The 271,029-nt window shown below is 42.1% G+C and overlaps 4 protein-coding genes across 11 annotated transcripts; 2 read left to right on the top strand and 2 right to left on the bottom strand.

The window, feature by feature from the left end:
* Window positions 1-1,899: 1,899 nt before the first annotated feature.
* spns2 (SPNS lysolipid transporter 2, sphingosine-1-phosphate) lies at window positions 1,900-147,463 on the bottom strand. 2 transcript variants are annotated; one of them, XM_020465126.2, is made up of 13 exons: window positions 146,961-147,463; window positions 104,266-104,331; window positions 75,823-75,959; window positions 56,861-57,012; window positions 50,402-50,468; window positions 44,235-44,377; window positions 43,891-44,043; window positions 43,561-43,750; window positions 40,645-40,710; window positions 39,348-39,446; window positions 31,955-32,118; window positions 23,689-23,725; window positions 1,900-5,194 (listed from the first exon to the last, which is right to left on the bottom strand). In XM_020465126.2, exons 1-13 carry the CDS (start codon window positions 147,190-147,192, stop codon window positions 5,186-5,188), a joined length of 1,515 nt encoding a protein of 504 aa, XP_020320715.1. In that variant the 5' UTR covers window positions 147,193-147,463; the 3' UTR covers window positions 1,900-5,185. The 2 variants fall into 2 exon arrangements, with proteins under 2 accessions (XP_020320715.1, XP_020320716.1); XM_020465127.2 differs by having other exon boundaries at window positions 23,679-23,725; window positions 146,961-147,438.
* A 43,361-nt stretch (window positions 147,464-190,824) lies between these two features.
* LOC109872994 (rho guanine nucleotide exchange factor 15) lies at window positions 190,825-234,170 on the top strand. Of its 4 annotated transcripts, XM_031807892.1 has the most exons (18): window positions 190,825-190,902; window positions 192,160-192,751; window positions 193,202-194,275; window positions 194,410-194,461; window positions 194,606-194,670; window positions 195,266-195,438; window positions 195,586-195,669; window positions 195,907-196,067; window positions 196,428-196,580; window positions 200,160-200,270; window positions 207,942-208,071; window positions 209,215-209,289; window positions 211,107-211,199; window positions 229,885-230,039; window positions 230,203-230,379; window positions 230,504-230,586; window positions 230,694-230,798; window positions 233,446-234,170. In XM_031807892.1, the coding sequence occupies exons 1-18, from the start codon at window positions 190,894-190,896 to the stop codon at window positions 233,595-233,597; spliced, it is 3,444 nt and encodes a 1,147-aa protein (XP_031663752.1). In that variant the 5' UTR covers window positions 190,825-190,893; the 3' UTR covers window positions 233,598-234,170. The 4 variants fall into 4 exon arrangements, with proteins under 4 accessions (XP_031663752.1, XP_020320034.1, XP_020320035.1 ...); XM_020464445.2 differs by lacking the exon at window positions 200,160-200,270; XM_031807893.1 differs by lacking the exon at window positions 192,160-192,751 and having other exon boundaries at window positions 190,884-190,902; window positions 194,196-194,275.
* A 7,233-nt stretch (window positions 234,171-241,403) lies between these two features.
* LOC109872566 (uncharacterized) lies at window positions 241,404-262,014 on the bottom strand. 2 transcript variants are annotated; one of them, XM_020463845.2, is made up of 19 exons: window positions 261,851-262,013; window positions 261,348-261,400; window positions 261,155-261,244; window positions 260,337-260,461; window positions 259,956-260,099; window positions 259,747-259,815; window positions 259,336-259,536; window positions 259,004-259,100; window positions 256,916-257,133; window positions 256,375-256,528; window positions 255,705-255,901; window positions 255,403-255,520; window positions 255,000-255,205; window positions 254,720-254,837; window positions 242,607-242,776; window positions 242,277-242,374; window positions 242,037-242,182; window positions 241,837-241,883; window positions 241,404-241,598 (listed from the first exon to the last, which is right to left on the bottom strand). In XM_020463845.2, exons 1-18 carry the CDS (start codon window positions 261,904-261,906, stop codon window positions 241,849-241,851), a joined length of 2,295 nt encoding a protein of 764 aa, XP_020319434.1. In that variant the 5' UTR covers window positions 261,907-262,013; the 3' UTR covers window positions 241,404-241,598; window positions 241,837-241,848. The 2 variants fall into 2 exon arrangements, with proteins under 2 accessions (XP_020319434.1, XP_031664479.1); XM_031808619.1 differs by lacking the exon at window positions 241,404-241,598 and having other exon boundaries at window positions 241,829-241,883; window positions 261,851-262,014.
* An 836-nt stretch (window positions 262,015-262,850) lies between these two features.
* Window positions 262,851-268,178, top strand: LOC109872874 (mitochondrial fission 1 protein). 3 transcript variants are annotated; one of them, XM_020464278.2, is made up of 5 exons: window positions 262,851-263,233; window positions 263,639-263,768; window positions 263,961-264,037; window positions 264,615-264,720; window positions 267,728-268,178. In XM_020464278.2, the coding sequence occupies exons 1-5, from the start codon at window positions 263,117-263,119 to the stop codon at window positions 267,832-267,834; spliced, it is 537 nt and encodes a 178-aa protein (XP_020319867.1). In that variant the 5' UTR covers window positions 262,851-263,116; the 3' UTR covers window positions 267,835-268,178. The 3 variants fall into 3 exon arrangements, with proteins under 3 accessions (XP_020319867.1, XP_020319866.1, XP_020319868.1); XM_020464277.2 differs by having other exon boundaries at window positions 262,864-263,233; window positions 263,639-263,771; XM_020464279.2 differs by lacking the exon at window positions 262,851-263,233 and adding an exon at window positions 263,251-263,509 and having other exon boundaries at window positions 263,639-263,771.
* The last annotated feature ends 2,851 nt before the right edge of the window (window positions 268,179-271,029 follow it).

Here is a 271,029-nt window from a genome sequence, read left to right on the forward strand (position 1 = left end):
TGTACTTTACTATTTATATTTTTGACTATTTTTACTTTTACTTCACTACATTCCTAAAAAAAATATTGTACTTTTTACTCCATACATTTTCCCTGACACCCAAAAGTAGTCATTCAATTTGGAATGCTTAGCAGGACTGGAAAATTGTCAAATTCACACACATCCCTGGTCATCGCTACTGCCTCTGATCTGGCAGATTCACTAAATACATACGGTTCATTTGTAAATTGTGCCGTAAAAATAAAAACACAAATTATGCCGTCTCGTTTGCTTAATATAAGGAATTGTAAATTATTTATAGTTTTACTTTTAACACTAAGTATATTTTAGCAATTACATTTACTTTTAATACTATATTTAAAGTATATTTAAAACCAAATACTTTAAGACTTTTACTCAAGTTGTATTTTACTGACTTTCACTTTTACTTGAGTTATTTTCTATTAAAGTATCTTTACTTTTACTCAAGTATGATATTTAGGTATGTTTCCAAAATGTTCTGTTATTCTTCCCAACCCTCATGGGTAAATCCATACTATTAGCCTATCTGCTTACGGAAGCATACCTTTGCCATGTATATGTAATTTTACATACGTAATAATACATAATATTATGTAATAAAATGAATAGACCTTTTAAAATGTGTTATGAGTGACCTAAATTTATGTTGGCACAAAGACATAAGACATGTTCATTTTTAGCTTGGTAAATAAACTAATTGGAATTTCGGATCTGTTTTTTTTACTGTGGGTATTTGCTCAGGCCTTTGACCACATCCGTTCCATATTGGTGGAGTAAGCTATATATTGTATGTGTGGTAGTACACTTGTATTTGTTAGAGTCAGATGTGAACAAGGTGGTACTGCACAGTACCTAAACTGACTCCGTGTGTTGTCAAAGGATTATATTCTGTAGGTTTCAGTGGAAAAGAACACATGGAATTTCCAGGAGAGCTGACTGGAGTGCTGTGTGTGTCTCTCTGTTTCCTGTCTACACCCTAATGGAGACAGGAAACCTATTGTAGCTATACGTCACCCTAACTACCCTTCGGTCAAGGACATGTAACTATGGTTGAACGTCAACATTTTGACATATTTCTAATGAAATATGTCTGCAAACCGTTTGGCCTTTTACCTCCCCCCTCCCTTTCCAGGCAAATATTGTGTTTTGACACTGTATATGTATGTAGATCTGAAAAAAAAGTTCCTCTGTGTACACCAGGTTCACGTTCACTTTCTGTGTTGTATCTCAGCTAGTGTGTCTCTGACTGAAACACACAGTATAGTGACCACAGGCTTACCTAAACTCATGAACCAAAGAATCTCTGTCAGTGCCTTAGCATAAAGCTGTGTTGCCTGGCTACATGGTTGGTACACCTCACGGAACAATACAAGGCTTCATTGATTCAACGCTCCAAACTCAGCCATACTCTCTCTCTTACCTAGTTGGCCATGATTAAAATCAAGCCTTTGTGAGTCTGTCTCCCACTGAAAAGAGAGGAAAAAAATTGCCCCATAGCAAAATAGGTTCCTTGGCCTACTCCCCTTCCTGGGGTCCTTTCTAAATGAGCCTATGCATTACCTTCCTTTCAGGTGTACTGGCCGTCTACTCTTCCTTGTGTGTGTTTCACAAATGTGTGAGGGAGCTTTTGAAGGGTTCTGGGCTCTGTTCTGAATGTTGGCTAAATGGCGCCACGTAATCTAATTTGACTACTTCAAAAGAGAAATGACTAGTCAACTCATGTGATTCAACTGATTCTTAATGGTGATACTGTTATTGTTTGTCATCTGCCTTCACAGTCAAAGATATTTTGAAAGATAAAATATATCTTCAAAGATTAAAAAAAAATTGAAAGAAGGAAACACACGAGAATCAGATGCAAATGATGACGCTGTGATACACTTTGATTAAATATGTTTATTTGATCATTTACATATAGGTGTACATTTCATATCACCCCCTGAGGGAGTGTCACAGTTAAGTTCTAGAATCATTTTGTTGATCGCTTGTATTTTCTTTTTCACTTCTTTTTAACACAGTTATTCTAAAAATAAAAATAACCTCTGTTTTCTGCTCAATATCAGAAATAGGCCTCTTTTTACATGATTCTTGTATGACAAGAAAGAGCACATTCTCAATACATCACTCCTGTGATTATTCAAATAGAATTACTCCATACAAATTATGTTTTTACTTCTAAAGGATATTTGATCTAAATTATGTAAATTTGGAATTGTGTGAACCTCTATTCATAACCCATCCAAACAAAACAATGTGCTCCTCTACTGTTGTTCTAAGACAGAATGCCAGCATGAAAGTGTTCTGTGCTCTGTGGGAGAGTGTTCTACAGAGTTCTATAGAATGTGTGAAGTGGATTCTAGAACAACATGCCAGTTATGGGCTAAGGGTTACAAATAAATCCCTGAATATCACCTTCTCAAAATCAAATGAAAATTTACGTGCAAAATACTTAGATTTGTTGGTCTAGAAAAAGAAGCGACACTTTTGAAAATACAAAATGAAGCATTGTGAGCAATCGAGCATAGAACAATACTTCGGTTATAAAACGGTTAACGATGCAGTTCCCTGTGTATGTGTTTGTGTGTGTCTGTGCGTTTGCGTGTGTGTGTGTGATATCCAATTCATGATCACAGTAAACACAAGGATTCTCAGTGATGTAAAAAGGTATTGTGTTGTTTCATTGCAATACAATATGATGAATGTATACGTAGGAGCCTTTCTTAACCCAAAGAGACAATAAAGTGTATACTTAAGAATATACTTACAACATCAACTTCCCTTTACAGATTCTTCTTCAATCTTCATTAACAAACAAATAAATACATTGCATCCAAGCCATCATTTACAATATATTAAAATCGCTGCATAATATAGCTATATATCTCTATCGCAGTCATATATAAAACTAATTTGTATAAAAAGAAAGTCCATAAAAGAAAGATAAGAAACTTGATTAAGATGCTGCTGCTTAGTAAACACATCAGGTTGGATAGAATCACATTCAGAGAGCTCTCCTCCTCACAGTTTATGTCTGCTTCTGAAATATTACCCTATATAGTGCACTACCTTTGATCAGAGCCCTATGGGCCTAGGTCAAAAGTAGTGGACTTGATAGGGTAACATTTGGGTCACAGATCTAGTGAGGGAAGCTGAGACAAATTAACTGGCAATAGAGACACATCCATCATCCCACGACCCCCGCCCCCCCACACACACACACCAAGCCAAGATGAGTCAGACCCATACGTTACTACACAATAACCATTTCAAAGCCTATCCAACAAATTCAATCTATCACAAAATTTCCACACATTTTCACATCAAGTTCTACAAGGTGCTTTCCTTTCAATAGAAAATATGAAACCACATATTCCTTCTGTAGAGTTGTGTGTTGGAGAAAAGTTGCTTTCGTTGCAGAATTCGTCCTAAAAATGATTATTGTCTTCCTCTTTGACATATTATGTTAGAGTAGATTGCATGATATTGCATAAACTGTCAAATATGATGCCCAAACTGATGCATAGAATGGTCCATTAGTATATGACATAGGCAGTAAAGAATAATCTCCATTGTGTATATAGTGAATCAGAGATAAAAATGTATTTTCTTCTGTATCCTATGAAAGCAGTGCTTTTTTTCCAATGCCACAACTCCTAGTCCCCATTTGAGGGTGAATAAGGGTAAAAACTCCTCCAATTTAACCTGGGCAATATGATGCCTTTCGAAGGGTTTGATTTCTGTGGCTAATTAACTTATGACTACAACCGACTGAGGCTGCCTCTTTTAAGGGTCCTTTTCTTTCCTCAACTCCAGGAATGGGATATCCACAAGGGGTAAAATAATCCCTGTGTGTGCACAAAGACAGCTATTGTGACTGGTTGGGGATAGTGAATCTTAATCCACCATTAAAAGGTGCCACTGTCACTCTCTTTCAACGTGTGTGGTGTATCCAGTCCGGAACCTCAAATCCAACCATCTGAGATAAATTTGGTTAAAAGGAACATTGTTCACAGATAGGGCCAATGCATGCTAGGCTACTTCTCCCACTGTATAGAATGCATTGCTCCCTTCAAAGCAGGGTAAAAACAAGTATATCCTTCACCCCTTCAAAACTGCTTCTATAGATACAAATGGAGAATTTACATATTTCAAAAACAACAAAACATTTCCATTAGAATAACTATAAAACATGTACTACTCCAGTGTCCTTTCATCAATGAGCTGGGGAGGTCTCACCTTAAGCCTACTGAAACAATCATAGGCAATCAAGAATAACCTCCAGTTTCATATCCAACATCACAGGGTAGAATAAAAACATATTTGATCACTTACTGAGTATGGTACGGTGTGGCTGGCACTGTTTTAATATAAGTGCTAAAAAAGACATAGAAACTAAATATAACATGGAAGGGGGATGACAAGAAAATAAGAAACCTGCCTGCACTGTGTGTCATTAATGTATAAGCTCAAAGTCTTAAGGCTGGCTGGATGGATCATCAGACCTGACTGTCATGGTGGATGGAGAGAGAGAAATGGGGTCACTGACTTTGTTCACTATTTATACATTTTTTGGCCTTTAAGTGACTTCCTGGTTTTGATGGTTGTGGTGGTTGTTATAGTGACGGCAGTCAGTAAAGAACCTCTGTGTGGTGGAATGTCATGATATTGCTCTTGGTGCAGATTGACAGGCCATGTGACAGACAGACATACAGACAGATGGACGGACAGACAGATAGGGCAGGTCCATGTTCAGCATTCAGTAGTATAGCACTGGGGGAGGGGCCAGGTGTTTCTGTGACTCGCTCTTAGTAGACAACCCGAAAAGGTCAGAGGCCATCAGCTGCCGAGCCGATTGGCTGGCTTCAGCCCACTGCTTTGTGTGATTCGCCAGTCCATGGAGTGGTGTGACTGAGGCTTCTACAGGGTTAAACAAAGCGCTCCCTCTTTCCAGTTATAAACAGTAACAGCCTCCACACAACATGTTGAATAAGAAAAGTGATGATGAGGGTGGTGATGAAGAGGATGAAGAAGTTAAAGGTGGATGGCTTGGGTATAAAGACGTGGATCAGCTGCCCCTCTCTCTCTCTCTCTCTCTCTCTCTTTCATCCTCCCTCGTTCAGCGCAGCATACAGAGCCTCTGCTTCCTCCCAAGGACGGCCCCTCCTCAGGAGACCTGGAGAGACATAAAGAAAGAGAGAGAGTGAAGGAGAAAGAGAGAGACAGAAAAGAGAGAGAGAAGAGGAAATGGAGAGTGTGGTTAGGCTCTGGCCTCCCCACAGGATGTTCCCATGTAATTAGTGCTCCAGTGCTCCTCGGCTCGGCCATCTGTCTGGTGGCTCTGCTCTGCCTGGCTCTGGGTCGGCCTGGCTCTGCTCCGATACACCAACCCCACTGGGAGCAGCTATGGAGCTCCACACTACTCCTCTCCACTCCATACAAACCTAAACACCACAAACACTGTCTGGTGGCTCTGCCTGGCTCTGGTTCAGCCTGGCTCTACTCTGATACACTCGCTGCCCGCTGGGAATGATCCAGCAATAATGGACCTCTCCTTCACACCAAAACATGGCCACACTTGGGAACAGATAACCAGCTGATAGATCTCTTCACAGTCTACGCTAAAACATGAACACGCATGTTTGTGTTTACTCCCTCAATTTGTGCCACATCGACACCTTTAAACCTACTACACTGAAACAGATGTATTGGGGGATATAACACCTGTCTCACTCAGCCAAAATGTTTGTTGTTGTTGTTCCCTCCCTCCCTCCCTACTGAATTAGAGAAGTGTGTGTGTGGATGCTCCAGCGCTCTGCTGAGAACTACAATAGGATTAGAGCAGTAGAGCAGGGGGCTTGGCTGGTTGCTGTTCCACTGTTTCTCCCTCATAGTACCACCAGCCTCCCATCCACAACAAGAGTAATTACCTTAAACGCTGCAAGATTATAGGATTTCAGAGAACAATGTGTTTGTGTGTGTGTGTGCCACAAAGCCAAAAACTCTTAGTCAGAATTGCAGCTTTATTATGGTAATTATTTCCAATGATTGTCTTACACAATAAGAGGTTGGCAATAACATTCCCCTGGAAAGAAAGGATGCTTTGAAAACTGATACTGGCAGACTAGCAGGTGTAAGATATGTTTGGATTAGACACCAGTGGAGGCTGCTGAGGGGAGGAGGGCTCATAATAGTGGCTGGAATGGAATGGCATCAAACACATGGAAACTGTTCTCACCAATGAATGTGACACCAACCTCCTCTGTTAGACACAGCCTGACTGAAGCATGTCTGGAGTGGTGGAATTCTACAGCAGTATTCCAGAACTAGCACCTTCTCCAAAGCTCTTTTGGTTAACATCGGGGGAAGTGACCAGGAGGAAGATTAAGCAGGGACACATGCTGATCAGCCTGAGTGCTGCCCCAAAAATGCAATCAAACCAATTGGATGGGGTGTTGCTCAGGAGGGAGGCTACAAATCATGACAAAGGGAGGTTGGGAGGCAGCAAATAGACACAGAATGTCTTGACTTGGCTGGCTACATGCATAGTTTGCATACACCCAGCATGGTTTAGCTAGGCTTGACTGGCTACAATACCAGGGTTGGCTTGCCTGGGCAGAATGGATAGGCTGCACTACTTAGACCCACAAAACAGCTTGGTAGTCATGAGTATAGATAGACACATTATGAAAAGGCACACTAGGAGGATAGGCTGCTATCCCTCCTAGTGTGCCTTTTCATAATGTGTCTATCTATACTCATGACTACCAAGCTGTTTTGTGGGTCTAAGTAGTGCAGCCTATCCGTATCTTGGCACACAGAACCAAATCTTGTGCATGTGCTGGCTTCTCTTTGGCTGCTACATTTAACAGTGTCAACAAGAGTCTAGGATGTGGATCAAATCCCCACATTAACTGGAAGGAAGAGCCCCTTCCCTGGCCTCATGTCTGGTCTGGTGCCCGATGGAGGGTAGACCACACTGGGGTGGGTGTACTACTACTACTGTGGTCTGTAGTTATGCCTCTCTCTGTACCCTCTGGATCCTAAACCCAACCAGTAGAACCCTGTTGAGTACTCAAGGCTTTTGTTGAATGGAGAAAAATATATAGTCTGGATTCACTGTCTACAGCTGCAAAAACAGGTTTGAATAGAGGGGACGTTTGGAGCTGCATTGAAAAATGGACCACCTGAATGAATGGTCAACCACAAGTTGGAACTGGGAGAGCGAATGCTGAAAAAACATCCTGCTGTCAAATCTAACAGTGAAATGTTGACAGTTTATAACATGTATTCTTCTGTGGGTTAACAAGCTGTCGGTGTGAATCCACAGCCCTCTGTGGTTATCGTCGTCCACACTACTTTACCCCCGTGTAGACATTAATTGGATCCATGCTTATCTGATCTCTAGTGTTGAGCGATGAACTGAAATGTCTGTTATTTTTCTCTTTTTAAACAACTAATTGACCGATGTCGGGTTCAGGTTTTTTCGGAGCTCAACGTGCAGCTTCTCTAGCGATAAATCGATTCTAGCCAGATGTAGTAGGGTGTGGTAGTTTCCAACATGCCAATATTCTACATAGTTTAGTGCAGAAAACGTGGTAATAAACTTCATTGACCTCAATCCATTGCGTTCCTTGTCGATCTGTGTGGGCTCTACCTGAAAATACATGATCTACTCTAAGTGATTGATAGTTGGTATCCAGTTTTCATAACATTATGCCTTATTTACTTTAAAGAACTACTAAAATAGTGATTTGTCAGACAGGATAGGCCGCAGCTCTATAGAGATGACTTGGAATGAAGTAATAAAGTCATCAAATAAAACAAATGTATACACACACACACAACTGAAATATTTTAGTAAAGTAATATGAATAAATTATGGTTAAAGATGCACTATGCATTCCTTGAAATATCTTTTCCAGAACCAAAAATATTGTATTTTCAGCTGTTTGAAGATGGTGTATAAAACCGAAAGTAAAAGAGGCAAAAACTAAACTTAAGCATAAAAATATCCCACACAGAAGAAATCTACCACTTCTTAAACAATGACAAATCAGGATCTCAGCTGCCTCATTGCCTGTATCCGCTATAGATCCGCGGTCAAACGGCCACTCTTCATCACTGTCAAACGCTCCCTAAAACACTTCTGTGAGCAGGCCTTTCTAATTGACCTGGCCCGGGTATCCTGGAAGGATATTGACCTCATCCCGTCGGTAGAGGATGCCTGGTCATTCTATAAAAGTAATTTCCTCCCCAACCTGTTGCGACTCTAGGGGGAGTATTTTCATTTTTGGGAAAAAAACATTCCCGTTTTAAACGGGATATTTTGTCAGGACAAGAAGCTAGAATATGCATATAATTAACAGCTTTGGATAGAAAACACCAACGTTTCCAAAACTGTAAAGATATTGTCTGTGAGTATAACAGAACTGATGTTGCGGCGAAAGCCTGAGAAAAATCCAATCCGGAAGTGCCCCATATTTTGAAAGCGCTGCGTTCCAATGAGTCCCTATTGAGCTGTGAGTGTGCTATCAACCAGCTTACGCTTTATACGTATTCCCCAAGGTGTCTACAGCATTGTGACGTAGTTTTACGCATTTATGTTGAAGAATAGCCGTAGGCGGCTACATTGCGCAAGTGGTCAACTGATGCCCCCAGAGAGATTCTCGCGTAAAATACAGAGGTAGCCATTACTCCAATCGGTCCTACTGAAAAACGAATTGTCCCGATGGATATATTATTGAATAGATATTTGAAAAACACCTTGAGGATTGATTATAAACAACGTTTGCCATGTTTCTGTCGATATTATGGAGCTAATTTGGAATATTTTTCACCGTTTTCGTGACTGCAATTTCCGGGCGATTTCTCAGCCAAACGTGAGGAACAAACGGAGCTATTTCGCCTACAAAAATAATATTTTTGGAAAAAAGGAACATTTGCTATCTAACTGGAAGTCTCGTGAGTGAAAACATCCGAAGCTCATCAAAGGTAAACAATTTCATTTGATTACTTTTCTGATTTCCGTGACCACGTTACCTGCTGCTAGCTGGACAAAATGCTATGCTAGGCTATCGATAAACTTACACAAACGCTTGTCTAGCTTTGGCTGTAAAGCATATTTTGAAAATCTGAGATGACAGGGTGATTAACAAAAGGCTAAGCTGTGTCTCAATATATTTAATTTGTGATTTTCATGAATAGGAATATTTTCTAGGGATATTTATGTCTGTTGCATCATGCTAATTAGTTTCAGGCGATGATTACGCTCTCGCATGCTGGATGGGGAGTCAGAGGTTTTCAATAAGCATGCCCCTTTCAAAAAATGTAGAAATAAGAACAGATACAGCCCTTGATTCACTCCAGACCTGACTGCCCTCGACCAGCACAAAAACACCCATAGCACGCGCTCCAGCAGGTATATCTCACTGGTCATCCCCAAAGCCAACATCTACTTTGGCCGCCTTTCCTTCCATTTGTCTGCTGCCAATGACTGGAACGAATTGCAAAAATCGCTGAAGTTGGAGACTTATATCTCCCTCGCTAACTTTAAACGTCAGCTATCTGAGCAGCTAACCGATCGCTGCAGCTGTACATATCCCATCTGTAAATAGCCCATCCAATCTACCTACCTCATCCCCATATTGTTTTTATTTACTTTTTGCTATTTTGCACACCAGTATCTCTACTTTCACATCATCATCTGCACATCTATCACTCCAGTGTTAATTTTCTTAATTAAGATGTGTAGTGTTAGGGCAAAAACCAAAACATGCACCCCTTGGGGTCCCAAGGACCAAGATCGGGAAACGCTGGCTTAGACAGGTCTTTTACCATGCAATATTTTCAACCTACATATTTGACACACAATTACATTTTGCATGCATTTCTAAACACTATTGTCCTCACTTAGGATTTGAACTCACAACCTCTTGGTTCACAGCATCCGGATCTTCCTGCTACACCACCATGTCTGTGTCAATAATCAGATCATCTGACTATACTCCGATCATTGATTTGATTTACTTGTTCCAGCAATTTTCTGTATAGTTGTCTGATGTTGGTGGGGCATATTACTCTGTTTTAATGTTACTCCTTAATTTAAAAAATGCTAGCAGTGCAGGTGAAAACAGCCATTGACACAGACATGGTTGCATAGCGGGAAGATCGGAATGCTGTGAGCCAAGAGGTTGTGAGTTCAAATCCCAGGTGAAAGCATGTTGAAAAATAATGACTGTATTATATGGACATGCACAATGTAATCATGTACGTTAAAAGCACTGTGTGAATGGATTGGTGGTTTTCCTTGATGGACTCGGCAACAGTAACGTCTAATGAAACAAGTGACCTTTTTTTCGGAGTGGCTGTGGTTCCGAATGTTCAGGAAACCTGATTTGCCATTGCTAAAGAGATTTCTGCGCAAGTGGAGGATTTTTTTTTTTACAAAGCGGTTTCCCACTTCGCTGCCTACAATCTGCTCTGCTGCCGCTTCCCCCTCCTTGATCTGCAATATGTCTGGTGTCGCCTCCAAAATTCATGTTGTACACAAAAGACATGGTCAACATGTTCGAAATACTGCATTCCATGACTCAGTAGGCTATTAAGCACGAGCATATTTTTTTCTCACAATTCCTGACATTTAATCCAAGTAAAAATTCCCTGTCTTAAGTCAGTTACGATCACCACTTTATTTTAAGAATATGAAATGTTAGAATAATAGTAGAGAGAATTTCTTATTTCTGCTTTCACATTTCCAGTGGGTCCGAAGTTTACAAAAACTCAATTAGTATTTGGTGCATTGCCTTTAACATTTTTAACTTGGGTGAAATGTTTCGGGTAGCCTTCCACAAGCTTCCCACAATAAGTTGGGTGAATTTTTGCCCATTCCTCCTGACAGAGCTGGTGTAACTGAGTCAGGTTTGTAGGCCTCCTTGCTCGCACACACTTTTTCAGTTCTGCCCACACATTTTCTATAGGATTGATCTCAGGGCTTTGTCATGGCCACTCCAATACCTTGACTTTGTTGTCTTTAAGCCATTTTGCCACCACTTTGGAAGTATGCTTGGGGTCATTGTCCATTTGGAAGACCCATTTGCGACCAAGCTTTATCTTCCTGACTGATGTCTTGAGATGTTGCTTCAATATATCCACATCCCTTTCCTACCTCATGATGCCATCTATTTTGTGAAGTGCACCAGACCCTCCTGTAGCAACATGATGTGCTTCACGGTTGGGATGGTGTTCTTCGGCTTGCAAGCATCCCCCTTTTTCCTCCAAACATAACGGTGGTCATTATGACCAAACAGTTCTATTTCTGTTTCATCAGACCAGAGTATATTTCTCCAAAAAGTACAATCTTTGTCCCCATGTGCAGTTGCAAACCGTAGTCTGGCTTTTTTATGGCGGTTTTGGAACAGTGGCTTCTCCCTTGCTGAACGGCCTTTCAGGTTATGTTGATATAGGACTTGTTTTTACTGTGGATATAGATACTTTTGTACCCGTTTCCTCCAGCATCTTCACAAGGTCCTTTGCGGTTGTTCTGGGATCTCTAGGAGACAGAACGCGTCTCCTTCCTGAGCGGTATGACGGCTGCGTGGTCCCATGGTGTTTGTACTTGCGTGCTATTGTTTGTACAGATGAACGTGGTAACCTTCAGGCATTTGGAAATTGCTCCCAAGGATGAACCAGACTTGTGGAGGTCCACAATTTTTTTCTGAGGTCTTGGCTGATTTCTTTTGATTTTCCCATGATGTCAAGCAAAAGAGGCACTGAGTTTGAAGGTAGGCCTTGAAATACATCCACAGGTACACCTCCAATTGACTCAAATGATGTCAATTAGCCTATCAGAAGCTTCTAAAGACAATACATCATTTTCTGAAATTTTCCAAGCTGTTTAAAGGCACAATCAACTTAGTGTATGTAAACCTCTGACCCACTGGAATTGTGATACAGTGAAATAATCTGTCTGTAAACAATCGTTGGAAAAATTACTTGTGTTGTGCACAAAGTAGATGTCCTAACCAACTTGCCAAAACTATAGTTTGTTAACCTCTCTGCGCACGGAACCCGGTAGCGGGATGAAATTCGACAACATACGATGATCGCTACATAAATAGTCATTTTAAACATTCATGAAAATACAAGTGTCTCACATGTTTCGAAAGCCTAGAATCTTGATAATCCAACTGCGTTGTCAGATTTAAAAAAGGATTTACTGCGAAAGAATACGATGCGATTATCTGAGGATAGAGCCCCATAAAAAACAACTATTTCAACTAGCACAGGCGTAACAAAATCACAAACTGCAATAAAATAAATCGTTTACCTTTGACAATCTTCCTCTGTTTGAAATCCCAAATACTCATTGTTACACAATGAATGGTCTATTGTTTGATAAAATCCATTTTTACAGCCGAACACGAAACATTTTGTGAACCGCTTGTGTCGTGTATTCCGTCTCATTCCATTTTCTACGACACACTCGAGGTAAATACACACACAGAACGTGACTTTTCCAGTCATGTTTGGTTTCATTGCAATTAACTGGTTTGTTTGTTACACATAATATTGTGTTACACAACCAAACCTAATGGGTCATTTCGCGGGACGTATTGACTGAAAGAAACCGATTAGAAGACAACAAGTAATGACATCATTGTGCACCAATGATTTGCCCGCTGTTTCGTTGATTGACCGTATTTTAACGCAATGACCACTGATCGTCTTAAAATCTAGCTGGGTAGATAGCCAATGAGCTGAGGTAAACAGCAGTATGTAATGTTTATGTGTTGGAAGACGAACCCATGTAGTAAACTCCAGCGTAAAGAGGGTCATTCGCCATTGAAGTTTCATTACCGGAAGGAGCAACGCATGTTGGGCACAGCGTTGTTTTGGTAAAGCGCATATTCAACTGTTTATATATCAATCAGTATGGCGACTAAGTCAGGGCAAGCTAAATCTAAGTCTAGATATGCAGATGTACACACAATTTTAGAAGAAATTGATTGAGGATGATTCATTTAGCGATTCCCAAATGGAGGAATATTTTTTGAACGGAGAGGACATAGTTTTGGACTGGTAAGTTCTTCTCATACTAATGCCGTTGTTTGAAATTAATAATATAAAATATTATTTGTGAAATGAAATAGCCTATTTGAGGCTGTTGAGGGGAGGGCAGGCCCACAATGGCCAAAGTGAAATGGAGACAGTAGATACAGCTGGTCTGTTGTAATATAATAAAGACAGTAGATCTAGCTGGTCTGTCATAATATAATAGAGACAGTAGATCTAGCTGAAATGTCATAATATAAATGAGACAGTAAATCTAGCAGGTCTATAATAATATATTCAACCTTATGTTCCCTGTACTATATATATACACAGTGCCTTGCGAAAGTATTCGGCCCCCTTGAACTTTGCGACCTTTTGCCACATTTCAGGCTTCAAACATAAAGATATAAAACTGTATTTTTTTGTGAAGAATCAACAACAAGTGGGACACAATCATGAAGTGGAACGACATTTATTGGATATTTCAAACTTTTTTAACAAATGAAAACACTGAAAAATTGGGCGTGCAAAATTATTCAGCCCCCCCCCGTTTTTGTTTTTTTTAACCTTTATTTTACTAGGCAAGTCAGTTAAGAACAAATTCTTATTTTCAATGACGGCCTAGGAACAGTGGGTTAACTGCCTGTTCAAGGGCAGAGCGACAGATTTTGTACCTTGTCAGCTCGGGGATTTGAACTTGCAACCTTTCGGTTACTAGTCCAATGCTCTAACCACTAGGCTACACTGCCGCCCTTAAGTTAATACTTTGTAGCGGCACCTTTTGCTGCGATTACAGCTGTAAGTCGCTTTGGGGTATGTCTCTATCAGTTTTGCACATCGAGAGACTGACATTTTTTCCCATTCCTCCTTGCAAAACAGCTCGAGCTCAGTGAGGTTGGATGGAGAGCATTTGTGAACAGCAGTTCTTCAGTTCTTTCCACAGATTCTCGATTGGATTCAGGTCTGGACTTTGACTTGGCCATTCTAACACCTGGATATGTTTATTTTTGAACCATTCCATTGTAGATTTTGCTTTATGTTTTGGATCATTGTCTTGTTGGAAGACAAATCTCCGTCCCAGTCTCAGGTCTTTTGCAGACTCCATCAGGTTTTCTTCCAGAATGGTCCTGTATTTGGTTCCATCCATCTTCCCATCAATTTTAACCATCTTCCCTGTCCCTGCTGAAGAAAAGCAGGCCCAAACCATGATGCTGCCACCACCATGTTTGACAGTGGGGATGGTGTGTTCAGGGTGATGAGCTGTGTTGCTTTTACACCAAATATAACGTTTTGCATTGTTGCCAAAAAGTTCAATTTTCGTATCATTTGACCAGAGCACCTTCTTCCACATGTTTGGTGTGTCTCCCAGGTGGCTTGTGGCAAACTTTAAACAACACTTTTTATGGATATCTTTAAGAAATGGCTTTCTTCTTGCCACTCTTCCATAAAGGCCAGATTTGTGCAATATACGACTGATTGTTGTCCTATGGACAGAGTCTCCCACCTCAGCTGTAGATCTCTGCAGTTCATCCAGAGTGATCATGGGCCTCTTGGCTGCATCTCTGATCAGTCTTCTCCTTGTATGAGCTGAAAGTTTAGAGGGACGGCCAGGTCTTGGTAGATTTGCAGTGGTCTGATACTCCTTCCATTTCAATATTATCGCTTGCACAGTGCTCCTTGGGAGGTTTAAAGCTTGGGAAATCTTTTTGTATCCAAATCCGGCTTTAAACTTCTTCACAACAGTATCTCGGACCTGCTTGGTGTGTTCCTTGTTCTTCATGATGCTCTCTGCGCTTTTAACGGACCTCTGAGACTATCATAGTGCAGGTGCATTTATACGGAGACTTGATTACACACAGGTGGATTGTATTTATCATCATTATTCATTTAGGTCAACATTCAGAGATCCTCACTGAGCTTCTGGAGAGAGTTTGCTGCACTGAAAGTAAAGGGGCTGAATAATTTTGCACGCCCAATTTTTCAGTTTTTGATTTGTTAAAAAAGTTTGAAATATCCAATAAATGTCGTTCCACTTCATGATTGTGTCCCACTTGTTGTTGATTCTTCACAAAAAAATACAGTTTTATATCTTTATGTTTGAAGCCTGAAATGTGGCAAAAGGTCACAAAGTTCAAAGGGGCCGAATACTTTCGCAAGGCACTGTATATATCTGTTTATTATACCTGTTGATACAGGGCTCATATGTGAAACTTTCACAGTGACACTGACTCCGAATGGGAGCCCCCAAGGTGTCCATCCCCCACTGAAGCTGGTTCATCCAGCTCCTGCCACAAGTGGTGTTCATCTGCCCAAATGTATTTCTGGATGTGCTATGGCACCTGGCATCAGCAGCATAATATTGTGTCGAGGACTGAGGGTCTTCCAAATATTGAAAGTGTTATTTTGTAAATGTATATATTTTTTTCTTCATGTTTTTTCTCCATTTTTTTGGGGGGGGGGTGTGTGTGTTAGAATACCATTTTGGTATTTTGTATATAGTTATTCCATTCAAAATGTATAAATTCACCAATTTGGCCACTTTGGGCTACTTGTGTGGGACACCTGGGTGACTTCATGATAAATGTCATGTAGCACACTCATTTTGGAAGTTATCATTCTGAAACTTTGCACAAGTACTGTTGCCCTCTTATGTTTTTCACTGAAATTGTCCCCATCATCCTATCTGAATGTTTGTTTTATCTTTATCTTGTTCATTTTAAAGATACAAAAAAAATAATATATATATATATGTTTTTTTCATTGTATTATCTAAACCAGATCTATTATGTTATATTATCCTATATTCAAATCATTTACACAAACTTCAGAGTGTTTTCTTTCAAATGGTACCAAGAATATGCATATCCTTGGTTCTGTGCCTGAGCTACAGGCTGTTAGATGAGGGTATGTCTTCAGGCGGAAATTGAAAAAAGTAGGGGGGTAATCTAAGAGGTTTTAACAAGAAATTTGTGGAGTGGTTGAAAAACAAGTTTTAATGACTCCAACCTATGTGTATGTAAACTTACTGTAAACTTCAACTGTATACATTTGACTGGAGCTAGTATCAAGCAAGCAAAGAGGTTAATTAGCCGAGACAGGAGCACAAAGGGATAGATACATTCTTGACCCCATGTCTAAACACGATAACCTTGAAAAGCCAAGTCACAATAACATGAAACACAAATCTTTGCCAATCAGTGGGTCAGGGTGTAATCTTGTTATTTTTAGTCTGTTACTCCAAAACCTCCCCATTGTCCTGCTGTGGAGAGTTGGCAATGCAGAACATTTCCCCTGTGTGTGTGTTTATTTTTTGGGGGACGGGGCGGGGGATTTGATAATTAATGTGAGAGGCTGAGCGGTGTGTGTGTCGGAGTGTGATAAGGGGATGAAGGAGGGAGGTGTGCCTGTGTGTGTCTGTGATAAAGAGAGGAAGGAGGGAGGGTACCAAGGCCAATAATGCCCTGACGACTTCTTGATGACATCCCGTAATATACACAATAGACCTTGGAACCAAGAGGTACATCAAAGATCAATACGACGACATGAATGTTATCGTCATTTAAAAGGTCTATGGAAACTAGGGGAAAGTGCTTTCTAAGTATAATTAAAGTCTCCAATATTCCCAGTTCTTTCAAAGACCATTGAATCAAAGTCTCCCACTTAAAGGATGATTGTAGAGCATTGCGCCAGTGTCTTATGGGCACTACAACTTGTAGTTAGTTAGAAGGAAAAACTATTTTCTTATCGGAGATTGAAAGTTACTTAAATTTTTAAACAGTCATACACATCTGGCGTTAAGCCAGCGCAATTGTAAAACACACACTCGTTTGCAATCTCGACCTGTTAAAGCTGGCACTCTATTTTCAAACCCTAGTGCCAGAAATGGTCATTTACCTGTGTCATACGAGGTGGGAGGGGTGGCAATATTTAATGTGTGTCCTAAAAAACGTGCACCAAAGTGTCAATTTCAGTATGCGCTGGTGGGGATATTTATGACCAACCCGAAAAGCTGATATTAGCAAGAACCTGGTTGGTTATGACATGGATTTTGACAACGGAAGTGCATCCTATCCACCCGTAGCTTCTGCCAAGTCCCCAGCAACTGGATGTTCTGGTTTTCAGGGGAAATTAAAAGAGAGACAAACTTAACAAGACTTCCACTTTTGGACATTAACAAGGCAACACTACATCTGAACTCCTCCTCCACATTTACTAGATTGGTTGAACAGTGTAGAAGAGAACCTCCCCCAACAGTTTTTTCCCTTCTCATTTAAGACCAGTGTGTAGGGGATCTAGTTTCAGGGGTTTCTTTTATGCATGTTGCGTTAGGGTTAATCCACCCGTAAGGAACAGTGCCCATATACACATGGAACAAGAGAGATGTGCTTTTTGTGCCGGTTAACCTTGTGTTTAGAAACATTAAAAAACATGTATTTTTCCCATTTTGTTTCATTTGATTAAAAAACAAGCATACCCCACCCCCTCTCAGTCCTGCCCAATGCATTTGCCAAGTAGTCAAGACTATCAATAAAGGGTTTGGCTCACAAGACCGCTTTGAAATAAATCTTAATCACCAATAATATCAAGTTTAGGAGCAGCATCAAAACAGTGAGCGGACATCCCGATTTTTTGTATGTAGGCTATTGTACATTATTTTTTACCAGCTCCTGTTATTAATTTTGGATGTGTAAAAAAAACCTAAGCGTAGATATAATCCACTGATACTCGTATTTAGAAAAATATTAGTTATTTTCCTGTAAAAATGGATTGCCTTATGTTTCGTTTGATAAAAAAAAAAATTGCCCTTAGTAAGTTACCATTACCTTACTATAAATCCTGTTTAGGCTAGGGGGCAGCATTTTCACTTTTGGATGAAAAGCGTGCCCAGAGTAAACTACCTCCTACTCAGTCTCAGTCCTCAGTCTTAGTAGTATTGTATATAAAACAAGTTTCTAAAACTGTTTGAATGATGTCTGTGAGTATAACAGAACTCATATGGCAGGCAAAAAGCTGAGAAAAAATCCAAACAGGAAGTGGGAAATCTGAGGATTGTAGTTTTTCAACTCATCCCCTATTGAAGATACAGTCGGATATTGGTCATCTTGCACTTCCTAGGGCTTCCACTAGATGTTAACAGACTTTAGAATGTTGTTTGATGCTTCTACTATGAAGGGGGATGAATGAGAGGGGAATGAGTCAGAGGTCTGGCAGAGAGCCACGGGCTCGTGACGCGCGGTCATGAGAAAGTTACCTCTCGTTCCATTGCTTTTCTACAGACATTGGAATTCTCCGGTTGGGACATTATTGAACATTTATGGTAAATACATCCGAAAGATTGATTCTATACATCGTGTGATATGTTTCTACGACCAGTAATATAACTTTTTAGAATTTTCTTCCGACATTTCCGCTGGAATTGGGAGTGCATTCTGATGAAGATCATCAAAGGTAAGTGAATATTTATAATGCTATTTCTGACTAATGTTGACTCCAACATGGCGGATATCTGTTTGGCTTGATTTGTCGTCTGAGCGCCTGCTCAGATTATGCTTTTTCCGTAAAGTTTTTTTGAAATCTGACACAGCGGTTGCATTAAGGAGAAGTTTATCTAAAGTTACATGTATAATAGTTGTATCTATTATCAATGTTTATTATGAGTATTTCTGTGAATTGAGGTGGCTCTCTGCAAAATCACCGCATGTTTTGGAACTGCTGAACATAACACGCCAATGTAAAATGAGATTTGGGGATATAAGTATTCACTTTATCGAACAAAACATACATGTATTGTGTAACATGAAGTCCCATGAGGTCATCTGATGAAGATCATCAAAGGTTAGTGATTCATTTTATCTATATTTCTGCTTTTTGTGACAACTCTTTCATGACGTTGGCCTGGGGGGGTAGGTTTATGACAGTCATAAATACCTCTTCCCCCCTTTTTCCTCTCTCTACCCTACTGAGGTTACATTTGCAAAACCCTTGGTTAATATAGAGATTTTGGGAACATCAGAAGGTGCGGGGAAATGAACTATATTCGGGTAATCCGACCAATGGAACATATGCGGTGGTACTTAATGCATATGATGTCAGTTCGGTTGTCATCTGAGAAATTCTCATCAATGATAAGATGACAAACTCTACAGTGAAAGTCTACACATCAGAGTTATCGGATTCACATGGAATTGTTGTTCAAATTTAAATGTTTGAATATGAAATTATTTGTGATGGGATGAAATGTGATTTTAGCTTCTAAAATGTGAGATTTGGGGTTTTCATAAGATAGGGCTCTGCTCAATCAGTGACCCGCCCCTGTGAAGGGACATGGGCTATAAAACTTTTCAAACATGCCCTCCTCTCCCTTCCTATATAAGCCCTTGACCTCCTGGACTTGAGGACGACGGTCCTATGTCAGAATGGTTCAGATAATAACTACAGAACGAAGCTAACATCAGCGTGAGCTTTGGTTGCGAATGGTATGAACTTTGAACTCTTATTCACTACAGAAGTGATACCTCCTAGCCGTTGAGTTAGCAACAGCAGATGCAAATGAGGGTTAGGAAGGAACAGACAGAGTATTCCGTCTATCACCCAATGACGTTACTACAACGTATCCAATTGACAACCAGAGACATTTTTCAAAGGACTCGGTTGGGCAACAAGGCCTTCCATCTACCACCAACCTACCTTTCCATCTACCACCAACCTACCGCGCAGCTCAGAGTAAATATTTATTGCATTTTCCTTTTCCAAATGGGCGGTAATTTAAAATGCATAAGATACTGTATTTACGATAGCACAGCTTCTTCCTGTTGTTCCTCAGTCTTCCCGCTCTTTCACTCAAACCCAGCCCTTTTCCTTTGTGTAACAAGCTGTCATATCTGTTTCCACCCGCTATGGCCATTTTTCTTTATGACATAATTTGTAATCAAGTTATGATTTAATTATGTGTATGTGTAATTCTGTGTGATTTGTTAGGTATTGAGTAAATAAATAATTAAACCCAATTTTGTATTGCTGATTCAAATTGTTAGCCAGGGTTCATGCAGATAACCAAGAATTTACAACTTTCAGATGAGACTGAATTAAGAGCACGATTACTATTAACTGCTATTGATGTAAAATATTACTAGGTCTTTAAGCGTTTATTCAGAAGATAACAGCTCTATAAATATTATTTTGTGGTGCCCGACTCTCTAGTTAATTACATTTACATGATTAGCTCAATCAGGTGATATTAATTACGGAGAAATTATTTTATAGAATAGCATGTCATATCACCCTCTTCATCCTACCCCTTACTTTTTCGAACATTCTGTTAAAAATCGCGCAACATTTCAGCGCCCTGCTACTCATGCCAGGAATATAGTATATGCATATGATTAGTATGTGTGTATAGAAAACACTCTGACGTTTCTAAAACTGGTTAAATCACGGCTGTGACTTGAACAGAGCGTGTGTTTCAGCGAAAAGCGCAAGAAAATCTGCTCACTGAAAACTGAAAAAAGTATCAATCCGCCACTTGCACGTATTGTTGAATGGCATGCGACAGAGATTGCAATTCCTACAGCTTCCACACGATGTCGCCAGTCTCGTCATTTCCGGGGTCTTTATTTCTTGGTCAAACCAACCTGAGAGATCACTTTCCATCCGGTCTCCGACTGCAAGGTTTGGAAGAGAGATTTTGGAAGATGATTTGAAATCGTGGAGTTTTTGAATACACATCGCCCCGTGATCATTTTGATAGATTATTAACGTTTACTGATACCTAAAGTTGGATTACAAAAGTATTTCGAAGTGTTTTGTGAAAGTTTATCGTCGACTATTTTAATTAAAAAAATTGACGTAGCGTTTTCAAACTGTGTTTTTTTCTGAATCACACAGTTTCCATAGATGGCTATTTTAGGTATATATGGACCGATTTAATTGAAAAAAAGACCCAATAGTGATGTTTATGGGGCATATAGGAGTGCCAACAAAGAAGATCGTCAAAGGTAATGAAAGTTTTATATTTTATTTCTGCTATTTGGGTAGCGCCGGCTACGCGAAATCTTTTGTTTACTTAGCATTCAGGTATTTCGGGGTGTTGCATGCTCTCTTATAATAGCTTCTCATGCTTTCGCCGAAAAGCATTTTAAAAATCTGACTTGTTGCCTGGATTCACAACGAGTGTAGCTTTAATTCAATACCCTGCATGTGTATTTTAATGAACGTTTGAGTTTTAACGAGTGCTATTAGCATATAGCGTAGCGCATTTGCATTTCCAGATGTCTAGGTGGGACGTTTTTGTCTCAGGTAGGAGCAAGAGGTTAATCCGGCATAGCCAAAGACACGACAACTCTCTTTGGCTGGAAAAATCGCTGTGTTTTTCTGTGACTTGGTGGTGACCTAACATAATCGTTTGTGGAGCTTTCGCTGTAAAGCCTTTTTGAAATCAGACAGGAATTTTATCTTTAAAATGGTGCCTAATACTTGTATGTTTGAGAAATTTGATTTATGAGATTTCTGTTGATTGAATTTGGCGCCCTGCAATTTCATTGGCTGTTGGCAAGGGGTTCCACAGCGGAACGGGGTTCCCAGACAGGATAACAAAAGCTGCTTCAATGGCAATGCGTCTGGTGGCTTTCTTATACTGGCCAATGCATTAGCCAAATAGTCTATCCATAAAAGGTTTCTAATAGTCTACTTGTGAGGCATTTGCCATAATGCTTTAAATTATTCACATAGGCCTACCTGCAGTGCATACAAACATATATACATATTTGTCAGTCCTACTGTATAGCGCCATGTCAACAGTAGGCCTAAGCTATACAGTATTTGTGCGTCTGTCATCATTATTCCTGATTCATTCAGGATTATCTGTAATCATGGTAGCATCCACATTAATGTAGAAGTGTTTACAAACATATTATATTCTTACTTCCAATAAAAGTGACTCCAAAATGACACAATACATTATTTACCATTCATTTCTGTTAGGCACAAAATAATCTGAAACACAACCAAAACAAACAGAAAATGCATCCAACAAATTTGTAGAGTCACAAGCTTGATGTAGTCATTGCGTGATATAAATATGGGACCAAATACTTAACATTTTAGTCCTTTAATACACATATTAGTGAATTTGGGGCGGCAGGGTAGCCTAGTGGTAAAGCATTGGACTAGTAACCGGAAGGTTGCAAGTTCAAACCCCCGAGCTGACAAGGTACAAATCTGTCATTCTGCCCCTGAACAGGCAGTTAACCCACTGTTCCTAGGCTGTTATTGAAAATAAGAATTTGTTCTTTAACTGACTTGCCTAGTTAAATAAAGGTAAAAAAAAAAATACTATTGGTGCCCTATGTACTATGTACTATGTACAAAAAGTGCTGTACTTTCTAAACGGTTCCCCCGATATGGATGAGAATTCACTAAAGCTTCTTGTGACTCCCAAACCCGCATGCGGGAGCGTAATCATCGCCTGAAACTAATTAGCATAACGCAACAGACATAAATATCCCTAGAAAATATTCCTATTCATGAAAATCACAAATGAAATATAATGAGACACACATTAGCCTTTTGTTAATTACCCTGTCATCTCAGATTTTTTAAATATTCTTTACAGCCAAAGTTAGACAAGCATTTGTGTAAGTTTATCGATAGCCTAGCATAGCATTATGCCTTGCTAGCAGCAGGCAACCTTGTCACAAATCAGAAAAGCTATCAAATTAATTTGTTTACCTTTGATGAACTTTGGATGTTTTCACTCATATTTTTCCCAAAAGATAATTTTTTTGTAGGCAAAATAGCTCCGTTTGTTCTTCACGTTTGGCTGAGAAATCGCCCGGAAATTGCAGTCACGAAAACGGCTAAAAAGATTCCAAATTAGCTCCATAATATCGACAGAAACATGGCAAACGTTATTTATAATCAATCCTCAAGGCGTTTTTCTAATATCTATTCGATAATATATCCGTTGGGACAATTAGTTTTTCAGTAGGACCGATTGGAGTAATGGCTACCTCTGTATTTTACGCGAGAATCTCTCTCGGAGCCAAGCAATGTGGCCGCCTACGGCTATTCTTCAACAGAAATGCGTAAAACTACGTCACAATGCTGTAGACACCTTTGGGAATACGTATAAAGCGTAAGCTCGTTGATAGCACACTCACAGCTCAATAGGGACTCATTGGAATGCAGCGCTTTCAAAACCTGGGGCACTTCCGGATTGGATTTTTCTCAGGCTTTCGCCTGCAACATCAGTTCTGTTATACTCACAGACAATATCTTTGCAGTTTTGCTAACGTTAGAGTGTTTTCTATCCAAAGTCAATTATATGCATATTCTAGCTTCTTGTCCTGACAAAATATCCCGTTTAAAACGGGAACGTTTTTTTTCTCCAAAAATGAAAATACTGCCCCTAGAGTGGCAACAGGTTATTAAAGCTGACAGTCTGCACTTTAACCTCATAGTCATTGTTTGATTTAAAATCCAAATGTTTGGAGTATAGAGCCAATGTAAGAACAAATGTTTCACTGTCACAATAATTACAGATGATAAACTTAATTGACATCTAACCTCTTAAGTGTTAGATACACAAACTCAGAGTGATATAAAAGTACCTTGTCATACCTTTACTGAGGAGGGTGGTCGCGTCATTGCTGCCAATCTGAGAACAGAACAGAGAAGACAGTCAGGAACAATCCACAGACTCCACACATACAGCTCAGTTAAACATCCAGAGGTAGTCCAAAAAACATGTCAGTGTGTGTGTGTATATGAGGATAAAATGCAGGACTAATAGAACTACCCTTGCCACACTATGCTTCGCTCTCTTTTGCTGGCCCTTTTTAAAAAGAATGTTTCTGTCTCTCACGCCTTCTTCTCACACTTTCTTTCCTCACATGCCTCCCTGATGCCTTTTTTAGTCTGCACCTTTTCTCCTCTCTTCAAAGCACACTTCATGACAATCTGGTCTCGTCCCAGAAGTGAGTTAAGCCGGGCCCGTACTGTACTCACGAGGAGTCACTGATGTGCCTAGCTACGCCAGGGCCAACCATGGCAGAGGACATAGATGAGCTCTCACGCCACGTGTGTGTATTTGTGCACCTGCGTGTGTGTGTCTGCGTGTGTGTGTGAGTATGTAAGTCTAAGTTAGTGAATAATGTGTGTATGTGAATGTGTGGGGGCATCTGTGTGCCTTAGCTGAGCTATTAATGGTCTCCACTCAGCCCAAAAAAGCTAACAACCTAGAAATATTAAGTCTAGGAATAGACAGAGTCTTGCTCCAGTGAGTACACTCCTTCTGCTTCTTGGCTTTTAAAAATATCCCAGAATATTTAAGGACAGACTCGTACAAGAAAAAGGGCTGCAATTGTCAAGTCAGGAGAAAATGTGTAAATCATGGGGCATTTGAGCGTGAATGGACTGTACACCCCTCACATTTTTGTAAATATTTGAGTATATCTTTTCAACCAGGTGAGGAGTACAAAGACACGTGTGTCTTGCCTACAGTCAAGCATGGTGGTGGGATTGTCATGGTCTGGGGCTGCATGAGTGCTGCCAGCACTGGGGAGCTACAGTTCATTGAGGGGACCATGAATGCCAACATGTACTGTGACATACTGAGCATGATCCCCTCCCTTCAGAGACTGGGCCGCAGGGCAGTATTCCAACATGATAACGACCCCAAACACACCTCCAAGACGACCACTGCCTTGCTAAAGAAGTTGAGGGTAAAGGTGATGGACTGGCCAAGCATTTCTCCAGACCTAGACCCTATTGAGCATCTGTGGGGCATCCTCAAACGGAAGATGGAGGAGTGCAAGGTCTCTAACATCCACCAGCTCTGTGATGTTGTCATGGAGGAGTGGAAGAGGACTCCAGTGGCAACCTGTGAAGCTCTGGTGAACTCCATGCTGTAGCACATACATTTTTTTAAATATATCATGGTGTACAAGGAACCTGTCTGATTCGCGCCATTGTGGAGGCTGTGGGGATGGCACAGTCCATCACTCTAAGACATGTGCCACTGAAATTGTATATGGTTGTATTACATAAGAACAATGGTGCAACACTAATAAAATAAATATTATTTTAATTAATATTATTTTATAATAAATGCGCTTTCTCCTGCGTTGGATGGTGGCCGCTGTCCGCGGTTCTGAAATAAATCAGTGAGTGCACTGTTGAATTGGCGCCTTTTCCTAGACCATGTTGCTATGTGCCAAAAAGCAAAGTTAACCTCAGCGAGATCGGTGTCCCCCACAGGATGGTTGAGCTAATGTAGGCTAATGTGATTAGCATGAGATTGTAAGTAACAAGAACATTTCCCAGGACATAGACATATCTGATATGGGCAGAAAGCTTAAATTCTTCTTAATCTAACTACACTGTCAAATTTACAGTAGCCATTACAGTGAAAGAATACCATGTTATTGTTTGAGAAGAGTGCACAGTTATGAACTTCAAAATGTATCAATAAACCAATTAGGCACATTTGGGCAGTCTTGATAGACATTTTGAACATAAATGCAATGGTTCATTAAATCAGTCTAAAACTTTACACCTACACTGCTGCCATCTAGTGGCCAAAATCTAAATTGCGCCTAACCTGGAATAGTACATTATGGCCTTTCTCTTGCATTTCAAAGAAAATATATATATTATTTTTTTCTTTGTATTATCTTTTACCAGATCTAATGTGTAATATTCTCCTATATTCAATTCACATTTCCACAAACTTCAAAGTGTTTCCTTTCAAATGGTATCAATAATATGCATATCCTTGATTTAGGTCATGAGCTACAGGCAGTTAGATTGGGTACGTCATTTTAGAAAAAAAAGGGTGCGATCCTTAAGAGGTGTTAACCAGCAGAGTTAGGAGACGAGAAAACAGCCCTTGCCATATTGTATAAGAAAAGTGAGGAGATATTAAATTGGGCTTTCCTTAGGTCTATAATCAATAAATAGCTGTTAAGGTGTCAAATGTGCCTGGTTTTATAAATCATCCATATATGTTTACAGAAATAAGACAGATCCTGCTTCTATTGAAAAATAATATTTATAATAATACTAATAATGGCTCAATTCTCTTGATCTCCTTCTTATTGTTATTATTATGATCATCATTATAATAATAAGTAATGTCATTATCATTAGTAGGCTTAGTATAGAAGCCTTGTATAACCACTACTGAGCTGTAGGCCTCAGTAGGCATCCTGTTTAGTCTTAATACCGTAATTTACTTAGGCCTATACTATATTCCTATATATTTTATAGCCTGCTATATATCAATCAATCATTTATTTGTTAATGTCATCACACAGCATACAAGTCATTCATGATTTGAAATGCAATCAAGTATTTTAGTTTTAAAATAAAATGAAGCGAGCCTTGAATAATCAGCTTAAACAATAAATAAACCGTTCCATTTAGGAACTAGCATTCACAAACGAATGTGACTATTTTTAGTCTTTGCTGTAATAAAGGTTTAAGAAAAAAGTACATTGTAATCTATACAGCACCTGTTTAGTGCACGTAATATGCACGCAGCGCTTGCTTCTTACCTTATTTTTCTTGATCTCCAGATTTTTCCACAACTATTCCAATTTATTCCACACACCTTTACCTCATGAGCAACCATTCCCCTCGTTTCAAGTTTATTTGTCACGTCCCCTGCATCCATTTTGCTGTTACGGTGTTCAGAGTTTGTTATAACCAATTTATTGATGGGATTATGATATCCTATAGGTCAGGCCCTATTGGTCATGCGCATGGAATGCATACATGTGTCACGTAATGAGAACAAGGGTTGAGGGAATAGGGAATGTTTTTCCTTAACAAATGAGGGATTTCAGTAACAGAACTTTTCAGTCAGAAATGGCTGTAATTATGTTTTAGCTCCCGCAACACGGACAGCGCGATTAACACTGATGTTCTGTGGTGGTCGCTACAGCAGGGAGGAGAGAGAGACAACGGGTGCTAGTCAGTCACTCGCTGTCTTTTTTTAAAACACAGCACAGCAAGTCTTAGCCCGGCCCGGCACAATCAAATCAATTGCTGGTTGGACTCCCTCTAGTCATTTGTGTGTCTAAATTATTTAATCAAACAGTGTGCTTAAATCATCAGACAAGCTCAGTGAATATAGTTGATTTGATTAAAAGACCTAGGATGTGTCTATATATGGAAAAATACACGTTTTGACAGGACAGACCAAGATACATTTTGTCTGGGGACAGCCCTAGGAATAACCGAAGTCGTTGTTGTTTTTGAGGATCCTGTTGTTGTTATCTGTGTAGTGCTATTTGAAGAGTGTTCCATAAGCTGCTGCTGAAGTTTAGCAGTCTGCCCCTCTGCACTGGTAAATCAATAGCCCTACTCTATAAAGCACGCTATACATATACTGTGTACGGTTCATGAATGAACTCTATTTATAATCTATTTACAATAAAATATTATATAGAGAGAGGCTTCTGCAGAACAGGGAGGCTAGTTGTAACCTGTAACACGACAAAAGTTCTGAAGCACGGTGGTACATGGTGATGGTGGTGGGACAGTATATTCACTGTAGGTAGAGCTGCATATCATCCAAGTATGTCCCTGGACACAAGTAGTCCTTCTGTAATGGTGGCCTACAGTACACAGCAGGGTTGGGGTCAATTCATAGACAATCATTGAGGAGAGAATTGGAAATGTAATTTCAGTTTACCTCCTGAATTGACGGAATTGAAATGGAATTGACCCCAGCCCTGGATGGACGTGGTCTAATTTAACTGGTACCATATTGAACCATGTTCCTAGAAAAGTAAATTTCCTCCATGCCCAAACCGGATGAGCGCATGCGTCCGCCATCGTGCGCAAATTGATTTTGTCCACCTACACCAAACGCGATTACGACACGCAGGTTGAAATTTCAAAACAAACTCCGAACCAATTATATTAATTTGGGGACAGGTCGAAAAGCATTAAACATTTATGGCAATTTAACTAGCTTGCCTGCAGTTGCTAGCTAATTTGTCCTATTTAGCTAGCTTGCTGTTGCTAGCTAATTTGTCCTGGGATATAAACGTTGAGTTGTTATTTTACCTGAAATGCACAAGGTCCTCTACTCCGACAATTAATCCACACATAAAATGGTCAACCAAATCGTTTCTAGTCATCTCTCCTCCTTCAAGGCTTTTTCTTCTTTGGACTTAAATGGCAATTGGCATCTAACTTTCATCATAAGGTGTATAACCACAACTGACCGACCTCGGTTAAACTTTCAATCACCCACGTGAGTATAACCAATGAGGAGATGGCATGTGGGTATATGCTTCTATAAACCAATGAGGAGATTGGGAGAGGCAGGACTTGCATCACGTTCAGCGTCACAAATAGAACTGACTTCTATTTTAGCGCTTGGCAATGCAGACGCTCATTGGTGCGCTCAAACAGTGTGGGTGCAATGATTGAATAACGTGTATGTGCAAATGGATTTTTCAACGCTCGCGCACGTAACGCGAGTGGTCACTGCTTGCACGCGCCAACGAGCGTCTGCGTTGTCAAGCGCTAAAATAGAAGTCCGTTCTATTTTAGAGCAGCACCCGAAAAGTGTGGATGACTGTTTGTCTTGACCTTTTATGGGTATGAGATGCCACAGTGCTATGCCTTCAAGGTGTGTGTGCTTGGTGTGTTTTTGTTTGAAAAGAGAGTTGGAGAATTTGAATGCTTGGGTGTTAAATACATGAGGGGTGGTAGCTCATGAAAGGCAAAGTAAGCAAAGTGTAATAATGTGATGGCTTGTGGAACAGCTTGGGTCAGCTCTGCTTCGGATGGACAGAGCACTTTTCTCTTTTAGCTGACAGGGTGGAGTGGAGGGCACTATAGCAACAGTGTTTCTATTGGCCAGGGGACTCTCAGGGGGAGACCTGAGGCGTAGCAGTTAAGAGTGTTGTGCCAGTAACCGAAAGGTTACTGGTTCAAATCCCAGAGCCAGCAAAGTGGAAAAATCTGCTGTTCTGACCCTAATAACTGCTCCCTGGATGCCGATGATGTTAATTAAGACAGCCCCCCACATCTCTCTGAATCAGAGGGGTTGGATTAAATATGGAAGACACATTTCAGTTGAATACATTCAGTTGTGCAATTCCCTTTCTCTGGCTCTGCATCTTGTTTGACAGGCCTGGCATGGCCTACAGGTTTAAGGAAAATAGTTGCAGCATCCTCTCCCTCTCAGCAAATTACTGCATATATGAATGGACAAAGCCATTGATCACGTGACACCATTCATTCCTATGTGAAGACTCAATAGGGAATTGAAACCAAATGAAGTCGGATGGAGACATAACATGCAAAGTTTGAGCTACTCCAGGAAGTGAAATTGCAGGCTGGCTCAGTGCTGCCCCTTCTCACTGAGTAACTCAAGTTGAAGGCTGACCGGGTTACTGCAGGCTGCCATTATCAACTAAATTATCCTTATGTGGGAGTTATTTATAATAAGGGTGATATGGAGAAAATTGGACCTATCTGAAACGGTCCGATTTCCCTTCAGGAAAATATATTTGATCTAAACCCTCCCTGAACGCTTGAAAAAGAGACCCTCCTTATCCCCAAAATAATAATCAAAACAAAGTGAATAGCAGAGAACATGTCTACCGTTTACACACATTTTTGGACAGAACAGAGCCTTAGATATGCAGTTTTAGAAACTGTTCTTCGTCCTGTAAGCATTACATGGCAACGCAGGAATTTTGATAGCACACAGGGCTGCAGGCCAGAAGGTTGTGGGTTGTCCTTGGACCACCATGGACAAGAGTAGGGATGGAAATATCTCCTTTATAGTAAAAGCATTGAATGAATCTCTCATTGTATTTGCAGGTTAGAATTTTAAAAAAATAATTAAAATAAAAATGTCATGCAGTTCTACATCTTTTTCCATTTTTCTTTTGTCTTACATCATTGGCAAGAAACATTGTTTTTAATAAAATTAATTATAGTAGTAGCAAGCTATCAAAGTTGGCCTCAGGTCCTCCTTCTCATCTTTGCGCTCTCCTTCTCAAACTGAACATGACATAGCCTATAGGCTAGTCCGCGTGCAAGAAAGTACAAAAACGACAAAATTGGAAGAAGCCTTTGACTCTCCTCCTGAACTGCCACTGTAGGCCTACACAGCACAGCCATTGGTTAGGCAGCACACACAACCGTTTTGATCAGCAAGAGCAGAGCAGGCAAGGGCTCAGGATTGGAATACCCATTGCAGTGTGTAATACAGCCTAGTTGTATTTACACCATCCCAGCAGCTATACTAGAAATATAACTGTACTCTGTGGTTCTCCAAGCATGCACTACTATAGCCTATAGGCTTTGGATCATTTGGGGGTGGCAAGGTAGCCTAGTGGTTAGAGTGTTGGACTAGTAACCGGAAGGTTGCAAGTTCAAATCCCCGAGCTGACAAGGTACAAATCTGTCATTCTGCCCCTGAACAGGCAGTTAACCCACTGTTCCTAGGCCGCCATTGAAAATAAGAATTTGTTCTTAACTGACTTACCTAGTTAAATAAAATAAATAAAAAATAGTCTATAGGCGCACCTGATATTGCGCACCCTGCAGTGAATCAGTGATTCAGCGGGCACACATAGCCTAAACAACAAATTCTAAAACACTGATAGATGTTGAAATTTCCTCAATTGAATGACCCTCCCTTAGACTAGATTGAATAAATACTATCCTTTGACTGAAGTTGAAAAGAAAGACCCTCCCCTATTTTCCTCCAGGTAACCATTCTGTAAATTTCAATCCAACTTCTTCTGTGGTAACTTTTAACACTTTTTTAAGTGTTAATAAATCTAAATATATGTTATATTTGAGATTCTTCAAAGTAGCTACCCTTTGCCTTGATGACAGCTTTGCACACTCTTGGCATTTTCTCAACCAGCTTCACCTGGAATGCTTTTCCAGCAGTCTTGAAGGAGTTCCCACATATGCTGAGCACTTGTTGGCTGCTTTTCCTTCACTCTGTAGTCCAACTCATCCCAAGCCATCTTAACTGGGTCGAGGTCATGTGATTGTGGACACCAGATCAAATAGATTTGATGTCTTCACTATTATACTACAATGTAGAAAACAGTCAAAATAAAGAAAAACCACACTTTTGACTGGTACTGTACATCTGGTGTATTAGAAGCAGTTCTTGGTACCATTATTGACTTTAAATGTATTTATTTTTTTAGATGAAGATTAACCACGAAGATGGTAATTTTTCCATTCACTATAATGGGGGATCGTTTTCTGCTAACAATGCCTGCAGTACCGCAGTTGACCTTGAACGTCCATTGCTTCAATGAGAGAGTCTAGTTGTTGTCTGCTGCTCCAAGATGACTCTAGCCCTTTTTGTCAAGGATAAAAGCCTGGAACAATCTCTCTCCACTGACCCTGATCGCTTCGTCTCTGTTTACCTCCCCGGGCGATTCAAGCGTTACGGACTTTACATTTCCACGTGGAATCACGACTTGATTGTCTTACCGAATTGACAAAAAATATAAATGACATTTTTGATGTGTGTGTCTATTGTACCCCTTGTGGGGAGTGTATACCCCAAAAAGCAGACTTGACATGTTGGATAAATTAAGCAAATAAGAAGAATTATGGATGGTACATGAATGAACAAGTAAAACCTTGATGAAAGTTAGCTTTACAGAGAAAGTTTCAAGATGATCAGATGTAAGGTGCATGTTTTACAATGACCTTTCTAAAAAAACGTTATGGATTTACTAACTTGCAATGATCGTGATATGAGGTTGCTTTGCCTATTGTAGGAAGCACTGATTGTAAGTCACTCTGGATAAGAGTGTCTACGAAATGCTTAAAATGTCAATGTAATCTAGGTTATACAGAAGCAGGGCGAAAAGAGACTCACTGTTTCTCTGCTTTGTCCCTGTCGTCGAGGAAGAAGAGGGCGGTTGCCAAGAAGAACATGCCACCCAGGACGATGACGAAGGGACAGAGCATGAGGGCATAACCCAAACTGAGGAACTGCCATAGCACCGACCTAGTGTAGCTCTTCTGGAGGGCGTCCGATATCTGGACACACACACACACACACACACACACACACACACACACACACACACACACACACACACACACACACACACACACACACACAGAGAGAGAGAGAGAGAGAAAAACAACAGTAAAGGAATATGGATATGCTATAGACATTATGCACACTCGTGTCTTTCCAAGTCACCAATAGTGATCACTAATATTACTATTCGGGCCGGTTTCCCAGATCCAGAGAATACCTATTCCTGTACTACAAAGCATTCTCAATGGAGAATCTCCATTCAATATGACCTTTTAGTCAAGGGCTTATCTGTGTCCAGGAAACCGGCATATAACGTTTCTGCATCAATCCTAGTGCTTGTTAGCATTATAGTGCATTGCATAATTACAGTGTGTGTGACTCATTTAGCAAGAGATTCATTTGACTCTTATGTAAAGTTATCAAAGCAGAAAACAGCTAATCTCTGGACAGCACGCTCAGATCTTGCAACAGACGCCAAAGGCTACAAGGAGTAGTAGTAGTAGTAGTGAGTTACTACAAGGAGTAGTAGTGAGTTACATGAGCTCCTCTGACTGCTACAGGGCAAATCCATACATATCGTCCCCGATCCATTAGGCAAATCAATAATGCAAAGTAACACACTTAACCAATGAATATCTCAAACACAAAAAGGAGAACATGAAAGAAAAACACACACAGGAGAACAAAAAGGAAAACACACAACACACACACACACACACACACACACACACACACACACACACACACACACACACACACACACACACACACACACACACACACACACACACACACACACACACACACACACACACACACACACACATCAATGTCTCTAAAAGTGGATATTCCAAGCAGCGTATTCAGTAATTTCAAGGTTAGAGTTCTCCAGAGCTGAGTGTTGCCCTGGTCCGTCACGCAATGTGCTAAAGAAAACAACAGCTGGGAGATAGTCTTACTAAAGTGCTGACACACACACAAACTGTGAGTGCAGGTTGGCCAGTGTTCCTCAAAGTGCTATGGAAAATGGCAGAACACAGAACACTCACTCCTGCCCACAGCCCAGGTCCCCTGACCTGCCTTTCTTAATTTCCCCTGAGAGGAGAAATAGTTAGATTGAATTGAAAAAGGTAAAGACAGACAGGCATGAGGCTGGTATTCCCTGTGACGACTGACAGGGCTGCTCCTCTCTCTCTCATAACACCCACCTAAGAGTGTAGGTGGGTGTTATAAGAGTGTGCATGTGAGAGTGTATGACTGTATGCATGCACAAATGTATGTGTGGGCTAAAAATACATAGTGCATGTCAAATGATCCATTACAAGGCATTTCTTGCAAGATTGCAGGGAGATTACATCGCCACCCACTCTGCCTCTGGCCATTTGACACACACACACACACACACACACACACACACACACACACACACACACACACACACACACACACACACACACACACACACACACACACACACACACACACACACACACACACACTCGACACACTCGACACACTTACATGTGTCTTTACACTTGTTCATTATATTCCTCCCTGAAGCTATGGTTTGTATTTGTCAGCCACTCTGGCCTATGTGCTGGTACAAGGGGGACTATATACTGTGGATGAATGGCTTGTCACTCAATAAGAAGGACCAGTACTGCAGGATACAGTGGGAGCCCAGTTCATTTTAACACACAACCTCCATCAATATACAAAGGCAATGCACTGTGGCTGCTTCGGTTCACGATCCTCTGAGGGCACGTCTCTAATGCAGGTCTAATATTTGGGCCTTGGGCAGCACAAGTACTTGTAAAAACCTAATTCTGCACCAAGTGGGTGGCTCAAGGCTGCTTTATTCTGTAGTTGCTAAGCGATGAACGGCTGACATGTTTTCCTGTGATTTCAGATCTGCAGACTCTGTTCATCCTTGTGGTGGGGGGTGGCGGGTGTGGAGGCAGGAGGGTTGTGGGTTGGTAGAGTGCGTCATGATGAGCCCATCACACCGGCCTGCTAAATCTCCGGGCCAGTCAGAGATAGAGGAGTCGCTGCATGGTGACGCATTCAGGGCATTCTGGGCCTGGTCTCCTTGGTCTGGAGGTCGGCGACATTCCGGGAGGGATGAATCACAGCAACCTGGTCTCAGAGCATTTTGTATTATTCTTTACACGCTCTGTGTGAATTAGTATGATAGGTTACATTTTGCATGGTATGTATTACATTTTGGATGTCCATCATCCATTTTGTATGATATGTTACGAATTATAATTTGTATGATATGTTACGAATTTACAAAATGTACAACATGAATTTTCAAAACATATGACATGTTACAAATTCCAATTTGTGGTGGCTAACGTTAACGTCAGCTAGGCTAGGGGTTAGGGTTAAGGTTAGGAGTTAGGTTAAAATGAAGGCTAAACACCAGTCTCAATGTCAACAGTGAAGAGGCGAAGTGAAGTGTCTGTGTTCTTTTGCCCATCTTAATCTTTTATTTTCAATGGCCTGAGATATGGCTTTTTCTTTGCAACTCTGCCTAGAAGGCCAGCATCCTGGAGTCGCCTCTTCACTGTTGACACTGAACGAACTTTATTTAACTCTCTGCAAACTGGAAACAATTTATCCGGAGGCTGCATTCATTGTAGCTGGGGATTTTAACAAGGCTAATCTGAAAACAAGACTCCCTAAATTTTATCAGCATATCGATTGCACAACCAGGGGTGGAAAGACCTTGGATCATTGTTACTCTAACTTCCGTGACGCATATAAGGCCCTGCCCCGCCCCCCTTTTGGAAAAGCTGACCACGACTCCATTTTGTTGATCCCTGCCTACAGACAGAAACTAAAACAAGAGGCTCCCACGCGGAGGTCTGTCCAACGCTGGTCCGACCAAGCTGACTCCACACTCCAAGACTGCTTCCATCACGTGGACTGGGAGATGTTTCGTATTGCGTCAGATAACAACATTGACGAATACGCTGATTCGGTGTGCGAGTTCATTAGAACGTGCGTTGAAGATGTCGTTCCCATAGCAACGATTAAAACATTCCCTAACCAGAAACAGTGGATTGATGGCAGCATTCGTGTGAAACTGAAAGCGCGAACCACTGCTTTTAATCAGGGCAAGGTGTCTGGTAACATGACCGAATACAAACAGTGCAGCTATTCCCTCCGCAAGGCTATCAAACAAGCAAAGCGCCAGTACAGAGACAAAGTAGAATCTCAATTCAACGGCTCAGACACAAGAGGCATGTGGCAGGGTCTACAGTCAATCACGGACTACAGGAAGAAATCCAGCCCAGTCACGGACCAGGATGTCTTGCTCCCAGGCAGACTAAATAACTTTTTTGCCCGCTTTGAGGACAATACTGTGCCACTGACACGGCCTGCAACGAAAACATGCGGTCTCTCCTTCACTGCAGCCGAGGTGAGTAAGACATTTAAACGTGCTAACCCTCGCAAGGCTGCAGGCCCAGACGGCATCCCCAGCCGCGCCCTCAGAGCATGCGCAGACCAGCTGGCCGGTGTGTTTACGGACATATTCAATCAATCCCTATACCAGTCTGCTGTTCCCACATGCTTCAAGAGGGCCACCATTGTTCCTGTTCCCAAGAAAGCTAAGGTAACTGAGCTAAACGACTACCGCCCCGTAGCACTCACATCCGTCATCATGAAGTGCTTTGAGAGACTAGTCAAGGACCATATCACCTCCACCCTACCTGACACCCTAGACCCACTCCAATTTGCTTACCGCCCAAATAGGTCCACAGACGATGCAATCTCAACCACACTGCACACTGCCCTAACCCATCTGGACAAGAGGAATACCTATGTGAGAATGCTGTTCATCGACTACAGCTCGGCATTCAACACCATAGTACCCTCCAAGCTCGTCATCAAGCTCGAGACCCTGGGTCTCGACCCCGCCCTGTGCAACTGGGTACTGGACTTCCTGACGGGCCGCCCCCAGGTGGTGAGGGTAGGCAACAACATCTCCACCCCTCTGATCCTCAACACTGGGGCCCCACAAGAGTGCGTTCTGAGCCCTCTCCTGTTCTCCCTGTTTACCCACGACTGCGTGGCCACGCACGCCTCCAACTCAATCATCAAGTTTGCGGACGACACAACAGTGGTAGGCTTGATTACCAACAACGACGAGACGGCCTACAGGGAGGAGGTGAGGGCCCTCGGAGTGTGGTGTCAGGAAAATAACCTCACACTCAACGTCAACAAAACTAAGGAGATGATTGTGGACTTCAGGAAACAGCAGAGGGAACACCCCCCTATCCACATCGATGGAACAGTAGTGGAGAGGGTAGCAAGTTTTAAGTTCCTTGGCATACACATCACAGACAAACTGAATTGGTCCACTCACACAGACAGCATCGTGAAGAAGGCGCAGCAGCGCCTCTTCAACCTCAGGAGGCTGAAGAAATTCGGCTTGTCACCAAAAGCACTCACAAACTTCTACAGATGCACAATCGAGAGCATCCTGGCGGGGTGTATGAAGCCTGGTATGGCAACTGCACCGCCCTCAACCGTAAGGCTATCCAGAGGGTAGTGAGGTCTGCACAACGCATCACCGGGGGCAAACTACCTGCCCTCCAGGACACCTACACCACCCGATGCTACAGGAAGGCCATAAAGATCATCAAGGACATCAACCAACCACCCGAGCCACTGCCTGTTCACCCCGCTGTCATCCAGAAGGCGAGGTCAGTACAGGTGCATCAAAGCTGGGCCCGAGAGACTGAAAAACAGCTTCTATCTCAAGGCCATCAGACTGTTAAACAGCCACCACTAACATTGAGTGGCTGCTGCCAACACACTGTCAATGACACTGACTCAACTCCAGCCACTTTAATAATGGGAATTGATGGGAAATTATGTAAATATATCACTAGCCACTTTAAACAATGCTACCTTATATAATGTTACTTACCCTACATTATTCATCTCATATGCATATGTATATACTGTACTCTATATCATCGACTGCATCCTTATGTAATACATGTATCACTAGCCACTTTAACTATGCCACTTTGTTTACATACTCATCTCATATGTTATACTGTACTCGATATCATCTACTGTATCTTGCCTATGCTGCTTTGTACCATCACTCATTCATATATCCTTATGTACATATTCCTTATCCCCTTACACTGTGTATAAGACAGTAGTTTTTTTGGAATTGTTAGTTAGATTACTTGTTCGTTATTACTGCATTGTCGGAACTAGAAGCACAAGCATTTCGCTACACTCGCATTAACATCTGCTAACCATGTGTATGTGACAAATAAAATTTGATTTGATTTGATTTGATTTGGATTTGGTGTTTTGCGGCTACTATTTAATGAAGCTGCCAGTTGAGGACTTGTGAGGCGTCTGTTTCTCAAACCAGAAACTCTAATGTACTTGTCCTCTTGCTCAGTCGTGCACCAGGGCCCCCAATCCTCTTTCTATCCTGGTTAGAGCCAGATTGCGCTGTTCTGTGAAGGGAGTAGTACACAGCGTTGTACGAGATCTTCAGTTTCTTGGCAATTTCTCACATGGAATAGCCTTCATTTCTCAGAACGAGAATAGACTGACGAGATTCAGAAGAAAGTACTTTGTTTCTGGCCATTTTGAGCCTGGAACCCATAAGTGCTGATGCTCCAGATACTCAACTAGTCTAAAGAAGGCCAGTTTTATTGCTTCTTTAATCAGAACAACAGTGTTCAGCTGTGCTAACACTAGTTAGCCTTTTTAAAATGATAAACTTGGATTAGCTAACACAATGTGCTATTGGAACACATGAGTGATGGTTGCTAATAATGGGCCTCTGTACGCCTATGTAGATATTCCATAAAAAATCTGCAGTTTCCAGCTACAATAGTCATTTACAACATTAACAATGTCGACACTGTACTTCTGATAAATTTGATGTTATTTTAATGGACAAAAAAAAAAGTCCTTTCTTTCAAAAACAAGGACATTTCTAAGTGACCCCAAACTTTTGAACGGTAGTTGTATATACTTTTCTCCCCCTTCTTAAATAACTGCTGTATCTGCTGTTCCACAGCCCCGTCTGTCACTGTTCTGCCTGTCCCCAGTTAATCCCCAGGCCTGAGTTTGATTCTCTAATCAAGACCACTGTTGGCTCTTACTGAGGACAGTAAGAACAACAATGTGAAACCACCTCACTTCATGGCATAAGGTCAAATGAAGCTTTAGAAGCACATCTTTGGCTAATAGTATATTGTGTAAGTTATTCAGTATTGGAGGAGATAAGTAACTTATTCAACCCGAGATAGGCAACTCAGGGCAGTCCACCTCACCCTTTACCCCCTGCCGCACGTATTTAGGCATGTGGTCACACTGTGTATAACCTCCTAGCTCCAGCGCTCTCTCCCAGGTCGACCACAGTGCAGCATACCATGCCCAGTAGAGGGGCACTTCCATTGGGTTGGAAAGTTCTCCTCCGATGCTTTCTCTCCGGAATTACTCAAATGCCAGTTGGCAGCTTGGGGTGAAATGTGTTCCCCCCCTTCTGGAATGGACTTGGAACGGTATAGTAATGTCATGGACGCTTGGCATATCTCTTTCATCTTGGTGAAACGTTCAGAAAACACGCCCAGAACTAGTGTCATCATGGCCACTGATAGGATGGTATAGGAGCGGGGGCTGAAGCTATTGTCTATGCAAGGATGCAGTGTAAGGCCAGGCATTTAGGAGACCAGAGGGAACACTTAGAGAGCAGTGTGTGTCCTTGAGAATGTGAGTGCCAGTAAGAGCCATGTTCACTGGTTCTGACTACTAGTCATAATGGTGTCCCCATGGGAACTGGGTTTACTGGAAAGTGGGTTGGCAGAAATGAGCGAACGACTGGCGAAGTGAAGTCACACCTTTGTTCACTACTAGTCCTAATGGGAGGTTTGTTAAAAGCTGTTGTGGTACCAACCTCATTTAACCTTGCAATGGCAGAGTTAGACAAAGGCTACTAAAAAGCATCAAGTGATGAGTGAATAGTGTGAATGTGTTATGATACATATACAGTATGTAACAACCTATTCATCCACACTACAGGACTATGGATCCCAAGTAACTCTCACACACAGTACTCACATGTAAATGCACACACACGCAAACGCAAACATACGCAAACGCAAACGCACACACACACACACACACACACACACACACACACACAAAGAGAGCGAGAGTAGAGTAGTCTTACCAGGCCTATGAGGTATGGGCTTCCAGCATCCCCCAGGAGATGGGAAGTGAAGCCCTGGAAGGCAACCGCTGTGGCCCTCCGAGTCGGAATGACAACATACTGCAGAGAGATGATAAGATCAGATGAGACTCGACTTGACTGGCTTCTTGTGCAGACATTTATTTAGCTTCACCATCACGTATAAAAACAATATCGTCAAGGTCCGAATTCAATCACATAAGATATAACACATCATCACATAACAGAGAGAGATGGAGAGCGAGTTGAAACGAGGGCAGAAGTGGTGACTAGGGATGTAGAAGGAAGGATCTATCCATCACAGGAGGTTGATGGTACATTAATTGGGGAGAACGGGCTTGAAGTAAGGTATGGAGCGGTATATGTAGAATGGTATCAAATACATCAAACACGTGGTTTCCATGTGTATGATGCCATTCCATTTGCTCTGTTGCAGACGTTATTATGAGCCGTCCTCCCCTTAACAGCCTCCACTGCTATCCATACGTCCATCCATAGTAAAACAACAACAACTTCAGGAGACCTCAATTATGCAAGTTCAGTCCACCTCATTGCCAAAGACCTCCAGGCTTGTCATCTCCAGCTAGATTAGAACTGTGTGTGTGTGAGTCTAACACACGCACACACACAGTAAGTGCTGTATGGTAAGTGCTGTCCAGTAATTTCTGTATGGGCCTCTGCTCTGCAGCTGACTGTCCTGTCTCCTCTCCCCTACCCTCTGCAAGCTAACTCACCAGTGTGTCTATTCTAACTGGCAGATTCATGAGTTTGGCTGGTCCTTTCACTTCACAGGAAGTCCCATTTCATTTGGCTCACAGACGTAAACAAGTTCTAAGATACCCTCCTAGATCATTTCTTTGGGACTTGGGTTCAAGTACTATTTGATACCTTTTCAAATAAATGTTGTGTTAACTTTAGCCTGCCTGGAGTTCCAGATGGGTGGATTTGCAGTTCTGCGACTATTGTATTGGTTCCATTGCACCAGGCAAGCTCAATGAAATAGTATTTGGCCTGTCTGAAAAAGAGCTCTCCCATGCATTTAGTCTTTCCATGACTGGTGCATGCATCATGCATGGTCAAGGGCATAATTATGATGACTGAGCCCCATCCGATATATACAAAGCTCCCTGTCCCTGTTACAGTCATGCATTTCATAACTCAAAATAAGAAACTCAAATTGCACCAGAAGAGATAACCACCCTTTATTACAGTAGTGCAGTATTAGACGTTTCCAGTGGTAGGCAACAGAGGATAAGTATAGTTTTTTCTCAGTACATACCATTAAAATGTCTGCCGTGATGGCCCAGTTCAGAAAGAGCAGCGTTTCCCCTATGAAGATACAGACCTGAAAAAGAGAGAGAAAGAAAGAAAGAGGGATATTAAATACCAACCATAAGGACTGTCTGATCTGAGTTTCACCCTGCACGGACTAGGCCACAGCCAATGAGAGTGAAAGAAGGGAAAGTCAAAAGGTGTTTCTTGTTTTGCAGATATCGGAAAACACAGGGAATTAAAATGCTTCAGTTGCTGTGGTCTGTCTGGAAACATGCTATTACATTACGCTGTGCTCACATTATACAGGGATGGACTGCTTCATTCTGTGCCAATTGAACTGGGGTTAAGTATAAAATTGCACCCTATTTACTATATAGGGAATAGTGTGCCATTTGGGATGCTAGCCTAGGTGAGCAGGGAACCAGCGCAGAAAGTGATTGCGCCACCTATTCACTTTATAGTGCACTACTTTTGGCCAGAGCTTCATGGGCCCTGGTCAAAAGTAGTGCCGTATATAGGGAGTACACTTTTACAAAAAAGGGTTCCCCGCCTGTCCCCATAGGAGAACCCTTTTCGGTTCCATGTAGAACCCTCTGTGGAAAGGGTTCTATCTGGAACCAAAAAGGGTTCTCCTATGGGGACAGCCGAAGAACCCTTTAGGTTCTAGATAGCACTTGTTTTTTTCTAGGAATATAGGGTTCTATTTGGGACGCACCTAGTCTCTGTAAATGTCTGTCAGCGAGGCTAGTGTATATTCCTCTAGTGGACAAAATGTTCTCACTCTTCTGGTCTCACAACAACAGATCAACTCAACAAACATCGAGTCCATATCCCTGGCTCTCACTTTGTAACGATAACTTAAAATACAGATATTGAATAACATAGAGAGACTTGACATTCAGGAGAATGTGTACATAGTCTCCTGACATCTCTAATCAAAGCAAGCCCTGAGCAGCTGGCAAGGCTGTGTGGCGACACAAACACTTTCTAGTAATAGATCCAGAGAGATTTGGTTGCGATAGAATCCAATGTATCGTGGTTGGCAATGGAGGACTGGAGGATCTATGTCCAACTGACACACACACACACACACACACACACACACACACACACACACACACACACACACACACACACACACACACACACACACACACACACACACACACACACACACACACACACACACACACACACACACACACAGGGTTTAGATTGACACTGTGGGTCTGGAAGTAGTGCAGACTGTTAAACTGCCATTCAGACACCGTGACTGACACACAGCCTTCTGGGAAACAGAAACAGAACCTCAAACGAACTCTCCTCAGATCAGCCGGCCAGCCTGCCTGTGAGGCAACAGCTGTCTGGGTTTAGACTCCAAATCACACCCCAAACAGACAGAGAGACAGACATGGCTGCTGTGCCCTGCCTCACACCACTGGGGTGTCACCATCCTCAACACCACATCTGTCAGTGCTTAGCAATGTAACTTGAGTTGTCACAGTAACAACCAGCATAAAACAAGAGGATATTTAATATGTACAGTTGTCTGGACATATCAGCCATGAATACTGCCTGAACTCCAAGCCTATATCATACCTCTCTACTGCTGTTTGTCTGGTTTGCCCTGCTGCCAAGGTGTCCTCATATCTACCTGAAATATGCTACCTCTCTATGGAGGCCTGACACATACAAATGTAGGGCAGACCTGCTCCTTACCTGTAAAAGTGAACTCCTGTTGGGATTGTTGACTTCATATGAACCCACACAGAGCCCAGTAAATGGGCAAGAGGCACCTAAGCCAGGCAAAGAGACACACTGGTCTGTAAATAATGAATAGTCTAGCTTACACTGTCCTCAGAAAGAAGCCATCTCTTAGCCTAGTCCCAGATCTGTTTGTGCGGTCTTGCCAACTCATATGCGTATCACTGGTCATAGGAGTCGGCAAGACAGTACACAAAGATCTGGGACCAGGCTAGCCATCTTTGTCAAGGCCAGGGGTTTACACTGTGTCTATCAGGTCAAAAGGAAACGGACCCACAGGCCAGGGGCCCGCGGTGCTACGGTGGGAATGCACAGGGTGTTTGCTTGTTTAATTGCCATGTAAAACAGGAAAGAATGCAGCTCTTAACAATCGCTGCCCCGGACAGGAACAATATGCACTGTGGCATTTTTTCTGTGACTCACAGAGAACACATTTTACGCTCTTATCAGAGACAAAAGAGTAGGAACTGACTTTCAACAACCTGAGCGACAATAATGACGAAGATGGAAAATATCCTAATTCCCATAAACAGGTTGGTTTGCACAGTCTTCCAGCCAGAGAATGTGACCCTGTTTACCATTGGAATGTGGCTGGCCCTGTATTCACAAAGAGTCTCAGAGCGGGAGCGCTGATCTAGGCTCAGAGGGGTATACTACAAAGCGGGATCAATAAGTTAGCCAGCTAACTTTGATAAACAACCAGAAATAACTATTGATTTTCTGGTTTATTATGAAAGCTAAACTTAGATATATGTGTTTTTTGGTTGGCGAATCAATTAGACCATTTCAATCTTATCTTTCTACAAAATAAGAAGTTATTTCAGAATATTTAGGCAAGTTAGCTGGTTGATCCTGCTTTGTCATCAAGCCCTCAGGTCTCCTCTGTCCATATAACCGTATTCATTATCATCTAAAAAGGTGAAACTGATCCAATCGAATGTATTAATAAAGGTATTTTTTACATCAGTAGATGTCACAAAGTGCTTATACAGAAAACCAGCCCAAAAGCCCAAACAAAGTAGAGGCACAGTGGCTAGAAGAAAACTCCCTGGATCAGAACTCCTACTCTGAAACGCTTTATGAATTCAGGCCCAGGCAGTAATGGTATGATACATGTTTGTGAGTAAAGACAGATTTGTAACTAGACCACTCTCACATAAGCTCCTATGATGCTCTTCTTGGCCACGACGAAGATGAGGCAGACAAAGATGGCTGAGCCCAGCATGCTGACGGCACACACCAGGGGGTCTGCCCGCTCAGTTTTCTGACGACATAGGCGGGTGGTGGCCGCCCCGATCACCACCCCCAGCAGCCCCGTAACACACGTGATCGCACCAAAGATCAGACTGCACAGAGACCAGGGGGAGAGGTGAGAGAGAAGCAAATACATTTCAGATCACTAGACTGAATTGTTATTGGACAGCAAGAGGTTATAAATGAATCAGATCAGGTTAATAAAACGGAGAACTCAAGAGTAAACTCTGACCTGTCCTTGCTGCTGCAGATGTCTTTAGTGCAGGCCTCTGCTGTCTTCTGTACCACCTGAGCCCTGAACAGGTAGAGAGGGATCCACATGCCAAATGCCCCCGTGGCAAACGACACCGCAGCAGACGCCAGGGAGGAGAACACATAGCTACGGCTAGAAGGGAGGAACACACACAACACCATTTAGATAGTTATTTATTTACCTGCAGTATGCAATCTCAGATGCTGAAGGACAAAAGGAAAGGATCTAGCAGTATTATCTCTCTGTCTCTCTCTCTCTCGCACTCTAAACCACATAGATAAGAAAAGGTACAGCAGATGAATGGAAGTTAACTGAGGTTTTACTTCTTGGCCAGGGCCTTCATGTCACAGAGCCAGGAGGTGCGATGTTTGATGCGCCCTCCTAGCTGGTCAGCATGCCCTCTTTTTGGCTCAGGCACGAAGAACAGGATAAGGGTCCCTGCTGTCATCCCCAGCACTGGAGATACCTATAGACACAACACAGTGGCTTATGTGGACAGGCATCCCATACTGAAACCTACAGACAGAACACGGTGGCTTATGAGGAAGTTACTGTGCCTGTAAGAATACCATATACATATAAAGGCACAGATACAGGATAGCTATGTAAGGAAATCTGGGAGGGATGTCTGGTACCTACTTTGCAATGTCAAAATAACAAGTGCTTTTATAAGTGCATGTTGAGTGACTGCAGAGCGGTTGCATTGTGTCTTGCGATATGCTTGGTGTCCTGTACAAGCCCTCTATGTCTGACAGTGTTTAGGAGAGGGAGTCTTTTTCCTCTCTGAGAGCTCAGTTCTTTGTGTGATATGTGCCGTTGCAGCTACTAGTCTCTCTGGCAAGCCTCTATTATCTCCATCATCTTTTATAAGACTCACTGCATTGAGCACACACACACACACACACAGACAGACAGACAGACGGACGGACGGAGGGAGAGCGAGAGACAAAGAGAGAGAGAGAGAGTGTGTTTGTGGGAGTTGTTTGTCATTAGGCTGGGTTGCCCACATGAAAGAGGTGAGAATACACACAGTACTCATGGAAGAAAAAACAATTCTGTCTGCCAGATTAAATCCACCGCAATATTTTTTACAACTTGTTGTAGAGGCACATCCGTATTCGGAACCAGCCGGCTGATGCAGTATGTGTGTGTGTTTGTGCGTGTCTGTGTGTGTGCGTACCTGCCTGTGTGCATGCCTGAGCACGAGAGCATGAGCATGTTTTCGTAGGATTTTTTCATGTTCTCCAAATATATAATATCTGCAGCAGTCTTACCGCATAATTCAGTATAGAGGACTGTATCACTGCCTACTGAGGTGTTAGCAGTAATAAAGACTTCCTCTGCTCTGTCACATGAGAGTATTCCATCTAATGCTATGATACATCCTCAGTACCACAGCCAGTCCTGTAGCACCTCAGTGGATCACATGAAGCAGTAAAGTACAAAACCAGACAGAATCTCAAATAACAGGTTGTTTTTCACAAGTTCACACTTGCACATTCTTGTCTTATTATCATATGATAATAATTAATTTAGATGAAAGCGGGGCCTTGTAAGTCACTATGGCCTCCGACCCTGATGCTATGCCAGTGGAATACCTTGCTGTAATCAAGAGGTCAAGGGTTAGGTTGCAGGTCCTAGTCGGTCTTTCCTGCCAAGAGTGTGAGGGTTGGGAGGGTTAGGCCCAGTGTATGAGGGTTAGCTGTCCTCACCACTACTCCTAAATCCTCTCTATCCATCAATCTTGAGGGTTAGAGGGTAACTATTCAGAAACTCTATCTCACTATAGTACTGTGCATACCTTAACTATACACCCCTTTCCTGCCCAGTATGTGAAGGTAAGGGGGTTAACTATTGAGCAAAGCCACTATCTATCTCTCACTCCCTGTTAGTTCTCTACCTTCTCTATATCCCCCTCCATCCATCCCTCCCTCCAACCCTCCAGGAAGGCAGCCAGTCCTGAGCAGCTCCGGGGAGTGGAAAACAAGCGGAAAGCGGTGCAAAGTGTTTTTTCCTCAAAGCAGGATATGGCTTCTGGTAAGAAAGGCTTTTCATGTGTTTGTTGTTTTTCTCTGTCCGAGCAATGGCGGACTGGAGGTGATTAATCATATTGTCTGTGTCTGTCTGTCTCTCTCGGTCTTGTTTTATTGGAGGGTCAGCATGACAACTTCGACTGGAACAATCCTCCTGTCCCTCCATCCCCACGACACTTAGTTTTCCAGACATGTTCCTACTCCCTCAAAGCAACGGGACACATGGATTTCCCGTTTACCCAAGGCAATAGAGCAATAGAAATATTTTATATGTTGGTGTTCTGGAAGGGATTGGAAATGCCCTCCTTAAAATTTCCGTATAACATTCAGTCCTTGGTGATTGTTTTCAATGTCAGACGACTTATACATGTTAATATGAGGAGGAGCTGTCACATAAGGACTTTAACTGGTCAGACTCATGGCAGAGGCCTCCTCCATGACTACTGGTATGGGCTGTTGTAGGATCTGTTAACTGTGCTATTGACTGTTAAAATGTTTTGGTAAGAGTCCTAAAAGTGTTTCAATTGATCTATGCAATAAAATGATGGGAATAGGAGTTCTAAGGCTCTAACAAACCTAACACAATAGTAAACCTTAGCGCTGGCGGTAGTATTATAGGTTTGGGGGTGTAGCTATTTTCAGAAACAGAATTATGGGCACAGTAGCTGGCGGTGGCACGAAAGGGCTGGGTGTTGATGAATAAACAAGTTGTGGGTGTGTCGAGGCTTGGCCCCTCACTGGCCAATCAGAACATAATCCATGGCTAAATATGTGGTTGCTTCAAGTTGTGTGTTTACAGTCTTTTATGTACTGCATTGTCATCAACTCCAATTCGAATGTTAGTCTATTATAGAATATTTACATTTTAGTAATGACATTTGAGTAATTTAGCAGATGCTCTTATCCATAGCGAGATACAGTTAGTGAATTAATCTTAAAATAGCTAGGTGAGACAACCACATATCACAGAAAGTTCTCCCTCAATCAAGAAGTTATCAGCAAAGTCAGTGCTTGTAGGAAAAGTCAAGAAAGTAGATGGCCCTAGCTAGCAAAAGACAGTACTAGACAAACTTGTTTTATAGTTATATCTCCTGGAGAGTGCAGGGGTCATCTAGCTACAGATTATAGTCTAGTTCGCTAAATAGCCTGCCCCATATTAGCTAAATATTATATGTTTTCAGTCCACATTGTTCTAATTGCATTGCTACAATATGGAAATACATTGTTAAACATACAGTGCATTGCATTCAGAAAGTATTCAGGCAAATAGCTTAGGCTACAAGCGGATTCAGCACCAAGGACAGCAATCCGGAATTCCCGTGATTTGACAGTTAGGTCCAACAGATGAAAGTTGAAGATGCAATATTTTTTTTATGATAAAGAAAAAATAATAAGCAGGCTATTGTAATAACTTGATGTTTCTAAACAGACTTCCTACAGTCACTGACACCTTTCATTCAATGGGCATCGCACATAGGCCTAATGAGTCCAAACTTTTCAGACGCTGTGTGGCCAAAAATAACGTCCAATATATAATATATATATAAAAATGGGAATGTCTGTTGACTGCTTTGCTGCTCATGATATTTATATTTGAGATTTTCCTGTGTTTTGATATGATATGATATGCATACAGTGGGGCAAAAAAAGTATTTAGTCAGCCACCAATTGTGCAAGTTCTCCCACTTAAAAAGATGAGAGAGGCCTGTAATTTTTATCATAGGTACACTTCAACTATGACAGACAAAATGAGAAAAAAAATCCAGAAAATCACATTGTATGATTTTTTATGAATTTATTTGCAAATTATGGTGGAAAATAAGTATTTGGTCACCTACAAACAAGCAAGATTTCTGGCTCTCACAGACCTGTAACTTCTTCTTTAAGAGGCTCCTCTGTCCTCCACTCGTTACCTGTATTAAAGGCACCTGTTTGAACTTGTTATCAGTATAAAAGACACCTGTCCACAACCTCAAACAGTCACACTCCAAACTCCACTATGGCCAAGACCAAAGAGCTGTCAAAGGACACCAGAAACAAAATTGTAGACCTGCACCAGGCTGGGAATACTGAATCTGCAATAGGTAAGCAGCTTGGTTTGAAGAAATCAACTGTGGGAGCAATTATTAGGAAATGGAAGACATACAAGACCACTGATAATCTCCCTCGATCTGGGGCTCCACGCAAGATCTCACCCCGTGGGGTGAAAATGATCACAAGAACAGTGAGCAAAAATCCCGGGAACCACACGGGGGGACCTAGTGAATGACCTGCAGAGAGCTGGGACCAAAGTAACAAAGCCTACCATCAGTAACACACTATGCCGCCAGGGACTCAAATCCTGCAGTGCCAGACGTGTCCCCCTGCTTAAGCCAGTACATGTCCAGGCCCGTCTGAAGTTTGCTAGAGAGCATTTGGATGATCCAGAAGAAGATTGGGAGAATGTCATATGGTCAGATGAAACCAAAATATAACTTTTTGGTAAAAACTCAACTCGTCGTGTTTGGAGGACAAAGAATGCTGAGTTGCATCCAAAGAACACCATACCTACTGTGAAGCATGGGGGTGGAAACATCATGCATTGGGGCTGTTTTTCTGCAAAGGGACCAGGACGACTGATCCGTGTAAAGGAAAGAATGAATGGGGCCATGTATCGTGAGATTTTGAGTGAAAACCTCCTTCCATCAGCAAGGGCATTGAAGATGAAACGTGGCTGGGTCTTTCAGCATGACAATGATCCCAAACACACCGCCCGGGCAACGAAGGAGTGGCTTCGTAAGAAGCATTTCAAGGTCCTGGAGTGGCCTAGCCAGTCTCCAGATCTCAACCCCATAGGAAAAGTGGGAGAACTTGCACAATTGGTGGCTGACTAAATACTTTTTTGCCCCACTGTATGCCAAGCGGAAACATAATTTCCTCTTTATGACATGGCTCATTAAGGCACATAATTCCAGTTAAATCCAACTAATTTATTCAGATTAATTACCTCATGTTGCTCAAATGAGTTTTTGATTTAACAGTATTCAGTTTGCTATTATTGGAGTTCCATAGGGTATTTGGTGGGCCAAATACTTGAAGCAAGTTTCTCTTTGTGGCAGGCCCCAATGCACCTCCTCCCTACAAAGAAACCACTAAGAAAGAGACTGTGGCCAGGTTAGAGAGACCCTGTTTTGTCATTAGAGTGGGATTTTATATGTCACTGGTAGGAAGGACCCCAGGGACCCAGAGGGTAATGGAACATTAACGTGTTTTCAGCCACTGAGATCGGGGTCAGGAGCTTCTATAAGCTTTGGGCTTTTGTCCCAAATGGCACCTTTTCCCCCATTAAGTGCACTACTTTTGACCAAAACCATATGGAACCTGGTCAAAAGTAGCACACTAAATAGGGACGAGGTTTCCATTTGGGACACACAACCTTGCACTACCATAAAAATCAACCCTCTCATTTTCTAGTGTCAACGTTGGTTGTCATCTTTCACTCATCCATTCAGGGTTTCATTAAGTCAAGCGATGCCTTATCAGGAGTAACCAAGATGGCCAAGGCAGATAAACAGAGGCATGATGTGTTTGTGTGAGTGAGTGGGTTTGTATACAGTATGTGCACGAGTGTATGTGCATTTCCTTAACCCCCTTCTCTGTCACTGATGTCACTAGTAAACCCCCTCACCCCTGCCCCATACTATAGGCTCCCTGCAGAAGTGGAGAGCCAGGAGAGGACATGACGATGATGATGCTGATGACAATAAGGAGGATAGTGAGGGATAATGTCATGATGATGATGCTCTTACCCTGCCCCATACTGCAAAACCCCATCTAGAGAAAACATGTTACATGCTTACCAGACCGCTCGCGCGCTTGCGTCCGTGTGCGCCATCACGTGTTGATTTTGTCCACTCACACCAGATGTGATCAGGAGACGCAGGTTGAAATATCAAAACAAACTCTGAACCAACTATATTAATTTGGGGACAAGTCTAAAAGCACTAAACATGTATGGCAATTCAGCTAGCTACCTTGCTGTTGCAAGCTAATTTGTCCTGGGATATAAATATTGGGTTGTTATTCTACCTGAAATGCACAAGGTCTACTCCGACAATCAATCCATAGATACAATTTTAAACTGAGTTTGTTTCTAGTAATCTCTCCTCCTTCTGGCTTTTTCTTCTTCTGACTTTATATGGCGGTTGGCAACCAACTTTAAGGTGCATTACAGCTACCAACTGGACTGGAGTGTGGACCTCAGTTCATCTTTCAATCACCCACGTGGGTATATGCTCCTAAAAACCAATGAGGAGATGGGAGAGGCGGGACTTGCAGCATGTCAAGTGTCACAAATTAGCACCTGGCCCGTTGACGCGCGCGAGCAGTGCAATGATTGAATAACATGAATGTGTACATTTATTTTGCAACACGAGCCAGGTCAGCATGCAAGGATTAGGTGATGATGGTGGTCTTACCCTCAATGCCCAGTGCCAGTCTCCTGCAGCCTCCTTTGCACTGGAGCCCAGGATGTAGCCTAGCCCGCTTGAGGAAACAAAGAGAAGGAGACAATAGTTAAGACATTTCTGCCTGGATAAAGAATAAGAACAATCCAATAAAACCAACCACAATCTACACTATAGCATTCAATAGACCTTTTCTTTCTTAGATTTTTGATCACGGTCTCTAACAAAACGGCTGAGTAGAGTCATAGAAATTCACGATTTACTCCAGAATGACCCACTAAGGTAGACAGATAGATAGCCCTTGCACTTGATAGCAGAGCAGGCATCCCCCAGTTGGATGGCACACAGAGAGACCGAGAGAGAGAGAATTCAAATAGGAATGAGTTTCAGAAGGAGCACAGCACACACACATTCTAAGATATTTGATTAATCCCAATGATGAAATGTCATACAACGTGCTCTTCCTGATGCACTTTTTCCCTACTTTTCCTGGCATTGTTATTTGTTTTGGCGGTTGTCTGTTGACTTGCCGGAGGTAAATTATTAACAAGCCCCCATGTTGGGAAGATGACCTCAGCCCCATGACTTGGTGAAAGGCTGTCTGAGTGGGGAAGTGTCTGACTTTCTGTCTGTCTGTCTGTCTGATTCTCTTTCTGACTCTGTCTCTCTCTCCGAGATGTCAGAAGTGGGGAAGTAGTCTGGAAAATCTAGACCTAGGCAACAGCAGTGACTACACTACACACTCATTAACGACTGCATATGGCTATGTTTTGGATGACGCTGCGAATGTTTATTGAATTGTTTTATTTCTGCCTTTTCTATTCCAGACATTCTGAAATTCACTAAAGCATCCCATGTATGTAACTTTAGTCTTTCATTTTTCAATTAATCTGGGATTAATGACGGACACTCTTGCTAACTTCGAAAAAGGAGAAAAAACAGACAGACAACTCCCCCAACATATAACAAGTTTGGGTAGGAGCGGCTTAAAATGTCCGTGGGATGATTTACGTTAGGTCAACAAGCTGATAAGGCAGTGATGTAGGAACGCTGGATATCCCAACTCCGCCATTTCCCTCTATGCCAAACTGACGTTGTTTACATACAGACGCGTTTTTTACATACAGACCACATTGGTACATTGCGGGAGTCAACCCATCTGTGTAGAGAGTTGTACTCTGCTGTTATGTCTGAACTGTCGATGGTCCCTCTAAGACACCTCTGAGGCTGTCCTCACTTCTGAGTCATCAGGATGTCTGCATTTGTCTTCCACGTGAGACACACTCACATACTGGGTGGAAAGGAAACATTCTTCTTGTGGTATGAATACATTCAGAACTGTGAATCAGAATCAGACTGTTGGATACTGTCACTAAGTGACCTAAAGCTCTGTTGTCTTTTGTTTCACTCTCAGCCTCTGTATATCATGTTTATTCTCTGTTAAGAGGCTTAATGAGTGTGTAGTGTTAGATTGGGTTTGGGTCCTTGATGTGGACGGGATATGATGCTGTCACTGATCAAAGCCCCAGTAGCTGCTTGTCTGTCACTGTGTGAGTGCGTACGTGCAGTTGTGTGTTTACAATGTGTGCAGCCAATTTCTCATGATGCCTTGTGTCTCTGAAATTGTCATTACTACAGAACACACAGACAGATAATACAAACGACATGCTATTATTCACTCAGTCACACCTTTGTCACTCTATTTATCAATGCTATCAGAGTCCAGTCTGGTTTCTGCATCGCTCATTAATCTAGGTGTTTTTCAAAGAAGGGCGTCCTTCTTTAACATACAGTACATGTCAATACAATGACAGTTAAGTAAAGTTGTCTGACTGAATTGATCTTTCATTAGTCAGCACCTCATGTGTGATTCCACCTGATGAATGTATTTACTTCATTGATTTGATCAACACATGTCATCAGGCAGAAGGTGTTCTGCCTGTTCTATCTGTTCCACAGTAGAATATTAACCATAACCACATGTTCTGAAGGAATTGACCCTAGATCAGATTAGATTACATCAAACCCCCTCTATTCCCGAGCTAAACCCTTCAATAGCAGATACGTGCGCGCACACACGCCAAACTAATCCCTTCAGTAGCAGATAACATCACCGTATTTCAAGGACAAAGACAGAGGGCTCACTTTTCGGCTGCCGGTAAAACCAGCGCAATTGTCAAAAGCACGCTTGTTTGCAATTTCGACCTGTTAAAATTGGCGCTCTTCTATTGTCAAACCCTAGCACCAGGATTGGTAATGTACTTGTTTTATAGGAGTGACAAATATCTGAGGTGCCAATTTCAGTATGCGCTGGTTGGGATATTTATGACCACCCGAAAGTTGGTCTTCGTGGTAACGCGGTTGGTTATCGGATGGAAACGGAAGCGCAGTCAATCCAATGTCAAACAAGAGAGATATGCTTTTTGTACCCATAAACCTATTTAGAAATTTAGAAACATATGTTCGTTTCATTTGATTGATTGTTTTTTTTTTCTGTCATGCCCAATGCATTTGCAAAGTAGTCAAGACTATCGATGAAGGGCTTGGCCTGTGAGACCGCTTTGAAATAAATCTTAAAAGATCAAGTTTGGCAGCAGCAAAACAGTGAGCGGACATCCTCTTGTTATTTATGTATGCTGTACATTATTTTAGCCATCTCCTGTTATTATATTGTAGGCTGTATGCCTATCATGGAAAGAGATGAGATAATCAAGTGACACTTACAGTATTTACTGTAGAAATATTTCAGTTATTTTCCTGTTATTATATTGTAGGCTGTATGCCTATCATGGAAAGAGATGAGATAATCAAGTGACACTTACAGTATTTACTGTAGAAATATTTCAGTTATTTTCCTGTTATTATATTGTAGGCTGTATGCCTATCATGGAAAGAGATGAGATAATCAAGTGACACTTACAGTATTTACTGTAGAAATATTTCAGTTATTTTCCTGTTATTATATTGTAGGCTGTATGCCTATCATGGAAAGAGATGAGATAATCAAGTGACACTTACAGTATTTACTGTAGAAATATTTCAGTTATTTCCCTGTTATTATATTGTAGGCTGTATGCCTATCATGGAAAGAGATGAGATAATCAAGTGACACTTACAGTATTTACTGTAGAAATATTTCAGTTATTCTCCTGTTATTATATTGTAGGCTGTATGCCTATCATGGAAAGAGATGAGATAATCAAGTGACACTTACAGTATTTACTGTAGAAATATTTCAGTTATTTTCCTGTAACAATTGCTTATTTTCCAATTCATTTGATTTAAAAACAAGCCCTTATAGTAAGCTACCCATACCTTACTATCACGAAAGCTGCTTCTACAGCAATGTGTCTGGTGTCATTCTTATCCTGACCATGCAATAGCCAAGTAGCCTATCCATAAAATGTTACAAAATGGTCTACTCTTGTGGCTTTTGCAGACATGCCTTTTGCATTATTCACAATTCACATAGGCCTACCTGCAGTGCATACTCCATTAGGCTTGTATCATTCCCATTTCTAAAGAGCGCTTCTTATCCGGTTAACAAAGACGAACATCGGCTATTAAAAATCACTCGTTACTGTAGCCTATGCTATTCAATAAACTGTAGTATTAATCCACAATGGACTAGCACAAAAACATTGATGACAACACAAAGATTGTCAATAACCTACAGAACTTGAGACAAACGCATACAGTATTAAGCCATGGAATGCCTTGATTGGGTAGTTAGTGGCCAAGCCCTAGTCACACCTACAACTTGCTTATTCATCAAAACCCAGCCCTTTCACGCCACCACCAGCTTTTGCGCTCATAATAACAGCTATGAAGATAGCTAATATATTTCTGTTATACCAACAAAACCTATAGCGTTTCTGTCAGCGCTTAGATTTACCATTGCGTTAGGTTTGATAAAATAGAGCCCAGAGGGTATAGAGAGGGAAGATAATCAATGAAGGCAAGACAGGGCTGTTCTGATTTACATGTTTAGATGGGGAGATTATCTGATAAAACAGCCAATAGGATCCTGATTAGCTGAAGTGGATGGCCCCTTCAGATGTCCATGTTTAGACCATTTTGTCCCCATTTCTCCAGCTTTGAAAAAAAGTACATTTAGTCCTAAGGATGATGAGTTACTGATGAAAGAAGGATGTTCCCTTGTTGTCAATATCTGATATCAATATCAACTATGTTTGAACCTATTGCTGTCTTATTGGAAGTGTGGGAAGTCTAAGTTTATACTGGTCTGGACATGTTGGTACCCCACTCGTCCCATAAAACCAGAATTGGGCATCTGCCATCTTTCTATTGTATCAGGCTCCTTGACTTGGGCGTCTCCCCCCGACCCAACATTCCATGTCACGCACACTTCTACTTCCTGTGTTCCCAGAGCTCCTTGGGCCAGGAGACTGTGTGTTGACGATTAAGACCATTAGGAGGGATAGATTGATGGATGGTCTGGAGCAGCCAACAAGGCCATACAATCGGGTTCTTATCAGCATATTAGGCTTTCAAAAGGTTATGAGAGATTCAATGGACCTCTCTGTCTGGAGGGGGTGCAGACTCACGCAAACATAGGTGCGCGCATACACGCACACAGAGGGACAGGACGGGGAACTAGGGGGGGGGGGAAACAGTCTACATTGTCGTGCTAAACTGATTAGTGCTCCAGAAATAACAGTGGAACAGGCTCAGGCAGTACATTGTATTTCCACTGAGTGACTGCTAGCTAGATCATTTTATCAGAGTCCACACAGAGAGTGTTTGGGAAGTTCCACACCACCACTAAAACTCATACAAGCATGAAAAATACTATCACCCCTCTAGCTCTGGGGAGGTAGGGTAGGACACCCAGGTTTTGTCACTAATGGCACCCTATGCTCTGGTCAAAAGTAGTGCACTATACAGGGAATAGGGTGCCATTTAGGACGCAGCCTCTTCATAGGCCAAGTCTATAGATTAGGCTATTATTGTTAACTTGAGGGGTTTTACTGAAGGGGGAACCCATTTCCTGTAAACCCTGAGGTCACTTCCTGGAAATGGTCACAACAACCCTGGTAAAGATAAACAGTCAGGGGGAGAGTACTATAGGATGTTTGTGGGGTCTTTACTGAGGCCCAACTCTTTCACCTCCTATTGTTTCTGTTGCCGAGCGATATCAAAAGGCTCAGCATACCAGAACTCCTCAGAGGAAACATTTATGTTCTTTCCTGTCTGTCTCTCCAACTGCATTCAATCTGCCATCGATACTATTAGTTGACTGCATGTAATGTCATATTGGAATTTCCATAATAAAGGATGATAGTGTTGCTGGCATTTGCTGGTTTCTCTTTCAAGCACTTCAATGACAGAGAAAGTTTAGCAACTGGGAACTTTTCCTATGAAATGTTGATGCAGAACTAACCGAACATTATATAGTAGTGGTATTATGTTAGCTACATTTGTATCTATCTTAAAATGCAGATTCATTGACACGATTATCACATCATATGAACTAATAGGGCGATGTAGGTAATGCTTCAGATGGACAAAAGTAAAATGATTGAAAGAACTGCAGCTAGATATAGCCTAGCAATGGCCTGGCTCTGTGCGACTCTGTGAGACTGCAGTGTGTTTCTCATTCACATAGCGTCTCTCTGTGTGTCTGACTGGAGCTGCTTCTGTGTGAGATGGGAACAAAACAGTGTCCTGCCGCATCATTCAGCCGCATCCCCAGCAGAGGTTTTGAAGCAGTGCACTGTGGGGACTCTCCACAGTAAATAAGCCTAAACCCTGGGTGCCGCTCTGCTCTGCACCATCCATCCATCCTTCCACCGACCGGGACCCCATTCATTTCTTAGCACTCCGCTGCTTTGTTTGTTTTCTTCCTCCTCTCCGTTTTCCAACTGAATGAACTGAAAATGCCAGAGCTTTGTGCTTAATAGCCCTTACTATCTAAAAAAAGACTCCCTCCATCCCTTCCCCTCTGAGAACGTCTCTCAGCTATTTCATAATCTCTTCTTTATTTAAATCTATCTCTTCTATTTCTTCCCTTGTTTGCCTGGGTGGGTTTTGTGTCTGTCTGGGTGGGTAGAGACAGACACAAAGAGGCAGACTGGCTAGATGGGGATGTCTGCTGACCTTCAGAGAGAAAGGATAATTTCACTGATAAACTTGCAGTCAAATTCTATTCGCTATGCCTTCCTCTCCTCGATTCCTTTCCCCTAAATGTCTGCAAGCTGACTGTCTGTCTCAGAGAGCTCAGCTATTGATATTCAGCATGCATTGGAATTCAAAGAAGGGGGAAAAGACAATGCCCAACTGACATATTCTACATTGAATAGAAAATATTCATTTCAAAGACAGACCATCATCACTATCACCATTCACCTCCATTTCCTGTGACAGGTGAGGCCATAGAGATGTTATTATCTCCATATTGTGACTATAATCTTATGTTTGGGGGGGGGCTTGTTCTAAGGGACCACTCACCTTCCCAGGGGGATAGCCAGGTAGAAGACAGAGAGCATCATGGTTCGGCTATTATTAGTGAAGAGGTCTCCGATGATTGTCGGAGAGATGGAGGAGTAGCTGGATTCACCTATCCCCACCAAGCCTCGGGACAGGACGAACAGCCAGTAATACTGCAGAGCGAAGAGAGCAGTACGAGATTAAGGAAAAATATACAGATCTATCTATACACAGATGTTGCTTTATAACGGAACATGGACCTAGAGAGAACATGACGTTTTGGGCTTCAATGTGCCTTAACCATAATTTACTCGGGGGTCCAGTGTACTGCTCTGACAATACAACATATCTTTCTTTTAATTTCTTATTTTTATGTTGTTATGTGCTGTGTCATGTTATGCTACACATTTTTTTAAAGGAAAATCAAACATTTTAGTCACAGAAGAACACCACTCGGATTTACTCCGAGCCACATCACAGAAGAACACAGCTCCATGTTGTCGTCGAATAGATTTGTTCCTCTCGTCCACACTTCCCTTTTCCCCCTGAATGCTTACTCAGCAGTGTAGCATGTTCATAAATCTGTCCGTGTTGCTGTTAAAATCCCGCTTACCAAACAAAGAGAACATCAACAAGATATAGAGGGTGGTGATATGGGCTTTAGAGGCTCTGGAACAACCCTGAATTCCTTAAAAAGGTACCGACACTGTGCCAAAATTATATTAAATTAGAAAGACACCTGTGCTATTTTTCAGGGTCACTAAAATGTGGGAGCTAACCTTTGCCCTCGGTTAGCTGTTTTATAGTAGGCAGAGACAGGAAGACAGAATAACACCCTCCTTTTCCCTCTAAACCACCTGGTAACGTTGATATAACCACCTATAACGTTGATATAAATAGCCATCTGACAAGTTGTTATAAATGTTCCTGTAGTCACATCCTTTAGTGACGCTCCATGATAGAAATAAGAGTCGTCCAACACAGACTATCTCCCCTGAGAGACTTTCATATAATTCCTATGACTCTCTTTCTGTTTTTATCCTCCTCTCTGTCTCACTCGTCCTCTCTCTCTCTCTTTATTTTTCACTCACACATTCTATCCTTGCTTTATCCTCCCTAGCTACACATAATGGGTCCAGTAAGAGGGGATGTATGGGTATAGTATGGTTATTAACACTGGTGATGGGAGAATATGCTCAGAGGGGATCCCAGATGATGACATTAGTGTCTGATGCAGCGTGGAGAGAAAGATTGGAGAAAGAGAGAGAAGAGGAGAGGGGGAAAGAGAGAGGAGGGAGAGGGGGAAAGAGAGAGGAGGGAGAGGGGGAAAGAGAGAGGAGGGAGAGGGGGATGGGTGTAGAAGGAGAAGGAGAGAGAAAGGTGGATAAAGAGACAATTATGGATAGAAATGGAAAGAGAAAGAAATGCAGGGAGAGAGAAATGCAGGGAGAGAGAAAGAGAGTGAGAGAAAAATGGGTTGGGGTGACAATGGATTGGGGAGAGACCGTGTTTTATCAGAAATTTCAAATTTGGTTCCACTTTCTGCGGAGCGCTCCGGTACCTGTCAGTATTCTGACACAGAGACATGCTGTGAAAGCATCAGTCCACTTGGCACAGCCTGTCTACCCTGTCTGTCTCTCTTGTTATTGTGTCCTGTATTCAGCCAGTCAAATTTGCTCGCACATCCTGTCAATGATGTCAAGACCAGCACCTGTGAAATGTCACCGACTGCGATATCTTTACACTGACTGACTGGAGGCTTTTCTGCCACAACACTGGAATCTCCCTAGCAACAAGAACCACAACTCAATATATAAATATCAAGAAAATAAAGCTATTATCAGAAAGGTAATGCTGTTATTTCTGTCAAATAATGCATCTAAGTAGAGTACACAGCAATGGTGTAACGGCAGATCTCCTCTTCATCCGAAGAGGAGTAAGGATCGGTCCAAGATGCAGCGTGGTAAGTGTCCATAATGTTTTTAATAAAGACAAATGAACATTCGAACAAAAACAATAAACGATAACGTGAAATCTACAAAAACCGAAACAGTACCGTGTGGCGACAAACACACACACGGAAACAAACACCCACAAACCAACAGTGAAACCCAGGCTACCTAAGTATGATTCTCAATCAGACAACTAACTACACTTGCCTCTGATTGAGAACCATACTAGGCTGAACATAAAAACCAACATAGAAAAACAAACAGACTGCCCACCCCAACTCACGCCCTGACCATACTAAATAAAGACAAAACAAAGGAAATAAAGGTCAGAACGTGACAAAAGGAGAAGAAAATACCAGAAATGTCAGCAAGCGTGAGGGGGTAAAAGGAGGGAAGGGGTGGAGGACGTTCTTTTTATGCTTGATAGAAGAGGTCTATAGCATCGTGCCCTACATTATACACCCACATTCCATTAGCACTTATTCCCCTCTCTATAGCATCGTGCCCTACATTATACACCCACATTCCATTAGCACTTATTCCCCTCTCTATAGCATCGTGCCCTACATTATACACCCACATTCCATTAGCACTTATTCCCCTCTCTATAGCATCGTGCCCTACATTATACACCCACATTCCATTAGCACTTATTCCCCTCTCTATAGCATCGTGCCCTACATTATACACCCACATTCCATTATCACTTATTCCCCTCTCTATAGCATCGTGCCCTACATTATACACCCACATTCCATTAGCACTTATTCCCCTCTCTATAGCATCGTGCCCTACATTATACACCCACATTCCATTAGCACTTATTCCCCTCTCTATAGCATCGTGCCCTACATTATACACCCACATTCCATTAGCACTTATTCCCCTCTCTATAGCATCGTGCCCTACATTATACACCCACATTCCATTAGCACTTATTCCCCTCTCTATAGCATCGTGCCCTACATTATACACCCACATTCCATTAGCACTTATCCCCCTCTCTATAGCATCGTGCCCTACATTATACACCCACATTCCATTAGCACTTATTCCCCTCTCTATAGCATCGTGCCCTACATTATACACCCACATTCCATTAGCACTTATTCCCCTCTCTATAGCATCGTGCCCTACATTATACACCCACATTCCATTATCACTTATTCCCCTCTCTATAGCATCGTGCCCTACATTATACACCCACATTCCATTAGCACTTATTCCCCTCTCTATAGCATCGTGCCCTACATTATACACCCACATTCCATTAGCACTTATTCCCCTCTCTATAGCATCGTGCCCTACATTATACACCCACATTCCATTAGCACTTATTCCCCTCTCTATAGCATCGTGCCCTACATTATACACCCACATTCCATTAGCACTTATTCCCCTCTCTATAGCATCGTGCCCTACATTATACACCCACATTCCATTAGCACTTATTCCCCTCTCTATAGCATCGTGACCTACATTATACACCCACATTCCATTAGCACTTATTCCCCTCTCTCTGATGTCAACGGTTAATTACAAGTACTATTATACAGTCTGCATTACAACTTATGTCACATGTTATTACATGCTACATAACAGATGTTATAACATGGTCACTTACTAACCTGTGTCACATTATTACAATGAATGGAATGATAGGCTCCACAACCATGTCATATGCCCTTTTAGAGTGCACAGACACCTGAAGTAACAAAGACAGCATCTATATTATACAAAAAAAATGGGTAGGTAGTTATCTATTTAGCTAGCTAGTTAGGTAACTAGGAACTGGGTTGGAGAGCCGCGCTCTCTACACAGTCCAAACAGTGTGTTTTGTTTGACGGTATACTTGAGAGTAGTTACCTAGCCATTCACACCATAGTGGCATGACAGCACAAGCAGTGCCCCCATCGATGGCTAGCTAGCTAGTTTGCTTCCTAAAGGGGTAATTCTGAATTATAAAGCTTACTTTGCAGCATATCACACAATACATTATCTTTCACATATATTTAATTACTTTTGTATCACATTGTTTAACTCAATCTAAATAACATTATCCATGTGCTATTGGATTGCAGTGACGTGAACTTTTCGCTTCTGTGTTGTTGTTATATTGGTAAGTCCCACCTTTCTTCTTCTGATTTCAGCGATATGATTCGCTGACACAAGAAGGCTCAATAACTTTTCATTGGATTGGCAAAACTGTCCATTTGCGTCAGCAAATCATATACCTGAAATGTCTTTAACAGTTTGGAGATCAAATGAAACGTTATTGAGAGTTCTTGTGCCAGGGAATCATATCGATGAAATTGGAATAAGGGTTGCGATTAATTAAAGATGGTAGAAGAGAAGAGATGTCAGCTCATCATGTGGAAAACCTAGCTAGCTAAAGCAAATAACATGGATAATAATAACATTAGTTAGTTTGAGTTAAATAACATGTATCAAAATGTGGACTATGCACGCTCCGCCATTTCCTGGTTGCTAAAATTCGAATAGTTTGCCTAATTTCAGTTTATGTGACAAAACAAGCAAGTATAGTGTAGGGAATCATTCTACCATCCAAACCGCTGTGAAAAATATTTTCCGTAACCATAAATATTGGTTTTGTACACATGTTATGTGGTGTACAAAACCGAAAGTAAAAGATGCAAAAACAAAATTTAAGAACGGAAAGCATAGAAGTTACGTACATAGAGCAGGGACGGCAGGTAGCCTGGCGGGTAAGAGCGTTGGGCCAGTAACCAAAAGTTTGCTGGATCGAATCCCTGAGCAGATAAGTTAAAAATCTGTTGTTCTGCCCCTGAGCAAGGCAGTTAACCCACTGTTCCTGACTAGGTATCCCCCTTTCCCATATCACTTCTTAGCCTTGCTTTCAATGAGATGTCTGCCCAAGATGGCGTAGCAGTAAGTCGTCCTGTCGTGTCGTGTCCCTGTATATATCGTTTCTTTTTCGTTTTTTACATATTTTTCTCCGCATATCTCTTTAAAAACATTTTGCTAAACCTAAGCTTCCAAATACTCTCCTGCAACCCACCTCACCCAATGTAGCTACTTTTCCTAAAGTATTTATATTTACTTCGGAACCCCTCAACTGAAGCTAGCCAGCTAACCACCAGCTATGCTAGCGGTCTTCAGCTAACCGGTCATCAGCTAACCTTTAGTTCGGAAAGCTCTCGCCAGTTCGAACAACGCGACTCTAACCAGAGCATAACGGACCCATTTATTTTTCATCCCCGGATTCCCACCGCAAACGGAACATTTTTCAGCTGGATTTTTCAGCTGGATCTTCATAACTAGCTATCTAGCTAAACCGCAACCCCGGATGATTACTCCTGGCTAGCGTTTCCACCCACTTAGCTTGAAGCTAGCCCGGCCTGCGCACCTGTGCTACCACCGTAGCATACTCCTGAGCTACAATACCCGGGCCCACGACCGGTCTATCGATGTCACCGCATGAAGAGGAATAAACAGACTCACCCCATCGCGACGTCCCCCAAAGGCTAACTCTCTAGCCCTCGCTATCTCCCTGCTTGCTAATTCGGCCTGCTAACTGCTAGCTTGTCCAGCTCCGGTCCGCTAACTGCTACCTTGTCTAGCCCGGGCCTACAAACTGTTAGCTTGTTAGCACAGGCCTGCTAACCGCCTGAATCGCCGCGTCCCAAAACTCTCACTGGACCCATATTTACTTTCTGTCTCTTTTGACTTTTAATTTGTTTATACCTTCCGGAAACCTGCCTCACCCAATGTGATACGGAATCGCTATTATTTTTTATTTATTTTTAGAACACACTCAAGAACCTCCAGAAGCTAACCAGCTAACTAGCTACAAGCTATTTAGTCATTGTTAGTTTTTTTTAACCTGGATAACACTCGCCAGTCCAGCTTCCCTGCCCCATCCACCACTGCCCCCTGGACACTGACCTCTTGGCTACATAGCTGATGCACGCTGGACTGTCCATTAATCACGGTACTCCATTCTGCTTGTTTGTTTTATCTGTTGGCCCCGTTGCCTAGTCTACGCCATTTTACCTGCTGCTGTTGTTGTGCTAGCTGATTAGCTGTTGTCTCACCTACTGTTTTAGCTAGCTTTCCCAATTCAACACCTGTGATTACTGTATGCCTCGCTGTATGTCTCTCTCAAATGTCAATATGCCTTGTATACTGTTGTTCAGGTTAGTTATCATTGTTTTAGTTCACAATGGAGCCCCTAGTTCCACTCTTCATACCCCTGATAACTCCTTTGTCCCACCTCCCACGCATGCGGTCACCTCACCCATTACTACCAGCATGTCCAGAGATACAACCTCTCTCATCATCACCCAGTGCCTGGGCTTACCTCCACTGTACCCGCACCCCACCATACCCCTGTCTGCGCATTATGCCCTGAATATATTCTACCATGCCCAGAAACCTGCTCCTCTTATTCTCTGTCCCCAACGCTCTAGGCGACCAGTTTTGATAGCCTTTAGCCGCACCCTCATACTACTCCTTCTCTGTTCCGCGGGTGATGTGGAGGTAAACCCAGGCCCTGCATGTCCCCAGGCACCCTCATTGGTTGACTTCTGTGATCGAAAAAGCCTTGGTTTCATGCATGTCAACATCAGAAGCCTCCTCCCTAAGTTTGTCTTACTCACTGCTTTAGCACACTCTGCTAACCCTGATGTCCTTGCTGTGTCTGAATCCTGGCTCAGGAAGGCCACCAAAAATTCAGAGATTTCCATACCCAACTATAACATCTTCCGTCAAGATAGAACTGCCAAAGGGGGAGGAGTTGCAGTTTACTGCAGAGATAGCCTGCAAAGTAATGTCATACTTTCCAGGTCCATACCCAAACAGTTCGAACTACTAATTTTGAAAATTACTCTCTCCAGAAATAAGTCTTTCACGGTTGCCGCCTGCTACCGACCCCCCTCAGCTCCCAGCTGTGCCCTGGACACCATTTGTGAATTGATCGCCCCCCATCTAGCTTCAGAGTTTGTTCTGTTAGGTGACCTAAACTGGGATATGCTTAACACCCCGCCAGTCCTACAATCTAAGCTAGATGCCCTCAATCTCACACAAATCATCAAGGAACCCACCAGGCACAACCCTAACTCTGTAAACAAGGGCACCCTCATAGACGTCATCCTGACCAACTGGCCCTCCAAATACACCTCCGCTGTCTTCAACCAGGATCTCAGCGATCACTGCCTCATTGCCTGTATCCGCTACGGAGCCGCAGTCAAACGACCACCCCTCATCACTGTCAAACGCTCCCTAAAACACTTCTGTGAGCAGGCCTTTCTAATCGACCTGGCCCGGGTATCCTGGAAGGACATTGACCTCATCCCGTCAGTTGAGGATGCCTGGTCATTCTTTAAAAGTAACTTCCTCACCATTTTAGATAAGCATGCTCCGTTCAAAAAATGCAGAACTAAGAACAGATACAGCCCTTGGTTTACCCCAGACCTGACTGCCCTCGACCAGCACAAAAACATCTTGTGGCGGACTGCAATAGCATCGAATAGTCCCCGTGATATGCAACTGTTCAGGGAAGTCCGGAACCAATACACGCAGTCAGTCAGGAAAGCTAAGGCCAGCTTCTTCAGGCAGAAGTTTGCATCCTGTAGCTCCAACTCCAAAAAGTTCTGGGACACTGTGAAGTCCATGGAGAACAAGAGCACCTACTCCCAGCTGCCCACTGCACTGAGGCTAGGTAAACACGGTCACCACTGATAAATCCATGATTATCGAAAACTTCAATAAGCATTTCTCAACGGCTGGCCATGCCTTCCGCCTGGCTACTTCAACCTCAGCCAACAGCTCCGCCCCCCCCGCGGCTCCTCGCCCAAGCCTCTCCAGGTTCTCCTTTACCCAAATCCAGATAGCAGATGTTCTGAAAGAGCTGCAAAACCTGGACCCGTACAAATCAGCTGGGCTTGACAATCTGGACCCTCTATTTCTGAAACTATCTGCCACCATTGTCGCAACCCCTATTACCAGCCTGTTCAACCTCTCTTTCATATCGTCTGAGATCCCCAAGGATTGGAAAGCTGCCGCAGTCATCCCCCTCTTCAAAGGGGGAGACACCCTGGACCCAAACTGTTACAGACCTATATCCATCCTGCCCTGCCTATCTAAGGTCTTCGAAAGCCAAGTCAACAAACAGGTCACTGACCATCTCGAATCCCACCGTACCTTCTCCGCTGTGCAATCTGGTTTCCGAGCCGGTCATGGGTGCACCTCAGCCACACTCAAGGTACTAAACGATATCATAACCGCCATCGATAAAAGACAGTACTGTGCAGCCGTCTTCATCGACCTTGCCAAGGCTTTCGACTCTGTCAATCACCATATTCTTATCGGCAGACTCAGTAGCCTCGGTTTTTCGGATGACTGCCTTGCCTGGTTCACCAATTACTTTGCAGACAGAGTTCAGTGTGTCAAATCGGAGGGCATGCTGTCCGGTCCTCTGGCAGTCTCTATGGGGGTGCCACAGGGTTCAATTCTCGGGCCGACTCTTTTCTCTGTGTATATCAATGATGTTGCTCTTTCTGCGGGCGATTCCCTGATCCACCTCTACGCAGACGACACCATTCTATATACTTTCGGCCCGTCTTTGGACACTGTGCTATCTAACCTCCAAACAAGCTTCAATGCCATACAACACTCCTTCCGTGGCCTCCAACTGCTCTTAAACGCTAGTAAAACCAAATGCATACTTTTCAACCGGTCGCTGCCTGCACCCGCATGCCCGACTAGCATCACCACCCTGGATGGTTCCGACCTAGAATATGTGGACGTCTATAAGTACCTAGGTGTCTGGCTAGACTGCAAACTCTCCTTCCAGACTCATATCAAACATCTCCAATCGAAAATCAAATCAAGAGTCGGCTTTCTATTCCGCAATAAAACTGACTATCCTACCGATCCTCGACTTCGGCGATGTCATCTACAAAATGGCTTCCAACACTCTACTCAGCAAACTGGATGCAGTCTATCACAGTGCCATCCGTTTTGTCACTAAAGCACCTTATACCACCCACCACTGCGACTTGTATGCTCTAGTCGGCTGGCCCTCGCTACATATTCGTCGCCAGACCCACTGGCTCCAGGTCATCTACAAGTCCATGCTAGGTAAAGCTCCGCCTTATCTCAGCTCACTGGTCACGATGGCAACACCCATCCGTAGCACGCGCTCCAGCAGGTGTATCTCACTGATCATCCCTAAAGCCAACACCTCATTTGGCCGCCTTTCGTTCCAGTACTCTGCTGCCTGTGACTGGAACGAATTGCAAAAATCGCTGAAGTTGGAGACTTTTATCTCCCTCACCAACTTCAAACATCAGCTATCTGAGCAGCTAACCGATCACTGCAGCTGTACATAGTCTATTGGTAAATAGCCCACCCTTTTTCACCTACCTCATCCCCATACAGTTTTTATTTATTTACTTTTCTGCTCTTTTGCACACCAATATCTCTACCTGTACATGACCATCTGATCATTCATCACTCCAGTGTTAATCTGCAAAATTGTAATTATTTGCCTACCTCATGCCTTTTGCACACATTGTATATAGACTCCCCCTTTGTTTTCTACTGTGTTATTGACTTGTTAATTGTTTACTCCATGTGTAACTCTTTGTTGTCTGCTCACACTGCTATGCTTTATCTTGGCCAGGTCGCAGTTGCAAATGAGAACTTGTTCTCAACTAGCCTACCTGGTTAAATAAAGGTGAAAAAAATAATAATAATAAAGATGACAGATCTATTATTTATATTTCTATGTGAATCTGGTCAGGTTGCCCAAAAAAGTTACATATTGCAGCTTTAAGATGAAAAGGTAATTGCATTTAAAGTGCAAGTGAAAGAGGATGTTATAGGCCCAGTAGTAAGCAATTAACTGACGTTTTGGTTATTTTCCTATTTTTAAAACAACTAATTGACCAATTTCGAAATAGCGAAATCGCAAACCGTGATTCTTTAAAAAATAATTGAACTGAAATCGAACTGACCTCAAAAAGCACCTATCGATCAGAACTAAGGCCCAGTGCAGTCACAAACGTGATTTTCCTGTGTTTTATATATATTTCCACACTACGAGGTTGGATAATACTTTTAGTAATAATGCCCTTTTAGTGTAAGAGCTGTTTGAAAAGCCCCCTGTGGAGTTTTGGCCTACCCGGTGACATCACCAAGGGGGTACATTTGTTAATATACCAGAAAAGAAAGATAGTTCAAAATCTCTGTCCTGCCAATAATAACTACTGTAGTTTTCAGTTTTTACATCCCCACTCAGACCACTCCCAGACAGTCCTAGCAAAATTCTTGCTTGAGAAATTGTTCTTTTTGACCCTTATATTAAAAAGGTACATAATTATTACCCAGAAACGATTTTATATTGAGATAAAAGCGGACTGGACCGCTTTTATCTCAATATTGAGTATATATTGTACTGAGTACATTTTTTATTCTACCTGTTGCTAGCGAAGTTAGCTAGCTAGCGCAAGCAGATTGTTAGCTAGATAGCTAACCATCAGTGGGCCAATGAAATGTTGCAAATGTAACATCAACTAGCTACTTTTACCTGATTTCATAACATAGCTGTCATTGTTACTGCACATCTTCCCTTTTTCACAGTTGTCACAAATCTTGTTGTGCCCCAGCAATGCTGATTTTGTTGTCTGTTTCGTTTAAAAAAAGTATGTGTTTTCTTAGCAAGTTGTTGATATTATGTGTCCTTAAATCAATACAAATCCTAAGTCCATCTGTGCTGCCATTTGCCCATGTTTCTTGGAGATACTGTGAATGGTAATGCTTTATGATACTCTCAACTAATCCTGTAGTATGAGCACATTCATAACCATTTTATAATTCATCAAATTATTGTCACTCTACTTAAGGTGTCTGTGCACACTCTATAAGGGCATATGACATGGTTATGATGCCCATCATTCCATTCAATGTAATAATGTGACACAGAGGTTGGTAAATAACATAAGACCATGTTATAACACCTGGTATGTAAGACTCTTATGCAGCATGTAAGACATAAGTTGTCATACAGACTTTGTAATATCAAATCAAATTTTATTTGTCACATGTGCCGAATACAATAAGTGTTGACTTTCCCGTGAAATGCTTACTTACTACAAGCCCTTAACCAACAGTGCAGTTCAAGAAGAAGATATTCTCCAAGTAGACTAAAATAATAGCCATTGTCATTAACAGTTGACATTAGAGCATGTGACAATAGGATGAACAGCCATTTTGAACACCCATTATAAACGGTTTAATAACATCCCATGCAGTGACTCATAACTATTTCAAACTACTTATGACAGCTTATGACACATGTTATGTGGTATATAGATGCAATAATGGCTTAATGAATGCATGCATAAGGACACCTACAGTAAAGTGTTACCCAGTTTTAACATTGACTGTCATTCCCAGAAAAAACAACAGGACTTCTTGTCCTGTTACGTAATTCCCAGTGGGTTGGAGGGAATTAGGCCTACATGATGGGAATGTGAACAGACTGGCATACGCAGGGGTATCCTACGTGGCTGAGTTGTATCTTGTTCTTACTGTTTTTATGACCCTTATCTAATGTAACAAAAGATTCTCTCTCTCTATGTCTCTCTCTCTGCATCTATAACTGAAGTCCCGAGGAGGCATTAGTGTGTGTGTCACGTGTGTGTGTTTGTGCCTGTGTGTGATCCTGCATGTGTGTGTATGTTCCTGCATATGTGTGTGTGTGTGCGTCGGGGGGTTGCCCTCTGTAGTGACAACTCTGTGCAGGGATTAATAAAAGGCAGTGAGCAAGGCATAGCGGGGTGTCTCATACTGCTGTCACACTCTGATCCAGGTGGATGACAAGCCACAGCACGGGGTCAAGCACACACACACACACACACACACACACACACACACACACACACACACACACACACACACACACACACACACACACACACACACACACACACACACACACACACACACACACACACACACGCAAGCTTTGGAACGCACACAATACACACACACATGCATACACACACGCTCTGGAGCATACACAGCACAAAACATCATGTCAGCGATGAAATATGCTAGGGTTGAATGGTATCCAGATTATCATACCCAGAAAAATGATTATTGAGTACAATTCTAAAAGTATTTGGTTTAAAATGTACTTAAGTATCAAAACTAAATGTAATTACTAAAATATACTTCAAAGTAAGAGTTCAAGTATAAATAATTTCTAATTCAAACCAGACAGCAACAATTTCTTATTTATTTAATTTACAGATAGCCAGAGGCACACTCCAACATAATTCACAAACAAAGCATGTGTGTTAGTGAGTCCGCCAGATCAGAGGCAGTAGGGATGTCCTTCTGTTGATAAGTGCGTGAATTGGACCATTTTCCAAAATACATAAGCAAGAAGCTTGATCTTGACATCTAAGCATTCAAAATTTAACGAGTACTTTGGGTGTCAAGGGAAATGTATGGAGTAAAAAGTACATTATTTTCTTTAGGAGTGTAGTGAAGTAAAAGTTAACCAAAATATAGATAGTAAAGTACAGGTACCCCAAAAAAACTACTTAAGTAGTACTTTCAAGTATTTTTACTTAAGTACTTTACACCACTGCCGTTTCTGTACCATCCCAGTGTATACGGTATTACCGAATGTGCACACAAAGGGTGCTATTTCAAAAGAAAATATATTTTTTAGCAAGAAGCTTGATCTTGACATCTAGCCACTTTACATGCTGACCAGACCGCAAGCACATGTTGATTTTGCCCACCCACACCAGACACAATCAGGCCACGCAGGTTGAAATATCAAAACAAACTGTTACGGTTTTCTAGGTGTGAAGGATAGTCAGACCAAAATGCAGCGTGTAGATTGCGATCCATGTTTAATGAATAACGTGAAACACGAATAAACATAAAACACTACAAAACAAAGAACGTAACGAAAACCGAAACAGCCTATACTAGTGAAAACTACCACATAGACAGGAACAAGGACACTAAGGACAATCACCCACGACAAACTCAAAGAATATGGCTGCCTAAATATGGTTCCAAATCAGAGACAACGATAAACACCTGCCTCTGATTGAGAACCACTCCAGACAGCCATAGACCTTGCTAGATAACACAATCCCAATACATACACACCAAAACCCCAAGACAAAACACACCACAATACAAAACCCCATGCCACACCCTGGCCTGACCCAATACATGAAGATAAACACAAAATACTTAGACCAGGGCGTGACACAAACTCTGAACTAACTGTATTAATTTGGGGACTGCTCGAAAAGCATTAAACATTTATGGCAATTTAGCTAGCGAGCTTGCTGTTGCTTAGCTAATTTGTCATGGGGCATAAACATTGGGTTGTTCTTTTACCTGAAATGCACAAGGTCCTCTGACAATTAATCCACAGATAAAAGGGTAAACCAAGTTGGTTTCTAGTAATCTCTCCTCCTTCAGGCTTCTTCTTCTTCTTTGGACTTTATATGTGGTTGGCAACCAACTTTAAGGTGCATTGCCACTACCAACTGGACTGGAGTGTGGACCTCTGTTCATCTTTCAATCACCCACGTGGCTACAGTTGGAGTCGGAAGATTACATACACCTTAGCCAAATACATTTAAACTCAGTTTTTCACAGTTCCTGACATGTAAATCCTAGAAACAATTCCCTGTCTTAGGTCAGTTAGGACCACCACATTATTTTAAGAATGTGAAATGTCAGAATAATAACATAGAGAATGATCTATTTCTGCTTTTATTTCTTTCATCACATTCCCAGTGGGTCAGAAGTTTACATACACTCAATTCATATTTGGCAGCATTGCCTTTAAATTGTTAAATTGCATAACTTGGGTCAAACATTTCGGGTAGCCTTCCACAAGCTTCCCACAATAAGTTGGATGAATTTTCTCACTCCTCCTGACAGAGCTGGTGTAACTGAGTCAGGTTTGTAGACCTCCTTGCTCGCACACGCATTTTCAGTTCTGCCCACAAATGTTCTATAGGATTGAGGTCAGGGCTTTGTGATGGTCCAATACCTTGACTCTGTTGTCCTTAAGCCATTTTGCCACAACTTTGGAAGTAAGCTTTGGGTCATTGTCCATTTGGAAGACCCATTTGCGACCAAGCTTTAACTTTAACTGATGTCTTGAGATGTTGCTTCAATATATCCACATAATTGTCCTTCCTCATGAAGCCATCTATTTTGTGAAATGCACCAGTCCCTCCTGCAGCAAAGCACCCCCACAACATGATGCTGCCACCCCCATGCTTCACAGTTGGGATGGTGTTCTTCGGCTTGCAAGCCTCCCCCTTTTCCTCCAAACATAACTATGCTCATTATGGCCAAACAGTTATATTTTTGTTTCATCAGACCAGAGGACATTTCTCCAAAGAGTACGATCGTTGTCCCCATGTGCAGTTTCAAACCGTAGTCTGGCTTTTTTATGGCGGTTTTGGAGCAGTGGCTTCTTCCTTGTTAAGCGGCCTTTCAGGTTATGTCAATATAGGACTCGTTTTACTGTGGATATAGATACTTTTGTACCTGTTTCCTCCAGCATCTTCACAAGGTCCTTTGCTGTTCTGGGATAAATTTGCACTTTTCACACCAAAGTAAGTTCATCTCCAGGAGACAGAACACGTCTCCTTCCTGAGCGGTATGACGGCTGCGTGGTCCCATGGTGTTTATGCTTGTGTATTATTGTTTGTACAGATGAACGTGGTACCTTCAGGCATTTGGAAATTGATCCCAAAGATGAAGCAGACTTGTAGAGGTCTAAAAAAGACATTCTGAGGTCTTGGCTGATTTCTTTTGATTTTCCCATGATGTCAATTAGGTACTGAGTTTGAAGGTAGGCCTTGAAATACATCCACAGGTACACCTCCAATTGACTCAAATTATATCAATTAGCCTATCAGGCACAGTCAACTAAGTGTATGTAAACTTCCGACCCACTGGAATTGTGATACAGTGAATTATAAGTGAAATAATCTGTCTGTAACCAATTGTTAGAAAAATGACTTGTGTCATGCACAAAGTAGATGTCCTAACCGACTTGCCAAAACTATAGCTTGTTAACAAGAAATTTGTGGAGTGGTTGAAAAACGAGTTTTAATGACTCCAACCTAAGTGTATGTAAACTTCCGACTTCAACTGTATATGCTCCTAAAAACCAATGAGAAGATGTGAGAGGCGGGACTTGCAGCGTGTCAAGCCTCACAAATAGAAGTTCTATTTTAGCACCTGGCTACACAGACGCTCGTTGACGCACACGAGCAGTGTGGGTGCAATGATTGAATACATTTATTTTGCGCACACGATGCGGGCGGTGCATGTTAGCTAGCAAGTTAGCAAACCAAATGCATAGCCGGAGCCCTGAGCTGGATATAATTTAGAACACATTTTAGATATCTCATAGTTATACTTAACTTATAGTTAGTTATAAGCAGTGGGGTCGAATGCACCCCCGCAGCCTCCGTGAGGCGAGGGAGCCCCCAACCCCCCCAAATGACAAAATATTTTTTCCTTCTTTTTAACAGTATTGAAAATCATAATGTCGGTATTTCAAAATACACCAGTACAAGATATAAACAGTATATAGACTGATGTGCTGTGACACAGGGGAGGCATCCGCTCACTCACGTCCAAGTAATGGTTGTGTTATTCATGAATCTTGGTGCTGTTGTGAATAATATGTGTTTACTATGCTGCCCTAAATGATTGTTTCCTCACCTACTGGCCTGCACAGTGTCTTATTAGTTTGATTTTGAATGAACTAGGACTAAAATGACAGTCCCATTCTTATGCGTTGGACTGTAACAGTAGCCACATGCAGTGCTGTTTATAATGAATTATGACTATGGTTACATCATTGTTATCTGTTGGACTGTTACAGTATGCAGTGCTGTTTATAATGAATTATGACTATGGTTACATCATTGTTATCTGTTGGACTGTTACAGTAGCCACATGCAGTGCTGTTTATAATGAATTATGACTATGGTTACATCATTGTTATCTGTTGGACTGTTACAGTAGCCACATGCAGTGCTGTTTATAATGAATTATGACTATGGTTACATCATTGTTATCTGTTGGACTGTAACAGTAGCCACATGCAGTGCTGTTTATAATGAATTATGACTATGGTTACATCATTGTTATCTGTTGGACTGTAACAGTAGCCACATGCAGTGCTGTTTATAATGAATTATGACTATGGTTACATCATTGTTATCTGTTGGACTGTTACAGTATGCAGTGCTGTTTATAATGAATTATGACTATGGTTACATCATTGTTATCTGTTGGACTGTTACAGTACGCAGTGCTGTTTATAATGAATTATGACTATGGTTACATCATTGTTATCTGTTGGACTGTTACAGTATGCAGTGCTGTTTATAATGAATCACTGTACAGCAGAGCTATTTTCTCCTCTTCTTAAAGGGAAACTTCTGAACTTGTGGAAACCATTTGTATGTCTCTGCATGCAGTATGAAGTTGGACTTTTTTTTTTTTTTTGCCAATGCAAACTAGTGTTAGCGCAGGTACTGGAAGTCTACACTAGTTAGCAACTTCCTTCAAACTGAACACAGACACATAAAAATTGTATCCACAAGTTCATCTGACTCTGGGGAAGTGGACAAAGTATCCCTTTAAGGGCATGTCATTTATTGTTTTTTGTGTGTGGTTGCTAGACCATGAGTGCTCCTTGGTTCAAATGAGGCAGCCATTTGAACAACAACATCAACACTTATCCGTGCATTCTGTCCCCCAGTCTAGGTTTATGAGATCAAAACTAAATGAAATGTTAAAAAATATAACAAATCCTCTTCCTCTGGGACCAAATGAAAAATAAAGATGCATTTCTGTAATACCAGCATGCTAAAACATGTGCATAATTGCTGTCGCTCGCAGCACCCTGAGACATTTAGGCTTTTTGGTTTCCTGTCAGAGGCAGTAAAGGGATTAGGTTGGATTTGAAAGAGAGAATCCCTCTAATGACAAGACTTTGTTAATTAATTAATTAACTAACGAGGAACATTAACATGCTGTCTAATTTGAAGTCATCCTCGAAGTAATCCTTTGAGGATGATAATTGGGAAACACCTCAGTTATGCTTTCTATGGCAGCGGACAGCACACACAATCAGGGAAAGCTCCTATCAACAACATCAGCTACATATGTCAAACGGTCCGGCAGACTATCACGGCTCTGTGACTGTGGACTAATAATTAGGCTTTTGAGACTATGTCAGCTCTGCACAGTCAAACTGACTAATTCCACTTATATACATTCCAAATGTAATTTTGGTTAAAAAGCTTCCCCAAAATAAATACATCCAAAATGCCCAGAGTGGGTTTATAAATGGCTAATGATTAGCATCAGTTTTGAGTGGTATTAATGTTGTATCTCGTGGTTGCTGCACTGGAGGCTGTTACGTAACAGACCACTGTGATTCAGTTTGATTGACAGATTAGGGGACATCTCTGGAGATAAATACGATGAGGGAGGGAGGGGAAGTGTGGAGATGAAGGGTGTGTGTGTGTGCGCGCTGGAGAACCCGCCTGATAACCTCATCAGGGATGGCCTTTATGGCATGATGTGTCAGAGGGAGATGGGCCAATGGGTGATGGTGGCTGGCTTTTCCTGTCAGCTCAGCCTTAGCAGTGACAGCAGAGAGCAGAGAGAGCCAGGCTGTATTCCCCCAGGGGCAGCTGGCGGCCATCGCAGCTCCATGGAGCAGGGCTACACATGAGATTAGTGTAGTCAGACTGTGGCCCCATGGGGCCATCAACCTAGGACAAACATACCTAAGCTGTCAGTCCCCTCACTGTTAACAGCTCTGGGCTGAACTAGCGCTCTAATTAACACCCATATCACTGGATTTCTGGATCTGAAAACCCTGGAGCACACATAGGGCCTAGATATACATTCACAGTCCTGACCTGAACTCATTACACATGGAGACAGACAAAGGTACACAAATACAAACTAATACACTCCACAGATGTACATGCAAGCACGCACACAGTCAGCTGAATAAGACCTGTATATCTGATGGAAGGAGCCCCTCTTCCCCTCCCCAAATCAGCTAGATGTTAACCCCCCCGCAACACATAGCATGAGGCCAAACCAAAGAGGAATCAGACCACATGGCCTTATCCTCTGATGCTCCATGATGCACTCAATTCTGTCTGTCTGCTATATAATACTGTAGTGATTCTCTCTCTCTCTCTCTCTCTCTCTCTCTCTCTCTCTCTCTCTCTCTCTCTCTCTCTCTCTCTCTCTCTCTCTCTCTCTCTCTCTCTCTCTCTCTCTCTCTCTCTCTCTCTCTCTCTCTCTCTCTCTCTCTCTCTCTCTCTCTCTCTGAGAGAGAGAGGTGAGGGGGTGGAGAGATAGAGAGGGGGGAGAGGCAAAGAGAGAGGAGAAAGCAGACAGGCTGCCCCACAGAGACAAAGCGAGGGAGACAGAGCGAGAGAGAGAAAGAAAGAGAGAGAGTGTGGGAGAGCGAGAGTGTGGGAGAGAGAGAGAGTGAGGGAGAGCGAGCGAGCGAGAGAGCGATAGAGCCATAGAGCCATAATAGAATGTCTACAAAGGCTGTGAAGTCAGCGTCACACTAAATGAGCATGTCATCTAATCTACATTAGCAAGACAACTTTGTTTTGGCTGCACAGTACACGTCAGTGCACTTCAAACTGTGGTGCTGTGCGGTCACTAACCTTCATGTGCTGGAGATTATAACAAAACAGTTAGCCCACTCAGTGAAACGGCCCCTGGAGTTTTCTCTCTTCTACTTACTTCTGATGTGTTGCACATCAAAACATCAAACCTTCCCTCATAGGGGTCATCGTGGGTGATGATGGTAGAACCAAACTCATGGATAATGCTTTTGTCTGTTCTTGAATTAGGTTTGAGCAGTGGTCCTCTCTTACTGAAGACGTTTGGATATATGACTTCCTGTATGTAGAGGAAGTGGCATCATACCTCTTTGGTGATGAAGGAGCTGGAGAGGGTGACGGCGGACCAGAAGAAGATGCCACAGCTTAGGATGATCTTCCTGTTGAAACGGTCGCCCAGGTAACCGAAGATGGGCGCTGCCACCATGAAACTGCAGATGAAAACTGTGGAAGACAAAGAGGCCAAAGGTTAAATCAATGTAGCTTCAGTAGGCTATCACTACCCTTTTCTTTCCTCGCACAAAAGTAAATAAATATCATTGTGTGAGAATGTTGAGTGTCGCAGCACTGATGTGTTATTTTGTAATGATGAAATTGTCATAATTCCAATGACAATGAAGTAGGCTAAAGCACAAACAGATCTGGAACCAGGCTAGTAGTCTCCCTGGCTGGTATTGATAATGAGCCAGGCACTCAGGCATCCTGTGAAGGACTGCCAAACGTCACCCAACCTACCTCAGACCATGCAGGATCCCATTATACAGTCACGTATTAAAGTGATATTACAGAGGCAATGGAAGTATATTAAAGACTGGGTTATTTTAGCTCTCACTGATAGCATTATAGGAATGATGTTATTATGCTGTTATATTGTCACGTCTTCAGCATTAGCCTATTATTGCCTCTGATCTGATTTGACTTAATATGGAACATCTAAGCTGGCCGGGAAATAAAACAAAGGTTGTTTTCTCGTTTATAGTCATAGTAATCCTCTCACTGAAATTGAGCATGAACCTCACTAAAGTACAGTAGGTTACAGTACATGAGTGGGTGGCTGAAAGTGGGCTTCACTAATCCTCTCACTGCTGACTTTATAAAAACAAATCCGCAGGGGGCTTATGGCAGTCTCTATCTATGAGAAAGACAACCCTCCCTAAACATTGTTGAATATTTAATGTTATCGGACAGAGGTTTATTTCTCTGCAGATATAAAGGGCAGAGGGATTACACTTGACAGCAGTACAGCCTGACAACAGAGCTTCGGAAGACGGGCACTCTCCAAGAGTGTTTTGACACTTCATCAGCATAAAGCTATCCGGGGGGGGGGGGGGGGTTATATAACATTAAAGGGTTGGGTCTGCAGCATCATCGAGAAACAGCCTGATAGGGAAGAGCCGAATGCTGACCTCAGAGGGCCACACTGTCTCTTTAACACTACACAGTATATTACTAAGAAAGTATATTCCCTTGGCTGACGAATAATTCAAAATCACAGTGCTATCCAATGTGGCCTAGCCAAAGGATGACCCAAAGGTGACCTGGCCAAAGCAGAAGCAAACACAAAACTAGATGGGGGGTTCCCCACACAGAGAGTATAGCCAACTGGGTTTGTCCTGCTATCATTGCCTGTCCTGAACCACTGTACAGAATATATACTGTAGCAGTAGATGATGCAGTTGAGATATCACAGGGTTCCCTGCCAGATATCGATGCCCTCATCTTGATATTTAATAACGTCCAATTATAGAGGAAGAGAAAACGCAGCTTCATTATGGGATGTTACTGTTGGCACTGTTTCCATGCCGACCGCTCTGCTCCTGTAACAGAGGAGGCGCTTCTCTCTGGAGCCACACCAAGCCTGTTAGGAAATCAAAAGAATCATTTGGTACAGTGAAACAAATTAGGTCTATTTCATAACTAATACTTGTTCTGTTTTATGGTGATGTATCTTTTGTAGGACATACCTGGGACTTTGCTTTTATTATGATTTATAATTCATGTTGAGTATTTGTTTTGTCTTGTGGCCAGGCTAAAGAGCTGACATCAATGTACTATTATATCAGGTTCTACCTGAGTCACAACCTATTTATTCTAAATACAATGGGTTGTAGCTAGATAAATATAACACCTGTGGAGGGATGGGAACACACACACACAGGCACTCAAAATATTCACTCAAACACACACACTCAGAACTGCCACTCACCCATACAGATCAAGCACACCCTGCTAAGGAATGGTTGAACAATTCCTCTGTCAAGCTGATCTATTTGGGGTGATTTTGGTTTGGCACATCTTTCTCCCTCTGACATCATGATGAGTTTAGTAATTAGTTGAATAAACACACAGACTGGGTGGTTAGCATCATTGAGGCATCCTCTGCCAACCATTACCAGATAATGGCGCTTCTGTCAGGTCAGCCCCCCCTCTCAATTCAATTTAAGGGCTTTATTGGCATGGGAAACATATGTTTACATTGCCAGAGCAGGAAAAATAGATCATAAACAATAAAACATGAACTGTAAACATTACACTTACAAAAGTTCCAAAAGAATAAAGAGATTTCAAATGTCATATTACTCTCACACACACACACACACACACACATATACTGTACACACACACACACACACACACACACACACACACACACACACACACACACACACACACACACACACACACACACACACACACACACACACACACACACACACACACACACACACACACCTAACGGCAGGGTGTCATACACAGAGATAAGAGGGGGGAGAGGCCTACAATCCGCCTCCACCAGCAGCTGTACATGGGTTTAAATAGACAATTTCTCAGGGGTGATGGTGCTCAACAGAGAACTGCCACAACAACATGAATTCAAAGGAGCAAGAAGCCTGTCTGCTAACTAAGAAACTAAGAAGGAGACCACACATGGACAATTATCTCCTCTCTCTCCCTGTTTCCTGTGAAATTGTGATTTATTTCTAAATGAACTGTGTTTGTTTTTACAGTGGCACCATTATCATCTCTCCTCTATTCAACGCACCGGGGAGTGGAGGCTTTGTACTGTATGTGCGTGTTTGTGTTTGCGTGTGTCTGCGCGTTCGTGCATGAGGGCTTATTCAGCGTTAGCCAATTAACCCCTAATTCACCCCAGTGTGTGTTTGAATTCAGGGCTAAGTTCTCTGTTAGCGCTAGTGATAATGATTGAACTCCCTGGGCAGTAGCACAGAGTTTACCTTCAGTTTAAACAAAAAGGAAAATATTAAGGGGAAAATACCCCAGATATAGTACAAGTGCCTGCGTTTTGTGTGTGCCAATGAGGGCTATGAAACATTCAAGCCAGTATATTTCCATAATTAACTAAGGATAATGAAAGGTGCACTGGCGACACACACATTAGCGCTTAGATTGACTAGAATATTTATTTAACCTTTATTTAAGTAGGCAAGTCAGTTAAGAACAAATTCATATTTTCAATGACGGCCTCGGAACAGTGGGTTAACTGCCAGTTCAGGGGCAGAACGACAGATGTTGTCAGCTCGGGGGTTTGAACTTGCAACCTTCCGGTTACTAGTCCAACGCTCTAACCGCTCTAACGACTAGGCTACCCTGCCGCCCCATATATTCCCCATGAGTATGAATGAGGCATCAGCCTGACACAGTCAGTTAGCAGAAAAGGTTATATAGATTCCAGTGGAATTCCAGTGGAATGCAGTTGGGTGGGTGTTCTAGTCAGCTAGTATATGTCTATGGTACAGAGCAGGTGCAGTTATAACGTCTATGGTGACTAGTGAATACTGCCTCTGGCTATTTCCCCAGGCCCGGTTAGAGTCCTTAAGATGTTGATTGTCACAAAACCATAAACAGATGAATTATGACTGTGTTGTTTTTGTAAGAGATTGTCTTTGGTGGGTGACCAGAGGGACAGAATGGCGCGATTGGTTGTTTAGCCAAAATAGCCACACCTTTCCTTTCCATAGAATCAGAAACACCCACAGAATGAAATACTGTAGAACACTATTACATTGTATCTATATGGCCCACCCTTCCAACCACTGAATCAGGGCTGGTGAGTTCTGCTAGCTGATCTAGGTTTTGTTCTCTATGTCTGTGGTTCAGTTTCTGGTTATCTACAATGACACACTACTCAATTTGAATAGGAGACAGACGGAAAAGGCTTAATTTGGGCCAAAATTGAGTTCAAGACAATTCCCTTGGGCCCAATAAAAGGAAGCTGATAAATATATTGGATTTATGATTTTTTTTGTATCCTCCTCCCAAAAAGCCTTATTATAGACTGTTGTTATCCATCTTCCTACAAAGACTGAACTGAAGGCACACGTGTACATTACCTTCAGAAAGTATTCATACCCCTTGACTTATCCACATGTTATTGTGTTACAGCCTGCATTCTTTTTTTCTCCCCCATCTACACCCAATCCCCCATAATGACAAACTGAAAACGTGATAAACAGAAATATCTCATGTACGTATTCATACCCTTGAGTCAATAGAAGCAGCTTTGGCAGCGTTTACAGCTGTGAGTCTTTCTGGGTAAGTCAATGAGAGCTTTTTATACTTGGATTGTACAACATTTGCCCATTACTCTTTTCAAAATTCTTCAAACTCTGTCAAATTTTAGGTCTTGCCATAGATTTTAAGTCAAAACTGTCACTCGATGACTCATTGGGCTATTTCTATGCTTCCCGATTCGAAGTTTTGTTTTTGCGTCTTTTACTTTCGGTTTTGTACACCAGCCCTACACTATACTTGCTTGTTTTGTCACAATCTGAAATTAGGCGAACTATTTGAATTTTACCAGGAAATGGCGGAGCGTTTTCTGCATAGTGCATTGTCAAAGGGATATTCAATGTCAAATCAAATCAAATATATTTATAAAGCCCTTCTTACATCAGCTGATATCTCAAAGTGATGTACAGAAATGTCTGCTTTTTAAAAAAAACCATCTACCAATAGGTGCCCTTCTTCGCGAGGAATTGGAAAACCTCCTTGGTCTTTTTTTGTTGAATCTATGTGCACATTGATTGATTAATTGATCAAATACTATACAAAGATAACTAACTAAACTTTTTCTAAACTAATCCAGTCTATAAAATGGAAGATAAGATGGTTGTTTAGGTAGTCTTGTTTAGTCAAGTCCTTCACCATAGAAGTCATTCTTAATGCAGGTTGTGATAAAATATAACATATGTTGGATACAGTACCTCTGTCTGGATTCCGATAGGAATTACGAATCACTTCACAAAGCAGATTATTGTGACTTGCAGATCTGATGTGGTCCATGAGACAAGATTTTCAGACCACATTGTTGAGGATAACTAGGTCATACCTACCGGCCTTATGAAATGTACTGTATAATAAATGGCCATAAAGGGCTTCCATTTCATTCAAACACATTCACTTAGGTAGCCACTTGGTGAAGGCTTCAGGACCTGAAATTAGTGAATGCAACAACCATGACTCTGTCACTAACAAACACAGTTAGTCATGAAGGGAGCTCAGCTGAGGTATTAAGCTTCCATAGAATCCTTTCTCTACCACTCACATTCCAAGGCTGATCACCATTGTCTAGATGTATCTTTGTGATCGTCTCTCTCTCCACTTGAAGTTTATGGTCTGACGCAGCATGGGGCGAAACCATAGACATTGCATTATTGTATCTGAACCATTATGGTGTCTGAGAGAGCATGGGCAGAACCATAGACATTGCATTATTGTATCTAAACCATTATGGTGTCTGAGAGAGCATGGGCAGAACCATAGACATTGCATTATTGTATCTGAACCATTATGGTGTCTGAGAGAGCATGGGCAGAACATAGACATTGCATTATTGTATCTGAACCATTATGGTGTCTGAGAGAGCATGGGCAGAACCATAGACATTGCATTATTGTATCTGAACCATTATGGTGTCTGAGAGAGCATGGGCAGAACCATAGACATTGCATTATTGTATCTGAACCATTATGGTGTCTGAGAGAGCATGGGCAGAACCATAGACATTGCATTATTGTATCTGAACCATTATGGTGTCTGAGAGAGCATGGGCAGAACCATAGAGGCCAACTCAATTTTGAACAAGCTTTTGGGCACAAAAGTCTATTGTTGTTTATGCATTTTGTTTATACTTCGCAATGAAGGGAAGGAAATGTCTTTGATGAGATCATTTATAGGACAATCGGTTAGCTCTGACCAGTAACATCTCTGACTGACTTTCCCTCTAAACAAGGTCAAGCCAGAGAGAGTTATAAGAGCCAGTCAACCCATATCTCCAGTGGAGTATAACAGAGTATATACTATGGGCTGACCTCTAACGAGTGCTGTTATACACACATGCATGCACACTAACACACCTGCATGAACATACACATTGTGAGATGATGAATGCTTGAAAGGAACAATGGTGATTGACACACATCTGTGTGTTTTTTTTCCTTAAAAGGGAAGCCACATTGAATGTCTTTATTGTAATGCCAAGTATTTGATGGGGAAAGGCTACAACCTTAAGAACTTACAGAACAATCAGTGCAGTGGGTGAATGAAATCTACAGACAGTTAATCAGTACCATACACTCTCCTTGTATCAATCTTTATCGGGTTAGACTGTTAAATCGGTCAGACCATGAGATGAACGGGCCAATCTGCTGAGTAGACCTAGCTACTTTACTGATGCTGTGATAATGGAGTCCAAACACAGACATTTGTGACTCACACACACACGCGCACGCACGCACACACGCACACTCACACTTCCCAATACTTGTCACTAGAATTATGTAAGCTGTTTCCTTTTATTAGCCTATAGCCTGGTCCCACCCTATCTACTCTGACAAACACAGATCTCCATTTTTAAAGTAATTTAGTTGGTCATTATTGTGTGCCTTTTGTCCATTAAACTAATTACCAGTCATGTCTGTGGGATTCTGTTTTAAACACAATAGATTATGTGACGAAAGTCTCATTCCTTTTTAACATGAGTACATATTCTCTCTGGGGATGACCCACAGACTAATGACAAGGACATCGTTTCTGGATGAAACATCATCTGCTATCTTTCATAATGAATACTGCTTCACAGAGTCAAGAGTCAACTTAACCTCACAGAGAGGCCTTTTAATCAAGGAGATTGATGTCGACTGCTCGTCTCTCAGTGGAGATCTAGGCCTTTGAGGCCATGCGAGGAAGGAGGAGCATTCTGACTTGTAGCCTATCTCACGTACGGTTTCTGTTCTGTAGACTGGATGGATTAATCTTACTCAACTCTCATTCGTTCTCATTCAGACAACCTTGTGTGTGGAGTTTGTGTGTGTGGAGTGTGCAGTGCCTCGGGCATTCATAAAAACAGTCTTATAGTCTCTCCTGAACTCGCTTATTCTCTGTGTAGTTTGGTGAGGATTGCAACAGATGAAAGATAGGTCCATATTCCCATACTGGGTCCATATCCCCATATTGGGTAGACCTGTATGGCTACTGATGTTTTCATTTCAAACACCTATTCACATGCCAAACCTAGACTGAAGATTCCTCAAATTCCTCATCGAATTCTCTTCGTGCCTGTCAGGTGAGCACCAGGCCAGACCAGTTTGTCTCTCAAGGTGCAAATTACCATCAATTACCGGGATTAGCTGCATTTTGGAACATTAGGACATTCCTTGGACGACAGGAGAACAAAGGCTGGATGACAACCGGACCAAATAATAGCCTACATTTTAGTGTCTGTTCTTGACTCACAGTAACCTGTGAAGTGAGTCCAGCAGACTCTAGCTAGTTTCGTTGTGATGTTCTCAAGCTCAAGGCTGTTGAAACACACATGTAACACACGTAATAATACATTTACCATAGGCTACATAGTTACCTCACTCAGACAAGGCTTAAGATGAAGCCTATGAGGGGACTGCCCTCCTCTCAGTGATGAGACATACTGTAGAACATGCGAGTGTTGGATGGATGTGAGGGGTGGCATCCCGCCACAGAGACTCCCTCTGACTCAGCATGCCGGACTGCTTTTGCTGACCGTCATGGTGCCTGAGCTGCTAGCTAGCTAACCCATGGAGAGAGATTGAGATACAGTACAGTATAGTATACGCCGCCACTTTAAGATCTCATTGTATCCGTGATACAGGGGGAGATATACAGTGCAGTATTCAGACGCTTTCCCCTTTTCGATACGTTATAGCCTTATTCTAAAATTGATCAAATTAAATGTTTTGCTCATCAAATCTACACACAAGACTCCATAAAAACAAAGCAAAACGTTTTTTTTGACATTTTTGCACATTTATTAAATATAAAAACAGAGATACCATATTTACACAAGTATACAAGTATACCTTTTGCTGTAAAACTACAAATGGAGCTTCGGTGCATCCTGTTTCCATTGATCATCCTTTGAAATGTTTCTACAACTTGACTGGAGTCCATCTGTGGTAAATTAAATTGATTGGGCATGATTTAGAAAGGCACACTCGTCTATTTAAGGTCCCACAGTTGACAATGCATGTCAGAGCAAAAACCAAGCCATGTGTTGGAAGGAATTGTCCGTACAGCTTGAAGACACAATTGTGTCGAGGCACAAATCTGGGGAAGGGTACGCAAACATTTCTGCAGCATTGAAGATCCCCAAGAACACAGTGGCCTCCATCAATGAAAGAAGTTTGGAACCACCAAGACTCGTCCTAGAGCTGGCCGCGCAGCCAAACTGAGCAATCGGGGGAGAAGGGCCTTGGTCTGGGAGGTGACCAAGAACCCAATGGTTACTCTGACAGAGCTCCAGAGTTCATCTGTGGAGATGGGAGAACCTTCCAAAAGGACAACCATCTCTGCATCACTCCACCAATCAGGCCTTGGTAGTGTGTCCAGACAGAAGCCACTCTTTAGTAAAAGGCACATGACAGCCCGCTTGGAGTTAGCCAAAAGGCACGTAAAGGACTCACAGACCATAGGAAACAAGACTCTCTGGTCTGATGAATTTTTTTAATTTTTAATTTTACCTTTATTTAACCAGGCAAGTCAGTTAAGAACACATTCTTATTTTCAATGACGGCCTGGGAACAGTGGGTTAACTGCCTGTTCAGGGGCAGAACGACAGATTTGTACCTTGTCAGCTCAGGGGTTTGAACTCACAACCTTCCAGTTACTAGTCCAACGCTCTAACCACTAGGCTTGAATCTTGAAACCAAGATTGAACTCCTTAGCCTGAATGCCAAGTGTCACTTCTTGAGGACAACTGGCACCATCCCTAAGGTGAAGCACGGTGGTGGCAGCATCATGCTGTGGGGATGTTTTTCAGTGGCAGGGACTGGGAGACTATTCAGGATCAATGGAAAGATAAACGGAGCAAAGTACAGAGAGATCCTTGATGAAAACCTGCACCAGAGCGCTCAGGTCCTCATACTGGGGCGAAGGTTCACCTTCCAACAGGACAGTGACCCTAAGCACACAGCCAAGACAACACAGTAGAGACTTGGGACAAGTCTCTGAATGTCCTTGAGGGGCCCAGCCTGAGCCCGGACAGAACATCTCTGAAGAGACCTGAAAATAGCTGTGTAGCGACGCTCCACATCCAACCTGACAGAGCTTGAGAGGATCTGCAGAGAAGAATGGGAGAAACTCCCCAAATACAGGTGTGCAAAACTTTTAGCGTCATACCCAAGAAGACTCGAGGCTGTAATCGCTGCCAAAGGTGCTTCAACTAAGTAAACGGTCTCAATACTTATGTAAATATAATATTTATGTTTTATTTTTGCTTTGTCATTATGGGGTATTCAGTGTATATGGATGAAGAATAAAATGATTTAATTCATTGTAACGTAACAAAATGTGTAAAAAGTCAAGGATTCTGAATATTTTCTGTATACACTGTATTACAGTACTTCTACAGAGCACACAATATGTCTGGATATCACTTACATAGAGGTGGTGAAAACAGGGGAGGACAGAGAATGTGGACCCTCATGTGTCACTGACAAACACTACTCATTCAAGGGTACATAGACATTTAATTGAGTTCTACTGAGTGGGCAAATGGAGGGATTTTCAATATAAAGCACATGATGTATGTCCCAAAGCAAGTTACTCCTCACTAGCAGGCAATGGGCATAGTTCAGTTAAAGAACAATATCTACTGTAATATAGAGAGTGAAGATAGATATACAGCACCAGTCAAAGGTTTGGACACACCTACTCATTCAAGGGTTTTTCTTTATATCGACTATTTTCTACATTGTAGAATGATAGTGAAGACATCAACACTATTAAATAACACATATGGAATCATGTGTTAAACAAATCAACATTTCTTTTATATTTTAGATTCTTCAAAGTACCCACCCTTTGCCTTGACGACAGCTTTGCACACTTTCACTTATCCAGCTTTACCTTGAATGTTTTTCCAAAAGTATTGAAGGAGTTCCCACATACACTGTATGCTGAGCACTTGTTGGCTGCTTTTCCTTCACTCTGCGGTCCAACTCATCCCAAACCATCTCAATTCTTGAAAAATTCTGTACTGACTGACCTTAATGTCTTAAAGACATTTCTCTTTGCTTATTTGAGCTGTTCTTGCCATAATATAGACTTGGTCTTTCACCAAATAAGGCTATCTTCTGTATACCATCCCTACCTTGTCACAACACAACTGATTGACTCAAACGCATGAAGAAGGAAATAAATTCCACAAATGAACTTTTACCAAGGCACATCTGTTAATTGAAATACATTCCAGGTATCTCATGAAGCTGGTTGAGAGAATGCCAAGTGTGAAAGCTGTCATCAAGGCAAAGGGAAGAATCTCAAATGTAAAACATATTTTGATTTGTTTAACACCTTTTTGGTTACTACATGATTCCATATGTGTTATTTCATAGTTTTGATGTCTTCACTATTTTTCTACAATGTAGAAAATAGTAAATTTAAAGAAAAACCCTGAAATGAGCAGGTGTGTCCAAATGTTTGACTGGTACTGTATACTGTACACACCTCCACAGAGCAGAGCTCCTAGTCTTTAGAAAAGCTCCTGTCCTCTGACTCATCAACACATGGCACCCCCAGACATCACTTAGAATGTACAGAGATATTCCCCCCTCCCTAGGGACAATAGGAACACCCTGATGGGCATCCTGCCTATAGTGCCAGTTCTTTGATAAGGGGAAAAAAAGAATCCCCTTTGCTTCGCTAGGCAATGAGTCAACCAATGATTCAAATACACTTTTCTATCTATTCCTATGAATAAAACATGTTGTATGGGGTATGTCTGTGTGTGATTGATATTCACTCAGTCTGTATGGATGATACGTTTCCCTATGAAACAGCTTCCTACCCAACAGACCAGAGAACAGAGCACCTGCAAGGGACTGCTTTGCGTGCATCCCCAATGGCACCATATTTCCTATACAGTGCACTACTTCTGATTGGGGCCCATAGGGCTCTGGTCAAAAGTAGTGCACTACAGTATATAGGAAATAGGGTGCCATTGGGAGCGCACACGATAGTGCACTATATCAGGACTAGGATGCCAGTTGGGACGCAGTCATGAATACGGCTTTGGGATGAGGGATACCAAACGCGCAGCGGAGTGTTTGATCTTTTTCCGTAAATCTTTATCGACAGCAACTCGTTCGTATACACCCGTGTATGTATTTTAATTGAGATTTAAAAAATGATTTTTTTTATTTTTTATTATTCCCAAGTACTGTCCCTGTCTTGTGGCCCATGTGTTAGGGGGTGAAATGGTTGGAGGGGTTGGTGTAAAGCTGTTGAAAGGACGTAGAACATATTGGGATCTTACCCCCTGCTAACACACACACACACCAACGCGCAGATGGATAGACAGACACACAAATAGACAAACACGCAGACACACAGACAGACACGCAGACAGACACACACACAGCTCGTCTGCTCTCTCTGTCCTTTCTGTCACTGCCAAGGTTATCTGGCCGGTGAAAGGGCTGCATGAGGTTCCGAGAGCCAACTAGCTATGATTCCTTCTGATACATATGGAAATCAGATTTCTGGTTTTCAACCCTCACTGTGATTTTCTTCGGCCAGTCCAGTGTTATATAATTAAGTTGACAATATATTTATTGACATTTGTGCAGAGGAATTGGCCTGATATAGTTTTGGTTGTTTGTTATTATATTTTTTATCTAATGGAATAATACATTTATTTCAGATACTTGATCTAATGACATCTCTATAGACTGTTCGGTGAGTAACCTGCTGAGATGTCTGTCAGTTGCAGTTAAGATGTCGTTCATTTTCCGTTCTTCCATCAAACATATTTAATGTTTTATGTTTTATTTAGTACCTAGCACTAGGAGTGTCAATCGAAAACTCTCGTTATGTCTCATAACTCCAGAATGTGATTTGTTTGATATGACATGCTTAGATGATCTGGATAGAGTGCAAAGTCAGTCTGTTTACAGAGAGAAACACAGTTGTACGTTTTCCCTCACTCAATCTCACTAGAATTAAAGCACAGTGGCTAAACAAACAAACAAACAAACAAACAAACAAACAAACAAACAAACGCTGTGCTACTGTTCTGTATCATGCTGTGCCTTTCTGAGAGGAACTGTAGCTACCTGAAGACATTAAACTCTGATGACCACACAATGTTGGCGAAACACTTGAGATGTTATTACAGTTGTCTTGTCAAGGTTTCCACAGGTTAAGACCTCAAAGTCATCACGGGGACTCACCTTCTCGCTAACATGGGACTGTAGTAAGTCTATCTCATGGCAGACGTTTTGTCACACACACCTTAAGACAATCGAAATAAAACAATATTCTCCCGATAGGCCCATTGACAGCCACACCTACAAGAGGTTACAGGTTTGAACGCAGGGTGAGATCACAGAAACAGACACCAAATAGCAATGTAATGTGGAGGAAGGAAACTCAACCCAACAACATGCCTCACACTAAAGTCTCAGCTGTAGAAACACAGAATATGTAAGGCAACTGTGTAAACTGTGAATGTCAGTCCAGCTATACTCTAAAAAAGGTGCTGTCTAGAACCTTAAAGGGTTCTTCAGCTGTCCCCATAGGAGAACCCTTTGAAGAACCCTTTTTTGGTTGCAGATAGAACCCTTTTTTTCTAAGAGTGTCGGCCACCAAAATAAAGATAATACCACCACCTCTCTCATGCAGGAGCATTTGTTCCTAATGCTTTGGCATTTCATCAACCTAAGAAGAGACACTTAAGAGTTTCTTAAGAACAGAGAAAGACCAAAGACATTATGAAAGAAGCCAGAAGCATGAATCAGTGCTAACTGAAGCTCTCAAACTTTGTGACATATGACGTGACAATGCAGTGTTTTCAGTTATCTCTGGGCAAGCTTAAGCTCTCACTATGTCACACTAAAAAACAGCCCATAGATTGTGAATGGATTCGAGTTTCTGGTTGGTATTGGGTCTGTGGGAAATACATACAGTATATCGAGGAGCGGAAAGAAAGAAAGAATAACCCACAAAGCAAACAGATTAGCAGAGCAAAGAACTCGTGATCAGGAGGAAGTTTAGTGCTGTGTTAAGCTTGTGAATGGAGGAAGGAAGAAGAATACATAGAAGCATCCAGTGTCTTTTGTATAGTACCATTCATTCAACATACATGTAAGAAAGAGGCAGAATCCAACTGCTATCTAAGCCTCACCTGGCTCTCCCTTCAGAAACCAATGGGCTCCCCATTCAGACTGATTCTATGCATTTAATCGACTTCTCCACTACTGCAAAAGTATTCAGAGTTTCCACTGAGAATCTTTAAAGTAGTATCTCTCGTCTTGACCGACTTTCTAGCCAGGTAGGTAGCGCGAGACTTTCGCTACGTCTGAAATGGCACCTCATTCCATCCATAGTGCACTGCTTTTAACCAGCCTTTGATTATGTCTCGTGAGATGACTCAAACAGAGACAAACCTTTTCCTAGTGTGGTCTCAATGGATGTGCTGCTGCTGCCACGATGGTGCCAGAATCCCAATCAGATCATATCGCGGGAGGAAGAGGTATAACACTGTGGAAACTGGAACGGCTCCAGAGTGTCAATCTGAAACACCATCAGGGTATAATCAATTATCTATTGTTCTCTCCAGGTAAGAGAGTGGTGAGCTCAACATCTGGAAATGGCTGTATGAATCATGGTGCATTGTGGCTTTGGGTGGAGGGTGGTGGCCCCTAATACCAGAATTAGTCTACATTATTCCAATGTTGAGTGCTAATTGCCATGATGGGGAAGCCAACATACACAACACAGCTTGGCAGAGGGAGATAGGGATTTCCTGGATTTTTTTGTGTAACACACATAGACGACCACATGAGAGGATATCTGTGTGTCTGTCTTTGTGTGTACATTTTTTTGTGGGGGATAACAAATAAACTAAAACAATATGCTTACCAAGACAATACAACGATAATTCTGTTATTTTGCACTTTTGGAAAGGGGGATTTTCTCTGCCTCTCAGAAAGCCAATTTTACTGATTGCTACGAGACTCTCCCATTGGCTCACAAAGACAAAAGGTGAGAGCCCAGGGGAAAACATCTCAAATTAGCTCATAGAGGGAAGTAGCAAAATGGGTCATGTAGGTTTTTACCAAACATCTGTATTTGTGAGTGTGTAATTATAAAACATACAAAGAGAGAGAGTGAGAAGAGGAGGAGCAGGGTAAGAGGATTAGCAATGGTAAATGAAGGCTTTTCCCCCTCAGGACCAGAGTAAAGACACAAAGCAGACTGAGACAACACACCAGGGTCATGTTCAGAAGGCACGAAACAGAAGAAAAAGTCTGAAAACGGTGTGAAACGGGGAGGTATTGTCTTAACTTGGCCATTTTGTTTTCAAAACATTTTGTTACAGTTTTCCCGAATGAACATGACCCAGGCCTATACTAGGGATCTAATAGAGTTTGGGTGAGAGGTCTACTCCACAGTCATATTTAATAATGTTTCCGTATCTAGCATCTCATATGTATAAACTGTACTCCACACTATTCTACGGTATCTTAGTCACTTTTAAATTGTGTTTACATATAGCATCACCCATTTCACATGTACATACTGTATTGTATTCTGTACTACACCACTGACTGTTAAACAGCCATCTCCAGCACATCAGAGGCTGCTGCCTAGAGACATAGATTAGGAATCACTGGCCACTTTAAGGAAATGAAACACGAGCCACTTTAATAATGTTACTCATCTCATATGTATAAACTGTACTCTATTCTATTCTACGGTATTTTAGTCACTTTAATTGTTGCCAAATATTGCATCACCCATATCATATGTATATACTGTATTCTATACTATGCCACTGTATCTTAGTCCAATGCCGCTCTGACATATATGTATATATAGTCTTAATCCATTCCTTACATAGATTTACGTGTATTTTGGGTATATGTTGTGAAACTGTTAGATATTGCTGCACTGTTGGAGCTAGAAGCACAAGCATTTCACTACACCCGCAATAACATCTGCTAAACACGTGTATGTGACCAACACATTTGATTTAATTTCATTTTGATGTTTGACCCTGCTCCACACCCCTCTTCTCTCTTTCTATTGTTAAGGACCATTTATTTCTGTTTTCTGTCACAACAGAATAGGTCCATCGCAAGTCATCATTCATCACAACACTGAACCTAAAGGTGCTCAGGGATGTTCTATGTCCTGTGGCTCGACACAATGGGAAATTACAAGTTATTCTGTTGTGACCGAAAACAGAGTCTCCGGTCCTTAAAGTATCCGTAGCAATAAACGAAGAGGGTGATGTGGTTACCCTCCTCTGGCTAGTTGAGCTCATGATGCTCTAGTCAAATAGCCTCAGGGATATTTGAAATACAAAGCAATACACAGGCTGAGAGAGAATAATACTACGGCTAGAAGAGAATACATATTCACAAGACTTGGGATAAGATATCCTGATAGCTAGGCAAAAGGTGATATCTTATCCCTATTCACCATACAGTAGTTCTGAAAAATAATGTATGGTAGTCTGTTGAGTTGATGTGGGCTAGTAGGTGTACTGTAATACTGTAAGTCAATGACATCTGACAGCTACTGAGGAGTTACTTAAAACATTAAGAACACCTGCTCTTTCTATGACATATAGTGAATGACAAGGTGAATCCAGGTGAAAGCTATGATCCCTTATTGATGACACTTGTTAAATCCATTTCAATCAGTGTAGATGGTACACTGAGGCATGGATTGTGTACAGCATGTGCACCATTCAGAGGGTGAATGGGCAAGAGAGCAAATGTAAGTGCCTTTAAACAGGTTATGGTAGTAGGCGCCAGGCACACCGGTTTGTGTCATGAACTGCAACGCTGCCTTGTTTTTTTTTACACTCAACAGTTTCCTGTGTGTATCAAGAATGATTCACCACCCAAAGGACATCCAGCCAATATGACAACTGTGGGAAGCATTTGAGTCAACATGGTACAGCATCCCTGTGGGCCGCTTTCGACACCTTGTAGAGTCCATGCCCTAACTCAATATTAGGAAGGTGTTCCAAATGTTTGGTATACTCAGTATATAGTCTCTCCTCTCCTCTCCTCTCCTCTCCTCTCCTCTCCTCTCCTCTCCTCTCCTCTCCTCTCCTCTCCTCTCCTCTCCTCTCCTCTCCTCTCCTCTCCTCTCCTCTCCTCTCCTCTCCTCTCCTCTCCTCTCCTCTCCTCTCCTCTCCTCAGTGACCTGTGCACTCTCTCTAACCCCCTGTATTGTGACAGTGGTGACAGAAGTGCACCTGTGTCACTACAAACAGTAATGTGTCGTGTTGTTGTCTGTCTCTCAGGTGTAGAGTTGTGGTAGCCTACTGTAGGTGTGCCAGCCAGGTTAACACACTTAGACATGCTGTGGTTGTTGTTGTCTTTTAATGATGAATGTTCCTGAATGGCTGCGTGAGGAGGGTGTGACACTGTGGTGACATAGCAGAGCTATGATCTGGAAACTGGTCTGGATAGGCCACCTCACCTTACTGTATTGTACCTCATACATTCCTTCATTCTCCCTCAATCTTTCATTCTTACTCCCTCCCTCCCCAGTATTCCCCTTCCAAACCGATACTAAAATACACACTCATGCTTTCGGGTGAAGCTCCAAACATCCCCTACATTCCTCACATTTTTATGTTCACCGTCCAAAACATTCCAGAAATCAAACAGCTCAGACTCCTTCCTTCTTCAGAAGTGTTGGGTTACTCTTGGGTTACTCTGTTTAGGTGCAGCCTGGGAGCATGAGAGCTGCCCATGTAGGATTGTAGCCTGTTTAGGTGCAGAGGAATGCAGCGGTTGAAGATCTATATGAAAGGCAGTGGAATGGAGAACGTGTGGAGCTGCCAAGTTCGGGGTTGAAACCCCATGGTTTTTGGTGGACCAATCTGGAGTGCTGGGGAGTACTGATGGGAGTTAGCGCTCTCCTTGTGTGCATCCCAAATGACAACCTAATCCCTATGTAGTGCACTAGTTTTGACCCGACCCCCTATGGGCCCTTGTCAAAAGCAGTGCACTATATAGAGAATAGGATGCCATTCGGGACATATTCCTTGTCACCAGGAGTGGCTTTTCTGCCTGTTAGCCTTGAGTTCCCCTCTCTGGCCTTTCACCAGCCTCTACATTGAAGATGAGGGACCGGGGCTCTAAAAAGCCATGCTGAAATCTGAGGCCTGGGCAGGGTGCTCTCCAGATGGGCAGGATTAGCGACTGCTGCTGCCTGCTGGCTCTGGGATGGAGTATGGAGGGTGTGTACTACGAACCATAGACATACTGGATGCATATACATATGGTTCCAATGGGACTTACGCGGTGCTTAAAACACCAGGGATTGATTCCCAAATGGGCCACATACTTACACAGTACTTGATGTACTGTATGTGTGAACTAGTCTCTTCAGATAAAAGTGTCTGCTAAATCACCATGCATATTAAATAAAAATTACACATGACTATACAGCACTTTCAGTACATTTGCATGCACAAAAACACTTACTAGAAATAGTCACACAAATATCCTCATTCTCCGTGGGCTCAGAATGAAATGTAAGCTACAGCGTAGTAAGCTATCCTGTCATTTTCTTATTGGGACACTTTCCCTTAGTTAGTGGCTTGTCTGTCACTGCTGTGGGATCTGACCGGCGACATATTTGTGTAGGGCGAGGAGTTTTTCTTTCCTGCCATTTTCCTGCCATAACTACAGGAGCAGGGGACTTAATGACAGGACATGGCTGAAATGACAGAGAACAAATAAAATGTGTCCTCGTTTGAGGGTGTTTGTGTGTTTGTGTGTGCTGCCAGCCATTGATGTGTTGGACACTGGAACAAAATAACTGTGGCACACATACAAACACAGTCACACACACACATACATATACAAACACACACACACACACATATACAAACACACACACACACACACTTGCCCAAGTATATAACCATCCCTTTTCATGGTGAATGAAAGTCGAGGCAAATGCATACACCGCTCTATATCTCTGACCTTGACAATCTGAACACGTATGTAGCCTATGTACATAGAGCATGGCTGTTTGACCGGGGGGCTTGGAGTATTTTTCTGTGTTCTAAATAGCACCCTACTCCCTACATAGGGGAATGCAGCAGTTGAAGTTCTATATAAAAGGCTGTGCACTACTTTTGACCCTGGTCAAAAGTAGTGCACTAAATAGGGAAAAGGGTGCCATTTGGGATGCAAAATATATCTGTGTTCCTTATTGAGCTGTTGATGTCAGTCAGAGCAGAAGAATAAACCCATCCGGCCCGGCCGTGTATATGTGTGTGTGTGTGTGTGTGTGTGTGTGTGTGTGTGTGTGTGTGTGTGTGTGTGTGTGTGTGTGTGTGTGTGTGTGTGTGTGTGTGTGTATACCCAGGTCTCGAGTCAGGCAGGCAGGCTGCAGGGGTATTGATCTAGTTCAAGCTCAAGGCTCAAGGACTGGGGAGGGAAAATATCACAACGTCTGTCAATTGCCATAAACAGAAGCTCCATCACTCCTCCGATGAGGGAAGAGAAGAAGTAATCAGGGATGAAATAGAAATAGTCTGGTCCTATTTCCAGCCCAGCTGCCTCGGAATAACACTTCCCAGTGATAGGCATACTCCGTAGATTGGCATGGAAGCATATGGCAGGAGAGGGACGAGAGGGGGCACACAGCAGACTTATACAGCAAATAGTTGTATTTTAGGCGAATATAGTTTATATAGAGTTAACTCAAACTATTTATGAGTTAACTCGCAACTATTTTATTTGATATTCAAATACAGGTCTCTGAAAGCCAATAATATTTGAAGGTATTTGAACATATGCAAGTTATTTGAAAAAATATATATTTGACGGCTGACAAATATTTGATGAAGAACCAAACATTACAACAGTTGAATTAGTCTAAATATATGATCATTAGAACATGGTTTGGAAGGCTCTGAGATATGAATCTTAATATAGCCTATAGCCTAGAATGAAATACACGAGGGACATGGAACCGGCTCAACATTAGAGTAGACCACTTTTGCAGCTTCAAAATGACTTAACACATATATTTGCATAATAAGTGAGACATAAGGCTATACAGTAACAAGTTCTCATAGGAATTTGGAAATTTCTTTATAATTGTATAATAATTGAGTTGTTACATAAGTGGAATAAGGACGTGTACATTCCTCGTGTACAGTAGTTACAAAACTCTCAGCTCATTGCTATGTAATTGGTACAATGCAATTACCAAAGTATTATGGAACAACACGATAATAAAATGTTGCCCCAAAAGTAATTACAGTTTTATTACAAACACAAGAACAATTTCATTTGAAGTGTTACTGAGAATGCTAACAGTAACAAAATATGGCTATGAAAAGGGATTCTCCGGTAATTGTATATACTTTTTAGCCAGCAGTTCTAAAAGTAGCGTTCACGAGCCAAAAGTGGTCCCCAAAAATTGCGTACTACGTCACATATGTGCAGACATGTTCACCACGTCATTGCTCTCTCTTTCTCAATCTGCTGTGTGTGCATCCTGTCAGCTGACACTCATACAGCAAGGAGCTGAAGCTCAATGGTTGAACTCTAATTGCTACGAGGCTGGCCCACGTTGGGGAAAATGTAAGTAAAATGGCACAGCACAGCTTCCAGAAAAACTGTTATTTTCAAACTAGGGGTTGTGTGGCTAAATGAGGTAAGGCAGTAATTCTGCTCATTGATTAGGCATGTATGAACTGCACATTGACACATCCAGCCCAAAGCGGGATGTTTAAATTTTTTTGTTGTTGTTGTGATATCCAATCGGTAGTTACTGTCTTGTCCCATCACAGCAACTGCCGTACCGACTCAGGAAAGGCGAAGGTCGAGAGCCATGTGTCCCCCGAAATACAACCCTGCCAAGCCGCACTGCTTCTTGACACACTGCTCGCTTAACTTGGAAGCCAGCCGCACCAGTGTGTCAGAGAAAACACAGTACAACTGGCAACCGAAGTCAACTTGCATTGGCCGTGCCCGCCACAAGGAGTCGCTAGAGCACGAAGGGACAAGGACATCCCGGCCGGCCGGCCGGCCAAACCCTCCCCTAACCCGGATGACACTGGGCCAATTATATGCTGCCTCATGGGTCTCCCGGTCGCGGCCGGCTGCGACACAGCCTGGGTTCGAACCCGGTTCTGTAGTGACGCTTTAGACATCTGCACCACTCTACAGTCGTCAAAGTTAATGAGAATGTCTTTAAGTGTCGAAAGGAAACTATATCCAAAGACTGCCTTCTTGAATAAACTACAGCCAAGGTAGGTGGAAAATCAAGTTAGATTAATCCAAATACAAACTATCCCTTTTAAATATCTTATAGTGTGTGTTTTAAACAACAACATTTTCTCTGATGGACAAAGAGGTTAAACGTTTTTTCAGGTATCATAAAAAGCTATTGCAGCTTGTAAGTTTTTCAGTAGCATGTTGAAAGAGCAGTACAGTAGTTGAGCATCACAAATTCTTTATAGTTATCTGTATAAAATATCAATGTTTCATTGATTTGACTTGATTATGGGGCAATGAACATTCGGGAGTATAGACAGAAATGTATTGTGAAGATCAGATAGATGGATGGATTGGAATAGTGTAGAAGATTGTGTGTGCTCTATTCATTTTCTTTACATTTTGAAGTTCCGGATATAGCCCTCCATCAGTTGGAATCAGCAAATCCAATAGTTTCTTAAAAGTAGTAATTTCCTTAAAAGTAGTTACTTCTGAGACCCCCCCCCCCCCCACACACACACAAATTAGGGCTGTGGGTGGGGTGGGGGGAAAACTGATAGGGCATTTACCACAGGTCAGATCTAGAGGATTTCCGCCCAGTGGCTCCTCATCTCGTCTCATCGTGCCCTTGTTTAAATTGGCTCTGATCTCCTGATTGGATTGGCAGCCACTCCGTGAGAGAGAGTTTTGGCTCGGGGACAGGAAATGAAGGGGGAGGGAGGGGGACGAGAGCGTAGGAGGGGTGCCAATCATCTTTTGGCAGCTCCCCTCGGAGACGTGGCCTGGTAACAGAGCCGCAGAGGGATGGATGAGAGAAAGAGAGAGAGAGTGAGCCCTATAGCTAAGGGTTAGTCAGAGCTGACCCTAATATACAAACACGCTCACGCACACACACACTAGACCACCACAACCATGGTGTGTCAGTCCACTAAGAGTTAATTAGCCTCAGCATTACCCCCTACAGTAGGGGTCAAAGGGGAGAAAGACCATGTCAGTATGTAGGGTTGCACAATATACCAAAACTAGAACATGAAAAACATGTTTGGTGTTACTTTCAGTACTTCTGTCTACTGATTGAGATTGGATGAAGTTTATAGATCAGCGCAGCCGATATCCCTTTATAGCACGTGTGCACAGTTCATGCATCTTGCCTACTGTTCCACATGACTAAATAGCCTTCCATGAGGAACCACTGAAATCACTGGGAGTCCGGGCTGCATCACCATTCATGTTGCACAGAAGTTAACACACTTGATTAATGAAACACAGCATGTAGACATTTTGAAACTGTGTGTAAATGACACCATGGGTCTTAAAGAGACACCGCACACTTTAATCAAATTAGAGATAGCTTCTTCTATGAACATGTTGTTGATCAGTACAATAAAATAGAAGGTAAACAGATTGTTTTTCATCTGTAGCCCCATGAAATCTGCCAAAACAAGCTCAATTCAGCTGTATTGTGAATAGGCCTAGGCTACATCTTGATTGAACCAGTTTATCAATAGAGATTTACCATTCAAATAAATTATTACCATTATGTTGTTATGTAATTAGATTGTAACATTTTAAAAAGGCTAATTGATTGTATGATTGTATAATTGATTTGTTAATGCATACATTGACATGTTTTTTTAGTGTAATTCATGAGAATGAACTCGAAATATGTTTCTGGACAAAGTGCCAATCTGTGATTTATTTTTGTTGCCTTGGTATGATTTTGGTATCACTTTGGTATCAAGTATCGTGATGGTATTGAGTATAGTGTTACTAAATCTGGTATCGAAGTCAAAATTCCGTTATCGTGACAAACAAAGACACTGAACCTCCACAGAGCTGCTATGAATGAGTGAGTGTACAGTGAGTGTACAAAACATTAAAAACATGACAGACTGACCGGTGAATCCAGGTGAAAGCTATGATCCCCTATTAAGAGGCTGAATGGGCAAGACAAAAGATTGAAGTGCCTTTGAATGGGGTATGGTAGTACGTGCCCGGCACACCGGCTTGTATCAAGACTTGCAATGCTGCTAGGTTTTTCACTCAACCGTTTCTCATGTGTATTAAGAATGGTCGACCATCCAAAGGACATCCAGCCAACTTGACACAACTATGGCAAGCGTTGGAGTCAACATGGGCCAGCATCACTGTGGAGCTCTTTCGACACCTTGTCGAGTCAATGCCCTGACAAATTGAGGCTGTTCTGAAGGCAAAAGGGGTGGGGTGCAACTCAATATTAGGAAGGTGTTCTTAATGTTTTGTATACTCAGTGTAGATATATGGTGTTTTTACCGAGCTATTCCTTAGCCGTCTCAGTCGGGGCCAGAGCCATTGAACTCCAGATAAATGCTTTTGTTTTCATCTGGGAATCTGTGCGGGTTGATTAAATCTCACAGCCATGCAGGCTGCACAGAGGGAGTGTTACGCAGGTGTCACCATTTATTTTACTTTCTTTACCCTCTCCTCTCTTTGTCTTTCGACCCTCTCCTCCCTTTGTCTTTCTTGTCTTTCTCTCTCCATCTCTGTGTCGGTCTTTCCCTCCCTCCTTCCCTCTCTCTGTCTTTCTCCCCCTCCATCCGAATATGACTCTCTGAATCCCTCTCTGCTGTTGCCACAGACTCCTTTTCTGTGAGGTGTCCATCAGAGTGACAGCAGAGCAGCAACAGCTGCCAACCAGAGCTGAGAGGACAGCATGTCTTTTCATGCATAATCACTTGCAGACAGACCACGGCAGGGAGAGAAGGATGGACAGTGAGACACCATCCCCCCAAAAAACGTGAAATGTGCAGCTTAAAATGTAAAATATTTTGTTTCACATGTGAGGTTAAACTTCACGTGAAAACATATTTTCTCATTTATTACATTTTGAGTTCCCCACCTTTTCTCATGTGAGGAAAATAACATGTTTTCACCTCACATGTGAATTGAAGTTTCACATGTGGAATTGCACATTCAAAATCACATTGGCAGTTTCACATGTAAGAAAATTCCACATGTGCAAATATCACTTTCCCATGTGGAAGTTCACATGTGTGTGGGTGAAATAGTGTTATTTTCCTCACATGTGAAAAGGTGGTGTTAACATGTTGCAGTAGCAAATTCTGTAATGCCATTCTGTAAAAAGGTTTATTAGCCTACCTGAGTATAAGTGCGTTAAAAATAGTTATTTCCTATTTCTGAGTCCTCCACTCCATTAGTATTAACAAAATCAAAGTGTCAATATTTTCTTTCTATAAAAGAAATCTTCAATTACTGCTCAATTTGAGCAAATTAATCCAGTGATTAACCCGATAAAAATGTTAAGCGTTTGAACAGTCAATATTCTTAGATTGAGTGAAAATAATAATAAATATGCAAACCCAGTCTGGTCTTTGGTCTGATGGTCAAGACAATGGCTTCTCCCATGGGAGACCTGGGTTCTAATCCCACCAGTTACAAAGCACATGTGAAGTTTAGAATATCACATGTGAAATGTTGGGAAACCCTGTGAAAAACATGCATTAAAATTCATGTGAAACTTCACGTGTTCTAAAGCCATGTCTGACTCATGTAAATAAGTGATTTGTTCACATACCGGATGTGTCCCCTGTATGTTTTAGTAAGGGACAGAGAGGGAGAGGAAAACGAGATGGGGAAGAGAGAGTGAGAAAGAGGACTGCAGAGTTAAGAGGGAGCGAACGAGAGAGGGGATAGAGGGAGAGAGACTAAAGACAGAGAGAGGAGAAAGAAGGGATATAGGTAGAGAAGAAAGACAGATAGGGAAAGAGAGCGAAAGTGGGGGGGGGGGCAGCAAACGAGGGAACGAAAGAGTGGAACGAAGCTATAGAGAGAGACACCGGAAAACGAGAGCAGCTGTGAGGCAGCCAACAGACAGCACAGCTGATCAAGCAATGATAGCTTTACTCCACACTGATATAGGAGTTACCAGAGTCCTATAACCATCTCCATTGTAGAGTAACTTAAGCCTGTGACAAACACTGTCCATAAACATATAAAGTTGGCCACACTTGCGACAGCCCCAGTTGCTAAGGGGTTTCAGGGTCAGAGCCACAACTCTAAGCCTCAGATCCTAAACCTTTATCCTCTCTTATCCACAAGAAAATCACAGGCATTAAATGTAAGTCCAGAAACGGCATATTGAGAACATCTCCTGACTGAGAGAGAGAGAAAGACAGAGAGAGAGAGACAGAGAGAGAGACACAGAGAGAGAGAGAGGCAGAGAGGTGAGAAGACTGTATGTGGGTTAGGATCGGACGAGAGATTACAAAAAAAAACTGTGAGCTGTATGTATGATGTGAGTATGTTAGTTAGTGGGGCTCAGAGAGCTGAGGGACTTCACAGCTCCAATGAATGGAAGGACTTCCCAGTTCCACCTGTGGCCCCATTCCTCAGTAAGTGTCTGGCCAGGCTGACACTCTGGTAAGGCTGGCTGGGCCTTGCTGTGTGTGTGTGTGTGTGTGTGTGTGTGTGTGGGTGTCGTGTTGCAACCTGAGACAGGACTGGGGTGGGCAGCCAGGCAGGGGACAGACGGAGGGAGCAGGGCACAGACACAGTCAACCTGACAGAGGTTTTGTCCCAAATGGCACCCTATTCCCTTTATAGTGCACTACTTTTGACCAGGGCCCATAAGGTTCAGGCCAAAAGTAGTGCGCTTTCTAGGGAATAGAGTGCCAATTTGGGACGCAAGAAAAACAGTCTGTCTGCAACCTGGCAGTGATGAGTGGAGGACAGCCTGCAAAACCAGGACGGACACTGGTCGGCTCCACCACACATTCATCCACCCAAGATGTATCCCAACTGAACATAAAACCTGCCCACATAAAAGATCAGTAATAATTAGTGGTTGCAGTCTGGAGAAACTGCACAGACACTAACCAGCTCCTTATTCACCCACCCAACATCTCACCACTTTTAAAACCCTGCCAATATACTAGACTATCCATAATGGATAATAACAATACAGGATGCTTCCCACTAGGTCTAATTGTCTGAGGAGAAATCCACACAAAGCACACATCCCTCTGTCTGCAGGCTCACCAACCAACAGAGCCTCCAGGCTCCTTCCAAACCTGTAGAAGGTGTAACATCATCCATGACCAAAGAGCCATAGGTCGTTCTCCCGCTCGCAGCACTCTGTCTTCATTTTGGCCATAACCTCAGATTCATTAGCTAGGAGACCTAAGAGGCCTGTCATATCCAAATGGGAGCTTCCCTGTGATCTGACCTCTCTTCTCCTCTCATCAGGAATGACAGCTCGTGTTAGACCTGCTCTGTTCTTTCTGTGAGCAGCACATTCCTGGGGGGGGCGCTGATCTGATGGACAGGCGTGAGCACCTGGGGCCAGAACACATGCCGTACTACCATACATCACCTGAGTGAAATCAACAGGATACCTGATCATCTTACACAGGGCCTCCAACACTCTCTTTGTGCCTCACACCTCAGGGAGTTACGTTACACACACACACCTATTAAGGTGTGAACACACACACGTACACACACACACACACACACACACACACACACACACACACACACACACACACACACACACACACACACACCTCTAAATGTTTTGCTTTGTGTGATAACATTGTAACTTTGGTGTTGCCCCATAACTTGAGAAAGGTTACACCTTTCCACATGTTGAGTTGTGTGTGAACTTTAAAACACTATTACAGACATAACCGCATGCAAAATGGGGACTTCGGCAGGTTTAAGCAGCAGCTCTAGTGGCCAGTGAGGCCACTCTCTTCTCCAGAGTGGGCACAAAGCAATCGAGGAAAACCAGCCACAGTTCCAATATTCCACACTTTGTCAGCCCAGAGATAACCCAAAGTCCCTCGTCCACAGCCAAAGAAAAAGGCTAAGCAAAACCGAACCGGAACTCAAACAGAGCTCTCATAAATAGACCAGTCAGTAACACTAGTGTCGGTTTGAGAAGTGACCGCAGCAGTACGTGGTCACTGCTCTCTGAGGTGTGAATATAGTGAAGGTTAGCTGGGATCAGAGAGAGGCTGAATCAACTCTTTGCACATCGCCCACTTACCACTACTTGCCCACCAATGACCTACGTGGGCAGTTTGGACCAGCAGGTGTGGGTGGAAGTTGCCAAGGAGCTCACATAGTGGGTGATTGTTCTCTCATTCCCTCTGGTGTGTGTGTGTGTGTGTGTGTGTGTGTGTGTGTGTGTGTGTGTGTGTGTGTGTGTGTGTGTGTGTGTGTGTGTGTGTGTGTGTGTGTGTGTGTGTGTGAGTGTGAGATATATATACATAGAGAGATATAGAGATATAGAGATGTAGGGGGTGAGGGGGTAGAGGATATAACAGCACACATGGACACCTACATACAAAACCCTGTGATCACCCGCCAACCCCCTAGCGCAGTTGTTCTTAAACCTCTCCTCAGGACCCCCAGTCATTCCATGCATTTGCTCTGATTCCAGAGCTCGCACACCTGATTCAACTTGTCAACTAATCATCAAGCCCTTGACTAGGCAGGGGTCCCTGAGGGGAGATTTGAGAACCACTGCCCTAGCCAGCCGTTCACACGTAGGTTCCCAGTCTGGTCGTGGCTGCTCTCAGCGGAGTTTTGGCCGGCTGCATTCCTCAGGCCAGCGAGAGACTGGGGTCAGCTGGAGATCAGGGGACATGCCACACCCTCAGTCTGGCCCAAGACAGGACAGGACAGGCACACCACACACAAGCACATAATGCACGCACACACACACACACACGTACTGCTTTTAGCCCCAGCTACAGACAGCAGACGGCAGCTGTGGGTGCCATTCCACTTACTGACTGTGTGTGGGAGTGAGAGTATGCTTGCATTAGTTGTGCTGTTTGCATTATGTGCTGTGTGTTCTGCATGTGTATGGGTTTTGTTAATTCAGCAACGCCAAAACTGCAACAACAAGTACAACTGGGATTGAATTTCCTGTTTGCTATGTCAAGTCTTTTGATAGATGGGTGAAACGCTATCAACCATGCACACTTCATCAAACACGACTTCACTTATGGGAGCATAAATCAGTTCACAGTTATCTTTGAAGAATCCGTTTTTCACCCGTCACCTGAGAAATAATGGACACTGTGGGTGCCACTGTGAGATTTTTTTACTCAAATCCATGACATTCAGCTTTAGGAGATACAGAATGTGCTAGGTCACAATAGCCTTCGCGTTGAAAGGTCAACTAAAACTCCAGAAAATGCCAGCCCTCTTTCTGATGCCAAACTAATAGCATGCACCATTCCCTCACAAAAGTTGGATTCAGTAAGGTCTGTAAGAGCAGGAAACCCCGCCCAGAGCCCCCAGACTCAGCCTCCAACCCGCTGCTGCTCAACACTGTTTTCATTTTCACTGCCTACTGGGGGAACTCATGGAGCTCAGAAATAACCCATTCATACTGTCTTAACCATCTACAACCTACATCATTGGAACAGATCCATTGCGACTAGGTTATTGACTATGCAAAATGTTGCTGGAAATGTCAGACCCTTAAAGGCTAAATTTATTTTTTTGAATTCATAAAGCTTGCATTCACTACATTGCAATATTCGGTTCATGTTTATTACTACACGTGCATTCTAACTTTTTTAAATACTTTCTACCTGTCTACTCAAGGAGGGCCTTTTGGCTGGCTGTCAATGAGCAAGGCGGAAGGGGCCATAAGCCAACATCCCAAAATGAGCCACTGTGTCTGTTGTTGACCCGGTCAGTCTTCCGGTTTAGTTGCAGTCAATTGCACAGGCTGCAGGGAGGAGGAGGAGGGAGGATGAGGTATAGGGGGGAGGAAAAGGAGGAGAGGGCTGGAGGCAGTAGGGGACTTTTATCCTTTTGTTGTCCCAATCTAAGACGCCTAAGAGCAGCTTAGCGTGGACAGGTAATGGGCCTGCCCTTCTTGTCGTGAGAGGAGGAGGTTTGAGTGGATGTTAGAGCTGGCAAATCGTCGTTACATATGTGTCATTAAGGGATCAGGAGAGACTCACCTGTTTGCAACAAGCCCACTCCACTGTCCGATACATTGAAGTGTCTCTGGATGTCGAGCAAAACCCCTGCACAACAGAGTGAGAAGAAAGAGAGAGGGGAGGACAGCGATTAGCATTGTGTGGCAATGGTTGCGGTACAATAACCATACACGTTATCATGAATATTTAATTATTTTAATAACAGTTGAATGAATTAGGTTTGTGGCCTTGCGGTGGTTCTCTTTTATAGCTACAGCAAGAATACTGTATTAAGGAGAGTAATACAGTATTAAGTGCTCTCTTGGCTGGCACACAAACAGCACTAAACACTAAGATGGTGTTGTCTGCAGGGGGTTAGCGAAGGTGGCCAGGTGCCCTTTTAACACACACACACACACACACACTAGGTTTTTTCCTTCTCTGTAACCGGAGGACAGTTATGCACACCGGTATGGCGGAAAGGAAATTCCAGAGAGAGGATCACGAACAGAACAGAGCTCTTAGTCTATAGTGAGAACTTAATGAGGTGCAAGGCACTCTGTAGGGATCGAAAGACTGAGCTCAAGATATGTGAACAGCTGAATCTTGTCGTCATTACATTACTAAGACACTGCTTGTATCTCTGTAACCAATGGTGAGATTGAGATATTCACCTGTAAATCAGAGAAATAAAGATGGACGTTGTGCGACAGCAATATGACAGCTAGCACATTTGTTGATTGTATAGTCAACTACTACCCGTGTCAGCTACTACCCGTGTCAGCTACTACCTGTGTCAGCTACTACCCGTGTCAGCTACTACCCGTGTCAGCTACTACCCGTGTCAGCTACTACCCGTGTCAGCTACTACCCGTGTCAGCTACTACCCGTGTCAGCTACTACCCGTGTCAGCTACTACCCCTGTCAGCTACTACCCGTGTCAGCTACTACCAGTGTCAGCTACTACCCGTGTCAGCTACTACCCGTGTCAGCTACTACCAGTGCCGTTCAATAACAGAGAAAAAGAAGAAAAAGAATTATCAAAAAGAATTATCCTCGCCTGATTTCCTTATCTCAATCGTTCATATCCTCCTGAGCCTCTCCCTACACATAACATACTACAGTGCTGTGTTTGGGCTCAGTGTGTGAGACTGACTGACAGGCTGGTCTGAGCAGAACAGAACTCATGAATATAGAGTAGCAATAACAGCAGCATCCCCAACATCCAAACAGCAGCAGCCACTGGCCCGGTATTATAGCATGATGCATATCTTTTTGCAAAAGAGATGCTTATTAAACAAAAGGTTTTTAACTAGGCAAGTCAGTTAAGAACAAATTCTTATTAACAACGACAGCCCACCCCGGCCAAACCGGGACGACGCTGGGACAATTGTGCGGCGCCCTATGGGACTCCAATCACGGCTAGGTGTGATAAGCCTGGAATCAAACCGGGGACTGTAGTGACACCTCTTGCTTAGACCGATGCGCCACTCGGGAGCCCTATAAACTGATAGCAGGTTTAATTATGCACTGCAGACCTCATCTGAACTCAAAGTCAGAGGGACTCTCTCATAAATAGAATGAGATTCTACTAATATGTTCTCTACCCAAACTGTCTACACTACAGTAACACTCAAAGTATATTTAAAATGCTGTGTGTTTTGACAATATTAATTTACTGGAAAGGGAGGAAGACTAAAGAGAAGTGACAAGCACATTCTTAAAGTATATTACTTGATTAATTTGATTGAGTGGCCAAGGTTGAGGTTTCTATCCTCGGCATTGTCATCACTCCATTCATTTGTCAACAGATATAGTATAGGGCAGATTTCAAAGGCAGCGAAGAGCGAGGTCTGGGCAGGTGCAGCTGGGGCTCTGAGCAGAGCAGGGACATAAGTGACATTCCTGTCACATGAGACAAGCCACCTGCTTCTCACACTTCAGGTTGCATTCCGGCACCACTGCAACACCAACAAGCCGCAGCACTGAGGGCTGGGTTCTCTCTAGGTTGGAACGGCACACACATAAGGACTTCCATATCAATGTAGCATGGTTAAACTACTGCTCGGTTGGTGCAAGGTAAAACTGGGAGTGGATTTAATTAGGCTAACAACCCATTTCCTTTCAACATTGAACGACACAGAGGCCGAGACAGGGACAGACAGACACATACACACATTGGCCGTTTGCTCTATTCTTGTTCAGTACAGACAGGTCGGCTCTCCCTTGTCTAGCCTGTCAAACATCGCCACGGTGACAGAGCTGTCACTCCGCTGAGGCTGTGCTCTAATTAGCCTGCCGGAAACACACACACACTCAGTGGGCCCGCTGGGAGGGGGATCCCTGTGCCAGATGGTGTAACGTCCCTCCCGAGCAGAGTCAGCACCTGCCTGCCTGGTACCACACCCTACCCGTCCCCTCTCGCTCGCACGCACGCACACACACACTATTACTGAACACCCTCCTACTAACCCTGCCCCCCATTACACCACCACCTCACTGGGGTGAATGAGTGCAGGACCAATTTAGCCTCTGTGTGGGTGTACATGTGCATAAGTGTGACCGACTGACTGATCTTTGCCCTACATGCTCCCTAATAGATTGCTGTGAAAATGTATATTTCAGTCTTTTGGGGCCAACTCACATGGAAGTGACATATTTTCTTTCAGATATGCAACAGTCACTATTATGTAAATGTTGTGTAAACACAGACCATATTCCCTAAATTGTGTTTATAACAATCAACCCGACTGTTCAAGTGGGCAAGTGTTTGACACAAATGTCTTCAGATAAAAGCACACCATCCATTAAATTGAGTGCAGGTATAATGTTGTGAAGTAATTGTTGTATTGTATTGAGTGCAGCTATACAGGTGTGATGATCTGTGTTATGGGCTGTCTTAATCTACGAGATTGCAGACAGAAGGCTGCAGTGTGTTTGTGCAGCAGCATATCAGGCTAAATGTATCTTCACTCTCAATGGGAGCTTTCAGTTTTACGGGCAGCTTCATGGTTTCAGACTGCGTATTTGAAGTTTGCCCTTGCCCTCAATTCAATCTCTCTTCCTCTCCTTCCAGCTTTCCTCCCTCCTTCCTTTCTCTCTCTCATCATCCTCCTCTCGTCCTTCCTCATTTATTCTTTGCTCATTATCGCCCTTTATAACCGGACCACCCTGTATCTATCTGTGTTTGGTGGGCACTGACATGGCTCTGACCAAAATCACCTAAAATACCACAAAAACATTGTCTGAGATGTTTAATTTCTATACAAGACAAGTATTCGTCCTACATTAGCTGAAGGAGTCATGATAAAATATATTTGACTGAGGTACCACTGACAGCACGCCAGTCTCTACCCCGTCTCCTGCCTTAGTGGCGCCAGGGCTAGAGTTGCCATGGTAACGTCGCGTGGGCACACAAGGAGGAAAGGTCAAGAGACGGTGGCAAGAGGATGTCAGCTTGCGAAATCCTGAGGACTTATAAATCACCAGCCTCTTCCCTCTCCTCTCACTCTGTCTCTCTCTGTCTGCCTCCTGTGCTCTAGGCCTATATTTGACTGCATCTAAATCTATTGTTGTCTGGCTTGGGTTCACTCTTTCTCTCTCTCCAGGTGTTTGTGAGGAGAATATACTGTATCTTACCACGTGCTCAGTGAAATTACACTACATGAAGTCCAGAACTTGCTTGTAACAGATGACATTCATATTCTGACTATCTCTGAAACTCACATAAATAATACCTTTGATGATACAGTGGTTATAACATCTACCGAAAACGGAGGTGGTGTTGCTGTCTACATTCAGAACCACATTCCTGTAAAGCTTAGAGACGGTCTAATGTTAAACACTGTTGAAATAATATGGCTACAGGTTCATCTGCCTCACCTAAAGCCCATTCTTGTGGGAAGCTGCTATAGACCACCAAGTGCTAACAGTCAGTATCTGGATAACGTGTGTGAAATGCTTGATAATGTACTGTGTGATATCAACAGAGAAGTATATTTTCTGAGTGATTTAAATATTGACTGGCAAATTGTAACCAGTGCCTGCAAACTTGATCAGGTTATCAGTCAACCTACTAGGGTAGTTAGAAACAGCACAGGAATTAAATCATCAACATGTATTGATCACATTTTTACTAATACTGCAGATATTTGTTTTAAAGCAGTATCCATATCCATAGGATGTAGTGATCACAATATAATAGCCACATCTAGGAAAACCACAGTTCTAATATAGTGTATAAGAGGTCATACAAGAATACGTTTTTGCCAGTCTGTGGTGTATATATAAAAGTGTATGTATAATAAGGAGCAACCAGACGCTGCACTTGAAGCATTTATGAAATTACTTATTCCAGTTACTAATAAGCCCGCATCCATTAAGAAAATGACTGTAAAAACTGTTAAATCCCTTTGGATTTATGGGGAATTGAAAAATTGTATGGTTGAGAGGGATGACAAAAGGTAAGGCAATTAAGTCTGGCAGCCCAACTGATTGGCAAACGTACTGCAAATTAAGAAATCATGTGACTAAACGAAATAAAAATAAACTACACTATGAAACAAAGATACATTATATAAAGAATGATAGTAACAAGACTTCAGTGCAGCTTTTGACATTATTGATCATAGTCTACTGCTGGAAAAACATATGTGTTATGGCTTTACACCCCGTGCTATAATGTGGATACAGAGTTACTTGTCTAACAGAACACAGCGGGTGTTCTTTAATAGAAGCCTCTCAAATATAATCCAGTAAGAATCAGGAATTCCCCAGGGTAGCTGTTTAGGCCATTTGCTTTTTTCAATTTTTAATAATGACATGCCACTGACTTTGAGTAAAGCCAGAGTGTCTATGTATGCGGATGACTTAACACTATACATGTCAGCTACTACAGCGACTGAAATGACTGCAACACTCAAAGAGCTGAGTGGTTGGCAAGGAATAAGATAGCCCTAAATATTTCTAAAACTAAAAGCATTGTATTTGGAACAAAACTTTTTGTAATAATTTTGTAATAAATAATATGGAAATTGAGCAAGTTGAGATGACTAAAGTGCTTGGAGTAACCCTAGATTGTAAACTGTCATGGTCAAAACATATTGATGCTCTAGTAGCTAAGATGGGAAGAAGTCGGTCTATAATAAAGCGATGCTCTGCCTTTTACACTATCAACAAGGCAGGTCCTACGGCCATAGTTTTGTCACAGCTTGACTACTGTTCAGTCATGTGGTCAGGTGCCACAAAAAAAGGACTTGACTACTGTTCAGTCGTGTGGTCAAAAAAGGACTTAGGAAAATTGCAATTGGCTCAGAACAGGGCAGCACGGCTGGCCCTTGGATGTACACAGAGAGCTAATATTAATAATATGCATGTCAATCTCTCCTGGCTGAAAGCAGAGGATAGATTGACTTCATCACTACTTTTATTTATGAGAGGTATTGACATGTTGAATGCACCGAGCTGTCTGTCTAAACTACTGGCACACAGCTCGGACACTCATGCATACCCCCCAAGACATGCCACAAGAGGTCTCTTCACAGTCCCCAAGTCCAGAACAGACTATGGGAGGCGCACAGTACTACATAGAGCCATGACTACATGGAACTCTATTCCACATCAAGTAACTGACGCAAGCAGTAAAATTTGATTTTAAAAAACACTGTGAAGCAACACAAACATTGGCACAGACACATGCATACACACACACACACAATAACATACGCACTATACATACTAGAGATCGACCGATTATGATTTTTCAATGCCGATATCGATTATTGGAGGACCAAAAAAAACTGATACCGATTAATCGGACGATTAAATATTCCCACTTAAGAAGTTTTAGGTTGTAGTTATTATAGGAATTATAGGACTATTTCTCTCTATACCGTTTGAATTTCATATAACTTTGACTATTGGATATTACTATAGGCACGATAGTATTGCCAGCCTAATCTCGGGAGTTGATAGGCTTGAAGTCATAAACAGCTCTGTGCTTCAAGCATTGCAAAGAGCTGCTGGCAAACGCAGAAAAGTGCTTGTTTGAATGAACGCTTACGAGCCTGCTGCTGCCCACCACCGCTCAGTCAGACTGCTCTGTCAAATATCAAATCATACACTTAATTATAATAACATTAAAACTCACAGAAATACGAGCCTGAGGTCATTAATATGGTCAAATCTGGAAACTATCATTTCTAACAAACCGTTTATTCTTTCAGTGAAATAAGGAACCGTTCCAAATATTGCTGTTACATTGCACAACCTTCAATGTGTTATCAGGAATTATGTAAAATGATGTAAAATGATGGCAAATTAATTACGGTCTTTGTTAGGAAGAAATGGTCTTCACACAGTTCGCAACGAGCCAGGTGGCCCAAACTGCTGCATACTGTATACTGACGCGAATGCGTTTTGTCAAATCATCACCCACCTTGGCTCTTTGCTGCACTCGCGTAACAGGTAGTCAGCCTGCCACGCAGTCTCCTCGTGGATTGCAATGTAATTGGCCATAATCGGCGTACAAAAATTCTGATTATTCAGTCGACCTCTAATACATAGACATGGATTTAGTACTGTAGATATATGGTAGTGGTGGAGTAGGGGCCTGAGGGCACACAGTGTGTTATGAAATCTGTGAATGTATTGTAATGTTTTAAAATTGTATAAACCGCCTTAATTTTGCTGGACCCCAGGAAGAGTAAAAGGGATCCATAAGAAATACAAATACAAACAATGGGATTAATTTTGCTCAATACAACGATAACCAACTCATCGCAGTGCTGCCACAAAAATGGAAGTGGCAATTACTTTAAAGAAAAAGTTATGAATTAGTATGTTTGCCACCAATAAAATGTATAAATGGCTTAAAATGACTAATTTAAATTGTAAAATGTATCAGTTTCCCTATGACAACTATACCGCATAAAATTCAAGATAGTTGGGAACAGGATTTAGATGTGTCAATACCATGGCATCGGGTTTATGAACTGATATAAAAAATAACAAGTTCAGACATTATATAAAATTCTCGATACAAGAATAATGCTCAGTATATGGGGCATTGAACAGTCAGAGCAGTTTAGTCTGCCATGTGGAAACAGAATCAATAGAGCATCTTTTAAGTACTGTTCATCAGTGGCTTGTTTTTGGAGTCTGGTCCAGGAGTGGTTATGTCATAATATCAGGGCGAGGTTGGACCCACAAACTGTATTGTTGGGGGTTTTGGAGGACCACTGTCAGTCAATAGAAAATATCATTGTGTTCTTGGGTCATTTTTTAAATTTGGGGGGAATTTCGGCAGAAATATTTCAGATGGGGAGGTTCAAGACCCTGCCAGCATCTCAGGTCACCCCCACTGACCAGAGCACCCACTGATGGGAGCAGCCATTTGTATTGTCTAAAAACACAGCTCAGCTAGGTCAACTGTCCCCAATGCAGCATCACAGGTGTCAGGCCTCCAGCGCCCTGTGTATTTAATGTACTATGCCAGTCCCGTGACACTGCTGGCATAGGGGTATGGCAGGAATGCAGAAGTTCCTGATAACACATCATTCACTTCCAGCTAAACTACAGTCAGGTTCTCACGAAGCTGCTGCAGATGAGAGCCTGCAGCAATACCTCAGTATTGTACTCTAAAAGCTTCTTTGTAGGCCACTCCCTCTGAGAAATAAGACTTCAGACACACACACACACGCACACACGTAATGAACAAACCTAAGGGACAACAAATACAAAGTTTGGGACGTTTCAGAAGTAAAGTTTTTTCCTGGTGCAATCTGTCATGTTGGCTCTGTAGTTGTCCATAGGGAATTCCCAGCCTGATCATTTCAGGTGTAACAAATAAGCTCTCTGATAAAAGAAAAATGTCTTGTTTAATGCAGAGGACTAAAATAATTAAAGGACTACATTTCAACTGTATCGAACAGATAGAAGACACGTTGCTATCAAGTAAACCAATACATTTTCGTTAGGGAACCCAATTACAGAGTTGCCTGTGACATTGACAGAATGCTATATGTCTCTACCGATACGATATTAGGACTACTGAGACAGCCCTGTCTGTGTGCAGTGTAGACCTGACACTTATTCAGACCTCATATAATGGATGCCTTCACGAGTGCCGCTTTGAATGGGGCTTTATAGGCTTTTACAACAGTCTCACAGACTGTCACAGAAAGAAAAACATGAAGAGTGAACGGTGAAGAGTTTATTTTGAAATGTGTTATAAATATCTACATTGAATATATTATGAATATTTTACACATCATACAGTGTTTGATTTGACAAATAAGTGGCCTCCCTCACTGGGAATAACAGTAAGAGAGGATAGTTAGGTGAGTTTAGGTCATCGACTATAGCCCTAGTCTGTAAAACAGCTTCATTAGGAATAAGAGAAAATTATCTTGGGCCATAGACGGTAGATCAGTAGCAGAGGATCTGCCTGGGTTCTGGCCAGGAGAGGAGAGGAAACTACTGGGACATACTGATCTCTCTGACGCTTACCAAACTGTACGGTCTGCTATCCAGACTACTATCCGTATGTAACTTCACCTTCCAGAAAGAGGAACTATCCTCAAACATGCCTTTTCTGTGAGACTGTTGTACACACACACGTGGTGTCTCGCAAAATTGCATTCAAAGCAGTAGTCATAAAGAAGGCCTACGGTACTGTCATTTTCAGGGATGTTTCGGAAAGGCAATTTCTGTGTTCTAGATGTCTATCATGTTTATTGGAGGTGGTGTTGTAAATGTTGATTTGCCTGTTTTGCATATAAGCCTGATTTGTTCACCTACAATCTTGTTCACCCTAAAATTGTTACATTCTTTGAAACCAATAGCGGTAGCGGAATGCAGAACTCAAATCCAGATGAGATTTGAGAAGAGTTTACTATATGTACTGTATGTAATGCAGCTCTGTGAGGACTGTGTTTTTTTGGGGGTATGAATCATACACTGCCAGTCCTAAACAGTCCTTTGGGACACCTTACACACACACCAGAGGAGGCTGATGGGAGGAATATAGGAGGATGGGCTTATTGTAATGGCTGGAATGGATTAAATGAAACAAACATGAGGTTTCCATCCAGATGTGTTTGATACCGTTCCAGTTATTCCATTTCAGCCATTACAATGAGCCCGTCCTTCTATAGCTCATCCCACCAGCCTCCTCTGACACACACACACACACACACACAAAAAAACAGCCCATCAGCTTGCAGACCTACTTCATTTTCCAATCCCCACCAGGGACCCATGGATCTCCAGCCCCACGCTTCTATTTCCGACACTCTGGAACTAGGCTAAGAGGAGGATGGGAAAAGAGACCCATTTAGCAACCAGAGTGAAGTGTAGTGTGTGTGTCTGTCTGTCTTTGTCTGTGTGTCTGCAGAGAGAAGTGTGTAAAAGGGAAGAGAGTTGAAGAAGGAGAGGATAGAGGGGGGAGAGAGGTGGATACATCAGGTCAGGCAGAACTCAAAACCTCCCTTGCCAAGCCTATATTTCCATAGTGTGTGTAACTCTACTCCTCGTGGTAATATCTTACTTCCCCTTTCACTCAATATTCCTTATTCTCCCTCAGCTGCTCTCTGAGTGAGCTGCTCTGTCTGTGAGCTCTGGATGGAAGTAATTCATTCTCCCCACTGTTACAAGGGTTACGTTCCAAACGGCACCCTATTCCCCATACATTGCACTACTGTTGACCAGGGCCCACATGGCTCTGGTCAAAAGTATTGCACTATATAGGGAATAGGGTGCCAATTGGGAGGCAACCAGGCAGGGTGGTGGTGAACCACTGCTTCTGTACGTTCTGCTCTGCTGACGAGGGTCAATCCTGCTTCATGTGTCACCACAAGTATCAATATAAATAGGCACAGCTCTGGGAAAAACAGAAAGGGAGTTCTCTCTCTGGGACACACAGTAAGTGTGTGTCCCCCCCCCCCCCCCGTCTGTCTGTGCATGTGTGGAGGTGTATGTGGTGGAGAGAGAGAAAGTGCATGCATGTGTATGTGTGATTGGGGAAAGCCAGGGCCACAGCAGAGGCAGAGAAAGGGCTGGTTGACCACAAATATGTCAGACTGCAGCCGGCCCGGCGGGCGCTCTCCTCCCGCTGGATCGCCTTGCGGCTAGCGCCACTCTGCTCTAACAGACCGGGCAGGGGACGCTCTCTTTTTCCATGTGAGTGTGCCCAATGTGTATTTGTGTGGTGTGTTTCTATGTGTGTGTCTCTATTAATATTTTCTATGTGAATATGTATGTGAGTGTGTCCAATGTCCTTTAGGGTCAAGCTGAATCACAGCCCTCTAATAACTATGACCTAATTTGTTTCCTAACTAACTAGGGAGGAAAACAGCCCAGATGAAAACTGAGCTCTATTGACACTCCAGAAGGATGCTTGACTAGGGGTCTGAAACACACTAAAGCAGTGGCCATCTGAGAGGTGAAGCCAGACAATTTTACAGCAAAATAATCTGTCTATATTTATATTCAGCGTCATGTGGCTGGGCAAACATCTGATTCATCAAGGCACTGCCATCTAGGCTTTCTGTCGCCACTGCTGGGTCTCTCGGTCTGTCTATGTGGCTGTGTACCCCTCCTGTTGACTCTCTGAAACAGCAAACAACATGACTGCGTGACTCACATTGAAGGTGAGGTAGAAAGAGGTGGGGTGAGAAGAGGGGGCAGAGAGAGAGAGAGAGACAGAAATATATAAAGAAAGAAATAGGGAAGAGGAGAGAGAGAGAGACTGATAGAGAGAGAGATAGATGTACATCTCTGTCCAACCCCAGTGAGGGCTGCTGTACATCTCACCCAGCTAGCCGATAAGTGTTACATATTTCATAGCATTGGAGAGGATCCCTACAGCAGCTAATCAATAATAGATACTGTACAGCCCTGTCTGCTGTTAGCTGCTCTGCTATGAGCTAATGCATTAGATGTATGGTTTCCCTATATAGTGCAGTACTTTTTTATATATAGGGAATAAGGTGTCATAAAATCAGTTTTTAAACCTAATCGTAACCTTAAAAACACTGCTAACCATAATGCCTAACCTTAACCTTAAATTAAGACCAAATAGCAAAAGAAATGTAATGAATCTTAACAAATATAGAGAATTTGGACTTTGCAGCTGGCCCATCTAGCGTTAACCACTCAGTTCTGGCTCCAGGGCAAGACTCATGAAAATAAACGTGAACCTGCACAGGGAGAGAAACATGCATGCACAGTCATTGTACAACATTCTTAATGCAGTCGCGGAAAAACATACCTTTGAAAGCAGTTTTAATGGCCATCGTTGAAAGAGGAGAATCACAACTTTTAACTTCTCAACTTCCAAAAATGAGTGAATTGCTTTTAGCAGCATTGTGGTTTATGCACATTAGCGCTCGCTAATGGCGTTGAATACATAGGGGAAACCAGGGCTAAATATTACAAGAATCAAGACTAACAGGTAGGCCTACATTATATTCACAGTACATGATCCTTGACTGCGTGCCAGTGGAACTTTTTGGGGGATAATCAAGTCACCTATATGTTGCTAACTAGAAACAAGATCATGTTTAGAGTTTGTGATCTAGCTAATGATTAGGCTAATGGGGTAAATGCTGATGGGCAAGCCTATGCTTGAGACTATTTATTTATAGCCACTATGCTGCATCAGTTGGGCTACAGTAGGTGATAATGCTTATTGCTAAATAGCACACCTGTCTGATAATATGGACCAATATGTTATTGGGTTCATTTCTAGAGTTTTTCATAAAAAATGTGAACGTAATTTTATTTTCATTTATTTTGGAGTTAAGTGTCCTTTTAAATAGTCACCAGAACTGACCTTCTCACAGTCATTCTACAAAAAAAATGTTTAGGTCCCTCCTCGACCTGTAGTATGCTGTGATACAGAATGTGCTTATGTCAGTATATATTGTTCAGGCTAGTAATATCATCGCACCCCGGTGTGCCCCCGAACTAATTAGCTCACACACTAAGCGGCCCGCATAGTTTAATTAGGGTCATGTACACACAAAGGGTTTCTTAGTATGCTTCTCTAATTACACAAGGTTTCCAAGAAAGGGGCATAGTAATGTCTAATGGTAGCGCTATTACACTACACCATGATAACTGGTTGTGCCATAGAGAATGTACAGAATATTAAACTACACCAGATAACTGGTTGTGCCATAGAGAATGTACAGAATATTACACTACACCAGATAACTGGTTGTGCCATAGAGAATGTACAGAATATTACACTACACCAGATAACTGGTTGTGCCATAGAGAATGTACAGAATATTACACTACACCAGATAACTGGTTGTGCCATAGAGAGTGTACAGAATATTACACTACACCAGATAACTGGTTGTGCCATAGAGAATGTACAGAATATTACACTACACCAGATAACTGGTTGTGCCATAGAGAATGTACAGAATATTACACTACACCAGATAACTGGTTGTGCCATAGAGAATGTACAGATTATTACACTACACCAGATAACTGGTTGTGCCATAGAGAATGTACAGATTATTACAATACACCAGATAACTGGTTGTGCCATAGAGAGTGTACAGAATATTACACTACACCAGATAACTGGTTGAGAGAGTGTACTGAACTCCCTGGACGGGCCTGAACCACCCAACCCCATCCCTTCTTCTCTTTGATTCCAACATGACTGAGCAGTGAAGCAGAACAATCAATACCCTTTTCAAACAGAATAGGAAGGAAGGCTATCTCCAGCCTTCACTCTCTGGAGATAAAAAAAAGAAGGAGAGAGAGTGAGTGAGTAGAGAAAGAAACAGAGCGAAACAGAAAAGAGAGAAAAAGGCGAGCTTCGAGCGTGCCAGCCAGGTGCGTGAAAGCAGTAGAGAAAATTAGTCTGGACTGGTGTTTCAAGCTCAATTCAGCATCAACAAGCTGCAGCAGAGCTAGCCTGTCTTATAGACAACAAAAATTGAGAGAGAAAGACAGAGTCTCACTCTCACTCACTCACTCTCACACTCACTCTCTCTCACTCTCTCTGAGGGGCAACTGGAGTTCTAAGTGTTGGGTTATATAGATAACCTAACCCAACGGTGCAGAACAGAGAACACATAACACCAATACTCAATCACTATGAACCCAGGTTGTCAGGAAAAGATGAGTTCAGAAGGCAGCCATTTTGTCTACTCCTTTCTTTGGCACGCCTGCATGAGTAGTGATAGTAATACACCTCAGCTGCAGCACTGGACTGATAGAAGAAGGAGAGTAAAGCAGTATAGCTAGCTAATAATGACTGCTGAATGGAAAAGGGGCTTTCTGCTAGCGCTGGATCTCACAGGCTGCGTCTCAAATGGAACCCTATAGCATTCTATTTTTGACCATGGCAAGTAGTGCATTATATAGGGAATATAATTATACAGGCACAATCTCACATCACACAACAGAAAACATCTGTCATATCTCCACTTAAAGTCCACTTGTCTTTATGCACTCTAGTCCATGGATCAGAGGGACACATTTCACATTCACTATATATACAAAAGTATGTGGACACCCCTTCAAATTAGTGCATTCGGCTATTTCATCAAATCGAGCACGCAGCCATGCGATCTCCATAGACAAACACTGACAGTAGAATGGCCTTACTGAAGAGCTCAGAGACTTTCAACGTGGAACCAGCATAGGATGCCATCTTTCCATCACGTAATTTTGTCAAATATCTGCCCTGCCAGAGCTGCTCCAGTCAACTGTAAGTGCTCTTATTGTGAAGTGGAAATGTCTAGGGGCAACAACGGCTCAGCCAAAAATTGGTGGGCCACACAAGCTCACAGAACGGGACCACTGAGTGCTGAAGCTCGCAGCGCGTAAAAATAATCTGTTCTCGGTTGCAACATTCACTGCCGAGTTCCACACTACCTCTGGAAGCAACGTCAGCACATGGCCGAGCACCTGCACACAACCTAAAGTCACCATAGCTGTTTCAAATATACTACATTAAAACACTTAGAAAATGTTTTAGAAGCATTCACTGATGTCTATTGATTACAATGATATGCAATATGATTCTATAATTTGTTTTAACATCAAGAAATGTGATGTGAACTCTGCCCTGTACATTCCACCCTATATGAAATCCCATTGGATTTACGTCCTGCAAAGTGCCTTCATGTACCACCTTTACATAATGCTAGGAAAAGCCTAAACGATGATGCCTAGCTATCCATTGCTGATTTAACCATAGGGTACACATCTTTCAATATGGCTGCCAACAGGATTGTTCTGACATTGATACAACTCTTTCAAAAATAGGTGGAATATGCCTAATGATAATTTAAAAAATATGTTATGCAGATAGCAAAACCAATTTAGCCAGGTTTACAAAAATATATAATCTTTGTAAAACATTACCAAAATTGTTTAAAAAACGTCAAAATTACTATTCAGCAAAAGTACAATTGCTAAATAGATGGATTTCTTTCTAAACACCAATTGCATAACTTCAATTATGTTTGACAACTAGCCACTGAACTAACGGCTACACAATTATTAGGTAACATATAGTATTTAATTAAATAACTTTAAAGGTTGAAGGTTAGAGGGCAACATTTTAAGATCATGATGGTCATGGACAGAAGAGCATGTAATCACCAATGTTCCCTTTAAGAGACAATGTGTTCACCTAAATCTCTGTGTTAAAACCAGTTAAGCATTAGGGGGCGCTATTAAATTTTTTGGATGGAAAACGTTCCCGTTTTAAACAAGATATTTTGTCACGAAAAGATGCTCGACTATGCATATAATTGACAGCTTTGGATAGAAAACACTCTGACGTTTCCAAAACCGCATTTTTTGAAACCGCCTCATGCCAATGATTCCTTATATGGCTGTGAATGAGCTTACGTTTTCCACGTATTCCCCAAGGTGTCTACAGCATTGTGACATCTTTTTACGCATTTCCATTGAAGAATATATACCATATATAGCAAGTGGTCACATGGTGTCTCCCGCAGAAAATTTTGCATAAAATACTGAGGTAGCCATTTTTCCAATCGCTTCTTATGAGAAACCAATTGCCTCGACGGATATATTATCGAATATATATGTTAAAAACACCTTGAGGATGGATCCTAAACAGCGTTTGCTGTGTTTCTGTCGATATTATGGAGCTAATTTTGAAAAAAGTTTGGTGTTGTAGTGGTAGCATTTTCCGGTCGTTTTCTCAGCCAAGCAGGATGAACAAACGGGAGCTATTTCGCCTACAAAAATAATATTTTTGGAAAAAAGGAACATTTGCTATCTAACTGGGAGTCTCCTGAGTGAAAGCATCTGAAGTTCTTCAAAGGTAAATTATTTAATTTGGTTGCTTTTCTTATTTTCGTGAAATGTTGCCTGCTGCCAGCAGAGCCTAGCATAGCATTATGCCATGATAAACTTACACAAATGCTTGTCTAGCGTTGGCTGTAACGCATATTTTGAAAATCTGAGATGACAGTGTTGTTAACAAAAGGCTAAGCTTGTGTTTGAATATATTTCATTCATTTAATTTGCCATTTTCATGAATAGGAAAAGTTTCTAGGGGTATTTATGTCCGCTGCGTTATGCTAATTCGTTTGAGGCTATGATTACGATCCCGGATCCGGGATTGCAATTTCAAGAGGTTGGGAAAACTCAACAAATGACAAACCACACCTTTCATCTCAGCATGCTGAGTATTGCTATACAACAGACTATTATAGGTGGCAACTATAAAGCTAACATGCTACCAGATTTGGATCTCTATGACCAATTTCCGTACCACAGATATGTAGTTCTGCTATTTGTAACATTGTTGTTTCAATAATGAGTCAGTCTATGTAAACCATTCGATCTTAAGATGAGATCCACCCAATAGAACGTTCCATTGTTGTTTGATACAAGCATTTCCAATGAGCATGTGAACATTCCAACATCTTTCAACATTATTTTATCAGCCTGCAAACGTTCCATGGCATAGACTCCAATACAACAAGAAATATACTTTTTTGGAGAGGTTATATTTGAATTTGACCGGGGGCTTGTGGGGAACAATTTAATACCATCAAACCTTTGCTACCCCAAAGTGGACACATTTTTCCACTGGCCTATGGACTACTCCATGGCGGCAGGAAGCCGCGTGAGTGTCGGCCAGTAACAAGTGACATCAATACGGGTTCATAGCTTTCACTTGGATTCACCTGGTCAGACTACATATGTCATATCACACATATGTCATATATTGTACACTCAGTATATACAGTATATAAGCTCTATGCTATGATCAATCACAATTCCCTACAGTACACTCCCCAAATACTCCTAATAGGACAATAATGGAATAATGGAATAAATCTGTCACATTTCCCCATACAGCAGATTTACATTAGAAATATGTCCTAATTGCCTATACTCAGTACTGTATGTACAGTATACCCTTTTCTCCTAGTTCTCCCTATAACATCTTATAATCTCAGCTCCATTATGAGTCCAGGGAGGGAGTTTACTGTATATACAATGCCTTCGGAAAGTATTCAGACCCCTTGACTTTTTCCACATTCTGTTACGTTACAGCCTTATTCTAAAATGGATATAATTTTTTTTAATCCTCAGCAATCTACACACAATACCCCATAATGACAAAGCAAAAACAGGTTTTTAGACATTTGTTGAAAAAAACGGAAACATCTTATTTACACAAGTATTCAGACCCTTTGCTATGAGACTCGAAATTGAGCTTGAGTGGCCCAGCCACAGCCCGGACTTGAACCTGATCAAACATCTCTGGAGTGACCTGAAAATAGCTATGCAGCAACGCTCCCATCCAACCTGACATGCCATGAGAGGATCTGCAGAGAAGAATGGGAGAAACTCCGCAAATACAAGTGTGCCAAGCTTGTAGCGTCATACCCAAGAAAACTCGAGGCTGTAATTGCTGCCAAAGGTGCTTCAACAAAGTAAAGGGTCAGAATACTTATGTAAATGTGATATTTTTATGAACATTTTATTTTTTGCAAACATTTTATTTTTTGAAACAGTTTTTGCTTTGTTGTTGTGGGGTAGTGTGTGTAGACTGATGAGGGGCATTTTAAAAAACAGTTTTAGAATAAGGCTGTAATGTGGAATGTGGAAAAAGTCAAGGGGTCTGAATATTTTCCAAAGGCATATGAGTGACTGTCATAAAATACTTTCCCATCCATAACCTATTTCCTGAACACATTTCCTGAATTCCCTGCAGAGCTAAATGAAGGGGATGTTGGCCTGCTGTGAGTGAGGGGTGTGTACTGTGGGTGAAGGGGGTGTACTGTGAAGGACAATCCAACATGTAATGGCCATTTCCTGGATGTTTATGGCTGTCATGCACATGGCCAATTCACAACAAGAGCTCTTCCTCCTACCAGGCTGGCAACAATGGCTACTACACCCATAACCCCATGTCATCCACAAATCTTTCCTCCTCTTCCTCATCTTCCATCTCCTCCCCATCAACAATGGCAACTACCCCAATAACACATGTCATCTACACATCCTCATTTTCGAGACACAGATACTGGACTGGAGACTGAGAACTATTTTCAGACTACTCCATTGCACTCTTTTTTTGGGGAGAGTTCAGCCAAGGCTCTCAAATCCATTAATTTTTTTCTTTCCTTATGAATAATATATGCATCTAATTTCTTCTCTGGGTGATTTAATACACCACTCTGTGAATGAGATAGAGACCCAAATGTGTATTTTAATAATAAAAACGTATGACAAATGATCTCTGAGACTTTCTCTGCTTAATCTAATTTCATCCTCCACTAGCCTTGTCCTTATAAGTCATGAGTCAGCATTGGTAAGAGCCCCACATTAGTGGGGTTAATAGTGGGTTAACTGCCTTGTTCAGGGCAGAACAACAGATTTTTACCTCATCAGCTTGGGGATTCAATCCACCAACCTTTCGGTTACTGGCCCAACGCTCTAACCACTAGGCTACCTGCCGCCCCCGGAATTAAAGTTTTGCGTAATTGGTCAGCTGCTCAATTAAATTCTGGTCCATATGTGTTATTGCTGGGATCAAGAGATGCTAGAACAAGGAGCAGAACCGGAATCCGCTCTCTTTGCAAGTTACGGGCTGAATGTCCCCTCCCCTTCTGAAATTCGAATCGTGATTTGTCCAAATAACCAGTGATGAAAAACCCAAACACCAGAGCTACTTCTGCTCGTTATCCCATGAATCACATTCCTTCCCGACAGATTCTATGGTACCAGTTATGTTTGCGTAGATCTGTCCATAAGAGATTATTCACTTGCTTACCCTCATATACACTGTACATATTAGCTGGATGTTTTTACTAGTTATGCTACCTAGCTCCACATGCTCAAGACCAGCCACAGTCTCAAACATACAATTCCTTCCTTATATGTCAGATGAATTCCACTGTCACCACTACATTAATGCAGATGAGTGTAACCTCTAATGTACAAATAACCTCTAATGTGCAGATGCTTCATTCCATATAAGTCAAGATGAATACCATTGTTGAGTACTTTAATTTAGGTGAGCGTATATTCACATTTCTGTAAGGTGATGCTTATTAGTGAGATGCCCTATGAAGATTGCCTGGATCAAAGGGCAAGGTGGTGAGGAAGTTATTTAATTATGAAGTGGGTGTTAGATGATGGCGTAGTAAAACAAAACAAAACAGTCCTGTTTCCTCATTCCTCTCCTCTCCACCACGTCTGCATTCCTGCTCTGCTCTGTCTTCATTAAGGGACAGGGATGGCCACACACACACACACCCTGGTGCAACAACACGCTGCAGAAACAACACCGGAAACCCAGCCTGTTAGTCCACTCCTAGTCCTAACCCTAACGCTCCTTTACATACCTGCGCACACACACACACACACACCTCGGACCATTGATTATTTACTCTATCACACGTGAATGAGAGTAAAATATTATATATTTTCCTCCAGAAGAAAGAACTGGTACGTGTCTCAAATGGCACCTTATTCCCTTTATAGTGCACTACCTTTGGCAAGATAAAGGATATAGGGTGTCATTTGGGATCCAGCCCCAGTTAACACAGAGCTGCTGTAAATAAGCAGAGTAAATGTTATTGTAGCCGTAGTGGAGGGCTTCCAGGAGTTGCTTTAAGGGGAGAGTTAATATAGCTGTAAACTGTGGGTCAGTGGGAGCGGGGGTCTGGTTTCCGGGCCGACAACAGGCCCTATGTGTATCTTTGGCCCTGGGATCACAAACCAAACCAGGATGGAGGCTGAGGCTGCTGCAGCTGGGGTGCTATATATCTGATTGTAAATTCTGTGTAAATCCTATCACCGCAATCCCATCTAATCTAATCTACGAGGCATTGATGTCACAGACAAATATCCATTCCAATCTGATCATTTCCGGAATAGTGTGCTGTATTGTTATTAACTGTGGTTTATTCTGATCTCTTCCTCTGTTCTATATACAGTTCTGTACATCAAACCCCAAAAGTGTGTATTAATCTCCCAGTGAGGGGAAACGCACACACTCTCACATGCTCACACACACATCCTCTCACAGTGAGTGTGCCTCTAATGCATGTGTCAGCAGCCGGAACCAAAGCTCTGATAGGCATTTGAATATGACCTTCACAGAAGAGCTGTCGTCTCCAAAAACACTGGGTTTCATTTCCCCTTGGATGGATGTGTGTGTGTGTGTGTGTGTGTGTGTGTGTGTGTGTGTGTGTGTGTGTGCGTGCATGTGTGTGGAAATGTCACATTTTTGGGGACATGACACAGGGTGAATGGCAGTCTTTGACACGCCTCCTCACAGCCATACTGCTCTACCACTACACCCTCTGTGTGGATCGGCCCCACTATGAGACTCGAGTGTAGAAAATACCTTGATCAAAGCGACCACTGTGAAAATAGTGGGGAAGGGCAGAAGGTTAACTGAAAGGTGTTAGGAACTAGCAATGAGATAAGATGAGATTAGATGAGATAGGTTTGAATGATCGGTTTAAACATTCTACAAAAAACTGAATGCAGGGAGTAAAATGAGTAAAGAGCAAATTCCATTTCTGTAATATGGGGGAGTGAGTTGTTATTTGACATAGAGGCATCATCATCATAACACAGGAGTTTGAAGTGTTCAGAGCACCTTTAAATCCCTCTCTCCAATACTTTCTGTAATGCTCTGGTGTCTTTCTGTACCTCTGTGAGAGAGTTTCAGGTCTTCCAGGTAAACACAGTTTAATCCCTTCAAATAATGAGAGGCACAGCTGATAATATATATTTTTTTAATGAAAAAATTAAAAACTTTATTTAACTAGGCAAGTCAGTTAAGAACAAATTCTTATTTTTGGCCTTGGAACAGTGGGTTAACTGCCTGTTCAGGGGCAGGATGACAGATTTGTAACATGTCAGCTCGGGGATATGAAATTGCAACCTTTCGGCTACTAGTCCAACGCTCTAACCACTAGGCTACCCTGCCGCCCCAGGGCTAGTGATAAGGGAATCATTAACTACATCATGAGAGAGAGTAATCCTGCTGCTTATGGAACAGTTTGGAGGTGTGACTGGGACAGTCCCTAGCTCTTAAAGGCTTGGATAGTACCGACATACTATCTTAAAAGCCCATTCCCTAACACTAAAAACAAAGAAGATGGCAGCTCCACCACTTGGTTTGCTGTGAAGGACTCTGTGGTAATGTGTCATGTTGAGATTAATAGAAAAGGTGTTGATTAGAGCCCTGACAACATGGTCAAACAGATTGGTCTCTTACTACTACAAGCTTATTTTGAAACAATCCCTTTGTACTCAACCTCATCCAAATCCTATTGACAGGGACCTCTACCCATCACCACAGTTAAAGTACACTGAACAAAAATACAAACACAACATGCAAAGGATTAGTCCCACGTCTCATGAGCTGAAAAAGAAGTTCTCAGAAATGTTCCATACATACAAAAAGCATATTTCTCTCAACTTTTGTGACTTTTGTTTACAACCCTGCCAGTAAGCATTTCTCCACAGATGCCACAGATGTTTCAAGTTGAGGGAGCGTTTAATTGGCATGCTGACGGCAAGAATGTCCACCAGAGCTGTTGCCAGATAATTTTATGTTAATTTCTCTACCATAAGCTGCCTCCTACGTCATTATAGAGAATTAGGCAGTACGTCCAACTGGCCTCACAACCGCAGACCAACCAAGACCTCCACATCCGGCTTCTTCACCTGTAGGATCATCTGAGACCAGCCACCCAGACAGCTGATGAAACTTTGAGTTTGCATAACAGTCAGAAACTGTCTCAGGGAAGCTCATCTGCGTGCTCGTCGTCCTCACCAGGGTGCAGTTCGGCGTCGTAACTGACTTCAGCAAATGCTCACCTTCGATGGCCACTGGCACACTGGAGAAGTGTGCTCTTCATGGATGAATCCCGGTTTCAACTGAACCGGGCAGATGGCGTCGTGTGGGAGAGCGTTTTTCCAATGTCAACGTAGTGAAAAGACTGCCCCATGGTGGCAGTGGGGTTATGGTATGAGAAGGCATAAGCTTCGGACAACGAACACAATAACATTTTATCGATAGCAATTTGATTGCACAGAGATACCGTGACGAGATCCTGTGGCCCATTAAGGTGCCATTCAGGTGCATGATAACGCACGGCCTCATGGGATGGTCTGGATTTACGTGTATGACAGCGTATTCCAGTTCCCGCCAATATCCGGCTACTTCGCACAGCCATTGAAGAGGAGTGGGACAACATTCCACAGGCTACAATCAACAGCCTGAACAACTCTATGTGAAGGAGATGTGTGGCGCTGCATGAAGCAAATGGTGGTCACACCAGATACTGACTAGTTTTCTGATCCACGCCCTCCACCAATCAGGCCCTTATGGTAGAGTAGCCAGACGGAAGCCTCTCCTCAGTAAAAGGCACATGACAGCCTGCTTAGAGTTTGCCAAAAGGCACCTAAAGGACTCTCAGACAATGAGAAATAAGATTGGAGAGACCAGAAAATAGCTGTGCAGCAACACTCCCCATCCAACCTGACAGAGCTTGAGAGGATCTGCAGTGAAGAATGGGAGAAAATACATGTGTGAAATACATGTGTGCCAAGCTTGTAGCGTCATACCCGAGAAGACTCCAGGCTGTAATCGCTGACGAAGCTGCTTCAACAAAGTACTGAGTTAAGGGTCTGAATACTTATGTAAATTTTATTTTTAATGTAAAAAATGTATACATTTGCTAAAAATGTCAAAAAAAATCTGTCTTTGCTTCGTTATTATAGGGTATTGTGTGTAGATTGATGAGGGAAAAAAACTATTTAACACATTTTAGAATAAGGCTGTAACCTAACAAAATGTGGAAAAATCAAGGGGTCTGAATACTTTCCGAAGGCACTGTAAATATCTACACTAGAATGTTACACCACGTATTTCTGGCCTCATTGTTGTGGTGAGGAATGCAAAATACCAGGTCAATGCTAAAATAACACAGACCCATTATTACACCAATGTCCCCCAGAGTCAACCCTCAGCCCTCTGTGACCAAAACAAGAGGGCATGAGGTCAGATCATACTTAGGGAGCAAGGGGTGAGGGGGTGACTTGACCACATGAAAGCTTCGGTGGCTGACAGAGGAAGAGGCGGTGTGTAATTCCACTGCTTACTATTACAGACGTCGGCTAAATCGGAGCCCTAAATAACACAGACTGTTTTCCCTCCGCAATGGGAATCGCATGCTAGCAAGTGGGCTTTAACAGAACCCAGGGAAAACCAACTCGGGAAAAGAACTCTGGCAGGAAATCAAATATTTTATCAAAACACAACTAGGCCTTTCTATCTGATTATCTACAGTGAAAAAGGTGCCTTGGATATCCACTAAGACATATTTTCCACTCAAATCGTATACACGAAATGATAGATTAACCCAATGTATAAATAGTGTTTCACACAGTAAAGTCTGTCACGAGAGACTATATCCCATATAATGGTGATGTACAGTGTGGCTTTTCTTACTCTTAGACCAACTCTGAGAGCCGAGCCACTCCCAGTACCAAGCAGATGGAAAAAACCACTGTGGAGAGAGAAAGAGAGAGAGAGAGAGAGACAAGTCTATAAACAAAATTACTAGAGCTTTTTTCCATCTCTTTAATGCTTCTGTTGTTGTTTGGGAGCCTTTAATGTGAACACTATAAAAAGGGAGGGAAGGAGAGAGGAGGACAGGAGGGAGACGACAGACAACAGCCAAGTCTGATGTGGCGGAGTCGGGCGGAGGCGGGGAGGCCTACCCCCAAACTTTAATTTAGTAGCATGACGTCCAATTTGAACAAGGCTTCTTCAGAGATACCAGACTTTGACACTTTGGGTTCTCTGTGACTGTCTATAGAGGAAATCTGAAATAACATATTAGGATCCTCATATGGGAAAATGTCACAAAAAACATCCTCCATTTTAAGTTGTATGGCACTGAAATAGTTACGTGGTTCCACCTACTTTTTCTATGCTTAGGATTTGGACTATCCAAATGTAGTGTAACTGACAGGCACCTACAGAGCTACATCATGTTATGTGTTCTCTTTGTAATCTCTCTGAGGAGTTTTAAAATGGTGGATCATTTGGCCATGCTAAATGGAGATGGACACACACAGGAGTAACAGAGCAACGGACACCCCGCAGCTATGTCTGGGAGGGTGTCTCGCCCAGACCCCCCCCCCCCCCCCCCGAATGACCTGCACCAAGATAATCCACAACAAGAGGACCTACACCCAGAACACAGCATCACCAGCCACACCCCAACCAGCTAAGATCACCCGGAGCAAACCCTGGCCAGACCCTATATAGGCCACCATATCAGACCTATGCCCCTTCTGCCCAACCCATGCCCCCGCCCCTACGGCAAGGACCTCAACATGACAGCAGGACATATGCCCAGGCTGTGAGCAGAGCAACAGGCCCAACCCCAACTGTTACACCCGCCCAAGCCCCATTCTGTGACCTTAGAGGTATGTATCAGATGCTCAACATGCTCTGCTCACACCTACTGTGATGGTCCGGGCCTAAACCACACAAAAACAACACTAGACACTATGGAACACAAAGCTTTCACTATCTCATCCTGGAATATACAAGGTCTGAGGTCATCTGCCTTTGCCCTAAAGAGCAGGAACCCAGACTTCATCAAAGAAATTGGAAATACAGACATTGTCATCCTACAAGAAACATGGTATAAAGGAGATGGTTGCCCTCTAGGTGACAGAGAGCTGGTAGTCCCATCCACCAAACTACCAGGTGTGAAACAGGGAAGAGACTCAGGGGGTATGCTAATTTGGTATAGAGCAGACCTAACCCACTTTATTAAATTAGTCAAAATAGGAACATTTTACATCTGGCTAGAAATTAAAAAGGAAATGATCTCAACAGAGAAAGAATAAACTACTGTGCTACCTATATTCCCCCCAATTTGATCCCCATACCCCATAACGATAACAGCTTCTCCATCCTCGAGGGGGAGATAAACTATTTCTAGGCTCAGGGACATGTACTAGTCTGTGGCGACCTAAATGCCAGAACTGGACAAGAACCCGACACCATCAGCACACATGGGGACCAACATTCCATACTCCATATGCCCCCTAGACACAACTACGACAACATAACCAACAAAAACTCCTGTAGCTCTGTTGGATGCTGGGTATGTACGTAGTCAATGGTAGGCTTTGAGGGGACTCCTATGGTAGATGCACCTATAGCTCATCTCTGTGCAGTAGTATTGTAGACTACTTTATCACTGACCTCAACCCAGAGTATTTTAGAGTGTTCACAGTCAGTCCACTGACACCCCTATCAGATTACAGCAAAATCACACTCTACTTGAACATGTGAACACTATAATAATGAGGCATCAAAGCCAAAGGAATTTAATAATATTAAGAAATGCTATAGACTGAAGGCAAATTGTTTGGAAATCTACCCCACAAAAAATAGGAAACAACAAATCCCTTCTAGACAATGTCCTGGACAAAAGGTTTCACTGTGATGTGTAAACTTGGCAGTAGAAAACCTAAACAGTATATTTGACCTCTCAGTTTCCCTATCAAATCTAAAAATTTCAAGCAGACAACCAAAGACAGATAACAACAATGACAAATGGTTTGATGAAGAATGCAAAACCTAAGAAGAAATTGAGAAACCTATCCAACCAAAAACATAGAGACCCAGAAAACCTGAGCCTACGCCATCACTATGGTGAATCACTAAAACAATAGAGAAATACACTACGGAAACATAGAGACCGGGAAAACCTGAGCCTACGCCATCACTATGGTGAATCACTAAAACAATAGAGAAATACACTACGGAAACATAGAGACCCAGAAAACCTGAGCCTACGCCATCACTATGGTGAATCACTAAAACAATAGAGAAATACACTACGGAAACATAGAGACCGGGAAAACCTGAGCCTACGCCATCACTATGGTGAATCACTAAAACAATAGAGAAATACACTACGGAAACATAGAGACCCAGAAAACCTGAGCCTACGCCATCACTATGGTGAATCACTAAAACAATAGAGAAATACACTACGGAAACATAGAGACCGGGAAAACCTGAGCCTACGCCATCACTATGGTGAATCACTAAAACAATAGAGAAATACACTACGGAAACATAGAGACCGGGAAAACCTGAGCCTACGCCATCACTATGGTGAATCACTAAAACAATAGAGAAATACACTACGGAAACATAGAGACCGGGAAAACCTGAGCCTACGCCATCACTATGGTGAATCACTAAAACAATAGAGAAATACACTACGGAAACATAGAGACCGGGAAAACCTGAGCCTACGCCATCACTATGGTGAATCACTAAAACAATAGAGAAATACACTACGGAAACATAGAGACCCAGAAAACCTGAGCCTACGCCAGCACTATGGTGAATCACTAAAACAATAGAGAAATACACTACGGAAACATAGAGACCCAGAAAACCTGAGCCTACGCCATCTCTATGGTGAATCACTAAAACAATAGAGAAATACACTACGGAAACATAGAGACCGGGAAAACCTGAGCCTACGCCATCACTATGGTGAATCACTAAAACAATAGAGAAATACACTACGGAAACATAGAGACCGGGAAAACCTGAGCCTACGCCATCACTATGGTGAATCACTAAAACAATAGAGAAATACACTACGGAAACATAGAGACCGGGAAAACCTGAGCCTACGCCATCACTATGGTGAATCACTAAAACAATAGAGAAATACACTACGGAAACATAGAGACCGGGAAAACCTGAGCCTACGCCATCACTATGGTGAATCACTAAAACAATAGAGAAATACACTACGGAAAAGGGAGCAGCACATCAGAAATCAGCTGAATGTAATTGAAGAATCCATAGAATCTAACCACTTCTGGGAAAATTGGAAAACAACAACACGAAGAGTTATCTATCCAAAATGGATATGTATGGTTAACCACTTCTCCAATCCTTTTGGCTCTATAACGAAGAACAAAAAGCAAAATCATATACATGATCAAATACAAATATTTAAATCAACTATTAATAAAGACGACCAGAACCCACTGGATTCTCCAATTATATTGAATGAACTACAGCACAAAATACAAACCCTCCAACCAAAAAAAGGCCTGTGGGGTTGATGGCATCCTAAATTAAATGATAATATATACAGACCACAAATTCCAATTGGCTACACTTAAACTCTTTAACATCATCCTCAGCTCTGGCATCTTTCCGAATATTTGGAACCAAGGACTGATCACCCCAATCCACAAAAGTGAAGACAAATTTGACCCCAATAACTACCGGGGATATGCGTCAACAGCAACCTTGGGAAAATCCTCTGCATTATCATTAACAGCAGACTCGTACATTTCCTCAGCGAAAACAATGTCCTGAGGAAATGTCAAATTGGCTTTTTACCAAATTAGCGTACGACAGATCATGTATTCCCCCTGCACACCCTAATTGACAAACAAACAAACAAAAACAAAGTCTTCTCATGCTTCTCATGTTGATTAAAAAAAGCTTTCGATTCAATTTGGCATGAGGGTCTGCTATACAAATTGATGGAAAGTGGTGTTGGGGGAAAAACATATGACATTATAGAATCCATGTATACAAACAACAAGATCGCGAGTGTAAAATAGGCAAAAACAAACACACATTTCTTTCCACAGGGCTGTGGGGTGAGACAGGGATGCAGCTTAAGCCCCAACCTCTTCAACATATTTATCAACTAATTGGTAACGGCACTAGAACAGTCTGCAGCATCCGGTCTCATCCTACTAGAATCTGAAGTCAAATGTCTACTGTTTTTGCTGATGACCTGGTGCTTCTGTCCCCAACCAAGGAGGGTCTACAGCAGCACCTAGATCTTCTGCACAGACTCTGTTAGACCTGGGCCCTGACAGTAAATCTCAAAGACAAAAATAATAGTGTTCCAAAAAAGGTCCAGATGCCAGGACCACAAATACAAATTCCATCTAGACACCATTGCACTAGAGCACACAAAAACAATATACATATCTCGGCCTAATCAGCGCCACAGGTAACTTCCACAAAGGCCTTCAATGCCATCAAAAGGAACATCAAATTCGACATAACAATTAGAATCTGGCAAAAAAAATACTTGAATAAGTTATGGAACCCATTGCCCTTTATGGTTGTGAAGTCTGGGATCCGCTCACCAACCAATATTTCACAAAATGGGACAAACACCAAATTGAGACTGCATTAAGAATTCTGCAAAACTAACCTCCGTGTAACAACGTAAAACACCAAATAATGCATGCAGAGCAGAATACCGGCAAATTATCAAAATCCAGAAAAGAGACGATAAATTCTACAACCACTTAAAAGGAAGCGATTCCCAAACCTTCCATAACAAAGCCATCACCTACAGAGAAATGAACCTGGTGGAGAGCCCCCTAATCAAGCTGGTCCCGGGGCTCTGTTCACAAACAGACCCCACAGAGCCCCAGGGCAGCAACACAATTAGACCCAGCCAAATCATGAGAAAACAAAAAGATAATTACTTGACAAACTTGGAAAGAATTTCCAAAAAAACAGAGCAAACTAGAATGCTATTTGTCCCTAAACAGACAGTACACAGTGGCAGAATACCTGACCCAAAAGATGCACATCCTAACCTCCTGCCAAATGTATGACCATATTAGAGAAACATATTTCCCACAGATTACACAGACCTACAAAGAATTTGAAAACAAATCCAATTTTGATAAACTCCCATATCTATTGGATGAAATATCAGTGTGCCATCACAGCAGAACGATTTGTGACCTGTTGCCACAAGGGCAACCAGTGAAGAACAAACACCATTGTAAATACAACCTATATTTATGTTGATTTATTTTCCCTTTTGTACTTTAACTATTTGCACACCATTACAACACTGTAAATATACATAATACGACATTTTAAATGTCTTTATTGTTTTGTAACTTTTGTGAGTGTAATGTTTACTGTTAATTTTTTATTGTTTATTTCACTTTTGTTTATTATCTATTTCACTTGCTTTGGCAATGTAAACATGTTTTCTATTCCAATAAAAACCCTTAAATTGAAATTGAATTGAGAGAGAGAGGGGAGAGAATAGAGAGAAGAGACAGACAGAGAGCAAGAAATACAGTAGACTTACAGTACAGTAACAGTATGTTGCCACAGCCCAGGCTACTGTAGTCTCTACTGACAGCTGGGTCAGTGAGGACCAGCCACTGAGAACCAGCCAGCAGCCACAGTCACAGGGGTCTAACCAGCAACTCCAGGGGTGGCCAGGCAGGAAGAAGCAGAGCCTGTCAGACTGGTTCACCCAGTCCCCTGTGGCTGTCCCAACTCCCCTGAATGGATCACCCTCACAAAATGGCTGGCCATCTCTTAGACCAATTAGACAGTGTCATAAACAGGTTATCTAAATGTGGCGGGGTAAAATTGAGATTTGAGAGGTGAGGCAGCCCTACACCAGGGGTGAGCCGGGATGGGTGGGGAAGATGGGAGAGTTGGACATGGATCTATAATTGCATTTTCGTAGTGGCATAGAGTAGAGCAGAGGTATTTCTAGGATTTAGGCTCCACACGAGGCACAGGTTTTAGTAGGGTCCAGGTAAAAAAAATTCTACGTGCAATTCTACATATACTCCTACACAAAATGTTTTTTCATGAGCACCAACAAGTGAAGTTCATAGCAGCATACAGTGCCTTCAGAAAGTATTCACACCCCTTGACTTTTTCCACATTTTGTTGTGTTACAGTCTGAATTTAAAATTGATTAAATTTAGATTTTTTGTGTCACTGGCCTACACACAACACCCCATAATGTCAAAATGGAAGAAAAAAAATCTACATTTTGACAAATTAATCAAACATGAAAAGCTGAAATGTCTTAAATCAATAAATATTCAAAACCTTTGTTATGGCAAACCTAAATAAGTTCAGGAGTAAACATTTGCTTAACAAGTCACATAATAAGTTGCAAGGACTCTCTCTGTGTGCACTAATAGTGTTTAACATGATTTTTGAATGGCTACATCATCCTTGTACATACTATTATCTGTAAAGTCCCTCACTCGAGCAATGAATATCAAACACAGATTTAACCACAAAGACCAAGGCACCTACTGGTAGGTAGATTTAAAAAAAGGATGCATATCCCTTTTAGCATGGTGAAATGTATTAATTACACTTTAGATGTTGTATCAATACACCCAGTCACTACAAAGATACATATGTTCTTCCTAGGGCTGCGGCGGTCACAAAATTGTGTCAGCTGGTGATTGTCAAGCAAATAACTGCCGGTCGCACGGTAATTGACCGTTAATTAACATAAACACATTTAGCATCAACTGGCTTCCACACATAGCCTATAGGCCACTGATGCTGACCTTTGGAACATCTACTGTAACCAGCATCCTCACAGACTGAGCACTGACTAACACCGGACGTCCATGGACGTTGAAAAGGAGTTGAAATTTGGTCAGTCCACCCTGGCCTTCATGTTAACTTCCAAATCTGAACCTATCATAGACATATTTCACAAATTTGATTAGTACAGTGAGTAGAGCGCAGTAGAGTACAGTACAATATGCGAGACCGAGTTAACACCAAGGTGTCCGAGACCGAGTCAAGACTGTGACCGGAAAAATTTGAGTCCAGTTCAAGACCATGATTGTAATTGTGTCAAATCGCCACCATAAAGAGTTCAAAAGGATCTGTGTTCATATTTCAGAAGAACATTCACGTATGGATTCTTTAGACATTCAGAATGGTGAAAAAATGCATGCTGAGGGCAATAGAGAGCTACTCTACAAATGATAGCTAACCCAAACAGGTCTATAATAGATAAAAAAGATCAAATAATTTACAACTTCCCCTGGTTTCCCCTTACTAATAGTGAGGGCGCACCTTTGAAACAATTTCCCCCACAAGGAAATGCTGATGAGTGCGACAAAGTTTGATGATATTTTTCAGTGACAGTAAAGGACAGTAATGTTACCAGTAAAGTAGGAAGCCCAAGTCTCAATAGGAGATAAGAAATAAATGTCTCATGAAAGTAGTGTGGATATTTAGCCTGGCGATTTGTATGCACTGACTGAACGGGAGACCAAGTCATTATCCGAAACCGAGTCAAGACCGAGTAAAAATATATCATACACCGAGACAAGGCCAAGACACTCAATATGTGGTCTCATGACCGGACTCGAGTACTACAACACTGCTGTTTAGTATAGATCAGGGACCCATGATGTAATTTCGGCACCGTAATTCCGTTACAGGGTGTAAATCCACTTCACTTACTGTAGTTCAATAACCAAAAGAGATTGATTTCAAACTCAAGGTGCCAGGTCATAGCTGAAACCCCATTGTTTCTGCAGACATCTTTGAATCGTAAAAGGTGCTACACATGATTTTTTAGAATATTTGCATTGTAATTTACTGTAGGCAATCATTGTACCATGAACATCGCTGGAAATATATTTTCAATAACAAATAATATAGTTTTTACAGCTACTCTATTTGAAGCTGGCAGACCAAAACTGGTACTTTTGGTTTTGGTCCACCTGCTTCAAAAAGCTGTAAAAACAATATTTTGTGTTATTGAAAAGATATTTCACACCGATTTGGATGGTACCTTTCCTACACTATTCAGTGCTTATTTTCTTACATAATCTGAAATTGAGCGAACAGTGTAAAAATTTTGCCACCAGGAAATGAGAGCTATTTCCACTAGATAACACAGCTACAAATTCAGAACAGCTTTCCCATTTTGACAACAGATTCCGCTCCGGAGAGAGAAATCAATAGGTGACTATCACACCCAATCACAACACTAGTGGGTCATTCCACCATCACTGCAGATATATCATGGACATATTCTGAAATTACAATGCAAAGATTATAACAAATCCTATGTTTAGCACCTTCAAATCGGAGCAAATATTTAACCGTTTTTGGTTAAACATTTGTATTACCAAAGTTTGTATCTGCACAGTTCTTCCAATAGCTTTTGTAAATGTTTCAGTGAAAATGTTTTAAAGTATTTATTGTGCATAGACTTGTATGGTTTGGTAAACTTTGAAATCAAAGCATAATTCCGCTAACATGGAATTGCCCTGTAGGCTAAATTTGCATAACCAAAGGTACTGGGGCTCAGCCCAGTACTGGCTCTCGTTTGGATCACAGGTGCCGTTGAACAGCCCTGGCCGGCACTGGCCCAATTGAATCTGTGTGTGTGTGTGTGTGTGTGTGTGTGTGTATCCTGATCTTGAGCTCTTCCTCTCCAGTCAACCCCTCTCCCCTGCAGCCTTCCTGCGAAGTCTGATGATACTGGACTGGGGCATTATTTAAGTCTCCAGGGGGTCCTTCAAGGTGCTAGATTATCCCCCATCATCACAAGCCCCTAATTAACAGTTTGACTGAGACAAAATAGAACCCCGATGCCTTGAGAAAAACACTAATAATCTATTGCTCTGGCCTCTACCCCTCATCTGCCGAAACCAGATTAGGCTGTTCTAAGGCCCCTCCAACCTGGCTGGGTTTGGGGTGAGGACAGAGCATCTAAATGGCTACAGGGGGGTGACACACACATCTTTCAAATAAGTTTAAGTGCAGCCCAGCCGTCTGCCCCCCTCCCCCGCCTGGACCCCCATATTCCCCTAAACAGCTAATCCAGTCTTTATCATAATCTGCTGGGGAGCTTGGACTGTCTGCTAGGGGAATAGAGGAAAGACCACCGCTATGATTCTGTGTCTGAGAGCGTTGAGAGCAACGACAGCAAATTAAATCTAATTTAAATGGGTCCTACACTCTCAGAGAGCACTCTAAATCCTAGTCTCCTAAAAACCAAGAAGCATACAAACGTCTGGTGCTCCAGTAGAATGGCTCCATCAGGACCCATAAACTCTGGACAGACTGTACAGAGTGACCCTAGACTGGCCATCGTAACTCATCTGGCTCTTACTCTCAAGGGATAGATCCCAAAGGGCACTCTAGTCTCTACAAAGTCCCCTTTTTTTGGTAGTGCGCTAAAGTAGTAGGAATAGGGTGCCATTTGGGACACAACCCTAGATTCCTCCACTCCAATCTCCTTCTCACTAATAGTCCTGTTGTATTTAGAATGATAACTCAGTGACAGTGTGTTCTAGATCACAAATCAACTAACTCTGATTTACAGAACAGAGCAATCAACCACAGGTTGCATCCCAAATAGAACCCTTTTACCTTTGTAGTGCCCTACGTATAGTGCCTTACTTTTGATCACAGCCCTCTATAAATAGAGTAGGAAGGGAACAACCACATCACAGGCTAAGAAATCAACCACACACACACACATCACAGACTGCTGTGTTTTTACCCAACAACACCCAAACCGTCATGGCATGACCCGGGGCCTCCAGAGCGAGACGGGCGCTGTTGCTCGTCGGTCTGTTTGAGTTACGGCTGAGAGAAAGACATAGACGACCCAGAACTTACCAAAACAGCTGAGGCCTCACAGCCTAGAAGGCAACAGGGTTAGTTGGCAGGCTCAGCTGGCACCCTCCACCTCTCCACCACCTCACAGTGAGACAGGGTGTGTCTGAAAATGTTACTAGCTGTCAAATCCCTCCGTCAGACCTCCTCCTCCAATTTGCATTGAGAGGAATTGAGGTAGTAAGGACGTAGGAGGCAAGGATTTGACGGCTAGTACATTTTTCAGATGCAGCCGCAGACACATGGCAGGCCCGGGCCTTTGAGCATTTCTACATCACACGTGGGTTTGGCTCTTCGCTCTGCCTGACTGAAAACAGATTACCATAACCGACCAATGTGTCTGTTTACCAAGACAGATAGCCGGGAGAGCAAATAGTGGAGGTCACAGAAATTATAACTGTTTCTGTGTCCCAAATGGCACCATATTCCCTATATAGTGCATACATTTTGACCAGGGCCCATATGTAGGGTGCACTATGTAGGGAATAGTGTCATTAGGGACACGACCCTGTGTACTCCGCAGCACTCTCTCTAGTTCCCAGCATGTATTTCAATTAAACACAGAGCAGTGGGAAATTACAGCGCATTAACAAGAACAGAGGGAAACAGATATTAGAAGCATATACTGTATATAATATAATACAGTTATATTATACGCATTTTAGGGAGTATTTTTTTATGTTGCATGGTCTAAATTTGAATTGATTGGATGGATGGATGTGTTTGGTGATTCCGGTGGACTCAAATGTTTGTCCAGGGTATTAAGAGTGTTTTATATTATTATTATAATTAGAATCTAATTTTATGAGGCTGGGACATCTAAAATTCCCATGAGAAGGTGTGTTGTTTTCTGTCGGTTCAGTAAGCCTATGTAAATGAGCTTTTCATTGCAGATATGGACCAGTAGTATTCAGATCTAGAAATTCCTTTTTAAAACGTAACCGTTCCATTCGTTCTAATTGTGCTGTTCCAGGGCTGTCGATCCTTGTTAAATGGCCACATTGGGTTGAAACGGCTTCTATAAAGAATATTGGCAGTAAATGACATGACTTTGTTAAATTACTCAATCAAATCCAGTAGAGAACATCTGGCAACAGCAATCAACAAAAGCAGTAGTTTTCTGTCTTCTGTTCATGTTGGCAAGAGGTATATAATGAATAGCAGTTTGCTTACTGTGTTTGTTTTTGTACATACATGTGACTTTGACTGAAACTGTACATGATGTGTGTGTGTGCGTGCGTGTGTGTGTGTCTGTCATTTTCTGATCATTGATGCAGAAAGAGGAGAATCAGGCGATGTGATGGGTGGCAGGCGCCAGGCAGCCCTCTGTCAGCCTGAGACAATGCAGCAGTGATGAAACAACAGAGAGCCCACTACAGTAATGTAATGGCTGGAAGCACAAGGACCTTTTGATGGAGGGGCAGGCAGGAGGAAGCTATGGCTAAACGCAGCCTGCATTCTGCTCTGTGTCCACTCTCCTTTGACACCTCACCACTCAGCTACCACTATACTGCAGTCAGCCCCTCCCTCGCACAGCCACACTTGAAATGAGGGGAAAACCCTGAGTGTGTGTGTGTATGGGGGGGGATACAGTACAATGGGCACCTGACATGAGGATAGGGGGATTAAGGGAGGGATATATTGAGGGAAAAGGAAGGGAGTGGAGGAAGTGAGAGGAAGGGAGTGAAAGAGGGCGACTGGAAAATAATGGTCATCTTGTCCCCCGTTTCCAAGGCTGTTGTACTGATCCATCATACAATGGCAAAAGAGAGCGAGAGATGCTGTGGAGAGAGGGTGGAGGCATATAGGGAGTGAACCACACAACATTAACCACAGCACCCCTCCCCCTGAACACTTTACTACCAGCACCGAAGATGTACAGCCCACACTAATTGACCTAACACCAACACCATCAACCATCTCTGTCAGAATACAGCAGGAGAGGAGAGGAACTTCGGAGGTGGTCAATTTAGGTAAAGGTGGAGAGAGTATAAGTTTCTGTTGTGTTCAGTAAATCAGTCCAGCCAGGTCACTGCATCCTGTCTGCATCCAGTCTGCATCCTGCTCCCCTGCTTCCCTCCTTGCTCCCCCTCTTCTCCCTGCCTCTCTCTCCGGGGGTCTTGTGCACATGTATAATACATCAGGCAGTGGTCAGGTGCAGTGGCAGTGAAAGGAACCCCTCTCCCTCTGCAGCACATGCACTCAATGGAGAGGAGACTCCCTCTGCACCACATGCTGCACTCACCAATGCAGCTTCCCTCACAAGGGTTGGTTAGTGCTGAAATCTGCCTGCAGCCCCTTCCCTCCATCTCTCTCTCTTCTCCTTCCCTCCCTCTATCCATCTCTCTCCTGCTCCTGTCACAGCACTAGAAGTGCTTCTCCAGTATTCATCTACAATATACTGTAGTATCTGGGAAGAAAATTAAATTGTTTGATATTCACCTCGCTAATCATTATATTCTCTACAGCACTGAAACCACAACGACTAGATGCACATGATGGAGGAAGTCACAAAAGCCAAATTGAGATGTTTTCCAGTCCATTAATGAAGTGTTTGTCATGAAAATCACATTTGCAGTTTCACATGTAAGAAATCTCCACACCTCAAAACTTCAATTTCACATGTAGAATTGCAGGTTCACACTCTTTACAAATGAGGGCACATATTGAGTGTATTTGCATTAGTACATATGAACCACGCTAATGGTTTAGAAGGTTACTTTTTATGAAATGTTTATCTAATGGCCGTATGCTAATTTCTAACTGTTAGCTAGCTCCTAGCTAGCTATTTTTAGCTTCTGTTATTGTTAACTGTCCATTGGTTTTTGTTACATGTAATACACAGGACTAAAAGGGATTTAAATCATGTTTTTGAAAATGTGTTTGCTGGAATTCATGTAAACTGATTCAACAATGCGATGTAAAAACAAATTGACATTGTGAGGTTAAAGAAAGTTTTGCATCACAAAAACCTAGACTTCGGCGATGTCATTTACAAAATAGCCTCCAACACTCTACTCAACAAATTGGATGCAGTCTATCACAGTGCCATCCATTTTGTCACCAAAGCCCCATATACTACCCACAACTGCAACCTGAATGCTCTCGTTGGCTGGCCCTCGCTTCATACTCGTCGCCAAACCCACAGGCCCCAGGTCATCTACAAGTCTCTGCTAGGTAAAGCCCCACCTTATCTCAGCTCACTGGTCACCATAGCAGCACCCACCCGTAGCACGCGTTCCAGCAGGTATATCTCACTGGTCACCCCCAAAGTCAATTCCTCCTTTGGCCGACTCTCATTCCAGTTCTCTGCTACCAATGACTGGAACGAACTGCAAAAATCACTAAAGCTCTTACCTCCCTCACTAGATTTAAGCACCAGCTGTCAGAGCAGCTCACAGATCACTGCACCTGTACATAGCTCATCTGTAAATAGCCCATCCAATCTACCTCATCACCATACAATATTTATTTATTTATTTATTTCTCTTGCTCCTTTGCACCCCAGTATCGCTACTTGTACATTCATCTTCTGCACATTCTACCATTCCAGTGTTTAATTACTATATTGTAATTACTTCAGATCAGATACATGAAAACGTGAAATGACCGATAAACGTGAAATGAATCGATAAAACATAGTTTAGAGAGACATAAAAACAATTCATTCAAAATAGGTGAATCTTTCCTTCAAACCTCATTCACTACCAACTTGGGGTCATTTGTTATCCTAGCCCAAAGGTGGTTTATTCAAATTACGTTCCACTTTCATGACTTTGTCAATCAACTTGTTCTTTAAAAAAATTGAAATCAGTGTTTAGCGTTTCTGTATCAGAATGTACTTTGGGTTCATTTGACCCCAACCAAAAACACCTTGATGGATAAGGCCTTTATTTAAATCAAGGTTTCCCTTCTCTGGAGACATAATAACAAGTTCTCCATACCACCAGAGGGTGGAGGGGGACTTGTATCAGTGATTTTGCCCAGATACACAGTGCACCTGCAGAGATGGAGCCCCTTATGTAACTTGCCAATGGTTATGACTGGTTATAACTAGGTACGACCATGCACAAAATCTAAATTAGCTTATATATATATATATATGCTTAGTTGCAGTCAAAACAGCTCATAAGTCTGTCAGCGGTATGAATATTTGGTAGAACTGTAATATAGACACCAGCTACTCTCTGAATGTACACATAGTGCTGTATTGGTGTGTAATATTATATATATGCAACGTGTTATGGTATTTGGGCTGCTCTAACATTTGGTTTGAAGTGACTTTGAGGCTTTGAGCATGCTTTTTGAAGCTTTTAATCAAAAAACACCTTTTTTGTAAGGGCAAGAGAGGGAGGTGTGAATAGAAAACAGCTATGATGATCCGCTCACTCACCGATTGTTATTGTATTATAAAAAACACCTTTTTTGTAAGGGCAAGAGAGGGAGGTGTGAATAGAAAACAGCTATGATGATCCGCTCACTCACCGATTGTTATTGTATTATAAAAAACACCTTTTTTGTAAGGGCAAGAGAGGGAGGTGTGAATAGAAAACAGCTATGATGATCCGCTCACTCACCGATTGTTATTGTATTATAAAAAACACCTTTTTTGTAAGGGCAAGAGAGGGAGGTGTGAATAGAAAACAGCTATGATGATCCGCTCACTCACCGATTGTTATTGTATTATAACTATGTTTTATCACTTAAGAGAAGATTGACAAGGATGTGGATTTTCAAACTATCTTCATTGTGTTTAGATGGTGCTTACATATGCTGAGATTAGATATGCAACTGCACATCAACACATTCTCGGCACAGGGAAGGAAGAGGCTACCTCAGCTAACTATCTCTCCCATTGAGAATAGATCATTCAGAAGCTCGCCTTAGTCGTTTGTCTCTAGTGGTGATATCTATCTAGGGTCAAATCAAAGGCAGAACTGCCTCTAAAACAATTATAACCCAACTGAGAAGAGATCACCTCTGTGTGAATCTGAATTTGATGATATACCCTTTGACAGAGGCCCTACATACTCACACCTACCTACTGACAATCTCCCTCCATCTGGTACACTTTGAAGACATGTGTTCACAGTGAAGCATAAGCCTTCATCTGAACTGGTTGCCAACTGAAATACCTGGGCTAATAAATGTGAACGTGTTTGAATATAAACACACTAAATATTATGCAAATTCATATCTAAATATATTAGAAAATAGATGATATGGATGATATACACTGCTCAAAAAAATAAAGGGAACACTTAAACAACACAATGTAACTCCAAGTCATTCACACTTCTGTGAAATCAAACTGTCCACTTAGGAAGCAACACTGATTGACAATAAATTTAACATGCTGTTGTGCAAATGGAATAGACAATAGACAATAGACACCCCCAATAAAGGAGTGGTTCTGCAGGTGGCAACCACAGACCACTTCTCAGTTCCTATGCTTCCTGGCTGATGTGTTGGTCACTTTTGAATGCTGGCGGTGCTTTCACTCTAGTGGTAGCATGAGACGGAGTCTACAACCCACACAAGTGGCTCAGGTAGTGCAGCTCATCCAGGATGGAACATCAATGCGAGCTGTGGCAAGAAGGTTTGCTGTGTCTGTCAGCGTAGTGCCCAGAGCATGGAGGCGCTACCAGGAGACAGGCCAGTACATCAGGAGATGTGGAGGAGGCCGTAGGAGGGCAACAACCCAGCAGCAGGACCGCTACCTCCGCATTTGTGCAAGGAGGAGCAGGAGGAGCACTGCCAGAGCTCTGCAAAATGACCTCCAGCAGGCCACAAATGTGCATGTGTCTGCTCAAACGGTCAGAAACAGACTCCATGAGGGTGGTATGACGGCCCGACGTCCACAGGTGGGGGTTGTGCTTTACAGCCCAACGCCGTGCAGGACGTTTGGCATTTGCCAGAGAACACCAAGATTGGCAAATCCGCCACTGGCGCCCTGTGCTCTTCACAGATGAAAGCAGGTTCACACTGAGCACGTGACAGACGTGACAGAGTCTGGAGACGCCGTGGAGAACGTTCTGCTGCCTGCAACATCCTCCAGCATGACCGGTTTGGCGATGGGTCAGTCATGGTGTGGGGTGGCATTTCTTTGAGGGGCCGCACAGCCCTCCATGTGCTTGCCAGAGGTAGCCTGACTGCCATTAGGTACCGAGATGAGATCCTCAGTGCGGTTGGCCCTGGGATCCTCCTAATGCAAGGCAATGCTAGACCTCATGTGACTGGGGTGTGTCAGCAGTTCCTGCAAGAGGAAGGCATTGATGCTATGGACTGGCCTGCCGGTTCCCCAGACCTGAATCCAATTGAGCACATCTGGGACATCATGTCTCGCTCCATCCAACGCCACGTTGCACCACAGACTGTCCAGGAGTTGGCGGATGCTTTAGTCCAGGTCTGGGAGGAGCATGCCCAGGTGTTGTAGGGAGGTCATACAGGCACGTGGAGGCCACACACACTACTGAGACTCATTTTGACTTGTTTTAAGGACATTACATCAAAGTTGGAACAGCCTGTAGTGTGGTTTTCCACTTTAATTTTGAGTGTCACTCCAAATCCAGACCTCCATGGGTTGATAAATTTGATTTCCATTGATCATTTTTGTGTGATTTTGTTGTCAGCACATTCAACTATGTAAAGAAAAAAGTATTTAATAAGAATATTTCATTCATTCAGATCTAGAATGTGTTATTTTAGTGTTCCCTTCATTTTTTTGAGCAGAGTCAGTGCAGTACTTTACTCTACAGTAGGCTATACACAATATCACTCTCTACTATTGTATGTCCTCCTCGCAATGAACAGACTGCTCTACTTGCTGCGGCAGTATGTTTAGCCCCTTCCATACCAACTAACAAAGTCCAGCACGTGGTTTGGAAGAGATGTGTAAAGCTGAATTTTATTGGCATCTCCTTCACTTCCATTATGGAATAGAATGCGCAGGTCCAGTGATTGATTTTGCGCAATATGAGGACAACATTTGCACACCGAGCAATCTGCAGTAACAAATAACACATTACATAATCACAGCCTCATTACTAATGCATAACATGTCAAAATGAATCTAACAATCCACATGGTGATATAACACGTCACTGCTATACTGTGTCTGCTATATTCTATTATATTGGGGGGGACATCTCTGCTTCTATAGTCCACGGAAAAGGTACACGGGAAACATCTGCAACATAATAAGATGGAGAGGATAGCTGTGCCAAAAATGCTATCAGCCTACAAATTAAACTCCCACAAATAAAGGATTCTTCAGACTTCATCTGATATTATAATGATGTTAAAAAATGTACCTTCAATTTGGGGATTTTGGAGAGCCAGTGCGAGACGCATTCATTTCGATCATTTTAATTACTTGAATTATGTTCTATTAGTCACTGATGAAAACAATGAGAATAAGACACTTAGCAAACTGTTAAGTGACATCCCGATAATCAGTTGGCCGTTAGCAAACTGAAAATGACATAAAAAATAAAAAATGACCGATAATCATCCCAAGATTTATGTTAATATCTTCTTTTACGCCTCAATAACTTAGAGTCACAGTATTGCATGCATTATTTTGGACAGCTCATTGTAATATGCATCCAGCATAGGCTATCCTTTCACAAAGTAGTATTCCAGCACTTACTATAAGGAGGTGTATCATGCGTAAAATTAAATGGAGCACTCAAAAAAAATTATTGGTTAACTGCAGTGTGGCTTCTATGGAAACGTGGTAGGTCCAACCAGAGGCAGGGAGGGTTAGATTAAAGTAACTGTCCAGTGAAAATCTTATATTTAAATTCTCATATTCAGTTTGCTCATACCAAATTAATGTTGTTGACTTTCCTTGTAGTTGTGGCCAAAGCATAAATTAGAGAAAAAACACTCATCTCAAACTTGTTTTTGAAACAAACTGTAAAACAAAAAAACTAAATGCTTTAAATTTGGAAGGAACATGATATCCTCTTTGGCCAAGACAGGCCCGTATGTGATTGGTCCAGCAGTTTTTTCCTTTTTTCCAAATTCTCTGGTGGGGAGAAGGATCTTTCTCGTGAATAGGGAAGATACAGGCTCAGGAGTGTGCACTCACTTCACACAAGCATGCTAGCTAGCAAGCCAAGCAAGCCACAGCTGGTGTTAGCAAAAAGGACAGAGCCAATGAAACAACTACTGCATCTCGCCAGTCACTTCTATTTCAAATTATGTGGTTTGTAAAAGTTGGCCTGCTGACAATTTACAAGCAGTTTGCTAACGTTAGCTATCGTGACTAACTTAGCTAGCTGGCAAGCAAACAAGAAGCAGGTCCTCCACACACCAACAATCTCACGATTCCCATCCATTTTAAATCTTATTTGTAGGTAAAAGTTATATGTCCAGAGGAAACCTAATTAGCTGTTGTTGACTCATATAGGTAGCAGAAGTAGCTTCACGACTAGCAAGTTAGGTAGCCAACAACAAAAATATCAGGAATATAGTGATAACGCAAAGGACAGACATGAGTCTGCATTTATTACTGTTCTAGTATAGTGTCCTAGTAGTTCCATTGTGCGTTCCCAACTCCTGAATCCATCCATATTATTTTACTTGGTGCAGCCGGGCTCGGGCAGGCAGCCCCAGTGGCTCCATGTTGTAGCTCATTTGAATATCCAAGTGTATGTGCGTCTCATTGACTGAGCTGTCAAATCAAATATTTGTGCCCCAAGCAGGGGCACAGAGCAAAGCTGCTTTTCAACATCCTTAATTTAAAAAAATTGGAAGGACATTGATTTAATTCATATTCTAACAAACTTGAAGGTAATATTTCATAGAAATCTGGAACACTTTAAAGTCTCATAGTAGGATTTGTTAATTATTCAAAAAAATGTTTTTCAAAAGTATTGGTCTCTTGTGATTGGTCTCTTGTGCCAGCAGCGAAATCATTATCATATGCAAAAGGGAAGGCAACACTCTAGGAGAGAGAGTGTGCTTCACATTTCCAAGGAAGAGTATTTTCTTCCCCACATCTGATGTGACAGTAGTGGATGAATAAACACACACATTTTTCATAACTTTGATTAAATGCAGCAATGTTTAAAACACTTTCAGCATATCAGAAACACGGTAGGCTATGTGCACCTCTTTGTATATTTATTTTGATATCTATTTCGATATACACAACCTTGTAATTATAAAAGTGTGCTTTTTGTCTTTTCTCCCCCCTAATTCCAAAGCGCTTCAAATCCTCTGAACAGTAGCAACCGTACCGCAGCAGCCTCCCCGAGTGACACACGGCGATCCTAATTTATGTGCGATTATTTAAGACAGTGCCAATCAATATCTCAAGGCCCCTGCTCTTTCCTGCCTGACACCCCACAAATAAAAGGACCTGATATATTTGATTGAATCACCTTTCACCATATCCTGCCAATAAATGATCTATGTGAGAATAGCCAATATTGAATATGGAGACTACATTGTTGCTTCTTTGTACAGTGAATAGCCACGACTGCCCACTGCGCGTGGGCAATCGAGTCATTGTTCGATTGCTCTCATTGGGAAGAGCAGGGTTTACACAAAGTAGGCTAATGTAGCCTATGTGTTCTAATTGCACTATACATGGGCTGTATAGAAGAAAACAAACATACAATAAATAACTAATTCCACACTTGCGCGATGGTCCTTCATTTGGATGTGATAATTGCATTTACAGAGACAAATGTTGGGCTCTTACCTGCCACAGTGTATCTGTCCATGTAATTGAGAACATTTCCAAAACTGAGAATCCCAGCCGCAGCCGCCGGGGACCGGCATCGAAGCAGCGCGGCTCGGAATTTCTGCCCGGGCTTGCAGGGATGGAGGTCCGGGTTGGATTTCAGTCCAGGACTCATGCTGCCCGAGAGAGTGTGCACCTCATCAGAACTGCTGCAGCCCTCTATCTCGCATCCATCGCTCTCCACACACATCTTCTGACACGACAGATCCAGCGCAACAGAGAATCAGCCACAACGCACAGAAGGAACAATTGATCAACGTTAGGTAGCCTAGTAAACGGTTAGAAATCTCCAGCGGTGGTTACTCGCAATACAAGATTAGACGCGTTGAAGATGTCGTCTTGTTAAATGTTTGAGAGGGAGTCGCGTCTCGATATGGCTCATTTTACCAGCACACTGACAGCACTGACCGGCTCTTGCGCTCCTCAGGTTTTTCCGAGTACCATGAAGTCCTAGCGGAGTGGGTGTGACCTGGCATAAAAACTCCGCCTCCTTGAGCCCCGCAGCGAATGAACATATTGGCACCTGGTGTGTGGAGAGAATGCGGGGAATTGCAATTTCAGTGAGGTGTAAATTTCCAGTGGCGATTTTAGCATGTAAATCTTGGTGGTGCAAAAAAAAAAAAAAAAAACGCAACACTAAAAACCATACATGCACTATAACGGTAACCACAAACTGTTAGGGCCTACATAAATCTGTCGTAACTGCAGAGTCCCAACACCTTACCACTGCTACAGTTCATCCAGTGCCTTTTAAAAAAGCATAGCTGATATGGCTGATATGTGGTTTCTACTGACAATTGAGCTGTACAAACTATGGGACGACAAGCGGATAAGAGGCAATCCGTCTTTTCGATTAAGACAATGAGCGAGAGACGACAGACGTAGTCAATATAACCATTTGTTCAGCACGTTTGAAATGTACAGCGTCAGACAGGCCGTTCTTACATATAAACAGACAATGAAAGCTCTTACGAGATTCGATTATTACATTTCTCTGAAACAGGTTATAGGGAAACAACGAGCGATGTGTTTACAATAGACCAAATTATTAGGGTGAGGCACATGGGCTATTAACAGCTTACTTCTCAACATACTTCTCAACATACACTTAGTATTACTTTCTTAGCTACGGTATACATATCTCTCGGGCAAGTTCCCAGTTGTCTTGAACTCAGTTAGCCACTGATTCCTTCCCAAAACACTCATTGTTGAATTTGCGATTTCCAACTTGTGTAATATTTATGGCCGATGAGCACAGATACGTTTTGTCTCTAATTTATCTTCATATGACTAGGATTGAAAACGATTTGATTGTCGACTTGATTCGTGGTTATGCTTGCTAGCTAAGATTTTGAAAGTATGATGTTGACATACTGCCGCAGCATCAGTCCAATCAAAGCTACTGTAGATATAACGTGATTTGATGTCATTCTATCTGCGGCCAATGACCTTGAGTCTTCTTAGATGGGCACTTCTAATATAACTCTATGGCAGAACCCAAGGGGCTAAAGTTTTCAAGCTCTAACCTTAGAATTGGGGATGATGTACTGTCTCATGAGTGACAGAAAACTGAGCCAATCACAACAAAAAACTGAGCCAATCCGGCACAATTCTCTGTATGCTACTCTCTGTTATTATCTATGCATAGCCACTTTAATGACCCTACCTGCATGTACATAATTACCTCAATTACCTCGACCTGCCACATTGACGCATTGCCTCTGAATCTGTACCCCCTGTATTTCGCCCCGCTATTGTTATTTACTGCTGCTCCTTATTGTTTGTTTTTCTTATCTCTTACTTTTTTTTAGGTATTTTCTTAAAACTGCATTGTTGGTTAAGGGCTTGTAAGCATTTCACTGTAAGGTTGTATTCTGAATACCTGTTGTATTCGGCGCATGTGACAAATAGAATTTGATTTGATTAGATTTATATTCTGCTGGCTAGCCCCACCACCACCACAGAAAGCTAGGGTGAAACTCCTGCATTTTGGGGCTGCCTTACTCAAGAAAGCAAAAAAAGTAGCATTGCAGACTGCTCCATTGACAATGAAGGACTTCCTTAGGACCGCAAAGATGCATCTGGTGGACCTCATGGTGCTGCAAAGAGACTGGTTGCATCATTACATTGCCGTAGTCTTCTCAATCCAAGCGCCACATCACAACAAAGATAATCATGATACACTTTAGCAACTTTTTCTGTGGTTTATTTATTTACACAGGTGCCACACGCCACAAACTAGTCCATACCGCAAGCTAGTCAGGGAAAAACTTTAATTGTCTTGCTGGCATCCAGTCTGCTAATACAAGGTCTAGTAAAGGCCCAGTGCGCTACTTTTGTGAGATTTCTTTTTTTTGTTGCAATTATTATTTTGGGGTGATTCACATTTCTTTTTTCTTTTTTTTCAGCGGGTGCTGCAGCACCCTCAGCACCCCTACTTCCCGCAGCTATGGTTGCAGACTTGCAGGTTGCCTCCCAATTAAAGAGGCTTCTGAGGTGTTCGGCCACAGAATGGAGCTGGGGGCTTTCAGGCATCTACGCACATTTACGCCTCGATCAGACCAACAGCATTATTGCATCAATGCTGTGTATTCAATTCTGCAGTCAAACTTTCTAATTGTGTAATCCAACATTTCTACTGGATATGTGTGCAACAAAAGTTCAACATTCACCTTTTGCTACTATTTCTGTCATGTCTAAATGTACAATTTGTTACATATGTTGGATATATCCAAAGTCTCCAAGCACCAGATATAACACAGAACACACTGAAACTGCATCTGCAATGCTGCAAGGCGAGCAAGTACTTCTGGTGTACCAAAACGCAATGATGCTGTTGTGTGAACAAGGCGTTATTACACGGAATTGTAGTTCTTTGTTAAAGCTGATGAGAAAGAATACTGATGATGTTTTGCACTGATAACATAACCCAGCAATTAGGCTTTTCTATCACCAGTGTGTTGGACCTTGGACTTTGAGATAGGCTTAGGCTATAGTCATTTTGCCATGGAGTAGAGAGAAATGTTTGCAGTCTCAAAGCTAATTTCCTGCAATTCTGCACATTTTGCCATGACTTATGCCATGTTAATATGATATCTGAGTGAGAATGAATAACAAAATCAATGGGGGCCTCCTGGAAGTTATGGCCCCTGGGCACGTGCCCTTCGTGCCCAGTCGGTATTCGGCCATGATTGCTACATGTTTCAAATCAAATCAAATCAAATTTATTTGTCACATACACATGGTTAGCAGATGTTAATGCGAGTGTAGCGAAATGCTTGTGCTTCTAGTTCCGACAGTACAGTAATAACCAACAAGTAATCTATATAACAATTCCAAAACTACTACCTTATAGACACAAGTGTAAGGGGATAAAGAATATGTACATAAAGATATATGAATGAGTGATGGTACAGAGCGGCATAGGCAAGATACAGTAGATGGTATCGAACATTATTCACCCATATGGTTTGACTGATGTCGTTTTTTCATGTTGAGGAGATCAGAGGCGCTCACACCATGTTCACTTTCTCCCAATATGCATAATATAGACAGCTTAAAAGGATACAACCGTTAGATTGTGAGATCAAATCACTTTCGATGGAGCTAATCGATTCATGATTGTCATCACAACCCTTTCAACAGTTAAAACTATCAATTGACTATTAGCTCTATACATGGACATAGTTTGATCTCTTTTATATTAGCTACTGATTTTTAGAAAGGTAAGGATCATGTCCACGCTGTCTCTAATTTCAATATATTAAACTATTTTTTTTATTAGGCTAATTCAGTATATTATTACTATGAAATTAAATCAATCTCCAACTGTCACTTGACTCTTTCCTTTTTCAGACAGACATGGGTGTTTTAGGCCCCTTGCCACCTATTCAATTCAGATTTCCCAATGGCTTACAAGAGCAACAGTAAAGTTATAAGGGAGCATTGTGTTTGTGTGTGTGTCAGTGCGTTGCATCATTGATAAGACTGTATGTTGGTGCACGCCAATGGTGGGTCAAGGGTTGTGTGTGTGTGTGTGTGTGTGTGTGTGTGTGTGTGTGTGTGTGTTTGTGTGTGTGTTTGTGTGTGTGTGTGTTTGTGTTTGTGTGTGTGTGTGTGTGTGTGTGTGTGTGTGTGTGTGTGTGTGTGTGTGTGTGTGTGTGTGTGTGTGTGTGTGTGTGCGTGTGTGTGTGTGTGTGTGTGTGTGTCCATGGGTTACAACAGTCCAATCCTGCATTATTATCAGAGGAGGCCGTATTTCCATTCACAACACATAATTTATAAGGCAGACACACACACACACAAGGAGACAAGAGGGGGAAAATGACATGCAGACAGTTTCATGCATTGCCAGGCACACACAGGCAGATGGACAGACATTTCTGAGGAGGAAAGAAATGTGATTGCAATTTATATTAGAGAATTTGTACAACCCTCAGGGATGGTATATATCAGGCATATTCAAAATCGATCCTTCGAGGTTGGGACTAAAGCTGGTTTTCTGTTCTACCTGATAATTAATTGTACCCCCTTACAAAGAAAACAACTTCAAAAATCATATGTGTAAAGAACACAAACCTTTTCCACATTTTGTTGTGTTACAGCCTGAATTGAAATGTGTGGCGTACACACACTACCCATAATGTCAAAATGGAATCATGTTTTTCAAGGATTTGATAAATTGTTTAAAATGTAAAAAGTATACAATCCCTTCAGTTACACCCCCCCCCCCCCAAAAAAAAAGAATATATATAGTAGATAAAATATTGAATTTGGCCTTTACTACTACAGCCCATAGAAATGCATTAAATAACACATTCATAAATTGCAAAAATGTATCATAAGAAATAAGGTTTTGAAGTGTCTTTCCTATATCTAGGAGATAAAAGAAAGCTCAGGAAATATATTATACTTTTTTTACCATATTTAACCCCTTATTTTTGTTGGTACAAAACTACCTCTATTCATTTGTATGGTTAACCTTTAGATGAATCCCATGACACTTGTGGGGGTCGTGAGAGTCTCCCCTTTCTACAGCGGGGTCATATTAGTTTGTAGCTCAAACGGTTTGGACACTACAGACAAAAGTTGGCACATTAGTGTTACCAACTTCAGGATGTATCCTGGTCTGACAAACAGCACTGTACTGTATCTCTGCCACTTTCCACCGCAGATGTATAAGGGCGACATTGAGTTGCAGATATCTCTAGCTCAAACGGTTTGGACACTACAGACAAAAGTTGGCACATTAGTGTTACCAACTTCAGGATGTATCCTGGTCTGACAAACAGCACTGTACTGTATCTCTGCCACTTTCCACCGCAGATGTATAAGGGCGACATTGAGTTGCAGATATCTCTAGCTTAAACGTTTGGATTTTGATGGGGATTTAGATTTACTATGATTGACGCACCGGTGTGTCAATAGACTCTAATTTACATGCTTTTTGATTGACTACCTCATCTCTGCACCCTACACATCAGTCGAACAGTGAATTTCAAACACAGATTGAACCACAAAGACCAGGAAGGTTTCCCAATGCCTCGCAGAGAAGCGCACCTATTGCTACATGGGTAAAATATTTTTAAAGTAGAATAATCCTTTGATAATGTTGAAGTTATTAATTACACTTTGGATGGTATATCAATACACCCAGTCACTACAATGATACAGGCATCCTTCCTAACTCAGTTGCCGGAGAGGAAGGAAACCGTTCAGAGATTTCACCATGAGGCCAATGGTGACTTTAAAACAGTTACAGAGTTTAATAGCTGTGATTGGAGAAAACTGAGGATGGATCAACAACAAGCCTGTACAGAATAAAAATATTCCAAAACATGCATCCTGTTTGCAACAAGTAATACTGCAAAAAACATGGCAAAGCAATTCTGTTTTTGTCCTGAATACAAAGTGTTATGTTTGGGGCAAAACCATTACAACACATTACTGAGTACCACTCTCCATATTTGAAAGCATACTGGTGGCTGCATCATGTTATGGGTATGCTTGTAATCATTTTAGACTAGGGAGTTTTTCTAGATAACAAAATTAATGGAGCTAAGCACTGGCAAAATCCTGGAGGAAAACTTGTTTCAGTCTGCTTTCCAACAGACACTGTGTCACGACACCCGCCGAAGTCTGTCCCTCTCCTTGTTCGGGCGGTGTTCGGCATCCGACGTCACCGATCTTCTAGCCATCGTCACTCCACCTTTCATTCTCCACCTGGTTTACATCCCCTCATTACTCTACGTTTATATTATCCTCTGTTCCCCCCATGTCTGTGTGTGGTATTGTTAATTCGTTACGTGTGTGATGCTTCAGGCTGTTTTTTTTGCCGGGTATTGTTGTAACCCGTGGTTTTGTTATTTTGTACCTATTTGTGTGATTTGTGCTCTATCGCTTTTTCCTTGGGCCGGAGTGTTGTGACGCAGTTGCGTCTGGCTGTTTTCCTCTGCCTGATTAAAGTGTGCCTGTTCACTCATCTCTGCACCTGACTTCCTTCAAACAGTTGTGCACAATCTGACAGACTGGGACATGAATTCACCTTTCAGCAGGAGAATAAGCCAAAACACAAGGCCAAATATACACTGGAGTTACATACCAAGAAGAAGAAATGTTCCTCAGTAGCCCAGTTACAGTTTTGACTTAAATCTAATAAATAAATCTATGGCATAATCTAGGCGTGGAAATCTCTTAGAGGCTTACCCAGAAAGACTCACAGCTGTAATCACTGCCAAAGGTTCCCCTAGAAAGTATTGCCACAGGGGTGTGAATACAGAAATGAGATATTTCTGTATTTAATTGAGCAAATCTCTGAAAACATATTTTCAGTTGTTCATTATGGGCTATTGTGTGTTGATGTGTAAATATATATAGATATTTAATTAATTTTGAATTCAGGCTGTAACACAACATAAATTGGAATAAGACAAGGGGCATGAATACTTTCTTAAGGCACAGTAAATATATGTGAAATCTTCACGAGACGGACAGGTGGTTTTCGGACACGTGTGCAGTTTCACATGGATTTCTTCACAGTTAATTTCTTACATGACTCAGAATGTTCCCAACATTCCACATGTGATATTGTTAACAGAGTGTTTCTAAACCCAGAGGAGTAACATCGGGAGACTTACAGGAACGCTTGCAAAACAGACCAAACAGACCAGGCGAGTTCATTTTCTCAAAATATAAAGGCACAACCTAAATTTGAGCCAATGTCTTAGTTGAACATATTACACCAACCTTGTGAAAGTGACATACTGACACTGACAGATGTTCATCAAAAACAACTTAATTTCGAAGAAGTGCCTTTGATTTGATGGCCTGTAGATGTACAGTTCGCCGAGAGACAACCGTTAGACCCAGTGACGTGTTTCTACACATGAGCTTAGCTAGCCAACATCACCATGACATCCCCTACAAGTGTGATCGGGGATTTCTATTGGAGAAGCAGTTTTAGCCTATCTTCATACTGTACTGTCTTTGTTATGTTTCACGTGTGCTTTTGTAACTGCCACGATTACAACCTGGGTCTCGCACAGGAGAAGCCAACTTCTTGACCATTAGACCAAGAGGGCCAACACAAATTTTGAATTCGCTGGTGCAGCTAACTCATCATGTGACCAAGAGCAACCATGACCAACTCATGTCTCTTACACTTCACATGTGCATTTTCACATCTTAATGTAAATTTTAACTAGGGCTGTCAAAATATCCTTATTTAAAAAAAAATGAAATGATTGCAGGATTTGCTGTGATGGATCACGATTAATTGCAAATTAAGAATTTGATCAAATTCAGCTATAATTTAAGATTATTTATACAAAACACATTACAAGAATATTGCCATATCGATTTTGTCCAAAGTAAGCAGTTAGCAAAATCTGGTAAATTGATAAACACACTTTCTTTAACCTCAATGTCAACTTGTCATTTTTAGCTGTATACAGTAGATGAAGTATTTTGGATGTTGTCAGTGTATTTTAAACGCATTCAGACAAATGCAATAAAACAATATAGTGCACTAAAATTACATGTAGCGGGTCTTATATGCACCACAGGAGAACCAAGAAATGAAGAGCGACACTACAGCTGTCTTTTATGTTGATCTGCAATAGTATTGTGAAAAGACAGGACAGGAACACATCAGTCTCCAATGCACCATCTGACAAGTTATTCTGCACAGGAGCATGAAGAAAGGTAAAACACACATCCTGCTGTCACATTCGCTGGAATAATTATCGGACCAAGGTGCAGTGGATGTTGAGTTCCACATAATTTTATGATCAAGTGAAACTTAGCAAAGACAAAACAAATAAACAATAAACCAGTGCTACGTGCACTAACTCAAAACAAGATCCCACAACCCACAGGTGGAAAAAAGGCTACCTAAATATGATCCCCAATTAGAGACAACGATTACCATCTGCCTCTAATTGCGAATCATACAAAATCACCAACATAGAAAAACAAAACTAGAACCCCACATAGAAATAATAAACTAAACTAACCCCCCAGCCCTGACCTACTCCACCATAGAAAATGAGGGCTCTCTATGGTCAGGACGTGACACCTGTCTCACATCCCCAATACATTGCTAGGTGCTTTCAGTGTTGACAGTACCAAAATACATCAACTCATGTACAAAAACACTGCAACACAAACAAGTTACAACGTGAAATCGCCTCTATCCCTTTCAGACCAAACTACATCTCCCATAATGCAATGCCAGCACCAGTCGGCAGCTCAGCAAACCGTCTGCATCACAGAAAGGCATGCTAGCTAGCAACAGCAGCACTTTTAGCCATCTGTAAACTATATTAATAACAACAATAAAACTCTGAAAGTTACATGTTTCAATAGTCTCTCACTCCCTTATAACAATATCTACAGCATTAACCTTGGGATGTTTAATTTATTTCACGTTATGGACTTCTACAAAGGAGTAATCTGCACAAAGCTTTCTCTCTCAGTGTTCTGTCGGACTGAGGAGAACGGGAACTACGGGTAGTACCAGGGTGTTAGTAGGTGACGCAAGCACCCAGATGAAATAAAATACATTTAATGAAACAAAACCCGAAGATGTTAACATCATTCAGCTACTGTAGCTGCCTACCTAACATCAACAGGCAGCACCAGTAGCGCAACAATTTAAAAAAGACACCAAAAGTAAAGTTCCTGGCGATCATAGCGATCTGACTCCCCCCTTCTGTCTGAACTTGGAATATTCCTGTTTGCGGGCTTTGGCCACTGACCTTCAACCTGGTTGTTCTGTTCTGCGTTGTGTACTATTCTAATAATTTGAAGTTTGATGGAATAACCATTTTAACTCTACTACATACAAAAGGTTAATTTGAGTTAACTGATTAATTCAGTTAATTTTAACAAGATAAATAAGGAGACACGGAGTGATAGCTTCTCAGTTTTTTCACTGGCCTTCCAACGGTCACTGACCAACATATGAAGAAGAGAGGCGTGAACCTGCAGCAGTAACACTCCATGAATGGCTCAGAAATAAGAAATAATTATTTTTAACGCACTTGAATTATTATACTCAGGTAGGCCTTCACCTTTTTACTTAATGGCATTACAGAATTCGCAAATCCATATGTGGCAACATTGCTACTACAGCAACACATTAACACCACCTTTTCACTAGGAAGAGAATAACACTGCAATTCCACATATGAAAGTTTGATTTTCACAAGTGAATGTTTCTTACATATGAACTTGCAATTTCCCACGTGGAAGTGAGTTTTCATACATGTGAAACAGCAAATGGGATTTTGACATGTGATTGTTTTTCCCTCGTGAATCCGCTAATTTCACATGTGCAACTGCTATTCATTGTCACGTTCTGACCTTAGTTCTTTTATTATGTCTTTGTTTTAGTATGTATGGTCAGGGCGTGAGTTGGGTGGGTTGTCTATGTTAGTTTTTCTATGATTTGCTATTTCTGTGTTTGGCCTGGTATGGTTCTCAGCTGTCAATCGTTGTCCCTGATTGAGAACCATATGTAGGTAGCCTGTTTTATATTGTGTTTCGTGGGTGTTTGTTTCCTGTTTTCTGTCTCTGTGTCTTCACCAGACAGAACTGTTTTGTTTTCGTTCGTTCTCCTTGTTATTTTGTTTTTGGTGTTCAATGTTAATAAATTATCAACATGGACACGTACCACGCTGCATATTGGTCCGATCCTTCATACTCCTCGTCAGAGGAAGACGAATATCGTTACATTCATTCACATGTGAGTTGAAAACATGTTTTTCTTCTCACGTGAAAAAGCTGGTGTTAACATGTGAGTTTTAATTGTAATACATGTGAAAATATGCTGTCACGTGAAATTTAAGCTCCACATGTGAAAGATAGCTATAAATGCACCTGGCATCCCAGGTCTAAATCAGTCCCAGATTAGAGCAGTGGAACTGGTGTATACAGTGCATTCGGAAACTATTCAGACCCCTTCCCCTTTTCCACATTTTGTTACGTTACAGCCTTATTTTAAAATCCTCATCCATCTACACACAATACCCTATAATGACAATGTGAATTTTTTGGGTGTGCAAATGCATACAAATAACATAGTAAAAAAAGACCTTATATACATACATACATTATATATAGCATTCAGACCCTTTGCTATGAGCCTCAACATTGAGCTCAGGTGCATTGATCAACCTTGAGTTGTTTCTACAACTTGATTAGAGTCCGCCTGTGGTAAATTCAATTGATTGGACATGATTTGGATATGCCACTGGCTTTGAGTGATTTGGACATGCCACTGGTTTTGAGTAAAGCCAGTGTGTCTATGTATGTAGATGACTCAATACTATACATGTCAGCTAGTACAGCCACTGAAATGACTGCAAAACTTAACAAAGTGCTGCAGTTAGTTTCAGAGTGGGTGGCAAGGAATAAGTTAGTCCTAAATATTTCTAAAACTAAAAGCATTGTATTTGGGACAAATCCTTCACTAAACCATAAACCTCAACTAAAACCTATAATAAATAATGTGGAAATTGAGCAAGTTGAGGTGACTAAACTGCTTGGAGTAACCCTGGATTGAACTGTCATGGTCAAAACATATTGATACAACAGTAGCTAAGATGTGGAGAAGTCTGTCCATAATAATGTGCTACTCTACCTTATTAACAGCACAACAACAAGGCGGATCCTACAGGCCCTAATTTTATCGCAGCTTGACTACTGTTCAGTCGTGTGGTCAAAAAAGGACTTGCAATTGGCTCAGAACAGGGCAGCACGGCTGGCCCTTGGATGTACACAGAGAGCTAATATTAATAATATGCATGTCAATCTCTCATGGCTCAAAGTGGAGGAGAGATTGACTTCATCACTACTTTTATTTATGAGAGGTACATGTTGAATGCACCGAGCTGTCTGTTTCAACTACTGGCGCACAGCTCGGACACCCATGCATACCCCACAAGACATGCCACGAGGTCTCTTCACAGTCCCCAAGTCCAGAACAGACTATGGGAGGCGCACAGTACTACATAGAGCCATGACTACATGGAACTCTATTCCACATCAAGTAACTGATGCAAGCAGTAAAATAAGATGGAAAAATCTGATAAAAGTACACCTTATGGAACAGCGGGGACTGTGAAGCAACACAACATAGGCACAGACACATGCATACACACACACAATAACATATGTACTATGTAGCGGTCGACCGATTATTTGGAATGGGTGATTAATTATGGGCGATTTCAAGTTTTCATAACAATCGGAAATCTGTAATTTTGGATGCCGATTTTGACTATTTATTATTATAATTTTTTACACCTTTATTGAATCTCTATTTAACTAGGCAAGTCAGTTAAGAACACATTCTTATTTTCAATGACGGCCTAGGAACGGTGGGTTAACTGCCTTGTTCAGGGGCAGAACGACAGATTTTTACCTTGTCAGCTCAGGGATTCAATCTTGCAACCTTATGGTTAACTAGTCCAAAGCTCTAACCACCTGCCTCACAAGGAGCCCGCCTGTTACGCGAATGCAGTAAGAAGCCAAGGTAAGTTGCTAGCTAGCATTAAACTTAATCCATCATAATCACTAGTTATAACTACACATGGTTGATGATATTTCTAGTTTATCTAGCGTGTCCTGCGTTGCATATAATCGATGCAGTGCGCATTCCCGAAAAAGGACTGTCGTTGCTCCAACGTGTACCAAACCATAAACACCAATGCCTTTCTTAAAATCAATACACAGAAGTACAGTGCCTTGCGAAAGTATTCGGCCCCCTTGAACTTTGCGACCTTTTGCCACATTTCAGGCTTCAAACATAAAGATATAAAACTGTATTTTTTTGTGAAGAATCAACAACAAGTGGGACACAATCATGAAGTGGAACGACATTTATTGGATATTTCAAACTTTTTTAACAAATCAAAAACAGAAAAATTAGGCGTGCAAAATTATTCAGCCCCCTTAAGTTAATACTTTGTAGCGCCACCTTTTGCTGCGATTACAGCTGTAAGTCGCTTGGGGTATGTCTCTATCAGTTTTGCACATCGAGAGACTGACATTTTTTCCCATTCCTCCTTGCAAAACAGCTCGAGCTCAGTGAGGTTGGATGGAGAGCATTTGTGAACAGCAGTTTTCAGTTCTTTCCACAGATTCTCGATTGGATTCAGGTCTGGACTTTGACTTGGCCATTCTAACACCTGGATATGTTTATTTTTGAACCATTCCATTGTAGATTTTGCTTTATGTTTTGGATCATTGTCTTGTTGGATTACAAATCTCCATCCCAGTCTCAGGTCTTTTGCAGACTCCATCAGGTTTTCTTCCAGAATGGTCCTGTATTTGGCTCCATCCATCTTCCCATCAATTTTAACCATCTTCCCTGTCCCTGCTGAAGAAAAGCAGGCCCAAACCATGATGCTGCCACCACCATGTTTGACAGTGGGGATAGGGTGTTCGGGGTGATGAGCTGTGTTGCTTTTACGCCAAACATAACGTTTTGCATTGTTGCCAAAAAGTTCAATTTTGGTTTCATCTGACCAGAGCACCTTCTTCCACATGTTTGGTGTGTCTCCCAGGTGGCTTGTGGCAAACTTTAAATGACACTTTTTATGGATATCTTTAAGAAATGGCTTTCTTCTTGCCACTCTTCCATAAAGGCCAGATTTGTGCAATATACGACTGATTGTTGTCCTATGGACAGAGTCTCCCACCTCAGCTGTAGATCTCTGCAGTTCATCCAGAGTGATCATGGGCCTCTTGGCTGCATCTCTGATCAGTCTTCTCCTTGTATGAGCTGAAAGTTTAGAGGGACGCCCAGGTCTTGGTAGATTTGCAGTGGTCTGATACTCCTTCCATTTCAATATTATCGCTTGCACAGTGCTCCTTGGGATGTTTAAAGCTTGGGAAATCTTTTTGTATCCAAATACGGCTTAAAACTTCTTCACAACAGTATCTTGGACCTGCCTGGTGTGTTCCTTGTTCTTCATGATGCTCTCTGCGCTTTTAACGGACCTCTGAGACTATCACAGTGCAGGTGCATTTAAACGGAGACTTGATTACACACAGGTGGATTGTATTTATCATCATTAGTCATTTAGGTCAACATTGGATCATTCAGAGATCCTCACTGAACTTCTGGAGAGAGTTTGCTGCACTGAAAGTAAAGGGGCTGAATAATTTAGCACACCCAATTTTTCAGTTTTTGATTTGTTAAAAAAGTTTGAAATATCCAATAAATGTCGTTCCACTTCATGATTGTGTCCCACTTGTTGTTGATTCTTCACAAAAAAATACAGTTTTATATCTTTATGTTTGAAGCCTGAAATGTGTCAAAAGCTCGCAAAGTTCAAGGGGGCCGAATACTTTCGCAAGGCACTGTATATATTTTAAAGCTGTATATTTAGCTGAAATAAATCCTGGTTAGCAGGCATTATTAACCAGCTGAAATTGTGTCACTTCTCTTGCGGTCATTCCACGCAGAGTCAGGGTATATGCAACAGTTTGGGCCGCCTGGCTCATTGCGAACTAAGTTGCCAGAATTTTACGTAATTATCACATAACATTGAAGGTTGTGCAATGTAACAGGAATATTTAGACTGATGGATGCCACCTGAACGGTTCAGTATTTCACTGAAAGAATAAACTTCTTGTTTTCGAGATGATAGTTTCCGGATTCGACCATATTAATGACCTAAGGCTCGCATTTCTGTGTGTTATTATGTTATAATTAAGTCTATGATTTGATAGAGCAGTCTGACTGAGCAATGGTAGGCACCAGCAGGCTCATAAGCATTCATTCAAACAGCACTTTCGTGCGTTTTGCCAGCAGCTCTGCTGTTTATGACTTCAAGCCTATCAACTCCCGGGATTAGGCTGGTGTAACGATGTGAAATGGCTAGCTAGTTAGTGGGGTGCGCGCTAATAGCATTTCAAACATAACTCGCTCTGAGACTTGGAGTAGTTGTTCCCCTTGCTCTGCATGGGTAACGCTGCTTCGAGGTAGGCTGTTGTCGTTGTGTTCCTGGTTCGAGCCCAGGGAGGAGCGAGGAGAGGGACAGAAGCTATACTGTTACACTGGCAATACTAAAGTGCCAATAAGAACATCCAATAGTCAAAGGTGTATGAAATACAAATGGTATAGAGAGAAATAGTCCTATAATTCCTATAATAACTACAACCTAAAACTTCTTACCTGGGAATATTGAAGACATGTCAAAAGGAACCACCAGCTTTCATGTTCTCATGTTCTGAGCAAGGAACTTAAATGTTAGCTTTCTTACATGGCCCATATTGCACTTTTACTTTCTTCTCCAACACTTAGTTTTTGCATTATTTAAACCAAATTGAACATGTTTCATTATTTATTTGAGGCTAAATTGATTTTATTGATGTATTATATTAAGTTAAAATAAGTGTTAATTCAGTATTGTTGTAATTGTCATGATTACAAATACATTTTTAAAATCGTCCGATTAATCGGTACAAGATTTTTTTGTCCTCCAATAATCGGTATCGGCGTTGAAAAATTATAATCGGTCGACCTCTAGTACTATGTGGTAGTGGTGGAGTAGGGCCCTGAGGGCACACAGTGTGTTGTGAAATCTATGAATGTATTGTAATATTAAATTTTTTTATAAACCGCCTTAATTTTGCTGGACCCCTGGAAGAGTAGCTGCTGTCTTGGCAATAGCAAATGGGGTTCCATAATAAATACAAATACACATTTGGAAAGGCACACACCTGTCTATATAAGGTCCAACAGTTGACAGTTTATGTCAGAGCAAAAACCTAGCCATCAAGTTGAACGAATTGTCTGTAGAGCTCCAAGACAGGATTGTGTCGAGGCACAGATCTGGGGAAGGATAACAAAACATTTCTGCAGCATTGAAGGTCCTCAAGAACAAAGTGGCCTCCATCATTCTTAAATGGAAGAAGTTTGGAACCACCAAGACTCTTCCTAGAGCTGGACTCCTGGCCAAGAGGTGACCAAGAACCCGATGGTCACTTTGACAAAGCTCCAGTTCCTCTGTGGAGATGGGAGAACCTTCCAGAAGGTCAACCATCTCTGCAGCACTCCACTAATTAGGCCTTTATTGGAGCGTGGCCAGACGGAAGTCACTCCTCAGTAAAAGGCACATGAAACCCTCTTGGAGTTTGCCAAAAGGCACCTAAAGGAATCTCAGACCATGAGAAACAAGATTCTCTTGGCTGATGAAACCAAGATTGAACTTTGGCCTGAATGCCAAGCTTCACATCTGGAGGAAACCTGGCACCATCCCTATGGTGAAGCATACTGAGGGCAGCATCATGTTGTGGGGATGTTTTTCAGAGGCAAGGACTGGGAGACTAGTCAGGATCGAGGGAAAAATTGATGGAGCAAAGTACAGAGAGATCCTTGATGAAAACCTTCTACAGAGCGCTCAGGACCTCAGACAACAGGACAACGACCCTAAGCACACAGCCAAGACATCGCAGGAGTGGCTTTGGGGCAAGTCTCTGAATGTCCTTGAGTGGCCCAATCAGAGCCCCGACTTGAACCTGATCACTGGAGAGACCTGAAAATAGTTGTGCAGCGATGATAGTTTTTTTACAAGGCCAGTGTGACTGTATCTGTGTGTGTCCATCCCTTTGGGGGATGATTCAGAAAGCCACACACTGTATTTTTACTGTTGTCTCAAAGAGCATCTCAGCTAGAAATTACAATCCCAGCATCACACAAAGGACTAATAAACCAGAAATGACTGTCCATAATACAAAATCAATGTTGTGACATATCACAACAGAGGAAACGAATACATGCACATACCGGGGGAAAAGGGCTTTGTTGCCTTGGAGATGATCATTATGGTGTGTTGTCAAGGGCATCTTGGCCATCTCCAATAGATGCTCTGAAAAGAAAATTGGAGTTAGACAACCACCCACCCATCCACTTTCAGTCCACTCCTCACTCTCTCCCATACAGGAACATGCAGGAGCAATAGCCCACAGAGCCTTAACAGGAGGCATGATTCACCGAGACAACAGGCAGGGAGCCTATCAGTAGGCCTAAATGCTGGCACAACTCTTGTATCAAAGAGAAAGGAGAAAGAAGAGGGGAGAGAGGGAGGGAGAGAGGAAAAGAGGGAGAGAGGGAGACAGATAAAGCTGTGTTGAACGCCTGCTAGCCTTGGCGTGCTGTGGTCCATGCTGGTAGTAGACAAAACAGCGTTCCCCATTGATGGCTGTTGCCTCACAATTCCAGTGGGTCAGAAATTTACATACACTAAATTGACTGTGCCTTTAAACAGCTTGGAAAATCCCATAAAATGATGCCATGGCTTTAGACGCTTTTGATAGGCTAATTGACATTTGAGTCAATTGGAGGTGTACCTGTGGATGTATTTCAAGGCCTACCTTCAAACTCAGTGCCTCTTTGCTTGACATTATGGGAAAATCAAAAGAAATCAGCAAAGACCACAGAAAAAACATTGTAGACCTCCACAAGTCTGGTTCATCCTTGGGAGCAATTTCCAAATGCCTGAAGGAACCACGTTCATCTGTACGAACAATAGTACGCAAGTATAAACACCATGGGACCACGCAGCCGTCATACCGCTCAGGAAGGAGACGCGTTCTGTCTCCTAGAGATGAACGTACTTTGGTACTAAAAGTGAAAATCAATCCCAGGACAACAGCAAAGGACCTTGGTACAAAAGTATGGTACAAAAGTATGTATATCCACAGTAGAACGAGTCCTATATCGACATAACCTGAAAGGCCACTCAGCAAGGAAGAAGCCACTGTTCCAAAACCGCCATAAAAAAGCCAGACTTTTTGTTTGCCACTGCACATGAGGACAAAGATCGTACTCTTTGGAGAAATGTCCTCTGGTCTGATGAAACAAAAATAGAACCTCTTGGCCATAATGACCATAGTTAGGTTTGGAGGAAAAAGGGGGAGGCTTGCAAGCCGAAGAACACCATCCCAACCGTGAAGCACGGGGGTGGCAGCATCATGTTGTGGGGGTGCTTTGCTGCAGGAGGGAGTGGTGCACTTCACAAAATAGATGGCATCATGAGGCAGGAAATGATGTGGATATATTGAAGCAACATCTCAAGACATCAGTCAGGAAGTTAAAGCTTGGTTGCAAATGGGTCTTCCTAATGGACATTGACCCCAAGCCTACTTCCAAAGTTGTGGCAAAATGGCTTAAGAACAACAGAGTCAAGCTATTGGAGTGGCCATCACAAAGCCCCAACCTCAATCCTATCGAAAACTTGTGGGCAGAACTCGTGTGCGAGCATGGAGGCCTACGAACCTGACTCAGTTACAACAGCTCTGTCAGGGGGAATGGGCCAAAATTCACCCAACTTATTGTGGGAAGCTTGTGGAAGGCTACACCGAAACGTTTGACCCACATTAAACAATTTAAAAGGCAGTGCCCCCAAATACTAATTGAGTGAATGTAAACTTCTGACCCATTGGCAATGTGATGAAAGAAAAAAAAGTTGAAATAAATCATTCTCTCTACTATTATTCTGACATTTCACATTCTTAAAATAAATGTCAGGAATTGTGAAAAACTGAGTATAAATGTATTTGGCTAAGGTGTATGTAAACTTCGGACTTCAACTTTATATATGAAAGGGATATAAAAGCCACCTAAAGACCTATTCCTGCAATTTTACAGACCCTGTAACCAAAATACATGTATTGGCTGGGTGAAATGTTCTCTGCTTTTTACAGGTAAATTCATTAACCGAATTTGTTCCCAAATTTAGACCCCAATTTCTTTCCCAATACACCTCATCCCTGTTAATTGTCTATCTCAGCCCTGTATTCCCCAAGTCACCAACTTTGACCTATGTCCAGCTGTTCGCTGCACACCACAACCCTGTTATTTGCATATCTTAGTCCTGTCACCACTGACCAGTATGCTAATCATTTCATAGATAAACTCATAGAAGTACAGTGGTATAACACATGAGCCCAAATCACTTTTTTCCGACTACAAACAGAAAGGAATTGAATGGGCAACAGACCATCCAGACCATTACCTGTGTGAACATTGTGTATCCCTACACCCCATTACTCATATAATCCATAAGTATAATAATATAAAACAAGTCTACCCAAGTGCCCAAGCCTCAACATTTATACAAACCAGGTCTACACTTGTACTTCAGCCCCAATATTCTTACAGACCAGATGTACACCTGCTCGTCTAAACCAATGCTGATAAAAAAAAACAGGTCTGTCAGCCCCAATTGTCATAAAAATAGTTGTACTTTGGCATTTCAGCCCCAACTTTCATACAAACCAGGTCTACACCTGTACTTAATCTCCAATTTACGTACCTTCAAAGTTTGCACCTGAGCTTGAACCCAATTAGTCATCTAAGCCAGGTCTAAATGTGTCAAATAATGAATACTCTGTAAACTGTAAACCAGGTCTACCCCTGCACCTCAGCTCCAGTACTCCTACAAACCAGGTCTACACATTTGACTTAGACCCCAAAATTATATAAACCAGATCTACACCTGTATATCTGAGTGCAGATACCCAAATAAAACAGGTTTACACTTGTGGCTCTGTCCCAATACTCTGATAAACCATGTTTGAGCAAAACATTGAGCAAAACTCATATCAACCAGGTTTGCCATTGTGCAAGAGACTCTAAACAAATCTGTTGACATTGAATATTTGTAAAGTTATTACAATAATTCAGTTTATGGGTCTATACCTGGTCAATTCCCCCTGAAATAACAAAATATGACGTTTTACAGTCTTCTGAAAAGAGAAATCATCTGAAAAGTATTGATACCCCTTGATTTATTCCACATTTTGCTGTGTTAAAGCTTGCATTTAAAATGGATTCAATTGATTTTGTTTCTCACCCATCTACACGCAATACCCAATAATGGCAAAGTGAAAACATGTTTTTAGAAATGTTTCCAAATGTATTGAAAATAAAATGCAGAAATATTTCATTTACATAAGTAGTCACATCCCTGAGTCAATACTTTGTAGAAGCACATTTGGCAGCGATTACAGCTTGGAGTCTTTTTTGGGTAGGTCTCTAAGAGTTTTACACACCTACATTGTGCAACATTTCCCATTTATTATTTTCAAAATTCTTCAAGCCATGTCAAATTGGATGTTGATAATTGCTAGACAACCATTTCCAGTCTTGCTATAGATTTTCAAGTAGATTTAAGTCAAAACTATAAATCGGCCACTCAGGAACATTACTGTCTTCTTGGTAAGCAACTCCAGTGTAGATTTGGCCTTGTCTTTTAGGTTATTGTCCTGCTGAAAGGTGAATTCATCTCCCAGTGTCTGGTGGAAGCAGACTGAACCAGGTTTTCCTCTAGGATTTTGCCTGTGCTTTTGCCTGTCCATTTCTACAAAACTCCCCAGTCCTTAACGATGACAAGCATACCCAGAACATAATGCAGCCACCACTATGCTTGTAAATATGGAGAGTGGTACTCATTAATGTGCTGTATTGGATTTGCCCCAAACATAACACTTTGTGTTCAGGACAAAAAGTTAATTGCTTAGCCACATTGTGTGCAGTATTCATTTAGTGCCTTGTTGCAAACAGGATGCATGTTTGGAATATTTGTATCCTGTACAGGTTTCCTTCTTTTCACTCAGTCAATTAGGTTAGTATTGTGGAGTAACTACAATGTTGTTGATCCATCCTCAGTTTTATCCTATCTCTGTCACGACTTCTCCCGAAGTCAGCCCCTCTCAAATCAAACCAAATAAAATTTTATTTGTCACATACACATGGTTAGCAGATGTTAATGCGAGTGTAGCGAAATGCTTGTGCTTCTAGTTCTGACAATGCAGTAATAACCAACAAGTAATCTAGCTAACAATTCCAAAACTACTACCTTATAGACACAAGTGTAAGGGGATAAAGAATATGTACATAAAGATATATGAGTGAGTGATGGTACAGAGCGGCATAGGCAAGATACAGTAGATGGTATCGAGTACAGTATATACATATGAGATGAGTATGTAAACAAAGTGGCATAGTTAAAGTGACTAGTGATACATGTATTACATAACGATGCAGTATATGATATAGAGTACAGTATATACATATGAGATGAATAATGTAGGGTATGTAAACATTATATTAGGTAGCATTGTTTAAAGTGGCTAGTGATATATTTTACATCATTTCCCATCTATTCCCATTATTAAAGTGGCTGGAGTTGAGTCAGTGTGTTGGCAGCAGCCACTCAATGTTAGTGGTGGCTGTTTAACAGTCTGATGGCCTTGAGATAGAAGCTGTTTTTCAGTCTCTCGGTCCCAGCTTTGATGCACCTGTACTGACCTCGCCTTCTGGATGATAGTGGGGTGAACAGGCAGTGGCTCGGGTGGTTGATGTCCTTGATGATCTTCATGGCCTTCCTGTGACATCGGGTGGTGTAGGTGTCCTGGAGGGCAGGTAGTTTGCCCCCGGTGATGCGTTGTGCAGACCTCACAACCCTCTGGAGAGCCTTACGGTTGTGGGCGGAGCAGTTGCCGTACCAGGCGGTGATACAGCCCGCCAGGATGCTCTCGATTGTGCATCTGTAGAAGTTTGTGAGTGCTTTTGGTGACAAGCCAAATTTCTTCAGCCTCCTGATGCTGTCTGTGTGGGTGGACCAATTCAGTTTGTCTGTGATGTGTACGCCGAGGAACTTAAAACTTACTACCCTCTCCACTACTGTTCCATCAATGTGGATAGGGGGGGTCTTGTTTGGGCGACGTCACCGGCTTTCTGGCCATCGCCGTTCCATTTTTCGTATATCCATTTGTCTTGTCTTGTTTCCATACACATCTGGTTTACATTTCCCCTTTTAAGCTACTTGTATTTAACCCTCTGTTTCCCGTCATGTGTTGTGTGATAAAATGAACAGTAAATGTTACACTCACAAAAGTTCCAAAGGAATAGAGACATTTCAAATGTCATATTATGGCTATATGCAGTGTTCTAATGATGTGCAAATAGTTAAAGCACAAAAGGGAAAATAAATAAACATAAATATGGGTTGTATTTACTATGGTGTTGCCCTATTGGTTGCCCTATTTTTGTGGCAACAGGTCACAAATCTTTCTGCTGTCTCTCTCTCTATCTCTCTCTTGCTCTATCCCTTCTCTCTCACCCTCTCTTTCTTTGTCATTAACTTTCTGTTTCCCTTTCTCAATCTGTCTCTATCCCTTTCCTCCCCCTTTCTCTCTCCCTTTATGCTTCTCTCTCTCTATCTATCTATCTGTCTCTGTGAGGTGTTTATCATGCAGTTGCTGTCTCTGGGTTTCTGTGTGTTTTTCCACAGTGCTGGTCTGGTCTGGGTCTGGACTGCTGCAGCCATGTCACCCTCCTGGGGGCCGATAAAAGAGTCTCCCTTAAAAACATACACAGACTCAGGCTGCCAATAAAAGCTTAAATCCCCCCTGCCACATGTAGATGTCAGCTGGGAGTTCTCTGTGGTAAACAAAAACTCCCATTCTGCTACTGTCACGCGTTTTTGTTTTTTGGCAGAGTCTGAATTTGAAAGACAAGCACATTCAATTTGTAATACATTTTGGCCTGTTTTGATCAAGTGCCAAAAAGTGTCTCTCTCTCAGTTCTATTACTGAATGTGAATAGGACTATTATTAACTTTCCTTCTAGTCATTGAGAAACACACTTTACTGCAGAGTTCTTAAAGGCTTGCACATCATAAATTATACTAATCTGTTGCTGTTTTCCTGAACTTTCTTGACATATGTACACTGAGTTCCCTTCCTTTGGTTCAGTAACCTAGGAAAAATTCAGCCAACCCCTGTCCTCCCAGCTGGCCCTGAACTCTCGCTCTATCTCTCTGTACAGGTATGGATCCTGTAGGGCAAAATCTTGCTTACTGAAATGGAATGAGAGGAACAAACCAGTTGGATGGTTGCATTTCCCTCTATGGAGTAGAGGCCAGGTGGGTGGAAGGACTTCTAAAACAGACAGGTCTAGTTCCACATTCTGTCACGTTCGTCGTATGAAGGAGACCAAGGCGCAGCGTCGTATGCGTACATTCTTATTTATTTAAAGAATGAACACTGAACAAACTAACAAAATAACAAAACGAAACGTGAAGCTATACAAACGAGTGCTGCACATAGACAAGATCCCACAACAGAAAGTGGGAAACAAGGCTGCCTAAATATGATCCCCAATCAGAGACAATGATAAACAGCTGTTTCTGATTGGGAACCATATCAGGCCAACATAGAAATACAAACCCCCTAGACCTACAACAACCCTAGACATACCAAATCCTAGACATACAAAACCCTAGACATACAACACTAGAGTACCCACCCTCGTCACACCCTGACCTAACCAAAATATCAAGTAAACAGAGATATCTAAGGTCAGGGCGTGACACATTCCTGAACACTGCCTGGGGTTGGACTTACTGTATCTGGTCACACAGTTCCTCAAAAACAGTCTACGGACAGAGGACCCTCAGCCTCGCTGTCGGGACCAAGTTCCTGTTAAAAGAATAGAGCTATGTCCTGGAACCAAACATGTTTTTAAAAGATAATTGATAAAGCTGTCAGTTCTTGTCCATGTCTTTGTTTAAAGTGGCATTGGCTTGGAGGTATGTCCTCTCTCACTTCTGATATAGATCTCTTACAGTGTGTCTTTTCATGGTACTGATGATTCAAGGTTTGAGAGCATATGTGCAGCTGGGAAACATTTTACACACTTTATGGGTCATAACGCAGTACTAAATATCTTCATTGTGACAAAAACCAACCTTTTGTTGTACTTTTGTTTCCTTCTTCTTTTTTTTCTTTTTACAGTTAATACACCACATTTTCTGTCTGAAATGGGTAGGGGAGAGGGGAGTGGAGCTGAGGCTGAGTCCTGGCATCATTGAGGGGTATTGCTGGGGAGTTTTCCTCTGTTCTGGAGGTCTTTGGCTATGTGTCTGTGTATGTCAGGGGGTTGAGGCACGAATAGGCTCTGACTCAGCTGAATCTATGTGTGTAACAAGAGGCAATAGAGGGACAGAGGACAGAGGCAGAGCCGACTAGGGAGCTCATTTGGCAGGCTTAGGGGTCCCGCAGAGCAAGATGTTGTACTTCTCACTATCTCCCTCTCTCTCTTGCATTCTCCCTTTGCTCTATCCCTTCTCTCTCTCACCCTCTCTCTATCGTTGTCATTAACTCACTCTCTGTTTCTCTCTCTCTCTCTGTGAGGTGTTTGTCATGCAGTTGGTGTCTCTGGGTTCCTGTGTGTTTTTCCAAAACGCTGGTCTAGGTCTGGGTCGCTGCAGACAGGCCCTTTCTGTCCCTTTGGCAGGAGCCGCTGCAACCCTGGATCCACTGCCCGGACTTCCTTCCTGTCTTCAGGGCCCCCAGGCCCTGAAGCACCACTGCAGGATAGGAGATAGCCTTCTAATCTCTGGGCCCTGCCTCCTGGGGACCGATAAAAGAGACTCCCTTTAAAACAGAGACTTACATAATGCTGCCAGTAAAAGTTTAAATATCCCCCTGCCACGTGTAGCTGACAGCTGGGAATTCTCTGTGGTAAACAACAACACCACACCCATTCTGCTACTTTCATGCATTTTTGTTTTTTGGCATAGTCCAAATGTGAAAGACAAGCACATGCATTTTCTAATTTTGATCAAGTGCCAAGCTTTCTCTCTGTTCTATTAATGAATGTGAATATGACTATTATCAACTTTCCTTTAAGTAATTATGAAACACACTTAGGGCTTGCACATCATTAATTTAGAACAGATAATGCATTCCGTAAATAGTGTACAGTATTACTAATCTGTTGTTTAATCTGTTGTTTTCCTGAACATTCATGTCATACAGTATGTACACTGTGCTCACTTCCTGTGGTTCAGTAACCTATGGAACATTTAGCCAACCCCTGTTTACCTAGTTGGCACTGAACTCTCTCTCTCTCTCTCACACACACACACATTATGGATCCTGTAGGGGAGAATCTTGCTTACTGTAATGGAATGAGAGGAACAAACCAGTTGGATGGTTGTATTTTTCTCTATGGATTAGAGAGGCCAGGTGGGTGGAAGGACTTATAAGACTTATCTGTTTACACAGTTCTTCAAAAAACAGGCTACGGACAGAGGTGCCTCAGCCTCACACTTTTTAAAGATAATTGATAAGGCTGTCAGTTCTTGTCCATGTCTTTGTTTAAAGGGGCCTTGGCTTGGAGGTATGTCCTCTCTCACTTCTGGTGTAGAAGTGTGTCTTTTCATGGCACAGATGATTCAAGGTTTGAGAGAGGATATGTACAGCTGAGAATACATTTGACACATTTTATGGGTCATAACGGAGTACCAGATATATTCATTGTGACAACAACCAACTGTTTGTTGTACTCAGTCTATTTTAGGCACAGTATAATTTAACAATCTATGTTATACAACATGTGCAAGATAGATCTGTACAGCGTTTTCTAGCTGTATTCTCCTCCTTTGAGGAGGCACATTTGTGAAATGTGGACCGTGTGATTTTAGCTAGCCAAGGCTGAGGTTGGTATTATAATGACATGTATGCCATGTGCTTTTATGTATTTAGCATTCCTGTTCCCGAGCCCTGTTGGCCACTGTGACGGATGGAGAGCACTAGTTAACATGGGCACGCACACACAGAGCGAGAGAGAAAGAGAGAGAGAGAGAGAGCGAGAGAGAGAGAGAGAGAGAGAGAGAGCGAGAGAGCGAGAGAGCGAGAGAGAGCGAGAGAGCGAGAGAGCGAGAGAGAAAGAGAGAGAGAGAGAGCGAGAGAGAGAGAGAGAGAGAGAGAGAGAGAGAGAGCGAGAGAGAGAGAGAGAGAGAGAGAGAGAGAGCATGGTAATTACTAAGGCCCAGTCTCTAAAAATACTGGCCTGCCAGAGGAGCAACGATCTGGTTTCACTTGTACCCAACATCAGTTCTGACTCCTAACCTATAACCTAATAACTCTCTACCGAAATGAGATCAAGAACACTGTTGTGGTGACCTGAGATCATACCAACACATACACGCCTGTGCACACACACACACACACACACACACACACACACGCACACACACTCCCCCTCTCTCAAGATAAATATGCTGATAACGTTTCCATGCCAGGAGGATAATATTTTGATCTGACCATGAAGAAGTGAAAACATGCAGTTTCTGCGTACATCTGGTCACCACATATTTCACAACACCTCCTGGCCCATGCCGTTATCAGAACCCTGGCAGACAGGTGCTAGACTGTGAGTCTGGCATAGAGACAGGTACTGTAATGTCAGGTACTGAGTCTCTTTTAAGTTACAGGAAGACAGAAGCAGAGCTGGTGCCAAAACCTCAGCCCTCTAAGTCTTCTCAGTGAGAGTTCCATAGCACGCAGACAGACTACCTGTACTATACCATAAGTCTCTAAAGTTTGAGAATGGAGTACTAGAGAATTGGAGCCAAAACCTCTCAGTGAGGGTAGGTTTTGGGGAAGTTGGAGCATAATTTTACCAGTAAAGTGTTTGTAAGGTGCTGATGATATAAACAATTACTAAATTGTTGGGAAATTGTAAAAATTCTATGATTATTATTATTTTTATATCATAATTGTTTGATATTATAATTGAGAAACAATTGTCATTTAAAATGAAGGTCTGGCGTGTCTTTATTTCATAAAATGTATTCCCTGTTTTCTGAATTGGCAGGAGTGGTAATACCATTTCTCCAGGTTCTAAAACTTGGTGCTTGCCATAACATAGAACACTGCATTATCATTTGTGTTCAGAATCCAGACTTTGCTGTGTGCTTTTCCAGTAAATAACTATAAATTGTCAGTGCAAAACAAAGGAAGGGTTCGGGAAGATAAATAAACATGACAATTATGTTTTACGAACATTGTCACAATTGGACTAAAAATATGATACTGTGGTCTACTGAGAATAATGTGCACCATAGGTGTCCTATAAAGAGGAAACATTTCATTCTGTATAACGTTTTGGGTTGGGTGTGAGAGTGTGTGGTGGTGTAATGTGAGTATGTGTTTCGGGAGGATAGTGGTTAAAAGTTTCAGATAAGAGTGATAAGAGATTACTCGTCACGACCACAAACAAACTCCAGGAACACATTTTTGTGGGTGATTATTTTAGAGAACTTTTGCAAGACTTTTTCATGAGAGAGAATTGTCATGGCTAATAACTCAATTTTTTACTACAGTCTGTGTCCGTAGCATTCAGCTATATATCTTGTGTATGTGTGATAATGATGATGAAAGGGCATAACATATTCAGGTCTCAGTAGAGTTCTGTGGACACAGTCACACAGAGGAAGGGCTGGCATGGTTAGCTGGTAACTGTTATCTTTTTCCTACTAGCTGTGCCTGAACTCCATACCATGGTTAGCTGGTAACTGTAATCTTTTTCCTACTGGCTGTGCCTGAACTCCATACCATGGTTAGCTGGTAACTGTAATCTTTTTCCTACTGGCTGTGCCTGAACTCCATACCATGGTTAGCTGGTAACTGTTATCTATTTCCTACTGGCTGTGCCTGAACTCCATACCATGGTTAGCTGGTAACTGTAATCTTTTTCCTACTGGCTGTGCCTGAACTCCATACCATCGTTAGCTGGTAACTGTAATCTTTTTCCTACTGGCTGTGCCTGAACTCCATACCATGGTTAGCTGGTAACTGTAATATTTTTCCTACTGGCTGTGCCTGAACTCCATACCATGGTTAGCTGGTAACTGTAATCTTTTTCCTACTAGCTGTGCCTGAACTCCATACCATGGTTAGCTGGTAACTGTAATCTTTTTCCTACTGGCTGTGCCTGAACTCCATACCATGGTTAGCTGGTAACTGTTATCTTTTTCCTACTGGCTGTGCCTGAACTCCATACCATGGTTAGCTGGTAACTGTTATCTTTTTCCTACTGGCTGTGCCTGAACTCCATACCATGGTTAGCTGGTAACTGTTATCTTTTTCCTACTGGCTGTGCCTGAACTCCATACCATGGTTAGCTGGTAACTGTTATCTTTTTCCTACTGGCTGTGCCTGAACTCCATACCATGGTTAGCTGGTAACTGTTATCTTTTTCCTACTGGCTGTGCCTGAACTCCATACCATGGTTAGCTGGTAACTGTTATCTTTTTCCTACTGGCTGTGCCTGAACTCCATACCATGGTTAGCTGGTAACTGTTATCTTTTTCCTACTGGCTGTGCCTGAACTCCATACCATTCCGAGCTGCATATGTTTTATGTGTGTTCATGCTAATGTTGATGAAGGAAGGGTCATATTCAGGCCTCACTGACCACAGTGAGAAAGTGACCCTATGTCCCAGAATACAGCAGGAGGAGGGGTCAGGAGGTTACAGAGGTCAGGGGTCAGCGTCTGTGTCTGTCTGTGTCGTCTGTGTCTGTGTGTGTGTGTGTGTGTGTGTGTGTGTGTGTGTGTGTGTGTGTGTGTGTGTGTGTGTGTGTGTGTGTGTGTGTGTGTGTGTGTGTGTGTGTGGGTGGCTGAGGACTGTGGGGGAATAATCAGAATTAGTTGGGTAACATAGATAAGATGTTTTATTTTCATTATATGCTTGTGAGTTACTTCTCATCAGAATGTCTATTTTTGGATAATACTGTTGGCCGGTTGCAGTTATCTGTTCTCTGTCATGGGGTCAGTTACTTGGGCCGCAGAGAGGGGAGGGGTCAAGCTTGTCTTCATATGTAGACATATCTTTTAAACCAATTATCTCTTGGCTCCACAATGTCTGTGTGCCAGTCACTGTGTCTCTGTGATCTTGTCCAGGAGGGGTGTATTTGATATTTGCCTGTTGAGATAGGTTTTGTTTTATGGTCCTGAGAGCGAGAAAATAACATAGTTTAGGAGACAAAGCTGAACGATAATTTATAGCCAATGCTGTCTGGCTATGTGTGTCTTTGCTATAAAGGATCTCAGTTGCAATGAGAGAATTCATTTTATAGATACTGAATTGATCTGAGAGTCACAGGGTTGTGATGGAGCTCATATAATTAAAGATGGACTTTATGATAACTCTGACTTGTGTGTGGTTTGCTCTCATGATTTGGCAATACAGGAAATTTCCACTACAGGACATAGGGTGGTCACTGACTGTCTCGGATGGAGCTGCTCTTGACACAGACAGACATTGGCGGGGGGCATGTTCTCAAGGTTGACCCGAGTAACACAGTTAGATATGTATATGTTTACAACTTCTTTGGCACTCTACATTATTCCAAGTCTATTTAAATGTAGTATTTGTATAATTAATGTATAATTCATACAATCATACAATCATTCATACAAACTTATTTTCAAATTTTAACACTGCGTTACAATTTCCCCAAACCCAGCAGTCCTGGCAAAACCTCATGTGCCTAGCAAGAGACAACAATAATAACACATAATTCATGTCAATGTTTAGCCAACATATAGTGATGGAAATGATCCTAGTTAAATCGATTGGACATTAACATTCAGGACAGTTTAAGTAAAACACAACCGATAGAATTTTTTTTTTTAAATAGTGAGATATTTTGCTGAAACTTTTTCAAGCAGGGACAGAACCTAAAATGGGCATGCACTCTGTTCCGAGAACTTCAAGGTGTTACCATTTCCCCTGGTCTCCTCTATGATGTAACTATGTGGGCATATGAAGGAAGGGAAGAGCCCAGCAGCACAGAAAGTGGGTGGGGGGGAGAAGGAGCTCTCTCTCTCTCTATGATGTCACATCACCCTCACCAGCTGGTGGGAGATAAGGAAGGGAGGGAGGGCAACTTCACATCCCCAAACGTGGTGAGGTGCCTTATCAACAAGGGCCCTCTCACTCAGACTGGGATGGTTGAGAATGACAGGGGGGATGTAGTGCAGAACAGCACAGCTCAGTTCTGTTCAATACTGCACAGCACACCACAGCACACCACAGTAAAGTACAGTAAAGTATAGTAAAGTACAGCACACCACAGCACACCACAGCACACCACAGTAAAGTACAGTAAAGTATAGTAAAGTACAGCACAGCACAGCACAGCACAGCACAGCACAGCACAGTAAAGTACAGTAAAGTATAGTAAAGTACAGCACACCACAGCACACCACAGCACACCACAGTAAAGTACAGTAAAGTATAGTAAAGTACAGCACAGCACAGCACAGCACAGCACAGTAAAGTACAGTAAAGTATAGTAAAGTACAGCACACCACAGCACACCACAGCACACCACAGTAAAGTACAGTAAAGTATAGTAAAGTACAGCACAGCACAGCATAGCACAGCACAGCACAGCACAGCACAGCATAGCACAGCACAGCACAGCATAGCACAGAACAGCACAGCACAGCACAGCATAGCACAGCACAGCACAGCACAGCACAGCACAGCACAGCACAGAACAGCACAGCACAGCACAGCACAGCACAGCACAGCACAGCACAGCACAGCACAGCATAGCACAGCACAGCACAGCACAGCACAGCACAGCACAGCACAGCATAGCACAGCACAGCACAGCACAGCACAGCACAGCACAGAACAGCACAGCACAGCACAGCACAGCACAGCACAGCACAGCATAGCACAGCACAGCACAGCATAGCACAGCACAGCACAGCACAGCACAGCATAGCACAGCACAGCACAGCATAGCACAGCACAGCACAGCACAGCATAGCATAGCATAGCATAGCACAGCACAGCCGGCACAGCACAGCATAGCACAGCACAGCACAGCCGGCACAGCTCAGCTCAGCACAGGACAGCACAGTTTAGTTCAGCTCAGTGTTATATAATGGTTTAGCCATACAAATCTTAGTTCTGTGGGTTTAGCACTTCAAGGAAATGGAACATAACGCACATGCCAGCAAATATAGAACAGAAAGCTAGAAATTAACTACAATTCTCTAAATAGAATGGGAAAAAATACATGTTTATCCTATTGTACCCTCTGAGAACAATGTAATCTGAGCGTATTTGTGTTCCATGCATTAGTCATTGTCTATAATGTGTGTCTCTCGTGTGTGTGTGTGTGTGTGTGTGTGTGTGTGTGTGTGTGTGTGTGTGTGTGTGTGTGTGTGTGTGTGTGTGTGTGTGTGTGTGTGTGTGTGTGTGTGTGTGTGTGTGTGTGTGTGTGTGTGTGTGTTTGCATTTGTGTTTGTGTGGATATGTGCGTGGGTGCTTGTGTGTTTGTATTTTTCCATGTGATTGTGTCAAGGGTTTATTCATATGCTTCACTGTGGAATGTGCCCTGTCCCCGAGTAAACATTTGAGCATGTCCGCTCTACCTCCCCTTGACTCCCCTTCTTTCCCCCTATCTACTGGTTCCCTCCATTGACCGCCCTGGACAATTTATTAGTCATTGTTACAGTTTCCTGTATGGTCCGGGCAAACGGGAAACTAAGCAGTGCTTAGATTAAGTCTCTAGAAAAGGGGTACACAGTACCCAATGTGTTTTAATTGCTGGTTGAACTATTACAACTTGAATGTTTTCCCCGAAAGAGTGTGTGTTTGTGTGTGTGTGTGCGTGTGTTTGCAGGTATGTACCCACATATCCTGAACTGTTTGGTGTCTATCCCGAACAAAGGTGTGTGGTGATGCTCAACTCTTCACAGCACAAATATCTCCCACAGGAAACCCTTTAAACAACATCCAAGATGCCGCCAGACCCCCCCTTGCTGTCATATGCCAGAGAAATAGCTTTCACAATCCAGCAGGAGAGACGCTGCTTAGAAAGCTTTCTACCACCAGCCGGATTATAAAATCAGACAAAAGTTGGTCATACAAATGGACACCCCTGGTCCACTCAATTTACATGCATAAGGCTCACACTTGATATACACGGGTAACTGTTGAGTGTGAACAACCCAGCAGCATTGCAGTACTTGACACAAACTGGCGCGCCTGGCACCTACTACCATACCCCGTTCAAAGACACTTAAATCTATTGTCTTTCCCATTCACCCTCTGAATGGCACACATACACAATCCATGTCTCAAATTACTAACCTGTCTCCTCCCGTTCATCTACACTGATTGAAGTGGATTTAACAAGTAACATCAGTAAGGGATCATTTCACCTGATTCACCTGGTCAGTCTATGTCATGGAACTAGCATTTTTTGTACACTCAGTGTACACCTTCAGGGAGGGGAATGAGCGGCCCTGCTAAAAAAAAAACCTGTAGGAATACCCACCACTTACAGTATATCCATACAACGCTCTCACTGAGGGTGCCCTTGCAGACTGTATAGTAGCAATAACGTTCAGAGGTAAACCCCTTGCCATCAGATTGGACCTTTCAGGGGCGAAGTCACACAGGTTCCAAATCTCTGGCTGAGGATGCCTGACCTGCCCGTGCGCCTGGGACAACAGAAGGCAAATTATCTCCTTGAATGCTAGCCTAGCAAATCATAACAAATTGTACAAATTGCAATTCGTAACATGTCATACAAATTGTAATTTGTAACATATTATATACATTCTATAATTCTTATTTCAATGTACGACCGCTATTACATTGGTAGGCAAATGTAATGTAACCTAATGTAACATATCATATTAAATGGAGTGCCATCTATTTTATGTAACATATAATACATTTTGCTCTGAGACCAGGTTGGCCTCCACAACTTTGTTGAAAGTGGGAAGCAAGAGGGAAAGCCCTAAAGGGAGGACCAGAGTAGGCTCAGCATTGAAATGTTTGCGTCCTTCAGGTCGATGAAGGTGAACCAATCGCTTGGGCGCACTGACAAAAGCTGTTCGTGAGCATTCATAATTTCGAGCACCTGCGACAGTCAACCAAAGGTGCAGCTGCTCTACTAGGAGTCCTGTGTGGAGCTCCCCAGCAGCCAGAACCATGGCCAGGTCAGCCAACAGCTCAGTCAGGTAACTGTGACTGTGTTCAGGAACCGGGCCACCACCCCCTGTGCTCGGTACACCTTGTCAAGCTATGCCCCTGAAAAATGTGCTTATTCGGGAGCGACAGGTTGGGGTTAGACATCCCTTTGTTAGCCAACGGGGCTTGGTAGTCCGCTAGCTTCCCGTCCACCGGAGGCGTGTGGACAAGCCACGCTCCCTCCATCCCCTCCACATCCATGAAGTGGGAATATCCATGCAACATCAGCTTGGCTGAATGCGGCTGGGCCCAGGTCCTCTTAAGCTCATCGACGAAGTCTTGAAAAAGAGGCAAGCAGTGCTTGACTGCAGCTAGCACCGGTGGGAGGTATTTCCCACCAAACCTGGATGCCTTTCACTGCGGGGGGGGGGCACTCCACTGAGAAGTGCGCAGCTACTTGGCTCATAATAATGGCTGTTGGATGTTGTTGATACCTTCCCACTCATTCCGCTCCAGCCATTACCACGTGCCTGTCCTCCCCAATTAAGGTGCCACCAACCTCCTGTGTACTCGATTACAAAACTCAATGAGCACTGCGCTCGAAGCCAGGGATTCCCCTACGACACTCGTCATCCAAACGTGAGTCCTGTTTAACACTGACGGAGACCAAGATCTCAGCCAGCTCTATATTTCCATGCTGGGAGGATAGCTTCATGTGATCCGACCATGAGTCCAGATCCACCCTTCTATCCTGCAACTCAGGATCAGCACGCCCTCCTTATAGGGGGCGCTCTTTTAATTTTGGGATGAAAAACGTTCCCGTTTTAAACAAGATATTTTGTCACGAAAAGATGCTCGACTATGCATATAATTGACAGCTTTGGAAAGAAAACACTCTGACGTTTCCAAAAGTGCAAAGATATTGTCTGTGAGTGCCACAGAACTGATGTTACAGGCGAAACCCAAATAAAATAAAAATAAAAAATAAAAATCCAGTGCCGCATTTTTTTAAACTGCCTCATTCCAATGACTACTTATATAGGCTGTGAAGGAGCTAGGAGTCAGCTTACGTTTTCCACACTTTCCCCAAGGTGTCTACAGCATTGTAACGTATTTGTAGGCATATCATTGGAAGATTGACCATAAGAGACTACATCTACCAGGTGGTCGCATGGTGTCCTCCGTTGCAATTATTGCATAATCTCCAGCTACAGTATTTTTCCGTTTGCTTCTGATGAGAAGCCAACTGCCACCACTGATAGATTATCGAATAGATATGTGAAAAACACCTTGAGGATTGATTCTAAACAACGTTTGCCATGTTTCTGTCGATATTATGGAGCTAATTTGGAAAAAAGTTTGGCGTTGTAAGTGACTGCATTTTCCGGTCTTTTTCTTAGCCAAACGTGATGAACAAAATGGAGCTATTTCGTCTACACAAATAATATTTTTGGAAAAAATGAAAATTTGCTACCTAACTAAGAGTCTCGTCATTGAAAACATCCGAAGTTCTTCAAAGGTAAATTATTTTATTTGAATGCTTTTCTTGTTTTTGTGAAAATGTTGCCTGCTGAATGCTAGGCTTAATGCTATGCTAGGCTATCAATACTCTTACACAAATGCTTGTGTAGCTTTGGTTGAAAAGCATATTTTGAAAATCTGAGATGACAGTGTTGTTAACAAAAGGCTAAGCTTGTGAGTGAATATATTTATTTCATTTCATTTGTGATTTTCATGAATAGTTAACGTTGTGTTATGGTAATGAGCTTGAGGCTATGATTACGCTCCCGGATACGGGATTGCTCATCGCTAGAGGTTAAGTGGAACAGTTAAATTGGAGTAAAGACTGATACATTTCGCGTTCCAATTAATTGTGAATTGTTCTGCTAAGCTCTAGGTGAAGAGTGGAAGAATTGAATAAATTAATCAGGCATGATTCTAATATTCTTCAGCAGAGGGTGCTAGCATGCAAACTCCGCATAGCTGAAAGGGAACTGACAGACAATTGAGATTATTTCCAATGAAGTGGCAGTTTCATTTCTCCAAAATAAATGTATTGTTGTCATGAATGAAATCGACAAGACTGCATTGAAAAGCACTTTTTCTAATTACTCTCATTGTAAATAACCTTTCAATTTCTCCAATGGGTTGCATTATAACAGTGAGGGTGAATCTCAATTGTATTTCCTTGATTCCTCTTGTCCTCCCTCCTCGTTTCCCTCTCAAAACAAATTGGAGCACAAGATCTGATGTTCTTCAACTTGGATCTTCTCTTCAAGTGTGTGTTGAGAAGGAGAAAAGGAGATAGGACATGGGGAATCAAGATAATACAATTGAGATTCACCCTGAGTGACATGATCTGCCATGCAGCTAATCCCATAGCACCACTTCAGTGACCTTCCCTCTGGCCAACAGTAGCCCTGGATGATGAGGACATGTGATGACAAGCCAGGCATCGTCAGAGCAGAGCAGAGCAGGCCAGGTGACATTAGACACCTCTGTACCAGAGAAGTTGCCTGGACGGTTTAGGCTTTTGATTGACAGCGCCCTGTCACTTCAGGCAGGGATTCATCATCCCATCTGTGCGCACACACGCACAGACACACGCACATACACACGCACATACACACACTGTGTTCGGTCTGTGGTGTGTGAGAACAGCAAATTTGCAGGCCCTAGGTGAAGGTGAGGAATGCTCAAGCCCAGGTACAGGTTCCATGATGAACCCAGCACAGTTCAGAGGTCACAATCCTCCCAGCCTGTCAGGGTTGGGCTGTGGGGTTCACTATATTTGGTAATGCCATTTGACATATTACAGTGATAAGTCATATATATGGCATTACAGAATATCCTATATCATAAGAGGAAACTTTAACATTCTACATGTACTACTTGCTACTGTACATTCTATTTGACAGGAAATTACATATATCACAAATGTTCTGCTTCCATATTAAGCATAGCCACACATTTGTGGGACAGTACCATAATGAGTACAACTTTTTTTTCTTCTCATTCTAATGAGGAATAGATGGGACAGTAGCATCTTCAATGTTTGGTAAATGGGATGACCTCTAATACGCTCTGCTTATTAGTCAGGTGGTGGAGGGCACCTAGCTTATTAATAATTAGTGCCCAGAACACAGAGGGACATTAACATCCCATTAAGTCTCCACATGGCTGACATGCTGCACACTGTCATGACAGATGATAAATGTACCTAATATCTGCTCAATAGTCAAGGAGCCTCCCCAATGGTAGACTGCTAGCTTTACAATCACATCCACATTATAGGCTTGTTCAATAGTTAAACTGTCTGAAAACTTTGCTTTATTGTATATGTACAATATATTTTCCACTGTTTCACTTCATTCCTGCTCAGTTCAAACTGAACTGTGGTATAGCCAGTGTGGCGATCTGATTCTGTATAATTGCAGTTGTTTTCCTGATGAAACACCGTCATCTAGTGGAACATGATTAGATTGCACACTTAACCAACGGACGCTCAAAGAGCACCCCACTGGGGCACAGGCGTCAGTTCAACGTCTGCCTTTGATTTACATTTGAATGAGTTGTCAACTAATGAGAATTCAATGTGGAAAAAAACTAAAAACATATTGGATTGAGGTTAAAAGTTGGGTGAAAAAAAGACAATACCCTTACGTTGATGACTTTTTGCATATCTAATTATTCCACATTTGTTCAATGTCATCAAATAGATTTTTGGGGTTGAAATTACATGGAAAGAATATTGATTCAACCAGTTTTTGCCTAGTGGGAGTGGACAAGGCAACAAGACTACACCACATGTTTTTACTTAGATAGAAACACACACTTGCAAAACTCAAACGCAACTAAACTCCATATTTCTTTACTACTCCTTATTCCCATAATTATGTAGTTATTTTCATTGGTGGATTGACCAGGCTAGAGAATAGTGAGAATTGGCAGAGAACTCCCTTGCACACTGTGAGGTGGACTGGAGAAGTCTCAATCTCAAACCCAGGTTCTCCTGCTGCCCAGCCCAACCCAGCCCCCCTATGCCCCCCTACTGTGCTCATTAGCAAGAAGCAGCAGGCAGTAGTAAAGGCTGGGTGTGAGAGGGAAGCTTGGCCCTTTTATTTTATTTTCAATCCAGTTCAATCCGTAAAATTGTATAAAATGGCTGGGTTGGCAGATTCAACCACTGGTCTTAAAAAAAATGTTTAAGTGCTGCTGGTTGTTCCCCATAGTAATTGGGTTGTTCAGGGGTCAGTTTGAAGGGGGAATGGTCACTACAAGGTGTATTTAGTAGTAGTAGCTAGTAGTAGCTAGTGGTAGCTAGTAGTAGCTAGTGGTAGCTAGTAGTAGCTAGTGGTAGCTAGTAGTAGCTAGTAGTAGCTAGTGGTAGCTAGTGGTAGCTAGTAGTAGCTAGTGGTAGCTAGTAGTAGCTAGTGGTAGCTAGTAGTAGCTAGTGGTAGCTAGTAGTAGCTAGTAGTAGCTAGTGGTAGCTAGTAGTAGCTAGTGGTAGCTAGTAGTAGCTAGTGGTAGCTAGTAGTAGCTAGTGGTAGCTAGTGGTAGCTAGTAGTAGCTAGTGGTAGCTAGTGGTAGCTAGTGGTTTAACAATATTATAAGTAAGTAATTTGAACAAAAAATGACAAAAAACTCAGCAAGTCAGTCAGTCGGAACCTACTGGGCACACACCACATCATTTCAACGTGGATACTTGGGTAATATTTGTTTGAGACGTTGATCAATGAGATTACAACAATATTCACCCACTCAAAAAGAAAACCAAAAGTTTGTTGAATTTCCATTGTGTTATCCTTATGCTTTCAACCATCTGAAAGCACAACCAAATTCCAATGAAAAACAATGTCAGATTTTTGTTTATTAATATGCTATGACTGTGCTTCATTTGAGGCTCCTTCTGAACCCACTTGAAGACGTCCCGGTGTAGGCTGTGCCAACTTCAGGCAATGGGCGTGGCAGAACGGGCTCCAGCCCATGATAGTACCAGCAGTCCAGTTGATAAGAGGATTGTGCCAAGAAAACTCCAATACCACGGGAACCCGAGGAGACTTAATGAGCATAAACTGCACAGACTCACTGTGGTTCCGGGACACACACAGGTGGATAGGAGTAGTATTGTTGGTGACCCTGCCTATAGCACGCCCATCTAGTGCTCTAACATCCATGGGAATGGAGAGCTGCTGAGTGGGGATGCCCAGCTCAGACACCAGGGTGGCATCCATGAAATGTCGGCCCCAGAATTAACAAGAACCCGGAGAGATTTTGACTGGTCGACCCCACAGCAAAGTAAGGTGAGAGGAAAAGTTATCCATGTGGCCCACCATAGTACTCGTACCTACTGATGAGCCTGGTCTTTTAATGGACAGGTAGACACATAATCACCGGCAGTTCCGCAATACAGACAACTCTGGGTGTTAAGTCTGTGTACGCATTCGACTGGAGATCTCTGCCGAGTTGCATCGGCTCCAGAAAAGGTGAGATAGCAGACCTCAGAGATTCTTCGGGGAACTCGGGTAAGCTTGGATTCTCCCGGGGACGTAGACGCCGTGGACTTCCGGGATTCCTCGGAGGCAAGGTGGGATCCTTGGGAGAGCAATTGGGACCGGAATCAGACCTCCTCTCCCTCCTACGTTCCCATAGCCACCCATAGGCGATGAGCGAGTCGAGATCTGTAGATAGCTCCTGGGCTGCAACCGTGTCCTTAACCTCTTCCGATCATCCATGAAGGAATGTGTCGAACAGGGATTCCGGGTTCCAGGCACTCTCGGCAGCCAATGTGCAGAAATCTACCACATAGTCCGCCACGCTGCGGAAGTCTTGGCGAAGCTGGAGTAACTTCCGGCAGCCTCTCTCTCGGACAACGGAGAATATATTTTTTTTAAACCTCAGCCACAAACTCCTCCAGGCTGAAACACACCACAGATTGCTGTTCCCACACCACAGTAGCCCAGGCGAGAGTCTTCCCGGACATCAACGTTATGAAATACGCTATCTTCGAGCGGTCTGAGGGGAAGGACAAGGGCTGCAGCTCGAAGATGAGGGAACAATGGGAGAGAAAAGCCCGACAGGTTCCTAACTCTCCAGCAAAGTGTTCTGGAGGAGGGAAGCAGGGTTCTCAGGAAGCTGGGGTGGTCTGGAGGGACGCACCGCTGACAGTGGTGTTACTGAGGGGCCAGGTGTTTACTGTCATGGCTGGCTGCCTCACAGATAACCCGCGGAATTCATTCGCTTCCCAACTATTTTGCGATCTATGTGGCACAGCTGTCAATTATTTGGTCCTTAAATGAAACTGGTATATATTTTTATTTATCACAATTTTCTTTTACCAATTTTGGTCTTTAATGCAGGGCCGACAGACAATTCCTTACTTTTCTCCCCCTTCCACTTGATAAAGTGTTTAAAATCAATTAGTATATTTGAGTTAAACCACAATATTTGTTATATTATTTCTTTTCTTTTCTGGTGGATTAAACTATAATTGCAACTTTCAATGGCTTGTTTAAAAAATAGTGATATTTTGGAGATGATTTTGTTTTCAATAACTGAAAGTGAGCGGTTATAATCTGAATAAAGGGAAAAAGGCCATTCTTGAACATGGGGTTAGATTTTCTTAATAATTTGTAAATAAAGCCAGTTTATTATTTAGAATGATTTATTTCTGTTTTTAGAGGGAGATAAACCAAAAGCCCACTCTGCCTATTTTTGGAAAATCGTCAGTCCACATGTTAAGTGTAATTCATTGCCCCATTGTATTTACCCAAGTTCTCTCTTAACTCCAGAACCTCTGACTGTTTTTGTTGTTGTTGCCTGATACAGGACTCTAGTGCCAGAGAAGAGAGACTCTCAGACTGAAAACACCTCCATTAATATACGAAAATATTGTCAATTTGTGCCACAGTTTAGACTACCGATAGATCAGCATTCTAACTCCCCCTTGTGATAGTGTGGTGCAATGACAGAATGCTACCATCTACCACTAACGGTCGCAGCATAAGCTCGAAACTTTAAAAGGAAGAACCACTCTACACCTAAAAACACCAAAAGCAAGATGCCCAGGGTCCCTGCTCATCTGCGTGAATGTGCCTTAGGCATGCTGCAAGGAAGCATGAGGACTGCAGATGTTGCCAGGGCAATACATTGCAATGTCTGTACTGTGAGAAGCCTAAGACAGAGCTACATGGAGACAGGATGGACAGCAGATCGTCCTTGCAGTTGCAGACCACGTGTAACAACCCCTGTATAGAATTGATACATCTGAATATCATACCTGCAGGACAGATACAGGATGGCAACAACAACTGCCCGAGTTACACCAGGAACACACAATCACTCCATCAGTGCTCAGACACTCCACAATAGGCTGAGAGAGGCTGGACTGAGGGCTTGTAAGGCCTGTTGTATAAGGCAGGTCCTCACCAGACATCATCTGCAACAACGTCGCCTATGGGCACAAACCCACCGTCGCTGGACCAGACAGGACTGTCAAAAAGTGCTCTTCACTGACGAGTCGCGGTTTTGTCTCACCAGGGGTGATGGTCGGATTCGCCTCCTTGTCATTGCAGGAAATCTCAAGCTGTGCGTTACAGGGAAGACATCCTCCTCCCTCATGTGGTACCCTTCCTGCAGGCTCATCCTGACATGACCCTCCAGCATGACAATGCCACCAGCCATACTACTCGTTCTGTGTGTGATTTCCTGCAAGACAAGAATGTCAGTGTTCTGCCATGGCCAGTGAAGAGCCTGGATCTCAATCCCATTGAGCATGTCTGGGACCTGTTGGATCGGAGGGTGAGGGCTAGAGTCATTACGGGAACTTGCAGGTGCCTTGGTGGAAGAGTGGGATAACATCTCACAGCAAGAACTGGCAAATTTGGTGCAGTCCATGAGGAGATGCACAGCAGTACTTAATGCAGCTGGTGGCCACACCAGATACTGACCGTTACTTTTGATTTTGACCCCCTTTGTTCAGGGACACATTATTCCATTTCTGTTAGTAACATGTCTGTGGAACTTGTTCAGTTTATGTCTCAGTTGTTGAATCTTGTTATGTTTATACAAATATTTACACATGTTAAGTTTGCTGAAAATAAACTCAGTTGACAGTGAGAGGACGTTTCTTTTTTTGCTGAGTTTATATATGTTGTAGTTGTTTATAACCATTAGATAAAACATCTTTGTAGTTGACATTCAGATTGATTTGCCTGTGTAAAACCCTGCCATGCACTCCTGTGATGCACAATTATTTATTCTCATTCAGTTTTATCTCACAATCCAGTAGAGGTTACTGTACACACTCAAGTTGTACAACAACTGTACAACACATTTGGCACAAAAGTTTTGATAGAACGGAAAGTCTGTCTACACAAAAAAACGATGTGTTGTGGGAACACCGCACAGTGGTTGTGTAAAAATTTTTGTGCAGACAAATCCTCCATTATATCACAAAAATTGAATTGTATCACAACCATTGTGTCAAATGCATAGGACCCAGGATTGTGGTGTACTGTAGCACTTCTCAAAAAAAATGCACTTAACATGTTCCTCATTTTATCTTTTAAAGAGAAATGAAATGAAGATGTGTGAAAGTAGTTCCTTATACTGTAACGACTGTTGGTGGAAGAAGGTGAGGACCAAGGTGCAGCGTCGTACGTGTTAATCTTTTATTAGTTGAACTGAACACTGAATAGCAAAACAATAAAGAGACCAACCGAAACAGTTCTGTCTGGTGCAGACACAAAAACAGAAAGCAACTACCCACAAACACCAGGTGGGAAAAGGCTACCTAAGTACGGTTCTCAATCAGAGACAACGATAGACAGCTGCCTCTGATTGGGAACCATACCAGGCCAAACGCATAGAAAAGAAAACATAGAAAACAACATAGAATGCCCACTCCAACTCACACCCTGACCAAACCAAAATAGAGACATAAAAAAGGAACTAAGGTCAGGGCGTGACATATACGATACACTTTCCATACTTCCTGTGCCTACATCTACCTCAAAAGCACACTGCTTCCAACCCAGTCACAGTCAGAATGGACTCTACAGTATCTCTTATCTCCCAGGGGATGAGACATGTTAGACTATCAGATATGCCAATCTATCGCTAAATTGTCTGATTGTCATACAGTATAAAGTGAAGGAAGAAAATAATGTTTTAATGTGAGAGCATTTTTTTTTTTTAAGTGTCACTCCACAATGATACAATAATTAGTTTAAAGACACTGTAGGCTATCATAGGCAAACAGTACAATGTGTTGTAACAAACACATTGCGTTGGATACACAGTATACATCATAAACAAAGTGAACCAAAAGCACAAGTTAAAGGAGACGTTTACCCCAAAACACGCCTGGACCCATTATAACACTTGCCTGGCTGTTTGTCAATGCCCCAGACAGTTTTTAGGTCCATTGTTTGAGTATTTAGATTTCTGTATTTTTATATCAAAATGCTGATTTTCGGAAATTACCTAAAATGCATTAAAAACAGTATATTTTTTGTTCCATAAACAACGATTGGTGTCACTGCAACGATTGGTGTCGATTGTCAAATAAATGTCGTGTTTAATGTAAGACAGAAAAACAAAGACCTACTTCATGCTAGCGCAAAAGTCTTCCATATGGTCTGTAATCCGGTAGATACTGTTCTTCGTGGTTCTAAAATGGATAATACAGGATGCAGGATGGAGTGTCTTACTATTGGTCTTCAAGAAAGGAAATCAAAACTAAAGGAAGTAAACAAAGAGATCGTAGCTAGCTAGGCTACCATTCAGTAATCTCTGAAGGTAAAGTAAGGTTAACCGAATAACCGTCTCTTATGACCGAAAAGAGCTTCTGGTTATCAGGACAGCGATTTTTCACCTCGTACTGGGCAAATAATTTTTCTTTAACCAGTTGTACACAAAGGATTTATTTTCAGACACCCGACAAGGCCCAAATCCCCATCATTCGCATGAGAAAGAGACAGAGATATTGGGGACATAGGTTTTCTTGTTAGGATCCAAAGGCGAGTGGGTAATCTGCCTCTACCGTCAGTCCTGACTAACGTACAATCGATGGATAACAAAGTAGACGAACTATGATCACAAATATCCTACCAATGAGACATTAAAACTGTAATATCTTATGTTTCACCGAGTCGTGGCTGAACAACGACATTCATAAAATACAGCTGGCGGGTTTTACGCTGTATCAGCAAGATAGAATAGCTGCCTCCAGTAAAAGCTGCCAGACGGATTACCAGGACGTGTTCTCCGAACATTCGCTGACCAACTGGCAAGTGTCTTCGCTGACATTTTCAACCTCTCCCTGTCTGAGTCTGTAATACCAACATGTTTCAAGCAGACCACAATATTCCCTTTGCTCAAGAACACTAAGGTAACATGTCTAAATGACTACTGACCCGTAGCACTCACGTCTGTAGCCATGAAGTGCTTTGAAAGGCTGGTCATGGCTCACATCAACACCATTATCCCATAAACCCTAGACCCATTCCAATTTGCATACCGCCCCAACAGATCCATAGATGATGCAATTTCTGTTGCACTGCACACTGCCCTTTCCTACCTGGACAAAAAGGAACACCTTTGTGAGTAGGCTGTTCATTGACTACAGCTCAGCGTTCAACACCATAGTGCCCTCAAAGCTCATCACTAAGCTAAGGACCCTTGGACTAAACACCTGCCTTTGCAGTTGGATCCTGGACTCCCAGGTGGTAAGAGTAGGTAACAACACATATGCCAAGCTGATCCTCAACACGGGGGCCCCTCAGGGGTGCATGCTCAGTCCCCTCCTGTACTCCCTGTTCACCCAAGACTGCATGGCCAGGCACGACTCCAATAAAAGGAGGTCAGACTCCAATGAAAGGAGGTCAGAGACCTGGCCGTGTGGTGCCAAAAAGTCAAGGGTCTGAATACAGACCTCAGACTGGGGACAAAGGTTCACCTTTCAACAGCACAACCACCCTAAGCACATAGCCAAGACAACACAGGAGTGGCTTCAGGACAAGTCTCTGAATGTCGTTGAATGGCCCAGTCAGAGCCCGGACTTGAACCCGATCGAACAGCTCTGGAGAGACCTGAAAATAGCTGTGCAGCGACGCTCCTCATCCAACCTGACAGAGCTTCAGAGGATCTGCAGAGAAGAATGGGAGAAACTCCCCAAATACAGATGTGCCATGCTTGTAGCATCATACCCAAGAAGACTCAAGGCTTTAATCACTCCCAAAGATGCTTCAACAAAGTACTGAGTAAAGAGTCTGAATGTGGAAAAAGTCAAGGGGTCTGAATACATTCCCGAATGCACCGTACATCTAAATACTCAAGCAATGACCCTAAAAACTGTCTGGGGAACTGACAAATGACCAGGCAACTGTTATAAAGGGCCCAGAAGTGTTTTTGGGTGAACTTCCCCTTTAAGGACTTCCCCTATGACTAAGAGAGTACGGGGTAATTCTACAGACAAAATGCAGAAGTGACCCCCTATCTGGCCCACTGTAAAATGAAAGTAGTCTACAGCACACCACTCTCAGTCTCACAGAGGACTGCATGCAGGAAAAGACATGATCGTGGTATGTAAATATTAATAATATCTACAAATTATCATCAAAGTCATTGTGCCGTCCCAAATGGCACCCTATTCAACTTCATGGTTCAACTTCACATACTGAAAGTGTCACTGTTAATGTTGACAGTTATTTATGATGCTTTGGGTAAACGCTTCTGCTGAATGATAATTTTATGAAAGTGATTGAGTTCTCCTGTGTCAACTCCCTTGTAGTGATCTTTAACTTACTTTCCTTGCTGATCTATGTCGCATTTCAAAGATTAGGGGGTAGTAATAGCAGAGGCCCGTTTCAGCTGCACTGAACAAAAATATAAAAGCAACTTGAAACAATTTCAAGGATTACAGCTTATATAAGCAAACCAGTCAATTGAAATAAATGAATTAGACATGACTAGGAACACAGATATTTATCTTTTGGTCACAGATACATAAAAACAGTAGGGGCGTGGATCAGAAAACCAGTCAGTATCTGGTTTGACCACCATTTGCCTCATGCAGCGCAACACATCTGTTTTGCATAGAGTTGATCATGCTGTTGATTGTGGCCTGTGGATTGTTGTCCCATTCCTTTTCAGTATCCCTGTGCATTCGAATTGCCATCGATAAATGCAATTTTGTTCATTGTCCATAGCTTATGCCTGCCCATACCATAACCACACTGCCACCATGGGTGCACTCTGTTCACATCAGCAAACCGCTCGCCCACACAACGCTGATATGTGCAGAGATTCTTTAGTTGTGCAAACCAACAGTTTCATCAGCTGTCCGAATGGCTGGTCTCAGACGATCCTGTAGTTGAAGAAGCCGGATGTGGTCTGCAGTTGTGATGCCAGTTGGATGTACTGCCAAGTTCTCTAAAACAACTTTGGAGGTGGCTTATGTTAGAGAAATGAACATTCAATTATCTGGCAACAGCTCTGATGGCATGAGATTATCTGGCAATTTAAGATCTGTGGCATTGTGTTGTGTGACAAAACTGTACATTTTAGAGTGGACTTTTATTGCCCCCCAGCACAAGTGCACCTGTGTAATCATCATGCTGTTTATTCAGCTTGTGTATATACCAAATTTGAGAGAAATACACGTTTTGTGCCTATGGAAAATGTCAGGGATCTTTTATTTCAGCTCATGAAACATGGGACCAATACTTTACATGTTGTATTGATATTTTTATTCAGTGTAAAAGTAACAAATAGTGGTGAGTCATAAGAAGAATTGCTTTGATAATAAAGTTTAATCAATATCCTTGTTGTTAATGAAGTCAAGACTTCGACCCAGATCCGTCATTCCCCCAAAGCCTTCTAACCTCAAATCCTTGGGGCCAAACATCCCAAACCACTTCCAGACCAGAAACCAGAACAGACCAAACCCGAACCAGAACCAACCCCCATCAGGGGAGAGGAGCCAGGAGAGGAAACAACATCAACTACCGGAGGGGAAGGTGAAGAGGATTGTGCGTAAGTTCAGCAGCCAGGAGAATGAGGTGATGGGGCAGGCAGGATTAGAGACAAGAACAGGGGTAGAGGCAGGGGCAGAGACAGTGACTGGGGCAAAGCAGGGAGACGGTGGGGTGGTGGGGTGGACAAGGACAAGGACAGAGGCAGGACAGCAGGCAGACAGTAACAGAGGACAGACAAGGGCCCAGCAGGCCGACTATGATGCTATAATAATGAGCCCTGTGGAACTCAGCCTCATACCACCTCCAGTACCATTGAGAAAGCCACGTTCTGGCCCTCACACACAACCTACAGCACAACCCACAGCACAGAGAGATGCTGTGCCCCTGGGGCAGAAGACAGACAACCATCTGGGCACCCTTCTCACACCTGGACATGGACGAGGAAACAGATCAGGTAAGCCAAGTCACATCTCTTAACCTCAGAATGTTCCTTTGTAAAATGATTAGTAGTCAGCGCTATTTTCTAAAAATGAATACATGAAAAGGGAGTGTTCCTGCACATGAAGGAACAGAGAAAACCTTGTGGTATATTGATGTTCCTATATATCCATGTCCATATGTCTATGAGGAAGAGAAAGAGTAAAAAACGATCATGTCTCGGATGTACAGAATCTGTTTTATGTTCCAAGTAGTCTCTTATGACATTAATGTAAAAATTGAGTAGCGGGAGATTTGGTTCTGGGTGCCGAGGTTAGGATGCCGAGGTTCTGGGTGCCGAGGTTAGGTTCACATGGAATGGATTATTTGATATAATAATGTTGCACTAATAAGTAAGTAACAAATGAACAAACAAGCACATTGTATTTCACAGTCACAACACAATAACACACACACTCTCTTTCAGCTCCCGATGGAAGTGAGGTGGATGAAGCGCCTGTGTGTGTTACCATTGAGAGCAGACAAACCCCTAGTGGTCACCATGGCAACATGACACAGTGCCAGTGCATCTGTCACCTGAGGAGAACTGGCATGAAGTTAGTCTGGGTTCCTCTGGAGGAAGAGGAAGATAACTATGTAGAGGTGATAGGGGATGAAGAAAAAGACAAACGAGGGAATGAGCACCAGAAGAGAGTGGTGAAGGAGGGGAAGGAAGAGGATGAAGATGACTACATAGAAGTGACAGGGGATGGAGAGAAAGAAAAACGAGGGAATCGGGACCAGAAGAGAGAGAGGAAGGAGGTGAATGAAGAGATGTTGGGATCTTTCAGAGCAGATGAGCGAGGGAGGAAAAGTCAGACAGGGTGCCAGACAGAGACAGCTGCTATGTTCAGTGAGCACAGAAAGGTCAGAGTTCACGAGGTCAGCGAGAATAACAGCCAGAGATCCTTCCCTTCAAAACATAACACATCATCCAACGCAGAATCTTCCCTGGCCCTGATGATCTGCTCACAGCACAGCTCATATCAGCATAGTACACAACAGCACAGCTCAAACACCAAGCACAGCTCACACCAGCGCAGCTCACACACAAGACCCCCTCAACACAGAACTGAGACATATGATGAGGTTACATATGAGGCCATGCCCATGTCTGACAGAGAAGAACCACATCCACCCCCACTCCCACGCCTAATGAAACCTCCACTGATGCACAAGACGCAGCATCCCTCTCCTCCAAAGGATAATCTCCAGAGCATGTCCACGCCCTCTCTCTCTGGCCTACTAACCTCAATTTCAAAGTCAGACATCCAGAAGAGTACCCCTTCCCCTCAGACTCCTCCCTCCATCTCCCATGGCAACCCCCATCAGCCAATCCTGCGACCTCTGCCTCCACTTCCTGTTTTACATGATCTCTGCCTTCTCCCCTGCCCCATCATGCCCCGCCCTCCTCAACTCAGACCTCAGATTCCAATGAAACCTCTTCCACCTAACCCTGAGCCCAGTGGCCCTAGCTGTCTCAGCCGACACTCATCCACAGGTGGGTAGGAGAAGAACTTGTAATTTGGTTATGAATCTTGAAATTCTATTTATATGAGGATAATGCTCACAATTCAATAATGAATCAATGGAGAAATATTAGAAACCAGATGAAATCACCACTTTCCCTCCCAGATGCTGATGTTAGGGATGACTGGGTGACTGTAGACGGGGAGGGCGTAGAGGAGTAAGTCTGCGCTGCCATAGTGGCAACTCTCAACATACAGTACAACACAAATACCATAAATGTGTTTACGTCTATGTTATGAATCTTCTCAAACGTTTAAAAGATTGATAAATATGTTTTACATTCAGCATTGTGTTTCCACAGGCCACAGGAACAGGCAGATAGTCCCAGGAGGATCTCCTCAGACTGGGGACCTTTGAGGCTGGACGGTACAGAGTTTCTCGGTTTTGTTTTATTTCTGATATTACAACACGGAGACAATATACACCATATACACCAAATAGGAACACATATTGAGTTGCACCCATTCTTGATACACATGGGTAACTGTTGAGTGTGAAAACCCAGCAGCATTGCAATTCTTGACACAAAACAGTGCACCTGGCACCTACTACCTTACCCTGTTCAAAGGCACCTAAATATTGTCTTGCCTATTCACCCTCTGAATGACACACCTACACAATCCAAGTCTCAATTGTCTCAAGGCTTACAAATCATTTTTTAACCCGTCTCCTCCCCTTAATCTACACTGATTGAAGCAGATTTAACAAATGACATCAATAAGTGATCATAGCTTTCACCTGAATTGACCTTGTCAGTCTATGTCATGCAGAGAGCAGGTGTTCTTAATGTTTTGTTTACTCAGTGTATCTTTTTACCTATCCTCTCTTCCTCTCTCTCCCTGGCCCTGAATATCTCTCCCTGGCACTCTCTCTCCCCCCCCCCCCCCACTCTCCTCCCTTGTTATTGCTCCCCCACCTCACCTCATCCCACCACTGCCAACCCCCTCCCCTCCACTCTCAGAACCTCTGTACCAGATCTACCAGGCTAAGTCCATCAAGGAGGCGATCCAGCTCCAGAGCATCAGCCGGAGTGCCAGCAGGGCCACCGTGGACCTCCATATGAGGCTCAGGGGCGGTGGGTCCTTAGGGGCCCCTAAGGGCCAGTCCTTCAGGGCCAGGAATGGCCCCGCAGAGGTCAGTCTCAGTGAAGAATGAGAGTGCTCAACTCTAAATCCTCTTCTGTAAACAAGCAAAAAGGGTGTTTTGAACCAAAAATGTATCACATAAAAATGAAAAAGGCCAGCACTCAAATATGATTGTGGTTTTTTTTACTCCGCGGAGGTCACACTGTGGCAGGAGCTACCGGTGGTCAGAGACAGTGGGATCCTGGAGAGACTCAGTCCAGAGGAGCTGCAGAGACAGGAGGTGAGAGGAGGGGCAGAGGAGAGAGGGAAGGGCAGGGGGAGGAGGAAGGGAAAGAGAAGGAGGGAAGGGAAGGGAAAGAAGAAGGGTGGGGATGGGAGGACGGGGTGAGGAAAGGAGGGGGGGGGGTAGTCAGTTATATTGTCAGTTACATTATACCAGTCCTTTACCGTACCAAATTCCTATGTGAAACATTTTCTTAACAATTCAACAATATTTAACAAATGTTTTTTCTATCAGAGCATGTTTGAAGTATTGACATCGGAAGCCTCGTACCTCCACTCACTGAACGTTCTCACTGATCACTTCCTGATGTGTCGGGACCTTGATGACACACTGGTGATCCATGACAAGAAGACCCTCTTCTCCAACATACTCCATGTGTATGAGGTCAGCCAGAGGTAAATGATGTCTGGAAAACAGACAGATGGAGGAAGAGTGGATGGAAGGAGGGAGGGAAGGAGAGAGAAGAATGGAGGGAAAAGTGATGGAAGGAGAGGGACGGAGTGGATGGAAGGAGAGGGGATGAAAGAGAAGGGATGGAAAGAGAGTGGATTAGGGGGAAGGGATGGAGAGAAAGGGGATGGAGGGAGAGGGGATAGAAGGAGAGTGGATGGAAAGAGAGGGGATGGGGAGAGGGTTTGGAGAGAGAGGGGGATGGAGTGAGAGGGAATGGAGAAGGGATGATACAGGGGACTGTAAAGAAAGAGATCCAACCTACGTAAGTTGAAACATCCCTCACTCTCAAATTCTTCTCACAGGTTCTTGAAGGATCTTCTGAGTAGGATCGATGAGAACATTCTGATAACTGATGTGTGTGACATCATCCACCAATACGCCCTGTACGACTTCTCAGTCTACATTGATTACATCCGTAACCAGGGTTACCAGGAGAGGGCCTACAGCTCCCTCGTGTGAGTAAATAAATTCACCCACCACACCTTATAAGGCCCATGTACTTATGGATTGTGTGCTTCTGAGTTTTGAAATTATTTATTTATTCGGAAAACATAACCCAAAACACAACCAAAACAAACTTAAAATGCATCCAACAAGTTTGTAGAGTCACAAGGAATATGGGACGAAATATTGAACTAAATATACTATAAGAGAATTTGTCCAAATACTTATGACTTCTTCGGGGGCTAAATACATTTCTAAACGGTAAAACATATGTATGAAAATACCCTCAAATAAAAGGTAAAAGACCTTTTGTCACCTCATACAAAACATTTGCTGGATCATAGAGCCACATTTTAAATGACAACTTCCCTCATGTATTTGCACAGTGAAGTAACATTTTCACATTTTGCTCTGTACTCCAGCATATTTTTTAGTTTTTTGTCATCAAATGTTTTTATTGTTATTGGTAAAACAAGTACACATGGACAAAGAAACAGACGGAACAAGAACAAGACAAACATGTCCCCCCCACTCACAGGACTTCCCTAACTAATAGTTAGATTAGTAGTTCATGCTAGCAATTTTACTGAGTCATATGCTGATGAAAGAGCTGTTATGTTTCTTTCACTAGCCTCATGCATATGTGCTACAGATATTTACATGTTTATAATGTCTTTGAATGACAGCAGACACTGATGTCTGTTTGAAAAATGAGGAGCCCACCAACTTTAGGTTATACTTTTTTGGCTGCTGTTAACCCAGCCAGAGAAATATGTCACTGCTTCAGAGACAGGTCCAAAGTAGTGTCATCATTTAACAGTAAAATATATGGTGAATATGGTACATTTCTCCCCTTATGTCAGAGAAACAGGATGAAACACATCTCCAGAAATGAAAAAAATTGCCAGGAGCCCCCTGAGGGCACAGTGAGCAATTTGGGGGTTGTTGTCCAGTGGGCAAAATTGTAATGTTTTATTTGATGATCGGGGATTCTTGAAGCAATTTATATATTGGATCACGCTGTAATCCAATTGATTACAGTAGTACGCATGGATTGTTCTTTCTTCCAAGAAGCATGGGAATGAATTGCATTGTGGGTAATTTTAATTAACAGACAATGTAATTTTGAAATAAATCCCTGTGTACTGAATAAACCATTTGTGAGTTGGGTATATAGAGCATTCTTTCCCCCATAGGTAGGCAAAGCAGAATGGAGCTGTAAGTAGAAGAAGGAAGTGCCAGGTGGGTTAAAATGTTTCTGTAGGTCTAGTAATGCACGGAAACAGTAGCCTTCAGTAATGTCTGAGACCATTGAGGAAAAGAGATATGTTTTCCAAACAGGTGCCAGACTGAAATAAGTTGTGATACGTTAGTGCCAAATTTGAGTTTGCAGTGTTTGAGTGGGATATCAGAATGGGTTATGTCTTGGAGTCTGTGAGGGGCAACTAGATTTTCCTCCAGGGGGCACCAGCGGTATTTGGATTTAGCCATAAATAAGTAAAATAAGATTTGTCCACCTGCACATTTTTCCCACTGGAGGGTAGAGAATTTAATATGAGGGAGTTCCTCTTCCAAATGAATTTGGCAAGCAATGAATGTAGCCTATCCCAATATACTGATGGTGGTGAAAGAAGGATCATGGAACTATAAAAGTTGATTCTTGGCAGTATGTTCATCTTAATTATCGAGTCTTGAGCCTGGAATGAGTTTAGGATTTGCTCCCATCTTTCCACATCTGACTCTCTGCTTCTTAAGATGGTAATTGAAGTTGTTTTTGACTATTGATTAGAAAGAAGTGATAGATTTCTATTTCCAGTTTGCGGAAATGCTGGACTCTGAGAATGTTTCGAGGCAGCTGTGAATTACACATTGCCTAGTTCAGGGGTAATATAGCAGATTTTGTCCAGTTTTTATACCCAGATATAAAGCTGTAGTTATTAAAAACGCTGATAAGGTTAAGTAATGACTGAGGTGCATTGCCAACATAGAGCAGTTTATCATCTGCATACAGAGATACAGCATGTGGTGGTCTGTGCCAAGTACAGTAATAGGATACTAACGTTGGGACAGTCGGACCACTTGCACACAAGCGGTTCTAGGGATAAAGCAAATACCAAAGGACTCTGACAACCTTGGCAACAAGGTTTTAGTTTTAGTTGAAGTGGGATGAGCATATTTTGCCAGTTGATACCATGGCAGTGGGATTGGTATAAAGGACTTGGATCATGCATATGAATTGTTCACCCATTCCCATACGTCGTAGGACGAACCATAACAATACATATTATAGGCGCTTTTTCTGTGTCTAATGAAAATATACGTAGGTGATGGAGAGTCAGTATTTATAGACCCATTAAAAATTATAAAGCAAGTGAAATTATAGCAGTGTTCATGTCTCTATTGAAGGAGCCCCTATTACTGAAATAATGAATAATGTCTAGAAGTAGTTGACCTAAAAAGATACAAATAACTGTGATTTCCTGGTATTCATTGTTTGGCTATTTTTTTTTTTTGTTCAAATCAGAGTAATAGGGAGTAACAAGTACCTCTAGTGTTGCAGGAATGAGCATCAGGGTGATGCTGAGGCAGTTGCAAGTCACGGAGAAAGGAGATACATTTATCATTATCATGTGGGATCTCAGATCTATATAAAGTCCCGGAATGTTGAATTTATTAATACTGGGTCAGAGTGTATGATGCCGTCCATTGATTTATTTGAAGTTATATTTACAAAGTTTTGGTTGGCACATAGTCTAATAGAATAGGCTAATAGAAGGCTTGGCGAGACCCATGAAAATAATAGAAGTGTTTTAGGAAACTGAGATTCTGCCCAGTGTCTATGTGAATAATTAAGTTATTTTCTGATAGTCTACTGATCAAAAATAGCTTGTGGAGATGTCAGAGTGCATTTTTGTTTCTAGTGGTGATAATTTATATTCCAAATTCCAGTAATTTTGCATTGTTTAAATTAGATTAAACCTCTTAAGCCTACCCCCTACTTTTTCGAACATTCTGTTAAAAATCGCGCAACATTTCAGCGTCCTGCTACTCATGCCAGGAATATAGTATATGCATATGATTAGTATGTGTGGATAGAAAACACTCTGACGTTTCTAAAACTGGTTCAATCACGGCTGTGACTATAACAGAGCGTGTGTTTCATCGAAAAGCGCAAGAAAATCTGGTCACTGAAAACTGAAAAAAGTATCAATGCGCCACCTGCATGAATTGTTGAATGGAAACTAAATTAAATGGGGCCGAGATTGCAATTCCTACAGCTTCCACACGATGTCGCCAGTCTCGTCATTTGCGGTGCATTTGTTTCTTGGTCAAACGTACTAGAGAGATCACTTTCCATCCGGTCTCCGACAGGAAGTTTTGGAAGAGAGATTTTGGAAGATGATTTTAAATCGTGGAGCTATTGAATACACATCGCCCCGTGATCAATTAGATAGATTATTAACGTTTACTACCTAAAGTTGGATTACAAAAGTATTTCGAAGTGTTTTGTGAAAGTTTATCGTCAACTTTTTTAATTAAAAAAAAATGACGTAGCGTTTTAAAACTGTGTTTTTTTCTGAATCACACAGTTTCCATAGATGGCTATTTTGGGTATATATGGACCGATTTAATCGAAAAAAAAGACCCAATAGTGATGTTTATGGGACATATAGGAGTGCCAACAAAGAAGCTCGTCAAAGGTAATGAAAGTTTTATATTTTATTTCTGCTATTTGTGTAGCGCCGGCTACGCTAATTCTTTTGTTTACGTCGCATTCAGGTATTTTGGGGTGTTGCATGCTATCAGATAATAGCTTCTCATGCTTTCGCCGAAAAGCATTTTAATAATCTGACTGGTTGGCTAGATTCACAACGAGTGTAGCTTTAATTCACTACCCTGCATGTGTGTTTTAATGAACGTTTGAGTTTTAACGAGTGCTTTTAGCATTTAGCGTAGCGCATTTGCATTTGCTGATGGCTAGATGAGACGGTTGCGTCTCAGGTGGGTTTAACAGGTTTTAATATAAGGTAGAGTATGAGAAAATAAAACATTTGACTGCATCCCACAGTATTCGAGGACACTGAACAGTCATTGCTTATATCAATGAATTCAGATAATTGCTCCTCCATCTGAGACATGAGCTGATGATTTCACCCAAGAGAGGCTTTGCATAAAATACCCTTGTGGTCAGATAAAGCAGTGGGTAATATTTCCAACATTTTGAATGTTATCAAACAGATCTTTAGAAGAAGAAATATATTTGATTCTTGGGGTGTCTCAATTAATGAAAATAGAAATCTCTGGCTGTAGGATTAAGAGAGCCAGAGGTCAATAATTGCGATTTCATGAGCCTAGCACCATAGCGCCATAGTTGATAGTCATTGGTCTCTCACCTCTGTTGGTCCAGTTCTATTACGCACATTGTCCCATACAGCATTAAAATCACCACCAATAATGAGTCTGAAATCATACAATTGTTGCAAAATACTTCCCGTTTTAAACAAGATATTGAAGGAAGTGCCAGGTGGGTTAAAATGTTTCTGTAGGTCTAGTAATGCACGGAAACAGTAGCCTTCAGTAATGTCTGAGACCATTGAGGAAAAGAGATATGTTTTCCAAACAGGTGCCAGACTGAAATAAGTTGTGATACGTTAGTGCCAAATTTGAGTTTGCAGTGTTTGAGTGGGATATCAGAATGGGTTATGTCTTGGAGTCTGTGAGGGGCAACTAGATTTTCCTCCAGGGGGCACCAGCGGTATTTGGATTTAGCCATAAATACAGAGGGCGTAAAATAAGATTTGTCCACCTGCACATTTTTCCCACTGGAGGGTAGAGAATTTAATATGAGGGAGTTCCTCTTCCAAATGAATTTGGCAAGCAATGAATGTAGCCTATCCCAATATACTGATGGTGGTGAAAGAAGGATCATGGAACTATAAAAGTTGATTCTTGGCAGTATGTTCATCTTAATTATCGAGTCTTGAGCCTGGAATGAGTTTAGGATTTGCTCCCATCTTTCCACATCTGACTCTCTGCTTCTTAAGATGGTAATTGAAGTTGTTTTTGACTATTGATTAGAAAGAAGTGATAGATTTCTATTTCCAGTTTGCGGAAATGCTGGACTCTGAGAATGTTTCGAGGCAGCTGTGAATTACACATTGCCTAGTTCAGGGGTAATATAGCAGATTTTGTCCAGTTTTTATACCCAGATATAAAGCTGTAGTTATTAAAAACGCTGATAAGGTTAAGTAATGACTGAGGTGCATTGCCAACATAGAGCAGTTTATCATCTGCATACAGAGATACAGCATGTGGTGGTCTGTGCCAAGTACAGTAATAGGATACTAACGTTGGGACAGTCGGACCACTTGCACACAAGCGGTTCTAGGGATAAAGCAAATACCAAAGGACTCTGACAACCTTGGCAACAAGGTTTTAGTTTTAGTTGAAGTGGGATGAGCATATTTTGCCAGTTGATACCATGGCAGTGGGATTGGTATAAAGGACTTGGATCATGCATATGAATTGTTCACCCATTCCCATACGTCGTAGGACGAACCATAACAATACATATTATAGGCGCTTTTTCTGTGTCTAATGAAAATATACGTAGGTGATGGAAAGTCAGTATTTATAGACCCATTAAAAATTATAAAGCAAGTGAAATTATAGCAGTGTTCATGTCTCTATTGAAGGAGCCCCTATTACTGAAATAATGAATAATGTCTAGAAGTAGTTGACCTAAAAAGATACAAATAACTGTGATTTCCTGGTATTCATTGTTTGGCTATTTTTTTTTTTTGTTCAAATCAGAGTAATAGGGAGTAACAAGTACCTCTAGTGTTGCAGGAATGAGCATCAGGGTGATGCTGAGGCAGTTGCAAGTCACGGAGAAAGGAGATACATTTATCATTATCATGTGGGATCTCAGATCTATATAATGTCCCGGAATGTTGAATTTATTAATACTGGGTCAGAGTGTATGATGCCGTCCATTGATTTATTTGAAGTTATATTTACAAAGTTTTGGTTGGCACATAGTCTAATAGAATAGGCTAATAGAAGGCTTGGCGAGACCCATGAAAATAATAGAAGTGTTTTAGGAAACTGAGATTCTGCCCAGTGTCTATGTGAATAATTAAGTTATTTTCTGATAGTCTACTGATCAAAAATAGCTTGTGGAGATGTCAGAGTGCATTTTTGTTTCTAGTGGTGATAATTTATATTCCAAATTCCAGTAATTTTGCATTGTTTAAATTAGATTAAACCTCTTAAGCCTACCCCCTACTTTTTCGAACATTCTGTTAAAAATCGCGCAACATTTCAGCGTCCTGCTACTCATGCCAGGAATATAGTATATGCATATGATTAGTATGTGTGGATAGAAAACACTCTGACGTTTCTAAAACTGGTTCAATCACGGCTGTGACTATAACAGAGCGTGTGTTTCATCGAAAAGCGCAAGAAAATCTGGTCACTGAAAACTGAAAAAAGTATCAATGCGCCACCTGCATGAATTGTTGAATGGAAACTAAATTAAATGGGGCCGAGATTGCAATTCCTACAGCTTCCACACGATGTCGCCAGTCTCGTCATTTGCGGTGCATTTGTTTCTTGGTCAAACGTACTAGAGAGATCACTTTCCATCCGGTCTCCGACAGGAAGTTTTGGAAGAGAGATTTTGGAAGATGATTTTAAATCGTGGAGCTATTGAATACACATCGCCCCGTGATCAATTAGATAGATTATTAACGTTTACTACCTAAAGTTGGATTACAAAAGTATTTCGAAGTGTTTTGTGAAAGTTTATCGTCAACTTTTTTAATAAAAAAAAAATGACGTAGCGTTTTAAAACTGTGTTTTTTTCTGAATCACACAGTTTCCATAGATGGCTATTTTGGGTATATATGGACCGATTTAATCGAAAAAAAAGACCCAATAGTGATGTTTATGGGACATATAGGAGTGCCAACAAAGAAGCTCGTCAAAGGTAATCAAAGTTTTATATTTTATTTCTGCTATTTGTGTAGCGCCGGCTACGCTAATTCTTTTGTTTACGTCGCATTCAGGTATTTTGGGGTGTTGCATGCTATCAGATAATAGCTTCTCATGCTTTCGCCGAAAAGCATTTTAATAATCTGACTGGTTGGCTAGATTCACAACGAGTGTAGCTTTAATTCACTACCCTGCATGTGTGTTTTAATGAACGTTTGAGTTTTAACGAGTGCTTTTAGCATTTAGCGTAGCGCATTTGCATTTGCTGATGGCTAGATGAGACGGTTGCGTCTCAGGTGGGCTTAACAGGTTTTAATATAAGGTAGAGTATGAGAAAATAAAACATTTGACTGCATCCCACAGTATTCGAGGACACTGAACAGTCATTGCTTATATCAATGAATTCAGATAATTGCTCCTCCATCTGAGACATGAGCTGATGATTTCACCCAAGAGAGGCTTTGCATAAAATACCCTTGTGGTCAGATAAAGCAGTGGGTAATATTTCCAACATTTTGAATGTTATCAAACAGATCTTTAGAAGAAGAAATATATTTGATTCTTGGGGTGTCTCAATTAATAAAAATAGAAATCTCTGGCTGTAGGATTAAGAGAGCCAGAGGTCAATAATTGCGATTTCATGAGCCTAGCACCATAGCGCCATAGTTGATAGTCATTGGTCTCTCACCTCTGTTGGTCCAGTTCTATTACGCACATTGTCCCATACAGCATTAAAATCACCACCAATAATGAGTCTGAAATCATACAATTGTTGCAAAATACTTCCCGTTTTAAACAAGATATTTTGTAATGAAAAGATGCTCGACTATGCATATAATTGACAGCTTTGGAAAGAAAACACTCTGACGTTTCCAAAACTGCAAAGATATTGTCTGTGAGTGCCACAGAACTAATGCTACAGGTGAAACCAAGATGAAATTTCATACAGGAAGTGCCCCAGATTTTGAGTGCGCTGTGTTCCAATGTCTCCTTATATGGCTGTGTATGGGTCACGAATGAGCTTAGACTTTGTGTCATTTCCCCAAGGTGTCGACAGCATTGTGACGTTGGAAGATTGACCTTAAGAGACTACATCTACCAGATGGCCGCTGGGTGTCCTCCGTTGCAATTATTGCGTAATCTCCAGCTGCGTGTATTTTTCGTTTGCTTCGAGGAGAAACACAGCTGCCACGAATGATTTATCATCGAATAGATATGTGAAAAGCACCTTGAGGATTGATTCTAAACAACGTTTGCCATGTTTCTGTCGATATTATGGAGTTAATTTGGTAAAAAGTTCGGCGTTGTAGAGACAGCATTTTCAGATTTTTTTCTTAGCCAAACGTGATGAACAAAACAGAGCGATTTCTCGTACACAAATAATATTTTTGGAAAAAATTTACATTTGCTATCTAACTGAGTGTCTCCTCATTGAAAACATCCGAAGTTCTTCAAAGGTAAATTATTTTATTTGAATGCTTTTCTTGTTTTTGTGAAAATGTTGCCTGCTGAATGCTAGGCTTAATGCTATGCTAGCTATCAATACTCTTACACAAATGCTTGTGTAGCTATGGTTGAAAAGAAAAAGCATATTTTGAAAATCTGAGATGACCGTGTTGTTAACAAAAGAAGAAAAATTCCAAATAGTATCCGTAATGTCCACAGAAACATGTCAAACGGTTTTTATAATCAATCCTCAGGTTCTTTTTAAAATATATAATCGATAATATATCAACCGGGACTGTCGCTTTTTCAATAGGAGAGGGAGAGACAATGGCTGCCCTACTCTGTTGCGCAAGCAAAACTCATGCGAACACCCAGCTAACTGATAAATGACGCAATGTTATCTTTCTCGCTCATTTTTCAAAATAAAAGCCTGAAACTATGTCTAAAGACTGTTGACACCTTCAGGAAGCGATAGGAAAAAGAAATCTGTTTGATATCCCTTTAACTTCTTGGATATAGGGGGCGTTCTTTTAATTTATGGATAAAAAAACGTGCCCGTTTTAAGCGCAATATTTTGTCACGAAAAGATGCTCAACTATGCATATAATTGGCAGCTTTGGAAAGAAAACACTCTGACGTTTCCAAAACTATCTGTGAGTGCCACAGAACTCATGCTACAGGCGAAACCAAGATGAAACCTCAAACAGGAAATCAGCAGAATTTCTGAGGCTCTGTTTTCCATTGTCTCCTTATATGGCTGTGAATGTGCCATGAACGAGCTTAAGCTTTGTGCCGTTTGTCCAAGGTGTCTGCAGCATTGTGACGTATTTGTAGGCATATCATTGGAAGATTGGCCATAAGAGACTACATTTACCACGGGTCCGCCCGGTGTCCTTTGTGTAAATTGGTGCGTAATCTTCAGCCGCAGGCATTTTCTCCTGGGTATATATATCATCGAAGAGATATGTGAAAAACACCTTGAGGATTGGTTCTAAACAACGTTTGCCATGTTTCAGTCGATATTATGGAGTTAATTTGGAAAAAAGTTTGACGTTTAGATGACTGAATTTTCGTTTTTTTTTGGTAGCCAAACGTGACGCCCCAAACGGAGCAATTTCTCCTAAACAAATCATCTTTCAGGAAAAACTGAGCATTTGCTATCTAACTGAGAGTCTCCTCATTGAAAACATCTGAAGTTCTTCAAAGGCAATGATTTTATTTGAATGATTTTCTGGTTTTTGTGAAAATGTTGCCTGCTAATGCTAACGCTAAATGCTACGCTAGGTGCGCTAGCTGTTACACAAATGCTTGTTTTGCTATGGTTGAGAAGCATATTTTGAAAATCTAAGATGACAGTGTTGTTAACAAAAGGCTAAGCTTGAGAGCTAGCATTTTAATGTCATTTCATTTGCGATTTTCATGAATAGTTAACGTTGCGTTATGGTAATGAGCTTGAGGCTGTATTCACGATCCCGGATCCGGGATGGCTCGACGCAAGAAGTTAAATGGAGCGAAGGCAGGCTATGGAACATGGAGCTTTCAAAATAGAAGCCACTTCCTGGTTTGATTTTCCTCAGGTTTTTGCCTGCAATATCAGTTCTGTTATTACTGACAGACAATATTTTGACAGTTTTGGAAACTTTAGAGTGTTTTCTATCCTAATCTGACAATTATATGCATATTCTAGGTTCTGGGCCTGAGAAATAGGCAGTTTCAAGTGGATACGTTTTTTTGCCAAAAACAAAAATCCTGCCCCCTACACTCAACAGGTAAATCTAAGCTGCTATATTTAAACAATCTACATTCCAAGACAAAGGTGTGATGTGATTCATAAAATATATTTAAAAACACATCAGCAATGGAATTAAATAAGGTCCTGTCCCTTCCCCGAGTCCCCACACAAACCCTGAGGTAGACACAGTGACAAGCCATTCCACCTACAAGTACCCACAAAAAAACAACAACCCATTACCAACCCTCTGAAAAAAAGATGGCAGAGAAATAATCCCTACTCGACCACTCCCACCCCAAAAGAAGTATGTCTGTGATCATTGTGAGATCGCATGGTGTAAGAATGAATGCAATCCATCGATTATTGAACGTTATCGATGGACACAGCTTTGTAGAACCAAGTCTGCCTCTGCTCATCTCTCAAACTCAAGAAGAATCATTTCGGGGGCTGCTGCAGTTTGCGAATGATACCTAGGCTATTGGGCAAATCTCCTTCATGGCAGTCAAGCAATTTCATTCTGCCAAGTCATTCACAATCTAGTCTAGCTGCGGAAGCAACTAGACCTAATTTAAAAGGTGTCAATAAATGATCTTATTTGTATGCCTAGCAATCCCAAATGTACATTGTTAGAAGCACAGTTTTATAAGTTTCAGTCACAGATGACAGCTCCAATAAGACACCTATGGTGAACGAGAGGCTTGAAGAATCATGATTATTTTGTTTTTAGTTCATCGGTCGCCTGTAGGGGGTCCTGCGTGCTCTGGGTATTAAAGTCAATTTGTGGTCTTTCTGGACTCTGCATTGGCGATACAGCATTTACTGCGATGCGGCCCTGTAAGTCAGGGCATTCATACTTCTTGTGCTTTGCGGAGCAGAGCTGTTGTGAAGGAACTTGTCAAGGAAGTGAATTTGTGTTTATACAGATCTTACCAACCCCACCTACCGTCAACCAATCATGTCAATGCAGAGCTATACGGAGCCCTCCTCATTGTACATTTTTTTGGGGGGGGGCAAGGCGATGCGATAAATGCTCTGCATGGTCTATCCGGTTTCTGCATTGGCCGATAAAGCATAAATCGTCCTTTACTGACTCAAATGAACAAAATCAGTTGAAAGATTCAGTCGGAAAGATCAGAGTCAGAGAAAAAAGGGCCGACCTTCCCATTACTATTCGTTAACCCACCAATCCACTTTGCAGGCAGACCAACAACCCATTTGCGTTGGTGATGCGGAGGCTGGAGGAGTCTCCTCTATGTCGTCGTCTTCCCTTCTCCTCCTTTCTGCTCCTTCCTTTCCAGAGGATCACACGCATCAAGATCCTTGTACAGGTCAGTGGCTGCATCTCTCCAACCCAGAATCATCATAATGTAATAATAATTAGAATCAATTAGATAGTTGTAATTCCATCACATGCATCAACATCCAGTGTCCGATTTCACCAAAGCATCTTAAGGCTAAGTTAATTGTTAGAACTTTCATAGGATAATCGTTAAATCTCCAAAAACCATTGTTGCTGAAGTTACACTTGAAAATGCTCGTTATTTAACAACTGCCTCAGCCACTCATAGAACAGCTAAGTGCGTCAATTGCCCTTGTATATGTTACATCCCTTTATACACAGGCAACCACTAAACATAGAATCAAGATGTTTATCTGTCTCTCTGTGACCACCGATAACTTCTGAACAAAGTTGACTACAAATAAAAAGTTGCAAATGTCTTTGCAATTGTTACAAAAAAGCAACGGATGAAAACTGAGATGACTGCAGTGTTGAATACTGTAGGCCTTTAGGCTACGTAGACCAATATATTACAATCATATTGAAATCAATTTCATGTTCATTTCATTGAGTTCTATTACTCTATTACTTGAGGTTCTCTTACCTCAATATATTTCATGATATGTATAATATATAACATATATATATATATATATATATATATATATATATATATATATATATATATATATATATATATATAACATGTGCTCAGTGATGTGCCAAATCTTGATTTAGTGCATTATATTACAGGCTAAGCATCGTCAATATTGTGGAATAATTTTTATGTTAGGGTAAGATTTCCATGGATAAAACTGTTCCGAGAGCAGCGCTGTCTTTCTTTCGATCCTATCAGTATCGACAAATGCCTCAACGATGCACTTAGAGAACGTTCTCTCTGCGTTGTGTTTTGGGAAATGCATGGTACATCTTCGGCCATTGTAAGAAAGATGCATCGGGCCCTGGTCAGTAACAGCGGCTGCCAACATCTCCAGGTCACAGGTCAAATTACATACCAATGCAAAAAAAAATGATGCACTCACTTTACTGTACGGCTGCATCCCAAATGGCACCCTTTTCTATACAGTGCACTACTTTTGACCAGAGTCCTATTGGTCCTGGTCAAAAGTACTTCACTATATAGGGAATAGGGTGCAATTGGGACACAACCTAAGTCTGCTTTTCCACACAGAACATCCTGAAGAGGACTAAAGAGGGCACTAGGGAGGAGAACACTGCCTCTAGAGCCCTGACCTCAGTGTCTGAGGTAACACCTATTCCATCCACCCCAATTTGATACACTATATGACCAAAGGTATGTGGACACCTGCTCGTCGAACATCTCATTCCAAAATCATGGGCATTAATATGGAACTGGTCCCCCCTTTACTGCTATAACAGACTCCACTCTTCTGGGAAGGCTTTCCAACAGGTGTTGGAACATTGCTGCAGGGACTTCCATTCAGCCACAAGAGTGTTAGTGAGGGCGAGCACTGATGTGGGCAATTAGACCTGGCTCGCAGTCGGCATTCCAATTTATCCCAAAGGTATTCAATGGGGTTGAGGTCAGGATTCTATGCAGGCCAGTCAAGTTCTTCCACACCGATCTCGACACACCATTTCTGCATGGACCTCACTTTTGGCACAGTGGCATTGTAATGCTGAAATAGGAAAGGGCCTTCTCCAAACTGATGCCACCAAGTTAGAAGCACAGAATCATCTAGAATGTCATTGTGTGCTGTAGCGTTAAAATGTCTCTTTACTGGAACTAAGTGGCTAGCCCAAACTATGAAAAACATTCACAGACCATTGTTCCTCTCCATCAAACTACAGTATACATTTCAAAGTATGCATTGGGGCAGGTAACAATCTCCTGGCATCCACCAAACTCAGATTGGTCTTTCGGACTGCCGGATGGTGAAGAGTGATTCATCAATCCAGAGAACGCTTTCCACTGCTCCAGAGTACAATGGGGGTAAGCTTTACACCACTCCAGCCGAGACTTGGCATTGCGATCTTAGACTTGTGTGTGGCTGTTCGGCTATGGAGACCCATTTCACGAAGCTCCCAACAAACACTTATTGTGCTGACGTTGCTTCCAGAGGCCGTTTGGAACTCAGTAGTGAGTGTTGCAACCGAGGACAGACACGCTTCAGCACTCGGCAAAGAGAAACCTAAGACAATAACATAGCATGGCAGCAACACATGACAACACAGCACGGTGGCAACACAACATGACAACAACATAGTACAAACATCATTGGGCACAGACAACAGCACAAAGGCAAGAAGGCAGAGACAACAATACATCACACAAAGCAGCCACAACTGTCAGTAAGAGTCTTTGAATGAAGAGATGACTGGGGCAGCTCTAACAGGGTAGACATTTTACGAACTGACTTGTTGGAAAGGTGGCATCCTATGACGTTGCCATGTTGAAAGTCGCTGAGCTCTTGAGTAAGGCAATTCTACTGTCAATGTTTGTCTATGGAGATCACATGGTTGTGTGCTCGATTTTATACACCTGTCAGCAATGGGTGTGACTGAAATAGCCGAATCCACTAATTTGGGGTGTCCACATCCTTCTGTATATATAGTGTACCATTGAATTCTGGATTAAACTTGGAACAATGCTATCCTAGAGACTGGTTTTTACATCAGAAGTTAATGGTTATCTGTAGGAGCCAGATGGCTTTGGAATGTGCTGGGTGGACAGGGTGAAGTCACATGATCGCTATAGGGGATATGGGTGGAGAGATCTTTGGATTAGGCATCAACGGGGTTGAGGTCAGGTCCCCTTAAGGGAGAAACAATGGTTTATTACCCAATCACTTCGTCTTCCTGTCGAACCATAAAATATGTAAAGATTGGGGAGAAGGAGGAGTGCCTAAATTGGAGTATATATACCTAAATACTACGAACAATGTGCCATTGAAAATAAGTAGGCCTGTTAAATTGAAATCCATTAGGAAATGGACAGCAGTCTTTCTGTTGGATACTTATTCAAAATACTGGGCCAACAAAACCTTACCAAAATGTGCTCCACTACACCTCCACTCTTTGTTGTTATTCTCCCTCTTCCAGATCATCAAGGAGTCCAACACACAGGTGGGCCAGATGAAGCAGATGGAGGAACTCATACAAGTCAATAACACATTGGAGTTCAACACACTCAAGGTCTGTTTATATACATGTCATTACCACACTGGAGTTCCTCAAATGAAAGGTATGTTCATAAACATGTCATTTTACCACATTGGCGTTCCATAAACTCAAGGTATCTTCATATATAGTACCAGTCAAAGGTTTGGACACACATTGTAGAATAATAGTGAAGACATTAAAACTCTGAAATAACACATATGGAATCATGTAGTAACCAAAAAAGTGTTAATGAGATTCTTCAAAGTAGCCACCCTCACTCTTGGCATTCTCTCAATCAGCTTCATGAGGTAGTCACCTGGAATGCATTTCAATTAACAGGTGTGCTTTGTAAACGTGCATTTGTGGAATTTATTTCCCTCTTAATGCGTTTGAGCCAATCAATTGTGTTGTGGTATACATAAGCAAACATAAATGACAGTCCATCATTACTTTAACCTCTAGCGACGAGCAATCCCGTATCCGGGAGCGTAATCATAGCCTCAAGTGCATTACCATAACGCAACGTTTCCTATTCATGAAAATCGCAAATGAAATGAAATAAATATATTGAAACACAAGATTAGCCTTTTGTTAACAACGCTGTCATCTCAGATTTTCAAAATGTGCGTTACAGCCAACACTAGACAAGCATTTGTGTAAGTTTAGCATGGCATAATGCTATGCTAGGCTGTGCTGGCAGCAGGCAACATTTTCACAAAAATAAGAAAAGCAACCAAATTAAATCATTTACCTTTGAAGAACTTCAGATGCTTTCACTCAGGAGACTTCCAGTTAGATAGCAAATGTTCCTTTTTTCCAAAAATAATATTTTTGTAGGCGAAAAACGTCACGTTTGTTCATCCTGCTTGGCTGAGAAATCGACCGAAAATACTTCAACTATAACACTGAACTTTTTTCAAAATTTGCTCCATAATATCGACAGAAACACGGCAAACGTTGTTTAGGATCCATCCTCAAAGTGTTTTTAACATATGTATTCAATAATATAACCGTGGAGGAAGTTGGTTTCTCATAAGAAACTATTGGAAAAATGGCTACCTCAGTATTTTACGTTTTCTCCGGGAGACACCATGCGTCCACTCGCCCTATATGGTGTCTTACAGCCATTCTCCAATGGAAATGTCTAAAAAGACGGCACAATGCTGCAGACACCTTGGGGAAAACGTGGAAAACGTAAGCTGACTCCTAGCTCCTTCACAGCCATATAAGGAGTCATTGGCATGAGGCTGTTTCAAAAAATGCGGCACTTCCTGATTGGATTTTTATCTGGGTTTCGCCTGTAACATCAGTTCTGTGGCACTCACAGACAATATCTTTGCAGTTTTGGAAACGTCAGAGTGTTTTCTTTCCAAAGCTGTCAATTATATGCATAGTCGAGCATCTTTTCATGACAAAATATCTTGTTTAAAACGGGAACGTTTTTCATCCAAAAATTAAAATAGCGCCCCCTATATCCAAGAAGTTAAGACATGAAGGTCAGTCAGTACTGAACATTTTAAGAACTTTGAAACTTTCTTCAAGTGCAGCAAAAACCATCAAGCGCAATGATGAAACTGGCTCTCGTGAGGACCGTCACAGGAAAAGAAGACCCAGAGTTACCTCTGCTGCAGAGGATAAGTTCATTAGAGTTACCAGCCTCAAAAATGGGCAATTAACTGCACCTCAGATTGGACCTCAGAGTTCAAATAACAGACACATCTCAACAGATGAATAGAGAGTGATGGAGTGCTGCATCAGATGACCTGGCCTCCACAATCACCCGACCTCAACCCACTTGAGATGGTTTGGGAGAGTTGGACCGCAGAGTGAAGGGATAGCAGCCAACTAGTGCTCAGCTAATGTGGGAACTCCTTCAAGACTGTTGGAAAAGCATTCGAGGTGACTACCTCATGAACCTGGTTGAGAGAATGCAAAGCTGTCATCAAGGCAAACATGTGGCTCGTTTGAAGAATCTAAAATGTAAAATATATTTTGATTTGGGCGCCGACAGCTAAGCAACCTAAGCAACTTTGCAGTATTTTGTTTTTGTGTGTTATTTCTTACATAATTAGCCCAGAATTTTTTTGTGTTAATACATACAGCCGGTAACTAGCATTACGACCAGGAATACGACCTTCCTGAATTGGATCTTTTGTTCGTACCTCCCAGGGCAATATAACTTATTCCAGAGGCTACTCCAAAACACCGCCGGCGGAGAAGAGGTATTCGCAGTGGACTTCTAGTCTGACTCAGGAAGCGTACACACCTTCCACCGCTTCAGAGTATATTACTTGCTAATGTTCAGTCTCTGGATAATAAAGTAGACGAGCTCAGGGCGAGGATCTCCTTCCAGAGAGATATCAGGGATTGTAACATACTCTGTTTCACGGAAACATGGCTCTCTCTCTCGGGATATACTGTCCCCATCCATTCAGCCAGCTGGGTTTTCAGTACATTGTGCAGATAGGAAAAAAGAACTCTCAGGGAAGAAGAAAGCTGGGAGTGTATGTTTCATGATTAACTACTCATGGTGAGATTGTCATAACATTTGGAAAATCAAGTCCTTTTGTTCACCCAACCTAGAATACCTCATGCAAATGCCGACCGTATGACATCCCAAGAGAATTCCCAAGAGAATTCTCTTCAGTTATAGTCACAGCCGTGTATATTCCTCAAGCCAGTACCACGACGGCCCTCAAAGAACTACGCTGGACTTCATGCAAACCACATATCCTGAAGCCGCATTTATTGTAGTTGGGGATTTTAACAAAGCAATTTGAGGAAAACGCTACGAAGTTCTACCAACACATTGAATGCAGTACTCGTGCTGAAAAAACATTGGACCACTGCCACTCAACTTTTAGAAATGCCTACAAGGCTCTCCCCGGCCCTCGCCTTCGGTAAATCTGATCACGACTCTATTTTGCTTTTCCCTTCCTATAGGCAGAAACTCAAACAGAAAGTACCCGTGCTAAGGTCTATTCAATGCTGGTCTGACCTATCGGAATACATGCTTCAAGATTGTTTTGATAATGCGGACTGGGATATGTTCCAGGTAGACTCTGAGAATAACATCGACGAATACGGTGACTGAATTGATCAGGAAGTGTATAGGAGATGTCGTACCCACTGTGACTATTAAAACCTACCCAAACCAGAAACCGTAGATAGATGGCAGCATTCTCGCAAAACTGAAAGCATAAACCACCTTATTTAACCATGGCAAGGTGACTGGGAATATTACCAAACACAGTGTAGTTATTCCCTTCGTAAGGCAATCAAACAGGCAAAACGTCAGTACAAAGGACAAAGTGGAGTCGCATTTCAACGGCTCAGACACAAGACGTATGTGGCAGGGTCTATAGACAATCACGGGCTAGAAAGGGAAAACCAGTCACGTAGCGGACACCGATGTCTTGCTCCCGGACAAGCCGAACACCTTCTGCACCCGCTTTGAGGATAACACAGTGCCACTGGCAAGGCCCGCAACCAAGGACTGTCGGCTCTCCTTTCCTGTGGCCGATGTCAGTAAGATATTTAAGCGTGTTAACCCTGGCAAGGCTGCCGGCCCGGACGGCATCCCTAGCCACGTCCTCAGAGCATGTGCCGACCAGCAAGGTGGACTGTTTACAGACATATTCAATCTCTCCCTATCCCAGTCTGCTGTCCCCACTTGCTTCAAGATGTCCACCATAGTTCCTGTATCGAAGAAAGCAAAGGTAACTGAATTAAATTACTATCGCCTCGAAGCACTCACTTCTGTCATAATGAAGTGCTTTGAGAAGCTAGTTAAGGATCATATCACCTCTACCTTACCTGACACCTAGACCCACTTCAATTTGCTTACCGCCCCAGTAGATACACAGACGACGCAATCGTCATCGCAATGCTCACTGCCTTATCCCATCTGGACAAGAGGAATAGCTATATAAGAATGCTGTTCATTGACTATAGCTCACCATTCAACCCCATAGTACCCTCCAAGCTCATCATTAAGCTCGGGGCCCTGGGTCTGAACCCCGCCCTGTGCAACTGGGTCCTGGACCTCCTGATGGCCGCTCCCAGGTGGTGAAAGTAAGAAACAACACCTGATTACCAACAATGATGAGAAAGCCTACAGGGAGGAGATGGGGGCCCTGGGAGAGTGGTGCCAGGAAAATAATCTCTTACTCAACGTCAACAAAACAAAGGAACTGATCGTGGACTTGAGGAACAGCAGAGGGAGCACGCCCCTATCCACATCGATGGGACCGCAGTGGAGAAGGTGGAAACCTTCAAGTTCCTCGGGGTACACATCACTGACAAAATTAAATGGTCCACCCACAAAGACAGCGCCTCTTCAACCTCAGGAGGCTAAAGAAATGTGGCTTGGCCCCTAAAACCTTCACAGATGTACAATTGAGAGCATCCTGTTGGGCTGTATCACCACCTGATACGGCAACTGCACCGCCCGCAACCGCAGAGCTCTCCAGAGGGTGGTGCGGTCTGTGCAACACATCACTGGGGGAAAACTGCCTGCCCTCCAGGACACCTACAGCACCCGATGTCACAGAAAGGCCAAAAAGATCCTCAAGGACATCAAACACCCGAGCCCCTGCCTGTTCACCCCGCTATCATCCAGAAGGCGAGGTCAGTACAGGTGCATCAAAGCTGGGACCGAGAGACTGAAAAACAGCTTTGAGCTCAAGGCCATTAGACTGTTAAATAGCCATCACTAGCCGGCTTCCTCCCGGTTTTGCAACCCTGCACCATAGAGACCGCTGCTCTATATACATAGACTTGGAATCACTGGAACACTAGTCACTTTAATAATGTTTACATACATTTCTCATCTCATATGTAGTCCATTCTACTGTATTTTAGTCAATGCCACTCCGACATTGCTCAATCTAATGTTTATATAGTTCTTAATTCCATTATTTTACATTTAGATACGTGTACATTGTTGTGAATTCTTAGATACTACTGCATTTCGCCATACCTTTAATAACATCTGCTAAATATGTTTATGTGACCAATACAATTTGATTTGATTTTGATTGGACTTTTTTGGTTACTACATGATTCCATATGTGTGATTTCATAGTTTTGATGTCTTCACTTTTTTTCTACAATGTAGAAAATAGTAAAAATAAAGAAAACTCCTTGAATGAGAAGGTGTGTCCAAACTTTGAGAGTTCCACAAACTCAAGGTATGTTTATACTTTATACTTTGACAGATTTCACAACACACTGTGGCCTCAGGCCTCTACTCCAACACTACCACATATCTACAGTACTAAATGAATAGTGTGTATGTTATCGTGTGTGTGTGTAAGTATGTATGTGTCTGTCTTTGCCAATGTTTGTGTTGCTTTACAGTCCCCGCTGTTCCACAAGGTGTTTTTTATCTGTTCTTTAAATCTAATTTTACTGCTTGCGTCAGTTACTTGATGTGGAATAGAGTTCCATGTAGCCATGTAGTCAGATACATGTTGTACTGTGTACCTCCCATAGTCTGTTCTAGACTTGGGGACAGTGAAGAAACCTCTTGTGTCTTGGGGGGTATGCATGGGTGGCCGAGCTGTGTGCCAGTAGTTTAGACAGAGCTCGGTGCATTCAACATGTCAATGCCTCCATAAATAAAAGTAGTGATGAAGAAAAAATCTCTCTTCTACTTCCAGCCAGGAGAGATTGACATGCATTTTTCAAATATTAGCTCTTTCAGCCGTGCTGCCCTGTTCGGCGCCAATTGCAAGTCCTTTTTTGTGGCACCTGACCACGCGACTGAACAGTAGTCAAGGTGCGACAAAACTAGGGCCTGTAGGACCTGCCTTGTGGATAGTTTTGTTAAGAAGGAAGAGCATTGCTTTATTATAGACAAACTTTTCCCCATCTTAGCTACTACTGCATCAATATGTTTTGACCATGACAGTTTACAATCTAGGGTTACTCCAAGCATTTTAGTCATCTCAACTTGCTCAATTTCCACATTATTTTTTTAGTGAGTGTTTTGTTCCAAATATAATGCTTTTAGATTTAGAAATATTTAGGGCTATCTTATTCCTTGCCACCCACTCTGAAACTAACTGCAGCTCTTTGTTAAGTGAACACAGTAATTTCAGTCACTGTAGTAGCTGATGTGTATAGTGTTGAGTCATCTGCATACATTGACATTCTGGCTTTACTCAAAGTTAGTAAAAAAAATTAAAAAGCAAGGGGCCTAAACAGCTACCCTGGGGAATTCCTGATTCTAACTGGATTATTTTTGAGAAGCTTCCATTAAAGAACACCCTCGGTGTTCTGTTAGACAAGTAACTCTGTATCCAAATTCTAGCAGGGGATGTAAAGCCTTAACACAAGTTTTTCCTGTGGCAGAATATGATCGATATTGACAAAAGCTGCTCTGAGGTTTAGCAAGACAGCCCCCACAATCATTTTATCATCAATTTCTCTCAACCAATCATCAGTCATTTGTGTAAGTGCTGTGCTTCTTGAGTGTCCTTACCTATTGTAACGGAATTCCTCTTCTTCAGAGGAGTATTAAGGATCAGACCAATGTGCAGCGTTGTAAGTGTCTATAATGATATATTTAATAAATCAACAGAACACTGAACAAAATAACAACAGTACAAACAACCGAAAAAGTCCCGTATGGTGAAAACACGAACACAGGATACATAATCACCCACCACTCAAAGTGAAACCAGGCTACCTAAGTATGGTTCTCAATCAGGGACAAGGATTGACAGCTGCCTCTGATTGAGAACCATACCAGGCCAAACACAGAAATCCCAAAACATAGAAAAAGTAACATAGACAACCCACCCAACTCAAGCCCTGACCATACTAAAACAAAGACATAACAAAAGAACTAAGGTCAGAACGTGACAGTAACCCCCTCCCAATGGTACGGACTCCGTCCGCAAAACCTGAACCTATAGTGGAGGGTCTGGGTGGGTGTCTGTCCGCGATGGTGGCTCTGGCGCGGGAAGCGGACCCCACTCCACCATAGTCTTTCTCCGCCTCTTTAACCGCCTCTGTGGCCGCTTTAGAGCGGCGACCCTTGCCGCCAATCTCGGACTGGGGACCCAAGCCACGGGTCCTGAATGGACGGGAGATTCCGGCAGCACCGGACAAACGGGAGATTCCACTAGCACCGGGCAGGCGGAAGACTCCGGCAGCACCGGAGTGACGGGCGATTCCGGCAGCTACTGGCTGACGGGCGGCCCCGGCAGCTCAGGACAGGCGGGCAGCCTCGGCAGCTCAGGACAGACGGGCGGCCCCGGCAGCTCAGGACAGACGGGAGGCCCCGGCAGCTCCGGACAGACGGGAGGCCCCGGCAGCTCAGGACAGACGGGAGGCCCCGGCAGCTCAGGACAGACGGGCGACTCCGGGAGCTCAGGACAGACGGGCAACTCCGGCAGCTCAGGACAGACGGGTGACTCCGGCAGCTCAGGACAGACAGGCGACTCCGGCAGCTCAGGACAGACGGGCGACTCCGGCAGCTCAGGACAGACGGGCGACTCCGGCAGCTCTGGACAGGAGTGAGACTCTGGCAGCTCAGGACAGACGGGAGGCCCCGGCAGCTCAGGACAGACGGGCGACTCCGGGAGCTTAGGACAGACGGGCGACTCCGGCAGCTCAGGACAGACGGGTGACTCCGGCAGCTCAGGACAGACGGGCGGCTCCGGCAGCTCAGGACAGACGGGCGACTCCGGCAGCTCAGGACAGACGGGCGACTCCGGCAGCTCAGGACAGACGGGCGACTCCGGCAGCTCAGGACAGATGGGCGACTCCGGCAGCTCAGGACAGACGGGCGACTCCGGCAGCTCAGGACAGACGGGCGACTCCGGCAGCTCAGGACAGACGGGTGACTCTGGCAGCGCTGGACAGGAGTGAGACTCTGGCAGTGCTGGACAGGCAGGAGCACATGTAGGGAGGAGATGGAGAGACAGCCTGGTGCGGGGGACTGCCACCAGAGGGCTGGTGCGTGGAGGAGGCACCGGATAGACCGGACCGTGGAGGCGCACCGAGCCTGCACAACCCTACCTGTTTGGATACTCCCCGTAGCCATGCCAGTGCGGCGAGGTAGAAAAGACCCCACAGGGCTGTGCTGGCGAACCTGGGGACACCGTGCGTAGGGCTGGTGCCATGTACCCCAGCCCGAGGAGACGCACTGGAGACCAGATGCGCTGAGCCGGCTTCATGGCACCTGGCTCGATGCCCACTCTAGCCCGGCCGATACGAGGCGCTGCGCTATAACGCACCGGGCTATGCCTGCGCACCGGGGACACCGTGCACCTCATGGCATTACACGGTACCTGCCCGATCCACCTCTCTCCACGGTAAGCACGGGGAGTTGGCGCAGGTCTCCTACCTGACTTAGCCACACTACACGTGTGCCGCCACCACCCCCCCAATACATTTTTGGGGCTGCCTCTCGTCCCAGCCGCGCTGCCGTGCTGCCTCTTCATATCGCCACCTCTCAGCTCTGCCTTGGGGCAGCGATATTCCCCAGCCTGTGCCCAGGGTCCGTTGCCGTCCAGAATCTCCTCCCATGTCCATGAGTCCAGAGATTTCTGCTGCTGCCCGTTACCATGCTGCTTGGTCCTTGAGTGGTGGGTGGTTCTGTAACGGAATTCCTCTTCTTCAGAGGAGTATTAAGGATCAGACCAATGTGCAGCGTGGTAAGTGTCCATAATGATATATTTAATAAATCAACAGAACACTGAACAAAATAACAAAAGTATAAACAAACAAACGAAACAATCCCGTATGGTGAAAACACTAATACAGGATATATAATCACCCACCACTCAAAAGTGAAACCAGGCTACCTAAGTATGGTTCTCAATCAGGGACAACGATTGACAGCTGCCTCTGATTGAGAACCATACCAGGCCAAACACAAATATCCCAAAACATAGAAAAAAGGAACATAGACAACCCACCCAACTCACGCCCTGACCATACTAAAACAAAGACATAACAAAAGAACTAAGGTCAGAACCTGACACCTATATGCATGCTGAAATTCTGTTGTCAATTTGTTTACTGTGAAATAGCATTGTATCTGGTCAAACAACATTTTTTCCAGAAGTTCACTAAGGGTTGGTAAAAGGCTGATTGGTCGGCTATTTGAGCCAGTATTCTTGGGTGGCGGAATGACTTCCCTCCAAGCCCAAGGGCACACGTTCTCTAGTAGGCTTAAATTGAAGATGTTGCAAATAGGAATGGCAATATCGTCTGCTGTTATCCTCAGTAATTTCCCATCCAGATTGTCAGACCCCAGTGGCTTGTCAATGTTGATAGACAACAATATTTATTTCACCTCTTCCACACTGACGCAGAATTCAAAAGTACAATTCTTGTTTTTCATAATTTGGTCCTATATACTTGGATGTGTAGTGTCAGTGTTTGTTGCTGGCATGTCATCCTTAAGTTTGCTTATCTTGCCAATGAAAAAGTCATGAGGTAGTTTGCAATATCAGTGGGCTTTGTGATGAATGAGTCATCTGGTTCAATGAATGAAGGAGCTGAGTTTGCTTTTTTCCACAGAATTTAATTTAAGGTTCCCCAGAGCTATTTACTATCATTCTATATAATTTATCTTTGTTTCATAGTGTAGTTTATTTTATTTCGTTTAACCACATGATTTCTTAATTTGCAGTATGTTTGCCAATCAGTTGGGGTGCCAGACTTAATTGCCATACCTTTTGCCTCATCCCTCTCAACCATAAATTGTTTCAATTCCTCATCATTGAAACAATCCAAGGGGATTTAACAGTTTTTACAGTCATTTTCTTAATGGGATTATTAGTAACTGGAAGAAGTAGTTTCATAAATGCATCAAGTGCAGCACCTGGTTGCTCCTCATCACACACCACAGACCAGCAAATATTCTTTACATCATCAACATATGAATCACAACAAAACTTATTGTATGACCTCTGAGATGTGTATGTTACTTGAACTTTGTGAGGTGCAATCTGAGGTGCAGTTAATGATGATTTCTGAGGCTGGTAACTCTAATTTATCCTGTGCAGTAACTCTGAGTCTTCCTTTCCTGTGGCAGTCCTCATGTGAGAGCCAGTTTCATCATAGCGCTTGATGGTTTTTGTGACTGCACTTGAAGAAACTTTCAAGTTCTTGAAATATTCCATATTGACTGAACTTCATGTCTTAAAGTAATGATGGAATGTTGTTTCTCTTTGCTTATTTGAGATGTTCTTGCCATAATATGGACTTGGTCTTTCACCAAATAGGGCTATCTTCTGTATGCCACCACTACCTTGTCACAACACAGCTGATTGACTCAAATGCGGAAAGAAATTCCACAAGTGAACTTTTTACAAGGAACTGCCTCCTTTTCTGTCCCAGATGCTAATACACTGCTCAAAAAAATAAAGGGAACACTAAAATAACACATCCTAGATCTGAATGAATGAAATATTCTTATTAAATAATTTTTTCTTTACATAGTTGAATGTGCTGACAACAAAATCACAAAAATGATCAATGGAAATCAAATTTATCAACCCATGGAGGTCTGGATTTGGAGTGACACTCAAAATTTAAGTGGAAAACCACACTACAGGCTGCTCCAACTTTGATGTAATGTCCTTAACTTCTTGCGTCGAGCAATCCCGTATCTGGGAGCGTAATTATAGCCTCAAGCTCATTACCATAATGCAACGTTAACTATTCATGAAAATCGCAAATTAAATGAAAGAAATATATTCACTCACAAGCTTAGACTTTTGTTAACAACACTGTCATCTCAGATTTTCAACCATAGCTACACAAGCATTTGTGTAAGAGTATTGATAGCTAGCATAGCATTAAGCCTAGCATTCAGCAGGCAACATTTTCACAAAAACAAGAAAAGCATTCAAATAAAATAATTTACCTTTGAAGAACTTCAGATGTTTTCAATGAGGAGACTCTCAGTTAGATAGCATACCTTAAGGGAAGATTTCGGCAGGTGCCGTATGGTTAGTGAGAAAGTCCATATTGGAAATGTACGGTCCCTTACTAGACGTCCGAAATCGTTTGTAAAATTCGCGGACGGCGTCGGGCCGAGCGGCAGGGTCGGACCTACCGGGAAGTCATCAAATGAACTTTGTCGGACATTCGGTTTCCGTTTTACAAAAATAATACGATTTTGGTCATTTTGCCGCTGTCCCGGAAATTCCCACAAGAGGGCATAAGCAATCATATTGCTATTGGACAAAACATCACGATTCACGACGGGGCCTTATCTCGAAAACTGAAAATATTTCGAAGCCGAAACTCGGTGAGCATAGGTTTGGCATAACGGGCAGTTGGCCCCGAACAAGATGGCGTCTAGGCCTCAACGGTTTTTGAGTTATGGCCATTTATCTGGGATTAAAGGTCCAAAATGAAAATAGAGAAATTATTTTTCCACTTCACGTCAAAGTCAAGGAGCCTCCGGTGTCAATTAAAAAAAAAACAGCCATTTATCTATCGTCATTTAAGAGAAATCGTACAATGACAGATTGGTGATGTTCACAGATAGGGTTTTTTTTTTTCAACGGTTACAGATCCAGTTGCAGGGTGTTCTTACGAATCTTTTTAAAGTGTGCTGCGGAGCTCTGCGAGATTTCTGTGATTTTTTATGATTTTCTGAAATAACACACACTCACTAAACCCTCCGTAAATAACTCAGTTCTTAACGTAAAGACTTAAAACTCAGGATTATGTAAAGGCATACCTCAATCAGGATATGAGTTTATTTATAGCTTCCTGTGCCAACCGGAAGTGCCTTAAATGGTGTCACAGTGGCAGTTTCCAAGGGTTAAAAAGGTCAGATCTTTTCAAAACTTCATATGTGTGATTAGGCAACCCCCATAAACTGTAAGTCAGTCATTTCTCCCAACAGATGTCAAAGAAAAGCTCTCTCTCACACACACACACACAGAAACACACACACAGCAAGGATGGAGTGACAAAGTGCGGTGCTTAAAGACACACAAAGCCTACAATGGCATTTCCATATTCTCTAGGCCGTGCCGAGTTCAACAAGATGCCCCGCTTGACCGTAGCTCGCTCGGTCTAAGCACAGCGACCATTAGAAAAGTAGGCCCAAAATGAAGGCTGGCCCTCAATGTCATTTGCTTTTGGGTGACAGTGAGAGAACCGTTAGGTGAGAAGCACAATTCGACCTCAGGTACGTTCCTGAGGTCCTCCCGATCTGTGCAAGCCTAACCTTGACCGTGTGGCATTAACCCTTAACAGTTAAAAGAAGGTGTTTACATCAAACCGTTTGCATTGACTTCTCTCCCCATAGGAATACATTGCCTGCACCTCTAAATTCAACCTGAAGCCTATGTGGGTTATGAATGCCTAATGAACCTGTCTTCTATGACAGTCCATCAGACCACTATGAGGTCTACCTGTGTTGATTCTAAGCTTCCTGGAGCAAACGGAAGTGGTTAAAATCACCCTAAAAGTGTATACCCATACCCTGCCTGCAGTTTGATAGACATAGTGCATTCAACCCTGTGTAAATCAGTCAGTTCTTAACATAAGGACTTAAAATTCTGATTCTGTAAAAGCATACCCCAATGAGGATATGTGTTGATTTATAGCTTCCTGTGCCAACCGGAAGTGCCATAATTGGTGTCTCTTGGGCTGTTTCGAGGGGTTAAAAAAGTCTGATCTTTCCAAAACTTCATATATGTGATTAGGCAACCCCCATGAACTGTAAATCAGTCATTTTTCCCATAAAATTTCAAAGGAAAAATAAATCACACTAAAACACAACTTGGATGGAGGGACGTATTGGGGTGCGTAGAGACAGACAGTGACTGCAATAGTTAGCTTTCTTCGAGCTAAAAAAGAACCGTCAGACCTAGAGTTCCGAAACTTTAGAATCCTGTTCTAGACCTCCGGTCAATAGTGCGTGGTGAGTTACGTGGCTCTAGAAGGTTCTCGGACCGAGAAACAGCCTCGTACATTTGCAATGACTTCAATTCATTTTGACCATTACGAAAATGACGACATTTAGAAAAGTCTCAGAAACGCAAGACTAGGTGCATTGCGACCGTCTCGTTCCATAGAGACGGACCCCAACGCAAGTCATGGAAAAAAGTGGATTTTCAGCACCAATTAGGGTTTTGCTCGGACACCAAATGACCGATCGAGCCGAAACTTGGGATTCGGGGTCGCCTCAGCTAGGCCTACACATAACATAAGAAATGGACCCGCAGCTAGAACGTAACTACGTGTTTTATGTTTTTTTTATGGTTTGAACCGAAGGCGTTGTGAATTTTGGGCCAGCTCTGAAGTTTGTGATAGTTGGCTACTAAACGAGTTGGAAAAAGTGGGTTTGGTGTCAGTTTGTATCAGTTTGGTGTCAGAATGATATCTAATTGACTGACGGACGGTGACTTGCTGGTGACTCTTGTCCATTTGCAATATGTTTAAACAGTGAGGTACCATCACCAAAGTGACATTCTGAAATCAACCCTAACGAGCGACTGAGATTAACCAGAATCACTGCCCAGCCATCCCGAGTTCATCGGGCCAGTCAATTTCACATTCCTGCAGGATTTTTATAGCATGACAAATTCGTGATGGTACCTGCCCATTGAACCATATTGCAAATGCCTAGTGACTTTGCAAAAGTAAGAAAACATAAACAAATGGACATAACGAAATCACCATATTTTTATTTTTGGGTTACCAGTTGCACAACAATGCACGTACACTTGCAATATGATTCAACAGTGAAAAAACATCACAAAATGGACATGATGAAGTCAACACAATGAGCGATGGAAAGGAGCAACTATCACTGCCAGGCCATCCCGAGTTCATCTGGCCAGTCAATTTTGCATTTCTGCAGGATTTTTGAGCATGTCAAATTTCTTATGGTAAATGCCCATTGAACCATATTGCAAATGCCCGTACACTTGCAATATGATTCAACAGTGAAAAAACATCACAAAATGGACATGATGAAGTCAACACAATGAGCGATGGAAAGGAGCAACTATCACTGCCAGGCCATCCCGAGTTCATCTGGCCAGTCAATTTTGCATTTCTGCAGGATTTTTGAGCATGTCAAATTTCTTATGGTAAATGCCCATTGAACCATATTGCAAATGCCCATACACTTGCAATATGATTCAACAGTGAAAAAACATCACAAAATGGACATGATGAAGTCAACACAATGAGCGATGGAAAGGAGCAACTATCACTGCCAGGCCATCCCGAGTTCATCTGGCCAGTCAATTTTGCATTTCTGCAGGATTTTTGAGCATGTCAAATTTCTTATGGTAAATGCCCATTGAACCATATTGAAAATGCCCGTACACTTGCAATATGATTCAACAGTGAAAAAACATCACAAAATGGACATGATGAAGTCAACACAATGAGCGATGGAAAGGAGCAACTATCACTGCCAGGCCATCCCGAGTTCATCTGGCCAGTCAATTTTGCATTTCTGCAGGATTTTTGAGCATGTCAAATTTCTTATGGTATCTGGCTCCCAAAAAAGTGACTTTTGACTTTGACTTTTGACTTCCTATGAAATCATATTGCAATGGACAAATCATATTCCTTATGCAAAAGTTAAAAAAAAATTATGATAATACAATTTTACAAATGTATATTCATATAGTTCTTACACATGATGAATTGACATAAAATCGAAACAATTTCGAAAAACGGTCCAGAAAGCACTTTTACGAGGGTGATAAGTTTTAAAAAAGTTCACATTTTCGACTTTTGACTTCATATGAAATCATATTGCAAATGGATAAAACATATTTCTTATGCGCATGTAAAAAAAAATTATGATAATACAATTTTACAAATGTATATTCATATAGTTCTTACACATGATGAATTGACATAAAATCGAAACAATTTCGAAAAACGGTCCAGAAAGCACTTTTTTACGAGGGTGATAAGTTTTTAAAAAAGTTCACATTTTCGACTTTTGACTTCATATGAAATCATATTGCAAATGGATAAAACATTTCTTTATGCGCATGTAAAAAAAAAATATCATTTTTTCAAAATGTTGCTTTTGGATGTTGACTTGAGGTCCATTTCCAATATGAAAAACCACGGTGGAGCGCACTCACCCCCTGTTGGATTTTTGAAGTGTTACAACTGGCAATAGCCATATGACATTTGCCATCAACTTTGCATGAATAAACGTCCAATTGGGTGGTATTGACCAATGTGTATATGGTTTGTCCGATGCCAATGACTTGCCATTCATTTTTGTCCATTTCAGGGGGGACTTCCCTTACAAATGTTAATTTTTTCCAAAAAGATTATTTATGTTTTGATCATCACGTTAAGCTAAGAAAAAAATCTGAAAATGCAGTCTCTACAACGCCAAACTTTTTACAAAATTAACTCCATAATATCGACAAACATGGCAAACGTTGTTTAGAATCAATCCTCAAGGTGTTTATCACATATCCATTCGATGATAAATCATTTGTGGCAGCTGTGTTTCTCCTCGAAGCAAACGAAAAATACACGCAGCTGGAGATTACGCAATAATTGCAACGGAGGACACCAAGCGGCCAACTGGTAGATGTAGTCTCTTAAAACCTCTTAGGGATATGGAGACGCTAGCGTCTCGTGTGGCCAATAGCCTGGGGAAATGCATAGCTCCAAATTCAAATAATACGAGATAATTCTTATGCGCATGTAAAAAAAAATTATGATAATACAATTTTACAAATGTATATTCATATAGTTCTTACATGTATACCGAAAATGTCCAGCCCGTTTGATCCAGAAAAAAACAGCTTTCCAAAACCCAACGTCATTACAAAACATTTAAAAAGTTGCCTATAAACTTTGCCAAAATATTTCAAACTACTTTTGTAATCCAACTTTAGGTATTTTTAAACGTTAATAATTGATCAAATTGTTGACGGGGCGATCTGTATTCAATAACAGCAAGTCAACAATACATGCACGATTTTCTCTCTTACATAACTATCCACAGTGTAACCTCTGCCAGGAAGTGCCTCTTCTTCGTTTCATTATTATTATTATTATTATTTATTTTTTATTTTTTCTGAACAGTTTTTCGTTGGGGTTTTGCCTGCTACGTAAGTTCTGTTATAGTCACATACATTATTGAACCAGTTTTAGAAACTTCAGAGTGTTTTCTATCCACACCCACTAATCATATGCATATAATATATTCCTGCCATGAGTAGCAGGAAGTTGAAATTTTGCACGCTTTTTATCAAAAAGTAGAAATGCTGACCCCTATCTCTATTAAGCAGGGTGTTTCAGTAGGCTAAACTAGCTAGTTCAAAACTGTTAAACTATTGTCTTTCTCTCTCTTTGAGCCAAGTACTCACCACATTTTATGCACTGCAGTGCTAGCTAGCTGGAGTTCATGCATTCAGTACTGGACAACATGTCAGTTCATGCTGCAAGAGCTCTGCTAGGTTGGAGGACCGGAAGTTGTCATAATTACCGTGTAAGTTTATGGAAGGGGTTGAGAACCAAGAGCCTCCTAGGTTTTGTATTGAAGTCAGTCTACCAAGAGGAGGACTGAAGCTAGCTGTCCTCCGGGATACACCAATGTGCTATCCCTATAGAGTACTGTAGACCTTCAGTGCAAAACAGTGTGTTTTAGTGTTATTTGGTGATGTGAATATATTTGGTTTAGTTTTTCAATGTTTTACCATTTTTAAGTTGAAGTATTTCACTGAGGAGGATGTTCTTCACCTTCCTCCTCTGAGGAGCCTCGGCTGCTAGAAACAGAAGTTGTCACATCGACGGTACTGACTTCAGGAAAGTCCTGTGGGGCTTGTGGGAGCCGTAGAGCAAAAACGAAGAACATTGTGTTTTTGAGTGTCTTCCCTTTCCATAGAGTGGTCATTATAGTTTGTAGACTGTTCGGACGCTAGAGACATTTTGTGAGAAGACAGAGTTTCGGGATGGCTCATGGTCTAAAAAAACACAGCTATAGCTCAGCCACCTTCCACCGCAGAAGGCCGCCATAGGAGGATGTGAGAGATTGAGACGCAGGCTCTCTATCTTAAACTGGTGGATTTTGATGAGATTTTAAAAATCGTGTTACTTATGTTTTATTTAACCTTTAATGTCAGTGGCATGTCATTGGTAAACATATATAAAAGCGTAAAGGGCCTGAAGAGCTGCCCTGTGGTACACCACACTTTACATGTTTAACTTTAGAGCAGTTTCAATTAACGAAAATCACCTGTGTTCCAGTAGATTGCCATATCGTGGATTCATAGCCATCTGAGGTTCAAAAGCTATAACACATACAGTACCAGTCACAAGTTTGGACACACCTACTCATTCCAGGACATTTCTTTATTTGTACTATTTTCTACATTGCACAATAGTGGAGACATCAAAACTATGAAATCACACGTATGGAATCATGTAGTAAACTTATTTTTTTTTAACAACCCTAACCCTAATATTTGATATTCTTCAAAGTAGCCTCCCTTTGTCTTAAAGGCAATTTTGCACAATCTTGGCATTCTCTCAACCAGTTTCATGAGGTAATCACTTGGAATTAATTTAAATGAACCTTTCTAGCGCAGGGGTTCTGCTAGCGGAACACCTCGACAAAATATTTTTTTTAAATATGTAACTTTCACACATTGACAAGTCCAATACAGCAAATGAAAGATAAACATCTTGTTAATCATGTTGCCCATGGGCATACACTAACCATGTCTGATTTTAAAACTGCTTTACAGTTAATAATAATTAAACAGAGGGATGCTATGTTAGCTACAGTAGCTCGCTATGACTTTCCAACACAACACTTGAACTCCTCCAAGTCAAGGTAAGCTTTTGGTATTACAAATGTATTTTCCGGTGTGACTGCTTACTGACTGCACAATAACATTACTGCATGATTGTAGTGGGTTTACTAATGCATTGACATTGACTTTATTTAGCTAATATGGTGACAATGACGTAGGCTGTGTGCAGTGTTTTGGCTTGGAAACATTTTTTCGCCTAGTCACATACAGCTGATGGGTTGTGCATTGAAGTCCACAAATGAAGGTTAGAGGTGAGAGGAGGAAAGCCAGGAATACAACGTGGCTGCTATGAAAGTGAACTGTGTTCAGGCGTTATCAGGGGTGTATTCATTCCACTGATTCTGTTGAAAAACTTGTCTTAAACTGAAGAAAACGGAACAAAACATACCTTAATTTGTCCAATAGAAACTAGTTTGCAACTGTTGGACTAATGATTACACCCGATATCAGCTAGATGCAGGCAAGTGTGCAAACCGTGAATGAATGTCACCGTCTGTCACTTCAAATGTCTCTCGATCTGTGTGCACCTACGTTGTAAACTTTCAATCATATCATGAGGTTGTTACAACCTAGCCTGAGTATAGGAATCATTTGAGTATTATGTAGTAGCCTAAACCTATCGATGTTACATTTAACTGGGTGAATGGAATATGAATGAGAGTAATCCAATGTGCTGTAATAGAAATAAGGTCATTCTCATGAAGAAAAAAAAAATCTGGTGAAAATGCCCTTAAGATGCTTTTGGGAAATCGGGCCCCAGTTGGTCAAAAGACAAATGAGTGAGAAAAAAAGATATATATTTGGGCTGCTTGTGTGAACGAAGCCTTTGTGACAACTGCAGAAAAGGTCTTTAAAAATGTTTGATTGGGTGAAGCTCACTGATTGAGACCCTGTCTCTCCACCATGTCCACATGCAGGCTGTTCCCATTGTCTCGAAGGCTCGCTTCCTGGAGAAGAGAGGAGAGCTATATGAGCTATCCAAAGGGGCCTCCCTCTTCAGTTCTCGTCTCAAACTCACCCCCATCTACCTCTTCCTCTTCAATGACCTACTCATCATCACATGCAAAAAGAGGCAAGCAAAAGGATATACTCCACATACTGACCAACAGTTGCATTTAATTAAATGGTCAGAAAATGTGCTGTGGGCAACTGGTTGTCATAATATTTCAACCTTGTTTTGCCTGCTGCGTGGTGAATATGCAAGTTGAGTATAGTTTCTCTCCTTTCCTGTCCAGCTCAGAGCGCTATATGGTGACAGACCACACCCACCGCTCCCTGGTGCAGGTCAAGCCCGCGGGGTTTGGGGCTGGAGCGGAGGACCCAGGGCCCAAGTTGGAGCACTCCTTCTGTCTGCTACTGCTGGAGAACCACCGAGGCTTGGCCTGTGAACACCTGCTGAAGGCCCCCTCAGAGTGAGAGAAAACACACACACAGCCTCCCAACCAACCAACTCTCAGATAATGCACTATACACTGAAGAATAAAGACAAAAATGCATCACACAGTGTTGTACCCAGTTTCTACTTTCACTCTCTAGGTCAGATATGCACCGGTGGATGGCAGCATTCCCTTCCCTAAATGACCCAAACAGAAAGGAAGAGGTGGTTTATGAGGACTGGGGTGAGTAAATAGATGACAAACCCAGTTATAAAATATTAACATTCTTAGTTAGATGCACATACTTCCCTGAAGTGAAATTATAGCCTTAACCTTTTGTGGGATTATAGATTGCCCCCAGGTGCAGTGTGTGGAACAATATGTTGCCCAGCAGGCTGATGAGCTCACCATGGAGCCTGCTGACATTATCAACGTGCTATGCAAGACCCATGAGGGTAGGTGGAACAAACAAGGAAATATACTTTCAGTACAAAATTCCTACTGAATTGTCAAGCATCTTTATTGGAAGACTTACAGTGCATTCAGAAAGTATTCAGACCCCTTGACATTTCCCCCCCAAAATGACATTACAGCCATATTCTAAAATGGATTTAGTTTCCCCCCCCATCAATACCCCATAATGATAATGCGTACCATTTATTGTTTGAAGATTTATCAAAGAAACGATACCTTATCTACATAAGTATTCAGACCCTTTGCTATGATACTCAATTGAGATCACATGAAACCTGTTTACATTGATCATCCTTGAGATGTTTCTACAACTTTATTGCAGTCCACCTGTGGTAAATTCAGTTGATTGAACATGATTTGGAAAGGCACACCTGTCTATACAAAAGGTCCCACATTTGACAGTGCATGTCAGAGCAAAAACCAAGCTATGAGGTCGAAGGAATTGTCCGAGACAAAATTGTGTCTAGGCACAGATCTGGGGAAGGGTACCAAACAGTTTCTTCAGCATTGAAGGCCCAAAAGAACACAGTGGTTCTTATATGGAAGAAGTTTGGAACCACCAAGACTTTCTACAGCTGGCCGCAGTACCAAACTGAGCAATGCGGGGAGAAGGGCTTTGGTCAGGAAGTTGACCAAGAAACCCCTACGGTCACTGACAGAGCTCCAGAGTATTTCTGTGGAGATGGGATAACCTACCAGAAGGACAACCATCTCTGCAGCACTCCACCAATCCGACCTTCATGGTAGAGTGACCAGACGGAAGGCACTCCTAAGGGCACATGACAGCCAGGTTGGAGTTTACCAAAAGGCACCGAAATGAATCTCAGACCAAAAGAAACAAGATTCTCTGGTCTGATGAAAGCAAGATTGTACTCTTTGGCATGAATGCCAAGCTTCACGTCTGGAGGAAACCTGGCCACATCCCTACGGTGAAGCATGGTGGTGGCAGCATCATGTTGTGGGGATGTTTTTCAGGGGCAGGGACACTAATCAGGATCAAGGGAAAGAAGAACAGAGCAAAGTACAATGAGATCTTTGAAAACCTGCTCCAGAGAACTCAGGACCTCAGACTGGGGTGAAGATTCACCTTCCAACAGGACAATGCACATAGCCAAGACAACGCAAGAGTGGCTTCGAGACAAGTCTCTGAAGGTCCTTGAGTGGTTCAGCCAGAGCCTGTACTTGAACCCGATCTAACATCTCTGGAGAGACCTGAAAATAGCTGTGCAGCAACACTCCCCATTCAACCTGATAGAGCTTTAGAGGATCTGCATAGAAGAACGGGAGGAAGTCCCAAATACAGGTTTGCCAACATTGTAGCGTGTTATGGATACAGGTATCCTGTGGGTGTGTGTGTATGTATCCTGTGTTCTTTTCTCTCCTTCTCCCCTCACTCCCCAATCAATCATCAATCAGAAGACACACCTCCTCCTGTTTCCTACCCAATCACAGTTCCTTTCCCTTGGTTTAAAAAGCCTGTCAGTTGTTTTCTCTGGAGCTCAATCTCTCTGTAAATGCCATATGTCTGTAGATCGCTCTGTTTCACCATCTCCTACTATGTCTCTATCACTCTTTATGTATTGAGCTCTCTTTTGTTTGAGCACCTCCATATCACTTTGTCCACACCTGTGAGTATGGTGTTTGTTTGATGGTGGGAAAGGGGGAACCAAGACAAGTTGCCCATGGGCATACACTACCCGTAGGTAAACTTTGTTAAATACACTAGTTAGAACTGGGCGGACCACCCACTGTATTTTTGGTTAGTTAGCTAGCTGTTGTTGAAATAGGCTAGTCTAGCTTAGGGGTATTTTGGATGCTTATTGATTCTTTCCTTGGGTCCAGCCCCCCCCCCCCCATTACCGTGTGTTTTCTAATAAACCATGTGGTTATTTCGTTGTCACTTTTTCACTATTATAATTTGCATGAGTTATGTTACGGGTCTCGTTACCATCTCCCCTAGACTGTTACGGGTCTCGTTACCATCTCCCCTAGACTGTTACGGGTCTCGTTACCATCTCCCCTAGACTGTTACGGGTCTCGTTACCATCTCCCCTAGACTGTTACGGGTCTCGTTACCATCTCCCCTAGACTGTTACGGGTCTCGTTACCATCTCCCCTAGACTGTTACGGGTCTCGTTACCATCTCCCCTAGACTGTTACGGGTCTCGTTACCATCTCCCCTAGACTGTTACGGGTCTCGTTACCATCTCCCCTAGACTGTTACGGGTCTCGTTACCATCTCCCCTAGACTGTCGGGCCAAAAGGGATTCGGAACATAGCGTCATACCCAAGAAGCCGCCACTAGGATGTAATCATTGCCAAAGGTGCTTCAACAAAGTACTGAGTAAAGGGTCCGAATACTTATGTAAATGCAATAAACTGATTTTGCTTTGTCATTATGGGGTATTGTGTATAGATTGAGGGAATTTAAACATTTTTATTTAAGAATAAGGTTAACGTAACATTGTGAAAAAGTCAAGGGGTCTGAATACTTCCCGAATGCACTGTAAAATGTGAATACATTTTGATTCATGGAAAAGGTTATCTCCCTCTGAAGTATATTTTGTCACCACAGTAAATGTGTCCCTATTCCCCTTTATGACTAATGGTATGCCCTGCTTCCGTCAGGTTGGAATAAGGGGATGCGTCTGTCTGACGGAGAGAAGGGTTGGTTCCCTAGCAAAAGCGTGGTGGAGATAACCAACGAGCATCGGAGGAGACGGAACCTTCGGGAGCAGTACCGCATCGCTCAAGCTGCAGCTAAAGTCACAAAGAACTGACTACCTGCATATTTGTATGTGTGTGTTGAAGGAATTCTAAATTCATCTGTATTATTTCCCAATCAGAATTCAATACTCTGTCAATGCATTCGAAGGGCTTGTAGGACCCTATATTTTTATAAGAATGGACAGAGCCCCAGTCTTAAAAGTCAGGTAACAGAGTTTAATTCAAGAGAGTACTCGTACATACACATTTTTCCACAGGTTATAAACTGAAAATGACATCAGCATTTTCTAAATGTTCTATCTCTTCATGACACTAGTAGAGAGGCCCTATAGTTCTCGAGCCTTTCCTCCTCGCCTGAAGCCAAGGTCAGTCATTGTAAATCAGCATTCTAGACAGTCTGGAGATTGTTCATTCATTTGTACAAAGGAACAGACCGTCATTGTTACTAAACTCCTGACTATATTATATATAATTGGGAATGGGAGCAAGAGAGAAAATTAATATATGTACAGTACATAATAGCATTTGGACTAGTCAGTCCTGATTGAAATGTATACATAATTAGTCATTGATAAACTTCCCTTAACATATCCACCCTTTGATTAAATATTATACATTCAAACACACATTGTAGTTATATTGTAATATTGAAAAGCCCATTTCTATTTTTATTAGAGATATTTCTTGTCATCAAAACATAACCCAACACTTGCATTCGCCATAACCGTTTCTCATGCCTACATCCGAATCATAACTCTTCTTATCAGGATCTTCGTTACAATCTTCATTAAAAAAAGTCTAATATTGAGATGGGATACAACCTAGCCTCCCTAAACATCAAAAATGGTCTCATCAAATATAAATTCCCAACAAATAAAAGATCCAGATTCGTCCACTTGTTCTGTAGACATGCATTCAGTCCTCCACGGGTCAGAATCTGGAATCGGCCCATACCGCACCATCTATTGCCATAGATTTCTCCAGAGTCCTGGAAATAAGGCCTCATACACAGGGAATTAGACAACAGCCCCCTAAAACTAAAACAGTCACACAGGTGAATGTAGCCCATAACACAGTGATCATAAGATTTTCCAAACGTACTATCAAACGCAATCAGTCAGAAGTATCCACCCCAGAGTTTTCTGCCAAACCGTGAGCCAGGGTGGTCAAACCAGCTGAGGCTTCGGGCACTGATTTGTCCGGAGCTGTGTTACTTGGGATGTAAGCACAAACATGGTCCTGATAATCACGCACACTTCTCCCTTTTTAGCCATTAACATATCTAATGCAATTCTATTCTGCCAAGCCATCCAGCTGGTTGCTTCAGTCTGTTCTGCAAAACCTTTAATAGCATCTCTGGTATACTTGTTAAAGTGCTGTTGATTATCATAAATATAAGTAATCCAGTCCACGTTCTTATTGAGAGTAGACCCCCCGGAAATGCTTAACTCTAATCCTGCTAGGATATGATTTCTTGCTTTGACTCATCTGGCACCCCCCTTGGAACCCCAATGTTATCAATGTATACTTAGTCAATAAGAGACCCGGATGGAATAGCTCTTTTCTCCCATTTGGCTATACTTCATGTCTTGGTGTTGAATGAGTGTGAAAGGCATTACAATGGAGCATAATCCTGTCCAATCTGTTGGTAAAACCTCGCCCTGACATCATTTCCCAAGAGTACTGTACCGGGCCAAATGGTAATAATCTCCTCCGGTCACTGTAAAGGGAGGAACCTGGGGATATCTATAGTGCAAATCAATACAACTGTCATTATCTGGCATTCCTGCTTTCGTGAACAGCTTTACCATACCGGCCTAAACTCCTCTACCCAGAACCGTACTAGGGTGTCGACCAAGACCTGGTCATATCCATACCACAACCCTAGATCCTCCTTCATTTCTGTTTAAAGGGTTAAGAGTATCTTTATGCAATACATCCCTCTCTCCTGATTACAATCAAAAACTCATCTTCACTCTACTCCACCTTCTTCCATACTGGGTGAGTGGATTCATATAGCCCTCTCTCCAAATGAGCTATGACCTGTGTCCACGATCAATATAGGGCGGCAGCGTAGCCTAGTGGTTAGAGCGTTGGACTAGTAACCGGAAGGTTGCGAGTTCAAACCCCCAAGCTGACAAGGTACAAATCTGTCGTTCTGCCCCTGAACAGGCAGTTAACACGTCATTGAAAATAAGAATATGTTCTTAACTGACTTGCCTGGTTAAATAAAAGGAAAAAAAAAAAATATATATATATATATATATATATATATTTTTTTTTTTCCTTTTATTTAACCAGGCAAGTCAGTTAAGAACATATTCTCAGTTAAGAACATATATATATATATATATAGGAACCTGCACCGATATAAGCACAGACACATCTTCACTTCTATGAACAACAACAGGGATGAAAAGACAGGGAGGGTATTTTCATTCGAGAGATGGCCCCCGGAATTCTGTTAATTCCAGTTCTCCTCTCGAACACCGTTTATTGTTCGACAGTGTCAGTGTGTCTTACCGTGCGATATGAATCCGGGTAGCTCTTTCAGTTAGCTGTCACCAGGAGTCCTTGGTATGGTCCCCCAACAAGCCTCTGGGACTGGATTGAGTGACTTCACCTGTAATGCATAAAATCCTGGACATACAGGCTTGGTTAACAAACAGTTTCTCATATGTTTTATCTGATAGCTAAATTTTTATTTTATTTTTTATTATTAGTTTATTATCCAATAGGCCACTAACTTACCCACCCCCCTTTTGATACCTGGCTCTGCCCAGGTATCAACCTTATATACCCTAAATAATGACTTAGGTAGGATTAGTAAATTATCCTTATTTTCTGACATTATCATGTATGTCCAATTCTCTCTTGGGCATCCATTCATCCTAATCCTGTATCAATTCTCTGTCCAGTGGCTTATCTAGTTTAAGAAGTATCTGTGCTATTTATACATGTTCTTAAATATATATATTTACCGATTTCAACAGTAATTCCTTTCTCTGCTATTCCTCAAAATGCCACTAAGCGTCTCACTGTTTGACTATCTAAAATCATTGATTTTTAGAAAAAAAACATGTCTATAAGTGGCCATCTCTAAAGTCCTTACATTTCCTTAATCAATCTATCTTAATCCTTACAATAATCCCAAATCACCACAGATGTCCTATATTCCTGACAAATTTAATAATATTTAAAAGACCTCCTAATGGTTAACCAGAGCCTGAACAAATGCTAACCATATCGAAATCCTTCCTACACTTTACAAGCTCTTTACTTCAGGAATCCTCAGTATTCTGACAATAACATGGAATACCTTATCTACAGTTATTTATCACCCCTATTTATTCTCAATGATAAATATAACTATTTTCTGTTGTAATATCAAATCCATAATAGCCAATTCAAAAACTTCCCAGCTAATATTGTAAATCAGCTTCAGTGATTCAAACAACAATTCTAAACCCCAAACTAACACTCCATTATAACCAATTTACCTTAAAATTAGTAACCCAACTGACCACAATTCATTATACAAATGGCTCTCCCCCGGGGCTGATCAGACCCCAAAAGATATCCACGATAAGGTCAAAAGGTCATACCACCCCCCTTCTTTTGTTAGTCATAATACAATGTTTTCCTAAATTAAATCAAACCCCAAAATTGACCATCACGTTTACATCTGCTAGTTCAAGAAAAAGAAAAAACTAAACTTGCCCCTGTTACAGATGTCTACGTATCAGGGGAAAAGCTCATAAAACATTTCGATGGGCATAAATCGTAATTGTCTCTTCGTTATTTTTTAGAATTAATTTTGATTCAAATAAGTGTCTCGTCTTTGACTTAGCATTTTAATTACGATTCTATTCCCAATACGTTATTCCCTTGTCTAATTAAAACTCCTAAATAATCCATATGAGTGTACCCCTTTAAGATATCTTGTCTCTGGGAACATGGAAATCCCCTTAACCCAAACGTTTACTACAAAAACAAAACCTAATAATTATGATAATCCCTTCACATCATTTGTTTTAAATCTCTCGATGTTTCATGTAACTCATTCAGTCTATCTTCAAATTGTCGTCCCAAAATATTTTATACACTGCCATACACTCAAACCACTGTGATTGACGTGCACTGTCCCTTTAAGATAAGACATATAAAAATATATATAATATATTTTCCCCGTAAAGAAAAGTAAAGAAAAATAGACAGTATTTTTTAGGATACGTTAACTTCTAGTTCGAATTCCCTGCCGTTACCTAACCAAAAATCAATACTCAGAAAAACAATCACAACTTTTTACGATTAAACTATTCTTACCTATTTTATAGTCCAAAGCGTTGCACTATATAGCCCATTGAGTGCCTAGCACTTCCGTTGCAAGCTGTAGCATCTTTTCAGACTATCTTTACGATACCTCTCCTTTTTAAAATAAATATATTTGGAACTTTTAGCCACTTTTGAAAAGTAACTAAGCTATAATGCACGCATTTTCCCTCTAAATGCCACAACCCCTTTTCTCTGTTTAAATTTGAGGAACAATGTTGTTCAACGTGAAACGACACCAATCTGCCTGCCTCTGTAAAATATATATTCCCTATTCAGATTGCGTTCAGTTTTAAATTCTAATCAAAGTAAAACCAACCCAGCTTCTCAACTTACTGTACCCTAACATCTGAACATACCATGTTTTGTGCTAAATTTATCATATGTCAGTCGATTCATAAATAGCTATAACGTCCGGATAGCACGAAATTGTATCGTATCTCTCCGTTATTCCCTACATTTAACTTTAGGTGACTTTTTCTTCTATGATACATTTATTTAAATATGACTCCCATCTCAATACATCCTTCCACCAGATCATTTTGGGCAAAATAGTGTATTACCTCAATTGTCTCACCATTATTTTTAATGCCTTTTTTTCCCCAATACGACTTCTCTCAATACATTATTATTATTATTATTATCTGTAGTCGCAAAACTTCGACACCGGGAATTCCCAGAAAATAGTCCTAATTTAAAACCCTTCCTGGCTATATTCGTAATATCAGCTTCCATTCAGGTTCTTTGTCTGAGTCAGATTTTGGACGCCTCCCTTCCATTCTCTTTGTTCTCCTATAACGGTAATCTCCCGCTAGTTTCCGACACTTCTTTTGAGGAATTTCTAAACAATCCTTACCGTTACTTAGCTATGGTATTTAATCACTTATCTATGCCTTTCTTTATTTAATTTTACATTATATGTGCGTGTACTTCTATAAATGTACAATTTACCGTTAGAAAAGGAACAAAAGTGATTTAGTGTCTGACTATGTGCGTGTCTCTTATGGAAATCTTATCAATAGCTTTGACTTTTGAATCAGATATTAGGTCTTACCTTACAACTATAAGCCCAGGGTTTGTAAGTCCCTAGTTAATATCTTATTTTCCGGTTGTGTCAGAGGGCTTTTAAAGAACGCTAATAATCGATCTCACGGCAGAATTTTTTTTTTCACAGGTTATAAACTGAAAATGACGTCAGCGTTTTCTAAATTTTCTATCTCTTCATGACACTAGTAGAGAGGCCCTATAGTTCTCGAGCCTTTCCTCCTTGCCTGTCATTGTAAATCAGCATTCTAGACAGTCTGGAGATTGTTCCTTTGTACAAAGGAATGAACTCACCGTCATTGTTACTAAACTCCTGACTATATTATATATAATTGGGAATGGGAGCAAGAGAGAAAATTCATATGTACAGTACATAATAGCATTTGGACTAGTCAGTCCTGATTGAAATGTATACATAATTAGTCATTGATAAAAATTCCCTTAACAGTGTCCCAAATCACACACGATTCCCCATATAGTGCACTAGTTTGGAGAAATGTCCAATGGGTCCTGGTCAAAAGTAGCGCACTATAAAAAAAAGGTATTACAGTGCTATTTGGGACAAAGCCTATGTCAAACCAAGGATTTCTCTAACCCTCTTTGTTTTCTTTTACCCAGAGCTTCAACTCAAGTGCATCTTATACAGTGGGGCAAGAAAGTATTTATTCAGCCACCAATTGTGCAAGTTCTCCCACTTAAAACGATGAGGCCTGTAATTTTCATCATAGGTACACTTCAACTATGACAGACAAAATGAGAAGGAAAAATCCAGAAAATCACATTGTAGGATTTTTAATGAATTTATTTGCAAATTATGGTGGAAAATAAGTATTTTGGTCAATAACAAAAGTTTCTCAATACTTTGTTATATACCCTTTGTTGGCAATGACAGAGGTCAAACTTTTTCTGTAAGTCTTCACAAGGTTCACACACTGTTGCTGGTGTTTTGGCCCATTCCTCCATGCAGATCTCCTCTAGAGCAGTGATGTTTTGGGGCTGTTGCTGGGCAACACGGACTTTCAACTCCCTCCAAAGATTTTCTATGGGTTGAGATCTGGAGACTGGCTAGGCCACTCCAGGACCTTGAAATGCTTCTTACGAAGCCACTCAGTCATTGCCCGGGCGGTGTGTTTTGGATCATTGTCATGCTGAAAGACCCAGCCACGTTTCATCTTCAATGCCCTTGCTGATGGAAGGGGGTTTTCACTCAATCTCACGATACATGGCCCCATTCATTCTTTCCTTTACACGGATCAGTTGTCCTGGTCCCTTTGCAGAAAAAGGATGATGTTTCCACCCCTTTGCCTAACAGAAGGTATGGTGTTTTTTGGATGCAACTCAGTATTCTTTGCCCTCAACATGACGAGTTGAGTTTAACCAAAAAGTTATATTTTGGTGTCATATGGTCAGATGAAATTCTTCCAGTCTTCTTCTGGATCATCCAAATGCTCTCTAGCAAACTTCAGACGGGCCTGGACATGTACTGGCTTAAGCAGGGGGACACGTCTGGCACTGCAGGATTTGAGTCCCTGGCGGCGTAGTGTGTTAGTGAATGTAGGCTTTGTGACTTTGGTCCCAGCTCTCTGCAGGTCATTCACTAGGTCCTCCCGTGTGGTTCTGGGATTTTTGCTCACCGTTCTTGTGATCATTTCGACCCCACGGGGTGAGATCTTGCGTGGAGCCCCAGATCGAGGGAGATTATCAGTGGTCTTGTATGTCTTCCATTTCCTAATAATTGCTCCCACAGTTGATTTCTTCAAACCAAGCTGCTTACCTATTGCAGACTCAGTCTTCCCAGCCTGGTGCAGGTCTACAATTTTGTTTCTGGTGTCCTTTGACAGCTCTTTGGTCTTGGCCATAGTGGAGTTTGGAGTGTGACTGAGGTTGTGGACAGGTGTCTTTTATACTGATAACAAGTTCAAACAGGTGCCTTAATAGAAGTAACGAGTGGAGGACAGAGGAGGACATTTATAGAGGACAGAAGGTCTGTGAGACCCATAAACCTTGCTTGTTTGTAGGTGACCAAATACTTATTTTCCACCATAATTTGCAAATAAATTCATTTAAAAAATCCTACAATATGATTTTCTGGATTTTTTTTCTCATTTTGTCTGTCATAGTTGAAGTGTACCTATGATGAAAATCACAGGCCTCTCTCATCTTTTTAAGTGGGATAACTTGCACAATTGGTGGCTGCCAAAATACGTTTTTGCCACACTGTGTATATATACACACTTTTGTAGCTGTATTGGTAAAACTAATAATGCTATACACCCAAACCTACACTACACTGGACTGACCTGGAATGAGAACCCTGCCCCCTTGACTAACACCCCCCCCCCTACCCTCCAATTAATAACACTTACCCCCCCAAAACATTTTGAGGAGACTGTCTTATACTATGCTTTCCCTACACCTGCTGCCAAATGCTCCCCATCGACTGTTTGATGTACTGTATTGATGGAAATCTTTCCTAGACAAAAATCTATCAAAAACATTTTTATATGCCAAACTATTTTATTAGACAGATATTACGTGTCATGATGGGCTGGGTCAAGGCTGGGTTGTGACTGGCCAAATCAGGGCCAGCCCAGTATACATTGATAATGCCAGGACCCCCTGGCATCATGGTGACCAAGTTTATCATTGGTACAGGTACACCTCAGAGGACAGGGGGCCTGCAAATACAATACCATGCAACACACAAACAAGATAAACAGTCACTAAAATGTGTTATCATAGGTAGTTACCTTGAAGGCATTGGAATGAGGCATCAAAGCTGTGTACAGTAGTAGTAATAATTATTGAAAGTCAACATGAAATATGTTCAGAGGACATAAAAAAAAAACGTTGCAACAGTAAAATAGCAATGCTTAAACAGTGAAATCTGCAAAGACTGAACTGAGAGACACATACCTTCTACTGATGTCAACCTCCAGCTGGTAGCCCATTACTTTTTCTTCCTATAGGGACTCAGAGGACAAGTGGTTGGAAAATGCAATCGTAGCCATGTCAGAAGAGGCATTAAAAGGACAGTATTGGCACATGTTGCCAATAAAAAGGTCAAGAATAGAGTTGACATTACTCCTTGTTCTATTCAGATGGATGAAGCGCACCTCTGATGAAGGGGTGTTGCTGGGCCCCTGGGTGATGATGGTGGGAGCGAGAGGCTCGGCTGTGGGGCCAGGCAGGGAGGGCCCGGGGCTGGTAGATAGTCAGGGCACGGGTCCCATTCGCTGGGTGGATGCAACCAATTGGGATACTAGAAATGATTTAATGCAGCCAATCAATCAAAAACAGACTGAGTGGAAATATTGGAATATGGTTGCAAAAGGTGGAGAAAAAAAAAGTCTCACCTGAAGTGGGGATATGGGGAGCTGAAGGTCTTCAGATCCATGGGGACTTTGGGCCGATTCCGGACTTCATTGGTGTACACCAGGTGATCCTCCACCAGCTGGGTAGAAAGGAGAGTCATCAGGTGTTGTAGAGAATAAAATCCAAAACAATGATACAAGAGTAGAGATTCTTCAACTCTTCCCTTTATCGAACCCTATCCCATGATACCAATCAAAAAGTGCATTTTTCATTTAGTCAGATCTATCTCACAACAAAAGACCTACAAAACTAATATGGTATTTCTAAATCAAAGTTGCTGATGCTGTAAAGTAGAGAAGAGGTCCACTCACAATTTTGGAGGTGCCACAGGAGTCTAGAGAGAAGCTGTAGAGAGCCCTAACTCCATCAGTCTCTATGGGAACACAGGAGGCATCCAGCAGGGATGTTAGCCTGGGGTTGACGGCTGAAGAAACCCTGGATGTATCCACCACCACCACCATCCTGCTGTCTGGGAGGCACACTGCATGGAGAGAAAAGGGAAGAACATCCAGACTTCAGAAAAGTAAAAAGGACCATCATAGTAATATAATTGTATTTATTTTGAGGACCACTTTCTAAACTACTGTGAGCACTGATAACATGCATTTAAGGAGCCACAGATTTCTTTGACTTCGTTCAATATACAGTATTATCACTAGTGATAATATATTGACTGAAGTCAGAGAAATCAACTAATATTTAAGACGAAATAGTTAAGTGCTCTTTTATTTAAGCAGACTAACATCTCTACACTTGAAAAATAAAAAGGAGAGCCTCACACCCTAGGAGCTCAGATGCAATATTTGTATATCTTCATCAGGGTATAATGACAAACACTGTGGGTCACTAATTTAAATACTTTGAAAAGGACACACATAGGTGTCTAATCATGGCCGGGTGTGACTTGATTTCATTGGTTGATTTACAGAACATATAAAAAAATCATGAATGATAACATATGATCATAGATACAATGGATAGCAAACACACAAATCACAAGAATGGCTTCAGATCAAAGTCTACGTTGAGACCGAAGGTAGCAAGGGTCTATAAATTAACGATCCAGGCGGCCTCTCGTTTTAACAATAAATTGTCAAGGTCACCCCCTCTCCTAGGGAGGGTGACATGTTTGATGCCGATATAGCAATGAGACGAAATAGCTTCCAAAAAAAAGTGGGCCACAACTGGGTACGGTGAGTTTTTGCACCATTAATTTGTGCTTTGTTCTACCCACATCATTTACCACAAGGACAAGTTACAAGATAAATAACTGCCTTAGTGGAGCATGTGATAACACCTTTAATTGAGATCTGGTTCCCTGTTTGGAAGTGCCATCGCACTTGTAGTTTCCATCCGGTAGAGGTGCAAATAGATGGTGTGAAGGGGTATTTTGGGGTGGTAAATCAAAGTTTACCAATTGATCTGAGATTTGTGCCCCGTGAGAATACAACCAAGGGATTGTCGAAAAACATTATCAGTACCGTCATCGGATCATAGAATGTCCCAATGTTTGTGAACAATTCCCTTAATTTGTTCAGAGCACTTTGAATAGTTTGTTGTAAGAACGCAAAAAAAGCTTATTTTTGCTACACTGTCCTTGAGGTTTCGATTTTCTCAATAGCACTACTGATCTGACCATTTTTGTAACTCTCCTTGAACTTTCTTTGCATCTCAGCTGTTTTCTGTCGAAATCTGGATTGTTTTTTGCTAATTCCTTAGATTCCACAGAATTGGCTGTAGGGCAAACTATTTTTCAAGGGCAGCGGGTGATAAGCCCTCAAAAAAGTTATGATCGGTAGGTTTCCTGTCAAGATCAGTCGATAGAACATTATCCTCACACAAAATCAATCTTTCAAGGAAACTGATTTGGCGTGTGTCAAACTGGATAGTAAATCTTTCAAGGAAACTGATTTGGCATGTGTCAAACTGGATAGTAAATCTTTCAAGGAAACTGATTTGGCGTGTGTCAAACTGGATAGTAAATCTTTCAAGGAAACTGATTTGGCGTGTGTCAAACTGGATAGTAAAATCTTTCAAGGAAACTGATTTGGCATGTGTCAAACTGGATAGTAAATCTCAGGTGCTCAGAACAAGAGTTATTAAAAGCATGGAACGCCTGGAGCTGTTTTTCATCACCCCTCCACAAAACAAAAATATAAATGTAACGTTTCCAAATAATGTTAGGCCCCAAAAAATATTTGAGAGGATTGAGAATTGGCGGTTTCTCCATACAACCCACATACACATTAGCATTGTTAGGAGCCATAGGGGGATCCCATATCAGTACCCTTTGTCTGGATAAAGAAATGATTTAGAAACATGCATTTTTTTCACCTTTATTTAACCAGGTAGGCAAGTTGAGAACAAGTTCTCATTTACAATTGCGACCTGGCCAAAATAAAACAAAGCAATTTGACACATACAGAGTTACACATGGAGTCGAAAGTAGAAAGTCTATACACAAGGTGAGCAAATGAGGTGAGGTAAAGGCAAAAAAAGGCCATGGTGGCAAAGTAAATACAATATAGCAAGTGAAACACTGGAATGGTAGATTTGCAGTGGAAGAACGTGCAAAGTAGCAAAATAAATAAATACATTAGGGAAAGAGGTAGTTGTTTGGGCTAAATTATAGGTGGTCTATGTACAGGTGCAGTAATCTGTGAGCTGCTCTGACAGCTGGTGCTTAAAGCTAGTGAGGGAGATAAGTCTTTCCAGTTTCAGAGATTTTTGTAGTTCTTTCCAGTCATTGGCAGCACTGGAAGGAGAGGCGGCCAAAGGAAGAATTGGTTTTGGGGGTGACCAGAGAGATATACCTGCTGGAGCGCGTGCTACAGGTGGGTGATGCTACGGTGACCAGCGAGCTGAGATAAGGGGAGACTTTACCAAGTAGGGTCTTGTAGATGACCTGGAGCCAGTGGGTTTGGCAACGAGTATGAAGCGAGGGACGGCTTTGGTGACAAAACGAATGGCACTGCATCCAATATATTGGAAATTACATCGAAGTCGAGGATCGGTAGGATGGTCAATTTTAAAAGGGAATGTTGGGCAGCATGAGTGAAGGATGCTTTGTTGCAAAATAGGAAGCCAATTCTAGATTTAACTTTGGATTGGAGATGTTTAATGTGAGTCTGGAAGGAGAGTTTAGTCTAACCAGACACCTAGGTATTTGTAGTTGTCCACATATTCTAAGTCAGAACCGTCCAGAGTAGTGATGTTGGATGGCTGGCCAGGTGCAGGCAGCGATCGGTTGAAGAGCATGCATTTAGTATTACTTGTATTTAAGAGCAACTGGAGGCCACGGAAGGACAGTTGTATGGCATTGAAGCTTGTCTGGAGGGTTGTTAACACAGTGTCCAAAGAAGGGGCAGAAATATACAAAATGGTGTCGTCTGCGTAGAGGTGGATCAGAGATTCACCAGCAGCAAGAGCGACATCATTGATGTATACAGAGAAGAGAGTCGGTCCAAGAATTGAACCCTGTGGTACCCCCATAGAGACTGCCAGAGGCCCGGACAACAAGCCCTCCGATTTGACACACTGAACTCTGAGAAGTAGTTGGTGAACCAGGCAAGGCAATCATTTGAGAAACCAAGGCTGTCGAGTCTGCCGATGAGGATGTGGTGGCCTTGGCCAGGTCAATGAATACGGCTGCACAGTATTGTTTCTTATCGATGGCGGTTAAGATATCGTTTAGGACCTTAAGCGTGGCTGAGGTGCACCCATGACCAGCTCTGAAACCAGAGTGCATAGCGGAGAAGTTATGGTGGGATTCGAAATGGTCGGTAATCAGTTTGTTGACTTGGCTTTCGAAGACTTAGAAATGCAGGGTAGGATAGATATAGGTCTATAGCAGTTTGGGTCAAGAGTGTCCCCCCCTTTGAAGAGGGGGATGACCGCAGCTGCTTTCCAATCTTTGGGAATCTCAGATGACACGAAAGAGAGGTTAAACAGGCTAGTAATAGGGGTTGCAACAATTTCAGCAGATCATTGTAGAAAGAAAAGGGTCCAGATTGTCTAGCCCAGCTGATTTGTAGGGGTCCAGATTTTGCAGCTGTTTCAGAACATCAGCTGACTAGATTTGGGACAAGGAGAAATGGGGAAGGGTGCTGTTGCCTGGGGTAAGGGTAGCCAGGTGGAAAGCATGGCCAGCCATAGAAAAATGCTTATTGAAATTCTCAATTATAGTGGATTTATCAGTGGTGACCGTGTTTCCTATCCTCAGTGCAGTGGGCAGCTGGGAGGAGGTGTTCTTATTCTCCATGGACATTACAGTGTCCCAGAACTGTAAAAAAAACTTTGAGTTTGTTGCAGGAAGTCAATTTCTGCTTGAAAAAGCTAGCCTTGGCTTTTCTAACTGCCTGTGTATATTGGTTTCTGGCTTCCCTGAAAAGTTGAATCCACAAATAGTTGTGTGTGCGAGTACCATTTCATCCAATGTTATGAAATACCTTCCAGTGCATGCATTATTTGGGTCACCGTTGCAGAAGATACTGAGATACCTACTACTACAGCCCTCAACCTCCACATACAACACCCATTCTGCTAGTCACATTCTGTTAAAGGTCCCCAAAGCACACACATCCATGAATCACTTTCCAGCTCACTGCAGCCATCGACTGGACCGAGCTGCAAAAAAACTCAAACTGGACAGTTTTATCTCAATCTTCATTCAAACCTCAATCATGGACACTCTTACTGACAATTGTGGCTGCTTCACTATTGTTGTCTCTACCTTATTGCCCTTTGTGCTGTTGTCTGTGCCCAATAATGTTTGTACCATGTTTTGTGCTGATGCCATGTGTTGCTACCATGTCGTCATGTATTGCTGACATGCCATGGTTGTCTTTGGTCTCGCTTTATGTAGTGTCTCTAGTAGTGATGTGTATTTTGTCCTATATATTATTTATTTATTTTCAATACCAGTCCCCGCCTTTTGGTAGGCCGTCATTGTAAACGAGAATTTGTTCTTAACCGACTTAAGTAAAGGTTGAATAAAAATAAATATAGCTGCCCTCGGATTGCCGTGCAGATGAGATTTGGTACGCCGCCTGGTACGGCAACTGTACCGCCCGCAACTGCAGGGCTCTCCAGAGGGTGGTGCGGTCTGCCCCTCACATCACTGGGCACGAGACTGAACTTCACTCAACTTTCTAGAATTTTCCCCTTTTAACACCATCAACGGTTCGCTCGGTTGTGGGAATTGTGCTCGAATAAACGTAATATTAGCAACTTTTAATGTAACATATCGAAACAAATGAACTATGCAAGTGGTTTTCTTGTAGCGCATTAGAGTAGGATTCTATTGCATTGACATGCACAACTCCAAGCCAATTTATGCTTGATCTGAAAATGTGTTCGGAGGCGCCATATGGATGGTGTGACGTACTTGCGAAGCCTCCACAGGTTTGCAGAGGCAAAATTGAGCTCTGTACCGCATCGCCATGCGCCTCAAATTCTTAACAAATGCGGAGGGATCCGTATATCTCTGTATTGACATGATTGGTTGATGGTATGTCAGGACGGGAGGTCCTGAATAAACAAACTCACTTCCTTCACAACTTCCATCACCGCCTGGTACGGCAACTGTACCGCCCGCAACTGCAGGGCTCTCCAGAGGGTGGTGCGGTCTGCCCCTCACATCACTGGGGGCACACTGACTGCCCTCCAGCACACATACAGCACCGAATCTCACAGAAAGGCCAAAATGACCACCCATGCCACGGCCTGGTCACCCCGCTACTATCCAGAAGGCAAGGTCCATACAGGTGCATCAAAGCTGGGACCGAGAGACTGAAAAACAGCTTATCTCAATGCCATCCGACTGTTAAATAGCCATCTCTAGCCAGCTACTCAACCCTGTACCTTAAGAGGCAGTGAATCACTGGTCAATTTAATGTTTACATACTGCTTTACTAATTTCATATGTATATACTGTATTCTCTTCTACTGTATTTTAGTCAATGTCACTGACATTACTCGTCCTAATATTTATATACACTGCTCAAATAATAAAGGGAACACTAAAATAACATCCTAGATCTGAATGAATTAAATATTCTTATTAAATACTATTCTTTACATTGTCAGCACATTAAACTAAATCACACAAAAATTCATCAATGGAAATCAAATTTATCAACCCATGGAGGTCTGGATTTGGAGTCACACTCAAAGTTAACGTGGAAAACCACACTACAGGCTGATCCAACTTTGATGTAATGTCCTTAAAACAAGTCAAAATGAGGCTCAGTAGTGTGTGGCCTCCACGTGCCTGTATGACCTCCCTACAACGCCTGGGCATGCTCCTGATGAGGTGGCGGATGGTCTCCTGAGGAATCTCCTCCCAGACCTGGACTAAAGCATCCGCCAACTCCTGGACAGTCTGTGGTGCAACGTGGCGTTGGTGGATGGAGAAAGACAATGTCCCAGATGTGCTCAATTGGATTCAGGTCTGGGGAACGGGCGGGCCAGTCCATAGCATCAATGCCTTCCTCTTGCAGGAACTGCTGACACACTCCAGCCACATGAGGTCTAGAATTGTCTTGCATTAGGAGGAACCCAGGGCCAACCGCACCAGCATATGGTCTCACAAGGGGTCTGAGGATCTCATCTTGGTACCTAATGGCAGTCAGGCTACCTCTGGCAAGCACATGGAGGGCAGTGCAGCCCCCCAAAGAAATGCCACCCCACACCATGACTGACCCACCGCCAAACCGGTCATGCTGGAGGATGTTGCAGGCAGCAGAACGTTCTCCACGGCGTCTCCAGACTGTCACATGTGCTCAGTGTGAACCTGCTTTCATCTGTGAAGAGCACAGGGCGCCAGTGGCGAATTTGCCAATCTTGGTGTTCTCTGGCAAATGCCAAACGTCCTGCACGGTGTTGGGCTATAAGCACAACCCCCACGTGTGGACATCGGGCCCTCATACCACCCTCATGGAGTCTGTTTCTGACCGTTTGAGCAGACACGTGTACATTTGTGGCCTGCTGGAGGTCATTTTGCAGGGCTCTGGCAGTGCTCCTCCTGGCAGAAAGGCGGAGGTAGCGGTCCTGCTGCTGGGTTGTTGCCCTCCTACGGCCTCCTCCACGTCTCCTGATGTACTGGCCTGTCACCTGGTAGCGCCTCCATGCTCTGGACACTACGCTGACAGACACAGCAAACCTTCTTGCCACAGCCGCATTGATGTGCCATCCTGGATGAGCTGCACTACCTGAGCCACTTGTGTGGGTTGTAGACTCCGTCTCATGCTACCACTAGAGTGAAAGCACCGCCAGCATTCAAAAGTGACCAAAACATCAGCCAGGAAGCATAGGAACTGAGAAGTGGTCTGTAGTCACCACCTGCAGAACCACTCCTTTATTGGGGGTGTCTTGCTAATTGCCCATCATTTCCACCTGTTGTCTATTCCATTTGCACAACATCATGTGGAATTTATTGTCAATCAGTGTTGCTTCCAAAGTGGACAGTTTGATTTCACACAAGTGTGATTGACTTGGAGTTACATTGTGTTGTTTAAGTGTTCCCTTTATTTTTTTGAGCAGTGCACTTCTTAATTCCCTTCTTTTACATTTAGATATGTTAGATACTACTGCATTGTTGGAACTAGGAACACAAGCATTTCGCTACACCCACAATAACATCTGCTAAATATGTGTACGTTACCAATAAAATGTGATTTGATTCCATGTTTGTCAGTTTACTAAACTGATTTAGAACCAGAGTTACCAGGAGCACTGCATCCCTATTCCAGCACCATTTCAACTTAAACATCAAATCAACTAGGCTATATATGCTTAGTTTAATACAATGTAAACACATCTTAAAAGATACCAAAACATATTTAGTCCAATCAATGTTCCTAAATATCATGTTGCTGTTCATGGTACCGATTTCCTTCTGTGTGTGTGCGGCGCAAGTAAAAAATTCAAGTTGATTCAACCTAATTTTTGCCATCCTCCTCTCTTTCATGTTGGCAAAACAGTCTATGGCTTTGTCATACAGTACACTTTTGTTTTTTGTTGTCATAGGCTACCTAGCTAAAATGCTTGCTAGCCTAACTTCATCGCATGGGCAACAAAGAATCAGCTAAGTTAGCTAGCTAGTTAAAGGGAGCTTACTAGGCTTCAAATTGAACTCCAATCGTCTCAGGCCAGTGGCACAATATAAGAATTTATGGTTAGATTGGAATCGCTGCCTTAATCATTGGCCTGTACAGATAATTAACTGAAAACCACAAATCCAAATCCATGGTTTAGGAAAGGGATGATTTAGCAAGCAAGCCGGGGGGGGGCAACCTACAGTTGAGCTCAGCACTGATTGGCTACATGTCATAGTAGTTGGGTCCAGACAACAACAGATACATGGGCTATACATACTGAGACAGACGGGCGCCGTTTCCCCTCGCTCCGGTGAGATTCAGTCACTTGTGAATTGAAGGAAAATTATGAAAACAGAGAAGAAAAATAAATTGTATAATTTAAATGTTTCTATTGGTCAAATATTTGGGGAAGCTAGGCTTCCTTTGGCATCCATGAAATATCAAAAGGAGCAAAGCCTAGGTAAAAAGTTAGAGGAAACCCCACCTCAGTCTTCTGAAAACCTAACCCTGGGTTTAGGGTTTTATTTCTCTGTGGGACAATTGAATGTTTTCATGCAAAAGACACCAGAATGGCTTTCCAAAAGGTGATGAATGTTCGAGTGGCTAGTCCTGACTTAAATCTGCATTTAAAAAAAAATCCAGTTTAAATATTGCTGTCCATCAATGACCCCCAACCAGATTTAATGAGCAATTTAGAAAAATAAGCAGATATATTTGGTTGTTGGTAGAATGAATAAAATTGATTAGCTCTTTGTGTACATCCAAGGGCCAGCCGTGCTGCCCTGTTCTGAGCCAATTGCAATTTTCCTAAGTCCTTTTTTGTGGCACCTGACCACATGACTGAACAGTCGTCAAGGTGCGACAAAACTAGGGCCTGTAGGACCTGCTTTGTTGATAGTGTTGTTAAGATCGCTTTATTATAGACAAACTTTTCCCCATCTTAGCTACTACTGCATCAATATGTTTTGACCATGACAGTTTACAATCTAGGGTTACTCCAAGCAATTTAGTCATCTCAACTTCCATATTATTTATTAAAATATTTGGATGAGGCTAGGGTTTAGTGAGTGTTTTGTTCCAAATACAATGCTTTTAGTTTTAGAAATATTTAAGGCCAACTTATTTCTTGCCACCAACTCTGAAACTAGCTGCAGCTCTTTGTTGAGTGTTGCAGTTATTTCAGTCGCTGACATGTTGAGTCATCCGCATACATAGACACTCTGGGCTTTACTCAAAGTCATGTCATTAGTAAAAATTGAAAAAAGCACGGGGCCTAAATAGCTACCCTGGGAAATTCCTGATTATATTTGAGAGGCTTCAATTAAAAGAACACCCTCTGTGTTCTATTAGAAAAGTAACTTCATCCACATTACAGCAGGGGGTGTAAAGCCAAAACACATACGTTTGTCAGACTATGATCAATAATGTCAAAAGCTGCTCTGAAGTCTAACAAGACAATTTCAATTTCTCTCAGCCAATCATCGGGGCGGCAGGGTAGCCTAGTGGTTAGAGCGTTGGACTAGTAACCGGAAGGTTGCAAGTTCAAATCCCTGAGCTGACAAGGTACACATCTCTTGTTCTGCCCCTGAACAGGCAGTTAACCCACTTTGAGTTGGTGGCAGTCATTGAAAATAAGAATTTGTTCTTAACTGACTTGCCTAGTTAAATAAAAGGTAAAATAAAGTAATTTGAGTGCTTGTTGAGTGTCCTTCCCTATAAGCATGCTGAAATTCTGTTGTCAATTTGTTTTACTGTGAAATAGCATTGTGTTTTTCCAAAACTGTATGTAAACAAAGTTGTAGCTGCTGTGCAGGTCTGTCTCACGGTCTATGCTATTGGATAGAGAACAATCACTGCAGCTGTTCACCCCATGTGTAATCAGTGCTTGTAATCTGGTTCAGGTTATTAAATCAACATACCAGGGTGTTTACAAACACTACAGGAACAAGATCATCCACATGCATTGATCAGATTTGTACTAATACTGTAGAACTTGGTTCTAAAGCTGTATCCGTACCCATTGGATGCAGTGATCACAATATAGTTGCTGTTATCCAGGAAAGCAAGAGATGCTGCACTTGCTAAATATGAAATTGCTTCTTCCAAATATTGATAAACATGCACCTGTTAAGAAACTAACTGTTAAGACTCCATGGATTTATGAGGAATTGAAAAACTATTGTTGAAATAGATGAGGGAAAAGGGAGTGGCTAATAAGTCTGGCAGAGCATTTGACTGACTGAAAATTGAGAAATTGTGTGACTAAACGCAACAAAAATAAATATTATATATATATATAAATATTATGAAGCCAAAATCAATTATATAGAGAATTCTGGAAATCATACTTTAAATGTACTTTAAATGAAATGGGTAGAAAGAAATTAAACTCCATCAGTCGAATCAGATGGCTTATTCGTCACAAAACCATTTGATGTTGCCAATTATTTTAATTATTTATACTTGGACACCCCATGCCCACATTTACCAGTCTTCCACATCAAATAGCCTGAAGCCCCAGGGCTCTTCTTGTAGGCTCTATTTCCCTACATGGGAGCATTGCCAACCCCAGGTCAGGATTTTTGACCTGGCTACATGTACTGTAGCCAGGTCAACAACACCTCAGCTTTTTTCTGTATAACAAAACAAAAAACAATGAAGTTTCCTCTTCTACAATGGGGGTCAATAGGAAATAATGTTGGTTTTCCCCAATTCGTGGGCGTGGTTGAGGGGAATTCCATATTATTAAAAGAATATCGGCTGGATCTATTGGTAGAATGATGCTATAGTAACTGCTATTCCAAACAAAAAAACACAGCGGAATATAAAACTGGATAATACCATTTGGCTTCTTCTGAGCCTAAAATGAAGAAAATCGTCACGGCATTATAAGAGGAGATCCTTCCTCCGTTTATAATCCTTAGTGTATTGTCTACAGGGCACTCGGAAAGTATTCAGACAAATTCAATTTTTCCACATTGCATTACAGCCTTATTCTAAAATGTATTAAATAGTTTTCCCGTCATCAATCTACACACAATATCCAATAATGACAAAGCAAAAAGTGTTTCAGACATTATTGCAAATGTATTAAACAAACGCATATCTAACATTTACATAATTATTCAGACCCTTTACTCAGTACTTTTTTGAAGCACCTTTGGTCGCGATTAGAGTCTCGAGTCGTTTTGGGTATGACGCTATAAGCTTGACACCTGTATTTGGGGAGTTTCTCACTTCTCTGCAGATCCGCTCAAGCTCTATCAGGTTGGAAGGGGAGCGTTGCTGCACAGCTATTTTCAGAGATGTTAGATCGGGTTCAAGTCCAGGCCACTTAAGGACATTCAGAGACTTCTCCCAAAGCCCCTCCTGAGTTGTCTTGGCTATGTGCTTAGGGTCATTGTCCTGTTGGAAGGTGAACCTTCATCCCAGTCTCAGGGCCTGAGTGCTCTGAAGCAGGTTTTCATCAAGGATCTCTCTGTACTTTGCTCCATTCATCTTTCCCTCGATCCCGACAAGTCTCCCAGTTCCTGCCACAGAAAAACATCCCCACAGCATGCTGCCACCACACTTCACCGCAGGAAAGGTGCCAGGTTTTCTCCAGACGTGACACTTGGCATTCAGACCAAAATAGTTCAGTCTTGGTTTCATCAGACCAGAGAATCTTGTTTCATGATCTCAGTTCTTTAGGTGCCTTTTGGCAAACTCCAAATGGGCTGTCATGTACCTTTAACCGAGGAGTGGCTTCCGTCTGGCCACTCTACCATAAAAGGCCTGATTGGTGGAGTGCTGCAGGAAGACTCTTGCTGGTCCTTCTTCAATTTAAGAATAAATGGAGGCCACTGTGTTCTTGGGGACCTTCCCAGATCTGTGTCTCTGAGCTTTAGATCTGAGCTCTAAAGACAATTCCTTTAACCTCATGGCTTGGTTTTTGCTCTGACATGCACCGTTAACTGTGGGACCTTGTATAAACAAGTGTGTACCTTCCCAAATCATGTCCAATCAAGTTGTAGAAACATCTTAAGAACGATCAATGGAAACAGGATGCAGCTCAGCTCAATTTCAAGTCTCATAAATACAGGTCCAAATACTTGTATAAAAATAAAAACTACCTTATTTACATATTTGCAAAAATGTCTAAACCTGTTTTTGCTTTGTCATTTTGTGTGTAGATTGATGAGGAAAAACATTCTAAAATGGAGTAAATAAATAAGGCATTAACGTAACAAGATGTGGAAAAAGTCAATGAGTCTGAATACTTTCCAAATGCACTGCATGATATGTATGCATGTAGGATGGTACTGTAAATGCGTTGGTTGTTTTACCCAGTAGTTCCTTCACAAGGAAGATACAGCGCTGGGTGAAGGTGTGCTCCTGTATGGCCGTCTCTCTGTCCTCCAGTGTCATTCTCACAGTTACCACCAGCCCCTGCAAACTCAGACCCTGACGGAGAGCAAAAAAGAGGAAGAGGATGGGATCAAGAGATGAAGGCTAAATATGGGTATAGAGCCACTTTGATTCGACTTTGTTATAGCCACTACAAAAATGTACATTGCCACCCATAACAAATAGAACCCAGCAGCTAAACTGGTTTAGTCCCCACACCTCGTAGGCCATGCCAAGGCCGTAAAGAGGGATCACCATACTGAAGTAGTCCTGTCTGGTCTCCAGGGCGTAGTCGCCCATCTCCACCAGCTCCCAGTCCAGCCTGCGACCCCCCACGTACACCTCCCACTGGGTGTCCATGTTTCCGTAGTGCAGCTGCAGACGCACCCCTTTATCAGAGCACCCCCCCTCCACTCTGGGCAGGACTGGAGGACAGGGGAGGGAGAACAGAAGGAGGGATGGATGGGTTGGAAGGTTTGATGGATAGATAGGCATAATTCTCAAGTCAGGGAATGGTTTCAGGTGTTAGCCACCTTACAGAAGCCTACCGTTTGAGTTTAATTTAAACTTATACGCTCAGAGGGGCTGTGCTTGTATGGGAATGCATGCGAGTCATACATACCAACATCCTGTAGGACAGCCTCCACGGTGGCAGGGTGATGGTACAGGTCAGAGTGGGGGGAGATGGAAAGAGTGAAGGTCACTGCCAGACTGTACCTCCTGTACCCCTGCCCAAGATACTACAGGACCAGAGAGAGGAGGATATCAGCAAAAAATATGTAGACTAAGGTCAGAGCTTAAGTATTGAACACACACACACACACACACACACACACACAGAGCCGTTTCACTGTTCCTTAATCTTATACATGAACTGCTTCAGTGTTTTTAGTATCACACCGACTGGTACTAACATGCCCTCACCTTCTGGGAGACCAGATGGTGTGAGAAGGGGGTCTTCAGTAGGTAGGCATGGGTGCCATTGGGGAAGGGGACCTGTGACAGGTAAACCCCTAGATGCTCTGCCATGGACTGGTCCCCCACGGTGATGTTGGACAGAGACACGTCATGGGGGAACAAGCCCAGAGACACAGAGAACTGTCCCTCAGAGGGATTGGTTTCTGCAGGAGGAAAAACAGTCATAACTTACAGAATGGAATGTTCTCTCATTAACATGTTGGTGGAAGTTAACCTGGTTCCAGATCCGTTTGTGCCCTCTTGCCAAATCCTATGGTCATGTTGTCAGACGACGACCATAGGATTTGGCAAGACATCACAAATTGGGATGAGCACACCCTGATGCAGAGTTTCCCCAAACTTGGTCTTGCCCCCCCCCCCCCGGTGCAAGTTTTGGTTTTGCCCTAGCACTACACAGCTGATGCAAATCATCAAAGCTTGATGATTAGTTGGTTACTTGAGTCAGCTGTGTAGTGCTAGGGCAAAATCCAAAATGTGCACCTAGGGGGGTGCCCCAGGACCGAGTATGGGGAAAAACTGCCCTGCTGGAGGCTCTTATGTGAAACGTTGGCCAAAGCGACAGAAAGAGGAGATATGCAACTTTCTTTTTAATTTGTCTGGTATGAGGACTACTTGCCGTTGATAAGAATTGGTGTCTGAGGCAGATGGATGATAGAAAGGGGTCTAAAGGAGCGGTATTCAGTGTGAGCCGACTGAGAATCCTCCCACTGGTGCATGTAGAACAGGTCAATGAAATAGGACTGGGAGTACTGGCCATCCACCACCTGGCTCTGAGGGAGAGAGTGAAGGTTAAGGCAACATAAAGCAATCAATGGCATTATGAAAAGCAGAATGAAGCTGCAGCATCAAGGAGACAAATGAAAGAAAGGAGAGGCTGGGGCATTGTACATATGCTGCGTCTGGTGCTTTATTCCCCACAAAATTGGACTCCACAGAAACATTTGTCAGTTGTGCATGTCACCTGCTCACACTTCATATCAAGCCACCCATGTCTTCACTAAAATAGTTGATACAATTTATAGTAATAAAATAATCAATACTTCACTGACATACCACCTGTATTTGTAAGGAAATTAACTAAGTACAGCTCATGATTAAAACTGTGATAAGAACCAAAAACTGTGAAATTAAAGCTCCATCTCCTTTGTCTGTAATACCTTGATGTAGCCGCCTTCTGCACCAAATGGAATCCTGATCTCCACAGCTCCATCCTGTTCCTGTATGTCATATCCTCGCTGACGGGCCACACAGTCACTCAGGTAGCGTCCCTCCACTCCCACCGTCAGGCCCTTGTCTCTGAAGGGGGGCTGCACCAGGGTGGACAGCAACTTGGGGAACCTCCACAGAATGTGCTTCCCATCCATGGAGGCCTTGTCTGGAGGGGGGTAAGGTACTAAAAAGGTACTGAAACTGCTGTAGAGGCAAATTAGACCTGATCCCAGAACAGTTTATGCGGTTTTGCCAACTGTTATGGATATGGGCAGGTGTGTTTGGAGTTACAATGACCATATACAGTAGAAGTTGGAAGTTTACATACACCTTAGCCAAATAAATTTAAACTCAGTTTCACAATTCCTGACAATTAATCCTAGTAAAAATTCCCTGTCAGTTAGGATCACCATTTTATTTATTTTATTATTTTAAGAATGTGAAATTTCAGAATAGAGAAATATTTATTCCAGCTTTAATATCTTTCATCACATTCCCAGTGGGTCAGAAGATTACATACACAATTAGTATTTGGTAGAATTGCCTTTAAATGGTTAGACTTGGGTGAAATTTCTCAGGTAGCCTTCCACAACTTTCTCACAATAAGTTGGGTGAATTTTGGCCCATTTCCTCCTGACAGAGCTGGTGTAACAGTCAGGTTTGTAGGCCTCCATGCGCGCACACTTTTTCAGTTCTGCCCACGGATTTTCTATAGGAATAAGGTCAGGGCTGTGTGATGGCCTCTCAAATACCTTGACTTTGTTGTCCTTAAGCTATTTTTCCACAACTTTGTAAGTATGCTTGGGGTCATTGTCCATTTGAAAGACCCGTTTGCAACCAACCATGTCTTGAGATGTTGCTTCAATATATCCACAATTTTCCACCCTCATGATGCCATCTATTTTGTGAAGTGCACCAGTCCCTCCTGTAGCAAAGCACCCCCACAACATGCTGCCATCCCCGTGCATCACAGTTGGGATGGTGTTCTTCAGCTTGCAAGCCCCTCCCCTTTTCCTCCAAACATAACAATGATCATTATGACCAAACAGTTCTATTTTTGTTTCATCAGACCAGAGGACATTTCTCCAAAAGTACAATCTTTGTCCCCATGTGCAGGTGCAAACCGTAGTCTGGCTTTTTTATGGCGGTTTTGGAGCAGTGGCTTCTTCCTTGCTGAGCAGCCTTTCAGGTTATGTTGATATTGGACTCGTTTTACTGTAGATATACTTTTGTATCCGTTTCCTCTAGCATTTCAAAAGGTCCTTTGCGGTTGTTCTGGGATTGATTTGCACTTTTCGCACCAAAGTACATTCATTTCTAGGAGACAGAATGCGTCTCATTCCCTTGCGGTATGACGGCTGCATGGTCCCATGGTGTTTACTCTTGCATACTATTGTTTGTACAGATGAATGTGGTACTTTCAGGCATTTGGAAATTGCTCCCAAGGATGAACCAGACTTGGAGGTCTACAATTATTTTTCTGAAGTCTTGGCTGATTTCTTTTGATTTTCCCATGATGTCAAGCAAAGATGCACTGAGTTTGAAGGTAGGCCTTGAAATACATCCACAGGTACACCTCCAACTGACTCAAATGATGTCAATTAGCCTATCAGAAACTTCTAAAGCCATGACATAATTTTCTGGAATTTTCCAAGCGGTTAAAAGGCACAGTCAACTGTATGTAAACTTTTGACCCACTGGAATTGTGATAGTGAATTACAAGTGAAATAATGTGTCTGTAAACAATTGTTGGAAATACTACTTGTGTCATGCACAAAGTAGATAGATATCCTAACCGATTTGCCAAAACTATAGTTTGTTAACAAGAAATTTGTGGAGGGATTGAAAAATTTGTTTTAATGAGGCCAACTTAAGTGTATGTAAACTTCCGACTTCAACTATGTTGGCAAGACCACACAATCAGATCTGGGACCAGGTTAGAGGCAAATGGAGTCATGTTCACATATCATGCATTCAATTACATGAATGAAATTCAGTTATAAACCGTCTATTTTCCAATGATCAAAAGAGATTACTTGTGGTACAAGCAACCGAGGCGTCCACTCTTAGAAGTGTCCAGTGATGTTTGTAAAGAATGGTGGCACTGACCACCTCCACCTCGATACCTTTCTCCTGAAATAGTTAGAAAAGGTTCCACATTACTTAGCCAAGCAGAACTGAGTCAAGCTGTACTGGACAGTTGTTGGAACTGCATTGGAGAGGACATTGTAGGTTATCCCGACAGCGTGAAAAGGGTATTGGTGAATCTGACCAGTAATCCATAGGAAATAGAGCAAAGCAAACTGACCTAAAGCAGTATTGATATACCAATGGAAACAGATCTACAGCCCTGGCTCTGCAGTCTGACCTGTAGGATGTAGGCGAGGCGGGAGCCATAGGCACAGCGCAGCAGAACACGCGTCTCTGTGGTGTTGATGTGGTAGCCCAGGAGATGGGCCATCTCTACAGGCAGGGTCTTCTCTTTCATAGAGGGTCTCCCATCACTCCCCTGCTGGTCACCTGGCACCCGGAACACCACACGCCACTCCCTCAGACCCTCCTCCGACCACTGGAGAGAGATTACAAGGTATTAATCAAGAATTCAAAGGCATTAAAATTAGGTAGATATGGGGAACAACAAAACACTATTGAATTGAATTTTATTTTGACCAACAGATCAAATATACATCTACAAGATGTGTATTTGATCACAGTGGAAAGCACTTGGAATCATGAATGGCCCTCTTGTTGGCCTCTCTGTGCAAAATGAAATATGCACCACAGGTGGTGGTGTCATCCATTCCAGTCCCTTGTGGTTGGCAGGAGGGACCTGCTTTATGGCAGACACCTAATATTGGAAAATAAAGAATTGAACAACGGTATGCAAATACATTCTTTCCTAATGAATATTGAGTAAATCATGTCAAACGATAATACATCAAAAAGGTACAGTCAGTCACATATAGCTCAGTTAAAAGGTTCCATGACCTCCATATAGTTCTCTTCACAGACTATCTCCCGGGGATTCCATGGCTGGTGTAAAGGGCAGGTCAGCTGGAGAGGGTAGGACATATCCTCACCGTCAACATCTCTGTTCACAAACCACACCAGCAATCGGAAAGCAGTGTCTTTCTGAAGAACATAATATAGCAGGAGGTATAACGAAAATGCTAAATGTAGAAACTGACTCAGGCACACATGATAATTTTGTTCACACTTGAATCAGTAGGAACCCTTAGAAGAAAAACAGGTTAACACTCACTCACAATTAAAAGTTGGTCTTAGTTCTTTAGAGGCTCCTCCCTGATTCCCCCCTATTCGTTATGAATCCCCAAAATGTGGCTTCCAGATACTGATAGTAGTAATCACCTCATTGTGTACATGACAAGCCAGGTAGGAAGCACGGAGGACCAGGTCCCCCCAGGAGTCCAGCACCATGGTGTAGCCACATTCTGCAGCCCCCTGGCCTGAGAGGGTGTGGGCACCACTACCATCTGGTTGGTTGCGGGGGGGGGGGGGGGTTAGAGAGTACAGTGGTCATTTCTATGACCTGTTCATGTGATACAAGCCTCATACTTGGTAGCTACATTTTAAAACAGCAGTGATATGTGAATTGTTCCATACAGCCGTTACACAGTATGTACCATAAAGCATAGCATGGGGAATTTACCACCAAACTTTACTTGGCGGTGCTTCCTCAAGTCCTAACTTGGACTTCTAAATTTTCATGTCTAGTTACAGGGGGTTAGCTTAAATTTAGAAAATGTTCTGTTAAATATTTTGCTCCGTGAAGTAATCCAACAATATTGTACGCTGCCATTTAGACTATTTAAAAATCTTCGTTCACTGATTGAGACAGGTGGATGTCCACCCCAAAGTGCCGCATGTCAGGATGAAATTCACTACTCTCGATCAATGTTGAAGATTTGAAATAAAGAAGATGGTGGCATACACATTGTTGGATACCTTCATGGAGCATTTCAAATTCAAACAAACCCCCTGCAACTAGACATGGAAGTTTAGAAGACGTGTTGTCTTAAAAGTCGGACATTTAGGAAGTATCGCCAAGGTTGGCTGAATTCTGCTTTATGATTTACACTACCTCCTGTCTAACAGCTGCATGTATGGAAGCATTCACATATCACCACTATTTCAAAGTGTAGTTACTTACTAGGTATCTCACTCACCTTCAACATCAAACCTAAACTTCTGACCAAGGAGGCTCGACTTGACTGACAGCCAGAAGTGGCGATCCTGACACTCAGTTTTGAACATTCCTTCACAAAATAAAGAGGATGTCATATACTTTGTACACTGTAGGTAGTCACTGGTTATGAAGTGAGTAGAGACTAGAGGGATGCAGGTTTGATACCAACTTACCAATGGGTATGGTGTCAGTAGCATAGATGGGAAGTATGCAAAGCAAGAGTACACTAAAAAAAAAAATCTAATAAGTCAGTCACAGCACACAAATGAATTCCTTGGGCATGACACCAGGTGAAATCATTAAGGTGATTCTGTTGCAAAATATTTTGCAACAAACCATTTTAAAATAGACAAAAAAAAGAAAAGCAAACAAGAGTTTCTATTGTACAAATTCAGTAAGTCCCTCCATGTTTTATTTGCTCTGGGGTGTATTCGTTCCACCGATTGTTGCAAAACATTTCTTAAACTGATGCAAACAAAATTGGGAAAAACCTATTTGTCCAACAGAAACTAGTTAGGTCCGTTTTCTTTAGTTTGGTTCTTAATAAACAAACGGTTTCCGTAATGAATAAACCCATGCAATATACCAACTACACTCCAACTCTTTGGACATTTTTTATTTTATTTTTACAATCGTAGGCCCAATATAATTAAAACAAACAAACAAAGCAGCTCACCAGATAACTTTTTCATCGTTCATAATTGTGATTCCATAAACAAGGTTCTTGTGCATTTGTAAAGTTAATGTATAATTCCAAAATTATTTTTTTGTTTGTTGTATCAGCTGCCATTGTCTTATCAGCTGCCATTTTGACTGGGTGAGGACCACACACCTGGCAGGTGAATCAACAATTAGCCTAATTGCATAGGCTATGTATCTACCGTTTTTAAGCGATATTACAGTCAAGACTTCCCCACTAATAGTAATTATAGCAATGTTGTTGTAGCAATTTCCTTCAAAGATTGTAATGCAAAAGGGAAACAAAGAGTTAATTTTCAGCTTCATGTGCCAGGTGGAATAACAAGGGCGTTGATGACGCCACCCAGATTTTACAACGCCTTGATTGGTATTTTAAGTATGAGCAAACCACATCATCTGTTACAGCAGTCTGTCAGTCGATGACACAGCGGATAACGTGGGCGCAACCATTGGTCTGACAGGATTTACACTTTGGGGAGATCTCAATTGCAGCCTGGTGTTCTATTATTTTATGTATTGTATTCACAGGAATGTGCCTGTATTGATGTGTAATACTGTTATTATTGTGGCAAAAAAAATAGAAAAAATTACGACCCCCCCCCCCAAAAAAGAAAACATAATACAATCACAATTGCATTCTCCTTGAATCATTCTCAAACCCAATTGGAAGAGAAAGCCAAAGGTCCCTCCCCTCTGAACTTCTCCTCCAATGGAGGAGGCCGTCATTTCTAGTAACGCGCTAAATGGTGCTAGCCATCCAATCTTGTAGGTGATGGAAGATATAGTGAGTTGAGATTGGTCAATGGCCCTCGATGTCACAGAATTTGCAAAAAACGTCACATGCGCGTTCAATTCGCTTGAACGTTTGCTACGTTGCGGAATGGTTTGTACTGAATGACACGTTTTCCCCAAAATGCGGGGGTGTATTCATTACGCTTTTCTGTTGGTAAACGCTTCGTCTGTTAAGCGTTTTGTAACAGAAACCGTTTACTCCAAACAACTCTATTTTATTATTAAACTGAAGTTGTTGTTCAGTCCTGTCTCTCCTAAAAAAATAAGCAACTGGAAGAAGTTGGAAGGAACCCTGCGGACTTCACATGGAAGAATCTATCATTTATGCGCCGCTTGTGCCAAAAACTTCGGACTATTCAGATTGGAAAAGCAACGTGTGGAAACCATACACATAAAATGACTAGCTATAAACTTCCTTTTAAGAACCCACTTTGAAGAGCGTTTTGAGTAAATGGTTTATTTTGCTAAACTTTTGCAACAGAATTGGCGTAATGAATACACCCTTGTTACTTCATCCGGAAACATGGAGGCTGTCGTCTGTGATGTTATTTCACCAGAGGATCTCTTGGTAAGTTTTATTCCCTCCTACATGGCTTCGTTGGCGATTTGACCGAGCTGACATTGAACGTTTAATTTGGCCTTATCATTTATTGGAAATATCGAGGCCAATTCAGTAGAACTAGTTACAGTAACGTTAGCTAGTTAATGTTACTGTAGCTTCTAATTGACGTTAACTAGCCTGTCGTTGTTGTTTGGATATTCAAGTTATGTTATACATTGGTTCTGGATAGCATTATTCGCAAGCAAGCTAGCCATGTTTTTGGAGATAACTAATGAATCACATGTGAGCGACAATACGAAACTCTAGCTAGCTAAGAGAACGTGTCATAAGCTCAACCATCATTGTAATTTTAATAGCCGTCATTGCATCATTCACCATCAGCCTTTATTGCTGGACATTTATTTTTTGCAGAAATTTGAGAAGAAGTATTCTACGGAGTTGGCTAAAGGGGATTTGACCAAAGACACAAAGTTTGAGTATGCCTGGTGTCTGATCAGGAGCAATTTCCCGGATGACATCAATAAGGGCATCGTTCTGCTGGGTGGTAAAACATCAACTGGACACCGACTCATTAGCTTAGTCACATATATGATTGTGCATATACCCGACTGTTATGATCGATGTCAATGCCAAACAGATGGCACAAACAGATATGGGACCAGGCTACTAACATTACACCCCCACCATTTAAAGTGAACAGAGATGCTAATGTTTTTTTCTTCTGTCCCCACAGAGCTGGTTCACAAGGGGACCAAGGATGACCAGAGGGACTACTTGTTTTACCTGGCTATTGGAAACTACAAACTGAAGGTGCTGTGAATGTAGTTTTTACCCTTGCAACTGTCCTTCTACTTGCTGTTGGGGGTCTAGGCTGGGTTACAGCAAAGCACTTGGTGTCAACTGCTGATGTAGGCTTCACAAATACATTTGATTGGTGCATGCAATACAATTATGTCTTAATTTGACCATGTCCAGGGATTGATGTTAAAGTCTGAAAGGCACTTGGGAGTGTTTTTTGGTTTCCCAAAGATTATGATCACTTGTCTGAAAATGTAAAATAGCTATTTACATGCTAAAATACATTGCCTGCCTTTTCCCCTACAGGGGAGGAATCAGAAAGATCAGTGCTGGAATTCTTTGTCTTTTTGGTTGTTATCAGTAAAAACATTACCAGAGCAGCCTCAACTTTCCCTACTGCCATAAATTGGATGTCTTTCAATGAAAACGATGGGGAGGAACCAGAAAGACCAGTTTTAGACTACTACAATTATTATCCGTTTGGTTGTTTATATCATCTACCCAATGGGGTAACCTCGAAGCATGTTCAGTGTACTTGCCCCAGGCAATAAGGCAACCCTTAATGTCCATCCCTGATGTCACGCCACAGGAGTATGAGAGGGGCCTGAAAAGCATCCGGATCCTCCTGAAGAATGAACCAGGGAACACGCAAGCTCTGGATCTGGAGAAGCTCATAGTGAAGGCCATGAGGAAAGGTGAGGTCAGGGTTAGTCTGAGTACCAGTCTGTGTTATCATGCCAACTCCTTGTAAATCATTGTCATGCCAAACATGACAATTCTATGAAGAGTTGACAAGAAAGCAGAAACAGACTGGCAACCAGGGTAGGGTAGAGTGGTCAATCAGTTTACTGATTGTGTCCCACACATCCATCAGCAATATTTGGTATTGAAGATTAATCTTCAATGTTATATGCATAGCAGTAGGTACAATTTAAGTCTACAGTCAAAACAACCATGTGTTCGAACACCTGGTGTAGTTTAACATACATTTTACGCTTTAAAAATGTGTAAGTATGAAACTTGATAGATACTCTACAGGCATTGGCTTACTTGAATGTACAGTTGAAGTCAAATTTTACATACACCTTAGCCAAATACATTTAAACTCAGTTTTTCACAATTCCTGACATTTAATCCTAGTAAAAATTCCCTGTCTTAGGTCAGTTAGGATCACCACTTTATTTTAAGAATGTGAAATATCAAAATAATAGTAGAGAGAGTGATTTCACATTCCCAGTGGGTCAGAAGTTTACATACACTCAATTAGTATTTGGTAGCATTGCCTTTGAATTGCATATCTTGGGTCAAGCGTTTCTGGTAACCTTCCACAAGCTTCGCACAATAAGTTGGGTGAATTTTGGCCCATTCCTCCTGACAGAGCTGGTGTAACTGAGTCCGGATTGTAGGCCTCCTTGCTCGCACACACTTTTTCAGTTCTGCCCACAAATCTTCTATAGGATTGAGGTCAGAGTTTTGTCATGGCCACTCCAATACCTTGACTTTGTTGTCCTTAAGCCATTTTGCCACAACTTTGTAAGTATGCTTGGGGTCATTGTCTGTTTGGAAGACCGATTTGCGACCAAGCTTTAACTTCCTGACTGATGTCTTGAGATGTTGCTTCAATATATCCACATAATTTCCTGTCTCATGATGCCATCTATTTTCTGAATTGCACCAGTCCCTCCTGCAGCAAAGCACCCCCACAACATGATGCTGCCACCCCTGTGCTTCACGGTTGGGATGGTGTTGTTTGGCTTGCAAGCCCCTGCCCTTTTCCTCCCAAAATAACTATGCTCATTATGACCAAGCAGTTCTATTTTTGTTTCATCAGACCAGAGGACATTTCTCCAAAAAGTACGATCTTTGTCCCCATGTGCAGGTGCAAACTGTAGTCTGGCATTTTTTATGGCGGTTTTGGAGCAGTGGCTTCTTCCTTGCTGAGCAGCCTTTCAGGTAATTTTTTTCCTGAGGTCTTGGCTGATTTCTTTTGATTTTCCCATGATGTCAAGCAAAGAGTCACTGAGTTTGAAGGTAGGCCTTGAACTACGGCCACAGGTACACCTCCAAATGACTCAAATGATGTCAATTAGCCTATCAGAAGCTTCTAAAGCAGTGACATAATTTTCTGGAATTTTTCAAGCTGTTTAACCTTTCTAGGGCAGGCGTTCCGCTAGCAGAACCCCTCCACAACATTCCGCTGAAAAGGCAGCGTGCGAAATTCAGAAATATTTTTTAAAAATATGTAACTTTCACACATTAACAAGTCCAATATAGCAAATGAAAGATAAACATCTTGTTAATCTACCCATCTTGTCCGATTTCAAAAATGCTTTTCAGCGAAAGCACAACGCATGTTAGGTCATAGCCAAGTCAAAAAACACACATCCATTTTTCCAGCCAAAGAGAGGTGTCACAAAAAGCAGAAATATAGATCAAATTAATCACTAGCCTTTGATGATCTTCATCCGATGACACTCCTAGGACATCATGTTACACAATACATGTATTTTTTGTTCGATAATGTGCATATTTATATCCAAAAATCTCAGTTTACATTGGCGCCTTACGTGCAGTAATGTTTTGATTCCAAAACATCCAGTGATTTTGCAGAAATACTAATAATAAACATTGATAAAAGATACTAGTGGTATTCACATAATTAAAGATAGACTTCTCCTTAATGCAACCGCTGTGTCAGATAAAAAAAAAAAAAAAGAAAAGTATAATCTGAGAACGGCGCTAAGAACCCAAAACAGCCAGAGGAATATCCGCCATTTTGGAGTCAACAAAAGTTAGAAATTACACCATAAATATTCACTTACCTTTGATGATCTTCATCAGAAGGCACTCCCAGGAATCCCAGTTCGACAAATGACTGATTTGTTCCAAAAGGTTTCTTCATTTATGTCCAAATAGCCACTTGTTGTTAGCGTGTTCAGCCCAGTAATCCATCTTCATGAGGCGCAGGCACTTCGTCCAGACAAACTCGTTACAGTCCTTTAGAAACATGTCAAACGATATGGAATCACTCTTTAGGATGTTTTTAACATAAAACATCAATAATGTTCCAACCGGAGAATTCCTTTGTCTGAAGAAAAGCACTGGAACTCTGGTAACTCTGTCGGTATCGCGTCATGAGACCAAGGCCCTCTGCCAGACCACTGACTCAAAGAGGTCTCATGAGCCCCTCCTTTATAGTAGAATCCTCAATCAAGTTTCTAAAGACGGTTGACATCTAGTGGAAGCCGTAGGAAGTGCAACCTCATCCATATTTCAATGTGTATTCGGTAGGCCAAGCTTTGACAAACTACAAACCTCAGATGTCCCACTTCAGAGTGTTTTCTATCCAATACCAATAATAATATGCATATGTTAGCATCTGGGACAGAGTAGGAGGCAGTTCACTCTGGGCACGCTATTCATCCAAAAGTGAAAATGCTGACCCCTATCCCAAAAGCATTAAAGGCACAATCAACTTACTGTATGTAAACTGCTGATACAGTGAAATAATCTGTTTGTAAAAATTACTTGTCATGCACAAGGTAGATGTTCTAACCGACTTGCCAAACTATAGTTTGTTAGCAAAAAATGTTGTGGAGTGATTGAAAATTGTGTTTTAATGACTGCAACCTAAGTGCATGTAAACTTCCGACTTCAACTGTAGCTATATATTAGGCCAAAAACGTTTGTTTGTCTCCCCAGATGGTTTGGTCGGCATGGCGATAGTTGGAGGGATAGTTGGAGGAGTCGGCCTTGGCGTCGCTGGATTGGCTGCACTCATTGGGATGGCTGCATCAAAGAAGCTCTAAACTATTTGGACAACCCTACCGCCAAACCCCTCCAGATACCCAGAATGCCTCAATATAACACTGGCTGAATTGAGTATAACACTCTCCTACCTACCCATCTTTTATTTCAATAAATATAACAATTTCCAAACAAATTAAAAGTGAAACTATATTTTGTAAAAGGTAACATTAAAGTAAAATGTTGGGACACAACTGTTTTTGTTACTGTACTGAAAGAATGTTATCTTAACACTATATTAATGAACAGAAGTTTAGCAAATTTATTGATTACTATTTGAGTTATTGTAAGACAAGCCACCATTGCTCTATGCTGAAATCTAATAAATTCAGATTAAACCATTTTAGGAAGGTTTTGAATGCTTTTCTTCCGCTTTCCCTATTATTTTAACTGCCTCAGTATCCATACAGTTGAAGTCAGAAGTTTACATACACTCAATTAGTATGTGGTTGCATTGCCTTTTAAACAATTTAACTTGGGTCAAATATTTTGGGTAGCCTTCCACAAGCTTCCCACAATAAGTTGGGTGAATTTTGGCCCATTCCTCCTGACAGAGCTGTTGTAACCGAGTCAGGTTTGTAAAGGCCTCCTTGCTCGCACACGCTTTTTCAGTTCTGCCCACAAATTTTCTATAGGATTGAGCTCAGGGCTTTGTCATGGCCACTCTAATACCTTTACTTTGTTGTCCTTAAGCCATTTTGCCACAACTTTGGAAGTATGCTTGGGGTCATTGTCAATTTGGAAGACCCATTTGCGACCAAGCTTTAACTGATGTCTTGAGATGTTTCTTCAATATATTCACATAACTTTCCTACCATGATGCCATCTTTTTTGTGAATTGCACCAGTCCCTCCTGCAGCAAAGCACCCCCACAACATGATGCTGCCACTCCCGTGCTTCACGGTTGGGATGGTGTTCTTCGGCTTGCAAGCCTCCCCACTTTTTCCTCCAAACATAAAGATGGTCATTATGGCCAGACCAGAGAACATTTCTCCAAAAAGTACTATCTTTGTCCCTATGTACGTTGCAAACCGTAGTCTGGCTTTTTTATGGCGTTTTTTCAGCAGTGGTTTCTTCCTTGCTGAGCAGCCTTTCAGGTTATGTTGATATAGGACTAGTTTTTCTGTGGATATAGATACTTTTGTGCCCGTTTCCTCCAGCATCTTCACAGGGTCCTTTGCTGTTGTTCTGGGATTGATTTGCACTTTTCGCACCAAAGTACGTTCATCTCTAGGAGACAGAACACCTTCCTGAGCGGCATGACGGCTGCATGGTCCCGTGGTGTTTATACTTGCATACCTTCATACCTTGGTACCTTCAGGCATTTGGAAATTGCTCCCAATAATGAACCAGACTTGTGGAGGTCCACAATTGTTTTTCTGAAGTCTTAGCTGATTTATTTAGATTTTTCCATGATGTCAAGCAAAGAGGCACTGAGTTTGAAGGAAGGCCTTGAACTTCATCTACAGGTACACCTCCAATTGACTCAAATTATGTCAATTAGCCTATCAGAAGCTTCTAAAGTCGTGACATAATTTGCTCGAATTTTCCAAGCTGTTTAAAGGCACAGTCAACTTAGTGTATGTACACTTATGACCCACTGGAATTGTGATACAGTGAGTTATAAGTGAAATAATCTGTCAACAATTGTTGGAAAAATGACTTGTCATCCACAAAGTAGATGTCCAAGTCCTACCGACTTGCCAAAACTATAGTTTGTTTAGACATTTGTGGAGTGGTTGAAAATGAGTTTTAATGACTCATGTATGTTATCTTCTGACTTCAACTGTATATGGTTTGATAAGTCTACATCTCTGTGTAATAGATAGGAATGTTTAGATTTGATGATGGAAATGCATACATAAAGGATATTGTTATGTGTTGAACTGTTTCATTAAGTTTGTTGGTATCTTGTTCTACCTCTCAACAGTTCTGCTTCTCAACAGCCTGCACCCAGATGTTTGTATTGCATATGGTTGCTGTCAGTTATACATTATGGCTACATAGCACAAAGAGATTTGGGAATGAGGCTACAGTGAGTGCAGTCACTTGTTGAAGTTTTGTCATGTGCTACTGGTGTTAGGCTGTAGATAAGGGACTTTCAGATGGACTGTGGGGATACCCTTACTTGTCAGTGGGTTTGTAGTTGACTAGAAGGCCGTTTTGATGCAAGTTGAACAAATCCTTTGGATAAAAGGTCTCGTTCTGCAGTATTTCTTTGATTTTGCTCAGTTTTACCAACCCGCAAGACCAGAATGTAACTAGGTGTCTGTTGAGTGCAGAGCTGCTGATTACACTGAAAGTGACAGTCACATTATTGTACAATAAAATATATATTAGATTTGAGCAAGTATGGAATCCGTTGGAATGTTTGCACTCAAGGCACCGTAGCAGTATAACTGAGTGATGTTTTCTTTCTGCTTATTGATGTTTGTTTGTTGTAGTGCCTAATAAAAGGCATTCTGCCAAATATAAAAAATATATGGGTATTGTAAATAAAGACAAGGTTGTAATGAAATTACACAACTCCCTTCATTCTTTGGTAACAATGAGGATTGAATTAAATTAAACCCACAATGTGGAACTAAACCAATGCTACATAAAAATACATTTTACCATGACCTTTTATTTTGAAATTCAGGGACATGTATTTGACTCTCAACACACACCAGAATGTTCTCTGGAAGGAAGGTATACCTTTAGTTTCTGGAATTGTGTGTTCAAATATGGAGGGGATTAACAAATGTTGGTATAATGGCACATTATAATTACCAACGTCACATTCTATTTGCACACCACTGATAATGACAGAAGATCAGTGATAGTTCATTTTGGTGGTGGATGAAGGGATAATTGTATAGACTAGAGGTCTTGTTAGACATTTCCCACAGTGATTTTTAAAATTTTAACCAGGCAAGTCAGTCAAGAACAAATTCTTATGTACAATGATGGCCTAGGAACAGTGGGTTAACTGCCTTGCTCAGTGGCAGAACAGCAGATATTTATCTTGTCAGCTCGGGGATTCGATCTAGCAAACTTTTGGTGACTGGCCCAACACTCTAACCACTAAGCTACCTGCCGCCCCCAGAATTCTGGATTGATTTGCCAACATCCTGAGGGGGGGGATCATTGTTAGGAGTCACGCAGTAAAGGGTTCATTTGAAACCACATTCCATGTCTGTGTGTGAGCTTGTGTG

Source organism: Oncorhynchus kisutch, linkage group LG28, assembly GCF_002021735.2.
Source record: "Oncorhynchus kisutch isolate 150728-3 linkage group LG28, Okis_V2, whole genome shotgun sequence".
NCBI classification, from domain to species: Eukaryota; Metazoa; Chordata; class Actinopteri; order Salmoniformes; family Salmonidae; genus Oncorhynchus; species Oncorhynchus kisutch.

Coding starts and splice junctions, on each gene's coding strand:
- LOC109872566 (XM_020463845.2), bottom strand. CDS start 261,906: ATGCACAAGAACCTTGTTTATGGAATCACAATTATGAACGATGAAAAA. Junction 255,206..255,402: donor GGCTGTCCTACAGGATGTTG/GTATGTATGACT, acceptor CCTGTCCTCCAG/TCCTGCCCAGAGTGGAGGGG. Junction 241,884..242,036: donor GCAACACCCCTTCATCAGAG/GTGCGCTTCATC, acceptor GAGTCCCTATAG/GAAGAAAAAGTAATGGGCTA.
- LOC109872994 (XM_031807892.1), top strand. Junction 192,752..193,201: donor TGGACGAGGAAACAGATCAG/GTAAGCCAAGTC, acceptor ACTCTCTTTCAG/CTCCCGATGGAAGTGAGGTG. Junction 194,671..195,265: donor GGGACCTTTGAGGCTGGACG/GTACAGAGTTTC, acceptor CTCCACTCTCAG/AACCTCTGTACCAGATCTAC.
- LOC109872874 (XM_020464277.2), top strand. CDS start 263,117: ATGGTTTATTTTGCTAAACTTTTGCAACAGAATTGGCGTAATGAATAC. Junction 264,038..264,614: donor TTGGAAACTACAAACTGAAG/GTGCTGTGAATG, acceptor GTCACGCCACAG/GAGTATGAGAGGGGCCTGAA. Junction 264,721..267,727: donor AGTGAAGGCCATGAGGAAAG/GTGAGGTCAGGG, acceptor TTGTCTCCCCAG/ATGGTTTGGTCGGCATGGCG.
- spns2 (XM_020465126.2), bottom strand. CDS start 147,192: ATGTGTGTGGAGAGCGATGGATGCGAGATAGAGGGCTGCAGCAGTTCT. Junction 104,332..146,960: donor GGACAGATACACTGTGGCAG/GTAAGAGCCCAA, acceptor TCTGTTGTGCAG/GGGTTTTGCTCGACATCCAG. Junction 39,447..40,644: donor TCACGGCAGACATTTTAATG/GTATGTACTGAG, acceptor ATCTCTCTGCAG/TATGTTGTCATTCCGACTCG.